Raw genomic sequence first — 288,358 nt, forward strand, 5'->3', positions numbered from 1 at the left:
TCAGGCCCAAAGGGAAATAAAATTGCCCACAGCAAAGATGTCTGGGAACTGGTGAGGTCCAGGTACACCCTGACACCAAGGGGTAACCTTCAAGTCACTAATACATCTAGGATTTCCCATTCCTCCCTCCCCCTCAAACTTGCACTCCATAAAGCAAATATAAACACCACAGGGCTGTTCTACAAATGTTATCTGAAAATTGTTAATAGAAATCAAGTGTCTTCGCTTCTTACACATTCTTAGAGGCTATTGCAAAAACCTCATTCTGTGTATGCATATTGATGAAAATTTCGGACCATGATTGGTCTCACAATACCAACAAGAATGTAGATGAGGAAATAGGCAGTGTGTAGGTTGTTTTATTACTTAAGGAGTGGCCAACACTACCATTAGAACTAGGAAGAATTCACCCAAATTCCTCATCATTCCATTTCTAGTGGAAGGGCCATAGTAGTCTGAGAGAACAGTTTGTCATGACAGCCTTGGGGTCTCTCCTCTCAGGCCTCACTCCGCAGACCACGGGACAGACACATCTCAGTATTCTCTTATTTCTCTAGAACACACAAAAACCTAAATACCTTTCATTCTTCTCACTCATCAAAACCACCATAAGCTTTTGAATGGGATAGAGTATGGGTGATCTAAGAGAAAGGAGAATCTCTGGGCACTGTATGAGAACTCCCCATCAGTTTCATGTTAACTAGAATTTACTTATCTACTCTATGGTAGATGGACAGTTAGCTTGTATCAGTTTGGGGCCATTTATGAATGAAGCTACTATGGTCATGTATTAACGTGAACCATATGCCACTTGGATCGTCCTTTCTTGTGTGAATTATTGAGTTTCAATTTTGAGGTTTTGCTTTTCTTTTGAGTTTAGTTCTGCACATAAGTCCGTTGTGGTGTCATTATGCTACAGACACCTGCTACACTGTGGCTTGTCTTTTGTCTCTCTAAATGACTTTGTGATAAATGCTCTTAGCAAGCTGAGACTAGAGAGGAATTTTCTTAACTCGATAACACATATCTACAAAAACATACAGCTGCCACCATATGTGTGGTGAAATAGGGGTTGTTGTTCTGTGAGTTCAGAAGAAGATAAGGAAGCTAGCATTCCCAAGCCTATTATTCAACGCTGTGCTGGACAGGTGCTTGCCAGAACAGAACTTGAATCTCTGCACCTCAGTTTACTTGTGCATAAAACAGGGACAGTAATTACAGCTACCTCAAGGAACTGTTGGAAGGATTAGATAAGGTGTGAAAGATGATTGATTTGATGCTTATTACTGTTTTCATGTCTAGTTAGCCCTCCTTTACAGAATTATACAGCCATGACTTGTGCCATTTGACAGTTTTGTTCTTCAATTCCTGGGCAGGATACACTTTGCACCCTGGTGATGTGTGAGTAACCTTAGTTTTGACAAAGGAATGTGGTCAGAATTAAGACTGTTAGGATTTCAAACAGAGTCTAAAGACAGTCATTTCTGCTATAACTTTAGGGCAATGAGTTGAATGTCCAAAGCCTTAGATAAAGCGATGCATTGAACACAACAGGTCCAACTCATCCTAGTGCCAAGTTCAGCCATCAGAGCCACAGCCCACACAGACCAAAGCAAGAAAAACAAAGGCTTGTCCTAGTCGACCTCTGATTTGTAGATAGTGTGTTATACAGTGCTGTTGCAGAACTAACTGACAAATACACTCGACAATATAGGCTCTATTTAACTTAAGCCTGTTTCTTCACCAGAAAACGCTACATACTACTTTAACACAGAACTGCCAGAAGGTGAGAGAGCTAATATTCACACAAAAGGTTATATATCCAAAGACATATTTCAAGGAATATTAATTCATAAAGAAGTTAACAAGCATTTTACTCTACAAAAATCTTCTGTGGTCAGTTACAGTTGGGAAATGTAGGTAAAGTGAAAGAGGGGTCTAAAGCAGAGGGGGGGGGATCCATGTCCACCCATGTAGAGGCTAGAGCAGGACCTCAGCTATCTTTCTTGGAAAGAACTCTTCCCCTGACCCTTGAGAAGGATTTCCGACCGAACCTAAAACTCACTATCTGAGCTAGGGTGTCTGGCCATCAAGCTCCTAAGAGTCACGGAACTCCTTAGTGCTAGGGTTACAGATGGCTGCCTAGACCTTAATGTGGGTCCTTGGGATTCAAAGGCAGGTCTTCCTGCATATAAAGCAAGGTTCTTACCCACTAAGCCATCTCCCCAGCCCAGGCATAATTAATTAGCGAACACTTTGCAGCTACAAGGGGAAACATAGTATGAAATGTCCCAACAGTTTGACCAAGTAGAATCCACAGGACCAGAGCTCCAACAAACCATTTGAGAGAATACTAGTATAAGTTAATAATCTGTCCATCAAAACCTTCTATTAATTACATTTTCTACATATGGATATTGCATTTTATATATTAAAATTTTTTTTTCTTAATGTATTACAGCTATTTCTATTGTTCAGACTTGGCTTTTGCACTTTTTACTCTCAGCACAGTAAGGAAGACTTTAGATAATGCAGCAAACACATATGACAAAAGAGTCTATTTTCTATTTCATTCTCTGTTGCTTTTAAAAACTCTAACCTTGATGCATTGCATTGATCTCCTGACCTTCAGTGGCTTACAACCCATAATGTGAAAAACACTATATGATGTGAATAGACAATACTGAAAAACATACACTTCATTTTCTTCCAGTCTTTCTAAGATTCTTTAACTTCTAGTGCTGAGTCCAAAAATGGCTCAATCCATGTGACAGTCAACTGTCATCATCGTCTTCCTCCCTCCTCCTCTTCCTTCCTCTTCTTTACTCAGAAACCAAGGATGAGAAAACACGAGTAACTTCTGTATGCTCTTGTAAACAGAACACAACTGGGAAAGGACCCATCCCTGGCGGGCTCAGTAAAATCCTCTCTCCAGGGTGGGGCTCAAGTCAGCCCTTCGACCTGTCTCTACCTAGTTACTCAGCTGTCTGTGCTGCTAACACAGGTGATCTCATGTGGTGTTTAGCTCCTAGACTCAGATCAAACTGCAGACTTACTGTTTCCACATAGGTCCTTTCAGGGAAACTGACGAAGTCTAAACCTAAACCTGACTTTCTATCTTTATCAAATGAACACACTGGCACCTGCTCTGTTGTTGAAGATTAAATGAGAAATGCGAATCCAAATCTTAGCCCGTCCTCTTGTGTCATCCTATACACCAAAGTATGTACTGTAAGACGATACAAGAGGGAACCTAGAGAGGAAGAAAGAGGGCGCAGGCACACAGCCGAGGCCTTATGTCAATCGATGCAAACAACACCAACAACGCCCCTCCACACGCACACACTCACACACGCGCGCGCGCACACACAGAGGAACACATACACACAGGAACACACACATACATGCACACATACACGCACAAATGCACACACACACACAAGCTAGAGCTTGTATTAATATTACAGCAAATATATACAGCACATGATACAGTTAAGCATCTAAAGATAGCATATCAAGAATTATCCAACTGGGCCTGGAGTAAAATCACATGTATTCTTACAAGAGATGAGAAGTGACTCTGGGGACAGAGACACAATGGAAGGTAACATGACATGGCAAGCAAGTCATGGAAATAAACTTGGGGTAGGCAGGCTTCAAGTTGCTGCAGTAGGAACGATCGAAGGCCAGGACTGGGTCCCGAATTTGGGAGACTAGATTCCTGATGGCCCAGAAGAAGAGACACCTGGGGAGAGCTCTTAATACAGTTCAAACACCGCAGGGCACACAAGCAAGTAGCAAAGTGACCCCCACTCTGAATTTAACGAGGGATATGCCTTGGGGTGGCTAAAAACAAACAGACTGCCCTTCCTCCTGACATCTGTAAGGGGCACACTACTTCTTCACAGTCCAGCATGCTAAGGGGCTGAGGTCATCACCAATACCCTTGGCATTGTGGGAGTACACAGCAGAAATATTAATCAGTCTCCATCCTGTTTCCCACATGAACACCAGGGACAATATCCTTCCTTCTTTCCTTTATCAAAGACATATGGGGCACCTATCAGGTGCCCAGGACCTTTGTACACAGCATTGAACATGAAAGCCATGCTTCTGTCCGTTTGGAGGGCTCTCTAAAAAAAAGAATTTCAGGTGGAGTGACTTTGGCCCCCAAGAGGATATTTAGGAATGTCTAGAGATAGTTTTGGTTGTCTTGATTGTCAGGGACAGAGGGATGGGGACAGGGTGGGTGCTGCTTCCATCTATGGGGTAGAAGCCAGGAATGATGATAAACTGCTTTTGCAAAGGACAAGTCCTTGCAAGTATGAATGTACCACTCCAAAATGTCAGCATTGCTGTGCGTGGGGAATGGTGTGCCCTAGAGCCTCCAGAGGAGGTAATACACTGGGTGGTGGCAGCTAGTGAGCTAAAGTGAGGGGACTGGGGGGCTTCAAGAGCACAGAAAAAAGGCCTATCATCACAGGACAGGGGCCATGAGAAAGTGCTGTCTACAGAGGGATCGGAGGCTTGAGCAGGAGCCCCCAGCAAGAACAGCAATGCTTCAGGGGAGCCTCGCTCTCTTGTGAGCTGGATTTCCTGAGAGTGAACAGGTGGGTGAGGCAGAGGTAGGCTCAGGCGAAGCAAGGAAGGCTTGTCCTATTATATCCAGCAGGGAGAAGGGACATCTTGAGCGTGTGAAGGTTTAACTTGGTGTTGAGAACATGGCTTGAAGCCAGGTCTCCACTGAAGTCCCTCCAATTCCCCCCTCTACCAACTGTGGCCTTGGACAAGATATATTGTATTTCTCAATCCATTGTTAGAAATAAGGCAGAGGCCAGCAGGGGAGTCTTCCACCAGCGGTGGTAGGATTAATGAGAAAAAGCACAGGGACAAGTTGGCACGTTGCCACCAATAGCACACAATGTTCTTATTTCTGTTCTCAAAGGTCAATCTGGTCCCTGGATACAGAATACAGTAGGGAAGGGTAATCAGACATTCCCTTCCCAGAGCACAAAGCCGGACAAAAACAAAATACAGAAAATTCACAGACCCACAGCTAGCTCAGGCGAGGCAGAGGTCCTGAAAGGTCTTGACCCAATACCATGGTTGATCTTAAGTACAGCCACATGAAGGGCTTCTGGGATGGCTGAAATCGCCACCCTCAGAAGGCACAGAGGTCCTAGACACATGGACAATATTCCATCCACCCAACAGTGAGAAGAGAGAGCCAGTGACCACAGAAAGATCTTCCCTCCTCAGTGATGGTGACCAACTTGAAGTCATTCCAGGAGATAACCCAGAACATGGGCCCCCTGAAGAACAAGACCCCTTACATGCACAGTTGTGTGAATCACTTTCTTCTATGCACAACTGTAAATCACATGCACAGCTATGTGAATGGGATGCCAATTTTCTAAAAAGATGCTTGCTCAATGATTGCTAGATAAACCAGAACCCTGCATCCTTGCCTCCCTCCCTCAGGGAGTGACTAGTCAAGACACGCTCACATTCACCATCCTCAGATGGTACCCACTGTTCCTTAAGTCCACTCTGGGTGAACTAAATCACACTTTCTAGAATCAAATTCTGTTTCACACTGTGCAATGAACAGGGTATGAGTAAGTGATGGTCAAAGTAGCATCATTTGTTCCTTTACTGTGACACAGTGGGATATAGAAGAAAACACCCCAAAGTCCCTTTGCATACAGGAGTCTTCACTGCATGAGACACACATAAAGCAGGTGCGCATGGCACACCAAACATTCACCAAGGGTGGGGAGAGGGAGTCAAGAAGCTCTAAGACCACACACCACCACCACCACATACTACCTACACCAGCTCCCTCCAGAGGAAGTCCAGTGTCCAAAAGAGATACCACCACCTCAAATCACAGAAGCAAGTGACCAGCCTTTCTCTGCACATACTAAGTTGCTTTTATTAATCCAGAATGGCATGCTACGGATACTATACAGCATGGACATTTATTCATTACAAAAATGGCTTCCAAACCATTCAAAAGGAACTTGGAATAAGCATCAAACAGAACAGTAACATCACAACTGTTAGGGAACATTCAAAGTATTCACAAAAAATGTTATAGTTAGCATTTTAATAAACCAGAGAAAACCGGAGACAGTTTTACAATCGCTTCATGTCAACTACGATGGCACTGAAGGAACAGGTCTCAGCTTTGTACAGCATTTTACAACATCAGCATGCCTAGGTTTTCTTGTTTTTAAAGTTCACCACCTACTTGTATGTAATATGCGTACATAAAAGTGGCAGCTGGTTTTTTTTTCTTTTTTTTCTTTTTTTCCATTTAAGAGTAATCTAATATACAGAATTTTGGGCCCTTAAGGGTTTAGACCTCTTCATTTAAAATGCTTTCTGGACAGTCTGCTACCAAACACATTTTGTTATAGGTGACATTAAAACTACATACAAATCTACCTATGTAACGTCACAGCAAAACATGGCGAACAGAAAGTACAGCATCAAAAATGGGGAAAAAGCTAAAGTCACTGAGAATTTTGGCACATAAAAGTTTTGCACACGGTCAGTCCATGTTCTAAGAGCACAGGGCAATTGACTAGGAGGTCGGGGGGAAACAGGGCGGTTCCCACGGCTGCTCAGACAGCTGCTAAGATTCTCTCACTAATGTTCAAGTCTTGTTTTACAAAATGGCTTTTAAAGCAACTTTTGTTAATGCTACCGATCCTTAATGCAACTATTATTGTCCATTTGGTGGCATCCGGGTTTTACACAGAAATAAACAAACAAACAAACAAAAGCCAAAAAAAGGAAACAAAAAAATATATACACATTTTATATATAAACTTAAAAACCTTGTACAAATGAGTTGTTATATATAAGATGCTTATGCTAAGGGGGAGGGACTTTATACAGTTTCAAGAAAAAAAAGAAAAACATACTTAAAAAGGGACGGACGTACAGGTGCAAGCAACCTCTAAAGCAATAAATACTACTGGTCCAACAGCGTGGATTCCGTTCATGGTGAGTAGCGTCCCCCTCCCCCCAAAAGAACAACACCATGGAACAAGGTATATTAACACATTTTAACCCTTTGTTTCTGTACATTTAAACAATAACAAGTAACATCACAATAAAAGTCGTTTCACACAGAAAAAAAAAAGGAAGAAAAAGAAAGAAATGGCACTGCATCCATCGTGCCCTCGTGGTTTAAAAACCGAGATGTAAAGTGATTGGCTCGCAAGCTCGTATTTAATACAAATAATACAGAACCAACTCCTTCTGGAGGGTGCTTCCAAACTGCTTCTCTCTTTTTTTTCTTTTCGCTTTTTAATCAGTCTTTTAAAACTAAGCTATCCAAACTACATAACAGTTATGTATATATATATATATTTTAAACGCTACAAAGACTTTAAACAGCTGTTGATAAAAATTTTGGTAGAATCATGAGGTTTCTCTCATCTACATATTTAAAAGGAGAAAGTGAAGTAAGAACGGGTCAAATATTGACCAATGAACTCGATAAACATCAACTCATGTAGCCACGGTGGCACAAAATGAAGAGTACAAAACAAAAGCTTTCCAAGCGGGGGGAAGGGCAAACCAAGAACCGGAAGGAAACACTTCAATCAAGCAGGGGACAGTGGACGAGGTGTAGCTATTCTAAAGACTTGGTCACCAGAGACAGAGGCTGGGGCTGGGTCCCAGCCAGAGAGTTGTGGGAATGTAAGGAAGATGTTGACGGCTGTGCGAGCGATGAGGAGGGGACCATGGGTGGCTGCAGGGCAGCAGGCGGCAGGTCCAGGGCCCCGTTGGGACAGAGGGCGGAGGCCTTGCCGTGGGCAGCTTCAGCCAGCAGGAGCGCAGGTGGCGGTGGCATCATGGACAGGTGGGTCAGAGGGTCGGGCTTCAGGGAGAGCGAGAGTGGCTGTGTCTGCTCAGTCTGTGACTTGGCGTCTTGGGGAGGGGAGCCTAGCAGATGCGGGGACGGGGGAGGAGAGTCTAGTAAGCTTCCATCTGAAGAGGGTGGGCTGAGGCAGCTGCCTTCACCTTGTATGTAGCGAACGCACTTTTTTTTTCTCCTAGAAACAGGGAGAGAGTTATCTGTGAATAAAGGGCAAAGACGCCAAGGTAGAGAGTTATCTAATGCTCACGAAAAGACGATGTCACCTAAGGGGTGTCCCCCTGCAAGTCATGCCAGGCAGGCACAGAGCAATTAAAGCAGTGACTTCAGGGGGCTGTGTGGCTCCCACGTCTACGTCTGCTCTAGCAATGAAGGTGCCCTGCCCACACCCTGCCCTCCCCGGACACCCAAGGGTCCCACTCCTTCCAGAATATACATGAACAGACTAATGGAAGTCACCTGCAGAGGGTGGCACAGATTCACCGGAAGTGGTTTTATCTACGTGAAGACTAACATAATTTGTTTTTCTTTGGGCTTAGAATGACCTTCCTTTCCCACCACATCTTCTTGCCTGCCCTCCCGATTTTTCCCACCCTCCCCACCCCCAGTCTCCAGTGATGTCTGAGTGTATTTAAAAGAGAAAGAAAGCTCCTTCCCCAGTGGCCTCTTATCAATATGAAACTCTCAGAATGCTGACTGTTGAGCCCGCATAGCTGAAGGCAGCGTTAGCAGGGGCTTAAAGGTTTTAACACACCACCACCTTGAGGCAGCGGTTCCCAGAGAGCTTTGGGGCTTGTCTGTTACGAACCACACCAAATCGAGAGGTCAGAATCAGGTGAGAGGGGAGGGGAGTGGGGGAGAACCAAACCAAACGAAACCAAACTGAAAAAACAAAACCAACCAAAAAGAAAAAAAGAAAGAAAAAGAAAGAAGAGCCACCAAAAAACAGGTAGAAGAGGGTAAACAAAGGCAGGGGAGAGGGGAGAATAAGAAAAACAGAAAATGATTCAAAAGTACAAGAATAACTGGTTGACATGGCCTGCAGGTTGTGGATAAAATTAAGACTCAAAGTTGTTTTGTTTTGTTTTAATATTTTTGGTTTTGTTTTTTCCCCCTTAAAGATTTGGGGCTTCCCCACCTCCTAGTGAGAAGGTTGTCCGGAGCGAGAATGGCACACAGGGGTGCCCTGCCCCTGTCATAGGCTGAGGTCAGGAAGTCGAGTGCACAGCACAAGCCAGTCACAGAGAAGTGACAGGAAGAAGGGGCAGGAGGGACCTTGGGATCAGGGTCTGAACCAGAAAGACTAAATCTGCCCTATACCAGCACCATAGTCTCCCCTCTCTACGACCCATTTGTGTAGGAAGGAGGAACGAGAATTTCAGAGTCTTTCTGAGTTATCAAAGAGTAAGGTGGGAAAAACCAACTCAAGAAATCAGGCAAGTGACTTCAAAGCCTTGCCCACCATTAATCGCTGGCTCATGGAACCTACTTAGTAGGAAAAGTGATCCGGGGGATCAACCCACTAATGCTGTAAAAACAATTCAGACTTGGGAATGTGCTCATCCAAAGACTTCAATACAGTATCAGAACCATGGTGGGTGGGTACTGCACCATCCAAAACCAAGTGTGTGAGCACGGGCCAGCAACAGGTCACGGAAGAACCTCCAAGACACTGCCTATCTGACGGCACCCCCCTTGGGACAGTGTCTCTGGCATTTGCAAGGATGGGGCTGTACTCAATATCAGTTCTTCTGGTCTAGGCCCAGAGCATGGGGCTCGTAGCGCGGACTCTGGAGAGTGGGAGGAGAAAAGGGCAGAAGAGGGCATGCTCAGTCCTCCCTGCCTCCCAGAGGCTGAGTTTGGGGGTAAGTGGCCTCGGGGCTGGGCCTGTCTAGGCCAGAAGGAACTCTAGGGGAGCAAGGATGGTCCCCTCAGTCTGTCTAGCAGGCTTCCTTTCTCTCCCTGGACAGACTGGCACAGACTGGGTTCTGCTCCCATCCCGGGGATGAAACCAACAGTTTACCCTTTCCGTTTTAAACCACCTTAGCCTGCAGATCAAAGCATGCTCACAACTAGGGTCTCCATGCATTTTGAAAACAGGAAGAAGAAGGTGAGGGTGGGGAGGGAGTGAGCAAAACAGAGGGAGATCGGAGGGGGGGGGGGAGAGGGAGGGCGGGACAGCCAGAGGGAAGCAGGTAGCAGCATTCCAGGCTCTGTTAGGGCGGGGCAAGAAGACAGGAGGCAACTTGGTGGGCTCAAAACAGTCTGGTCAGGATGTCCTTAAACGCCAAATAAATCAGAACCGAGTCCTGACTGGCTAGGAGCACCGCTAAGGCTCGCCTCATCCCTCCCACTCTCCTCTCCAGGCCATGCGGAAATGCTGTGTGGGAGCATTTGGACACAGGACAGGGAGACCATGGTGGTGGAGTGATGTTCCCCCAGTAGGGCTGGCTGAGCCAAAGGGAGCTGGAGTACACACGCCAGGATGGGTCAAAAAATGCCTCCATTCACAAGCACTTTTCTCTGTGTGTGTGTTGATTTCTTTGTTTTCTCAATGTTCTATTGATTTTAGCATCTACCTCAGTGTGATTATGGCAATGTGTAAAGGAAGAGCTGGGGAAGGTGTTAATATTCTGACCCGCCCCTTGAAGTCCCGCCCCTTGGTGCCGCCCTGCATCCTGACCTAAAAGCCTCATTCTAAGGAAAAGCTCCTCCCCTTCCTCTCTCTCTCCTGCTCTTCCTCCCAGGAGGTGTGCACCCTCGACCTCTCTCTCCTTCTCTCTGTCTCCCTCTCTTTCTCTTCACCTCTCTGTTATAACAAACTCTCCACGTGAATACAGCGTCTGGGTTGTCAATTACTGGCCGCTGCCCCTGCCGCCATGCCTGCGTGGTGTGCATCTGCCCAGCATGTTTCCCTGCATGCTCAAGATACCCTCCAGTGTCCCTACCTGGTGCAGTAATTCATTACAGAAGGGGAATGGGCAACTCCTTGTCCAAGCTCCACACTGTGGCCTGCCCCCTTTTAGAGGTGTCTCGTAAATAGCTTCTCCTGGACACAATTCTAAGAGTGTTTCCTGATCCTATTTTGGAAGGTCCCCCTCAAACCAGCAGCAGGAATAAGCTTGCTAAAACATTTATAGCACAAAAAGGAAAAAAAAAAAAAAAAAACCCAAAATGTCCAAACAGAAGAAAAAATGGCAGCTATAACTTCCTAGGGGCTGAGGCCAGAAAGAAGGCTGGGTAGTGTCAGGGGCCCGCTGGACTTCATGCCCTCTGTCCAGGGACGTTCCAGCCTCTTTGACAACAGAAATGCTGCATTATGGGCAGTCAGGCCCCAATGTGTGTTTTAGAGAACCAAGCTGCTGAAGGACAAAGAGGCCACAAAGGTTTTAATCTGGCAAAACAAAATAAAAACCCAATTAAAAAATTGTTATTGGTGGTGGTGGGGAAAGTATCAAGAAATTTCTGGTTGGAGGAAGATAACCCACTATGGATTTAAGCAAAGATGGTTATATTTGAGGATGGTGGGTGGGGGAGGGCCGGGTGGGGGATGGTCTATCCTTGTTAATGTCAGGACCAGCTTCCAAAGAAGCCAAGGCCAAGTTTGCAGCAACTGATCTGATACCAAAAGCAACAGTTCATAAATAAACGTTCAGGAATAAAATTATGAGGCCGTTACTGGTACCAGCCTCACTGTGGGGCACAGGCAACAGTGTCTATTGTGACTTGCTATGGCAGGGTGTTCTACGGTCTTACCCTGGGCATTCGTAAAGTGTTAACCAACTTCTTACCTACAGAGGGTCAGCAGGTCCCTGACCTCCCTGGCTCACCCTGATTTAATACCTAACATCCTTCTACAGCTCTCTCATGAAGTCCCTGGAGATGCTCTGCAAGATCTGTCATCTCTGAATGCTGTCCGCTCACAGGAAGTTGCTCTGCTGCTGGGTGTCTGTCTAAGGCCCAGTTCCCCTCCTCCGGGGCACAGGGCCATCTGTGTGGCTTTCCGTCAGCGATGATTCCCTGGCCCTCACTCCCTGGGGTCTTGTGTGGTCAGCAATCTCTCATACTGGCACCAGAGAAGCAGACACAGCAGGCTCGTGGACATGCATGTGATGGGATGAACATCTGATCTAACGTCTAGACACGGAGCACGGCAAGGGATGGAGAAGAGGGACACGTGACGCGGGAGGCACTACAAACAGGGATGTGTGTTTGGGGTGTTGAGATACCTACCATCATAATATTCCAAATTCAAAGACTGCTTGTATCAGAACAAAGAAACAACAAATTTAACCAAAGGTGGTCGTTAAAAGGAAAGGAAAGGAGATGGGTACTAGAGGGCATCCCTCCACCAAGAAGAAAGTACCTACACCTTCTCTGCCAGCACCCTGAGTTGGGAAAACTGCAGGCAGATCATGGGGCGCAATTTGCACTCTTCTGTACTGATCTGACACATGCGGGGACCCACGCTACGCCTGCATATAGTCACAGTGGACTGTTTGCTCTGCAGGCAGGCAATGCTGCAGTACCCGCTGCAGCCCTCGCTGCCCACAGGCTGTTAGCTGGTGCACGCCATTCAATGCCACGCTTCTTTTTCAGCACTGTAAAACAATGTCAGCTAACGAGCTCCTCCACACGGATAAGTGTTTTAAACATAAAACAACAAGGGGAGGTGGGGGGAGAGAGAGAGAGAAAAAGGATTTTTTTTTTTTTTTTTTAAGAAGCCTGCCCCAATGCGCTTCCATAGACACCTTTAACAAAGTGCACGGAACGCGACCACTGCCAATGTAAGTTCTGACTCCTTCAGGCCCGGGAGATGACACAGTGGCTCTCTGCGTCATTCACTAGGCTGGCCAGTTCCAGGACGCTGGCTTTCAAAGCCGGAGCCTCAGTGCCTGTCTCCATGTGTTAAGGTCATGGCTGTCAGCCCTTGCCACCAGGGACATGTTCTTCACAAGAGCAGGGAGGAAAGAGGGGAAAGGAAACGGTATGAAATTAGCAAGGAAAATCTGAAGAATGAGAGTTTATTAGTTATTGATGTTGGGAAAGTAGATGCGAATGAGGGCAAAATAAATCGACCCACTAAGTAGCGGAAGGACAGAAGGCTTTGATTGTTCCCAAGGCCTCGGAATGGTCATGTACCTGCAGGGTTTGCACCATAAAGTCTGTCGGTCAAGCCCGAACAGTGCCCGACACTTCTTTGGAGTATTTGCATCTGTTAGCATAAGGTAAACACAAAAAAAATACAACACAATGGTGGGTCGTGCTCAGTCGGATGTGAGATCTCCACTAATTGTTCTCTGCATCATCTGGGTTCTACTCGACAATCGTCCCTCATCAAGGGTTTGAAAGGAAGGGGCTTCTATGAGCCAAACCAAAAAATAAATCAAATAAAACAATAAACACACACACACTACACACACACACAAAGGAAAACAACAACCAGAAACAAAACAAAACAACAAAACAAAAACAATGGAAAATAAATAAAAAGAGAGAGAGAAAGAGAAGAGGAGGGGAGAAGGTGACGTCATTGGCTTCTACCTAGGCCAGGATGAGCACATCCTGGGCAGTCACAAGGAAGGGGGTTGGCAGGCAACATTCCCTGGTAGAGGGCACGCCGGAGCCTGAGTCTCGGCCCTGAGGAGGCACACACACTGTTTTACAGTGGCATTCTGGCTAGCAGCAGCTGGCAGACAAGCACATCCCTCGTGGAGCCCACACACTGGCAGTGTCCCGCTCCCTGGTATTTCCTATGATCCACACACAAAGCTACAAAGCAACAGGCCAGAGGGGGGAGAGAGGAGAGAGCTGCAAACCAGCACAGCGAATCTGGGAGACTATACACACCTGCAGGGGCCGCACCAGTTATTCTGTTGATCAAGGCCAAAGCGCGCTCGGCATTTCTTAGGAGCGCTCAGGTCTGAATGAGTTCAAGAAAGGAGCGAGCAGAGGAGGAGGACATGGGAGGCAGGGAGAGGGGAAGAGGGAGAGAGGGAGAGGGAGAGGGGGAGAGAGAGAGAGAGAGAGAGAGAGAGAGAGAGAGAGAGAGAGAGAAGGGGAGGGAGGGGGGGAGAGATACAAACAAGAAAAAAATAAAAATAAAAAAGGGAATAAATCAAAGACCGGGTTACTAATAGCAAAATATTGATTTTTCTTTCTTTTTTTAAACTTTCTTTAATTATTAAAAAAAAAGGTAAAAATCACACTTATTCAACTTGTGAAATTAGCTGTTGCAAATAAAGCTGCAGTATCCCTTATCAAGGACGGTCAGATCCAGTTCTAGCCGCCCACAGGACGGCCACAGGCAAGAACGTGCTCTTTCGATTATTTTTTTCCTCTTTTTGTTTACTTCTGGTTTTTTTTTTTTAATTCTCAATTTTCTTTTTCTCAAAGAAGAAAATAAAGCGAGGGAAGGAGTTAAGTTCATCACATGCTTTTTTCTTCTGAGTACCACAGTTTTGAAAAGAAACAACAAAAAAAGCTACAAATAAACACAGAACAAAATGAAAACGAAACAGAAAGAAATAAAGAAAGAAAAAGGTTGTGGGTATTGGGATATTGCAGCTTTTGGGAAGTTTGTCTTTTTTTAAAATCTATTTTCATTAATATTAAGAGGGAAGACAGGGTAAACAGGCCATAGGATGAGCTGTTAAGTGTTAGAAGCTCCTAGCGGGCATGGAAGCAGGCAGAGTCAGTAAACGGCTAGCAGATTTGCAAATGATAAAAGGCAAAAGGAAGAACAAACAAACAAACAAACGAAAAATAAATAAACAAAAAGCAAAGGGAAAAAATAATCATACTGCGATTGCATGCGGGCGTGAGGAAACTTAGTGGGCAACGGAAGAAGCCATTAGATTAAGGAGGTTTATTACTGAATTTTTTTTCCATTTTTTTTTCTTTACCAGTCTCTTTTAAAGAAATACTGCATATTCAATTTGCACAGTTAGTTCAGCTCTAAACCACTGTCGTCGCTGCTTAGACAACTGTTATGGGAACAATAAATAAATGAAACAGAAGTTAAAATAAAAAATAAATAAAACCAACCAAAGCAACTGGAAAAAAAAATCTACTGAAACATAATGAAACCGTGTAGATGATCGTTTTAAAGGATGTTCAAATCTCATACGTGTTTAATGTTAATAAAACTATAAATGGCAAGAAAAATGAAAAAACAGTTTATCAACTATTTTAATGACTCAAAAGGACATTAGCACCTGTGATCGGAGGAAGTGAAAGGCAAGGATTTAGGAAACATTCGCTGTGTTCTGAAAAAAAAGAACAAATTACACAAAGTCTTCAAAATTTTTGTTTGTCTGTAAAAGCCTGGCCTTCTCAAGGGACCTTGATTGCCTATGCAGTATTTCTAGTTTCTTCTACTGAACGACAAACCTCCTTAATTTAAAATGGGTGCAATTTACCACTGTAAAGGCATGCATTGGAACATTCAGGAACAGCCAGTTACCCCAGCACTCACACACGCTCCTCCTGGCCCCCTAGGCCCCTCCTCATCCCTTCTCAGACACATACATAAGCAGGCTGTCCAAAGCCCGGCAGAGGCATGCCGGCCACTGGCTCTCTAGTTACAGGCTTGGCACTCCTTTAAAAACACGTTCCGCCAGGATTACAACGGGCTTTTCATGCAACAATGGATGTTACTAGCTTTAAAAGGGCAGTCATGAAGCAATTAATTAAAACGCATAAACAAAAAGGGCTCCCTAAGATAGGTTCCCCACAACGTCCTGGCCTTGGATTTCTCCTGCCTCCCCCAGATGGAAGCCTGACGTAAGACTGGCCCTCCAACTAGGATTCCTTCCATCGCCCTGAATACTATCACTCACCATTGGTCTCACCCGGCTGCTTGTCCCGTTTCCTCTTCTTCTTCTTCCCCTGGATGAACAGATGAAATGCAGGAAATTAGGTCAAGACATGGACAAGCAGGGAGATGTCTGGACTCACATGGCAGGAGAACCAGGAGGGACCAGCTTGCTATCTCCACCTATCTCCCACGTCTGTGCAGTCTGCCACCCATGAATCTAACCCTTGAACTCTGCCTAGCTGGAGGGACGTACATTTCTTGGAGAAAAGGGGAGGCCAGTAAGTAGGTTCAGCCATCTTCAACCTAACCCAGGGCATCTGACTCCATAAAAGGGAAGAGAAAGAGGCAAGGAAGACTCAGGGAGGGATGGAGAGTATGGTGGGAAGCAGGATGAGCACACTTCCAAGGGGCACCGAGAAACCTGGAAGTCTCCAGTGGTTCACAGCAGCCCTACCTGCCCCACAGTCTCTCACCATGAAAGCCAAAGTGTTCCTCCCTCCCTGTCCTAGTTGAGAGAGAAACCACTCTAGTTTTTCTGTGGTAGTGGTTTCTTTCGGAAACACAGTACGATCCTTCCTTTCACAAGACGGAAATGAGTGGGAGTGAAGGTTCAGAGAGAACCAGGTGTTACCTGGGCTTCTTTCAAAATCACAGGGTGGACATGCATAGGCAAGGGGAAGCGGTGTCCCATTCTCTAATGTTAGATACAGGTAGTCCTCTGATTGCACTCCAACAAACACATCACAGAGGTCACAGAGGTCGTAATTCACAAATGCATATGTATGCCCAGCTCTCAGGACATCACAGCTTAGCCCAGACCACTTCAAACATGCACAGGGCAGCCTACAGGTGGGCAAAGTCATCTACCGTGAAGCCTGCCTTATCAAAAAGTGTTGAACGGCTTGGCTTGTGCCACTGGCGGCATACTTTCTTAAATGTGGAGAGTAGAACGGTTATATGGTGTGCTTCCATGCCACCATGAAGTTGAAAAATTCTAAGACAAACTGTGGCAAACCATGGCATCTATATAATGCGTATTATCATGCTGTTAGAGTGGCTAGCTCCTAACAAGTATTAAAATTATGGACTGTCGTAAGGTTAGCTCTTCATTATAACAGCCACTCCTAACATGATGGCCAGCGTTTGTCAAGTACACATTAGGGGCCAGGCGTGACCCAACTGGCAACAATTCTACAGGGCACATGTGCATCCGTATCACTCATCACAAACAAGGAAGCAGGCACAGAGAGGCAAGGCAGTGTTCTTGAGTTGGCACAGCTAAAATGAGGTGGAGCTAAAGTGCAGACCCAATGGTCTCAAAGTACTGCCCTCAGCCATGGGCCGAGCCTTCTCCCGAGTCCTGTCTGTGACCCTTGATAGAAGCCCTTCTGACATCTCAAGGGTGCAGAGACTTCCTTAAGTCACTGCCACTGCCAGCCTGGCCCTATCAAGTGAGCGAGCAAGGCTCTGGGGGCACCTGTCCCCTGCAGGGCTGTAGGGAGGCTCTCTGGACCGTGTGAGGCAGCTGTGGTCCTACAAATCTGTGTGCTTCAGAATATGTAAATGTCGCCACCTTCGCTTAAAGGTTTTCATGGGACAGTGACATTGATACCAAAAAGAAAAGGACAGGGATGATGTGTAGCAACCCCAAGGTTGTGTCAGGCTTGGATGGGTCCAACTATTTCAGAGAGAGCTGCTCTACCCTCTAGGGGCATGGGGTCTGGGTCACTGGGGCCATGTGTTATGGCTCTCCATGCAGCTACACAACAGATCCTTTTATGTTTCTTGGTACACAAAGGAAAAACAATGGAAGCATGCCATATGCCTTTCTCAGAGTGGGCAAGAGGAGCCAGAAGAATCATGGTCTAGCCCAAGGGTGCCTGTATCTCCCCTCTTCCCCCTCCATACACTCCAGGGCCATTTCATGGTCCCCTACAGAATTCTCTGCTGTGTACTGACACTTGGGATGCAGGTCATGTCTATGACTGAGCAAAGTGCTGTGCAGACCACTGGCTTCTAGTGGACAGGGATGGTGTTTTCATGGAAGAAGACACGACCTATAAGGGGATCACTTCCTCTTTAAAGGTAACAGAAAAAGAAAAAGCATAAGAAATGAGAGCAAGAGAAAGAAATCAAGTGGACATACACAACCTTTAATATAGGAAGGAAGGAATGCTCTATGGTGACGCCTGGCCAGCTAGCTGCTACTATAGTTCCCAGCTAGCTTCTCTTGGGTCCTAAAGAACAGGCCAAGTCTGAGCAGCCAGGTGGGGTTTCGCTCCAACACACTTCCCTAAGGCAGTGAGTGACATAAAGGCTCTAAGCCCCACTTGGCTGGAAAGGCAAGAAAGGCTGGTTCAGAACACATCTCCCCAGGAGAGCCTGTTTGACTTCCCAGGAGCCACAGCTATCTGCAGAACCTCCATCGTCAAGTTGGTTAAAAAGGAATGTGGGCAAGTTCCCATCACCATCAAAGTCCAGAGAGCTTCAGGTACGAGCTCCCTGACCCCAAACGTGTTCCCTGGAGCCTGGAAGGAAGGAGCGAGCACGCGTTCCCACACGTGTGTCATGAGATGTTCAAACAGGAACCTGCAAGTCCCTGCAGCCCTACATCCAACCCACCTCCAACCCCACTCCCCTCAGCGGCTCCCTATTGTCCGAGCCACCTTCCAATGCAGACTGGAAGTCAGCACCAGCGGCATGTGGACGTCTGAAAAATCTAGAAAGCATACCACAGGATGACTCCCTGCAAGCCAAACATAGACTGCTTCTGACGTTGTCACCAAGCCTGACTGTGCAACCCCAGGAGGCATCGTCTACCCTGCCCCTCGTGTAAATGGCACATAGTCCGCACTGGGCAGTTTTTATGTGAAGGTCCTATGAAGACACAGATGCCTAGGATGCCTTGGGATATGGTAGCTATAGAGAAGCTGAATCCTGCTCTGGGATGCCTTCTCTTTTGGTGACTCCAGGATTGGATGTGTAAGGAGTCAGGGTTGGATTAGAGTTGAACTCTGTGAGCTCCTAGAAGTCAGGGGGACAGCTGTCCTGAGGTGATATGGTTGAATATGTACAGGAGGGTGCCTGCTGCTGAAGGGTCACCTGGGATTGGCTTGGGTACACAAGATAGTCTGTGGGAGGGTTCAACTCCTTGTCTCTTCCTTTCAGCCCCAGAAGAAAGGTGTCCTAGCAGCACACACCAAGACAAGCGGAAAGGTCTCACATAGCTAAGAGCTCATAAGGCTTATCTGCTGGGGATAAGGGCTACTCTCTCAAGACCAGAAGTGCTGTCTAGGGCAGGGAGGCCTGAAGGGTCATGGGTAGAGCTACTGCTGGAAAGCCCAGGTGAGCCAGCTCCAGCCTTACAGGTATGAGGAAAAAGGGGGAAAGAAATTTAAAGATCTAGCGCTTCCAAAGAGGATACCAATGGAACGGAGTCCATCTTCCCATCTTCACAATGGCACCATCAGGCACTCTCCTGCCTCCGTGACCTTCCCAAGAGGGAAGAGGAAAGGGAGCCTATGATGTCAGCAAGGCAGGTTTGATTTTGACATCAGAGTGGGTGGAGGAGACATTTCATGAGAGAAAATATGATGCAGCAAAGAGACAAAGCAAGAGACATTCCACCCACCCAGAGAGGGAAGAAGCCCAGAACTCAGAGCTGCTGGGTAAAATACAGGATCAGAACTAACAGCGAGAAGTGGGTGATAGAGGGCCCCAGAACAGTGAATTTGTTGTGTGCCATCAATGCAAGTAGTAAAAACAACAGTCCTATTAAAATGATGTTTAAGAAATCAAGAGAGAAAATCAAGCAATCTTGATTTGCCAACAGAGCACAGAAGCACACATATCATGTGACAGATGAGTCATGTGACACACACCCTTCTCTACCTCTGTGGAACTCAAAGTCATTTCATCTTCCCTACCAAAAGATGACGTCTACTGGCTACTTTCAGGAATATTCCCATCATGCCTTTCTCAGGATGAAACAGGCTTCCAGCTCCTGTGACAGCCTGGCCTGGTTTTCCTCCCTGAGGCTACAGGCCCTGCTGGAAGGCCTGCGAGGAGTTAAATATGCCCCACCCCTCCATCTAGCATGGTTTCTATAAAGCTACACACTCATTACAGGGCTTAATCTGAATGCAAGTCCTTTTGGATGTGTTTTGGAGCTCCACTTTTTCTAAGAGGTAGGCAAAGAAGTACAGACCCCCGCCGCCCCCGCCCAAATCAGTCTCCAGAATCCCGTGTGGGAACATGGATGCCAGCTTCCTCCCTGCTTCCTGAGGAATGACCATCTGCTAACATAACAGAGTCACTTTGAAAGCCAAGCTCCTTGGTTAGGGGTCAGGGACAGGTCCCAGAAGTAGACAGAATGAATGGTCTGGAGGCCTGGTTCAAGTAGGCAATAACCCATCCTCTGGGTCCAGGCAGACACACAATATAGCCACAAAGGCTGAATTCTCTAGGAAGCGGTCCACATACATAGTTATCCCGCGCAGACCAGCCAGGATACAGCTGCATGTGAAGCTGTCGTTCCTTCCGGGCCAGCTCGTAGTACTTGGCTTGCTCTTCCCTGGACAGGGCATGCCACTGCAGAGCACATGGGACAGGGAGAGAAAGACATGCAGAAAATCACAAACTATATCATGGCAATAAATGAGACATGATGCTATGGGGGCATAAGACTATCCAGACATGGCAGAATGTGCAGATACCGGCAGCTTGCTAGTCCTGGCACTAACCATAGTGCCCAGAGGAAACATGTATGTCCTCTATGCCCTTCTGTCCTCGGTTGTATCTGCAGCAGGAAGATGAGGGATGTGGCTATCCTAAATGCTGTTCAAAAGCACAGTGGTCTTGACCAGTGGAAGCCATACACGGGCTCAAGGTGGCAGGGTTGGGGGCAGTGCTCTACAGAACAAGGTGCAAAGGGCACCTGTCCCTGTCCAGTCCACCTACCCTGCGCCCGAGGATCTGGTTAATGGCTGCGCTTTCCTTGAGTGTGCACTCGGCCACCACTTTCGCTCTCATTTCCTTCATATACAACATGAACGCATTAAGGGGCTTCTTTATGTGGGGCTTCTTCTTTTCTTCTTCCTTTTTGGAGTCCTGATGCTTTCTGGATAGAGACAAAAGGAGAAGGACACACAGCATGTGATGAACAACAACGCAGTCAGCGTCCCCCAAAGCAGAGCCCACGTTCCTTCTCCTTCCCATCCAAGCCTGGCAGTTAAAAGTTCACGTCTACTTTCAGACCTTCCCACCCCAGAGCGTGGGCCATGGGACAGAAACAGCTGGAGGAGGAGGCCAGGCTGGGGAGAGATTCTGAAATCACTTCCTTGCAATTCGCAAAGAGACATTTTCCCAGGGTAGAGGGAAAGTACAGGGTGGTAGACCCCACTTTCCAGGGTTCCGTCCTGCTTGCTGAACAAAGCTCCAAATGCAACCCACAGTCTCTTCAAATACACACCATGGAGATCTCTGTTCTGAGCAGCAATGTGACAGTTAGTGAGACCTGCTAGAGAGCATGTCCTCCTTCACAGGGAAGCCAGAGGCCATATGGACTGGGTGCTTACTAGGGCCCGACAGGAGAAGCTGACCTCAGCTAGAAAGCTACCAAGCAGTGGCCATGTGGCGGCGCATCACACAGGCCACAGAGCATGAAACGACAATGGTAGCACTTACGAGCTATGGAGTGAGCCGACGTCACTCTGTGAGGATTCCTGCTTGACTGTTGGTGTGACGATGGCCGGATGGGGGATGCCGGTCGTGTGGAGAGTATGATGGGGAGGGACCATATGGGGAGGGAACCTAGAAGACAGAAAGCTGTGTAAATCGTCAGAATCAAAATGAATGAATGAGGAGGGATGTGTATACACAACTAAAAAAAAAAAAGCGCAGTAACATTCACATGAAAGCAACCCAAGGCATATGAAACCTGTCAGCATTAATTAGTGATAAATTAAACATAATGATTCTCATAATGTCATTAAAGCTTATCTTCTCCTTCATTATTGCTACTGACATGAGACATTACGATTTTTAACATCTTTAGCAAAAGACAAATTCAACTGATGTACTTGGGCGGAAAAGTGGGCTTGGACGACCAGCCAGGAATTGCACGTCCACTTGGTTTCTGAGGCCTGAGCTGCGGCCCCTCAGAAGGCAATTTCCTAAGTACTGATCAGCTCTGGAAGGACAGGTGATAGCGTTTGCTGTGTACTGACAGCTAAATAAAATATTAACGTGCTTGAAATGTATATACATGTCTTGACAATGCTCTGCATGCCTCATTAGTCCTCATTCTGGTGATGGAGAGCAATCAGATTTTCATTTTTTCTTTTGTCGCTGCACCCACCATTTCAGAGTAATAGGCGAGAGTGAGACAGAGAGAGAAAAATTCTCATAGTTCCTACGTGACTCTCATCACAAATCATGGGCATTTTGAATAAATTTGTATTTTTTTTAAAGAAAAATGGGGAGACACAACACAAGCATTGAATTTCGATTTATATGCCCTTTCTCCTCTAAGATTCTTACTTTTACTTAATGTGTTATCCGCACATCATTCAAAAGCCTTGTAAATGATAGAAATTGTGATCACGGAAAAGACAATGTTAACAGCACTTGCTTCTGAGAAAGTCCCCAGAACACACTTCAGTTCTTGAACTGGCAGTTCCGACACACAAACTTGCCGGGACACACAAGCTGGTTTCAGCTCCACAGGACCAACGGCTGACAAATTTTACGTTTTGTTTGTGCTGGTGGGAAAACACCTCCTCAACTGAAGTAACACACAGTGTTTAGAAAAACAGGGCAAAGGAGGGAAGGGCACAATGCTCAAGCGGGGTGAAGAGAAGCCGACTGAGGCCATGGCTGCCCCTCTAATAAGGCTAAGCCAGAAGAGGACAACTGCCACCCGGGGGCCAGCAGAGACCAGCATCCTGCTCTTGAGAAAGCCGGTTCGGGGAGAGAGGGGTCTTGGTGAGGTTTCATCGTGATGGCTATTTCAAAGGAATCTTGTATTTATTTACAGAGTTCTTTCATAAGCGGACCAGAGAAATAAATAATATAACAAATGTTCAACTGAAAAGGGATTTCAAAAAATTAGAGAATGATCAGGCTCAGTCCATCTTAACAGAGACAAAAATACCCATGAAGAATGTTGGTCTTTTGGGGGGTCCCAGAGTCACTGTATATACCTGCCTCAGAAATTCCACCCTCTACTGCAGCAGCCTGGAGTTTGGAAACAATGGCATGCCTTAATAGCAGTCAGAGAGATTGTGTGTGTGTGTGTGTGTGTGTGTGTGTGTGTGTGTGTGTGTGTGTTAACAACCAACCCCACTCCTGTCCCCTCAAAAACCAAAAAAAAGGGGGGGGAAGAAAGGAAGAAAAGCAAACTCTTGAACTCTCAAGCTACACCCTGTTCCTCCCACTGCTCCCAGGCTACGAGCAAATCAAGTGAAAAAGATATGTTCTTGGAAGCCCTTTGGTGAAAGGTGGGTAGAGTGGCCGTACTTCCTATAACTGTCTCAGACACATATGTTCCTTTCCTGCAGTGTGAGAGTACATGTACATACACACCACGGAGAGAAAGACAGAAAGACAGTGTGGGAATGTGTGCTTGCCTGTGTGCATGCACACACACAAATGCCAGGCAAAGGCAACAAGACTTGAGCACATTTTAGGGTGGGGGGATCTGGGTGCCCCTATAAAAACTAAACACTTGCGAGTCCCTTGACCTCTATACATGTTGGTACATGTGAAAAACGCGCATCAGCAGAAAAAATGCGTGTCGGTAAGTGTGTGGCCCATGAGGTACATATACCTTCACCCCTTTCTGCAGACAACTGTTTCATGAAATGCAATAAACACCCTCAAAAAATCCCAAGCAGCTCATTATATACCCCCGTCTGCTTTTATGGCTCCAAGCCAGAATATAATGATGAACCTTAACTTGTTAAGGACAACTAATTTTTGTTTCTGGCTGTCTCAGGGGCCTCTCTCATACTCACGCTCACTTTGCTTCACTGTTGACACATTTCTGTTAGCTGCATGTCATCTGTCGGCCTTGACTCTATGCACAAGCAGTAGGATGCATTTTCCCGTGCAACAATCCTGCTTTGAGTTGCATTAGGATTGTCATTATTCTCTCATTTCCCCCCTTGCACTTGTAACATTTCATCTCTTCCTGCCTTATTTTTTGTGAGCCACGGTGCACCCACATTATGGTTTATACATGATCTCGCTCCCTTTGAAGCCGGCAGATTTCAGGGCCCGCTCTCGTCATGAGAAGAGCCTTGCCCAATTTAGCAGGCTGAGGGCCCGGAGCTCCAACATCTCAATCTAAAGGGGGTCACAGGGTGGCACAAGTGAGTGTCAGCAAGAGCTGTTTAATTGCCAATCTAGGCTTCTCCATGGTGTTTAAAGTATAATGACCCATCACTTAATTCTGAGAAGTCCTGGCCCTGCTGCTGAATAGAATAAATATCAAAGGGTGTTCTGGAGCAGGGCAAGCTGCCTACATTTGCTGTAACTGCCATACATATAATAGACCTATACTTCTGTCGCCCCATTACCACAATAATGTATTTAATTTGCTGTGTACTCTTTTTAACTAGCTGTCTTTCATTTGGCCTACCTGGGGAATCGGCCACCTCCCCCCATGTACCACCAGCCCCTAACCTTTCTTCCCACCACCCCCTTCCTTTCCTCCACCCCCTGCGACCTATAAATCATCAGCTAGCCTCCTAATGATAATTCAATCAATAAGCTTAACCCCCACTCCCTATCCTACGATTACTTCACTGCTTTCAACCTCTGGATGCCCTGAACAAACAAGCAAGAGGAAGAATCAGGAGCAGCATGTGAATGCTGGGACGGAGTTAGGACCCTAAGCAGCCCCCTCCCCTCTCCTCCTAGGTTTCCCATTCGCTCCCACACTGTACGGGGACTGTGACGACATCATTTGGTAAGTATAACCTTTCCACTTTCTCCAGCCGAGAGGACACACAAAATCATTTTCCTATGTAGCTCATACAGGCATGGATTCTGAGATTTAGATGATATAGCACATGTGGGGAACAGATCTTTCAAGCTGCACAATATTCACAGAGTAGCTATAAACTCTAGCCACACCACAGCCTGCTTCTCTCAGTGGGTGTGAGGCTCACTGTGTCCAAGACAAAACTTGCCATCCTGCAAGCAGGAAAAGCAACATTCCAGGCAATCTTCAGCCCCTTCTCTCATTTTGGCTCCCAGTGTTGCCACAGAGCACAGAGGCAGAGGCAGGGGGACAGCATCCTTGCCGTGTGCTGCATGCTAATTGAATCACGTGGCATCATCAAAATGGATTGGTTGCTTCAGCCCATCAGGAAAGTCTAAACCTCCACCGATTTAATTAACTCAACCGAAAATCAGATGAACAGAAAATAAAACTATCATTAGGGGCAATTAGTGACTACTTAAACATACTGCTGCCAACCAGTTTGTAAATAAACTAGCAGTCGCTGAGAAATTAGCTAGAATTAATTAGAAAGAGGAAGATGAGTCCTGGGGATACATATGTACAGTGTATGTATGCTTAAATAAGAATCTGTAGGAATGAATGCGCACATAATTTCTTCTCAACTTTCAAGGATTTAGCAGCATTGTGTAGGTCAATAGCACGGCTACTGGGCATGTGTCCTAAGTCTCTCAAATGTGCTCAGTCCAACTTGAGATGTGCTATAAAGTGTAAATGCATGTCACATGTAAAAGCTAAGTTAAGAAAAAAAGAAAATAAGAGTGGTAGCTGTGGCATGGTCATAGCATGTTGAAAAGACAATACTGCAGCCACACAGTGTGACTGATGAATATAACATGCCATTAAAACAATTTCACCACGGGGTAATAGGTGGTGGGGGGCGACCTTCTTAAAGTGATATTGTCATGGAAAGTGAGGGGAAGGGGAGAAAATGTGAACTTAATGTTAAATGCAAACTATAATATGGATCCCGTGAAATTTCTACTGGACACTGCTGCTCTGAGGGGCCAGGATACAGCTTATTATAGACTCTGAACCGGAATCTGAACTTTCAAAACACCCATCATTTTTTTTCTCAAATCTTTGAATTATAGTCATAACATTATCCTCACTTCCTTCTTTCTTACTCACCAGAGGACAACGGAGAAACAATGACTTCAGAAGCACCGCCCACTCTAGCCGCTTTCCCCCTGAAGCACCGCCCACTCTAGCCACTTTCCCCTGAAGCACTGCCCACTCCAGCCGCTTTCCCCCTGAAGCACCGCCCACTCTAGCCACTTTCCCCCTGAAGCACCGCCCACTCTAGCCGCTTTCCCCCTGAAGCACCGCCCACTCTAGCCACTTTCCCCTGAAGCACCGCCCACTCCAGCCGCTTTCCCCCTGAAGCACCGCCCACTCTAGTCGCTTTCCCCTTAAAGCACCGCCCACTCTAGCCACTTTCCCCCTGAAGCACCGCCTACTCTAGCCACTTTGCCCTGAAGCACCGCCCACTCTAGCCACTTTCCCCTGAAGCACCGCCCACTCTAGCCACTTTCCCCCTGAAGCACCGCCTACTCTAGCCACTTTGCCCTGAAGCACCGCCTACTCTAGCCACTTTGCCCTGAAGCACCGCCCACTCTAGCCACTTTCCCCTGAAGCACCGCCCACTCTAGCCGCTTTGGCCCTGACTTTGTTGTTTTCAAGATTTATTTATTTTAATGTGTATGAGTGTGTGCGCCTGCATATAGGAGTACCACATGCATGCATGCATGCATGCATGCCTGTTGCTAGTGGAGGCCAGAAGGGGGCACTGGATTCTTGGAAGTGGAGTTACAAACAGTTGTGAACGGTCACATGGGTGCTGGGAACTGAACCCAGGTCTCTTTCATGAGCAGCAAGTGCTCTTCACTGCAGAGCTTCTCCCAGCCCTACTCCTGCCTTCTTAATCTGTGACACTTTGTTTCTCTATGGATAAACTCCTAAAGTCTTAGACAATCACTTACCTTGAAAGGTCAAGGCAACTTTTTGGGATTTTCTAGGAGGGAAGTCAAACGAACATTGGTCTGCATTATTATACCCACACATGCTCATGGGCCCTGGTGGCCTAGTGGCTGTCTAGAGGGGCTTTTTGAGAGGTCGCTGAAACTCACCTAGACATAGAAGCGTTGACTGTCAGCGCTGTGGGGTAGGGGTGTCTGAACCCTCCTGTCGTGATGGGGTACACAGGCTGACCTTGCCTACAAAGAAGGGGTACAAAAAGTGAGAGACTAGAAATGAGGCTGGGGGTGGGGATAAGGAAAGGAAGAAGAGGGGAAGTTCCCTCTGCACAGTAAAGCTTTATTCTCATTTGATCAGAACAAAAATCTTGGGGATTGTACAGGCAGGATCAAAGGGAAGAAACACAGAACAATTTGAATGCCATAAATCTGATAGGAATGGCTAATTAAATTTTATAACCTCTGCTTATGTCAATAGAGACCCTCTCCCCAAGCTGAGACTAGGTGTTTTGTTGTAATAATTAAAGGCGAAGTCTCGCTTCCTTTAATGGAGCCATCACACTAATTGAGGGCTACACATCCAAAGGAAAACAATAATGAATGTAAATTTATACCAAAATAAAGTACAGCGAATCAAAGGACTTCAGTTGCGCTTTGGGCCTCTTTCGGTATTTAGATCTCGGTGAGAAAACATTAAATTAACAGAGCTTAATTTGTAGCCTTTTGTCAAATTAACAAGTGTTGACAAGAGTTACCAGGGGGGGAGAGTCCCCAAGAAGAATTGTGGGTAACCAATAGACAATCACACCTCATTACAATAATTAAAAAATACAGCAACATGCAGAATAGCATCCTCATGAAAGACACACAACTTTTCCTGACAGAGGGTTGCCTGAGTTGGCTATTCCTTTTTATCCGGCCTTCAGTATCTCCCCATCTGAAGACTGAATTGCTGAGGATCAGCCCCATCAAGTGGAGAAGACTCAGAAGAAGCAGGTTCAACCCTCGTGTCTACCTCACCAAACAAAATAAGACAAAGAAACAGAAACCGCACCCACAACTGGTACTCAGCGTAGCTCCTGCATTGGCACACCCTGCTGTTTTCAGACGGACAAACAGCACACGGTTTGTTCAGCTGGAGAAAGAGACTAGAGGGGGGCACTAGTCCCAATTTTACTGCCTTTAGGACTGTGATAGTCTGTCTGCTGTAAGGTCCAGAATTGACAGTTTGACCAGGACTTGCTTCTTTCAGCATTCAACATTGCTCTGTGTTTTCTAAAGCTAGGGGGTCACTCATAAAATGGAGAAAGAGATGCCTCAAAATAGATAATCTCCAACATGATGTGCATGCTCATGCACGTGCTACACAGTACAAGGTACACTTAGCCATGGAAGGCCTTTCTGTCCTGATTTCTGAACACATCATACTTTTAAGTTGTAAGTGGCAGCCAAATTATTTGGGCATCCCAGCCCTGAATGCTAATGGGGAGGGGTGTTCTACTGGTCCCTCTGTAACCCCACAGTTGGCTAAAGCATTAGCCATGCAAAGACTCTCAGAGATGCTGGGTAGATAGCAGGAGTTTCCTTCCACTGTTGCTATCTGCCTTCACAGGGAAGCTTTAAATGGCAGCTTCGGTCCAGGGGCTGAAGGGAAAAAACCTTCACTCCCACTTCAAGAGAGAGCTCAACCCCACAAGACGAGTCCCATTTGGGCTGCCACTGGCAGAAGGACCGAAATCAGCCTATTACTGCCTTCTGCAGTTCCCAAAGTAGCTTAAGACATCTGTGCGGACCATGGGTTCAGAGTGCCAGTTACCACTGACCCTTTTCAACACAGCTCATTGAAATGGTGTGATTTCTGCAAATCCACAGGACACCTCAACAGCATCTTCCTTGTGTTATCCTATCAGCTGTCTCTCTGTAAACATGCATCACCTGTGCTTACACACACACACACACACACACACACGCACACGCACACGCACACGCACACACACACGCACACACACACACACAGACATAGACACATACACAGACACACACACGGACACACACACACACACAGACACACACAGACACATATATACACAGACAGACACAGACACACACACACACACACACACACACACATGCACACGCACACGCACACACACAGACATAGACACACACACACACACACACGCACACGCATACACACAGACATAGACACATACACAGACACACACACGGACACACACATACACACAGACACACACAGACACATACATACACAGACAGACAGACAGACACAGACACAGACACACACACACACACTAATAATAAGCATGCTCATGCAAGAAACAAAAAGGGAATTAAAAACTGAAGCTGCTTACTGTGGTACTAACCATCCTAGCGGATGGGGGATTTGTCCTACAGTGCCGGGCGACAGTGGGTAATACGGAGAAATGTCTGGAGGATGCGGAGGCCGTGGGATTCCTGGGAGAAGAAGCAGTGGGTTTTAGGTATGAAGGAAGAGTGAACAGGCAAGAAGGATTGTGGAGGGAGGGAGCAGGGAACTAATAAGGAAAGGGGTTGTCTCTCCTCAAGTCCCAGCTGGAGGTCACTCCCAATACTGGGGAGAGGGCTGTCCCGGCTTTCTTCTCATTTTCCTACGGCGTCAGTTTGCACAGTGAGTTAGCTCATCCCGGATGGACTGGTGTGATTGAGTGAATGAGACCAAGAAGATGCCATCTTGGCTATTTTTGCCTTACGTGACTAAAGTGATTACTTCAAGTTAAAAAAATAATCTAAAAAGCTTGGCGCACTGCAGGTGAGCAAGTCGTAATTATTAATTCCTTTTGCTTTGTTACTTGGTCCATTGCCCTTTATTTTGAGTGGCTTGCCTATGTGGGAGTTATACTTCTGATTTGTAAGGCTTAATTAATTAATTAATTGATTTTAGTGTTTTGAGACAGGGTCTAACTACACAGCCCGCGTTGACTTTGAACTCACAGTTTCCTAAGTGCTGTGATTATAGGCATGTCTTGTAAAAGTTATGACTCAGAGAAGTGACTGATTTCTCTCAAAAGACTCAGCTCCCATAGCTGGTCAATTTCTCCATGAAGAGAAACCACCAAACGCCAGCTGGTGTCTCTCCCCCAGGAGTCAGACCTGAACAGACAGGGAGAAGGTGAGCCTGATGTGCTCGACTCTGGACTATGATTGCCTGGAGGGCAGATTCACCTGTGGGCGCCAGCCCTACTTGCTGACCGGGATCGTCATGGGTCAGAAGGACCATGAGCCTTCCTGAGGCCCACAGGAGTGTGTGCTGAAAGTGTACACTTCCTCACTGAGCAGGCTGCACATCTGGCCATCGATCCTCAGGAAGTGGAGTCCTGAGAGCAATTTGGCTTGAGAGAAATGGCTCTGCCCAGCTGCCCGGTCCAAGTGGGAGGCAACATGTGCAGAATGTGCCAGAATTAACCCAGAATTGAAGGGACAGGACAGCAACATTCATGGATAAAAACTATCTCATTTTTCAAGAAATTCATTCAGGAAGCTTTTAATCTGTAAATTAAGCCTCCCTGGGTGACATTTTAACGCAGACATTGCTTTCTCTCTATTACAAAAAGCAAACAGATTAGCTGGGCTTGGACCCTACACTGAGCCATTTGCACACTTGAAAGAATGTTCGCAGAGGAAAAATAAACAGTCCTTAGACGTTAATCATATGGTTTACGATAACCATTTAAAAGCTATTCCCTGGTCTACCATTATTCAAATGAGACACTGCCTGCTTCAAGTACAGCTGTGTACTTTGCGGAGCCTGGGGCAGGCTGGTAGCCTCCTCCAGCCAGTCAAACTGCCAGGCTGCCTCTAGTATCCACACAGAGGGCTCAGAGGGCCTGTCTGTGAGCGGTGGTTGCCTGCCATACTGGATCTTGCTGTAGGGGGAGCTATAAGCAACCCGCTTTCACCATTTTCCCTTTTGGGGAACAGAAAAAAAGATGGTGGAGAAGCTGAGGCTGGTGTGGCAGCCCTGCTCAAGATACTGCTGGGTGAAAAGAAGAAACCTTCCGAGGCTTCAGTTTCTACATCTGTAAAATGGGTTCAACAAAAAAACGTCCAAGATATTGGAATGGAAGAGGAAAGTGCAGAGAAATCTACAAGGACTATGAGACCCTTGGTGGTGTGGTCCCTAAAGGATACACCGACAAGTCACTCTTAAGTGACTGGGTCCCTTCAAAACCATGATGCTGGTCTCAGGAAGCCCAAAGAGCCCAGGAGACACCCTCAATCCTATTACTACTTAGTTTGTTTAGAGAGGTATTCAGAACCAGGTTCCCCAAGCAGCCCTCTCCAAAAGCCTTGACATAAATCTTACCCCTGTAAGCGGATCTCTCCAAAAAGGAAGGAGAAACTGCCCCCAACACACACACCAAGCTCTGGACCCCCTAACAGCTTCCTTTTCAGCTCCCGGGTGAGAACTTGAGGACCCCTCCACACCGCTCCCATTCCATTCATCACACCAACTCCAGGCTCCTGACAGAGACTTGTAGAGTTCCCCAACTTACCTGTTTTGGGGTCTACATCGGCTGGTAAGTGTGGAGGTGGATTTCCCGGGGTGAAGTGTTCATTGCTGTAGGTGATGAGAGGCGTGAGTGGGTGGACATGGTGGGGATGCTGCACCACCGGCACTTTGTTCGACTGTGGGGGAGGGAGAACAGAGGAAGACATGGTGAGCTGGGCCGCCACAGCCCCAACTTCAGAGCAAGGGCATGTGTCCCCTACAACACCCTCCTGGCTTTACTTTATAAGATGCCTACAACTGTGCCCACCCCCATCTCCCTAATCCATTTAAAAGTAGGAGACAGTTTGCTCTGCACACTGGCCCGCTTCAGGGTCACCTATGAGCACCCCTACTCCACCATCCATCACCACTGGAAGCTAAGGTCTTGCACTTCTCCCATCAGCAGATGAGTCAAAGGTTGAAGCTTTACTCTCTTAACGCTTAGTAGGGCTATGCACATAGTGGGGTGGAATCTCCTACCCCAAGGACCTCTAGGAGGCAGGCTGGCCTCACAGGCAAAGCTGGAGCCCGGCTGTGCAGCCTCCCTACCAACCCCTAATTCCACAGGCTCTTACACAGCAAGCTGCCACCCTTCACACTTAGCCCGGACGGACAGGACGGGATGGCAGACTGTAACTTTACCAGAAGCTCTGGCCCAGCCAGCACCTGCATATTTTATGCAGATTACCGCAGCCCTGATTCACTAGGAAGCCATCAGGGACCGCTAATAGATTAACTGAATGATGATGAATTGGACTAATAAACAGTATGCATTTGAGAAATGGGCAGTTCTAACCAATAGAGTACAAGTGTTTGTTGTACTGGGGCAGGGTAGATGGTTGAAGAGAAGCAGAAAACAAAGAAAATAAAGGCATCTCAAATATTCCTCACTGCCATGTCTCCAGGCTTTCCCAAGCCCTCACCTCTCTCCACCCCTTGCTCTGGCCCCTCCCCCTCTATGCTGGGCTATAACTCAGCCTAGCAAGATCACAAAGGAAAAAAAAAATTAAGCTGAAACAAGCGAACTACTGGGCCATTTACTGAGAGTAATCCAATTGCAAAAAACCCTATTCCCAATAGGGGATTTTCACTAAAATCCTACAACAGGGACATTTAACCAGATTAGGTACCAGAGAAGATAAAGAGGCTAGTATTAGATGATGAATGGATTAGAGTCAAGTTTCATTTCAGAACGTGTCTTCATTTCCTTTTATTACTTCTAGGAAGGGCACAAGTTGCATTAACATCAAGGAAGAGGAATTGCATTAAAAGAAAAAAGGCAGGTTCCTGCACTGCCCACCAGCGCCTCCTGAGTTCAGGGACCACTGAGCGGCTCGCTCTCTTCCCGTGTGTTTCCTCTTGGCTCCCTTTGTGGCTTTTTAAATAGATGAGAAAGGCATAAAACACAGGAAGAGTGGCTTCCTACCACAGTTAAGGATGGCAAAGGCCTCATCAAGAAGCACTACTTTCCCATGGCATGTTAGGAAAGAAAAACATGGTCTTCCTAGACGATCCCAATAGAGCATCTCTAGTCATTTGCTTTACAGCTTCCTGTAAAATCCTAACTCTTACAGAGAAAAAGGTTAGCCAGTTGCTCAGGGAACCTAGCTACCATTTTGCAAATGAAAATGACTAAGGTGAAAGATATCAAACATTTGAAAGGAGTGGCCCCAGAGTCAACAACCAGCATGGTGGCCAAGGCTGGGTGTATGGAAGCAAAGGGTCACTGTGCCCAAGCCTGTGGCCACCCCTCATGGAAGCACACTAAGGGTCCTTCAAGAGAAGACTCCTAGGAAAGTCTTCTGTCAAGAATGATTGAGGAGGAATAAGGGGTCAGTTCCCAAAGAAAGACAGACAGGGATGGGGTGAGAACTGCCTGGGGAAAAGGCAAATGACCAAGTCTACCTTCCAGAAGTTCTCAAACTGAGTCGGACAGATTAAACCCTGGTGATGTGAAAGGAAGCAGACGGCTCTCAAGATGGGCCACATATCCCACACAGAGGGATGGCTGTGGCCCAGAGTCATAAGACTGGCCTTGCTTGGGGACTGCTGGGGGCAGTGGCAGGTGTGACAGTCACCATGGAGGTAGACGGTGCTGGAAGTGGGCAGGTAAACCAGCAGCCACCATCTCCGTGAGTTAGGCACCCCTGGTGCAAGGCCAGGGCTGAGAAGACCCAGGAGGCTCAAGAGCCACACAGCCTAGAGGCCAAAGTGTGGCTTCTGCACCTGAATCAAGCCCTTGTTCTCAGAGAACACGCGGGGAAGGCTTGCACAGACCTAACACATGGCACGTTTATTAACTGTGGTGCTTCATTATCATTGTCATGGTTAGCAAAGAGTTGGCAGGAGACACCGTGGTCCTGTCACCAATCCCAAGGGATCTTCCAAGCAGGATTAATCATGGTGGTCCTGTCACCAATCCCAAGGGATCTTCCAGGCAGGACTAATGGGGAACGTGAGGGAACCTTCCTTCTCTCTGGGTACAGGAAAGAAGACAACAGCATTTGGTGACAGTAAGACAGGTGAGGGCCTAGTTCTCCAGACAACTTTAACGAGGATGAACTCAGTGACTGCTGCCAGTGCTCCGCTATCATTCGAGAGCCTGGACGGTTCTTTTCTTCTGCACAGACAACACCCTCCAGCAGTGTTGGAGAGATGGAGGTGGAGAGGGTGGAAGACAAATGGAAGCTTTAGGCGCTACCTGACTTTAGGAGTGGAATGGAAGTCTTAGTAGGCCATGACCTTGACTATGTAGCCAGCAGGTCCTCAGAAACTGCATGACCAACTGTCTATCCAGGCTGGCCTGTTCTCAAGTGAGGAAGAACACCAGGATCAAATATGCAGAAGGCAGGGCCTATCTGCTGCCCCACACAACCTGCCAATACCTGGATCCTTTACAACAAAGGGTTTTCTTCTTGTAAACACCTGTGTCTCTCTAGCCTTGGATCCCAAGGTCCGATCTCTCCACATCGCACTCTTCCCATCCCTGGAGTGGGAGTGCACACCTCTCCTGGCCCACACTATACTTATCCTGAGAGACAAGGGCTATGCCTTCTGGGAACTTTAAATGCTGCAATGTCCGGCCTGTTATAGCAAGTAGGTGCCATCTCAAAGATCACGTGACAGTCACCAAACTGAGGTTACATGTGATAGAACACGACAGAGCCAATCAACCGTAGGACCTGGTTTCTGGAAGGACTGGGCTCCACCAGTGCTGTCTACTCAGAATCAGAGATGTCTGCTGGATGGTCCTCACACTCAGTCCAAAGCTCTTGCAGACACCACCTCAGTCACAGCAGTGTCTGTAAGATGGTTTTTATGCTGGCTTCTCAGAGACTGAGCATGAGAACTGTGAATTTCAGGAGGACCGGGATGGAGATTCTGCTTCACTGGCCTGGCCGAGCAGTGTCTCCCGTCCCTAGCCTCTTCCTTCCCTCCACTCCCTCAGTCTCCTTCATTTCTGCCTCCAGGTAAGTACTATGTGTGTCCTGCAGGGCTATGAAGATTGAATAAGATCATGGACTCATAGTGCCCTACACAGAGGCAGGCACACACAATAAATACAAAGGGACTTGGCAAAATGCACTCTAGACAATATAAATGACACCGGGCAACCACTAGGCTAGTACCATCAGACAGCTTCAGAACATGCCCTTCGTTGCATGGGAAGGAAATCATCACCTAGATATAGGAGCATGGATGATCTTCAACCACCCTACCCCAATCACACACCCTTCTTAAAAATGCGGTATTTGACAAATATATTCAAATAGCTCATGGGGAAAAAAATCACTTTACTGTGCCAATGATGAGACTGTCATGGAGGATCTCACAATAAAAAACATAACAAAACAAATACAAACAAACAAAACACTTGGAGATAAACAGGTCCTCTAGCATCACGATGAGAACCTGTAAAGTGGGGTGGCAGAAACGAGACAGGTATTCAAACAGTCAGGGCATTCTCCCTTCTCTCTGAGCAGCTCTCACTCCTTCAGGAGACCTTCAAGGCCCGTGCTCACTCTAGGATTGAGAGAACAGTCATTTCACTGGGGAGAGTCAGTCAAGCTTCCGGAAGCGCATCATGGGGACTAAACTAAAGCAGCAGTCAGAACTGGGAGGGAAGGGGGATTAAACTGCCTGCTATGACGATATTTCTACACCAACCCTTACCTTTTTTCATAGACAAGAGTCCAAATTTTAAGGCAACCAACTGTACCATAAACCCCACTGTCCTTTAGGTAGCTGCTTTACTGCGGTATATCTGTAAAAGAACCTAGGTTACAAAAATCTATGGCAGCTAACTAATGTTCAAGGTCATGGTAGTAACAGTCAGGGATGATTCAGGGAAGAGCCTATTACCAGTTTCTAACCCCTTCAGAACTTGACAAAGCTATGCATGTCTGTGACACCAAAAAATCCCAATAAATAGAACCCAAGTATCCGTAAGATACTCTACATAATTTCAAAGCTGTTGACACATTCTGGCACACTGCAACCAGAAACTCACCCATGCAGCCATTTTAAGTAACTTATCTTGCTGGTCCCAGAGCAAGAAAGGGACCAACCAACGGCTATACCAAAGCCCTGTCACCATCCCAGAGCAGCTCGGAGCTGCCCCAGCTTCTTAGGGCACAGATGTGCACCACTGAACATGAGTCACATTCATTCAGTGCAGCCACACAGCACACGTACGAACTGGCCTCTGTTATTTGTCCCACACAGTAGGTGAACATGTATTTCTTACACACCTAGGTAGAATGGTGTTTCCAAACCTTGTGGCACCCACAATTCCTCCACCATTCTAATGCACAGCTACTTCAGAAATCCCTGTAGACTGGAACTCGGGGGGGGGGGGGGGGGCAGTAACTGCCGTTTTGACGGAGTGAGTGAGAGGCAGCCTGTGAGATCAGCCTATGTCAACCTTCCCTAGACACAGATGCTTCCGGACCGAGAGGAAATCAGTCACCAAATGCAGTCGGGAGTGCTCCAGGCCCCCTGACCTCACCAAGCAAGCCCTTGTACTGACTGGCTTCATTCAGAGGGGCTTTTCCAGCATGGGGCCGGTTAGCGGAGGTGGGAACAACCAGGGCTTTGGATAGGCTGCCTCTGCTTCCCAAATACAATGAGGCCCCGACAGAGTTCTGGTGACAAAGCTGTGTGTGGCTAGTTCTGGGCTTACAAGAAACCAGAGAATAGACAAACTATCTAAAACCCTGAAATCATTAAAGGAGGCAAACACTGTGTATAGAAAGGAACCCAGATCTCTTCAGCTGACTTCCAGTCACTGGTGCTGTATGCTTGCTACCTGGACAGACTCACAGCCCTCCAGGCGAGGCTCCCCCTATTTCCTTCATTAAACGCCATGGGTGTGAGCACTGCATAGTTAAGTCATGTAGAAAAGATTCTTCAATGGCCGTCAGAACACACAAAGCCTTTTCACCCACGGGAGTATTCATCCAGCTACAGTGGGGGAGTGACTCTGTGGATGACCTTTGACCTCTCAAGACCCCTCAGGTTTAGTGTTCAGCATTTTGACCATTGCCAGGCACCCATACAACCCTCCAAACCCTGCTCAGAAATCGGGACCTTCTGGATCCCTCTACCAATCACCCTCTAACCCTAACCCCTCAACCTCCTAGAACTGGGAGTACGCGTAAAGGGCCTGGGAGCTCATCATTCACTTCTGCAACCTATTAATCAAAGACAGTGGGAACACATGGAGCCTCCTCTTCAATAGTCCCCATGGCCCCTTCTTGCTGCAGGAGGAAAATGGGGCCAGAAAGTGCCTGCAAGGAGCCCAGCCCAGCATAACAAAACAAACAACCCAGGGCACTGCCAGCCTTTTCCACTGCTCAGTGTGGATACCGGAGGTGTGCAGTGGTTCCACACGACCCATCTGCCTCAGGGCACTCCAGGCTTACGTGCAAACGGGGTTCATTAGTGTAGTCACCCATTTTTCTGTCTACACTGGCTGTGTTGAACCCAATAGAGCCCAGTTAAGCCTTCATACACGCCTCATCAGTGGCAACACAGAGTGCTGGTGAGGAGGAGGGGCTGGGGTGAGCCGAAGGGGAAGTTGCTGTTCCTAGTCACCAACACTCTTTGGCAGTTGTGCTAATCCTGTTTTTCTCAGGCCTTGCACTAGAAGGTGGTAGGACAGTCAGCCAGTACGACTCGGCTGCCCAACAACTGGCACATCAGACAGCAAGCAACACCCTATGTAAGATGTACTGCTGTAAGAAAGGTTCCCGGGAAATGCGCCTGCTGCCTCAGCCCAACTCAGCAGGCCAGCATCTTGCATCCTTCGAACCTCTCATATCTAACATGGAAAGCTTGGCCTTCTTCACTCTAAACAGGCTTCTTCAGAACACTTCGCATCTCCCCCTCAGCCAGGAGAAGCCCAGCCAGGATGACCCAGCACTGTGGCCACAAGCTGCGTGTTGTTCTTTTCGGCTGAGGGGCTTTGCCCCTGGCTAGTCGTGCATCGTGGTTGTGTACAAGGTGTCTATTGATAGCTACCGCACCGCTATCGAGAGCAACAAATGAAAGAGGCAAGGAAGGGTTCTCTAAGTCTGAGTTTTACAAGGAAAAACAGGGTGGAAAGAGATCTGCCCATGAGATGAGGAAGACAAATGGCCAGCAGCATCGACCATGCACAGCCTGGATGTCTGGCCAGTGCTGTGCCAAGTACCTACCCACCAGGAGGCAAAATCTCATCTTCCATACTGAGAGCTCAGGTGATAGCTGGTGTCGCTTATTTGCTCTGTAGACCATCCATGTCTCTGTCTCCGTCTCTCTCTATCTCAAGTCCATTTAGACAGCAAGAAGAGGAACCATGAAGATTCCCCTGCTGGCTATAAAATTCTGCCGACTCATAGTTTCTCATGGATTCATAGGCATTAACATTCTCCTTACAAGGAAATGACTGGGCAGGAAAGGCAGAGAGAGGGCCGACGTGCAGTCTGCCTCCTTGAGAGTCTCACACAGGTGCACATGCACTGCGCTAGCTCAAACCATCCTCAGACCTTGCCTTTGTTGGACGAGAGGGGGGCCTTCCTACTCCATAACCACCCAACTGCTAACACACCAAACAGACAGCCAGTCTCAATAGCAGAGAGCCTAGAGAGTCAAATTCAGCAGTTTCTGGTGACCTTTTTTGTAATACCTGAAAAGGAGATGGGGAGCAGTAGTGTTGGGGTGCACAAGCCAAGGAAGGTTCAAACCTAGAAAATAGAGCTGTGCTCCAGGTGTTCGGCTTTGTGCAAACTGCACGCAGGTCCACCCAGTCAAGCTGTGCTTTCCCAGGCTCTTGAACAATCCCTCCCAGTTAAGTTCATTAAACATAATTTATTGCCACTCATTCTCATTTATTTTCCAATAAAAAAGAAAACATCTTGGTGCCTCCCCCAGCTAACCCTTAAAACATTTGCACACGTAAGCTTTGGCCCACTGGTCCAGGCCAGGTTTCCAGGGTCTCCCTCCTGCCTGCCTCTCTCCAGCACCATCCCTTCTTAGCAGGGTCCGTGGACTGCTCTAGTCCTCCACAGGTCTCAGAGCTAAAGGAGCAGCCACTTCACCCCTAAGTAATTCCCCAGGAATTTGCGACCTCCACCCTCCCACCAAATATTTCTCCACTACTTGGGTATTAAATGATTAGCGTTAGCATAATCAATCTTGCTGGGCGTCTGGGTGTGTGGAGAATGTTTGGGAACTGGGTAAGAGGATACAGCTGTTTCTAGAAGAGCCAGGAATAAATCTAACCTATTCCAAGCGAAGTCCTCCAAATGCTCCGATGTGAAACAACTTTAAAATACAATAACGACTTCCAGGCCACCATCCCCGAACATAAGAATCCCAAGACCTGGGGTCCCTAAACACAATGGAAAGGAAATCACCCATTTTGATTGAGAGTAAATTTTAAGTGCATAATCGTTGTTATATCCTGAGAAGTTTAGGAAAGTAAGGAACAAAACCTGATGCCACCTTCTGAGTTTACTTACAAGGGACAGCTGCCTGAAAATGCCTTTCGCTGCGTACAGCTCCCACACCAGGGCCTAACTTAGGAATTTAGATCTGTGTTTAAAAAAACATGTTTGCTCCATAGAGCTCAAGAAGCAGTTGTTTCCCTCAGAAAGAAGGACATTTTCTCCCTGGAAAACAGCAGGAGAGATATCCTAGAGGAGGAAGACCTCATCATGTGGCCCAGCAAACACAAACCCAGACTCAGGGATTCAGGAAGAGTCTGCGCGTACATAAAGAAGGAAGACAAATGGGGGGTGGTGGCTGCTCCATTTGCCCTGCTAATGTCTCAGACTTCAGCATCCTTTCTTTTTAAGGGCATGTAGATTGAAGAAATGAACCCATGGAAATGACCCGGAGTCACTATGGACCAAGCAGAAACAATCGGGGTGTCTGCTCCCTGTGACTATAGGATGGTTTGGGGGGAGTCTATGGGGATGAGCAATGTTCACATTTTGAGTCCTCCAATGCGGGTAACAGTATGCATGCCATTGGATAGTCTAACAAGATTCCACCACGTCCCACAGTATTATAGAAAGAATTCCAGAACACAGCTCAGTCTGGCTCCCCACCAACTCCAAAGCACCAAGGGAGCTTTCCCTGAGAAGGCAAGGCTGCCATCTCGGCTGCTTCCAGAAAATGCTGGTAGAGCAGTCTGCTAAGACAACGCAACAGCTGTGATGTCTGATCCTGAGAGCTGAGAATCTGCCTCCGAAAGGCAAGTCCCTTCTCTCAGCACGGAAGTTAACCCTCCTGAGCCACAGTACAACCAAGTTCTAAGTTATTTGTGCAAACAAGGGACAGAGGTGTGGCAGGAATCTTGCCACTCGGGTGGGAAATTTATAAGACTACTCACACAGTATCATCCAGCACCCCGTCCCTGCAATTCTTGACAATTTTCGCAACTAGGCTGAACTGGGAAGCGGCAGAAAGAAGGCTTACATGTGTTATTGCTTTGTGCTCCGCTTCAGCAACCATTTACCAAGTTGGCCTTTAATATGACAATCAATTTTTAACAGAAATTCTCATAGTCTATATAATGCTTCATTTCTCTCAGAAAAAAAAAATTTTTTTTCAGTCTGACCTGGTCAGTCACTCAAGTATTTTTATTTGGCCACTTGCCAACAAAAATAATTGTAGTAATTATAGAGATAATGAAAGAATTGCCTGCAGGTTCAAAAAAAATCCTCATTGCTTATGAAAACGTGAGCGCACAGCTGGAGTGGATCACAGAGCATCCGAGACCCTGGATCCACGCTGCAGAAGATCTTGCTCTTATCGCCAACAGGAGCTGTCACTGGCCCCACCACCAGCTTTCCAAAACAATCTTTTATTAAATTTGGAAAATACAAACACCACCAGCAACAACACCAGGGCCTGGAGAGGCCATCATCTAAAACAACCAAAGACAGAGCAACAGAAAGTTATGGTTAAAAATGAAACCGTAACACTCCTGAGCAGTAGCCCCGCGCCTGGGAAGGAAGGCACGGTCCCCGCAGGGGGCAGGCCGCTTTCCTTCTTCTCTGCCTATGGTAGCAGGCCTCTGTGGTGGGTGCAGCCACAGTTCACTTGCTATCAGCTGTAAGAACTGGGATGAAAGTCAGACTTTCTCTCCTCCCCATCTTCTTTTTAACCCTTTCTCCTCTCCCCCAAAAGGATGCTGCAAAATTCCACAGGGATAGGGCACAGCCTGTGCTGACCACTCATTCTTGTTCTGTCCCGCTTCCCATTGTCTGAGGGTTTTTGTTTTAAGTCTTTTAAAGAAGAAAAGGAAGCACTGGTCTCATGGTCAAGACCATGAGTGTGGACACCACACACACACACACACACACACACACACACACACACCACTACTCACCCAGCAATTCAAATTGAGGTGCCATGCGCCCAACTGCTGCAAGAGAGAGACCCCGGGGGCCACTGCTCCTCCCTTCCCACTCAGATCCTCCATTCCCACTAACACTGCATCCCTGGGGTACATAACAGCTCTGTCCTGCCCTCTCTCCACTCGAGAAAGAAAAGAAAAAGGAAAAAAAAACCAAAAACAAAACAACAACTTTCTCTGTACCTTCAAGATGGGACTGGACCGGTGTTTTTCTTCCTCCCTCCCAGCGTCTCTCACTTTTCTTTTTCCTCCTAGCCCCCCCCCCCTTTATACAGCTCACTTAAAGAGCTGAAAAACTGCACCTTAAAAGCCCGAGAATGCTTTCTACACACTCACTTGTTCTGCACAGGACTGCTTTGCGGGTCCTTCCCCCAACACCCTCCCTGAAACAAAAACGCTTAAACAATTTTAAAAACACTTAGTTATCTAATTCAGCTGGCTGCAACTTCATTTTTTTTTTTTTTTTAATGTGAGCATCCCTCTACTTCCTAACCTTTACTCCTCCAGGATCCATGAAGGAAGGAGGGGAAGGCCCATTCTCCCCAACCAGCTCAGGACACCTAAGAGAAGTCCCCCTCCCTCACCTTGGGCGGCAGGGACAGAGCTAAGAGTAGCAAAGGAATTCCGGTCAGCCATGAGGGAAAATGATCAACCAACGCAGTAGGCAGGCACTTTATCTGCAAGATTGTCAAATCCCTCAAAATAAATTTCTTAGGGAGAGGGCTGCAGAGGGAGAGAGGGAGGGAGGAAGAAAGTATACTTTCTTGTCACGATGACACAAAAGTGACACCTTGTGAGGCCTTGCCTGCCACTTGTCCCCATCCTCTCTTCCTTCCCAGAGTATGCGGCCGCCGGATTTTCAGATGACCTCCTGGCAGGCAGGAGAAAGAGGACGCCCTGCACCAGTGGCATTGCAAGCCAGACCTCTGGCTAGCAGATGGGCATGCGAGCTTTCTCCCAGGAAGAGGGAAGAGAGACAGGGCAAGCAGAAGCAAAAGGAAAGGGGAGCACCTGACTTACTTTTCCTGGGGCTTTCAAAGGATCCGGGGTCGGGGACATTGGTACGAGCTTAACCTAATTCGAGTTGAGACCTTCAGATAGAACAGGCCTAAAATGGTCCCCTTTGCATATGGGGGGTGGGGTGGGTGGGAGAGAGTGGGGAGGTTGGCTGCCCAGGGTGGTGCTGAGTCACAGTCACACAGCAGAATGTCTAACGACTGAACTGCAGAATTATCTCATGCTCTTCAAAAGCAAACACAGCTCTAGTCTGCAAGCAGGCAGGAAACCATCCTGGGTTAGCATGACTAGTGGCCGAGATTTGGTTTTCTGGACTCAGGACACCTGACTTTAATGAAGGAGTTGGTTTCCCTTCATTGCACGGACTGCCCGACTGGCCAGCTGTTTATCTCCAAGGCCACAGGACTGTAGGTCTTTAAGCAATCTGTTAATACACAGGAGCAAGTTAATCCCCCTTACCGCTGCCCCCCCCCCAAGGAATCAACCAAAACACTGGAAGGCTTAACGCTAACAAAAAAGTAGGATTTCTTCATTTTCTATTCTCTTGGGGTTTTGTTTTTTGTTTTTTAAATCCTACTCTGTGGCCTCTTCCTGGACTTATCTAGCCTTCTTGCCTAAGTGTGGAGCAGCAATCTTGAAGGCCCTTAACACCAAAACAAAACCCTGCCATTCCCCTTTACATGGCGGCAACAAAAGCAAAGAGCTTGCAGTCTGACAAGTAAAAAGCCCCGGCCGCACAGTCCCTAATTACCTTCCCTCCCTCTATTCACCCAGACCACCACACTCCCGGCCGCCCGCGGCCTTTGTGGCTCTCGCAATTTCTTAAGTAAACTGCAAGTTCTCTATCTGCTGATGGACAGGCTCTGATCACCCAGCAACGATCACTTCAAAAGTGCAGCAAACATCACGGGAACTTGGGCTAGGAATTTACTTCCCGGATTTTTCCAAGGACAAGAGAAAAGGAAACACGAAAAGAGCCAACCCGATTCCAGTTTCTTCCCCCTTAACCAGAAAATGGGTCTCTCAATTCTCTTCAGACTGAGAACTCCTACGAAACTCCTTCAGGGTGATTTGGTGTTCCGTGGCACTGTCCAGACCTCATCCCTAAAGCACCCTGACTTGTCAAATACACACCCCTGCTTAGAACATTCCATTAAAAAAAAGCAGAAGGGTAAAGCCTGCTGCAAAGTTGGGGTGAATTAGCAAGGGGGGAGGGAGGATAAATTAATTATTAATTAATTAAAAAAACTCTGTCAAACTAAAAGCAGAGAACAGTCCTTTTTAGCATGGCGTTTATATAACATCCCGTGGAGAAGTGAAGCAGGATTGTCCAGAGACTGTCCATTCACATCCCCCCATCCCCGTCTCCAGGCAAAGTTTGTTTTGTTGTTTTAAATAAAGAGGTTTAAGATGCCAGAACAGGGAAATTACTAGGACAGGAAACCAACTTTAGAGGATTAAACAGACATTAGGAAACATTTATCTATAGGAAAGATGTGCTATTACTCCAAACCCTGCATATTCCTACATGAAAAGGTGGAAGTAGATGCACTTTACAAGAATACTTACACGGGGAAGGAGGGGGCTGAGGGGGGTGGAGGCTGTCGCTTTAACTTGGTGAGTGAAGGGAATGGATACCTTCTAAGTGCAGATACTTCCAAATTGAACAATAATAGTGTGAAATGAAAAGGTACCCTCCCTTCCTTCCTTCCTTCCTTCCTTCCTTCCTTCCTTCCTTCCTTCCTTCCTTCTCTCTCCGTCTTTTCTTTCTTTAACCTTTGTCGTTGTTTTTAAAGAGACTAAAATAAATCGACTCCATCCATCTGCACCTTACCAGTCAAAGTGCACCAATCTTAAAGTTACTGCGCAGTGACAGCGGGTATGGCCTGGTCTGGGCACAGAGCATGCAAGGCTGGGCACTTGGGGCACATCGCTTACCATCTAGGGGTCGCCGCGCTGTCCTTGCCACCACCGGCTCGCGGGCATGCTGCCGCACGGATGGCCCGGGCCCGCTGGAGGGCAGCACCCGCCCTGCAGCCCGCGCAGCGCCGGCAGCTCCCAGGAGCGGCCCGCAGCAGCCGTGCCGCGCGGGATGCTCAGGCTCAGTTCCATTCACGGAGAAGCGCACAATAACCGGGATCTCCCCCGGTTCCACAACAATCCACCCCCAGAAGAGGGAGGGGGCGTTATAAAAAAAAAAAAAAGGCCGGGCTTTTTCACTCTTCTCTTTTTCCCCCCAACCCAGCATTCAATCAAAAGAACAAAGCCTGATATTTTGTTTGCCGACTTGGCAAGCATAAAAGCAATTTCAATAATCCGAGCGAGTTCACCTAAGTTAGTGAAAGTAACGCTCTGCAGATCTCCGGCGAAATTAAGCTTTAATAGCTATCTGATGCCATTCAGAAAAAGAAGGGGAGGAAGCGAGCTGAATTTAGATAAAGTTGGAGTACTACTTCACTCCCAAGGTCCCCCCACCTGAAAGAATGCTATAAAATTCTTGACAACATTCAGATCTTAATTAACTCACTCAATTCTACTTTTTGTGGTGGAGGGAATACAAAAACCAAAATAGATTATTAAAAACACTCCTCTGTAAGAGAATTCACAAGGATACACTGTATAACAGTTTTCATGACTAACTTTAAAAAAGAAAGAAAGAAAAAAAAAAAAAACTACCAAAACTTGTGGATGTGCTTCTTTAAAGCAAATGGTCTTAACACATATTAAAGCACGGCTGCGCATCTTCTAAGCATAGTAGGAAAAAATGACTATTGATCTTCAAATAGCGATAATTGAAAAGATCAAAAAGATTAAACAAAATCAAGAATGTGCTGACTTACCATGCTATGCTTTTTTTGTTGCAACTTTGTAGAAATTTCACTCAAAGAAACTGCATCAGAGGTGTCAAATTTTTTAGCGGACTGTGATCGTATTATTTCCGCAGCCCTGCCTTCCAATGCTTCAGAACTTTTCCCCCTTTCTCTTTTTTGTTTGTGGTACCTAGCTTTTTGCTATAGACTTTAAAAGCCTTCAGCTCAGCAAACCAGCACAAATTATCTTGCCACCTTGCGCAGCTCTGATGCTTTGGCCGCTAACTTTGGAAGGCCCTTTACTACTGCATCAAAATTAGCATTGTCAAAGCAGTTAATGAATATTAATACTGTATTTGTCATTGGAGCCGGTCCGTTGCTGAACTCCAAGTCACCCATCAGGGACAAGATTAAGAACACAATTATTTCTGACTGACAGGGACCAAATCTGCTAGAATTTTTTTTTTAAACAATTCGGGGGGAAAAAACCCACAATATCATCATCTTAAGGTGTCTCCCAAGAGACTGGGAACCAGATTAATACGCTTTTAATGAAGTAGAGATCATTATGTATGAAGGGGAAAAAGAGAAAAGATGTACCATTCAAGCTATTTAGTTATGGTGGAAGCTAAATTTAAAAAAAAAAAAAAAATGCAGACGGCGTATCTTTCGACAGCTGTCCAGAGTTTATTCACTCTGTTCTAAAGAAAAAGACTTTTCCCCTCGAAATCTTTTCCTTTTTTAAAAAAAAGAACAGAGAATGAGCAGTTCGTCCCATCTGGGATAATTTTCCATGTCTTCACTTTTACTGTGGCGGCTCAGGAAAGACAGCACAGTAAATAATTCTACACAAATCTGACAAGAGACACCTTCATCAGCACGGCTCCTTCGCCCCTTATTCCCCAGATTCCGAGCCCTGTCTCTCTCACTTTATTCAGGATGAACCATTACATTTGCAGAAACTCTGAAGTTCCCTTTCACAGTGACATCTTTTCACCGCCAGCACCCAGGAAACAACCCAAGTCAGAGAAAGCCCCTGGTACCCACAACACATCCAGAAACGCCATTACAAACAGTTCGCTCCGTGCTCCTTAGGAGCCAAGCCTGCCTAATTTGGGGTACACATGCACAGTGGTAATGAAAGTTTTATCAGAAATAACTAACAGCAACTTAATGAAATGAACAGTCAGCTCAACAGCAAACAGCTCAGGAGATCACGACCACACAACACTTTCTCTACAAGCAGGCAAAAGACTGATTAAAAGGAATTAAGGGTAAAAACTTGTAGCTTACCTGGTATAACCAACTTATTTGAATTCACCCATATCATTTCAACACCTATGTCTCTCTGCCATGCGGACTGACATGGTGCATAAAGAAATTATACGTATAGACAGACACATATGTAGCAATTTCTTAGCGTTTTAGGCGGAGTGTGCCTCACTGGTTTGCTCCACATAAATTGTCTTCGAGACGATATTTCCACCCCCTTTTTCTTTTTTAAATGTGGTAAAAGGGATAAAATGACAGATGTGATGGTTAATCTACCCAGTGAATCGCGGGGGTCTAGGTAAAGCCACCCTGACCACAGAGCTAATCTTCAACACCCACTGACCACCCCACTGGCCTTCTAATGCCATTATCAACCCTTAGATGAACATTCTAAATTAGAGTTTTGTTCGAAAAGGGTGTGAATCTGACCTTCGATGCTGGGAGGCCTGTGCTGAACATCAGATGCCAAAGTTCTTACTGCACAATTTTTTAAAAAGGTTTTACTTTCTTATGATTCACATCTTTGAACTCTGTGTCTTTACAGCATTCCCTTTCACCAAAAAAAGCATCCTGGCATCCCCCACTCCTGCAGTGGCTACCAATGTCATCTCTATCACATACTCCACAATTGTTTGTGCTTATCCCATTAGAAGGACCCAAGCAAAATCGCCAAAAACCATGAGAACTACCAAACACACATACAAACATGCCACTTGCCCCAACTTCTCCTCTTCCCTCTTTCAATTTACCACGGCTTTATCTACCGGTTTCTTTATGTCTGACAAGCCTTTAGAACGGATTATCAAAATGTACCACCTTCCTAAGTGGGGAGAACTGAAACAAAATGTGTGCGTGGGGGGGGTGGGGGGGGGGACACGGTTCTGTAAAGAATCCCATAGTCTGAACGCACATGGAGCCAGGCTATAATGAAGGAACAGGACTGGAGGTTAAGACTTATTCTGAACAATTCTTTTTTCTTTTTTTTGAGTGGGGGGGGGTGTTAAATTTGGCCTCATATCAAATAATGAATATGTATCTATTATTATAGTCAAGAGATATTTCTAATGTAACTTTAAAAACAGATAAATATCATCCCTGTGATGTAAGCATACCTTCAAAGTGGCTTTCAAAAACCACAAATAGATTATTCCCTTTTCTTCCCCATACTGTGCCATAAAATCTATGAATGGACTTCATGCAATAAAATGTGGGGCCCTGAAACCCCTACTTAGAAAGGCCTGTGCATGCATTGCTCACGATCTATACCAAACAGAGACCTATGCAAACACATCCATGCGTGAATCTCACCACAGATTTTTACAAGGACAGACTAGCTTCCCAAACAATCTGAGATGTCTAAATTAAGGACCCCTTGCTTTATCCATCCTCAGCTTCCCCATTTGCGACCGGAGACTGCCTTTTCATGGGCATGCACACATCCTTAATCTGCATCTTTGTGTGCTCTGTACCGGAGTTGCTAATAGGCAGCCTTCTCTGCCTCTCCGGCTTCCCCAGCACGACCACATCAGCACTAGTATCAAATTAACTCTCCGACTTTGAAACTTATTGATCTGCTATTAAGACACCAGTGAACTTGATGAAATGAGTGCTGTAGGTGCAGTCCTGACTTCAAAGTCGAGCACAGCCACATAAAGCAAGCGCCTTTGATCCTAACTCCGATCTACTGAGGGTTTAAAACCCAGTTCTCCCTAAGCTGCCCTTCACTCTCATCATGTCTGATGTATCACCAACTAGTGACTTGATAATGTTAATAATGCAAATTTTACAAATGATTTTTACAATGGCAACATTAATTACATGAACTGCTGCTTTCTGCAATCGGGCTCTCTGTTATCCTCTCTCCTACAACATCACCACTGGGCGATTATGGTCACTCAGGGAGTCCCAGGCCTGGGTAATTCTGGACAACCCTTCACTATGTTCCCTCACCTTCCCGTTTTGCACATAAGCCTAATTTACTAAAAATGTTCCTAACAATCTTAGTGACACCTTTTCCTATAGCTGTCATCTCCTGTCAATAACTACCTAAGAACAGAAGCAGCCTTCTTCTGAGCGTGGTTACTATGTACCTATAATGGTCAATACAAAAAAAAAAAAAAAAAAAAAAAAAAAAAAAAAACCTTTTATTTTTACGTAGAATTTGGGGGGGGGAGGACCACAAATCCACAAAGTTGTGGGATTTCACACTCTCTGCTACTGTTTTCCAATTAAGAATCACCTGCCGTAACAACACAGGCAAGACTAGCAATGTAGTCCACAGACTCTGTGAAACAGCCCTTTCAAATCCACCTCCTCGTGTGAACCATCTCAACAGCTCTGAATCTAAAAGCCGTTTTTTTTCTTTGCCGAGTAGTATGTACTTAAGCACTGCTCACTTGTGCAAGTTCCCAGCAAATATTTTGAATCACAGTAAATAAAAATAGAGCTCACACTCAAAGATGTGTTAATATTAATTCAATTTCAATGTGATTTATAAAACACAAAACGGGTTAGTATATTGCAGGTTGAAAAATAACCTGATATTTAGCCAGAACAGAAAGTGTAAGCTTCCTGATACCTGAGTAAAGAATCAATACTAGAGAACAAATGCTTCAGCAAGCAAGTCTTGGTGTGCTGATTTTGGACACACTAACACGGGTAGTTTCTAGGAAAACAAACTTTACAGTCAGGAGTCGTATGTGACCCTTTGATTAATAGCGTGCTATATAGCATTTGGGTTCTGGTTGTTCCGAAACTATTAATTATAGGAAGAAAGTAATGGATGTATTTTCCTCAATCAATATGGCAACATGTGCTCCCCATTTCAAACAGCAGGGCTGTCCCCACCCCATGGCAAAAGATAATGGGAGTTTAAAAGGGCTGTAATCTTAATACTTGCCTTCAGTCGTGCGTGCACGCGTGCACACGCATGTTGGGGGTGTAAATCCAATTAGTTGGTTTTGCAATGCACTCAAATCACGAAATGGTGGTGGTGGAAGTGACTGCATTGGTGCCCCCCCCATGTTGATAGTCACTTAATCTACCTGCAAGTCTAAAGAAGTCAACACTTGATTGTGACAACGTTCAAAAGAATTTCCTCTGCCACTAGCACAGTAAAAAAACTTTCACCAATTAGTGCAGGAAAAAAGGAGGGAAAAGGCACAGTGCTGGCTCAAAGAGCCAGGCCTTGCGGCAAACCTGTCATGTCGAGAGGATTGATCAACGGGACGGCAATTTCTAATGGCATGTTGTCATGAAAAGTCAGCCACAGGGAGCCACCTGCTTCGCTCCTCACAGACAGCCAGGAAAGGAAGGAAGAAGGAAGGGAGGAAGGAAGGAAGAGGGCGGGAGGGGAGGAAGAGAGGAAAGGCCCTCTGTCCTGATCCCTGCCAGCTCCCTTTTGCTAACGATTTAGGTAAAGGTATCATGATTTTTCATTCAACGGAAATCTGTCAAGTCTCCAGCAATATTACCGGGACTGGAAGATGACAGTGGTCTGAAGCTAACGCTGTCCGTTCCTTCAGCCTCCTACCCCCCCACCCCACCCCACACACTCTGCAGAGAGACAGAGCATTCTTTATTTTAGCACCACTGCTGCCCCACGCCATTGTCAAACAGTACTGCTGAGACAAGAAGACACCTCTGATAGTTTTACATCAATGAGGAGCCTCCCAACTTCGTAAAAATCCTTATTTGGAAGATTCTAGAAGATGAAAAAGATACCACGGAAGACACAGTCAGATGTCAATGAGCGCTGCTATTGGCTCCATATTTCCCAGGGCTTTGTGTAGAAGGGAACCACTCCTGAAGCTAGGGCCCTGTTGGTTATGGTCTCATCTATCATGCCGTTAGCATCCTCCAGTGAGCATGTGCTGAGTTTGTTGGGCATCTTCTTGGGCTGGATGTAACTCAATGTCTACAATAACCTCCATATACCCTTGAAAATAGAGGATGCTCTGCCTCTGAAGGGTCTCTAGAAATAGTAGTAGCCCTGGTATCCAAGACTGCTTACCAACCACTCCAAAGCAAAGGACATCTCTTCTTCCTCCAGATGTCCTGCTCAATGGCTCCCTAGTCATTCCAAATGCCATTGTATGTGCTACAAGGTAGTCTTTCCAGTACCATCCCCAAATGTCAAACTATTGAAGGGTCTAGCGGGACTCAATGCCAGCTTGTGACATTCGCAAAACTTCTTTCTGTTGACTTGATCTTGAGGTTGCTCTGCTTGGTTTCCATAAAAGCTAATAAATAACACAAAGGCCATCTTCTCTCCCATATTATGGTCCATAATATCGTTGTGGCCTACGGTCCCTGGTAATTTTCATACTTTCGATACTCACAAATACACTACCCCCTCAATCTACTTTGAACAAAAGAAAAAAAGTCAAATAAAAGTTAAAGAACTTTTAAGTTCATGAAACCAAACCCCACTTGGCATGCAAATCACGTACTGTAACCTTTTATTGGCGCAGCCTCTGGTCTCATCAGTCGATGAAATTCTCAGCCCGCGGCAACAGCTTAGCCGAGGGACACAGACCAATGAGAAAATATTCATTGTGTTAGCATTTCAAATGGCGAGAAAGGAGGAAGAAGCGCTAACTGATCACTGCCCGTGGAATTAATTGGATATTCCAAGAATAATGTCTCTCACTGAAGATCCTTGGAGGCCGAGCGCTGGTCGAGACCACATTTTGTGCGGCGCCTTCAAAAAGAGACCGCTTGGGGGTACTGGACATATTAGGGTTTTAGCGCATTTCCCTGAAGGCCAGAAGATAATCAGATGCACTGAACCAAACTCAACTAATCCAATCCATAATTATACATACAGCTCCAGTAAACTTTGTCACTCTCCTAGAAAATGAAACTATTATATTGAAACCTTGATAAATAATAATAAAATTAAAACCTTAAGGGGCATCACGGCCAAAATGCCCCCTCCCCCTTCCCCGGGGCAGAGACATGTGGCTCAGAACTTTATTCTTTTTCTGCCTTCTGTTATGTTCAAGGACTGATCTTACTACCAACAGGATCTTTTTATTCAGGGGAGGATTTGCGTTTGGGCTTTTCTTGCACACAACCGGAGCGTCTGCAATGACCCTGACCGATATTAGTATATCCTTCCCTAAGACGCATCTTGATCTAACCTTTCTAAGACTCCTTTGCTTTCAAACTCAAAACAGCATAAGAAACAAGCATTGTTGGGGGCACCAGGAGCCTGAACTAAGGGCCTGGCGTGGTCGGCAGCGTCAGCCCCCTAGAAAAGCAGCTGGTGGAGAAACTAAAAAACCATCGGAGACCAAAAGGTAAGGGGGGAAAAATGAGATTAGGAACTTTCCCAAATGTTCCATCTCTCCTATCGACCACTGGCCTAGCGTGAGGTGTCAATTTTGACTCCAAAGAGAGCACACGAATTCGCAGTGGTCCCATTATGCGGTCTCTGCTCTCATTGTAAATTCTGTCAACGAAGTCAATCTTATTAACTTCCGCACTGGTTCACACATGACATTTTCTTCAATTTTCTTGCTGACATCAAAAACATCAATTAGCAGCCCGAAAATAGGAAGGAAGGAATGACAGCGCCTGATAACGTCGACTATTTGAAGCCAAGGGTAAATCTATTCTCCAGTTCTGAATGCGTTCATTACAATTGCATTTTCAAAGAAGACCTCCAAATAGCAAAGAAAATTAAATTTATCATCTAGAAATGCCTAGAAATTGTTTTTTTAATCCTATGTCTATCTCTCCATCCCAGAGCGTAATACAAAGTATCACAATTGAGTTTTATGATAACATGCCACAACTCTAATAGGAAGTTTATAAAATATGTAGCCCGGACCACCCTTATTATCAAACAGTAACTACAAGGCTTTGCAACAAACTTCCCCGGCAGAGCGCAATCTCCCCCGGAACGGTCGATCCCTTGTCTTGGTCTGTCATTATGCTTAAGGCAAATGTGTCGGTGAATACACACACACCACCCCAGATAACCAACTGGTTGAAAAGTTTTTAAAATTAAAATGGTAACTACTGTCTAGAGCCACAAATTCAAGAGAGTTTTTGTGGAATTAACTGGCAATGCATCTTCCATATAAAACTAACAAGGCCCGTCTACCTGCCTACCTGCCCATTTCCCTAAGAAACGGATATTCAAATAAAATCTCAACTGTCCCCACTGGCTCCCTCAACTCATAACAAGTCCACACTGGTCAAGTAGAGACACATTATTCATCCCTTACACACAATCTTCCAAATGATCACCAGTTTCATTCCCAGTAACTTCTTCCTTCCTTCTGGTCAGGAGTTCTCCCCTGACCAGAAAATTAAAACACTATTAGTCAATCTTTTTACATGTCTGCTGGGCAGAGCTAAAGACAATCAGGGAGTGGTTGGGAGTAAAAACATTACAGCATCAAAAACAAAACAAAAAGCCAACCAAATAAACAAACAAAACCCCTTGCTTTGTATATACAGACTTAGGAGACAATCCTTTATTATTTACGGAGAGGTGGGGGCAGGCGGCATGCGAGCCAGCTAATGTGCCCACTTTGTGTGCAGTGTGGCATCTCCCAGGGAGGGAGCTGGCTGGACTTTGGTGGCTGCCCCGGACGCCGCCTCAGACGGACTCGTGGCAGGAGAGAAAGAGCAGCTACGCCCTGGTAAACAGATCGCATTCCTGCCGCCCATTGATTTTTTGATCTTTTGACATTTTTTAGTTGTTTCTATTCCCTTCCCTGTTCCTCCTTTAGTGTCACAAAAGACAAAAATGTCTGAACAATGGAGGGCAGAGATATCTGTTAGCTGTCACAACGACATTTTCCCGGCATTGACTAAGCGCGTACCACAAAGAATGCCGAAAACTGGTAAGATGAAAAATTATAATTTTTTCCTGAAATGGGGATAATCATATTCCAATACCCTTGCCCTCTCTTAGCCAACCAAAACATACTATGAGAGAAGGGGGAAAATTCACTGCATCCATTTCTATAATTTCTGTTACATTAGCTGCATTTGTTGGGAGGAGAGAGAGGGAGGATGATGGAGAGAGAGGGAAGAGATGGAGAGGGACAGGAAGAGAGAGAGACAAGAGAGAATATGAATCTCTTCAAGGAATGTACTAACGTATTTTAGGCTACAGCATCTGACACAGGAAGTACATTCTCCTGATTACATGTTCCCCTCAGAACCATTGCCGTAGTGTAAGGACCGAATTAATAAAAGAAGCAATTTGCTATACTTAGGGGTGAAAGATTGTAAAAGAAGGAACTGATGTCCCCCAAGTTATTTGTTTCCTCCTCAAGACAAGCATTTCTCCCTGAAAAGCAATTACATGGTAGAGCTACAGTATGGCCAATCTCACTTTCTGTGAAAACTAAAATCTAAGTCTTTCCATTAAGCAATACCCTGACAGGAATGCTCTAGATACCGTCCCAGAGGAGCTGCCTATGCTTCTGGTCTGATTGCACGAACTCCTTGTACATCCAGAATTTTAGAGTTAAAACTCAAAACACACACTTTCCTTTAAAACCAATAATCAATGATTTGGGGGACAAGGGTAAACTGAACCAACTTTACAATTCCGTGTGAGAAGATGCATGCTCTTCTTCTAAGTGGTCAGGAGCACCAGTCACCTGCACATAGTTTTATATGTAATCAAAACATTTGGTTTAAAAATCTGTTTATCTAGACCTCTACTTATTTGGAAACCTATTTTAGGAAATTACTTTTTAGCCCTTAATAAAGGGAGGTGGGGCACTCAAATGAATGGGCATCTCTTAGAAAAAAGGTCGACTCAATCCAGAGTAACGAGCAGCCTCCTAAGGAACAATTGAAGGCATCTGTTGTTACTTCCGTTCTCCTTACACCAACATTTCATGTTTACTTTTCTATATACTCTAGACAGACTAAACATTTAAGATAGCAGAATGCATCTGCACTCACATATATGGGGAATATTAATTATGCATAATATTTAGACTGCAAGAAAGTATCTTCATATTCGGGGGCACAAAGCTTTATGATGCTTTCAGCAGTTATGTGCAGTAGTCCACTGATGGAGTATTAAAGAGGCAATTTTCAAATATAGGGATCAAAGTAGCAAACACAAGAACAGATCTGTGAACCCCAAGAACAGGAAAGAAAATAATAGAATAAAAATGTTCATTGACTTGTCAAGACACAGAATGTTGGAGAAAATAACCAACCCAATTTTTCTGCTCCTTCACCAAAGTAATTTCTGCATTCACTTCGGCTCCCTCTAACTACCCTTTTCTTGGCAAAGCACTCCACAGCCAAACAGACTCTTTTAAACATTTCAATGAGGCAGACCTGACTCCTCTAAACCACTGCACGATTTCAAAGCCCGCTGACAGCAAGGAGCTAGATAAATATATAGAAGTGACTTTCCTACTATTTGAAGTTCGTTGTTTTTTAGGTTTATGAAATAAAATATGACATCTGAAAAAACAGTTCACACACACAAACACACACACACACACACACACACACACACACACACACGGGCACACACACACACACACGGGCACACATGGGCACACACAGGCACAAAACTGACCACAGGTTGCAGACTGGATGGCCGGTGGTTGCAGTTTTTAAAACCGCGCACTGTCCTTGAAACCGAGGCCGCACACAGCTCCATTAGATACACATCCAGTGTTCTTGATCTATTATTTACAAAGAAAAACCCTTCACTGCTTAAGTGCCCCCTTCTACTTCAGCCTTCCATTTCAACAGCATCAAACAACTTCGCAGGGGGACACACAAGACAACAACTTGTGTTCATCCTAGCGTTCTGGGCAAGTCAAAATTCTACTTGGATGAAGAAAAATGCAGAATAACCTGAATGAAGACGGCAAATAACTGACAAACGAGGGTCTGCGCGGAGAATCTGACTGTCAGTTTTTAAGAAGCCACACAAGAGGCTTTCTTGTTTTGTTTTGTTTTTTAATCCTCCGTAAGAGAAAATTCCTGTTTGTGATAAATGGAAGAGATCTTTTTAAAACCTACAGGATGAGGAAAGGCATGTTTTGGAAATGCACATTTGATGCGGAATTCTTTAATTATGGAGTCTGCTCCTTAAGTCAAACTGCATTCGATCTAATTAGTAAGCTTAGATCTCACCTTCGTACTGAACTTTAAACTCACTGAAGCCAATTAAGAACTATTTAAATGAATATTAAAAGGATTCCTGTGATCATTTCTGACATGAGAGAAAACATGCTTTTCGGCAAAAAAAAAAAAAAAAAAAAAAAAAAGAGTTTACACAGCATGCCTACATCTCACAAAATATTTGAATTGAGCCTTGCATCATCTGCGTCTGGAGTTCTGTGGCTCTTCCATCCAGCACATTTCCTAAGCTCCTCGACCCTTCCTCGGTCCTGTCTGCCGTGAGCACCGTTTTAACCACACTCAGAGTCATCTGTTGTCCAGTCCTCTCCAATTCCCAACAACTTAGTAAGATTTACTAGATGGCACCTATCTCTGCTCCCATTTCGACATGTCACAGATTTGAGCACATGTAGCTACAAATCCATACAACCTGGAATTAAGAAGGGGAAATTCTAAGCAATTTCCATTTTGATAAGCCGAAGCAAACTGAGCCAGTTAAATGCATATTCTTTCTAAGTCCATGCCTTGACATAGGTTTTTTTCTTTTTTGAGAACTAATAACTTATTCTGTTTGCTTATGAAATCAAATGTTCCCATGAAATGCTCTTACAATTAACACCACCAAACGTGTGAGGTTACACTCAAGAAATGATCACAGTTTAACCATACCAATGAGTCATTTAACTCACGTTTACTAATTCAATTTATCTTCATTTTGAGCTGTGTGGACTGATAGATTGTCATCATTAGAAATGACAAAACTCAGTGCTGGAGGAAAACACAAACCTGTTAATACTGTGGCTTCTCCTAAGACCACACACCATTGCCTTCACAAGGAGTGCCTGCAAGACACCAAGTGAGCGACTCCCTGCCCAAAGGACCAGAGAATCAGGGCCTCTGATGCAAAAGAGTTCAAGTAGACAAGCCAGGACCTATAAAGAAAAATTTACTATAGAAATCACAACACTAAAGGCCAAAACACATGGGGCATTTTATGAGATTCTCCAGATACACTCTGGAAAATACAAAACAAAAATGTATGTTCTCCAAATGTGCAACTCATTGATAAGCATTTCTGAGATAGATAGATGATAGACAGATAGGTAGGTTTGTAGGTAGGTAGGTAGGTAGACAGACAGACAGATAGATAGATAGGAATAGAAAGAAAGAAAGAAAGAAAGAAAGAAAGAAAGAAAGAAAGAAAGAAAGAAAGAAAGAAAGAAAGAAAGAAAGAAAGAGGGAGCAAGCAATCTCAGAACAAACATACTAACCCAGAGAACTCAGCCAGTCACACTGCCAATAAATAAGATGTTAGCAGCAGCAATTCTTGACTGTTCATTAGCGGTTCCTTTGCAAAACTCAGAATTAGAGATGGCATTATCGAGATTTTAACAACCATTAGACTGTATTTGACCTGTAACAGCTGATAGTCACACTAAACCTACATGATGGGTTCAGAAAAGTTGAATCATGCTTGGAAACTTTAAAGGTGAGTGACTGCCTGTGCATCCAGATTTTAAAAGGACCATTTTTACATTTGTGTCTGACTTGAGGATTTAGCTACCTCTCAGTCTTTATTTTAAGAAAAAAATGTGGTCATCTAACAGAAATCTTTGGGTTTATAGTGCCCACAATGTCATCAATCTTTAATAAGGAACAAAAAGAATTAATTATTTCTTTAAATGCTGGTGGGAAAGAAGAGAAACCACAGATTTTTCTGAAACCAGGAGAAGTGTGAGCGAAGACTAATAGGAACAAAGGATGATGATTTTTCAAGAGGACAAACGGCTGTGGTCACAGAACCCCCTTAGAGACCCCACCCAGCAGCAGTGTGCTCTCCCAGCCAGCCCTCCTCCTCTCCTAGGTAATGACATACGCGACTTGGGAGACTCCAGTCTTCATAGCCACTGCCCACTTAATGAAGTATGGGGTGGGGGAGTTAAATAATGACACCAAGTTGCTTTAGTGAGTTAGAAATTATGCTTGTGGGGATTTCTGCACAAATTTGCTCAATCAAAATAATTTTGTGCATAAGGACAGATGCTTAAAACCCTGCATGGCCAGGGCTTGGGGTCAGGTTTGGTTATTGAGTCAAAAGACTTCTGTCATTCATGGGGCCTTCAATTAAGTCCTACCATAGCGATATGACAGAAACCGGAGAATGGGCCTTTCAGCTAAGTGTAACTTGCCAAGGGACACAAGAGTCAAAACTAACAAGTTATTTGAGGGCACAGGGGAGGGGCATTTTTAGCACCAGCAATGATAGACACCCACCTGCAATGCTTTTCAAATGGAAAGGCTGCTTCTTCATATTTTTTTTTTTATAAGGAGGGGGATCTAAATATGTGGTCCCTGCCAAATTCACCAGCCTGTATTGACTGAGATGCTGGAAATATATCACTGCTCATCTCCAGAAAGACCACACATTGCCTTCACCACAGGGGCCAAGGGACAGTGGGAAGGCATGATGCCATCCTGGAAGTCCCCAGCTTTCATTAAGGGACAAATTATGTTTTTGTGGACTTTGAACTTTTGTGTGTCATATGGAGTTTAGGAAGGTTGCCAAAGAGAGTCCCCAAGTCCAGAATGCTGATTTTTACTCTACTTAAGTAAGCCTGGGGACTCGTTCATAGCACATGTGTTGTTTGAGAAATTAGGAGCACACATGCCTAAGCCCAAGCTGCCTCGGGAATTCTCGAGGCTAAAGGAAGGGGACTCACGAAGGCAGGTCCTTCTGAGCTTGTCCAGTCACTAGCTAGAAAGGAAAGTCTCCCCAGCCCCAAAATTAGTGCTAAACACCAAGGAAGAAAAGGATGTGTATGTGCATGCAAGCACATGTGTGAACTCACCCACCGTACAGTGTCACAGCAGACAACGTGACAGCCTCTGCTTTCCTAAGCCCCTTGTAAACACACCCAGAGGGTGACACACAATGGTCACATCCAATGAACAATAAAGTAAAATTAAATTATGGCATGCCTCCACCATAGCAACTACGCCCATTGGCTCTCACAGGTTAAGCCCTGCCAGGGCTCCTGCCACAGCGTGGAGTTAGGAATGCACTCGCATGAGGCCCAGATGGAAAGCGTGTTGCAACTGCCTGCCTGAAGCAGACAGGGAAACTGGTTCTGAATGCGACCAAGCATCTTGGAACAGTCTGGACTGTGGGGTGTTTTTTCAAACCCATCTTGTTTTTGTCTAGCACGTCCCTTCAAGGAAGCTTATGAGAGACGATTTCTCATACCCAAATAAAGCCACACATGACAGCAACCCCATTTTACAGTCCAAAAAAAAAAAAGGAAACAAGCTCAGAGAGCATGGAAGAAGTGATCTAATGATAGCTGATAGTAATTTGAACAAATGAAGAAGAGGAAAGGGAAGAGGGAGAAGAGGAGGGAGAGGAAGAAGAGGAGGAGAGGAGGAAGAAACCATCTCTGCTGCTGTCTTACCCCCGGCTCTCTTGCTCCTTCCCTAAAGGACATCAGGTTTGCTCACACACTCAGGAAATATCACCCAGCTAGACCCCCACACTAAAGCTAAAACAATAAGTCAACTACGGGCAAGTCCTGCCCTCAGTGGGCTCAGGATCTTGAAAGTTAGCGCTGGCACACAGTCAACTTATGTCCAACAGGACCAGCAGCTAGAGCTCGGCTCCCCAGTCAAGTTTCCCAGGAAAGATGAATGAAAAGCTCGCTTTACCTACATGTTGGGGAAGTAACATAAGCTTTAAATTGATTTTAAAAAGGAAAAAATTTCTAAATACTACACTATGCTGCCAAATTGTCTACCATGGGCTGCTATGGAGATTAGAAAACACTATGGACAGGCTCTCAGTGTCAACAATCAGACTCCATTTGTTCTAAAATCTACCCTAAATTCAGAGAGCTCTCAGGCGTTTTCTGTAGCTCACTCGGCAAAATTAGTCTGCAATTGGGACAGAAATAATACCAGCACTCGGGCAGTATTCACAAATAACAATATTAATTTGGATTTCTCTCTCTCTCTCTCTCTCTCTCTCTCTCTCTCTCTCTCTCTCTCTCTCTCTCTCTCGGTTTTGCAAGACAGGGTTTCTCTGTGTAGCTTTGCGCCTTTCCTGGAACTCACTCTGTAGACAAGGCTGGCCTTGAACTCACAGAGATCCACCTGGCTCTGCCTCCCGAGTGCTGGGATTAAAGGCATGCGCCACCACCGACCGGCGATTTTTGTCTCTTTTAAAAATTATTTTAGATTTTAAAATTTTCATGTGTATAAGTGTTCTGAGAGCATGTCTGATACCTGCAGAGGTCACAGGGGGGTGTCAGATCCCTGGACCTGGAGTTACTAATGGCTCTGAGCCCCTTTGTGGGTGCCAGGTGCTCTGTAAGAGCAACAGTGCTCATAAGCACTGAGCCATCTGTCCAGCCCCCTGGATTCTGTCTGTCTGACCCAGGACTTAGAGCGGCCTGTGTAGCACTTACACATTTGCTCCCAGGCTTTATAAACTACAACAACTTCAATGACTGGCATACACACACAACATTTTTAGCTGTTTCCCAACTATAAATTAGGTAAAATATATAGATGTGCGGGGTCAAGAGCCAGCAATTAGACTGTACTTTGCTTTCACTGTAATTCTGAGGCAGCCAAGCTTGTCAGAAAAAGCCCTTGTGAAACCAACGAGGTATGTAAGTTGAAAACATGCTTACTGACATGCCGAGTATAAATACATAGAACCAATTAAACACCGCTTTAAATGCTGGACAACTGCAAGATACAAGAATGTATAGTTACGACACTGCTACTGGAATATGGGGTCTTAAAGGAAGAGAAGGAGGCATTGGAGGGGGATGGACAAAAGGCAACATCTCAGTATTGAAATTATAAATTCTTTAAATACAGCTCCAAAAACCCACCTCTTTAAAAGCAATTATTCAAACAGTGATGGGTTCACGAAAAAGGCATGAGAACCTAAAGACTATCTGAAAGGTCGTTATTATCTGAAGATGTCTCCACTCCGGCACCATAGAGATCCAGAAGGATTGATTGTTCTAACAGAAGGGCTTCTTAAAGTCGGAGGAAGAAGCCAAGAATTACCATACTTGTTAAAAACAAGGGCAGATGTGTTTAACGTTTCCTGACATGTCTTCACCGGCTTCAGCACCTGGCCTTTCGGAGCATAAGCACCGCTAAGCCAGTTTCTACGATGGTTTATTAACATCGTCCAGCAAGAACCATTTGGAAAAGAGCTTCTTTATTATACATTCGATCTGAACCATGGTTTAGTGATAATGTTAAGATTATCAGTGAATCAGGCAAAGCAATACTATGAGTGCCCTGCGTTGTTTTTTACTCATGAGCTAAATGGGACTTTCCATTTACATCCTTAGCCCTTATGACCCTCTGCAAGGAAACTGAACACAGGATCGCCTTTCACGGAGTTTAAATCCGCATCACTCCCAGGATGCTAACCCACTACCGTTCCTATTTTACAGAAGGCAAAGCCAAGGTTGCCAAGAATATACCCCCAAGCCTCTAAGCTGACATAGTAAGTGAAGACTCAGTCTGAACTCAAGTACTTCCTGGCTGCTTGCTCTCCCTAACCCTGTGTCTACCTCCCTGTAAGTCAACACTATGTGACAGAGGGTCACAGTGGAAACCGCCCACGTGGCAATTCTAAAGCTACAAAATATTCCTACCTCCAGTGACCACACCGTGTCCCGTGATGTGCGCACACACATCAACCGTTGGCAGGGATTGTAGCGGTTTCCTTTACTAACTGAAGGGACAGTTGGCAAGTATGGTGTTGCAATTAATACAGATAAACCATCAATAGCCTATCCGCCTTTTGATTTTTAAATAAACAAAGCCTGAATGCTGCAATTAAGATCAGAAGTGCCTCAGAAGGCCATATGGCCAAAGGGAAGCAGAATGAAGCCGCCACCAGCAAGAACGGGGGAGTTTTGTTATTCCTAAGGTGGAAGAATGATTTTTAACGAATGTTTTTCTCCTGATGCCTGAAGGATAAGTGATCTCCCTGCAGAAATGATGGCTGGGAATCAAAGGGAAATAAAAAGAAGAACCTGTGACCCAGGGTCAGGAGCAGCCTGAGAAGCCAATGTTTGTAAGAAATACCACATGCATCCTGTAGGGGGCGCACCGTGGCATGTCTTGTCTAAGAGGACCATGCCCAGCCTTTCTGATGCGCCGGTGGGGGTGGGCCTTTTAGGGGACAATTCAAACTTACAAACGCTGTGCAGTCAGCACAGTGGCTGGGCACACTGATGCCTGGGGGTCCCCAGAGTCTACTCCTTAATATGTGGAAAACAATGACATCTCTGTGCCCACAATAGCTTCAGTGTGAGCCCCTCCGCCCACAATGGCCCCATTCAATCCCCCACCATGAGCAATTGCCCCAAGTTTAACAGCCTGTGTTAGGGGGGCACCGGGCACAAAAGGAGGTGTTTCCAGGTTCAGTGAACATTTTACATCCATTCATCAGGGAAGGGACAAAAGCGATTCCCCACTTCACCTCAGGCAGGGCATCTATCCCGCCAAAGAGCAACCTTCTCGGGATGGGGGCAGGGAACGCGTTGTTTAAGGATGGTTGTACAAACATGCTTCTGGATTATTTTTGCCTCCAACTAAAGACATCTGCATAAAAATGGGAATCTTTTGTCCCATAAGAAGGACCAAGAGGGACCTTGGGGTGGGGAGTAAAAGGCGCCCAAATAAAGATGGAGAAGGTCGGAGACTGGAGTCTAAATTACACTTTGGAATCTTTATTAGGAAAGTGGGCCACATTTTTCTTCACTTTACATTTTTATTGGGGTTCGCTGCGACTTTTATTATGGAATCTGGTGTTGGCTTTGTATACCGGCTTTAATTACTGAGGCCCCTGCCAGCCACACTTGACCAACATGGGCTGCTATAGGAAGTACTTCCCAGGACCCGAGAGCCTGACTCTCCTCATGGCAAGCGAGTCCCTTGGTGTCTTGACTCCATCAGTCTGCAGTCAGTGTTGTACTAGTTGATTAACGAGGCCTCAACTTAGTTAGCTGGCTACTTAAGTCACTTTGAGGACGGCTGTAGTACATACAAAGTGCTAATATTTGAAATAGCTTAAGTCATCCTTCACTCTCAGAGCGACACCCACCCACCCCTTTACCCTGCCAAGCTGGATTAGTCATACTAAACATAGTCTGCTCCCAACCAACTCCTCAAGCTTTGGCAAGGAAGGCCCGGCTGACATTCCGGGCCCAGTTAACATTACATAATGAGGGCTTCACTCTCTTCATGGGCCACAAGTCAAAACAAAGCTGCTGAACTCACCCAGGGCATCAGCCTGCTTCCTGGTTACAACACACAGGACTCTCACAGTGGAAATGGAGCTCTTAGCGGAGCTGTAAACATCTAACTTGGTCTACAGCAATCTCTAACTCTGTCAAAAGCATCATGGTTACCTGGGTGATCTCCATCTGACCTCCCATACATAATGCAAGAATGAAACCTGTTTTCAGAGGGTCCCATTGCCCCCCCCCCCATTTCTGAGCTGTTAACAAAATCCCAGAAAGCAACACCCTGAAAGAATTCCCAGCACCAGTCCCTGGGGAAAGAAGGCAGCAAGAACATACCAATAGTCATCTCTCTTAGAATGGTTAGGATATGGTCTGTAGCCTCAGACTCACAACAATGCTCCTGCCTCAGTCTCCTGAATGCTGGGCTTAGCTGGTGCGAGCCACCATGTGTGACCTGTTTTACTAAGTGTTGCTAAAAGAATAGTCATTACTTGCAAAATTTCTAGTGTTCTTTATGCGTAAAGAACCTTCCAGGTCCCTGCTTCCTAGTTGTCTTTCAGCAGAGATTTCACCCCTCATCACCATCGTGAGCCTCCTGACGAGTCTGGCAGCATCCAGGGTACAAGGAAAGTCATGATTTCAAGAGGGAAATAAGTGAATTCATTGTGGATGCTCTGGATTCCACACACTCATACAAGGAGCTTCAACTCTGGCACAGAACGTGAACGCGGCTGAACAAAATGCAACTCTGCCGTAAATCAGGAGTGGTAGGGTGGGAAGAGACAACCAGGAGGGCTGATTTCTGTCCTGTGTTCCTATATCACTTGGTAATGTGGCCTCAGGGTCTTAGAGCCACCTTCTATACCCCGGCCTCAGTTTCCAAAATTTAGAGAGAGGCTTGACAGAGTAACTAGGGTACAGTTAGGCACCTCTGAACAATTTCCAGGTTCTGCAGCAGACTTCTTCCAACCCACCGACTACTGCGGACAAATTAAAATTACTCTGGCTGGGGTTAGCTACGCAAGGGGCCTTGCTGTGTGCTTTCGTATTTTTAGGTCACTCTGATAAGACCATTTCCTTGTCTGAGTTATTTTACTGCCTTTCCCTAGGAGTCCAGGCCTGACGAATCTCGAGGCCACTTGCGCACAAACCGAACCTGTTAGGTAACACTCAGTTTATCACCATCTCTCTGCCTCATCTGTTTCTGCACAGGACAGGCCCCACCATCCCTCTGCAGAATCTTTTTCTTCTTTAATCCTGGAGACAATCTTTTTTAAATGAATGAGGATAGTTATTACAAAACCTATGACTAAAATCTCAGATGGCGCGCCCTCTGAACAGGTCCCTTCTTACATCACTTCTGCTTTCTAAGAGCGTCTGCGGCCAGCATGCTTGGGAGCTTAGGCCATTGGGTCTGCTTCTGGCAGGCGGGTACACACCCTGGACCAATGGGGGCAAACAGGGAGGAGCAAAGGACTGGTGGTAAAGAGGCAAGAATGGAAATGAGGAGGTGGTTCATCAAGACTCAGGCCAACAAAAAGCTCCACAGCAGCTGCAGAAGTGTGGAGTTGGAGAGGCAGAGAAATGGGCCTCAGGGTATCCAGGCTGGTTCAGAACCACAGCTCTCAGCAATTCCCAAAACCTTGAAGGTAGTACTTGCCCACTCATTTCAACGCAACCTTCCCTGACCGCTTCGTGACCAAGGCCATTCACACTGAGCCCATTCACACAGCGGGAGGGTCTGACTGCGGACAGAGCTCAGACTCCTAGAAGCTGACAGAGAGAGAGAGACTCCTTCTGGTGATCACCTCAGAGAGGAGCTGAGGTTCCATGGGAGACAACGGAAAACTAAACTCAGCCCATGACTTCCAGCTAGAAGTAGAAGGGTCCCTTCCGCTCTCACCTCTTCTCTTCAGGATAGACTGGTGCCAGCACTGGAGGACTAAATGACATCCTACGAACTGGAGTCCAGTCGTCCTGGGGCTGCAGTCCCTGTCACATACACCCCCTGGCAGTTACCAAGCTCTGTCATGTGGGCTTTTTATACTTTCCACATTCATGCCCACACTGGGGAGGAGGGCCAGCCTAGACGAGCGGGATTTGAAGATCCACAGGTGCCCTTTGACCCTAGGTGCCCCATGCCTTTCTATGTGCCTTTACTTTTCATCTACCAAGCTGAAACAGTACCGTTCTGTGCCTAAGAATCTGGTCAGGGAACCAGGACCCCAGCCAGCTAGAAGGGTAGAATAAGGTCACCCAAGGCTACAAACCATATAGGTAGAAGCCCAAACTCTGGGAGCAGCCAGGAAAGAAGCCAGGTGTTGCCAAGACACTCCAGATCAAGTTTAATGGGTACTTCGGCATGTGTGGTTGGAAACCATCTGCAAGATCATCAGGGCACTGTGTCCTTTGACCTACAACTGTAGGGTCAGTATGTAACACCATGGAACGCAACACCCTCTCGGGGTGGAGGGAGATCACTCTTAATACAGTGACCTGAAAGGAAACAATAAGAAAGGAGAGGCTGGGAGATGGAGTGAGTGGTGTCTAAGACTCCCCCCACCCTACCCCACCCCTGCCCCTGTTTCTTGATACCCTCCCTAGTATCCAGATGAAAACTATTAAGTTCAGGCATTGCTCCACAAGGGATCTTGGCCTCTGGCTATGAGAAGAATAGCATCAAAAAATTGCTTGCCAACAAAGCATAAACTTAAACAAGTCAGGATGGCATGAGGAGGCGACCCCACAGGAGTCATCACAGACAGAAATCAAAGCAATGTGGCTCAGAGTGCCAAGGGAGCCCAGTGCCCTCCGGTGGGATGCTCCTCCACTGGCAGGAGGATGAGGAAGTCAGTCATCCCTCTGCCCACGTGACCACTTAGAGAGACAAGGAGGAGGCACAGACAGAGGGTGTCCAGCGGACGGCACATCTGGCTAGCCAGAGAGATTCAACGCAGACTCTGGCCACTGTCAAGGTGGGTAAATGGAGCCATGAGTGTACACAGACCCTGAGTTGATCTCTGATCAATGGTAGTGACTGGTCATAAAGGCACAGCCCTAAGGAACCTGCCTCAGTGATTTGGTCCATACAAAGGGACAAGTCGTGACCATGCCAGAACTACCTCTTCCTCTCCCCTCTCTTCATGGGCCACCACCATGAGGACTGGAGCAGAGCCCTACAAGGACCACACACTGTGCAAATATGGGCTTCAAGCTCTCAAGGCTCACACCCACACAGAAGACATACCATTAATAAGTACAGAAAAATGTGGGTTTCCTCCCAGCCATCTTGGGCATTACATTCCCTTCCTTCAACCGCCATGAACCTGAACCTGGCAAAAAAAGGGAGTTAGAGACTAAGGACTCCCACCTCCAGCCCAGGCAGTCCCGTGTCCAAAGCTCTCTCTCAAAACTGCTTTCAGCCTTAAACCCTATTTTAATCATTCCACCAAGTGGCCTTATTTTTTCCCCTTTCTCTCTTAATTTGTGGGAGCTAAGCAATTTTTTACTGTGGGTGGTAACAAGAGTCGAACTGTTTCTAATTATTTAAAAAACAAAACCACACACACAAAACAAAACTCTGTGTTGCCAACTGCTGAGAGACTCTGAACAACTTCCGGCTCGGAGACTGTTCTCTCAACCTCCTGCTCCAACCATCGTGAGCCAGAGCGTCTGGAGAGCATGTGTGGCTCTGCTTACGGCTTCCATGTCACAGGGCAGAAGGGGTCGGGCAGTGAGGAAGTGGGTACCCTGTCTTGGAAAACATCTGAAGCCCCAGGCTTTGAATCCCCAGGTCCCAATAATGACTTTCAGCAGATCTGGGGACAAATCATTAAAATAAAATAAAGTAAAGTAAAAGCTGTGTTAGTTTCCTTCTTGTTACAATAAACAGTTGCTACTGACTGGGAGAACTGAATGAGAATCACACAGAAAGGGACTTTGGGACAAAGCCTGGGCACAGAATAAGCACACAGTACATGTTAGCCATACTTCATCTCTACACAAAGTTAGAAGAGAAGATGTGTGTCCTAGGGAGCTGTAAAGAGGAGGCACGAGTAGGTATGAAGACAGCGGCAAGTACAGGGAGGCTGTCTGTGGAGTTTTAAGAGGTGGGGGTCTTGCTGTGTTCCTAACTCTGGCCTTGAACTCTGAGTTCAAGTGGTCCTTCCATCTGACCCTCCACGTAGCTGGGACTACAGTCACATGCCACCCACCTCAAGATGGCAGATGTCCATGAGAACAGGGAGTATTAATATCAAACCCTACCAGGGCCTACAAAGGATGGGGACCAATTCAAAGTTACAGACTTCTGCCAGTTTCCACATCCATCACCTGCTTACTCAACTCTCTTGACAAATGAAGGTCGGGACAGGAAATTTCCCAGGTTCTTTAAGGTACACTTGGTCACTCTGCCAATTCCTGGCAAGGTCAAGGTTAACTCAGAGTGCTGACCCACACCCTCAATTACCCGTAAAATAGACCCCACCAGCCACAGCCAGGGACCAACACCATGTGCTCTCTTACTAACTGTGTCCTTTCACAAGAGCCTGCATGAATTATAACCTTATTGGAGCAGGAGAGGTGACACACACCTGTACACCCAGCATTCAGGTGCTGAGGCAGGGGGATCTTAAATGTGAAGGCAACCTAGCCAACATAAAGTGCATAAAATGTCAGGCCTTTATTATTAAATTCAAGTAACATATGGTTGCTTTTTACGGAATGAAAATCCACTGAGAAAATATCAACTAAAGAGTCCAAAGGAAGAGAGAAGGGGAGAAGGCAGGGCTCTCTCACTTCGCTATGGCTGATCTGGAGCTGGGATCAGAACTCTGGGGTCCTATTCACATCCCCCTCAACATCCAGTATACCCTCCACTGACCAGCTTCCACTTGTCAATCACGGCCAGAGGTGGCAGCGGCTTCAACTGCAGCCAGCCATTTTTGTTCCTGGAATTCGAAGCCCATCAGCTTTCAGCTGGGAGGACGAGAAACTCTTTTGCTGCATTTTTCTAAAGCAAATATTTAGTGCTTTTATCTTTCTGTGCCCTAACATGTAATCTGTCACCCAAATGGGGGGGGGGGAGTTGCTTCTCCTGTGGGTGTTTATAGAAATGACATCACATTTCCAAAGCCCTGACGTCAATCAGACAACCGGCAACCTCGCTCAGAGCACAGCTACTCATTCTGTGCTCCACTTTCCACAGACAGGTGAGAACCAAGACAGAACGGCATGCCATACCTTGTTCCTTAAAGTGCCCACATCAACCCTGGGGTGCTGGATTCGGCCCTTGCTAGCCACCCGGTTTTTTGGTTTTGTGATTTTTTTTTAAGTGCTGTTCACTCTTCCATCTGAAAGGTCTTTCCCCCACAGAAACCCGCTGCCTATCTTTGCTCAGCAGTATTCATCCTTCCCTTTACCCAGAACTCACGAGTGCTCTGAGTCCTTCACACTCGCCGAGAGACTGCAGGCTGGGATGCGAGAGTTGAGGGGCGTGCACGGAAGGCGATTATTGTGCCTTCCCCTGTTTCTAAGGGGTTTTTTAGAGACAGAAAACTGCAACTTGTTCTGGATGCCCTCCTTCTCCTCCCCTCCAATTTCTGCTTCCTGCCTGGGTCACTGCTCATACTTCTCAGTTGGCTGCAACGGCAGGTCTCCAAGTAATTACAAAGACTGGAATTAGATTGCACAAGCATTTACATGTGTGCAATTGCTGTTACCTTCCCTAGCCAAATGCATCATCTTTGGTTCACTCAAGTGTGACACTCCGAGCAGAGGACTTTTCAGGTCACCTCTCATCATTTCCCAAGGGGACAGGGGCACAGATAGGCTCCCCTGCCTTCCATTTCTCCCTTAGAAAGCATAACCTGGGAACAGCCGGGAAGCAGCAGCTAAGTCTCTGCAGGCACATCTCGGCTTGTTGGAGAACCTGGGTGGGGGCTCACCAACACTGCAAGCGACTCCGGAGCTCCGCTCTCCCAACTCTTCCTTTCACGTAGCTAATGGGACAAGTGGCCCAGCCTGAGAGAACCAGGTTTAGGTCAACAGATTACAGATCATGCTCTGTCTTCACCTAAGACATCATGCCCAAATCTTGGTCATCTATTGTGGCCTGGGCAAAATGACAGATAATTCAACATAGGATGTTCCAAAGATTGTTTTGTTTCACCCCGCTGCCTCTGTGGATAGTAATAACAGGCAGCCCTGACTAACACCACCATCAGCATTAGCCTGAATTCTCCTCAGTCCGTGAGGTGGCCCAAAGCACTCTAGTGTGCAGGCCAGAACACCTCACAATGAAAAGCAGTAAAGGCCAGATGTACTGGTAACTAAGAAGCCAACAGGCAAAGCAGGGGGTTCCCTCCATGAGTTCAAGAAGGTCGAGGGATGGAGAGGAGCAGAAACTGACATCAATAGTTAAAAATGAGCTTCGGGAGGGAAAAAAATGTATCAAATCAACACTCCTTCAAAATAAAAGCATGAAGTGTAGGGTGACTCAGAAGGCAAGGCACTAAAAGCACTAAGACCTGGGCTTGATTCCCCAATATCTATATAAAAATGCCAAGCATGGGGCACACATTTGTGATCCCAATGGAGGTGAGCACAGGAGTCCCTGGGAATCACTGGCCAGCCAACCTCACCCATTAGTTCCAGGCCAGTAAGTGACCATGTCTTAAAAAGAAAAAAGGGGAAATGACAGCCAATACTGTCCTGTGAACTCCATATGCATGAGAACACGTGTACACACACACACACACACACACACACACACACACACACACACACGAAACATCTTAAAGGCAAAGATCACACCTCCTGTGCACATAAAGCATTGTCTAATAAGAATAAAAAGTCACTGTCTATATCCTGGTCATATGCTGGGAACAGTAATAGGAACTTATATGAAAACTCACAGCTGGAAAACAAGATAGATAGATAGATAGATAGATAGATAGATAGATAGATAGATAGATGATGGATTGATAGATAGGTAGATAGATGACAGATAGATAGACAGATGATAGATAGATAGATAGATAGATAGATAGATAGATAGATAGACAGACAGATAGATGATAGGTAGGTAGGTAGGTAGATAGATAGACAGACAGACAGACAGATGATAGATATAGATAGATAGATGATAGATAGATAGATAGATAGGTATGTATGTATGTATGTATGTATGTATGTATGTATGTATGTAATAATTTCCTAATCCCATCTCAAAAGAAACTTTGTCTTTCAACTTTAAATCAAGTGTGCACAGGAAGTAGAAATCAGAGGAAGACAGACAGGTGCAGAAGGGCCCAGCCAGCCAGCCCACAGAGAGGGAGACACAGGGGACCTGATTTGAGGACATTTTGCTGTCCAAACAGGGCAGGGCCCAAGGTGGGAGGTCCCCATTCTTCTTGGGTCCAAACACCTCCTACATGGGAAGGGCCACAGCCCATCCCCAGACCCTGCATGCGTCTCTACGGGAAGTCAGGAAATGGTTTTTTCAGAGCACCATGTTTAAGGCATCCTCCCAAAGGACATCCACCTTTCTCGGGGGTTCTCAGGAAAGTGACATGAAGAAGCAACTGTGTCCAGGAGACAGTCACACAATTGGACCTCTTTACAGATGGTCATAACTTAGTCTATTTTCTAGTCAGGGGCTTTCTTGTTTCTCTGGGGACAAGAAGACTTCTCACCTATCACACAAAACCCCAGCTGAACAGAGGCCTTCCAGCGTCCTGGTGGGCAGAACAGAGACTGAAAACACCATGACTGGACACCTCCAGGACCCTCCTGACCCCCGCCATGCGGAGCACATTTACCATCAGGTCATCCTCTACCAAACACCAAGACAAGGACAGGGTTCCTATGTGGGGCCTACAAGGCCTGTCGGCCTGAGCAACTGACATGGCTGGGAAGTGAGTAGATCAGGTCAGCATGTATTCTTTGAGCACCCCAAGTTCTTCCTGCTTCTCTTCAGTCGCATTCCGTTTTCTCCAACATCTTCATTTTTTTCTTCCCTGCACTCCCTTCTGGAAGGAATGGGCTCTTTCAAAACAGAAACTTCCGAGCACACATATACACACACATACACACACACACACACACACACACCACATACACACCTCTCAGAGACAGGCTTTGCTCTCCTGTGGCGGTGGCTATGGAGGCTGACCGTGATTATCCATTGTGTAACACCACAGACCTAGGGGCAGATGTATGCTCAGACAAGCACACACCCAAGAGGGTTTTCACAGAATCGTAATCTTTGGCTGTACAAAAGCCACCTCGTTCCTCATTCTCAGCCCAAGCAGAAGTGACCAGTGGTGGATCAGAACAGAGCAACCAAAACTTAAGCCTGACTTCATCAAGGGTCATGTGGCTCCTACCACACTGCTCCCACACAAGGTGAGGGGGTGTAGAGATTGGGGGTGGGGGGGATGGCTCAGTAACATGCTTGGAGCACAAGCCTGAGGACCTGAATTCAAACCTCAGCATGCATATAAAAGTCTATCACTGCAGTACACATATGTCATCCCAGCACTGGCCTTGGCAGGGATGGGGGATTTTCTGATGCTCACTGCCCAGATAGTTGAGACAGTCAGTGAGCTCCAGGTTCAGAGAGAAACCCTGAAAAAATAAGGTGTCAAGCAGTTAAAAGATACTCAGGGATGATTTCTGGCCTCTTCTAACACATGTACACACATATAAATGCACAGATACACTAGCAGGTATACACCACACACACACACACACACACACACACACACACACACATATACACACACATACACACCCCCAACACACACACATACATCCCCCAACACACACACATATACACACACATACACACTCCCCACACACACACACACATCCCCCCACATACACACCCCCAACATACACACACACACACATCCCCCCACATACACACCCCCAACACACACACACACACACACACACACACACACATCCCCCACATACACACATATATACACACATACACACCCCCAACACACACACATACATCCCCCTACATACACACATATACACACACATACACACCCCCAACACACACACACATACATTCCCCCCAACACACATCTGATTTTTTCCTTTTAATGCAAACAGGCTTGAAACGGCCTTTCAGAAACAGGGCAGAGGAAGGAAGTTCTGTGTGAAGGGCAGAGGGTGACCAAACTTCTTTTATAGGCTCTTGCTAAACTAGTAGCAGAGACAATAAATGCCTTTCAAATGAGGTTCACAGGACCCAGGGAGGAGGAGGTCTGACAAGTAAGAGCTTCCACTCTGCTTACACCACAGTAACGCCCTTAATATACAAGAAAGCCTCATTCCAGAGCAGGAGTGTTTTCCCTCTACGTCCAAGTCCAAACCGTCTACTTCACTGAAGAGACTGCTAACAGGAAAGAACTCAGAACCAGAGATACAATGCGAGAGGAAGGTAGAGGTGGTAGATAATGTCAGAGCCCAGGTACTGTTTTTATTTGGGGGGGGGGGGGAACTTATAAGAACAGAGGGTTTTGGTGCTGATTTATACTGTCTCTAGATATAATCTAGCCCATGAAAATCCAATCTTTCACCTCAAAGAAGCAAGCTGTCACCCACAGAGGCCTGAGTCTTCCTTATTCATGACTTGTGTCAAGGATGTGGAGAAAATATGTGACTAGCACAGAAGGGGGAAACAGAGGCAGGCACCGAGTTAAGAGCCAAAGACTGTCCGGTTCGCAAGATCAGCTGGACCTCCAAGGCTTTACACAAGGCAGAAGAGCCAACCACCTTCCGCAGGTGAATTCCTGAGATGACTGTCCCACACAGCAGGGACTTCTTATCCTATATACCAGCTCAAGGGTAGGAGACAAGGAGAGCGAGGAGAAGTTAGTAGTCCTCCCTGCGTGCACAGGAAAGCATGGTACGTTAGAGTCGCAAAACAAGGGGGACCTACACGACATGAGCCCCCCACGACTCTGAAGCTCAGCTTTGGAACACTACAAGTTCATCCAAACTCAAACTTTGCCTTTAGGGGGTGCGTTTGACATTGTTGCTCAGGCTGCTTCTAATTAAGGGGTAAACTCTGCTTTTATTTGTGGGGGGAGTAGCTGAATGCTTGCTAACGTGGAGTTATAATACAAAGATTTATAAATCTTCCATATAAAGCTGAAAAATGAAGAACTCGGGAAATGAAGTAATATCTTTATTTGTTTTAAATGACGAATAAGCAAAAATAAAGCCAGCTGTGCCGCCATGCTTTTTAGAGATCAGACATGTAAGAAGCCACAGACTTATAGGATGTGGTCTAATAAACCTAAGAACAGTTTCATTTCCTCTCTCCAGCTGGTCAACTCCCTGTCTCCACGCTGGCTTTGTGAGCAGCACCGATTTTCCCCCTTACATGTGCAGGTTGTGCAGCTAAGGAGTAAGGCACATCCCTAATCTGGTCCTCTCTGAAAACACACACCTAAAAATAAAGTCAAAAAAGGCTCCATGCTAGCCAGAGGGCAAGTCAACCAAAAATAAAAATGAAAGCTGAATAGACAGAGTGAGTGTACCATTTTAGTAGTCCCCAGCCACCGACTGGGAAAGTTTATAGACCGCCCCCCAAAGAGGAAGGACACAATGAATGACAGAAGGCTTCTGACAAAAACTAGTTGAGAAGTTTGTCTGCAGGTATTTCGGTGGCATGGTAGTGACTAAGCAATTCCAGGAAAAAAACGCTCTTATCTGAAGGCAGTTATGCTGTGTCACACCCTGTTATTGTCACTATTCACAGCCCCAATGCAGTGAGTTTGTGTGGCCAGCTTTAAAATGTACGTGAATAGCTAACTAGAAAGAAGTGACTCATGCCTGCCCAGGTGGGTGTTGACTTTCTTAGTCATATTTACTCAACCTGTCTATCTACTGAATTCCCTAAGGGAAGAGACGGCAAAGGTTAGGACCTCCGCCGAACAAGAGGAGGAGAGAAGGACAATGGGTGTTGATCAGAGATGATGTGGACTATCTCCTAACTGAGACACTTACTGCAATTCCCAAGAATGCGGGGTGGCAAACAGGATCAAATGCACCCTCCTTCTGGAAAGTGGAGAAAATACTGAACCATGAACAACAGCAGTCTGTCGTTAGCAGCATTTTATGGCACCCACTCTCTAGCTGTGTGATCTTAAGCTGCTCCATGGCTCTTGCTCAGTTACCTCTATTTGTGGAATGGGCGTGTGCAGCGCCGCCTCTTAGGGGTGCTGTCGGGGTCCAAAGAGTTAATACAGTAGTACAATCCTTTACAGTCGTGCCGGGCCACAGGAAGTCTGTGTGAAATGTCAAAGGATCTCCCTGGGTACCCAGTGGAGCAAGCCTGGCCAGTATTCCATTACCAGGCCTTTTACACATCCAGGCACTGCATCAAGGAGAAGGAGAGCCTTGTCAATCGAGGTGACAGACTCGGGGCTTGCTGTTTGCAGACTGGCAATCATCTGGCTCCCTCGAGCCATTTCTAGAGTGCTCACACCACAGGTCAGGGTTTTCACACTCCACCAAAACTCCCGGAGTGGTGAGTACTAGCCATGTTAAACATAATTCTCCACGCAGGACAGAAAGTAGGGAAACCAAGTGTGCCGTGCACATAGCTGAGCGGATCATCAGTGACTAGTCCATCCAAGAGGTTCTCAGGCATGTGGGCTCTCCTGCTTGTGCTTCCTCTACTGAGCTCTCTCACCTGCACTGGTTTTGTACACGCCTATCTATAGGATAGGGAAACCGAGGCAGAGAGCAGTATGGTAACATTCATAGCTCTCTCACATGCACTGGTTGTACACAGCCTATCTATAGGATAGGGAAACCGAGGCAGAGAGCAGTTTGGTAATGTTCATAATCAGCACCTTTGTGCCTGGCCTAGTCACAATCTGTGGGTTTATCCTTCATCAGGCTTTTTGTTTTTTTCTGTACTAAGGACAAGCAGAAGAAATGTTCACAGTCTCTGGCGCCAGGGTTCTAATCGGCTCCTGCAAATCTTGAGCTACAAGGAAGAGAGCCAGTCTTTCTATTCCATTTCCTCGTATCAGAACAGGCACCTGGTGCTCCTTTATCCATGTCCCAACTCTGACCAAAGGTTAACGAATTACCTTTTGCCAGGCCAGGTGGGCTAGACTAATCTGCCAGGCCTGGTGGGGTAGTCTTATCCTTGAGAGTCAGAGTGAGCTGCTATGCTTAGGAAAAGCTGACCAGGCAGGATCTGCTAAGAAAAGCTTCCACCAGGTCACAGCCACTGCAGAGTGGAAGCCTCGGTGCCCTGCCACGCTGAACCAGCTAAACACTTGCACACTCACAGCAGGAAATCAGAGTGTACGTACAGTCCAATCACAGTCATGTCAGAGGTAAGGGAGCAAGAGAGGTTCAAAGCCCTCAGAACACCCATCTGTTTTATCCCCACTTGAATGAAGAGTAATGGTTAGAGCACAGGAATTCCAAGGACCCGGACGTAGGGTCTTCCTAGCATATGCTGCAACAAAGGAGAGCATTCCTTGCTGTTACAGCGGGTGAGAAGAGAACACAAACGGTGTCAGTACGACCCCAACATCAATGCTTCTGAAGTTTGTGAACATGCATGGCTAAAGAAACTCATCAAAAACGAGATGATCAACAGGTCGTATGAGGGGCTGGGTGTGACATGCCTTCTACATGTTTTTCTATGTGTCTCTGGTTCTCCTAAATGGCTGTTTACTGTTTCTTAAGTAGAACAAGGGTTTTAACATGACTTCTTCTGCAATTTCCCTCTCTAGAGACAAGACATATGTGTGCATGCTCCATATCTCTCCAGGTGCTCATTCTGCCCACTAGAGAAACTCTATTTTCTAACCCAGTACCCTCTAGCATACAGCATACACTCAGCACCTAGTAGGGACACAATTATTGGTTTTAAAAGACTCCACTAATTGGCTTGTGAATATTCATGAAAACCAAAACATCATCTTCTATCTAAATCTAAGAGTTACTTTAATTTTTTTTTTGAAAGTCTGCATTGATGTTTGCTTTCCTGAAGATAAAAGAATGTTCTGGAAGTTCTTTATTCTTGGGACTACTAATTTGAAGAGAGCTGTCACTCCCGGAGCACAGAGTCGTGTGGGGTATTGACATTGCATTGAATTATTTAAAGGAAATTAACAATGCTTCCTGTCCTTGGAGAACATCTGGGAGCAGTCATGGGGCTGTGCTTGCCTCGGCTAGCCAGGGATCTTGTGAGGTGGGAGGCATTTCTCAGCACCCTGAATTTGAAAAGAAAATCTATACTATAGACTGCTAATTGCTAGTAGCAATGGCAAAGTTGAGCCAATAGCTTCCCTTCCAGTGGGAGCCATAAAGAGCCCCAGGAAATTGCTTTCTAGGTTCAAGTCTGATGGAATAATGTGCATTCTTGCGTGTGACACTGGGTCACATGGCCTTTACGAGCCAGCTGGGCATCCTGCATCCATTCCGGCACGGCCTCCACCCTCTTCTTGTAAAGTGGCAACTTTATGGCTATGATTTCCCTATCAGTGGTCAGTATGGCCAGACATCATGGCACCTGGAATGAAAGTGACTCAAGGAGAATTCGGGGATGAAGGTGGAAGCATGGGCCCTGCCCTCATGTGAGGTAAACTTTGGATGGGTGGCTTCATTTCAGGGCTGGCTCGTCTCATACCGTCATTCTGCTCCGAGACCTACCTCCAGACACCAGGGCTCCCCAACCTTTTGTAAGGAGTGGCTGCTTTTCATGTCCCTGAAGACTTGCGTGCTGACAGTGAAGTCTGAGGGGGGGTAGAAGTGCTGACAGGCATGTCCCTGAGTGCAGCAAGGGAGGGGGCTCTGCTGCCAGGAAGAAAGGGGGACAGAGTGAGGCTTGGCAGGGAGAGGGCCGAGTCACCAAGGCACATACAGCCCCCAGCCTGACTCTCCACCTAACCCGTTTCCCTAGACGCCCCACAACCAAAGGAGCCCAGAACTCTCCACACCTCCCTGCCATGCAGCTGGGGTCCCTGAGAGACATCGCAAACACAACTTCCTCATGCAGCCTGCCTGCTACCTCCCTCCCCACCATGCCCAGCCCTAAACACACTATCCCCTGCCATACATGGTTGCTCCTTCCTCTAAGCAACCGGCCACCTGGCTGTGCCTTCTCTCTTAACTTACCTTACTGAAGCTTCCATTAGGAGAAACTTAGTGGGTTTGCTGGTGTTTGCACCTTGGACTCATACGTACTTAATAGGCATGTATACCTTACAGTGATACACTCCCATGTGGGACAGCACTCACTACTTGAGCTGTTGGGGTTCCTGTCTTAACACTCCTTTGTTCTCTTACACTGCAGCCTTCTAAGAGAAGACGCGGTAGCACACCCCCCCTCGGGACCCCTCACGGATCAGGAGCTGCACACCACATGTGTTCAGGAAGTGTGCTGAAGGAAAGTCTACTCAATAGGTGTCAGGTCCCCAAAGCTGCCTTCTCCACCCAGGCCCTAGAGAGGGTTGTGCTGACTACCCATTAACTCCCACAACCACCACATGGGGCAAGAGTCTTCTGCCTATTTCACAGAGGAGGAAACTGACTCAGAGACGTTAAGGAGCATGCCCAAGGTCACACAGCTAGAGGGACAGTACGGACTGTGCTTAGTCAACTCCAGCAAACGGCTGCTGTGTAGACCCACATGCCTGGTCAGAAGTTTGTTACAGCTCCATTTACAAGGTAGAGAATTTAGAGGTAGAATTTAGGGGTGTGAAGAAGGGCTACTTCAAAAGAACAAATGCCATTCTGGTTTTCTCAGCTTTGTTGGTTGGTTGGCTGGTGCTCCTGGGGGTGAAGCCAGGGTCTTGCACATGCTATGTGAGAGCTCTATCCCAGCATGGAGGGAGGGAGGGAGGGAGAGAAGGAAGGAAGAGGGTAACTACACCTTTTTATGTTCATTGCAAAAAATGCACTGAGTAAACTCACCTAGCCCAGACGACTACAGATAATTCTGGAAGACAAATCAATAAAAATAAAGATTGGGAGCCACAACCCTGGAGCAGCCTACAAGGCCATCATAACACCATCTTTCCATACGCTCTGGGTTGCTTTCAGGTCTTACAGCCATCCACAGGCAAACTGAGCTCCCCAGGTGACAAAGGGCTACCAACTGCTGGACACTGGGGACCTGTCCAGGAACAACAGCTATGGGCCAGCAGGAGCACTGACTGGCTATCATCTGGGAAGCAGGATCTTCACGGTACTCACTGGTAAATGGGGTGAGTCACAGGACGTGTGAGTCCATCTGAAAGATCAGCCCAGCTTTACAGTGGAGGGGACCATATCAGCTGTGTCTACGGCACTGACTCACCTGAGTGCTGCCTTCAAGGGCAGCACGGTGAACTCTCCAGGTGTTGCTGGAAGGAGCCCAGCAATGTGAGGGCTTAATGCTTATCTCCTTGCTTTGTTGGCTAACAAAGAACGACCACAAAAGCAAGTCTCCCAGGGGCAAGGGGCTGGAGAAGGGAGCTTGGAAAAGAAACGCGAGAGGTACACAGCGAGCAAGAGCTGCCTTCAAGTACATTGTCTCTGTTACCTTCCATGGATGCTTCCTCGACGCCCATCCTATCCTCTTAGAGGAACCTCTCCCCCCCCAAAAAAAAACCACACACCTCTATCTATAACCCTAGATACTTTTCCTCCCATGCTTAAGAGTCAGGGAATCTCAGAGCCAAATTTGGTGGTCATATTCCCTGTCTCTGATGAGCCAACAGCTTTGAACTTGCAGGATTCACCTTATCCCCGCTTTATCTAATGTCTTTAAGACATTCGTTTCTAATATTGTCATAGAATAGAATGAGTTATAAACTCCTTAAAAATGTTAGGACACAGAAGTCAGAGGAAGCTCTGGACGTACACATGAATATAAGGGAAGGGAAGGGCTTTGCAGCCGAGGAGCACAAAGCTCAAGCGGGTGCTAAGAATGATGAACGCTGATTCCAGCAGCTGCTGGGTTCTGTGTTCCACGGCCTTTCCTGGTTTCTCCAGTAATAAAATCTTACATTATTTAGGAGACACTAGCCTGACTCTGTGAAGCTAGCTTAGGTAGAGTGCATTGCTGCCCCAGCTTGAGGTGTGGACAGGTTTGCTCCGTGTGCACCCACCCCGCACACGATAACACAGATGCCGACTCAAAACCGAGTCACCGACATTGAGGGTCAAAGGTAAGATCTCTCTGGACTTGAATAAGCTTCTGTGCAATGAAGTCAACTTGGAGGACAACAGCAGGGCAAAGGGCCCCTGGATCCAGCCACAGGAGCCGTCTCCTTCCCCTGGACTTTTCAGTTAGACATCTGCGTATTCATGTTCTCAGGCAGCTTGCCTTAGGGATGAAGAGAGAAGAAGAAATTGGGAATAGAGCACTTCAGTCATGGTGGACTGAGCTCAGGAACTGTCCACCATTAAGTGGTAAAGTGAAGAGAAAGGGGCAGACACTGTAGAGAAGTAAGCGCTGTGAGCTTACTTACAGACACTGTGAGCTCCCTCCTGCCTCAGGATTGGAGGGCACCTGAGAGGTCTACCTCACACGGGGTAGAGCCGCCCTGCTCTCCTGCTGGCCTCTAGAGTCCCCATTGAAGCCACTGCAGGCCTGACCAAACTGGGAATGTGGATCCAGAAGTGGGAGACGCATATCCTTGGCAGTGGCCCTGGCTCGGGAAAACACTGCCTAGATGTGGGTGGATTTCTGAAGGGGCGTTTCTTCCAGAGAAGGAAGACGGAATTAAGGGGCTGTAGCATGTAGCATGCTAATACGGAAGGCAGGCTGGAGGGGACGGAGGGCTTAGGTGCCTAACACCTAACAGCGTGGTGTGTTAGGCAGATCTGTACACAGCTACAGGAAACGCCCACAAGTCCAGCAGTATTTGCATATTCCGCTATCGTACTTCCTTGTGACCTTACTGCCTCCTTCCATAAGATGCTGGTGATAGTCAAAGTCATGTGATAAAATGGAAGCCAGCAAGTTCAAATATACAAACTGCTTTACTGGGAAACGCCCACACACTCACACACACACAGGCATGCACGCACGTACGCGCACACACACAAATGGGAAATACAGAGAAAAAGAGCTGGACAACAATTTAAAAAACAAAACAAAACGAAACTGAAAAAACCAACAAGTTCTACAAATTCTGAAACATTCAGAAACATATTGTATTGAATAATATCAGAGTGAAATTGGCCAACAACTGTTTGCTATTGGAATCTGAGTCAATCTACTAAGCTGTGGGGGAGGGGGACTTAAGCTTTACTTTTGGCTCCAGAAAAGTCCCAGCCTTCATAACTGTACAAGTCAATTCCTTATAGGAAGACTCTTTTTATTATATGTACAACATGAACTATATGTACCTCCTGCTGGCTCTGTGTCTTTAGTCAATTTCACATGTTTGTTCGACTGGATTATGCACAGGGTGTCCAGATACTTGCTCAAACATTATTCTTGGCTTGGGATGTATGTGGCTCAATGGAGGTCTAACATGTTCAAGACCCTCAGTTCAATCCCTGACTCAAGAAAAAATAAAATGAGGGTAGTGGTGGTACACGCCTTTAATCCCAGTACTGGGGAGCAGAGGCAGGAGGATCTCTGAGTTTGAGGTTGGCCTGGTCTGCAGCCTGAGTTCCAGGACAGCCAGGGCTACACAGACAAACCCTGTTTTGTCGGGGAGGAGGGGCAAGAAAAAATAAAATTAAAAAAAATAAACAAAAGGAAAACAAATTCTGATATGTTTTGGATGAGTTTAACATTCGAGTGGATGGACTAGTATGGGTATTCCCTATTATGGATAGGCTCCTTGTGTCTACAGATGAAGGCCTGCAGAAACCAGAAAACGAAGCCTTGGATGGAAGAAAGAATTCCTCTGGCCTAACTTCCTTTGAGCATGGCTAAAACACAACTCCTTCCGAAGTATAGAGGCCCCGGGCTGCAGAAGGACATCAACCACCCCCTCTGCTAGTCCCTGGTTCTTTGACAAACCAGGATGCTGCCTTCAGTCCTCCTGGGTGTCCTGGGTGTCAATCTCAGACACTCAGACTTCCCAGCCTCATGTGTGGAGTAGCTCCTGATGCCAAATCACTTTCTGTGCCCTACACAGCACTCACTCGGGTCTGTCTTGGCAGAACCCTAATATATATGGTTGAATTCTGGGCCATTTTCTCCTCCACTGCAAGTGGAGAGAGAGCACCCACAAGTCTCTAAGGGAGAGCAGAGCTTGACCATGGGACAAATCTTGCAATCAGTCTGCAGATCCGTAAGCCTGTCCAAGTTCATATACCTGGGGTGTGGAGGTGGGAAGAGAAGAAACTAAAACCCAGATTTTAAAACACCAGCACTTCAGGGCCCTCTGAGAAAATGTTACATCTTCATAGAAATAAATAATCAATTTAACAGAGATACCAACAAGGGCCAGTTAACAAAAACAAGCAAAATAATACAAGTTAATGGGAGGAATCCTCATTTTTGTGTCCTATATACACACATATGTATAAGCTTTCATACAAACAAAGCCAATAGAAAACATTAGCAGCCATCCAACCATACGAACAACCCACATACACATAAATATCACCTTGGAGAGAAGCAGAAGGTCCTCCTGGGTCATGCGCACCTGACTTCAAGTACCATGAACAACTCTCACCTCAGAAGATGGGGTAGCTTGGATGGGAACTAATTACATTTGAACTATGTTCTAACCACTTACAGTGGAGACAGAACATGTGTAACCCAGCCTCCAGGCAAACTACCATTTTTATCATTAAAAACAAGACCAGTTCATCCCCAAACCCAGGTACCATTATTAACATGCAAACACATGCAACATTTTTCCATCAGTAATTTTCCAAAAATGTTGAGTTGGTGTGAGTGGGTACACACACGTGTGCATGGCCCACACATGTGCATGACTGCATGCCTGGTCAGTCAGGACAGAATCACGGAAAAGGAAGTCTCAAAGTCAGGACAGACAAATGTTCAGGCCATATACATAGCCTCTCCCTCTTCAAGTGTACATGTCCCTGCCACTCAAGCACCCCACTCAAAACTGGCATTTGTGGTGATATTTTATTTGTGCTTTAATAAATAAAGCTTGCCTGGAGATCAGAGGGAAAAGGCCAGCCATTATAAGTAAACAAAGAATTCAGGCAGTGGTAGCACATGCCCTTAACCCTATCACTTAGCAGGCAGAATCTCTGTGTGTTCAAGGCCACACTAGGGAACAGAGCCAAGTGTGGTGACACATGCCTTTAATCCCAGTACCAACCATAGAGGTCGGAGGTCTGTACAGACAGACAAAAAGTGACAGAGCTGTGTAGGAAGAGGAAGTGATGTAGCTGAGCTAAGAGAGCTCCTTGCAGAACAGAACAGAAAAGACATAGAAACGTGAGTATTCAGGAAGAAGCTCTCTTTGGAAGCTGTGGGGTTGGTGAGGTGAGGTTAGCTCATGGCTTGTCCTAGTCCTCTGATCTTTCTCTCAGGCTTTAATCCAAATTTCTGGCTCCATGTCTTTTATTTAATAAGACCATTTAGAAATTCGTCTACAGGCATTAACTGGCATGGAGTGACCATCAATAAGGTCAATGGATATGGGAACAATGTCCACCTGGCCTTCACATACCCAAACTTAGAGAGAAGGCAAAAGTCCAAATGGAATGAGGCACTCTCACGGAAATGTGGGAGCCCAGCCATCTTCACACTTAATGATCTCAGCACTCTGTAACCTCCTCAGCTTCACACAGGTACAGATAAAGACCGACAGTGGCTCAGTGTGTCCTGTCAATGAAGCTACTAGCTCACAAGTCCAAAAGCGCCATGTCTCCTCCTCTCTGCTCACTGCCATTACATAAGAAGAAGGTATCTACCTGGAGGCTGACAGCTGCAGTCAAGGAGAAAAGGCAATGCAGAATGAAGATGGACTTTGCTATACAAACATTCTACATGGCCAGGGAAGGCACAAGAGTGTGAACCGATGACGGCATCCCAAAGGTCCTTCCGGGATAAAACAAAGTTTTGACAACCTGTTCTCCCCATCCCATCTTTGGAAAACAAATCTAGCCATGAAATATTGAGAAGTTGGAAATATGATGTATTTTATCATACACCAGGAAGAAAACAAGGATATAACATAAGTGTGTGTGTGTGTGTGTGTGTGTGTGTGTGTGTGTGGTTTTAAGAGTCTGGGATGGTTCGGAAAGAAGGGGAGGGTTATTGGAGTTATTTTGAGTAAAGGGGTATTTTTACTCTTTCATCTGCTATCAACACCAAATTAGCTCTAACCCTGGAGGTCAAGGCCTTCATTGTATAAAAGGTAACAAGCTGAAGTGGGAGCCATAGCTTTGCCCAGACTTGAGAAAGCAGCCAGAGCATGTGAAAATCAATAAATCAGGGTCTAAGAGGCCCAGGCCTGCCTGCAATACCAAGTCTCATATCCCAGACCGTAGTTGACACCCATGTGAAGTTCCTTTCTGCTCTCTAGGATGGTGTGAGAGCTCCACAGACCTCAAGCAGATGAGAAGAAAAGCGTCTCTCACTTCCACATCCCGTACCCCCATTTGGAACCTGTTCTTAGTGATGTCATCTCTCTAGGTAAGCAAATACTCCTGTAAGACCACGCTCAAGGAGGACACACTCAAGCCTAACCCTCGGGCTCAAGTCCTTCCTCAGTAATGACCCACTGTGGAAGAACTTGAGACATCAGCTCAGCTTTAAAGAACTACAGGCTGCAGAGAGCTTGGGAGTCCAGCTGATAAAGCGAACACCATGTTGTACTTGCTGTGGATAGAGGGAGCTCTTTCTCCCAGGCCAGCTTTGTGAAGGAATGTCTACAGATGGCCAAGCTTTTGATATTGCAACAGCTGTCATTCACAGCGTCCACGTGGAGAACTATGCAGTTGAGATTTTAAAACTGCAGTTTAAGTTCAGGTTTGTGTTAGGCCACATTAACAGCTATTCTGGGGTGTGTGTATCCATGAGCTGCAAGTTGAATACCTCCAATAGTCTTGAGACAGCCATGGCCATGGGAGTAAAAAGACCTGTTCAGGATCTGTGCTGTCTGCGGGGAAATCTTCTCTTTAAAAATTAAATTGTTCTTCACAAAGGGAGAGTAATCTGCCTAAAACGGAACTGAGAAGTAGAAAACAGAGTGGACAGATTAGGAGTCTCATTCCCCACAAGGACATTTAGATAGCCTTGCTCAATAAGCTGGTATTGGTGAACAACCCCCTCTCCTCTATCAACAGAGTCAAATGCTTTAAAATGCAAATAAATGACAGACTTCTAGAAGAACCCTGGAATTCATCCTGGAAGTGTTTGAAGAACCCACAAATTGTTAGCCATGGGAACCCCAAATATGGGTCCTCCTTTCCCATTCCACTAACCAGTTATTAGCATTAGGTAATAATGTACTACTTACTTTTCACTAAATGCTTCCTGATGACCCATCCCCAGTGGGTCTTTGTGGTCTAATAACTGAATGGTTGTGCGAACAAGGGGCTACTTCTGAGAAAATGATATTTAAAGTCTCTAGGTGCTTATGAAAACAAACCATGGTGGTTGAAACACACCACAGACATTAAGTTAATGTCATGAAGCACATCAAGCTGAAAAACTTTAAAGTCAGTTCGAGAGACTATAAAGGAGGAATTATGACAGAAGACTCTGAAGATGGATATATTCAGAAGACAATGATTCCCACCAACAGGACTGATCTTGAATGATAATATCTTGTACAAAAATGGGAGCATACAAGAGCATCTAAAGAGAGCCTTGACAACTCCACTAGTTAGCATCCCTGGCTACAAAATGATACTTGCCACCAAAAAGTGCCCTCGGGGGACAGAGGGACCACTCCTGCCAGTGTGGCCATTGGGAGAGAGATTGCCTTTATTACCCATGAGCCTATTCCAGGGGGTTGGGGATTCCAGAGTAGACCCAGCTTGGACGATAGTGATGTGGCCCAAAGCAGGTTTGCTCAGGTTAGACCTAATCTGATTCAGCTGCTTTTCCGTATGAGATTTGGGATTCTCAGCGGGAAAGGAGGAGTGAGGATCCTGGCCAAGGGAAAAGGATCTGTAGAGCCCAAGTCTTGGCCTACCTCCTTCTAATCAAATACTTGTATCTTTATTAGTAAAGAGAGCTCTGTGTGCAAACACACACATGAGCGTGTGTGTGTGTGTGTGTGTGTGTGTGTGTGTGTGTGTGTAGAAGGATCAGACAGTGCTCCAAGTTTTATTGTTGTTTGAAGGCAGAGCTTAAGCTCAACATAGAGCTGAGGAAGGCCTTGCAGGCTTGATCTTTCTGCCTCTACCTCCCAAATGCTGGCTTACAGGTCTACACTACCATACCTGGCTTGTGTGGTACCAGGCCTGGTACATGCTGAGCAAGTCCTCTAGGGTCTTTTCTGTGGTAGTTGTTTTGTTTTTGAGACAGGATCTCAGCTACAGCTCTACTTGGCCTAGGACTTGCTATGTCGACCAGGCTGACCTCAAACTCACAGAGATCTATCTGCCTGTCTTTGCACCACCATATCCCTGCTCTGTAAAATGAAGCCAGCACCACATGTGTAACATAAGTAGACAATACATTACAGGACACGAATGCCAGCAATATGGAGGGTAGCCATCAGAGCATCTGACCCAGGCAGACTCCATTCTGAGCAAGACCCTGCCTTCCTTCAGCCAATCAACCAAGGGAGAGACCCTGCCTTCCTTCAGGCAATCAACCAAGGGAGAGACCCTGCCTTCCTTCAGCCAATCAACCAAGGGAGAGACCCTGCCTTCCTTCAGCCAATCAACCAAAGAGCAATATCCATAGAGCAGACCCCTTCGGCTCTGCTCTCAGAACACAAACACAGCCATGCCTCTCAACTCTTTGGTGGGTTCAAAGCAGCCACCTGAAACAATAACCAGGAAGGAACCCCCAAGGAGGAGAAGATTCCCCAGGGTGGACACAGCTCTCGCCTCCTCAGACTGTTGGCTGCCAGCTGACTGGTTAGCACATCAGCAAGGATTACCAGCAGAAAACACAGACATAAGAGAAATGGTTCTATCAGGGACATGCTCCAGCCACTGGAGATAACATCTCAACCTTCAGTCAACCCACAGAAAGACTAACCAAAAATGGCTACTGTTTCACTGATTGTAAGCCTTGATTCTTCAGAGACTGTGAATATTGAAATTTCCTTGCTCCATCCATCATTTGCCCCCAGATAACCTCTGCCAAGGTACAGACTCATTGAAATATACAGGCCCTCACAGATTTGGAAATTTTTGTTCCCTAACATCCCTTAACTTTAAAAAAGAAACGAAGTTTTGAAAATTAAACAAACATGAGCTTAGGTGGTGGTTTTTAATTTTGAAATTTTTCATAAATAAAACATAGTCTATCTACACAATGGAATATTACTCAGTCAGCTAAAGGATGAAGTACTGGTATACTTGATGATACCTGGATCTTGAAAGCATTGAGCCAAGTGAAAAAAGCCAGTCACAAAGGACCACAGATTGCATAATTTCCATGGGTAAGTGAAGGCATAAAACAAGGAACTTTATAGAAAAAGAAAGGAGTGATGGTCGTCTAGAGACAGGAGAACAGAGGAACAGGAGTGGCAGCTGATGGAAGTATTTTCTGGGGAGGTGGTCAGGAGGGAGCACACAACAGTCCAACACTGCGGTGACAGTTGAACGACAGCATAAATACACTAAAATCATTGCTCTGCCTTTAAATGGTGAACTCCATGGTGTATCAATAAACTGATCTGTCGTTAACTCTAGGGTTTAAATTAACTTAATTGTCCATTATCTTATCTCTGTGTGAGTGCTTTCTATTTCACTCTGAACACATTTTACTGGAAATGTGTGTACAGCTCTGAGGATCAGGCAAGACAAAAATTATTCTTTCTATTTTACAGGAAGCACAGGTACACACATACACACACACACACGCACGCACGCACGCACGAACGCACGCACACATGCACGCTGTGGGGGGGTGGGGGCTTTGTTTGCTAGGTGGGCTCTGGGAACCCTGGAAAGAAGACTGAATTATAGGACATGAGTGGAGGATCATAGGTCTCTCAATCCCCCCACATAAGGAAGGGAGGGATCACCAGCTCTTCCTGGGTGTCTAGGGATGTGTGTGGTTGGCTCACACAAACAGTGTGGCTAAACAAAAGACACCGAAAAATGGCAGCCGACTCGTTGGAACTCTTCTAAACCGTATGAAATTCAGATTAAACAATTTAGCTTAAAAAGAAGGGAAGGGGGAGTGTCACCCCTTGAGTACACATCTTATGGGGTGAAAATGCACCCAATTAGATGTGCCCATATAATTTTCACATCAAACATCCCGGGCTCCCAAAGGTGACTAATGGCACTGCTTGCTTGCATTTTCCCAAGTTTTCAGGAGTCATGACAGCGCTCTTCAACAGAGCCATTTAACGTAGCCGAAGGTGAAGGCAGGAGCCACGAACACTTGCTTTTCTTAATTTACACCTTTCATCTGCTTCCCCAGATGTGTCCTCGAAGGGCCAGGAAACTGATGATGTACTGTCCATAGGCACCCTCTTAAGAAGAGATTTACAAAGCAAAATATGAATCCCAGAAGATAGCACACAACTATTCTTTAATTTTGATTTATTGTTTTCATTTGTGTGTGAGTGTGTGCAGATGCATGTGTCGGCACATGAGTGTGGAAGCCGTAGGTCAGCCTTGGGTGTCATTCCTCAGGAGCCATCCACTCATTTCTTCCTCTTTAGTCTCTCACTGAGATCTGGACTCGCTACTTAGGCTAGGCTGGCCGGCCAGTGTGCTCCAGGGCCCATCTCCATCTCCCCAACTCTGGGGTTCTAAGTGTGCACAACCATGCCCAGCTTTTCACTTGGGTGTCGTGGATCAAAGGCGGGTCCTCCCGCTTGTGCGGGAAGCATTTCCCTCATGAGCCATCTCCCATCCCCCTGACACTAGACTGTCGGGTGTGGGGTAATCTTTAGTAATCTGGAAGTAGAAAGATAGTTTGGGGTTGGGTCCTTTCATTTTAAAAAGAATGTTTGGTAAGTAGGAAGCTAAGGTCGTGACAAATGAAAACAGAATGTCATTCTCCCTGCACACACACACACACACACACTATTCTTGCTTATACTAAAGCAAAACACAGCTCAGAAGGAGCAGATGTGTACACTCAGTAAACCAGCTGTGGTGGTAGTGCACACCTGCAATCCCAACACTCCGAGATAAAGGCAAAAAGATCAGGGGTTCAAGGCTATCCTCAAGTAAACAGCAACTCTGAGTCCAGCCTGGGTTGTGAGACCTTGTCTTAAAATAAAACAAACAAGCAAACAAACAAAATAAGGGAATAATAAGAGTGTTCAGTAAATCACTAAATTTTCTTAAACGTATAAGATAGCTGGGGGTGTTAAAGTGTTAAAACACAGAGTTACACATCTGCAAATTGTCTCTTTTAAAGGCATCTCTCCACATCTTACTTTATTCTTTAGTTGTCCAATAAACTCTCATATTAAAGTGGGCTCCTCTGCTGCCATGCGACTGTCCAGAGGATACTTTTCTGTGTTTGGGGGCCGGGGGTGACAGAACAGAACTGCTTCTATCCGCTGGATGACACAGCAGGCCCTGCCCAGCTGGGACAATGCAGACTGCATCCAGCTGTCATCTGTTGAACACAACCACCCACCGGAGAACCACAGAGTTAAGACTACGGGTCTGAAAACGTTCACATGCCCAGGGCTGATGCACACCCTGGCTGGGAAAGACTTGGGTCACTGCAGCAGCCAGCAGCAAGCCTCCAACCTTCAAGTTCAAATCCAAATAGTCAATGGAGATCAGGAAACCCAAATACTAAACAGTCTACCCACTTCTCAAGCCCCACAACTCCAAGTGTCCCTAGTACTGTAAATGACAAGGTCTGAAGCCACAGGATTAGTAACAGCAAGGACAGTAGGGCTACAGATCGGAGCAGGATGAGGCTCTGGGTATGCCTAGGCTTCTCTGAAACCCACAGCTTTCCAAGTCTGCCCATCCATAGCGTGACACCACACACACACACACACACACACACACACACACACACACACACACACTACTCTCATTTCTGGAAGGAAGTGAGGTGAAATTGATGGTAGCAAAGTTGGCAAAGGATAGTATTTTTATCTCTGGTCTTCTCAAAGGAAGAATCCAAAGTACAAAACAATAAACCTGAGCCCAAGTCTAACTCATAAATCCAGAATGTTCTGCGTAAAGTCAGTCCAAGTGTCTAAAAGGTCCAAGACGATGTGCATGACCAGGGAAAAGGAGAGCTGGCACCGGCCACCGTGCTGACCTTTGGTGTATGAGTCAGCTGCCGACCTCCCTCTCATTGCCAAGGGTACACACCCCTCTGGAGAGCTAAAGGCCAGCTGGGAAGGGTAGACATAAAGATCTGCTGCAGCAGGAGATGCAGGGTGCACAGACCCTAAACCCAGGGTACAACTCCAGAGCATCCCCTCCAAACAGAATAAATGTTCTGATACAGCAGCACCATCCCTGGCATGGGGTTTGCTTTCTGGACACTGTGCCAGCCACTGACGCCGGGAATGGTCTAGGCCACAAGGAAGGGCGGCAGGCATGAGGGCCTGGCCGCCTGGCAGGGTGACTCATGTTCAAGCTAACAGGTTGGGAAGTGAAGGCAAGGTCGGGGAGGAAGCATCTGCAGGAGAGAGTCAGGAATGGCTTCTGTTCACTCAAACACACACAATCATGATCACCAGAACCCAGACATTTGGGGTTGATCAGGTTACCATGGTAACCCTTCTCTCTGGGACCCAAGGAGAAAGTGAGTCTAAACTGTCCCTGTGGTCACAAGTGAAAACTGAAAAGATGCTTGCTAGAAAAACAGAGACACCATCAGGCAGTGGTGGTGCCCACCTTTAATCCTAGTACTCAGGAGGCCAAGGCAGGTTGGTCTTTGTGAGCTTGAGGTCAGCCTGGACCACAGAAGGACAGGAGGAGGGGGAGGGGGAGGGAGAGGGAGAGGGAGAGGGAGAAGGAGGGGGAGAGGGGGAGAGGGGGGAGGGGAGAGGGGGAGAGGGAGAGGGGGAGGGGGGAGGGGGAAGGGGAGAGGGGGGAGGGGGAGAGAGAGGGGGAGAAGGAGGGGGAGAGGGGGAGAGGGAGAGGGGGAGGGGGAGAGGGAGGGGGAGAAGGAGGGGGAGAGGGGGAGAGGGAGGGGGAGAAGGAGAGGGAGAGGGGGAACGGAGAGGGAGAGGGAGAAGCAAAGACCCACTCTGTTTCTCATACATGTGGTTCCTCCGGCCCCCAGCGTTCCAGTAAAGGGTTATTACTCTAACTCAGTGGCCAGGTTCATCACTTGGCACTAACACCTGGATTTATTAAAACTTCACATTTTCACCCAAAAGATCTCATACCCATTACCATGACCACTACAGTGTACGTAGAAAATCAAATTGCTTCATTTTCTTCCTTTTTTCCCCTGCAAGTCAAGCATTCATGCATGTGTACATGCATGTTCCAGTGTGTGCTGCTGGACATGTGTGCACATAAGAGGTGGGCCAGAGGCTGCCATTGGGCGTCTATTCTGATCGCTCTCTACCTCATATACCGAGGCAGGGTCTTCTATTTGAACCCAGAGTTCTCTGACTCAGCTAGTGCAGCTAGCCAGCTTGCTCTAGGGACCCCTTGGCTGAGTCTCCACAGTGTGGTTACTGGTAGGCCACCACATCTACATGAGTGCTGGGACCCAAACTCTACTCCTCATGCTTGGGAAGTGACTACTTTGTCCAGTGAGTCATCTCCTGAGCTTTCACCCCAATATCTCATGCAAATTTTCCAAACATAAACAAGACGTGCTGGCTCCCTTTACGTATTTCACATGAAAGCAAGTACATAATTAGAAAAGTGTGTTTGTAGCAAGTTGTCAGGGTACCAAAACGGGCATCTCCTTGGGGACTGGTGCTATGGACAGTGACTTCCCTCAAGCACCCACAGCCAAGCCAGGCCCTGACCTACGGTGATCCGCTCTCATTAGAGGCCATGAACATGGCCCGGGGTTTGGGCTTGCAACACCTGCCTCATGGAGGATGGCACCATCTCCACTATCAGGGTCCCCTCCCTGCCAGGCTAACCAGGACATATTTCCTGAGGACAGACCCATGGACTCGGTGGCAGCTAGCTCATACAAAGGCACCCAGCTGTCTCAAGCTCAGCTCAGTTTCAATTCAGGCACCTGCAGAATTTGGGCCAGTGCCTAGTTCCAACACTGATAACATTCCCTCCAGCTGCCGCTCTGAGAGGAAAGGTAAGATTCCTCCCTTCGGAGTGTGAACTGGGGAAGGAAGTGGCAGAGATAAAGGCAGAACAGGGCTGGTTTCCTGCAAAGCCCCTGGGGTGGCTTCGGCACAGGAGAAACTGCACACTCCACACTACTCTAACATCATAGGTGTCGTGTTTTCTGCCCTGGCGGAGGCCTGAGTTAAGAACTCCTTGTAAGGGTGAGCACATGCAGTGAACAGATAGAGTAAGAGAGGAATGCTCCCCACCCCAGCAGAAGCACTAACCCACTCACCCCACACATACACTCCCCACCCTCCCCAACCCTACGCAGAAGCATTAACCTGCTAACACTCCACTGATACTCTCTGGGCCCACTCAGAAAGTCAGCTTTGAACTTCCTGTCTTCTGAGGCCAAGAAGAGAGAAGCAAAGGGACAATGATTTCTAGATATCCAGAACTGAGAGGCCAGCCTAGTCAGGAGTCCATCAAAACCCTCCCTTTGCTAATGAAAGGAACAGATTTCAGAGCAGGCTGGTCCAGAGAAACGCACTCCACTAGCTGTCACCCATGATTCGGTTAATTACCGCGGAAAATGGGGAGTACACACTAAAGGGCCCCTGGGCTTATGGGTAAGTGATGTGAATGTTCCAAAACTGGCTGTGCTCATGGTGAGCATCACTATTCCCAAGGTCACCTGGGTTACGGATTGTACACTCTACACTGGGAAGCTGCATGGCAAAGGAGTTACATCTCAACAAAGCTGGCAAGAATACATGCGTTTAGAAAGCTACCCCGGCTTCCGCCGTGGCAAACAGGGTTTTCACCTTCCCCTGCCTGAGTCACCTTTTAATAGTGATCTCCTGGAGACGCAAGCACTGAGACCCCAGCACCTGGCACAGTGACAGCGGTATCTACTCTGAGATGTCATGCACACAACGAACCTAGGGCGCTCCAGAGACCACGTCTGTTTCAGACACCCTCCCTTCAGGGTTTTCTAAAGGAGACTCAGATAGAAATAGACTATTCTTCTTCCCTTCAGTATTGAGACTTTGGCCAACTTCTAAAACAAACAAACAACAACAAAAAACCTCTTCAACTTTTTATATGCCTGATTGTAGAATTACAATGAGTGCCTCTCATGGAAATCTGGTACAGCCTGTTGTAAGCACAAACATACAAATATCCCTTGATGTTTGTCTTATATTAAATGTTTGCTTCTTGTTCTATGATGTTCCCACATTAACCTGAGAATAAAATGTTAGTTCACCACATGTGTGCGCACGCGCACACGCACACACACACACACACCCAAGCAACACTACAGAAGCTGTAAAGGCGAGTCTACACGGTCCAGCACATCAGCATCCTGTAGAGTTCTTCTGTGAAACAGCCAGGGGACTCACGTAGCTTACAACAGATTGACAGGTGGTGGTGGCCCTGGCAGCCCTTGGGTGACCATACGTAAGGGATGGAGGAGGAAGCAAATGCCAACACTCGAAGATACCAAATACAGGACTAAGAATGTCACATCCCCAGTGAACTCAAAACAAACCCACTGCCAAGCCAAGTAAACTGACTAGATGCCTGCTCACTCCCTCAGCATGCTCTCCCACATCACCTGTCACAGGACCCAACAGAAGTCACATCTTCTCCCATGACCTCCCCCTCCTGGCTTTAACCATTATTTCAGACAAAAATGGCACCATGTTAAGCAAGACCAAAGAGCGCCCTACCCTGGAACTTTTGCTGAGGCAAGCTGAGTTCCACCAACCTCCAGTTCACAACAGAATGACCCCTGACCCTCCACTCCCCAGCCCCCACCAGAAGCTGCAGTCAGACAGAGAATACTCATCCATCAGATGTTCCTCCTAGGGCTTATCAGAGTCAATGAACTCGATGGCTTTTAGAAGATGGGGTTTTAACAATGCCAAGGGGAGAGGTAAAAGACCTGCCCCTTACAAGATTAAAAAAAAAAAAAAGATGGGGTTTTACTTTGTAGCTCAGGCTGGCCTGGAGCTTGCTATGTGGTCTAGGCTAGCCTCAAACTCATGACCATCCTGCATCAGCTCTCTTTTCCATTTCACCTTTTCCAGATTTCTGACACCTCTGTCACCAGTACCACTGCGTGAGTTTCCCAGGTTATAAAGGCACATTCAGTAGCCTCAGGTGTCTCTCATGTGTGACAATGCACCTGCATGTCCCTAGGCCCGCAATCCCCATGCATAAAGGAACAGAACTTCTCCATGTGGAACTGTTTGTCAAGACCACAGCAATGGCGCGCTCATCTCACTTCTTCAGAACTTGAACTCACAGCCTCCGCTGAGAAATCCGCAAACAGAGCCCTCCCATGCAGGAAGCATCGTCACCACAGCGCCCTTTGCCCTTCTGTTCTAGGGAATCAGCTTTGGTGAGGGAACCTCAACTCGATGATGAACCCCAGTGTTAATCGTCAGAAAGAAGACTGCTGGAGCAAGGTTCCCAGGCATTTCCATCGTGAAAGAGTATCACCAGCCCTCAACTCACTTCTTAAAGGCCTCCCCACTCTCTCTGAACATGCTGGCTCTTCATAGTCTTCTGGAAGGTGTCTCTGACTTAAGCAAGCAGGTGGCAAACAGCCCTAGTCACCAACACACTTGCCCCCTAAGCTAGAAATAAACAGGTATTCATAACACCCCCCTCACCTACTATCCCCTCCTGTTTCTGAAGTCGGCCCACTGGGGACCCCTGAGAAATAGCCAGCTCTCTGTCAAAACCATGCGACGGAACTCAGGATAACTGGATGTTCCCAAGCCTGGACAGTGACTGGTAACACAGTCTCATACAAGTACCACCGCCTCCATCAAGAATTAAGTATTAGGCCGGGCGGTGGTGGCGCACGCCTTTAATCCCAGCACTCGGGAGGCAGAGCCAGGCGGATCTCTGTGAGTTCGAGGCCAGCCTGGGCTACCAAGTGAGTTCCAGGAAAGGCGCAAAGCTACACAGAGAAACCCTGTCTCGAAATACCAAAAAAAAAAAAAAAAAAAAGAATTAAGTATTATATTCTTGAGTTTGTTTGTTTGATTGATTGATTGATTGATTGACTAGATTGTCTGATTGTCTGATTGTCTAGAAACTACAAAAAAGACTTTAGGAGCCCAAGGTAAAGGGATGGCTAAGGGCATGCAGGAAGTGCAAAGGACCAAGGTGGAGTTGAGTAAATAAGGTTAGGGCACAACGTATGAAAGGACCAAAATAGGGGGCAGGCGAACCTGCAGGCAAGAAACAGGAAGAGACAGACAGTAAGGGAAGGGCTGTGTAAAGCCATGATGGGGCACAAAAGATTGGTATCAGCACCGCTGGTGGTCCTCCAAACAGTCTGAGCTCCAGAGCCTGCACCCGAGGCCTCCCATGGCTGACATCTAGCAGTGGTCTAGTGTCTGTGCTCTGAGCACTTGGACGTCCTTCTGAGAGGTCTCATGCCACGTCAGAGGGTCCTGTCCCTGGCTTTTGTGCAGCCACACACCCCCCAGCTAAGACTCCTTGCTCCCCAGAGAGCCGCCCCCATTTCCAGCAGCTGGAAGGACCCAAAGAGGGCTTCTGGTGGGCTAACCATCATTAACTAAATCCCAGTGTAGAGCACCTGGGTAGGTATTCACAGGAAGCAAAAACAAGAGTAGACAGATCGAGGCAGAAAGCCTTTTATGTGCAGAGTGGTTACACTGAAGGAGACCTGCCGAGCTAGCATGCTTCCACACAAGATGGACAGTCCCTCAGGACTGAGTGTCCTCGGCAAATTTAACAAGGCATTTAATGCTTTAAAAAAAAAAAAAAAAAAAAAAAAAAAAAAACCTGTTTTTTAAAAAGGACTTCAGTATCTCACTAAAGTCTATAAAATTGTAGTGCATGTCACAGAGGAAGACCTGGACCCAATTAAAGGGGTTCTTAAGGGTCCTCAGAGACTATGAGAAGATAAAATCCTGGCTTTCTCCAGACTTTGACTTCCATTCTGTAGGCAAAGTCTAGAAAGCATAGCCTAAGTTCAGGCTCTAAGAATTAAATGATATAGATAGATAGACAGACAGACAGACAGACAGATAGATATAGTCCTTCTTCCTTTAAAAAAGAAGTTTTTCCATGAGGGAAAAATCATGCCAAGACTTGCCCAAGGTCATGTGGCAAGTCAGAGGCTCGGCCATGACAGGGTTCTGGCTCCAAGGTCTGAGCTCCAAACTCCTTCCCTTCTGTCCCGGCATCTCACTTTCAACACACTGAGAATTCTGTGAGATCCAAACATAATTTTACAAAAATTTACAAAATCCTAGTACTGCTTCTCATGAAATCTCACAGAGAAAACACATTGCTTCTCAGCAGCTTCCAGAGCACCTGGACCACGGTGGAGGTGGGGTCACGGGGCGCGGGGGGGGGGGGGGGTACAGGGAGGTTTCCTGCTAATAAAATCACTTCCAACCCCAACTGACCCACATTTAGAAACGGTGATCCAATTAATCTGACATTAGTCAAATCTGTGCTGCAGCCCAAACATTGAAAATTTACTTTGGGTTGAATATAACCAGAACATTCTCCTGCCAGTGAGTCGTCTGAAGTTCATTTCTTTGTATGACAGCATCCACGCTCAGAACTCCAGGCCTTCTGGGGCCAGTCCTACAGATTCTTAGCTGGTGGATTTAGCTCAAGGTCCTCAAAGTATATATCATTGTCCAATCCACATAATGCATTAATAACCAAGGGCCATTATGTTGATTTATTCTAAGTCAGTCACAGAAGAAATGCATATTCTTTGGGGCACTCTTCAGCTAGATGTTCAAATACACCATAGTTCTATGAAGGTTAATTAACGTCCACTCGTCCCGACAGAACAGCGGTAAATTGGATGCTCTGATATTGTCTTCCAGTGAAGACTCTGAGATCATTGTTCTCCTCACACTACAGACGTGGGGAGATGGCTGAGGGAGGCTGGAAGGTGGCCATGTTTTCAACGGCGTGCCTATGGAGAATCAGCAATCTGACCTTACCCTCTATCAATGCTGGTAACTCTTCCAAGTGGTCAAAACCAATGGGCAAACTTGGAAGTGCAGAGCCTTTGCTCACAGACTCCTGCAAAATCAATCAGCAGGCTCCTGCCAGTGCGGACGGGTCCTCAGGACTCACTCCAGGTCCACTGTCACTCTTTGAATACAGCCTGAGCCTGGTCCGTTAGACTCCCCCAATCCCCATACAGCCAAAAGTGTGTTTGGAACTTTTTTAATGTGTACTTCTGTTGATTTCAGAGTGTATGCCCACAGGAGCATTACCATCTCAGTTCTAAAGGTGCTTCTGTACTTTGACATTTCTACAATAAGGTGCCTAATCATACAAATTTAACACCGTGTTGCTTTGCCCCTTGAAAATATATTATTCTGGGCAAATCTTACAATTTATGACGTATTAGAATTGAGAAAATACTGTGTTGAAAAGAATACTTCTGGGCTCCTTGAATCTACATCATTTCTTGCTTTCACGCATGACATAGGCCAGGTAAAAATGATGTTAGTCATTAGTGGTTTGTCAGTGGTGGCGCACACCTTTAGTCCCAGCACTTGGGAGGCAGAGACAGGCTGATCTCTATGAGTTTTGAGGTCAGCCTGGTCTACAAAGTGAGTTCCAAGACAGCCAGGGCTACACAGAGAAACCCTGTGTGTGTGTGTGGGGGGGGGGGGAATGACACCAGTCTGGTGTTTGTACAGGAGACCCGTCATTTGCCAAGCTCTCATGAACACCCAGTGCAGTCAGCGATGCAGGGAACGTGAGCCTATCTCCACCTGAAAACTACCTGACCCCTGCACTTTTTCCTAACTGCAGCCCCTAAGGGAGGTAATCACTACTTTCCTTACTTCGCAGAGACGCACACTGGACAATCAGCAACTTCCTGAGCTGACACACAAGAAGACAGCTAAGTCCAGGAGAAGACCAGAACACGTCCACCTCCAAAGCCAGAGCACTTATTACTGGACATCGCAGCCCTTTCCCTTCTGAAGTCAGGGCTAGCCTGTGCGTCACAGGTAAAGGAACCAAAGCCCCATATTCACCTTTTACTGTGAAATCCACAGCTGTGTGAGGAGGACCCGAGACATTAGGAGTTACAAGCTGTGTGAGCTGTGCCAGTTCAGAGGCAAGAAATACTTCCAATAACCTGGGTAAAAACACAGTTCTGGGCTGGGGAGGTGGCCCACTGGCAAAATACCCCTGTACCAGCCTAAGTTCCATTCCCAACCCCATCCCCCCCAACCCCCTCAAAAGTTATACCAAACAAAGCCCATAAGGCACACTTACACCAAGGATCTGGACTAAGTCTACTTTATAACGCCAATTCTACACATCTCCTATCTCAACCCTCAGCCCTGCCCCAAAGACTTCCAAACTGCTTGGTTATTATGTTTCACACATCCAACTAGAAACTACATTCCCCACATTCAAAACAGCCTTTTCTGTGGCTTCCACAGGTGGCTGGAGGTTGTTGCCTGGCAACAAGCATTCACACAGCCCTTACTAGAAACACAGCCTCACACAGGGTTCCAACAGGAACTGTTTGTTATCAGAGAGTCTGCAGCCATTGGAAGCCAGAGCTCTGCCACGCCCAAGAGACAGGTCAGGGAAGCAGGCTGAACTACCTGACCTGAACTTTCCTCTCTGTAGAATGGGATGATCTAACCATCCTTCCCACACACACGTGGGCATGGGAAGGCAGAACACTACACACATGGGAGCCTGTTTCAAGTCACAATGGTAATAAACAAGTTTTACTGAATGTCTGGCTAGACATCGGCACACTTGAGCTGAACAATCTACGAGTTTACCCCAAGAACAGGAGAAATTTTGGAATGACCAAATATTTTCCCAGGCCCTAGGCTGCTTCATTAACGCTTGCCTTATTTGGGGAGAAAGAAAATTGGCTGAAGCATCGTGGTGGTTTTATGTGCCATGAACTGGCAATGTTTTGGAACAAAAAACAAGTTTTACACAAGGGTACTTATGGCATCATTATCGAATTTTCCGAGCCCAGGACGGTGCTGCCAGGGAGGGAAGGAAAGGACTAAGAACCACAGCACCTCCAGGACGGCTGCGCAGCAACAAGGGGGCTTTAGAATAAAGCTCAATTCATGTGCACATTTACGGTAAACTAACCCGCATGCATTTACCTTATAAAAGTGTTACAGGTAGACATACTTATGTAATTTATTTAATGTTCTCTAACATCCATGCTTACTTAGATTTCATACAATTTATTAAGTTTTCAGTCTGGCCTGCAGGAAGGGGAAAACAGAAGCAGATGTGAGCCTACTACTCACAGTTAAATGTTCACCAGCCTCCTGCAAGGACTGGGACCGGCTGGAAAACCCATCCAGGGCCACAACTCAACTGGAAGCTTGCCCTGGCCTGGCCCTCCCCTCACCCCAAGGAGGAGGCCCGTCCCTGACAAACGTGAGGCTTCATGCAGTCAGCCCGAGCCAAAGAACATAGGTAGGTAGGAAGGTGGGTGGGTGGATGGATGGACGGACGGATGGATGGACAGACAGGCAGATGACAGACAGTCAGACAGATGATAAGAGAATGAATGAATGAATAAACATCTTAAGCAAGAAAATTTTGATGCCTGACTGGAAAGCTGTTACCTGTTCTAAAGAGCATAGTCCCTCTGTAAAGCGAAACGGGACCGTCCCAGCCAGCTTCAAGCCAGTAATGATCTTTCCAGGTAGCAATAAACAGCTCCTTCCTCCCAGGAGAGCTCTAGGTTTGTCCACTAGACATCCCAAGGCCTTATAGGAACCTCCAACCTGCCTGGGTGACACAGTCCTCCAGCCCACTCAGCAAAAGTCTTAACCCCTCTCCCCCTCTCTCCCTCCAGCTCTCTCATCTTGCCCATACTTGCCCCTTCTATCTGATAGTTACCAAATCTCTTGGCATATTTCCCTTTTCTTTCACTGACCGTTTCTTGGTTCTTTTCTCTTCCCTTATGTTTTCTCCTCCTGCAGGGACCTTGGAAGAGGATCAGAATCAGCGAGGTGAGGGGCTCTCAAGAGAAGCAAGCCAGGAGGGGGGAGGGGGAAGTGACATGTGCCATCCAGCATCGTTTCCAGAGCTCACTCCTCCCCCCCACCCCACCCCCACCCCGCTTCTTCCCTCACACCTGATCCCGGGGTCATGGCGATCCTCTCAACAATGCAGATCTCACTATCAAACTGTCATCCCTTCACTGTCCAAGAAAGCAGGGGCTGGAGCACATCTATCTGCAGGACAGAAGGCTTGGCTGACCAGCACAGGTTCAGTCCCTGGCACGGGGTAAGGTGGACGACAAGGAGGCAGGAGGAGGAGAAGGGAGTTCCCAAATATAAGCAGTAACCCATCAGAGCTAAGGATATGAGACGTACAGAGACAACTGCAATGCTCTAGCATGATTTTAGATCCATGTTAGGGTCCAGGCAGGAAGGCTACCCCAGACAGATGGCAGAAACCCTACAACAGAGGCTCTCCTGTCTGGATGATGTGTTAAAGCAGGCGGGAGAGCTGAAGTTCCAGTTTGCAGGCCCAGCTTTCATTGAGTGCTCTGTTTCCTCTCTTGTGAAAAAAAAAAATTCACACAGTCACCAACTAGTCGACTGCAGACTGTCTGGACAAACACACTCTATCTGTGTAGATGCTGCTATTTCTGACAAAAACACCACACTCAGTTTATTATTCAGTCATTGGTAATAAAGAGCTCAAAATGAAACCCTCCCTCACTTATTAAAGACCCCTAAGCACCCCACAGGCCACACACCCCAGGGGGATTATAACAAACCACAAAGCCCTGACCTCCAGGTCGTGGTTCAATTCCTTGCCCAGCTTATACAAACACCTAATGGACTCTTAATTGGGTTGAATATCACCTAGATGTCAAAAACCAAATAATCTGGCCTGGAAAGACTAAACTTTTAAAAACTATTATCTGCTCACCACCCTACCCCCAAAATAGGGGTTAGGATGGGGTGAAAAATGACAAAAGTCACTAACTATGTCCAGACAAAAACACACATGTCAGAAACGTGACCAAGAAAACAAAGGAGACAGAATGCCAGGAATATGTTAATCCCTGATTCTACAGAGGTCATACAAGCCAAAGAGTTTAGGGAAAGGTGTACATTCGGTACAAACAAAAGTCCATCTACACAGCAGGTCACCAGTCTCCAGACAATATGGGAAATCATCAGCATCTGGGGACAGCCCCCCCCCCCCGCCCCGCCCCGCCCCGGCCAGTGTTCTCTGGGCTTCAGTCTTGGAAAAGCAACCAATACTATTGTGTTTCCCGGTATCGTCATTTTCATAGAACTGATTTCCTCCACTGTCGCAGACTTTCTCACCCAAGCTGTTTCAGCCATGGCAAAACTTTAAACTTGTACTCTCTGTGCCCTCCTCCTTCCCTGGCAAGAGTTTAGTAAGCACACCATCACCTTTCGTCAGCAACAAGAGACAGATGTACAGTGACTGCCTATTTGCTTCTGAAGCTCTCTCCACTTCACAGTCACCAAAGAGATTCTTTGAGAAATATCTCCTACCTCTTAAGAGGGGACTGAAAGTACGATGGCTCTCCAGAGGACGCACACCGTCATCCTCTAACTACTGAGCAGCTACTGTGCGCGCATGCCAGCTAACAAACTGGGAATTCCCTTTGTCAAGAGAAAGATCAGAATGTAACCGTACAGTTCCAGGGGAAGATCAATAACCGTCAGGAGGAACAAGAGAGAGAGAGCAGGCACTTAATTCACTGCCCTTTCATCTCAATGGAAGAGCAAATTTCCTGGGTGACAAGGCCTTCCCTCTCCTCCAAAGTCTTGACCAAGGAGGAATGTGTGAAATATTTACGACCAGCCTTTCCAGCTAATACCTGCAACATGCGTTACAAATGCACTCATTAGTACCTAGACACCAGAGGGAACCAAGCCTGAAGTTAGATGAGTCGTGGTAGACAATAATCCACTTTATTGGCAGAATGCAGCGGGGACACAGAAAATGCATGATGCAGTCTATCTGCTGAGCATTTCACGGGGAAGGATGCCCAGGCATCCACACACAGGATCTCTCACATTGCTTCCCACACCAGCCAAGTGGGAGAACGGTGCACCAGCTCTGTGAAAGGACCATATGTGATAAGCCTCTGGGGCTGGGGAGATGGCTTAGTCCACAGCGCACTTGCCATCCAAGCATGAAGACATGAGTTAAATCCCCCAGAACCCATGCAAAAAAAACCTGGGTCCGGCCATTATCCTAATGCTGGGGAATCAGAGACAGACTGCTCTCTGGAACTTACTGACTGGCCAGTCTAGACCAGTTGTCAAGGTCCAGGTTCAGTGAGAGATCTGTGTCAATACAGAAAGGAGGGAGCTTTGAAGAAGATGCTAGATGTTAGCCTCTGGCCTTTCTACACACACACATACACACACACACACACACTCTTCAACTGCAGCCAGCCTTAGGAAATTGTCCCCCCAAAGTCACTATACTGTCTTCTGAAAGAAGCCATGATCAGAGGTAGCGGGCAGGCAAAGGCAAGGTGGGTAATTGAGTTCCTGAATCATAAATTAAGGGGGGAGGAAGATTTACAATAAGGCTTAATAACGGAGTCCCCAGATCTTGACCCTCTGAGGTTAGTACCATAGAGCTGCCCACCTTACGACCTCAGCCTCCTAACTAACTGAGGGAGGGTCTTCCCCGCACATGAACTTGGCAGGGGAACTACTGCCTCATCTTCATGCAGTGGCAGCAGGCCACAGCCCCTCTCCCAGGGGCCAGAGCAGTTCCTTGACTGTGGGACACACTCTTCCCAGCAAAGCTCTTCCCCATATATTTTGGGCTCTGTGATCACACAGTGTACCAATTTACACTTCCGCATCTAGAAACACGGTCTTCTGGGAAAAACACGCTCTCTTCGGTGTGGCCAGGGAGTTCTGCCATAGCTTGTAATTTTGGCGAAGGAAGTGACTTCCTGTCTGACAGGAAGCAGATGCCAAAGCTCACTTTAGCTGCCTGCAAAATTCTTGCGGAAAAGTTAAACAGAGAGAAAGCCTCAAGTTCCCCCAAGAGAAGTCAGCCCTTTATCAGGCAGAGGCCAACTCTTCCAAGATGGCCAACCTCTCCCGTGACCCCTATTTATTAAAATGAGTTTATCTAACAAACAACCCAAGTGCATTCTGTCCCAAAGAAGTTAGTCTGGTCTCTGCTTTGGAAACAACAGCCCTTTCAAAGCTTCTGAGGACATAATTACCAGTTGAGTTTTGAACTTTGCCCAGATAAAGGCTGATACAGCAGGCTGTGCTGTTTGCACCTCTAATCAACGAAGTTCAAGTGTGAATAGAGCACTGGCCTCCCTTTGTGCTTCCAGCTCCCTCCAAGACAAAGTTACTTTTCTCCCTTTCTTAAGCACTAAGTGTATTTTCATAAGGGAGTTCTGAAACTCTAGTTTTGGTTTTCAAAATTCCAACCGTGGGGGGGGGGGGGTTTTGGCTAGCTGGGGGTAGTGCAGTTTTCAGGAAGAATAAAGTGTAACAGGATTTGCCAGCTAACATCCAAAATTTAAATTGTTATCAGAAATCCTACTTCCTTCCCTAACCTCCAGCCTCACCTCCCGGCAGCTACCTACAGGCAGCAATCTCTAAAAGCTTATGTTGTGCAAAGCTAACACACAGATTTAAGACACAATGCCAGGCTGTTGCTTGGGCCACACACACAGCCCCGAAGAGTGCCCAGGACAGAGGTGAACGGCACATGGTACCTAAAGCAATCTGTTGTTTTATCATTTACTGGCCTTTTTAATAGTATTTTTTTCAAATACCATTTTCTGTCTTTCCGTTTTCCTCTCTCCAAGCAGTTTTCCAGCCAGCCTCAGGCAGTAAACAGTTAATATTCCACTCTCCCCTGCTGCCTTGAAAAGCACAGGAACAATTGAGACATTGTCCTGCGACAAGACTCCCAGGGACGACATTTTTGTTTATGTCCCAGTTCTCACACTGTCGGTCTCCACTGGGCGCGGTAAAGCCTGACCCACACCAACACCGAGTTCTGCCAGCTGAAAGGGGTAAAGCCTGACCCACACCAACACCGAGTTCTGTCAGCTGAAAGGGGTAAAGCCTGACCCACACCAACACCGAGTTCTGTCAGCTGAAAGGGCTCCGCTCCGCTCAGTTTAAAGCTTCGGATCTGTTTTTGATTCAAACCCCAAACTTCCCCTCCCCAGCACCCCGCCTTTTACCCCAGAAAGTTGCCTCCGAACTCCGGGACTCTGTTGCAATTCCTTCTTGGAATCCTTTGCCAAGAAAAGTAACAAAATATTTTTGAATACCAATGTTTGCATGGTTTGGCCAAAAAGGGTGGGGGTAGGTGGGAGGGAGGGAGGGGCAGTCCCGCCAAGTGGCCCACAAGCCGGGGTGTCTTTACCGACTCTCAAAAACGCTCCTCTAAAGTGTGTACAGGCGAGTGGGCACCGATGACGACCTTGGTTCAAACTCTGGCAGTTAGAAAACATTTCCAAATCCACAGATGCCTCCAAAACACCTAGACTTTAGGTCCAAAGAACAATAACTTGCATGCAGTCCAGGCCACTGCAGGATGGACTGCTAGGACCACAGCCCAAAGGTCCCCCACCACCATCCTTAGCAGACATGGGCAAAGGCATGGGTGATTTTGTGGGTTTGGGGTCTGCTCAGACACTGTATGTCTATAAAAGTCTACTCAACAGTGAGCCTGCTTCCTGCCTGGGGAATGGACATCACTGGCTTAGGGAACGCAAGGGCGGCCCTATCATTCTGCACATACACACTCTTTCCCATTAGTCCAAAGCCACATATGGAAAGATGCGCAGGAGTGTGCATACACACAGGAGCACAGAGGTCCTCTCACACAGGCACACACAGTGGACACACACACTGGAGTATATATACATACACAGGTACACAGGTGCATACACAGTTGTGCCACAGTGGGCATGCACACACAGGTGTATACACACAGGCACACACACACACAAGTGCACACATAGGTCTCCACACACACATGCATACATGAGGTGTACACACACACACACACACACACACAGAGTTTCTGACAACCTGAAAGCCATGTGAATCCCAATTCCCTCAATCCCCTCATGATTCAAATCAGAGACACGGGCATTTGTTGTTACAAACTGGCCAGGAAGCCTAAAGATGGGGCTCAGGGCTACTACTGCCCCGGGGTACCATAGTAAAAAAGTCCACGTTACCTCAGTGACTCCACCCAAACTGTACAGAGCCACAGTGCCTTGTGCACCCTCTTCTCCCGCTCCGCCACTCCAGCATTTGGCTCTCTTCCCACTGTATGCTTTCTGGGGATGCGAGTCCACACCCCTTTCATCCCTGCTGTAACAGGCCCCTCCAGACCCTTTCAACCACCACCCCCAGCTCCTGTCATCAGGTGGTAATAGTTTCATGGCATATTTGAATGTAACAAGCCACTCCCCCCATTCTCAGAGGAGGCCCTGTAAGCAGCCGTAAGTTATCATTACCCACCCTGGTCAAAATGCAGAATTTCCCAGGCAAAGGGACGATGGTAACAGTGACAGGCACCACCTTGCCCCAGTTCCGAGGCTCTGATGATCCAGTGAAAGGCAGCGGAGCTGGGAACTTCTTGGCAGGATGATCGGCACTACTGGTGCCCATATGCAGGGCATATCTGGGCTCCAGCCCCTCCGACGTTCAGACCTGGCTTGTGAGTTTGCCCCTGTGAGAAGCCCCAGGCCCAGCTCCCTCTGTCCCGTCACCCAGCTTTACTTCCCAGGAGCTCCAAGCCCTCTCTGGAATTGCCTCACCCAATTCCAGCTGAAAGACAGCACAGGAACCAAGACCTGGGCTCCTACCACACTAACGCTGCCAAAGCCTCAACCTCTACCCACGAAAAGGCCACCTTTTCCCCTGGACGTCAGTTCCATTATTTGTAAGATGGAGATAACACTTAACAACTGAAGTTCATGATGGGGAAGCTATTACACACAGAGTCAGCCACATGTTGTAAGTTGTCAAAATATGACTTTTGTTTTATTATTTATTAATTTATCCATTTGATCTATATTAGTTCTTGGGTTGCTGTTTGGGTGTCTGTACCCTCCCATCTCATGCCCACCTTCAACAGGATGAAAGCGGCAGGACGCTCCTGATACACTTTCAAACTCACGTGTCCGGGGAGTCCCCTTAGTGTTGGGGGGCCATGTGTCGGGGGCACCCCACTAGTGTAGGGGAGGAAAAGGAACAACCACAGAATTATCTGGCTTTTCCCTTTGGACATCCGGCGCCTGTCCCTTCCCCATGACCGCCGAGGGGGAGGGCTAAGTAGACTGACCCTGTAAGGAATGGTCTGGGGCTTAAGGAACACTGAGAGCAGAAGCCATTTCATTCCTGGTCATTGTGTTCTCAGATGTTTCCTAGACGGCAAAGTCAGGGGGAAGTGGGACCCGAACCCCAGGAAGCAGCCCTAGCCTGCTCACCCGCGTCCCCTCCTTGCCTGCCCACCTGAAGTGACGGTACTTTTCCAAGTGGCAAGTGAATCATGTCAGACCAAAAGCCATTTAAAAAGTACACGTTGTAAAAGACCCATGCTCCAGCACTTTCCATTTATTAATTATGCTATGGATTAGGATCAAAGTAGAAGTAGTCTTGGTGTACTTGAAATAAATGGCTTTTGTGGTTACCTAAATCCTCTGAGTCCCCTGGAATGTAATTCCTTAGGCAAAAACAGTTTCCCAGACTTCTTGACTCTCCCCCCACACACACACACATACACACACACACACACACACACACACACCACCACCACCACCACCACCACCAATAATTCAGGGAGGTTGATGACTCTGCATCAGACCCACACTTTGTAATTATTTGGGTTTTTATTTAATGTTTTAGTTATATGAAATATGGAACTCCTCCTCTTGGACTGCCCTCCCTGCTCTGGGTTCTTAGCTTCTGCTGCTGAATCTTCGGAGTATCAAGCCCCTCCCCTTCTCCATCCTGCCCTCCGCCCATATTCTCTTTCTTTCCAATTAGATTCAAATTAAAAATGGCATTAGAGGCCAGTGGCATGGCTCAGTGGGAAAGGGGCTTGCCAGGGGGCCCAAGTTCAGTCTCTGGAAGCCACATGGCAGAAGAAGACACCTGACTCCCACAGTTTGTCCTCTGACCTCCACACGCATGTGCTCACACACTAAATAAATAATCAAATGATTTTTTTTAACTAATGACTTAGAACACTTGAGGTAACCCCAGCACTCGGGAAGCAGAGACAGGCAGATTGCTGTGAGTTCAAGGCTAGTCTGGTCTACATCCATGCAAGCCGGTGTTACATAGTGAGATCATGACTCAAAAATAAAAAATTAACAACTTAGAAAGATGTCAGGACTCCAGGTTAATCTTTGTGAAGGTGATGAGGCTGCATTCAAATAACTGAGGAGGACTTGTGGTCGAGAGACTCCGATGTGAACCCTGGCTCTGTCCCTTACATCATAACAATCGAACCTCTTTAGATCCTGGGTCTCTTGTCTCTAAAATGGGGCTATGAGCACTGACTTCAACAGGAGCTGTTGGAAAGACTGATCCTGTCAAACAGAACACTTCTGCCCCAGGGCAGGGCTTAGAGCTCATCCACATGTGACAGCATTACTTACTGTCCCCGCACTGCCAGATTCCCAGACACATTACTGCATTCCACGGCTTTTGTACCTTTGACTAAGTGATATTTGTTAATACTCTTAAATCATGATTTAAAACCAACTCCTTGGCTTAGATGCCTAAGAAAAGTGACTTCTACAGTTCCGGCTAGAGTAGCAGTGTGCAACCAAACCTGAGTTCCCAAGGCTGAGGAAACGCCAGTGCATAAACCACAAGGACCCAAGTTCAATCCTCGGACGCCATAATCAAAGAGCTGGGTGCGTGGAAGACGCTTAGAATCCTACCACTGGGGAGACAGACAGACAGACAGCCTCCAGGTGCTCGGTGGCCAGCTTGGGGGGGGGGGGGGAGGAGAAGGGCAGAGAGGGAAGAGGAGGATGACAGTACATGGAGAATAACACTTGGGATCATCCTCTGTCCTCCACACATATACGCACACATGCCCATGAATACACACACATGGGCATACACGGGGGCATACATGTAAACAACAAAACAGAGTTCTTGCAGCATTTGCAGAATCTGGAGCTACTTATAGTGGGTACAAAATGCAAACACAGAAGGTACTGGTGCATTCAAATGCACTGAACTTTAAAATTTACTTATTTTAAAATCCATCTACACAAAGCTCAGTAACAACACGGAGAGTAGGGAAAGTATTTCTATCTCCTACAATATTGCCTACAACCTATATACAGAGCTTCTATAAATCAACATGGGAAAATTACTGGACTCTTTGAAATAAGGAAAGGAGCAAATTGAGTGCACCAATAAATATACGATATGATATTCAAGCTCAGAAGTCAAAGAAGCACAAATCAGATAAGATACCACTGCATAAAGAAGAAGACACATTAGTCAGAGGGTAGTCTGGCACTGGAGGCAGGTGGTCACTGTCTTGTCCTAAAGAGTCTAGCCTTACGAAATAGTGGTGAAATGAGCAAACTAAACTAAAGGTACAGCATGAGTGAAATTCAAATACAGTGGTTACTTTTCTAAAGTAATTTGCATAACCCGTGACGTATGAGCCACTAACATTAACTGTGCTACACCATAGGTTCACGTGCACACACACGGGCACCTGTACAGGCACACACACTGAACTACACAGACTCGGAAGTCTGACAAAGCGACTGCTTAGGAATGAAGACCGTGAACTTGGGAGAGCAGCAGAAGTCGTTCCTTCTTTTTCATTGTGTGTAGAGACTGTGTCTGCATGTGGGTGTGTGCATGTGAATGCAGGTTTTAATTATATGTGTGTATATGTGTGTTCGGGTATGTGCTCCTAAGTACAGGTGCCTGCTGAGGTCAGATGTGTTGCATCTCCTGGAGCTGGAGTTACAGATGATTGTGAACTACCTGACATGGGTGTTGGGAATTGAACTTGGGTCCTCTAGAAGAGCAGTCTTAACCACTGAACTACTGCTGCAGCTGCTGGTTTTATTTTTAAAATAACAGGTTTAACACGAGGAGATGACTAATGATTATTATTTTGAGTGGCAGGTCTTACTATATTTGCTATATTATCCCTGGTCCTTTTCTGTATGTTTTTGTTTGTCTTTTCATTTTAAAAAGAGCTAGAGAGCAATTCATCTCAGCTGTTCCAGAGAAAGGGGAAACAAACACACACCACACCCACTCAAAACTGGGGTCCCATCTGGAGCTTCTCTAACCAACTTTGATAGAAGACCAGGCGGGCACACTCTAAGGAGGATTCAAGGGTTCCAATCTGCAGATGATCCATCAGGAGGTGAAGCCTCTCAGCTCTACATGGTTTATGATCGGAGAAAAACACTCAACAAAAACTGCCGTCTGCAGATTCACCAAACTGTCCACTTGTAACTTGTCCACCAGTCTACAGTCTACAGGCATCGGCTCACATGGTGAACAGGGGTACAACTGGGGACAAGCAGAAAGCTAACAGTAATATGGCCCCTCTGTTGCTTGCTCCCTGTGTCATGAGCTCATGCCTTTTCATCCTAAGAACTCACGAAGCCTCATTTTCTTAACATATCACAAAGGAACAATCTGCCTCCAACCGGACTCAGGGTCCAAAAGCAGACACATAGACACAAGTGTGGTAGGGTGTCCAGAGATCTGCCCCTACCTGGTCACACTCACTGCCAAGAAGAGTGAGTCCACAGCTCTGTATTCTAGCTCTCTGAGTTCAAACTCCATTGTGCGGCCTTTCTTACATCATCCTCCCAATTGACTCTCGGTTTCCTGATCTCTAAAGCAAGAGTGGCATCAGCTAGTACCTACGGGTGTTAGGAGGGTTACCCTGGTGAGAGCAAAGTGCCTGGATCTAGCCAATGTTCAGTGGACATCCAGCATGACCACGACAGGGCATGTGCATCTCACCATATGTATACATACAAGATGTGAGCTTGCTACCAGGAGAGCTTATCAACATGTAAATTCCAGGATTAAGTCTAATAGTAAAAGAAGAAACAGGACCAGGAAAGAGCCTGAGAGGAGGTTGCTCTGTCCTACTACTTTGTGCAATATCGCAGTAACTGTGGCCCTGGAATGAACATGACCAAAAGTTCGGCAAACCTTTCAATTCGGCTTCTATTCTGAATTTTGGTAGATGGGCCTGGGCCCGCAAGGATCCAGACTTTGCCAACTGAAAACCTGTGAAGGAAACTTCACACAGGCATCCAGACAGCAGAACGCTTAGCCAAGTCCAACCCTGCTGGCCTCTCTACACAGCACTAGCCACCTCATAGCCCAAGCCCATCTCTCCAGGGCCAATGGCTGCCCTGCCTCTCCCTCACAAATGTCCTCTGGCACTCACTTATTCCATACAGATGGCCAAATGCGCACTAGCTCACAGGCAAGATTTTAAATCACGCACTCAAACTTCCATGTGCGGTGGCTGGCTTGAGATTTGTGCTTGTGCCTCACGTATGATGAACTTATATTGTGGTAAATAAATCAAACTGAGAATCATCCCATGTGCACAGAACAGCAAATGGATACATAAAACACTTATATTACAGAAAGAAAAAGAAACCCATTTTTCCAAACTAAGTGTCTAGGTAGCAGTCAAAGTTGTCATCCTCTTTAGAAACACCATGTTGTTTTCTCATGCCACATCTAGCTGAAGGGTGGGCGGAAATGAGACTTGTGTCAGTTGCTCCTGATTGCAGAGCCGTAGCCCAGCTCCTAATCCGAACTGCACTTCCTGGGCACATTTTCATTTCTGGTTCCGATGATAAGCTGTCCCTTTCCCCATCTGACCTGCTCATCTCTTCACTGTCGATTCCACACCCTGGGGTCGTCTAGGAAGAGATCAACTGAGAAACTGCCTAGATCACATTGCCCTGTGGCTGTGTTGGGGATTGTCTTAAATGTTAATTGATGAGAGAGAGAGAGAGAGAGAGAGAGAGAGAGAGAGAGAGAGAGAGAGAGAGAGAGAGAGACAGACAGACAGACAGACAGACAGAGTCAAGCCCACTGTGTAGGCAAATAGGCCTGAACTGCTTAAGAAAGTTGGCCGAGTATAAGCTGGCTTCCCTACCAGCCAGCAAGCAACAACCTCCGCAGTTCCTGTTGTATTTCTTGACTGTCAAATGAGGTCCTTGGTCGGAGGTGATGCTGTGTGAAACAGCAAGCAGGCTTGACTTCAAGTTCCTGCTTTGAGTTCCTGCTGTAACTAACTTCTCTCAGTGATGGACTGTGATCTGGAAGGTAAGCTGAAATAAGTTGCTTCTTCCCCTAAGTTGCTTCCGGTCAGAGAGTTTTATCACAACAGCAAAAATCAGAGCACAGTCATTCCATCTGCAACCAGCTTTTAGGTGGTGAGTGAGGAGACGACTTACAGGTAGCTGAGTGTGGCGGACGCCTTTAGTAGAGGACCCTGTCTCAGAAACACGAAGACAACTTAACATGACATCCTTGTGGGCATTACAGGCAGGGAGCTCAGTTTTCGACACTCTCCAAAAAGCACTGACGCAGTGCTGAGCCTGTGCTGTCCTTGCCCTCCCGCTTCACCCTGGGCGGATCCAAATCCATCGACACGCCCTTGACCTCGGAGACATGACATCCTGGGCCTCCGAATCCCTGTGCGTCCTACTGCAGGCAGACACTACCAGGCCCACAGGGACAAGCAGGGCGCTCAGCTCCAGTCTGGGTGTTTGTGACTGCGCAGCCTTTGTACAATGTGTTGTTTTAATGAAAAACAGAGAAAACATCCGTAAGATAGAAAAGGAGTCATAATAAATGGAAGAGAAACAACAGAATTCTCTGCTTGCCACCAATTATCTGTGATAAAACAATGTTTCTAAAACATGCAAGTAAATGTTGCCAAGACACAAAAGAAAAGAGTTTCCCCGCAATGATGAGCATGGGAATGGGAGCCAGAGAAGAGAAGTCTGAGAATCTAGAAATATAAAATCAGGAATTTCATGAAAATACCTAACGTTCATTTTTAAAATTCCCCGTGACCACAGAAACAAATCCCAGAAACTCCTGTATCCATATAAGCCTCCCTTTAGAGGTCGCTTGTGGGGATGTGGGGCACAATTTGCCCCGTTCTTATAGAAACTCTCAGACTAGCTCAAACCAATTGTTCTTAGAGAGACAGGTGTGTTCTGCACCCATGGGCTTCTCTGTGCAGTAGTGGCAGACCTGGTTCATGACCCAGAACTTTTACTTTGAGAGAAATAAAACTAAAAAAATTTTTTTAAATTAACATCATAAGCCTAAAGGCTTGAATAACTCTATCAGAATTGCTTTGGCCATAAAGTTACAGAAAATCATCAGTTAAGGTGTTGGCTCCCTGGAATAATCTAGGACCAGAGCTGACTACATAGAATTAAGCTGTGCTGTCCAGTCATTCTCCCCGCACCCATTTTAACCCTCTGCAAATGAGTCTTCCACTCCAGGGCCAGGGGCATGGGCACACCACAGCTACTATGCACCTATATGAGTACAGGAAAGTAACTGCAAAGAGCCACAGATTTTGGTTATCTGCATAAAAGTGCACGAACCTGTATCACCTGTCTGTCCCCTGTCCCACCTCGTGTCCCTCAGACAGAGCAGGAAGGGCAGGGCATGGGTAGCGGTGAAGACTGAAGCGGTGCTGTTATCAAGGAAGAGCAATGTAGGGACAGGTGTCCTCAGCACGGAGTCCATTGTAAGGTCCCAGTTCCCAGGCTGGAAGGACAGGATAGCATGCATGCGCTGTCTGTTCACCAAGGCTACACCTGCCGAGCACTTTGCAGAAATGGGATGGGAAGGGCCTTAATTGAAAGCCCTGGAGAGGTACTTGCCTATAGCATCCAAACGGAAGTGGCTTCTCCCAGTCTAGTGCCCATTTTGACCTCTGACAATGCCCTGCAGTTCTCCACATCACCATCACTGTGCTGTGGGCTTTAGGGGAAGAGGGCTGCTACCATGTTCCCATGCAGGTCAGAAAGTTTGTCTGACATGCAAGAAGCCCCAGGTTCAATCCCCAGTACTGCACAAACCATGATATGGCCATGCACACTTGTAATTTCAGGACCTGGGATTTGCAGGCAAGGAGGATCAGGTGTCTAAGAGCTCCCTGGCTACACAATGAGTTTGAGGCTAACATGAGCTACATGAAACCCTGTCTCAAAACAAAACACTGTTTTCGTTCCTGAGTTCCAACAAGGTTTCCCAGGAAACCTAGCCATGTTCTCAGTTCATTATGAGGTATGTTTGTTTGTACATGCATTTTATTTTCTGTCCCTATACCCATCAAGGCCAGCTCTCCCTTGAGTAGCAAATGGCGAGGGACCAACACTTCATTTACAACCTCTCCTAACCCTGAGCTGGGCCTGACATCAAAAGTCACAGAAAGTGAACCAGTCAGATGAGGCCTGAAGACAGATGTAGATAAGGGATCCACCTGGTCTCTGGAGAGCGGATGGACCAGGCCTGAGGCTATGCCAGGCTCCACTTTTCTCCTTCTTTCCTCGGCCTGCTTAGCCACTTACTGTCTTCTTCACCCTCCACCTCAGCAAACAGAGATGGAAGGAAAGAGGATGACAGGAAGCCTGTGCCCTTGGAGAGGGCAAGAGGCCTTTCCCCACACTGCTCTTAGACCCATGGAGACTCCCATCTCCATCTTATTAAACAGCCTCAGTGATGCACTTAATCACTGCCCAGATCCACCCGCTATGCGGGTCTGGGCTGGAAAACAGATTGCATCACGCTGTCTGGAGCTGTTTAGCGGCGACTTGAGATTGCAAGAGCCTGCGGCTGGGTAGATGAACAGCATCAGGGTGAGGCAGGGCTCAGAGGCATACCATCAGGGAGATGTGGCTCCCACGGAGGCGCTGCCACCAAGACATTGGCCATTTTGTCACACAGACTTCTTGTGCCCAGGCAGCAAAAAGCATGATGGGTGCCTGGACTTAACTGGCCTGGGTGCTGTCAATTCCGAGTCCTTGCATCTCAGAAGCAACCTTTTAGTCAGGTGGCAGAGGCAAGTGTCTATTTGTAGCTGCTCTGGGCTTTTTTCATAAGGTGAGACTTAGGCCAGATTTTCATAAGAATATTATAGGGTGTATACGAAGTTTTCAAAGGCCATCATAAGTGTAGAAACAACTATAGGGATTCAAGAATATTATGATGGGAAGTTACAAATATAGGAGGTAGGAAGGTCAAATCCACATCCAAGTGAGAGACAAGTAAGACTAGACTGTGGTGGTAATGGCGAGGGGATAAAAAGGGGCCACACACACACACACACACACACACACACACACACACACACACTATGTATATGTCTTCCATAACTAATACAGGGCTAAAGAGACTGTTCGGTAGATAAAGGTACTTGCCACCAAGCCTGATGATCCGAGTTCAAGCCCCAAAACCACGCAGCAGAGAGATCTGGCCCCACACATTGTTTTGCGTTGCAGAAGATGAAAATATGACTTCCAAGACATTATTAACAAGTCAATCACAAAGTAACCCCATAAACACTTACCATGACTTTAGCAAAATACAACCATTTCCCACCAATAACCAACTCCTGGATGTCCCATTGAACACCCCTTCCTAACCAGGAGGAGACAGAAGCCCCACACCCTGACTTTCTGGAGCTTTCCTGTGACCATGTTCCACAGAAGCGCAGCCACAGCAATTAGGCATGCTTGCCTGTGAGCTGGAGTCTATAAGGATGGATTCGCAAGTTCCTGGAAAGCCCTACCCATATCATAACCCCAAATATGTCTCTCCAAAAACACGCTACCACATCAGGTAGAGAGCAGACACACTCAAGCTGTGTGCTAACCGAGATACTGTGAACACTCTGGGCCTGATGAAGTCACACTGAGTCCAAACCAAATCAGTTCCAGTTCTTTACCAGAAACTGGTTTTCTGCTTAATTAGCAGCGCCGCAGTGGAGGGGAGAAAACCACGGGCAGAGAAATGGACCATGGGGCTCCTTGGCTTCAAGAAACTTACAGTCTGGTTGGAGAAATAAGCAGGCCCCAAACACAGAGCAATCAGCAAAGCAAGAAATGACAAGCAGGATGGATGGGTGCCAAAAGAACACTTTTGTTTTATTTACTGGAAAGATAAACACAGCCCCAAACATGAGCTGAGCTCTAAGACTCATGTTAATTTAAAACAGGCCCCTGTGTTCAGTAAACAGAGCAGGTGCTGAAACCAGATCAACTCCACGAAGAAGGCTCCCATCTTGTCCCCTATGCTGAGTAGACGTCGCAGAGAGACAACCCCTCCTCTACAAAGGGTCTGAAGCCCCCTGCAGAGCCAAGACCCAGTGAGTGACCCAGAGCTTGCTAAACCTATTTTAAGAGAGAATCTTTTTTCCAGTAACCTTATTAAACACTCTGGGAAGCAAATGTCAGGAAACACTAGCTAGCCAGGATCTGCCAGAGACGCTTCCCCAAAGCACACCAGGACCCAGCTCTGAGAGGTGGAGGAGAGCCAAGATAGGCTGCCAGTCCTCCCCCATTTACTGTGGCACATCTTCCACACAGGAGCCAATGGCCTCTCTGAAAAGTGGGTGTGCCTGCCCAAACAACCTCATCCGGAGGTCTGACCAAGCTCACACAGGGCATTAAATAAACACCCTCTGCTGCTAAGATGTAACTAAAGTGCTCATCACAGCACACACCTGTAACCCTAGCTCTCTAGAGGTGGAGGCCGGAGGATTGAAAGTTTGAGGCCAGCCTGGGCTACCTAGTAACATTCTATCTCAACAAGGAAAAAAAAAAGATGAAAAAAATAATTACATCAGAAACTAATTAACAGAGATTACCAGTACACTCAAGGCCTCTGAAATAGCCCTGCAAAAACTGAGCATGCTGGGAGTGGGGAGAAGCAAAAGCGGATGTCCTGTGAGAATTACCTAAGAAGAGTAAGTGGGATCCAGAGACATGGCAGCACAGGAGCTGACCACGAAGGCCTGAAAGGTGAATGAAGCCTTGTCGGCTGGGTTCTAGAACAAGGCGAGTTAAGGGTTCAGCTTTCCAGGGAAACATAAACCCTCCCTTTTGCTAAGTTCCCCCAGAGAATTAAATCCGTTCTGACCCTAAGTCTCGTAGCTGTGGTGGCACCTGCAGGATTGAGACCTTGCAGGAAGATAATTCACGGCTACATATCTAAGGAGCATATCCTTTATCTAAATTCTTCCTCCAAATTTATCCCAAAGGAAAGGGCCTGGGGAGGACGCCGATGCATAAACAACATCGCCATGGGGTTCGGAAGGAAACAGAAACAAAATCTGACAGAAAGGATCAACAACATGGCATTGAGCTTATAAATCAGGGTAAAAATCACATTAGAGACTCCTATGGGTCATTAAAAGCCTTAGGAATTATAATGACATGGAGAAGTACTTACTGACTTTAGTAATTTTTGTTTTAAATAAACATGAAGATGGAGTCATTGAACCTGGCTCGGAGCTCCAAAATGTTAAAAAGAAATATTAACGTAGTCAGAAGAAAAAAACCTAAAAGGAAATGAATCTCTCTGAGAGGTAATACTATAGGTGGTTTCCCAACTGTCTACAACAGACACTAAGTCTATGAATAAAGAAGCTACACTCATTTAAAAATTCATTTCATAGGGCTGGAGCAATGGCTCGGCAGTTAAGAGCACTCGCTGCTCTTCCAGAGAACCTGGGTTCAATTTCCAGCACCCACACAGCAGCTCACAACTGTCTGTAACTACAGCTCCAAGGAATCCAACACCCTTACACAGACATACAGGCAGGCAAACACCAATGCACATGAAATAATAAATGATTTCGCTTCCCTTGGAGGAAAAATGGTTTAATTAAAATATGAGCAATTCTCGATCTTCAATAGGTTTGTCAGTCACTGATGATATGAATAAGGTATAAACAGGGAAATTCTAAAGAAGAGTTGGTGTTGGGGTCGGGATAACATTATCGTCATCATGGACAGCTGACAAGGAGCCTGTGCTTCAGGGAGACAAACAAAGATTTGCACAACAAAGATTGAACTCCCTGGAGGGTCCGTGTGGCCACCAAGATGCTTCCTTCCCGTGCCGGAAGTCTCTAGGGCAAGAGTCGGCTACCAAACATCGATGGAGCTACAGCAGATGGGCAATGGGAGGGAGGATATAGGACTCCTCGGCCCTTAAACCTTGGTTCTACTCGGAAGGTTACACAGAGGTCACACAGTCCTTCGTGAAATCAGTTCTATCACCAGGGCGGGCAGCTACCACACCAGAACCCAAAACTCACGAACCCAAGAACCTTAGCGATTCAGTAGGGACCTAAGGAAGATTTAGCCATTTGACCTTGGACTCCATCTTGACCCTAGGCCAGCATGCGCTTTGGGAACTTGATCACAGACTCTCTTCAGAGTACTGTGATTCCATTCATGGGTTTTTTTTCCCTCCAAAAGAAAGCCTGGGGGGTCTAGTTCTCTGTGCTAATTCTCCTCATAAGAATAACAAGGCTGTGTGTGGTGTTGACAGGCTTGTTTTATAGACAAAACAGGCATGCTCAGCACAGCCTTGTCTGTGAAATGGAACGGCTCTGACTCAGCTGTTAGCAGGAAACACAGGCTGAGTGTTCTAGAAAGTCTGGCTGAGTCATGGGTAAGTGGATTAAATAAATAACAAGAAAAGCACATATATACTTAGAGGGAATGAGGACAGTCCACAGGAGGGTGGGGGGACTCTGGAAAACCTGTGTAGGTTCTCACTCATCACCTAAAATTCACTGTTCTCCACAGAAATAAGTATACATACACCCTTTCTTGCAAGGTGCCAAGGAGTCCTTTATAATAGCTACAATATCCACAACCAGAAGCCACATTTCAGACACTCTGGAAGCTGTCAGGACTCCTAGAGCCACACCCTGGCACAGGTGGGGTGGGAGCTCCCGCTGGTATGCCCACTGACAGTATGGGAAATAGCATGCACACAATGTTCTAGACCGACGTGCTCAGCCGTTCTCAGCTGTCTACTCAGGGCTAGAAAGATGGGGTGCTGAGGCCCAGTGACCTTGTCCCACACCCTGACTCCCACCAGTGGTGAAGCCTGGTTCCTCCTGTGGCCAGCTCCTTCTCTGTAGAATGATGGAACATCTAAAACGAACTCAGAGCATGACCCAGCACAAGTCTCTGTTCCACTCTCGGCATCAGGGTTTACCACTGGTGTCGTTTCTCAGTGTCTAGAAGACTTTTTTCCACTCAGTGAACAACCGCAGCGTATTTGCGGCTCCAGTGAATGAACCCATGATTGAATCAATATAAGCATGATCTCTCAGCAAAAAAAAAAAAACCAAAGAGCTATTCCATCCCAAACCTGCCTCATCCTGCGAACGGCACTCTCCAGCCACCTACTCCTTCCCTCTAATCTGGTGGTGGTTTCCCCTTCGGCCCCATCCAAATCTGTCCACGTCACCATCCCTAGGGCTTGCAGCGCCACACAGTCACCAAACCCTTCATGATTCCTCTCACAGATTTGATGTCACGGCACCAGGGTCTCCACCTCCGCCAGGCATCTCTGAGTCCTCTACACCTACTCTTTCCCATACGACCTAATGCATTTCCCCTTCCGCCCAGTACGCTCTCTGTTCTCACCCTTCTCTAGAGCTTCATACACCATCTTCCATAAATCTTCCAAATTCCAGTTCTAACACTGCTAGTTTCTGTGGACTCTTACTAAATGTACAAATGTGTGACTTAGGATGGGATAGCTCCACACATGAATACCATGGGCAGGCTTAGATGCAGTACCTCACAAATTCATTCTCTCACCTGTCACTCTTTTAATGCACACCCACACAGACAGAGACATTCAGAATCTTCTAGACTAGCTATTTTGAAATACCCAATTAAACGATGTCAATCGTCGTTAGCCTGCCATGCCACAGAACATGGAAAGTCACCCCCTATTCAACTGCACCCTTTAACCATCTTTAACCATCTCAAATGTCCAGGAACATAATGCCCATCAACTTCCCAGTCACAACCAGGTTTCCCTGGTCACACCCGCAGGGGCCCTGTAATCTTTCCAGTCACACATCACAATTTTTTGCCAGCCTTGACATCTTTCTGTCACAAAGCCTTCTGGCATTTAGTCGATCCCCATAAACATGGGAACATTGAAAAAAAAAAGTTAGAAGCCTTCACACGCATTTAACTACAAAGAGAATATTCTTGAGGTCATTTTCTAATTAACAATGAGTAGGCCCTCCTGGACTCTGTAGAAACAAAAGCTCCTAGTTCCGTGGGCCCTGTGTCCCTTGGAGATGTGTGCAGCACAGAGGGCAGAGACCCTGTGTGAAGTCCTACTGGCTATGCTACATCTTGTAAGGTTTCTGCTCGCCATCAACATTTAAGCAATTAAAAAAAAAAAAAAAAAAAAAAAAAAAAACTGTGTACCAGCACTGTCTGGCAGGCTTTCTTCGCTGGGATTCAGTCTGCTCTCCCATCCCACTCTTCAATGCTCATTACCCAACAAAACACTCAAGACAGAGAAACAGGAAGAATCCACCCCAAGGTAAAACTCCACACCGACTTCAAAAGCAAACCCCCGAGATAAAATTGTAAAAACTTTTGAAGCCTTTTTATTGGGTTGTAAGACACATGCTATACCAAAATACCACAATTTGGGGTCTAGAATCTTTCTTTTCTTCCTTTTCTGGGTACAAAGGAAGTTAAGTGAAGGTCTTTGTATAGCAAAGGCACCGGAGGTGGTACCCAGGGAGCAAGCCCTAACCCCACAGCTTACCAGCGGCTGGAGGCAGTCTACAAACCTTGCATGAGACACCACCCCCCAGTAGAGGCCTGCAGTTCCTTCTTCCACTTGTGAGAGGAAAAAGAAGAATTAGAATAGAAATTTCAGAAATGCCAGAGAAAGTAAAATAGAACCAATTAGAAAATGGAATCGGAGAGAAGAGTCTTAGAATGGGTTCCTTAGTATTTTTGAGGCTTTACGAAGTCAGAGTTGGGTAGTGGGGCAGAGAGGGTATGGGGAAGAGGGAGGCAAGGACTGATTCCTTGCAGGAACGATAAGTTTTTGGTCAGCCAATCAAGGCATCTCTAGGGAACGATTTCTTCTCAGAACAGAGATTGGGACTCACCAGGCTATAACAAGATGCTGAATACTGGTTAAAGGAACTACAAAAATGAATGGGTATTTTGTGGGAGAGGGTTAACTTAAATATTACTGGATAGGACTAGGATGTAGCTCAGTAGTAGAATGTCTGCTTTGCCTGAGCAAAGCCTCGGATTCTAACCCCAGCACCGGGAAATGAATGAATGAACAATGAACACACATTGTTAGGTCCTAACGTTAACATTTACTCCACACATCAACTTTTTAAAGATGTTTATTATTGTTATTGTGTGTGTGTGAGTAATGTGTGTGCAGGTGCCCATGGAGGCCAGAAGTGGGTATCAGACCTCTTGGAGCTAGAGTTTTAGGCAATTGTGAGCCATCTAATATTGGCTCTGGAATCCCAGCTCTGGTTCTCGGACAGGTCAGTAAATGAATGTTCCTAACTGCTGAGCCATCTTTCCAGCCCCATACACATCGACTTCATATGGCATGGAAACCTCCTACATATGAAAAAGAACTCAACCAGATTAATATATTCTGGAAAAATACTTTAAATTCCCAGATGAGGCTTCTCTTCTAGGAGCGGGACCTGGGGAAGCTGTTTCCTCAGCAATCTGTGATAGTCATAACCTCAAGTGACTGACAAGCCCCTACACTTCTCTATTTTTTCAGTGAAATATCAGAAGTCATTTGGAAACAGCTTGGCCCACAAGTTACAATAATCAAAATTTCAGAGAAATTAGGAAACAATCCATAGAAGGCTATTTTGAAATACGTCTGGGGATGTGCTATGATATGACAACATTTTGTTTGACAGAATGAAAACTGAAGTGAAGTGTAAGGGGGAAAGCCAGCCATTCATGACCAAATCTGAACACAGACACAAACCCCTCTGGCCACGGTGAAACCGTACACAAACCCATACGATGCACGAACCACGCTTTAGAAAGCTCTCCGGGACACCCAGTGTGGTTCGGGTGGTTTAGGCTGACACATAGTCCATGTCCAGTAAGAAGATAATTAAGCATTTCCAAATGTGATCTCCTTTTGCCCAAACTTACAGTTTTTCCCTTCCCCTCTGCTCCCGGGGCCCACCTTTCTCCACAAACCTATAACCTCTACCAGATGGCTAGTCCCCAGGTCACTACAGGCACAGCAGTTGGTAAACAAGACTGTGTGACCACTGTCAGCTAAGGCTCCTGTGGACAAAAGCGCCCACTTTAAAGGTGACGTGTCTTCTCCCCAGTGGCTGCCGGGGTACACATGCCTTCTAGAAAACAGTAGAGGAAAAGGAGCCTCAGTCTCCCCTCTGAATCCCTTGTCAAGATTCACACTGGCTCTGCAAAGACCATTTCCCACCATCTACAGACTGTCCATTTCCACGCAAGAAAATATGACCCTGAGGCCCCCAGTTGTGGCTGCTGTTCCCACAGGATTTATACAGGACAAGAGGGGGCAGTTGTGACAACCTAACACTTATATGAGGGTCTTGCTCTGCGCTGCTATGGCCTACGATCCTTCACCACCACAGCTGTGCACACTCTGAACCGTGTTAAGTCTGCGGAGGCTCCGCCCCTCTCTGCAGGTAAAATGTAGGGAGACTTCCAGGGAGAGCTTCCAAGGTGAGAGAAATAATATCAACATGTGGGCAGATGTTGGGGAATACACTGGCACAGGAAAACGTGAACCTTGCTCGAATCACACTCTGGGCTCCGATAACCATGTGTGAAGATTTTTTTAACATGGCATTTGATTTTCCAAGGAAACCTGAATCAGCATCTTCACCAGCAACTTCTTCACACCTCCCTCCTGCCTCTGTCCCCGATGGCCGGCCAGCTTACAGTAACGAAAGAGTCAGCCACGAGCACTGCTCTCACCTCTACAGAAGAGAATGTACCAGAAGGTCCCAAAAGGGCGCGGAGAGCTGGATGCAGCCTTTGTCCCAGCTGCTACCTCGGTGTGTGACATTGGGCAATTCACTTAAGGCATCTCTGGGTCTCACTCAGTTTCCTTTCCTGAATCAGAATGGGTCTAAAACAGTCTATGGCTATCACCTCCAACTCTCATTTGACATCCCAGGAACGTACGTAATTACAAGCATCCATTTAATTGTGGGGTTAGAAGAGGAAAGAAACTTCTAGCAGATGTCAGCCTTCTTCCTACATGCCTTATTTATACCATGAGAAGTTAAGACATTTCCACCAATCAAGGTTCCAAATGTGGTTTTACAGAAATAAATTATGTTCTGATATACACACATACAACTGAGGCCTAGCTCACTAAATAATAAATAATCAATTATAACGAGCTACCAAATCAGGAGGTGGCCTGAAATTTGACAAAATGCATCTTAAGGTTTTTCTACTTCAAATTATTTTGCAATTTTTAGAGATTCTGAGTAATGTAGAGGCCGAACAGACTAATGGGTAACATTTTGTGATAGCGTAAATAAAAAATGTATGAATTATCTCCTGCTTTGCATAATTCTACCTGTCATGAATTCATTATAAAAATATGTCTTTCATTAATTATTTCAAAAGTCTGAAGTCCAGCTCATGATATAAATATATAGAAGGAAATAGATATTCTAATAAGGCTGAGCTACCTTCTCAGGAGGCTAATTTATAGACTTTCAGAGCCTACGATGTGCTAGGAAAGTGCATTAAAAATATATGTTGACACATACTTGATGCTGTAGTCTCAGTAAAAACAAATGTTTTCTGTGTCGACTCCACATGCTTTCAAAGCTGTGAGTACACGGCTTAAGTTTAATTTGGGCCTTTCTAAGTTCATTTCTACTCTAGGTTTAGTTAACGAGCTCAGATCAAGTTTTCAATCATCATGGAAAGTGTTACTTTCTAGTACATATCAAAATAATAGGGTAGATGGAAAATTTCAGACCCGTTTCTCTCGCCCGCCTTTTGGCCTCGCTTCCCCTAAAATGCATTTTTTCTAAACAACTGCTTCAGTTCCATCTCTAGTTCCCCCAAACCAGGAAGGATGTATCCTATTAACAGACGCCCACAAGTCTAGCTTCTAACCCAAAACACAGAGCACAGTGGGGGAAGGAAGGCTCGGGAAATTTCCTCATGACCATCACTGTGGTACCGTCATGGGGAAGGAAGAGCTTGTCACACAGACCATATCCAAAGCTAGTCTCCAGGAAAACATATTAAAAGAACTGACAAATACGAGTTTTCGTCATCAAAAGGAAAGAAGGAGAGCATCTACCCTTTGCCCCCAACAAAGGGGTGAACGTCACAGAAAGACACTTACAACGATGTGTGCGGGCGACGGTGAGCGGGCATCCTTGAGGGCTTGTCTGCTCTGGAGGCTTCCTGCCTGGACATCGAGCAGTGGCCATTTCATCTGAAGGTACTGGGAAAAAGAAAACAATTACTTCAGAGGAGGAGAGGACACGAGCTACTCACCTAAGAAATAAGCATTATACATTATTTACATCAGAAAGTTAAAAAAGAAAGAAGAAAAATCTAAAACACGCAACAAAGGAGAAGGTATGAGTACGTTTTCCTGAGAGCCAAAAGTGCAAATGCAAAAAAGTAACATTACTACCAAGCAGAGTCCTGTCTTTGCAGTGTCAGCTATGGGGTGGCTCTGGTAAAGGGGTTCAGGAGCACGAGCTTCTTCAGAGAGAACGAGCGATAGAGGGAAAGAGGGGAGCAATGGAGGGAAGGGGTGCAGGGAGGAAAAGAGGAGGTAAAGGCATGAAGCCAACACAGAACCTCAGCCAGAAAGGTCCTGAACTATCTAGATCAAACCTGCTCTTCCAGTGACCTTCATCTTTAAAACATCACTGAAACACCAACAACCTTCACTTCCTTTCACAACAGAGAGCGAGCGCTCCGTTATGACCAAGCAGCACAGCACTCCTCAACTCATCCCAAAGCTTGGACAACTGAAATCTTTCTTGGCAGCAGAGGCACACCACGGGCACACCACGGGCACACCACGGGCACACCACAGGCACACCACAGGCACAGTGCAATTTATACAATCATTTTAAAAGAACAGTGCAATTCTTCAGTATGGGCAGAATTAACATGAGGGAAAACTGAAAGATGAGTCCATGTATCCCTCCCTGCCTTTCTCCGGAGCAGGAGAGGACACACAACGAGCCAGAGGACCGTGAGCTATCTATCAATTGACCTAATTCATTGTTTAGTTTTACAGATAGGGAAACTGAGGTGAAGCACCCTGCTCAGTATGGAGATGCTCCGAATACCCTAAGGACATGTGACTTTCCTGGGTAATCAGTTGAGGAAGCTGGGCAGGATGCTTGTAAGGACATCAGCCACAGGCTTTGCAATTCTAAATATCATGTGACTAAGCATCAGTAGTGCTTAGAGGGGATATAAAGAACAGTCTCCGCCGGGCGGTGGTGGCGCACGCCTTTAATCCCAGCACTCGGGAGGCAGAGCCAGGCGGATCTCTGTGAGTTCGAGGCCAGCCTGGGCTACCAAGCGAGTCCCAGGAAAGGCGCAAAGCTACACAGAGAAACCCTGTCTCGAAAAACCAAAAAAAAAAAGAACAGTCTCCATCATTCCAGAGACTCAAAGTAAAACGACTAATCTTCATATTCATTTTATAGAAATGGATGCACTTGGGGTGGGGGTGGGGGTCATGGGTCACGGGTGGAGATCAGAGGACAAGCTGTAGGGTCCACTCTCCTTCCACCATGAGTTCTAGGCATCAAATTCATGTCATCAGCCTTGATGGCAAGTACCTTTAACTACTGAACTCCAGAATTTTGTAGTCAATGAACACAGTGGTTTGCTTTGTGTCTGTTCATCTTGCTGAGAATAAGGAGGCACACAAGATGTCGGCCCTTGGGAAGCTCATACTTGTGAGGCAGCTAGCACACACAGAGCGAGGTCAAAGCAGAATGTGGGCAGCCATGCCCAGGTCATGCCAAGAAAGATGGTAGAATTTCTGAAAAACATACTGTACCGAGTAGATGTAGCTAAGTCTTTAAAATTTCCATAGAAAGAAAAGACAGCAAAGGACTGTCCAGGAAAGGCTTTGCTCAGCCTCCATGTGGGAACAGAGAGGTCAAACAAGAGTATGGTGCTCAAAGATATGCCTGTTTGGCAAATTAAAACCAAGCGTGGTTATACTAAGGTGGAATGATTCGGAGCCCATCAGCTACTGCACAAGTACGCCGTCTGCTTTTCCTGCCTCGATCCACACAAGGTAGCTTCATCTTTTACAGCTGGAGACTTTTAGCAAGAAGCCTCTGGTAAAGTTTAGCTTGACAAGATCTTCCATCAAAGTTGTTTCTACCTATCTCTAGCTGTCATTTATTAATTGAAGGGGTTGCCATATCTGTGATGGAAGACTAGATCTGCCCGAATACTGAAGAGCATTAGGAGTCCGGGCATTGAATCCTAGCAAGACCCTCCCATTCATCCTTATAACCAAACCACTTCCAAAGTGGAGCCAGGATAACCCTAAGTTTAAAACCACTGGAAACAGAATTTCCAAGGTATCCCCAGCCCTGTCTCCGAGCCAGGAGGCTCTGGGAATCTATTTTGCCCTGCTCGCCCTGACTTCTTCCCATTCACACTTGCCACATAACTACAGGGGCTGCATCGGTCAAAACCACTCAATAGAGTCATTTCCTTGAGGCCAACCAAAAATGAACACTGGCCAACACTACCTCTCCATCTCACGAGAACCCACAGACAAAACTGCAAAGTTGAATAGACACACCCACACCTCCTGCTGGGCTCCAACGGAAGGGTCTGATGGGTGGGCAAGTTTTCATCCTTGACCGTCGGTAAAGGAGATCTGCTTGCATCCTGATGCCAGCTCTATTGAGTTAGAACATTTAGGCTTGGTTTAAGGTGGCAGACTTGCCCTGAGGAACCCACCCAAGAACTGTCACACTCAGAATGCAGTATCAACTCAGAGACTTCTAATTCTTAGTGTACATAAAAGCTTCATTGTGTTCCAATCTCCATAGGCTACCTGCACCACATATTTTTATGAGCCTACATTTCAGCGCTCTGAGCCTACAATACACATAATTTTCAATTATGTCAGGGCAGGCCAGGACCGCTGCCTATATAACATTACTGGTTGGAGGAAATGAGAGTCACCCCTGCTGCCCAGAGAGAGCTAACCAAATCCAGATGGTGGAGGACAGCCCCTGGCCCTACCACTGGCAGGGACTCCTCAATGACAACCTCAAATGCTCCTTTTGGGTGCAACCTGATACCGCTGAACAGCTAGGCACCCACAAATCCATGCCCACTCCTAGAATCTTAACCAGCATGCTGGATGACAGGGTTCCTTTTGGGAAAGCAAGTATTATGTTGAGATTTTTATTTTAAAAGAAGTTATTAACTTCTCCCAAAAGTGACTCTCCCCAGTTCCTTCGTCTTCCACTATTGGTCCTGATTAATAGGGAAAATAAATAAATAAATGGAAGAAGAAGGAAATTAGGTACAATTACAGCCTAAAGGAAAATCTCTTCCTTCCTGGAGACATTAAGCCGTGAGAAATTCTGTTCTGCTGAATTTTAAAGGAAGACGCACAGTGGAGAGTGGAGTCTCAGAAGGGCTGAACACTCACTGTCTCACTTGCCCAACATTTCCACTGCAGCTTTATACCCTTTGGGGGGAAATATCTCCACCATCCTACAAGAAAAACACTAGGCTCCTGCTCGCTTCCTCTCTAGCTGCTCCACATGGAAATTATGAATTGCCTACAAAAACATTAAACTTTTCAACAAACGGCAATCAAATGGGGCTGAGGGAATTCCTACATTGAGAACTGTTGAAATGGGGTCTGCTCGCCTTTCATTTAGTCAAAAAAATAATAATACTAATAAGGCCATCTTGGCTTAAGCATTTCATCTTTTGTTTAATAATCATGTTCTGATCTTGCCCCATTAGGCGCTCCTCCAAATCGTATTTTACACCGTGGCTCTAGGAGATGAGGCTTAAGCTTTGGACCTGTGGGCGAAGGCTCACAGTCAACATACACCGCCAAGGGCCTAAAAGGAATCAGAGCGCAAAAGCCTGCTGAATTGTCAGCAAAAAGGTAGAGCCAAGGAGAACTCTCAGTCAGTAATGTGCTTGCCATGCAAGTATGAAGACTCAAGTTCAAGTCCCATGAACTTCAAAAGCAGGGCACACCCGCAAAATGAGTGCTGGAGAGGCAGGGGCAGAAGGACCCCCTGAGCCTCACAGTCCAACCAAATCCTAGAACCCCAAGTTCAGTCTGAGATCCTGTCTCAACATAACAACAGCAATGCGGACAGTGATTGAGGCAGACACCTAAAGTCAACCACTAATCTCCACATGTATACACAAGCACATGCACCCCATCCACACACACACACATACACACACACACACACACACACACATACACACGAGAAGAAAAAATAATGTAAGCCTCTCTAATTCCCTTCCTTCTTCCACTTCCCCCAACAGAAGGAAAAAAGCAAATGCAGATGGGAAGATCCCAACAGAAGCTTTCTGAGCCACCAGAGGCTCAGACAGACCAGACGCCAGAATCTGTTCCCACGGGTCACCTGCATCCTCGGGGACCCCACCATCGGAACCTGCTACTTTATAGCTGCTACTGGGGCCTGGGTGCGTGTCCCTAAACAAACAGAAGGACTCAGAGCACAAGGACAATAATGACAAAGTTGCCGGGAAAATTCACATCCTTAATTAAACACTGGCAAGGCTTCCCAGCACTTGCTTTCATTCACCGGCCCCACAGATGGACAGGCGAGTGGAGATTGCCCCCACCCCCTTATTTATTCAGGGCAGGGCTTGTCAGATAGTAAATATCTCAGGCTCCGTGGTCCATGACCATGCTCGCCAGTGTAACTTGAAAGCAGCCCCGGGCAAGCATGGATGTGTTGGGTTATGTTACAACATTATGTTATGTCATGTTATGGCTGCATGCACTCTGATAAAGTGTATTTAAAGGACACTGATACTGAACTTTCTGTATCTAGGGATACTATTCTTCTCGTGTGTTTTTTTTTCATTTTTTAAGATATATTTATTTATTATGTATTCAGTGTTCTGCCTGCATGTATGCCTGCAAGTTCATTTTATTTTTTAATTGCATGCCTATGTGTGAGTCTGTGGGAGGTAAGTGCACATGAGTACAGGCACAGAGGTCAGAAGAACACCTCAGATCCCTGGAATCTGAGCCACCTGACATGGATGCCAGTTCTCTAGAAGATTTCTTGAATCATTTAAAAATAATAAAACTCAAAAATAAGAAATTAATTCACTAATTAAGACAATGTTGTTCTTCACTTTCAAGCCATCTGAACACAGAAGCAAGCCAATAGTGAGCTCCAGGTGCAAAGCCAGTCATCTCTGGCTGGAGTAAGTCTAGAAAAAGTGGATACCACCCTTGTATAAGTCTTTGGTCTGGACATTCAAATACAGTCATGTCAGAAAGTATGTTCAGTGGCTCAAAGGCCACATTTTAGATTGAAACGTCACTGGTAGACTCATGTTTTGAAGATTATAAAAGAAATTGAGCAGGACATGGTGGCTCACACCTTTAATCCCAGGTGGATCTCGGGAGTCCAAGGCCAGCCTGGTCTACATAGCAAGTTCCAGGACAGCCAGAGATACCTAGTGAGATCCTCTGTCAAACAAAACAAAACAACAACAAAAATCTGAGCCCTCCAGCCAAAGCACTCAATCACACATAAGACTACCATTCCAAAGAAGTCATTACCTCTACTGTCCAAGATGGAGGTTCTAGAAACCACTGAGCAATTCTGACTGAGTAAGGGTTCATCACCTCCCAGAGACAGTGTATCACATAACATCAGATCATGCCCAAGAGAGCAACAGGTGGGCCGTCCTCAGGGCACAGAGAAACGATCTCAGAGCTTCAAGAACTTTCTCCAGAACTTTCCCATATGACAAGTCTGGAATGAAGCCCCATGGTGCCCACTCTACCCTCCACCAACCAATCAACAGATGCCATTAGCCATGGGCTTACACAAAAGACAGTGTTCAAGGGTTGGTAGAGGGAAAGTGAGGAAACACTTTGTTCAGGGCAAGTGAAGCCAGGGGTTAGGGAGGTGGCTCGATTTGGTAAAGGGCCAGCTTCGCAAGGACAGGGCCTGGACTCACTGCCAGGAGCTTGACAGCAGCAAAGCATGGTGGTGAACACAACTCCTGTTCGAGGAGGGAGACACTGGATCCCTGAGGCTTGCTGACCAACTAGCCTGGCCTATTTGGTAAGTTCTAGGCCAGTAAGAGACCCTGTCTACAAAAGGTGGGTGGGTCCCGAGGAACAACGCCAGAGTTTGACCTCTTGCCTCGGTGAGCACTCCACACACAAACACAGAGGCACACACAGACATGAAGGTGAAATTGCCTTGTCCATGAAATAAAGTTCTACAGTCAGCCGTCACTCAAGGTAATTAGTAAGAACAAGTGACAGCAAGCCTTTTTCAACTCAAGCTGATTCTGACTAGGACAGTCTATTTCTCAGGAAATCTAATTAGTTGGATCCATCTTCACAGTGGATCCCTAATGGATCCCTCTGACAAGATCTCCTAGCACACTGGCACCAGGAAGTTGTAAATGTCTTGTTTCTAATAAAATGTCTGGCACGTCCCAAAGGGAGGGAAGGGTCACCCATGGTCCAACGTGTCCAAAATCATGAAGTCTTCCCTTCAAAGCAGCATGGGCCAGATGCTGACTCTCCTGCCAACAGGCAACACAGGACAGGAAGAGCAGTGACTACGTACCAAATCTTATGAAAGAAAAGGCTGCCAGAAGCCACTTAGCACAGAGAAGAAAGTACCAGAATAAGAAAATGGGCTGTTGGAGTATCTTCCCAATAGTAATCATCACTGGGCCTCTTCAGGAGGTCAAGTTATAAGGAACAATACACACACACACACACACACACACACACACACACACACATGCACTCATACATATACACATACATACTCACATTCACACAGACACACACACAAACACAGGCATGCACAGCTCACACAGACACATACACTCACACAGACACTCACATATACCCAACAGACATATATACACTCATACACAAGCACATATAACTCACACAAACACATGCACACATGTCTCATTGCTACTTCATAACTATAATTTTGCTACTGTTATGAATTATAATGTAAATATCTGATATGCTGAGGAGTCGTGACCCACAGGTTGAGAACCACTGGTATAGGAGATTACAACCTCCAGAGCTGGTTCTATTGCAAACAATCCACAGTGGTTGTATTTTTAAAGGTTTTATTTGCCTATAAAGCATGATAAGATACAGACATCTGTGTTTCCGGTTTGGGATTCAGCATGATGAACACACACTATAGAAACACCAAGGAGAAGAACCCCAGACTGAAGCTGAATGCTCTCTAAAGTTAAACCAGGAATGGGGGGGGGGGGGGGCACGAGAACTGGTGAGCTCGGAGGTTTGGTTGGGTCGTCTTTGGTTTTGTTCATTTTTAATAAAACCCAACACAGCAGGAACTCAAGGACCTTCTGTTAAAAGCACAGTCCCATTCTCACAGAAAATGACCATGAGAAAAGCCACACACAGACGCCAGGATCCAACAGCATTAGCTTTCATCATTCATGGTAAAGATGTTAAATGAAATCCTGTGGTTGGCTTCTGTCACAACGATATAATAGTACTCAATAATATCACTCGGCACTGAGGTACCTTAGCAGTGACCACTACATCACCAATAATCCTATGAGATAGAGGAGAAGAGGATACAGAACTAACGTTTGTACAAGAAGGAAAATGGGACCTAGCTTGCTACAAGTCACAAGGCTAGTCACATGGCAGACAAGTACACAGGGCTTCAGGCCACCCACTTCCTTGACTCCATCCGGGCTCGTTTCCTAACTCCCCTCTGCCTTCCCTGCTTTTCTACCAGGTGTCTGTGCCCACCAAGCACCAACCAGAGAAAAGAGCCATGGATGCTGAGCCAATGCTTCAAGTACCCAAATCCCTGATCCAGGTTAGAGGACATGAGCTCTCCCAAGTCATGGTGTACAGCCTCCAGCCAGAGCCACACAGGTAGCTCCCTGAGCACCGACAGCTGGTGATTAACTGACCTCTTGCCTGCAAGGTCCTGCAGGAACCTCCCGTGAACAGGCAGACCAGAGACAGGCCACCTTTAGGCAGAAAACATTTACAATCTCTCGTTTTAAGATCAACCAATTGTAGCCACCACAATTTTTATTACTTATAAAAAGGCCAAGAACAGTCAAGTTAATTGGAATGTCTGACTTTAGTGCCCATGTCTCCACAACACGCAGAGAGAGACACAGGCCATCTGCAGAAGAAACCGGAAGACACAGAGAAGCCTAGGGAGTGAACGTGGGTCCTGCTAGGAGCTAAGCAGAATGTTGGATGCCCTGTAACTAAAAGACACCCTTAGTCTTTAGAATATTAAAACCAGATAACTGAAGTGTGGTATGGAAATTTAAAATGGAATATTATCCAATGAGAAAATCAGACAGCATATTGACTCATGCTATATCCTGGGTGGTCCTTGATACATCATGTGCTATTCTAAAGAGGGTAGACAAAAAGGCAGGGGGACATACGTATTATTTCATTTATATAAAGCACTCAGGAGTGGAGGAGAAAGGGGTGGGGAGTACCAGCTAGGAGAAATGGCATTTCTTTATGAATGATGAAAACTCCCAGAAATAGAGTGCCAGTGTTCATACGGCCCTGTGAGTGTTCTAAACACCAGTGAATTGTGAACTTTATTTTAAAGATTTATTTGTATGTCCCTGTGTGTGTTTGTGTATGTGCATGTGCGTGTGTGCGCGTGCACACATGTGAAAGTATCCACAGAGGCCAGAAGAGGGCGCCTGATTCCCTGGAGCTGGAGTTATAGGAGGTTGTGTGCTGTCACAGGTCGTAGGAATCAGACTCTGGGCAACAGCGGCTCTTACCTGTTTGGCCATCTTGCCAACTCTGACTGTGTGCTTTGAAGAGATATATTTTGAGGTATGGGAATAATATCTCAATTTGTTGAGGCACTGAGTCTTTTGATGGTTGTCCCACCACCACAGCTGAGACACAGCGGAAGGGGAGAACACCCTCCCACCCTCCATGCCATACTATATCAGAGATGAGACAGGGAAAAAGGAAGCTGTTTCCCAATGGGACTGTGGTCAGCTGGGTTTCTGGGAGGAGAAGTACAAAGGCAAGAGCCACAGAGCACAGTCTACCTTGGATGAAAGACGATGCTGTTGAGGAGGAATGGAAGAGCATGGTTGCTGGGCTGAAGGGTACATGGCTAGAAACCTGGAGGAATGGCCAAGTCAACAGACTCACAGGTCATTCTGATGTGCACCAGCTCCCTCCCATGGACGATGGGCCAGCAAGATGGTTCTGTGGGTAAAAGCACTGCTACCATGCCTGGCCATGACCCCAGGACCCACACAGGGGGAGAACTGACTCCCACAGCTGTCCTCAGACCCACACGCACTCCCCATGGCAGGTCAATCAGGCTACGTAATAAAGTAAAAAATAAAAATGAAAAACTTACAGAGACAAGCCACAGAAACAAAATGAAGGGGGAAATTACATAGTGGAGACAGTTAATATTCAGAATTTTTTTCTTCAGTTATTCAGGGAACTTAAAACTACAGCTCTCTCATAGATACAAGTGACCTGAGAGGTAGAGAAAGTGAGTGATGGGGTCTTGCTCTCCTGAGATTTTAGTTTTAATTTTTAAATTATTCAGTTGCTGCTGGTTTGTTTTGTTATTTTTTTTTTAATAAAAACTTTTCTTAATTTCTTTTTTGGAGCGTTCAAGGCTTAAAATTTTCCAAGTACAGTCTCTTGCCCCATTCCATATTCGGCCCATTCCCCATGACAAAAGATCATCCAAAACCGGCAGTGGGTGAGGGAACTGACTCACTTCAGTCCGTCTGCATAGAAAACTAGTACAAGGCAACCGGACCCCAGCTTCCAACTCCAGCTGAAATTGCAACCCTAAATGCATTTTCCTTGACAGTTTTTTTCCCTTGTCTCATCTGAAAGGGGTCAGTGGCTCCAGGGAGGTCTCCCCTTCCCAACTTTCATTGTCAGTTTCTAGCTGTGACGGGCTTGTAGCAATGACGCTTCCTAACCCTACACCCAGGGAAGCCTGGGGTCAGCAGCGCCTCTGGTTAATTTTGCACTGGGAAGAAAGAGCCCCAGGTCTGGGTAGAGATGTCTGACCTTCTACAGGCCCCCGACCCCCCTGCCTGCTCATCTCTGCTGCCTCAGCCAGAGCCGCCTGCCACTCAAGTATCGTCTTGCTGTAACAAATTACTCCTAACCCAGGATTACTGCTCTTTCCAAATCCCTCCTAGAGAGCAAGGAAATAAACATTCTCTCCCAGGACTCTGCCCCACTTGTTCCCCTGGATGGTAATCCCCAGCTCTATTTGCTTCTCCTGCGAGCTTCATCTGGGAGGTCTACCAGGTCAGCTAGGCCATCCTGGCCCACTCTGCTCTCAGGCGTAAACTGAATGTCTCAATTGTCCACCGGGCACAGACGAGGATGAAGGCGGCGGGCTTTCTGTCCCCAGACACCCCTCACGATGGCTCTCTCCGCCCACACACTTCGATCTGCCTACAGACCGGACTGCCCTGATTTTAAGTCACCCCAAATTCCTTCCTAGCAGTCCACAAGGATGAGCACCCAGCTGCTCTGTGCAGGCTAACACCCTGTGCCTAGGAAGCAGGGCTATGCCCCAGGGGTGACAGAGCATCTGGGGGGCAGGCTTAATGGGGTAAAGGGCCAGAGGAAGGGGCTGGGTTGCAGGCTGCAGTCAGAAGTACCCTTGGGCCCTGGGCCGGTGGCTTCCCTTCATAAACTAGCAGGAGATATTTCGAGCACAATAAGCTCATTGGGAAAAGGAAATACAGTTCTGCTCGCTTCCAAGTCACCTCTGAAACACTGGGAGATTCCGGGTACTTCAGACACGTAGGGCTGTTCAGGATTTTCTAATTGTATACACAGCCGGGCTGGTATATGGTGAGGAGCAAAGGGCAGAACAATGGATCTTATAATCAAAGTGGGCGGTAAGGAGATAAGGATCACAGGGGCTGCTGTAAGTGTGACTTTCAAAGAGGGGGCAGCACATGGCTGCCAGCAAGCGCCTTGACACATGATCAACAAGGAACACACATCGCACGCCTGCCTCCCCCAGAGAACAAACCCTGGCTGGAGAGGGAGAAGAGGAGGCGCCAGGAGCGTGGTCCAGAGTTCCAGCTTCATGTCCGCATGTGTGGGCAGGGGCTGACCACGCTCCACTCCTGAGGACAAACGGCCTCTTTAGACCAACTTTTCCTCTTCCTTTACGTTTGAGTCCTTAAGAGAACTTAGCTGGAGAAGGAGCAGTGGCCATTTGAAGTTAACCATTAGCTGACCAAGAGCACCAAGATCGGTTCTTCCTCCCGCCTGGGGTCTTCACTATTTATAGCAAGAGAATTTCCCAGGCTTTGGTTTATTTGTGATCCCAACCAGCCATGAACACAGAACCTGGCTGGCCCCATGTACTTCCAGAGCTCCCAAGGATCCAGCAGACAAAGACACAGAGAGGGCCTCGGGCCAAAGAGGGCTTGGCCTTAGATCTATCCTTTTAACCACACATGGCTCCTGGGCTTTCTCTTCCAGCCCAAACCACAGCCCCTACACACACACACACACACACACACACACACACACACACACACACACCCCTCTTCTTTCTCCATCATGGAGTTGACTAACAAGGTTTTAGAAGAAACAGACTGAATAAAAATATGTTAAAACTTCTCTAGAGATGGGGCCACACCACAGAGGCAGAGGGCTTGCTTAGTCTGTATGAGGCCCTGGGTTCCACCTCCATCCCTGGGGGATGGGGCAGAGAGGCAGGGGGTTCCTCTCTAATTCTATCCTGGGTGACACCGCAGAATGGTGGCCCATACAGGCTTAGGGGTATGAGGGCTCGGTGGAAATCTGGGTGCATGGTACTTCGAAGGCTCCCTGAACACAGAGCTTCACTTTTGTCAGCTTCTGGATCCTTGCCTGTAACATGAAGATAACAATGTGGGGGTAACAGCACTCCCTCACAGGGTATCTAAGAGTCAGAGAACTAGGCTCCATGAGGCATGAGCTAGGTTTACACATGTAAGTTCATGAATACTGGAAGGAAATACCCATTTGATATGCACACACAGAATGTGCTCAGATGCCAGACTGTCCAGGTTGTGCACTTGATTAAGCAACTAGCTGACAATCCAGCATTCTTGCCCACATGCAAATGGGCAGGTCAGAAATTATTCCTTCAGTTGTTTCAAATAGATCTTACCTTCTCTCTTTCTGCTCAGAAATGGGCCTGGCCTTGAGAATTCGACACCAATTGTCTAAAGTCCCCTAGTCACCTGAGTGGAGGCAGGCCCACTCGGTTTATGAAGTTTAATGAGGTCCCAGCTGTAGAATTGGCAAGCACGGCCCAGTGCCGACTGAGATACAAGTGAGTTAGCATCACACAACCTACAGGACCTCTAGAGTGACCTACTGCAGACACACACGCACAGAGTGTCACACTGACACCAGCCGAGAGAAGAAGTGCTGCCTCAGCAAATTTTCCTTTCCACCCGTGTGCCAGGGAACGCCCCGAGGAGTCCAGTCCTCACCACCACAGTGTCTCCTTGCTCTCAGAGCACTGAGCCTTCCCCACCCTCTGCACCTGGATTAATTGGGCCCACGGTTAGGAATAGTACCTAAAGACAAGAATAAGTCCAGCAGCTTACAATCACTCAGAGGCAGATTCAACCCAAGTCGTCCAACTCCATCCACTCACCAAAACCACCGATTGAGCATCTAATCTAACACATGCCAAATGCTGCCATTCAAAAAAGCTGGATACTTTAAGAAAGGACACTGAAGGTGACCATCTAAAGGCAGGTAACAGAGGTTTCCTTGTCAGTAAAATGAGAATACAAACAAGCAGCCATCTCTTGGGGATCCTGTGGAAATCAAAGGCTTGGCAAGGGGTCTGGTGCCTGGTGAGTGCTCCATAAATGCCAGCTATTATATTATTAGCTCGCTATTATATTTCAATTAATATAATCAGCATCATCTGAAAATCCCTTGAGTCACTGCAAGATGCTAAATCACCTAAACAGTAAGTACCAGACAGATACACTGCATAGTGCCCCAAGGGGCAAAACACTTCCCTAGGTAAAAAAAAAAAAGTATCAAACACATTCTAGCTAACTAGCCTCCAGCTCTTCCCGCCCCACGCCATATTCGCTCATCCACCCAGACTTCTGATTAAGTGGGATGCTCCTCTTTGTCTGTTTGGGCTATTCCCGGGTCCCCCAAGTTCAGCTACAGGCCCAGCACTCTAATTTTCTCCTGGTCTCTCTTCCTGCAACCGACTCCTGCACTTAGAGATTCGGTGCAAATGTTTGCAAAACCATCTGCATTCTGACTCATGCCCAAACGCTGCATAGAGCAGGTACACAGGGCACAGGCGGGCACATGGGGGCACAGGCTGGCTCACAAACTGGGGCTTCGCAGTGCACTGGGTTCAACACAGCAGCAGCTGCTCAAGGCCACACAGAAGCCACAGCAGCTCATCAACCAGGAGAGGGTCTGCAATGTGCACAGAACAAAAGGGGAAAGGCAAAGAAAACTCGCAAAGGAAGCCTGTCACTCTTCTCCCAGGCCATGCGTCGATTCTTGGCTTTCTCTCCTTCATCTTCCCTCCAAGACGCCAATAAGACTTAAAGCCCAAGCTATTACAAAGATTGTCTCAAGGAGGGTACACAACTGGGGAAGAGAATTTCAAAAAATCGTGGGGTACCCTGGTTTGACACCGTAAGGCATAAAAACAAGGGTCAACCATTTAGCACCCAGTGTCTAAGAGACTGCCAACCCCTTTCAATCCAAAGCCTGGCATGGATTTCTTCTGCATGGGCCATGGTTGCCAAGCATGGGGAATGCAGAATCCAGCCAAGGGAGACGGGGAAATGCCCAGAACGAACCCGTGTGGGAATGGAGTTCAAAGTGTAGCTTACAGAGGGAAATCAGGGAAGCTCTAGTGTGATTCTCAGCCACCAGCAACTTCCTAAAAGAATACTTAACCCCTGAGCCTTGGTTTCCTCTTCTATCATATGGTAGATAAAAACTCTGTCAATCATCACATGGTCAGTGATCAAGAAACATCAGCTCTCTTAGGACACAGCTGTCGTTATTAGGTTGACATTTGCTACATTTGATGAGTTGGGCAATAATGTCAATAAGATCTTTTAGTTCCTCTTGCTGTCCAACAGGGCAGTGTGCCATCTGAAATTCATTCCCTAGGGAGCTGGTTGTGGCGGCGTGTGTCCCATAACCCCAACACTCGGGGGCTGAAGCAGAAGGGTCTGGAGTTCAGTGAGCGCACATAAACTTTGTCAGAAGGAAGGTAGGGGTAGAGAGTGAAGGTTAGAGTAATAGGGGGAAAGGAAGAAAGGGGGAGGGAGGGGAGAGGGCATAGGGTAGGGAAGAGAGGGGAGGGGAGGGTTGGGGTTATTTTCTAAGAGGCAGAAACCAAAAGGGAAACTGAGCAGTAGGAAAATGCAAAGCAGCAAGAGGAAGGATTAGAACGTCCGCAGTCTCACTGTGAAGAGCGCCCTGTGATATTCTACCCAATTTTTTCCCCAATGAACATTCCAGAAACAGGGAGAAGACCGCTCAACCAGCCTAATGTCTTGGGACTAGATATGAAGGTTCTAAGGGCAGATACATGCTCCTCTCACTGGAACCCTGTGAAGGCATGGACCATCTCTTTAAGCCCCAGTGAATATTGAGCAAATGTGTACTCATCCCAGAGCCTGAGGGCCAGGTGCCCTGCATGGCCAATCCCAGCCCTCACCCAACTTGCTATATGGAGGTGAGCAGAGACTCAGTCTCCTTGACCCTCAGTTATTACAAAATAATTCCCCCTCACTAAGCGGTAGCTTGTGGCAGAGCCTCGCGATTCATTTAGTGTGGATTCCCTTCTCTGTGCTACATGCCCTCGCCACTAGAAAAGTCTTGGTCATCACATTCATAAAACAGAGATAATGATGATACCCCACAGGGAGGGCTCTGGTGAAAACCAAAGAAGTGTCTACCTGAAACCACGTGGACCATAGAGCACCGGAAAGCTCAGACTGTCACTAGTATAGAAACACACCTGTCCCCACAGGCAGCACTGGAATTTGCTGCCATCATCTTGGTGGCAAAGCATGCTCCTTCAGGCAAAGCCAGCCTGGTCCTCCAGCCTGAGGCAGGGACATGGAAATGGGGTGTAAAGGGGAGCTGGGCTACAGGCAGGAAGGTAACCACACAGCCTGAAGTAGAGTCCACACACACCCAGTGATGGACAGAGAGGCTTTCTGCAGCCTCAAAGATGGTGTCCATGGGCTTCTAGTCGGCTGCCTGCCCCTTAGCATGAAGGTCGCTGCTTCTGCCTCCCATTCTACTCCAGCCGTCAATCAGGGGTGTTCTTAGGTCTTAACAGCAGGTGACATGGGTGCTGAGGTGAGTGACAAGGTGACACGTTTGCCCTGACTGCCCTCATTATCTTCAGGCTACAGTGATTCATTAATGAGAACAACACAGTGTACATACCAACTTCTAAAACACTTCCCTCGGGCCACAGCTCTCCCAATATTTTAAGGGCCAACCATCTATTCACCACCTATCACTCCTGTTTTTAGAGAAGGGCAAAGGTGACGTTTCTGCACACCACCAGCTCAAACTTCTACAACAAAGAAACTTACAAAAGGTTCCGGCCTGTTTGCAACAAAATGGAATCTGGTCTCCCCCGGGTTATCCACAGTTAAAACCATCAAGTGACTCCGTCTATGGTTTACTTTTTGTTAAGGAGCAGGTGTGAGATCTGGCTGAAATCCACAGGAAAATATGTCGGGCTGCTCATGTGACAGCGTCCACACCTGAAAATCAATATATACAAAGCACCCATCTGTTTACTACTTTAAAAGGGAAAGTGCCACCATTTGACCCTGTCCTCTGGGTGGTAGGATTACAGAGAATTCTTGCCTCTTTAGTCCTTCTAAGATCTTATTTTGACACCTAACTGTCATAGGCATGGTGTAACCCCAGCACTTGGAAAGCGGGGGTGGGAGGTGTCAGGAGTTCAAGGCTAGCCTTGTCTGCTTGAGAAGGGTGTGCGAAAACCATAACTTATAGAGGACATGAGAAGTAACAGGGCCTACCAAGAAAAATGACCTTTAAATTTGGCAAAAAAAAATCCAAATGGGTCAATTGTGCTACCTCAGGGGAGTCCTATGCTCAAGAGACAAGAGGTTCAGTATCAACTCAGGAATTGTACCTACTCCCCCCAAACGCCCTACAAACAAGGACTCATTCCTTTATTACCATATGACCAAGAGACAAGCAGGATGGACTCTAACAACGATTGCCTCACCCCAGACTCCACCAGAACCACAGTTCCAAACCTGTTAGGAGGTCCCTGCAATGTCAACACAAGATGTGTTTACTTCACATTGTCTGTCCACAGTCTGAGGTACATGACATTCTTGTCCCTTGTGGAGACTTCAACAAGGGTGACTAGGTAGACGAGCCAAGTACAAGAATGCTCTACAGGGCTACTCTACCCAAGACAGTTCCAATGTCATGACTCATGGCTCACCAGCCCCAGAAACCTATTGGGTTGTGTCTCACTCTTGAGCCTACCGTGGACCCTGCTCCTACCTGCACATACCTGATGATAGCATCGGCTTCCTAGTTAACACTGCCGCCAATTAGAGCCACACCTTGCTCAAGTACCTTTCTTCAGCAACCAGCACCACGTCAGCAAGCACTTGGTATATAGGAGCTATACAACGGACAGTCTTCCCAAAAGGGGTCCTTCCAACAGAAGGCCTCAAGAGAAAGCCTGCAGGCAATGATCAGGGGTCCTCCACCTATCTTTTAAAGGTTAACAGCCTACAACCTTCACTGCTCAATCCAGCAAGTTTGAAGCATTAACTATCAAAAAGATACAACAGAAAACCGGGCAACACAGCCATGAGAAGCAGCTTGGAATTTAATCACCTCCCCATCTGAAGAAGGCAATCTTCACTGAACACTTTCTATGTGGCAGACACTGGTCAATTGCTCTACAGAGCTTATATAATTTTCACAACCTCGGATGCCATAAATGTACCTGTTACCTCCACAGTCGGGATAAGACTCCAGGATCCACTAGGATCCAGACTTCAGGATCCCAACACTGGGCCTGCTCTGCAATGGGCACCTCAGAACTATGTGTTGACTAACTAAACATCACCTTGCTCAGCTCTCTCCAGCCCTCTTAAACACACGTTCTGAAGACCACATTTTAAGCTCTCTGGTCCTCAGTTTTAATCATCTCTAAAATAAATATAAATAAAACTCCATTTTTACCACTTCTGTAAAAAGAGTAAGATCTAATCAAAAGGTCCAGCCATGAGATTCATTAGTAAGTAATGTGTTTACCACTTTACTGAGAAATCTGACCAGGGCAACAATGCTGGACATCCCAATGAATACATATCTTCTTAGGAGACTCTACCTATGAGGCACCTGTCCATCAAGAAGGACATTGAACATGGAGGAGAACGTCTGCAGTGACCAGAAAGACTGTGTCCAGGAGAACAACCTTTCCCTTGGCTCAACTGCAACAGAGCAGATGGAAGAGGACCCCACCCTGGCCCCTGGCGGCTGCTTCTCAGCCAGGCTCCTGCCAGAGGAAGCGGAGTCCTCATGAGGACTTCACCGTCCACCTACCTCAGTCACTGCAGGAGTCTCAAAAGAAGACACCACGGGACAAACAGGGAACAAGGGTGCCCAGCGTCTACTCCACTGAGCCATTCCTGTGTTGTCCTGGGCAGCATGAGATAATGTCTATGTCTACCAGTCTCCGAGTGTCCCTTCACCAAAGCAGCCACTGGGGCTCACGGACGTTACAGAGGCAGGCCAGGCTCTGCCTGGATATCACGCCCCACCAGTGGGACTCACACCTCTCCCAGTTTGGGAACGTCTGAGGAACGAAACCCGGGTAACCACGAGAATCACTCAGGATGCTAGCGTGGCTTCGGAGCAGACAAGTATTTGGGTGCCACTGGCTATCTCACATGCAGAAGGGACAAAGAGTGGAAGGTCATGTGTTGGGTGTGGGGCAAGAATGTGCTGCCACAGAAATCCCTGGCCAGGGACTCTGCAAACTGAGCTAAAACACTCTTCAGTCCTCCTGGCTTCTGAGCCTTGGGCAGCAACACACCACACTCAGAGCCAGCAGGCAGTACAGGCTGGGTCTATGCTGGAGCTCCTGTGTAGGAGACAGTGGCATTAAGAGCATAGGCGTCTGATGAATATGATGGCACTGGGGTGGGGTACAGGTGCAGGACATTTCTTCCTGTCCTCCCTTTCCAGGCCAGGGCAGATGACATAACCCTCTAGGAAATGATGGATCTAACTCCAGTGGAATTCCTGCCATGGAAAGGAAAATGAGCCACGGACTCCCGACTGTGCCTTTTAAATCTGCCTGAGCTCCAGGGTGCTTGCCTGGGCAAGCCACAGCCTCACAGGAATGGACTATAGACCCACTCTTGAGCCCTACACAAACAGGGCAGGAACACTCCGCCCTATCAGAGAACAAGTTATTCCTGCCCTTGGGACCCAGGCACACACTTAATTCCCCAGGAAACAGATTCCTTGGGTATCATTAAGTTTATTATCAAGTAAAATAAAAGCAAATATATAAAGCATGACGTAGCTTGGTACCGATGTTCATGAATGCCTTCCCATCAGGCAAGCAGTGCCATCAGTAAACCCCTGCCCAAGCCCAGCCCTCACCACCCGGTGACACCATACTCTGTCATAAGCACACGGCACTCCACTGCTCCCAATCTCTCTCACTTTCCTCACTTTGGATTTTTAATAAAGAAAAGACCAGCAGAGCCCGGAGACAGCGCTCTCCCGTCCGGGTTCAGGCTAATAATAAATAATAATACTCTGTGCTTCTCTGATGCCTTTCATCTGAGGATTTCAAAGTGCTCTGAAAACATTAGCTAATTATTGCTCGCAGAATCCTGTGAGACAGAAGAGGGAGAGGAATGACATGGTAAAGATTGGGTGAAAAGGAAAAGAAAAGAACCCTTGAGATTGCCAACATCCAGGGATTCCAAACTCGACCAAGTCCAGGACTACGGGACGGAGGGAAGAGGGACTACTCACTTCAGGGCTGAGGGAGTGCTCACTTTAGGGCTTAGGGAGGAGGGACTACTCACTTCAGGGCTGATGCTTAGAACTGGCCTTTCTAGGTTCTGACACTGACGCCATCAACACTTTAAAAAACCCAAATACCATGTGTAGAGTTCTATTCTAGAAGCACCTTTGGCCTTAAAATGAAACCTTGCAAAATTACCACCAGACAGCCTAAGTCTGGTCCCATGCAAAGAAACATCCATAATGTAATTACCAGTGAAGGACCCTCTCAGGGAGGCACCCTGGACCTGAGCCCCTTGATATCCAAGGCTGAGGGCTTTACAGCTATGGGGTCACACAGAATTAAGAGGGGGACACACAGTAAGGACATACCACACTTCAGGATTTTGACTATCAGCATTTCAGCTAAAAGCCAACCCAGAAATCAGTCACACCCTATCTAACAAGAACAGACCAGGCTCCTCTGGGTCCATCCCTTTGGTACATACATCTGTTCTCACATGCAGAGAGAACTGGTTTTGGCCTCCAAGTTTCAGCAAAACATGGGAGGGGGAGGAGAGAGAGAGAGACAGAGACAGAGACAGAGAGACAGAGAGAGAGACCCGAACACACACATACTACTTCCCACAGATTAGTCAAAATTCATGAATAAGGTGAGCCAAAGATCAATGTTACATGAAAGAAAAATATTTCGGTCCCCCTAAGCACTTAAACTAACCCCAAAATACACAAAGCAAATATTCCCTAGACAGATTCTTAACGAAGAGCAAAAATGAACAGCTGAGCTAGGCAGGTGCTTGTATGTAAATGACAGAGCTTCTGAACGACCTGGCTGCAAGTTAATGGACCCTCTGCCAGCTCGACACCCAGCAAGCCCTTTCATCATGGAGAAGAGAAATTTCAGTTTGGGTCCTGACGAAATTACCTGTAATTCCAAAGGCCTCATATCTCCTTCCTAAAATGCCTCTGCTCTCAGCTCTAGGCTTTCTTCCTTTCCCTCTGCCTTCACACACGAGTTCAGACCATCATCCTAGCTGCACACTCTCGGATCCCTAACCCCCCACCCCCCTCCCCAGACCAGTTCCTGCCCACTGCAGGCAATCAACAAATATGCTCCGCAAATGAAGAAGGCATGCCACACTTCTACAGTCTGGCTCCCCCGTTTATGACAGAACAGTCAGCCGTGGTGAAAATTCCAACAGCCAGGCCTGTCCCAATCTCTGAAAGCAGTATTTCCCAAAAGTTCTGGCCTGAAGGAATCACTGAGGGACCCCAACACTACATCTGCCCAGATGCTCTTCCCTGAACAGACAAACTTAATGGAACCAGGTGCAACCTAGACATTAGGCCATTCTGATGGGCAGCAAAGTTTGGGGACCACTTACAAAGCCTCACAGCGATGGTGCAACAGCAGCAACTGCAGAGAGAGCAGGGAAACTGCGGGTCTCTCAGCCTGGGCCAGTGCCCCCGGGTTGGGGGAGCACTGAGTTTAGGACACAGAAGTAAAGACATTCGTGAGCGACGCCCAGGTGGCCTGGCCCCTCTGAGAATGGCAAGCCTTTGCCAACGCCTTTCTTCTGCCCAGTCAGAAAGTTACTGTTTATCTGCCAAGTTCAGGTATCACGTTTTTTCCAGTCTCTCAGGAACAACGATTCTCACTCTGTCCCACCAGGTCCTTAGTCATCAAGTATCAGCTAGAGCTGGGTTTCTTCAGAACGGGTATGTGATGGCCTATAGGCAGGAGACCATATTCAAAGACTTCTACTCCCGACTAACCTGCCGACCTTGGTCACAGTCTTAAACTGCTCCTAGCTTCAGATGCATCACTTACAATCTGGCCTCCATGGCCACCTACACACATGCACACATACACACCCATGCACACATAGATACCACACCCACGCACACATACACACCCATGCACATACATACCACACTCATGCACACATACATACCACACCCACGCACACATATACACCCAAGCACACATACCACACTCATGTACACATACACACCACACCCACACACACATACACACCCATGCACATACATACCACACCCAAGCACACATACCACACTCATGCACACATACACACCACACCCACACACACATACACACCCATGCACATACATACCACACTCATGCACACATACACACTCATGCACATACATACCACACTCATGCACACATACACACCCATGCACAAACATACCACACTCATGTACACATACACACTCATGCACAGATGCAAATTAAAGTAAAACAAATAAAATATTCCCCAGAGGCAGGCAAGATGGATCAGCAGGTAAACCATATTGCCTGAGTTTGATTCCCAGGAACCACAAGGTGGAAGTAGAGAACTAACACCCCCAAGTTATCCTTTGACCACCACTTGCATCACACACACACACACACACACACACACACACACGCACGCACGCACGCACGCACACGCACACGCACACACGCACACGTGCACCCACAAATAAACACATAAATACACACATACATAGATAACTACATCAATAAGGGAAAACCTCTCCAGGTAATTCTAATGTTCTGAAAGTTGAAGGAACCCTGGTTCTAACTCGTGGGAGGTCAGAGGCACCATGAGCTACTGTCACAAAAAAAAAAATAAAATAAAATAAAGACACTGAGCTTTTCACACCTGTCCTTAAGGGTGAGGGACCTTGCCTGGCTGCCCTACCCTAGCAAATGGCAACAAAACAACCTCCAAAGCCAGTTCCCATAGGACCTGCCAGGAAAGTTCCCCAAATGCCATTCTCCAAACTCCTATGGTGGGTGTCAGCCAACTAGGAAGGAAAACCATGAAAATGGAGTCACTGTAGCCTGTGGGTGTGATACACAGGTATACAGTCAGAATCAACTAGCCAAAGAACCAGCACCCCCACGTGAAAGGTAAATGGACTCATGCCTCATCTTTTACAGTCTCCTTAGTTACCTAAAAGAAGAATAGCCCGTGCTCCAGCAGGCTGGAAAACCCTTTCATCTCTCCCTCAGGGCTCCCCAGGGAGCCGCAACAGGTTTTCTTAAATGTATGAAAGGATCTGTCCAGGAATGCTATCTTTAATTTACCATCCTCTAAGGAACATGAACTGAGAAGCGAAACAAACTTGACAATGGCCTTTACAGCTTTAAGCACAGACAAAAATGAAGACCCTGCCAGCAAAGTCACGTGGGTTCTGGCTGGCCTGGGAGGGCAGCAGTACCTCCCCCAGGGGAGCCACTTTCAGGGAGCATTTCCTCACTGGCCAGGATATGTCCCCAGAGCTTAAGAGAATCCCTCCCTAGAGGTTGGCATCTAGTATTTCCTAAGGAGTTTCTACAAGTCCTGGTCTGCTGGTAGCAGGAGACGCCTTTTCCACGAGGTGATACGTGCATATGTATAATTAATGCAGTTGCGTCTTCAGGGCCAAAAACATTGGCGGACTTACTTGTGATAAAAGAGGTGGGAAGGATTTGCAGGGACCTTACAGAAAGCAACTCAACTCAGAGAAAGCATAGGCTTCCCCAGGCCGGTTTCCACACCAGCTGGAAAGAGGATGACTCCACAATCACATATTCAGAGTCACGAGGAGAAGCAGCAGGGTGGAGGTCCCTGCATCCGAGTCAGTCCTCATCGCCGTCCGCGAAGATGTCCACAGGCTGAGGAGGACTCTGCCTCCAGCACTTCACCTGGCCTAGAGGTCAGCCAGCCTCAGGGACATAAGGATGAGCACCCCAAAATATGAGTCCCCAAAGGAGGAGGGCAAAGGAAAGCAGTCCCCCATATGTGGTGCCATCAAGTATGTTTTTAGGTTGAACGTATGTCAGAACACAAAAATGGCTCACCAAACCTGTAGTTTCCCAAAAGGCAAGGATTACAGACAGGCTGAGCTAAATGAATCAAATGTTTGAATACATCAAATGATCACAGTCCAGGTGGCATAGTTATGCCAAAGATCATAAAAGGGCGTTCCCAGGAGGAGAAATACTAAAGAAATCTAGTGAGAATTGGTGCACAGTGATGACGTCAGACTGAAGACCCTGCAGAAGGAGGAGGAGGAGGAGGAGGAGGAGGAGGAGGAGGAGGAGGAGGAGGAGGAGGAGGAGGAGGGCGAGAGCAAGGGCAGTGATGGGGACAGTTGTCTAAGGGCGTCATGGATACATCTCAGAAAGGTACCCATGGCAGGTGTAACATGACCATCTCCAGATGTGACTCAGTCACCAAATAGTGTCAGAGACAAAAGTGTTTGAAAACCACTCAAATGCGGCTTTGGAGGATAATCTAAGGCAAAGCATTAAAGAACACGCTAAACTAAAAAACTCTAGACAAGTGTCACCAAGACTCCTCGCAGACCAGGCCATGGAGTCGGAGGCTTGCTTTCACGGAGGCTTTCATTGTAACTCACTCCCTAGCTCTCAGGTCCAAGGCCCAAGCCAGGAGCCAAGCTGCCTGCTCAGCCGGGATTTGGATCCTGCCAGAATTTAGAAGCATCCAGTCAAAGGAGGGCAGGCGATGAGATGCAGAAATTAGAAGGGTAGGCAGACAGCAATCCTCAGAATCAGGATGAGGATGCTTCTAGGGTGCTGATCAGGTTCATTCTTTGGGCTCAAAAGACCCCGTCCCCCTCATGCACTCCCTTCCCCCATGTTTCCACATTTCTGAGGAAAGGAAAGAGGGAGAGTCAGGCCGAATTCACTGGAGATGTAAATGAAGCCCGTTTTCAATGTTAAGTGCACTTCCAGGAAACCAAGGTGGAACCACTGTTTACTCCGGCCCTGGTGATGCGGTCGCCACGCAGCACAACCTCCAGTCAAGCTATTAACTTGAACGTTGAACTTCACAGCCTGGCTGTCTTCCTCAGCCTTCCTTTTGATGTTACCTCCAAAGCAAAAGATCAAAGGCTTTGAGTGTGGTGAGGGGAAGTCCCAAGCTCTTAGCCTAGCAGCCTCTGATATATGTTAAAATCCTGGCCAAAAGAGGAGCAGGCAGGAGAGGGAACCAGCTCCTGAGAGGCCCAGGGCGGGCAGGCAGCTCACAGAACAAGGCCAGGGAAGGAATGAGGTCACCAGTGACAGAAACATCAGGGACATATATTGCAGGTGCTTGGAACTCACAGTACCCCCCCCAAAAGAAATCAGTCTTGCCAGATGTCATACGCTTTCACAACACACCCCTACAAGAGCCAAACCCTGCTCCAAAGGGCCTTTAATTCACCATGAACCTCCACCCATCACCCAAGGAACTTGAACGGAATGGGGAACTGGGTGTCTGCCGGTCCCAGGCGCCAAGGGGGAAGCTGAACTGAACTGACTGATGACAGCAGGTAAGACCCGGTGGCAGAGATGCCAGCACTGCAGAAAAGGAATGAAGTTTAAGATCACACCACACAGCCCTGGCCTCAGGCCGGGGAATATGAAGTTGTTTCCCTTCCTTCTGAGGTTGTGATGCACCCAGGGTGGGAAGGAAGGGGACGGGGAAGCCCTGATGACAGCATGCACAGGGGCCGAGCTCAGCAACGGGAGACACAAGGGGCTGGAGGAACTGCGCAGGGAAGTGTGGCCAAGGGTGGTCAGAGGCCAGCAGCCACACTGGGTTCCCAGCCACACGGCAAACTTGGAGTCTTATACTCTGTGATTCCGTAGATACGCTACCAAAAGCTTATGTGTAAAGAAACACTTCAAACTCCAGCAGACTATGCTTTGGATAAAGGCTCAAACAGAAAAACCAGTCTGTGGTCATGGGGCTCAGAGAGGGTCCCCCTGAGAAAGGGCTGGGACCGTCCTTAACCCAGACCCATTCACCCTGGCGTAGATGGAGGTCTGTGCATTCTGAAGCCAGCCCGACAAGCAAAGGGATGTGGGAGATGGATACTTAATCTCTGGCATTTTATTCTGTATCTGCTCCCACCATTGACCTGTGCAGAGCGGGCTCCAGAAGACTCCAAAGCGCCCCACCCCGGGCTCTGTCTGTTGACACCCTGGAGAATGGGCTGGAAATACAAAACCCAAGGTTTCAACTGAGCAAACAAAACAAGCCTATCTCTGGCCCCTTTCCACTTTTAGAAACAGAAATTTGGCTAAAAGGATAAAATAGAGAAATTCTTGTGGGACGACTCTTATTATGGACAGAATGTGCTGTTTCCCAAGTTGCCTCGCCTCCTGGGTTCCATTTTATTTCTTACAATAAAAGTCTCTAAAAGGAATCGAGCCCTGAGGGCCAAATTTATCCTCATTCTCTGCAAATCCAGCGTTTCTTCCTCCAGGACAGCAGTGGAACCTGCTTCCTCCCCTCCTGTCGGGGCCCAGCCATATCCTATTGAGCCGTCCTCCCTCAGCCTCTGAGGACCGCCTGCACCAGGCTTGGTTATTACTCTTGGACAGCTACATTTGGTATTCAGACAATGATATGAGGCTCAGATGCCCGAAGGAAACAAGCTAAACTCAAGAGTCACCAACCACAGACAAAAGTCCTTCCCAGCCCACCTTGCGCTTTTCTTTCGTCCTTTCTCCGCCCAGGCATCTCCGGGTAACATGAACAACACTGAGCGAATGACTTGTTTGCTGTTCCCCAACCCACCAGGAACCCCTAGGGCAAGCCTCACTCCTAGGGCAAGCCTCACTCCTAAGGCAAGCCTCACTCCTAGGGCAAGCATGACAGTTCCATGTCAAACCCTTGTGCGATCCCGGGGGGGGGGGGGGGGGGGGGGGGGGGGCGGAGACAGGGCGTGTCAGGAGGGAGAGAGTATGCACTCACAAACCAGTGCTCTGCTGGGTCACCTGGGCGTAAAAAGGCTTCCAAAGGACAGAGGGGAGCCCAGCAGGCCACGCCTATGATGAGCACAGGAGAAAGAAGTAAAATATGGCTAGTCTAAGCTCTCATCCACTGCGAGAAAATTAAGAAGTAGAGAGATGCTACACTGGCAGTTACCTTATGGTTGGGAACTGCAGCACTCACCCCCGGCCCACCCTAAGAACCCGCTTTCTCCCCAAACAGCACCACGACTCACGCCATGACAACTGTTGGGATGGAGGAAGGGTTTCACTGCCAGCAGCTTCATGGTGTACCACCAGACAAATTGAATCGCAGGGCCAGGCCATAAACAACACCAACTGAAACACTAAGATCCTCACCCACCCACCTCTGTCCAACCACCCATCCATCCATCCGTCTACCCATCCACCCACCTACCCACTCATATCCATCTACCCACTCTTTATCCATGGTTGACTCAACAACTTCCAGGTACCAGGAAGTATGTCTGGAGACTTATCAAGACACCCCCTGCCCCTCCCCCAACTTCCCTTGAACACCTCCCTCACAACAGAAGCTTTATACAGAAGACATCTCCGGAGACCAGGAAGCAGCCCAAAGGAGTTAAACTATGCAAAGGCCCACTCCCGCCAGGGCACTCCAACTACAGTGTGGGAAGTCCCATGTCTACTGTCTTCAGACATGTGGTAAATCACAGCTGGGAGAGGAGCCATGCCATCTCAGCTCTAGACAGAGAAGCCTTGCTACAAGAAGCAGGGTTTCTGAAAAGGGAGTTCTTCTCTCACGGCAGCCAGCTGCTTTCTCTGGATGATGACCCTATTAACCTCTGATCTGAATAAAGACCTGGGGCCTTAAAGCACCGCTGTCCTTTTGACTGCACATTCTGCAGGGAAAGGAGAAGCAGAGAGCGGTACACCCTGGCTTCCACACCCACCAGCAGCCCATCACAGCTTCCTGAAATATAAACAGCTAGGTCCCCTTATCTGTGTTTTTTCACTTTCTGAAGTTTCAATGACCCCCAATCGGCCATGGTCCAAAAATATTAAATGGAAAATTCCAGAAACAAATTCTAAGATTTAAATAACTTGTATTATAGTGATTTATTATAATTATTCTGTTTTGCTATTGTTGTTCTTGACCTGTTACTGTACCTTAATTTGTAAGTTCAACTTTACCAGTTGTGAATTATAGGGAATGTACAGTAGTGCTTTGGGCTTAGTACTTTAGTACTATGCACAGATTCAGGCACACACTGGAACATACACCCTGCAGACAAGGGGACAGGTATGTGTTTCATCTGGAGTCTACAGAGACCCTTCCATCCTTCCAGAACTCCTCGGTTCCCACCTCCTGACCCAAAGCACGCTTCCAGACTCTTCCTGCTCATTTGGAGTCTCCCTTTCTCTGAGCAGAAGTTCAAGCAAGGTTTCAACAAACTGGTGGGATGCCATCTCATCCACAAAGAACCAGCATCTGACAGGTCTTGGGCGATCCACTTCCCCTTTCACACAATATTTTAAGTTTCCAGCCTGGAAAATCCCAACAGCACCATGTTGTAGAATATTATTTTGAGATGTGTTACATTTGTTTATGCTGTGGAACATTTATTTTAATTATGTAAAGACGTGTTACATTCTTTTATGTTACATTTGGTTAACTGTGTTACTTTGCCTGTCTAAAACACCTGATTGGGCTAACAAAGAGCTGAACAGCCAATAGCAAGACAGGAGAAAGGACAGGCAGGGCTGGCAAGCAGAGAGAATAAATAAGAGAAGAAATCTGGGAGGAAAGATCTAGGAGCAAGAGAATAAGAAAGAGAGGAGGAAATCAGGGGCCAGCCACTCAGCTATACAGCAAGCCATGGAGTAAGAAGTAAAGAAAGATATACAGAAATACAGAAAGGTAAAAGCCCAGAGGCAAAAGATAGACAAGATAATTTAAGAAATGCTGGCAAGAAACAAGCCAAGCTATGGCTGGGCATTCATAAGAAAGAAATAAGTCTCTCTGTGTAATTTATTTGGGAGCTGAGTGGTGGGGTCCCTAAGCATAAAGAGTGAAAAACCAACAACTACAGTACCAAGGCCTTGACTTGATCTTTTAGCCTTGAAAGGTAGACAGTTTCCATGCACAGAAGGAGCTGATCCATGGTCCCTGTTACCAATGGCATATGTCCACAGCTTCTCCGTACCAGATGTAGAGCCATCTAAAAATGGGATGCTCAGCCACCTTGGTAGGTGAACTGTGTCCAATTTCCAGTCCTAGTGCTGATGCTTGATACCCAAGGGAGCTCGAGCAAATTCCCTACCGGAGCCCTGGGTTTCCCACTTGTTTGATGAGAATCCCAGCTCTTGACCTCAGAGGCACAAGAGACCACCGCTATGCTCAGCAGCCCAAAGGAGGTTATCGTGACAGACCCCTTTCCCTCCTGTGCTTACCCATGAAGCGTTTGATAAGTTACGAGAAACGAGACTAAAAACAACCAAACAAACGGTTCTGGCTGGGAAAGGGGATCAGAGGGGGAAGAGAGAGAGCGGGGTAGGGACAGCCATTATTCCTGAGCCCAAAAGCAATGAAGAGTTCAAGTGCAATCATAGAGGACCATCCCCACGCTGTGCTGAGCCCCAGGGGAGAGCTCATCACCAATCAGTCACAATTGGCACCACATGGATGGCTGGAAACAAATGTCCTGGCAGCCAAGGGATCTCTAGGGGCAGAGAGGTGAGATCCTACAGAAGAGGACATCAAAAGAAGCCCCAAATCAAGACTTGATCACACATTGGCCACAACAAATAATGTTTGCTCAAAGGTGGGTGGGGAAGGGGGGTGGACAGAGACAGGCCCTTATTGGATAAGGCTGGCTGGCACATCCATTGTGGAAGAAAGGCTTGTTCTGTGTGTTGTACAATGGAGACATTGTTCACAAGTACTTTGCCCATACATAATCAGGCCTGCCTCTGCATCGCATTACATAAGTCTCCAATACAGTGAGAATCCAAGAATGAATTTCTTTCAATATCTATTCATAAGAAATACGCACTTCTAGTTTGCGCACACACAGTCACACCAAGAGTACAGGCTCAGGGTGAGATTTAGAAATTAGCAAAACAGGCTTAACAAATTGTTAAAAATGTCCACAAATAATTGAAAGTGTAACAAACTCTGAATTCTCCTCCATTACACACCCTTCAAATAAACGAAGGAAGTGTTTGTGTGTGTGTGTGTGTGTGTGTGTGTGTGTTTACATTTTTCTCTTTGTGTATGTGTGCTGTGTCTGCGGCTATGTGCACATGTATGTGCAAGTATGCTTGCCCACACAGACACATGTGGAAGCCAGAGGTTGACATCAGGGTATCTTCTTCAATCACTTCTCCATATTATTATCACCATCATCACCATGATCATCATCGTTTTGAGACAGGATCTCTCACTGAACCTAGAGCTCAACATTTAAGCTAGGCTGGCTGGCCAGTGAGTTCCTCAACTCCAGGGACCCTCCTCTGTCTGCATTCCCTCCAGCTCATGCCCCAGCACTGAGTCTGTGGATGTGTGCTGTCATGCCCAGCTTTTTTTGCTTACCAGGTGCTGGGGCTCTTAACTTGAACAGCAAGCGTGTTACTGCCAACCATCTCCCTAGCCCTTGTGCTGTACTGCACTTTTCTAAGACAATTTCAGAGAACTGCTAACTAAAGCAGATGAAATCCTTTCTCCTGAAATTCTAAGAGGTACTCAACAGCCTATTGAGCCTTTATACTCCCATCATTTGATGCCATGGAAGGTGGATCCACGAAGAGTATCATCAGCAGTACCCCTAACCTTTGCCCACCAGATGCCAATAACTTGTCCCCAAGACTGACCATCTAAAACACGAACAAGTGCTGGAAATGCTCCTGAAGAACAAACCACTGTGCTTGAAAACCGCTCACAAAGCAACCTGGACCCAGCAGCCCAAGGAACAGCAAGGAAGCCTGTGCCCACTCCCTTGCCCCCAGAGAGTTCCTCAGTGGCCAGCTCTAACTCACAGTGGGCACGGAAGGAGGACTCAACACAGCTGGAAACATCTGCAGCTGAGCATGGGGCTGCCACCTGGATGCTGTCACTTGCCTCGTTCGAAGCCAAAGACAACCAATAGTTTCTTCAGTCACATGCTCTCTTTCCAAATGCAGGAGCTGGCCCACAGAGGCTGGCATCCCAGGGGACTCTGAGCCTCCTCCTGGAAGGCAGACATCACCACGCTATTTCACAGATGGAGAAAGGAGGTCCAGCGGTTCCAGCACCTACTTCCAGCCTCCTGAGGCCCTGAGGAGAAAATTCCTTTGCAGGGAAAGGATAAACTAACAGGAGTAGCTCAGAATCGTATCTAAGTTCTCAATCACACACCAAAGATGATGTAAAGTCTTCTTGGTACACAACCACTTCCTATATACCCGTCTTCAAGCTTCCTTCTTTGTTGCTGATGGCTATGGCGTGTGTGTGTGTGTGTGTGTGTGTGTGTGTGTGTGTGTGTGTGGTATGTGTGTGTGTGTGTGTGTGTGTGTGTGCGTGTGTGTGTGGTATGTGTGTGTGTGTGTGTGATAGGTTATGTGTATATGTAGTTTATGGGTGTGCACATGTTCACATCTGTGCACGTACACATGGGGATGCACATGCATTGATGTGCATGCGAAAGCCAGATCAGTGTCAGGGGTTTTCTCTGTCACTCTCCACCTTCGTTTTTAAACAGGGTCTCTCCCTAAACCTGGAGCTCACCATTCCAGCTACACTGGTGAGCCAGTGAGCTCCAGGGACCCATTTGTCCCTGTCCCCTCTAGCACCCCACAGCACTGGGGCCCACAGGCAAAATGTCACACACTTGACTTTTGCGTGGGTACCGAGGATCCGAACCCAGGTCCTCATGCTTGCACAGCCAAACTTTCTATTAACTAAGTCATCTTTCCAGCCCTTTAAGCTTTATTTGAAAAGACTACAAGTCCTTTCCAGGAGCTGCTAACAAGCCCAGAGAAAAGTTCAATCATCTTCCCTCTACCACAAAAGAAGCAGAAGAGAAAATACTGAATGATTAAAACCTCTCTGATGGGGGAAGCTGTTCCCAAACCCAGCCAGCCAGCCTCTTCTAAGCATGGTGCGGCCGCTAACAGCACCGAGCTCCAAGCTGGCTGGCTGGGGTTCTACTAACCCTGCAGGCATTTTTCTTCTTTCAAAGTTTCTATTAACTCCCTACTGATGTGCCCTAAAAGAATTTTTAAGGGCTTGGAAACACATAAATAAAATAGTCTTTGTTGGACCAGCACAGCCAAATGAAAGTCTTTCACCTGTGTAGCAGTGGTGATAAAAGTTTTAGGCCCCGCTTTCACAGAAGCCATCCGAAGACTGAGATGAGCCTGGAGTTCTCAGACTGTCTGTAGCAGGAGCCCTCTTGCCCTCCAGCACATGCCATGGGCAAGACAGGGAAGAGAAAGCATGCCCACCATACACAGAGGGCACAGGAAACATCTTGCGCCTCAAGTGCCTACACTCAGCAGGCGGTTGGGGCTCTGGAGGAACCAGAGCCTTCCAAAAACACCTGCTAGTCATGTCTGCTGAACTCAGCTCATAGGGAGTTAAAGATGCCTAGGAACCCTTAGAGACTGTGGTGCAGGAGTACAACAGAAGTCCGGGAGGTGGCAGATGGAGAACAGAGGTGACTCTGGAGGAGATACGGCATGCAAGCACACCAGATTCCCAGAAAGAGCAGGGCCTGTCCAACCTGAGGCTGCGGGGTACACCTTCTGCCTCAGGCCGCATGGGCAGAGCCAGGAATCCGTGCAACATGCTGTGTGCGTTGTGTCTCCTCGCAGAATGAGGAGACTTCTAGCCTCCCCTCTGGGCCCAAAGGATGGTGTGCCAGGGCTAAGACAACAGCGGCACCGCCAAGGCCATCCTAAGCAAACATGAAGTGCACACCATCCAGGAAAGCGATCATCCTCACACCGCTTGGCAGACTAAGTCGCGCTGGCAACCTGCTATGGGCTGTCCGTCAGCTCTGGGCCACCGGTTAACTAGGGCCTCTCAGGCACGTCACTCTGCCTCTCTGGGTCTAAAGAGTCCTCACCTTGATGGGGAAGAGACTGGCCAGACTGTGCCAAGCCCTCCCAGTCGCTCAAGGATAGTCAAGTGCTCCTTGACTTACTACATCAAAAATGCATTTAATACAGCGGCTGACTTGGCAGGCATCCTTGCCCCCCCACAACCCCAGACTGCCTTCAGTGTGCTCAGAAGGCTTCCTTTAGCCTACAGTTGAGCAAACTCATCTAACACAAAGCCAACTTTATAATAAAGTGTTGTGTACTTGTCTGTCACTCAGCAAGCAATTCCAACCACTGTGAAACAAAACTCCCAGTCACACTGTCTAAGTCCAGGCTTCCTCTACTTCCCTTTGCCAAAGGCCCCAGCCTCAATCCATGCAGGTCTTTTTCCTTCTTCCTCCAGAGCTTAGAGGAAAGTTCCAGACACCCTGCAGGGAATCAGCATCCTCAGGCACTATTCTCACCTAAGTGGGTGATACTCCTTGACTTAAAAAAGCAGGTGCCTGTGCCCCTGTTCACAGAAGGAGAAAGGAAAGAAAGATGAAGTGAGACTCACCACAGGTCTGAAAGGCTGCTCAAACAGTTCCATGTTTCCCAGGGTGCATCAGTCCTGGAGTACAGCTGTCCATCCTCCAAAGCTGTCCAGACAGACTTCCTTTAGCTGGAGGACTTCCCAGAGCATCCAGGATCCTGATGAGCATCCGAACTTTCCTGGAGTCCCACCCAAAGTTGTCCCTCAACTTGTGGAGAGAACTCTCTCAGGGGAGCTTCCTAGGGCCATACACAATGACTGTCAGCCCCTCTTTGTTTAATACACAAGAAAACGGGCCCCAATAAGGGAAAGCCAGAGGCCAGCAGTAGGCCTCACGTCTCCTAGGCCCAGCCTAGCTTCTCTCAAATCCCGCTACATTGCACACAGCATAGACAAGGATATTGACAGACAAACCAGAAGTGGCCCAAACTACCAGTGATCTGGATGGTCATGGCTCCCCAGCTCCATAGCTCATGTCCACGAGGCAGCAACACATTCTAGAACGTGAACTGCTTAGGCTGAGGTGGTTTCCATACACGCCTTTCTTAGGTGACAAGTAACTAAATTTACCAAGACAACAGCTGACAGCAACACATTCAACTCGTACTCAAGCCCCACAGCAAGGACATCACCTCACGGACAGCTTCCTCCTTTCCGTCATAAAGCAAACTGAGACAGTCTCTGCGGAGTGCCTGGAGCTTCCAGGAAGAAAGGCGCCAGGCGAGGCCAAGCTACTATTCTATGATAACAAGGGCTTGGAAGCTCATCACAAAGACATCAGCGGCGTGCAGACTTGTTCAGACCCAGGTGCTCCACTGCGTCCCCTGCAAATCAGGGGATGGGGCCCCGTGCAAGCCACCGAGTCTCCAAAGGGCTTCCCGCTTAACTGTATGGAGCACACACAGCTAAGACATGGGACCACTGAGTGCATTACAAAGCCTTGAATAGACAGGGGTCCCCCAGCAAGGGCCTCACTGGCCAGAAGGTCATACATGGAGAAAAAGCCTGGTGTCCACTTTGGGGGAGTTCCCTTGGGGACAGGCAGAATGACTACAGAGGCCCCAACACAGATAATCAGAATAATTATCCACCCGAGACTCCCACTGGGGAGAGTTACAGAAACCAGCTCTGGACTGCTGAGCCCAACTTCAACTTGATGGAAATGCTACAGTGCTTCTTTTTTTTTTTTTTTTTTTTTAATCAGATTTCTGCCATTATTACTAAACTGAAACCATTTTCAGTTACTGTATCGTTCCTAGTCTACAGAAGGGAACCCAAGCATGAGAGGAAGTGTGGCCATTGTTTAAGCCTCTCTCACACACAAGCCTCGGTCCGAAGCCCCAGATAGCCCCTCACAGCTGTGTGACACCGGGCAAGTTGCTTGCCTTTCCTGAACCACCTCCTCGGAAAAATCATATGCTCCACACTGTAATTAGATCACCCAACAGTCCACGAGAACTTAGTCTGGTAACTGCTTGGCTGAAAGTTTTTTTAAGGCCTCATTACTTTGTGAGGAACAGGGCACTTGGGCCAGAGTCTCACCAAACCTGAAGAATGAAATGAAACTCCTCTGCCCCATCCCTTTATCTCCATAATCACAAAGGAAGCAGCCCATTTTATTCCTTAGCCACATTCTAATAGCTCTGAGGAAGCCAGGGTTTCCCTTGCAGTCTGGGAGGAGAGAGACTCCCCTCCAAGGCGACAGAGGTGCTGACCCCTAGAACCAGGATAGCCTCCGCTCCGCTCTAAGGAACTACAAAGTCACCTCCCTCAGTCACTTCACTGTGGAAGACAATAAAACCACTGGTGCTGCAGCAGGTATGGCTGACGGGGCCCAGATCACCTGGATAAGTGCCATGTCTCCGTGCACACTACTCCTTATCTGCTTACTCACCCGGGAGCAGTAGAACATGAAGGGCCCTGGAGCCAGAGGTCCCTCGGCAGGCCTCCTCCTTCCCAGCCTGCTTCTGGGAGTCTCTAGACACCTTAGCCCACCTTGGAAGGCTGCTGAAGGAATGTAAGGGTCATGAATAGAGAGTCCACAGCTGTGCTAAGCACCAAGTTTATGGAAAGCATTTAATCATTCCTTTATCTTGAAAACAGTTTACTCAACTTAGGAGGTGGGATAGAAAGGACAAAGAGTTATCTACTCTTAGGGGCTCCCAGCTACACCCTACATCATTGGGAATTGAGGGTACAATTCAGTAATTCATTTATTTTCAACAATGTTTCTAGAGTCCTGAAACAAGGAAGAAAAAGCCATGATAGGCATCCCTACCTTTATGGGGACAACATCAAGGGGAGGGGAGAGAAAGATAAGAAAGACGTAATAGTTCAATCGATACTCTAGGAAACCAACGGCTAGAACCAAGCAAGGGAGAGCCTGGGGAACAGGACGTCCCCACAGCCCTCTCAGCCCGCGTGAACAGCACAGGCAGTGGTGGGCTGAGGAGATGCGTTGCATCACAAAAGAGCCAGATGAAAGGAATCTATCCGAGCTTCCTGGCACAGGGTGAATCCCATGGGTACCTCACAGGTGCCAGCATGAGCGGTGGGGTCTCTCTACCCCCAGTTCTTCCTTCTCCCTGTGGCGCGGGAGCCTGAGGAGTTGCACAGACTAGAGCAGCCTCCCATCTCCAGAGTGGAAGCAAAAGACAGCAATAAACCACCAAACACCGGTCAGGACCGAGAATCTCCTGGCTGCCTCCTTGGGCAGCCATGCTCTCCTCTTGGGGAAACCGATTTTAGATTCATCTCCATCCCAGACATGTCCAGTTTTCCCAGGATTTTCCCACTTCCCTAAACAAGTCCTGAGTCCTCGTCCACTCTTAGGCAGCAACCCAGGCTTCCTTATAAGACCATCTGCGTGCCTTTAAATTCTTTCTGGTCCACACAACCATCCCCACCTGTCACCTGTGTCTTCTCACCTGGAGTGGGGAGGGGTGGGGAACAGGACTTCCCTTTTCTAACAGCACCTAGGTTATTATTTTACAGTCAGAATTATAGAATACTGGGCAAAATGTGTGTGTGGGGGGGGTACATTCAGTTAAAACAATGGAGGAGTTTTCCTAATGAGCAATTCCTTACTGTTTCTGTCACTTTTTACTGTCTTGCCTAACACAATTGGGGCATCACAGAGTCACGTGGTTATCACAGGACACAATTCCACTCCTAAGAATGTACACAAGGACACAGAAACACATTTGCACAGGAAAACGTGTGCATAAATGTTCACACAGTATTCAACAGATGAATGAGCAAACAAACGACTGAGTGAGTGAATGAGCATGTGAATGAACAAAAGAAACGCAGTATCCAATGGATTATTTGGCCCTTAAAAGAAACAACATACTATTAATGCTGCCACATGGATGAGCCTTGAAAACACAAAGTAAAAGAATCAAGGCATAAAAGCCCCCACATCCAATGATTCTGAATGCTCAGAAAAAATGTCAACAATAGGTAAATCCAGGCTGGCACAACGGCTTTGTGGGTAAAGGCCCTCACTGACGGAAAACACAAGCTTGGCAACCCAGGCTGACGCTAAGATTGAAGGAGAAAACTAGCTGCACAACATTGCCTTCTGATCTCCACGTGCACATCACGGCATACTCACCTGCATGGACACATCGTGCACGCGCGCACACAAAATGACAAACAATTTTCAAAACAATAGGTAAGTGCACAGTCTGTGACAGGGGCTATGGGGATGGAGGGGTGTTCTGTAGTTAGATGGCTGCACAATTCTGACTAAACTAAAAGTCACTTCAAACAGGTGGGCCCTTTGGTCTCTCCGTATCTTCACAGAGCTGTTACAGTCACAAAAGAAAAGAAGGAAGACACAGCTGTGGATTTGGCCTGGCCGCTCTCTGGTAGAGTACAAATGCTTGGTAGGACAACTTCCAGGTATCAGTAAGTACAGGTGCACCTGAGGAACCATGTAAGTACAGAGGCCCAATTCAGGACACAGTCCATAGCCAGAACATCACACTGTTGATCAAGAGTGTTCCCAGGCCCTGCCCCGGAGACTTGCTTCACTATACGAGATGGGCAGAGGATGAATGCAGGATCAATCTCAGTTCAGAGTGAGGTGAGAGGAGAGCAAACAGTACAGGCCTGCCCTCCAGGACCTCAGGGCCCTCAGCTCTGAACTCTGGTCCTCTTCAGGATGCTCCAGGGGCCGGAAGCCCAGCCCCTCCCTCCCTGAGTCTGGCACTGTCCCCTCCCAGGAGCTCCATGCTTTGGCAGAGGAAATGCAACCTTAGCGCCCAGCGGGACTTGATGGGCGGGCCACACTGCTTCTTGTTCCAGAAATGGTCGCCCAGCATTCAGGCGATTGGCAGACAGCTGGAACTCGAACCCAGGAATCCCAACGCCCACAGATTCTCACCTCCAGCTCCAACAAAGCTCCCTTTGTTGGGCTTGGGTGTCTCCCAGAGGGCATATTTCCCTCCCAGAGCTGGGAAGCTAAGGCGAGAGTAGTGTGTGTAGTGGCATCTATCTACCGACATGGGTTCTCTGCTTTCCAGGCTGCCCAGCCCCAGTACCTGGGGGACCAGATGAGCAGACCTTGGCATGAAATGCCCTGCATAGTCAGATCCTATACCAGTCACACCTCTGTCCCCTCTCCAGACCTCATCGGTCTGAATCCCAGGCCTGAACAACAAGCTGCCTGGAGCCTGCATCCTGCCCGGGCAAAAAGAGCCAGGAGTGAGCCTGAGCTCTTGCTCAGACATGTCTGTGAGCCTGTAAGGGTACCCTCCAGAAAAACTGTGAGTCAGTGCCAAGCATCCTGTCCCCAGGCCCCTGTGCCTGCCAGCTCCAGCACAATTCACTATAACATCTCATCCTTCCACAGTGCCGCCTCCTCCATGGTCAGCTCGCATCAGCTTTCCTAAGATTTCCTGGGACTCAGAGGTCAAACCTACAGCCCCAAGATATGGGACCAAGGAACAGAAGAACTCTTCTTCAAACGTATCTTCCCCTGAAGAGCACAGTGAGGGAAGATGGTCTTGGGTTGAACATGCTGACAGAGGCCCCCAACAGGGACACAGCAGTCTGCACTAGAGATAATGCTACCCTGGCTGGTGGCTGGGCAGTCCTGAAAGAGAGCTCAGTAGCCCTGTCAGTCTCTGAGCCTGGCCCCATTTGGTAGCAGAAAGAGACTCACCCTCGGACTCTTCTTAGCCTAAGGGAGGGCTTGCACACTCGTTGAACCTCTCAGGGGCCCACAGAAACCTTGTCACTACATACAATGCAGTACAGCATATACACAAGCAGAATCACTCTAATGCTCCACTTCCTGGTGAAAGAAGCTGAGTCCTGAACGTGCTAGCCAGATGCTCATGGTCTGGACTCTCATACTTCCCACCGGGCTAAAAGGTTCCTAAGAATTCCAGGAGAACGCCACAGAACTCATCAACAGGGAAGGCTTTAGGGAGAGGTGCAAGCTGCAGTACTTTAGACAGGAACCCTTTGTCCAGGACACGTGGGATGGTTCCAGGGCCAGTGGGTGAGCATGTGCACAGCCCTGTGTTCCAGCTCAAGCAATGACATAGAAGACAGGAAACTTCTTGTCCGTCCAGACCGGTCTCTACGATGCCCACCATCATCATCCATCAAACTTTGTTACTGTTGATACTCAAAACTACCCACTAAAATGAGCAGTGAAGCATCATCCCCATTCAAAAAGCGAGAAACAAGCTTGGAGATGTGAGAGTGAGGTTAACAAAACGGGGAGGCTGCAACTGTGGGACCGGGGGTGCAGGCTGGCTAAGGGGGCGGGAGAGAATGAACCTTGCTACCCTGAACTGCTTTGGTGAAGGATTTCCATAAAATGTGTCCCTTCGAGAAACGGGGATAAACAAGTGGATGGGTCTCATCTGACTTAGCCTGGGAGTTTGTAGGACCTAATTAGCGTCCCTGTCCCCATCACTGTGTGCCCTCGTAAGCCACAGGCAGGAGTTCTGAGAGGGAGGCAAGCCGTTGTCTTGATGCTATTAACAGTAATGAAAATGTCCTACCAAGAATAATCACTTCTGCATTGTGCCAGCCCGAACTTTGGTTTCTCTGTAAGAGATGCGGGGCATCAAAGCCAACAAATTCACAGAAATGCTCAGGGAAAGGAGAAAGAGAACAAGAAGAAAGTCTAGCCTTCTGCCTACCACCCCCACTACACATCCCATCCATTAGAAAATGCATTCCTCAATAAATCATAAGAAAGTCCAATCTGCAAGGACTGCATCATGCTAAGAAAGTCAAATCACCCCCTTTCTAAGACATCATCACAAAAGAACTTAGATCTCCATGTCCTCGCCAATTCATCTACCACACCTCAGTCCAAAGAAAATGAAATGCTATCACGCTGCTGTGTTTTAAAGCAATGTCCGAGAAGGTGGGAAAGGTTACCCACAGCAGGCAAGGACAGCAGTCCTCGCCATAGCAACGCGCCTGTTTGTAATATGGTCTACCTGCATCAAAGGCTCCAGACACTCAAGGCAAGCCTGGTGCTGCATTCGAGCCCGAAGATGAAGCCGAAAATTCTCACGAGCATGTCAATGAAAAACTTCCCATTACAGGACATGCCACAATTATTAGCATTTCATTTTTCTCCCTTTCCACCCAAGTAAGAGTACAGGGGGAAATGAATTCAGACAGTGTCCAAGGCAGAGTGGAAACCCAGCATGTGGCGTTCTAAAGTGGTTTGGTTGTTTCTTTTTCTGCTGGGTAACCCTACAGGCAGAAGGAGAGGAGGGGTTCTAAGAAGAGCTGGGCCTGAGGCTGAGTCTCAATACATGGATGTTGAGTTCATGGGGTCTGGCGAGGTACAAGGGGGGGCCTCAATCACTACAGTCAGAGAAAAAAATCCGGAAATGGCCAGACACACCGTAGGCCTTGTTTTATTGGGTGGGGGTGGAGGGATGCCTTTGTTTTAGCCTCTGGGAGACACAGGAACCCACCACTATGTGGTCTGAAAAATAAATCCAGAATTTAGAAAGGCAATCATAACACCATTTCCAACTGCACCCTCTCCCCACCCCCCACCAGTTTGTGCACAGCAGGCCACTAGCCTCAGACACCCTCAGATCACATCTCAGCCACATGCTAGCCATGTATACCTCAACAGTCCCTCAACTTTAGAACTCACTTTTCTCATGGGTATGTTTCACTTGGGTTCCTATTGCTATTATGAAACGCCTTGACGAAAAGCAACCTTGGGAGGAAAGGGTTTATTTCATCTCACAACTTGTGTTCCATCACAAAGGGATGTCAAGAGAGGGACTCTAATTATTAACCGACGCAGAAGCCACGGAGGAGTGCCGTTTACTGGCTTGCTCTCTATTTTCTTATCTCAGTCTGTTTTCTTATAGTGAGGACCACCAGCCCAGGGATGGCACCATCCACAGTGAACCAGGCCCTCCCACATCAATCACTAACCAGATAACACCCCAATAACTTGCCTATAGACCAAAATTATGGGTGGCATTTCCTAATTAAGATTTCCTCTTCTTCTCCAATAACTCTAGTGTCAAGTTGACCCAGAAAAAAAAAAAATGTACAATAGAGTTGATATATAACATTATTGTGAATATCAGGTTGAAAAATACATAGGATGATTCAGAAACTGGTCATGCTAAGCACTCAAAGAAAATATCATCTCTCTTTTCTTTTTGCTATCATGGTTGAATAAATAAGACCTGAGTTCCTGCATAAAACAAGAGCCACCATGGACTCTAGCTCTAGGGGAGATGACTAAACAGACAGAGTGCTTGCTGTCTAAGTGCGAGAATCTGCGTTCAAATGCCAGGAATCCATAGAAAGCGCAACTGACAATGCAGTGTTCCTACCGTGAGACCAAAGGCTGAGACAGGAGAATGCTTGCAAGCTCATGGGTCAGCTAGCCTGGTGTGCACACTCCTGAGACTGTCCCAAACAAGGTGAAAGGTGAGGTGCAACACCCAGGTTGTTCTCTGACCTCTGCATACGCCCCACAGCATAACCAAACTGTCACACACACACACATGCGCACACACAAGCCAGGTGCAGTGGCACACACCTTTAATCCTAGCACTTGGGAGGCAGAGGCTGGCAGATCTCTGTGAGTTTGAAACAAGCCTGGTCTACAGAGACGTTCCAGGACAGTCAGGGCTACCCAGAGAGCCCCCATCTCAAAAACAAACAAAAACCACAAAAAGAGAGAAAAGGCCTCAAAACTGTAAAGTCTTTCCCTCTTTTGATGCACACTCTTGATAGAACACTGGGCCCATTTCAGAGCTGAGAAAAACGAGGCAGGAGCCACTGGTCAGTCGTGCTCACCTTCAAAACTGGGGGCTGGGGAAGATGAGCACTCGGCTGGCCTGCTTCCAAAAGGAACTATTAAAGGACCAGGTGGAGAGCACTCTAGGTTATTTGGAAGGCAGATGAATGGTATCTCTTGAGTTGGGGTGAGGTGGGCTCAAAACAAAACCCAGTATCCAGAGCTGAAGACGCCTCTTCTGCCTGGGGTTTGGTTCCAGCCAACTGCACATTCTCCCTGATGGGCCAGGCACAGCTGACACGTGACAGGCCTAAACAATTATTTCTCTTTTTCTCATTTATTTATGTTGTGTCTGTGTACCACATGCATGCATGGTGCCAGCAGCAGACAGACAGGGCGTCAGATCCCCGGGAATGAAGTTGCAGAGGGTTAAGCTGCCACATGGGTGCTAGGGATCTAATCAGCCAGTGCTTTTAACCACTGAGCCATATCTCCAGGCCCAAATAAATATTGCTTGCTAGTGAGGACTAAACACATACACACACACACACACACACACACACACACACACACACATTCTACTCACACACAGACACACACAGATGTACACACACAGATTTATAAATATACTACATACACACACACTACACACACCACACACAGATGTACACACACATTACATATACCACACACATAGATGTACACACACTATACACATAGATGTACACACACACACAGATGTGTGTGCACACAGACACATACACAGATGTACGTACACACACTACACACCCACAAATGTATACATGCACTACAAACACACGCAGATGAACACACACTACACACATTGAGCTCTAACACACACTACACACAGAGATCTACACACACCACACACACACACACCACACACACACACACACACAGAGCTTTTTGTCTTTTAATGTGTCTCCTACATCTCCAACAAAAGAAACACAAGCTCTGTGTTTCCTCTCCCTTCTTGGAGTCATGATGCCAGCTGAAGTCAACACGATGTTAGATCTTTGAGCTGCACATCAAACCTGTGGCTGATCACACCACACCCATTTGGCGTTCCAAAGGATTCACAAGAGTCTTCACAACTTTGTGGTGATCTGAGATTTCGGATTTGCCAAGTGCTCAGGTTTTACCTCCACAGCCTGAAACTGCATAAGGATTCTGGTTCAACTGATTGAAAACTTGGCACCAACTTTCTGCTCTGCACTGAGGATGGTTTCCGAGCATCCCTGGCAGAGGTGAGGGATGTGGCTGGGGATGGTAAAGTGCTTGCCTGGCACACATCAGAATGCGATCCTCAGCACTGCAGGAGCGGGGTGTGGTGCACAGGCCTGTAATTCCAGCACTCAGAGGAAGAGGCAGAAGAATCAGAAATTCAAGGTCAGCCTTAGCTACATAAAGAGATCCCGGCCAACTTACAGCACACGCGCGCGCGCACACACACACACACACACACACACACACACAAAATGAAGAGGCAGGGAGGAGAGCAGGGAGGAGAAAGACAGTATTTCTGCCTACATATGCATGTAGGGAATCAAAGCAAGGTGGCTTAGGGGGTAACACAGCTCGCTGCCCAGACTGATGACCCGAGTTTGATCCCTGGGAACGGTAGAATGGGAGAACAAACCAAGTTGTGCTCTGAACTCCACACAGACACTGTAGTACACATGCATACATGCATGCGAGCACACACTCGCACATGCATACACAAATGCACACATATTTGCATATACATACACACCACACATGCATGCACATGCATGCACACACGTACACAATTAATGTTAATTTTAGAAAAGATTCAAGTTTCCTCAAAGCTGCCTATAAGTGACTTTATTTTATAAAATAAATAAACAAACAAATAAATAAATAAATAAATAAATAAATAATAAATAAATAAATAAAGCAAAAATTATAGCCTAATTCATTGGGTAATAATCACTTAGAGAGACTGTTTTACTGTACCTGTTTTATAGACAAGGAAACAGAAATCGGGGGTGCAAGCTGGAAACCAGGTGCAGCCCCAAAGCTGTACAGCCAAGATTGACAGACAGGTCTGCCAGATTGCAGTCAAGCTCATGCCTCCTGCTTCCTTAGTCTCAGCCTTTCTCTGGGGGCATCGTGTGCATCTAGAACAGTTCTCGGCCCAGTACACGTTTTTTTCTAACTGCACTACAAAAGGAATGAGCGGCTCAGTCTGTAGTTCCCAAGCTCACAAAATCAAGATTGACCTCACCAGAAAGCGCATCTACCTTAAGCCTTGCAAAGAACAAGAGTAATTCCTCGCTGAAGATGCTTTGGAGGAAGAGTTTGACGAGCGTCTTTACCCACCAATCTCTCCAAGCCCGGGAGCAAAACCAGACATGAAATAAGCCGGACTTGTTCACCTCCGGGTATTAAATCACACCCAACTAGAAATCTACAAACCAGGAGCCTTGCGTCGCCAAAGAGAAGGAAGCACCAGGGGTTTGCACAGCCACCATGTGGGCAAAGTTCTCAAAGTGACACTTCCTCAAAACCTTCCAGGGGAAGCAGCGGCACAAGAAAGGGAGTGTAGAAAATGCTGTAATGCATCACCTTAGCCGAAGCCCGAGCATTTTTTTCAACCAAGTGCCGCAGCAACAGTGACTTATAAGTGTGTAGACCGATTATAGCTTTACTTTCAAAAGAGCTTTGATTGATCTTTTTTGATAGACCTGAAATAAATTAAACTAGATTGACCCACTTGAGAATGGAGTCTAATCCCTTAGTCAGATCCCGGAGAACTCAAACCAAACCAGCTGTTAATTTAGGCTTTATAAGATAAAGCATGAGAAATCCAAGTTGATGTACCCCAGAGCAAAGCTGACCTCATCCCTGTGAGCAACCGGCCCACTGCTTTCAGGAACTAATCTGTTCTTGGGTGAGTGGGTGCCAAGTCAGTGCTCTCAGAACGAAACCAGCTCAGAGAAGGGAGGAAAGGACAGAGCAAGACAGAACCAACTCCCTGAAGCAAGAGCTGATCCAGCCAACACATTTCCATTTGCTCGCTGCAAATCATCTGCCTCCTGGTCCACAAACAACCAAGGATTCGACCAGAGCCCAAGGATCCACGTAACTGCCAAGGAAGAAAAAGCAGCTCTTTCTTTAAAAGGATGGGGAGGCAGAATTACCCAGGAAAATGTCCCCACTGCTGTCTTGGTCCCTCATCTTTGAAGATCACACTGTCCCCTTTATCTCTGTTTCAGGATGCCTTTGATTTGAATATAGGAATTTCAAGGCTTTCAAGTGGCATCATGGCAACTGCCCATGGCACTAATAGAGTTAACGATACACACACACACACACACACACACACACACACACACACACACACGCACGCGTGCGCAAGCACACCACAGCACACACTCCCCCCCACACTTCTTCCAAGCTAAACTCCAGACAGCTTTCTCAACTTTTACCTGCATTTTTTTATGAAATGATTAAGACCCCAGCCTTGTGTGAAGGTAAGCAATCACCTCTTGAGGGTTCCCCCACCTACAGCCTCAGCCCATGAGGCTCCAACACTCCAACAGCAAGGCTGGCAGTGTCCCGCTCCTAAACAATGTTTCATAGAACACTCTGTTTACTGAATATAAGGGGATCAAGAATTGAAATCCAATTTAAGGAATTATGGTGCCTTCAGACTGTTTTTCCTCAATGATGAAAAAAGACAGGCATGTTGTTCCTGGAATTAAGCCAGAAGAAACTGATCCTTGTAGTAATACAAGAGAAAAAAGAAAGAGATCAATGTATGTGTTTATACATGTGCTGGGGGAGGGAGGGGATGGCTCCAACAGGAGTTAAATTCTTAGTAGTAAATGAATTTGCTTCATTTGATGGAATGAGCCTGAAGTTTATTTCAAAGCCCTATTTAGATACCCATTATTTAGGCAGAATACCATTCCCCTCTCATGACTTCTAAGAAGCAGAAGAAAGGCACCCAGAAAAGATGGAATAAAAAGACACAGTAAAATAAACCACATAGTCTATCTGCTTTGCTAGTAGTAACAAGCCAAGTAACACAAGCTGTGGTAGAGGCCAGGAGTACAGTGTTGCTCCCTTCAGACAGAAGTAGCCACTGTTGCTTGGTGCTGGCTACTGTGTCCTAGCTGTTCACATGCTGTCTCATGAGACACGCCTCAGAGAAACTGTAGCACCATGCTATGGCTAAACTCACACTCAGAGCAGTGACGTAACTGGCCGTGGCAGCACACAGTCAATGGAGGGCTCTGAATAACGTTCCCTCCTTCCCACAGCCAAAGTTTTTCACTTTTCATGCTTCTGAGGATCCAACCCAGGTCCTTCCACACGTGGAACAGGTGCTGGCCCAGTGAGCTACACTCCTGAACTCTACAGAATAGCTTTGAAAGCCACAAGAGCATTCTTCTGGCCTCTCATTGGCCCTGCTGTTGCACACATCCTATGTAGGCATTTCACAGCTGAGCAAAGGTCAGCTGTCCACGGCCAGGTCACTGGCAAGTGGACCGAGGAGAGTTCAGTACACCTAGCCTCATCTGTCCGTAATTAATTCTCCTGCCACCATTATACACAAAATGAGGTTCTCCCCAAGCGCTACCTAGGGAAATATCTGGTCTCACCAAGTGCTACCTAGGGAAACAGGTCAGTGTTGGTGTTCATTAGGGGTGGGGAGGATGGATATTAGATTAAATAAGTTAAGGTGTTTCGGAGAGCAAGGCGCAGCTCCTGTTGAAAGCCACACCCTCTGCCAGGATGCCTGGCACAGCAGGGTAGAATGGAAGCCACTTCCACTGCCTAAGTCCATTCGCTGCAGCTGGAAAGGTATGGCTAGTGCACAAATAAATAAATTCAATTAAAAAATAATAATAAGTGAAATGTAATTTTAAAAATAAACAATGAAACAAGGCATTGGTAAACAAGTCTAATTTATTATTATTATTATTATTATTATTATTATTATTATTATTATTATTACCTTGGGGAGGTTTGGGAGGGATCACCACACTTACCTACTGTTTTACACACACATATCCAAGACAAGAGGAAGAGCATGTGGACTGAAAATCCACAGATCAGCCAGCAAGAGCACTTGCCCCCAAGCCTGACAAACTGAATTCAGTCCTTGAGACACATGTGGAAGAAAAGAACCAACTCCCTCAGGTTGTCCTCTGACCTCTGAACACACCATGGCATACATGTACTTATGTGCATGCAAGCACACACACACACACACACACACACACACACACATACACACACACAAATACATGTCATAAAAAAAAGAAAAATTTAAGTCCAATTGACTAGGATCGCCCTCTGGCTCCTCATATTTCACTCCTCCTCTTTTTATATGAGCCTCTAAAGAAAGCAACAAGCACCCACAGCTCCTGAGGACTGTGTTTTAAAATCAGCCATCTGCAAACAGGGAGGTTTTAACTATCTAGAACCAGGAGATGGTAAAGAAACAGTGGCTGCCTTCCAGTCAGTGGGGAGAATCAATGTCATTTCTCTAAGCCCTGGAGGAATAAATCATCCTGGGCACACTTCCTTCCACACCACTGTCACCCACGTCTAAGTGTGACCAGACCCAAGTTGGCTGGCCACTGATGGATTTCTCACTCAAGAGAAAACTACAAGAAAGTTCCAGAAAGCTGACCTGGGCTAAGGGCTCAAGCCCAGCTACAGAGGTGTCAACACTTCATCCTACAGGTGCTGGTGCCCAGGGACCCAAAGGTGAGCATCCGTGCCACGTTTCCCAGATCTCTTATCCTTGCTAACCAAGTAACATGGGGTATCTTTAAGATAATCTGGAGGAGGAGAAGGGAGCTGTGAGGAGGAGAGAAGAAGAAGCTGTGAGGAAGAGGAAGGAGCTGTGAGGAGGAAGAGGGAGCTGTGAGGAGGAGGAAGGAAGAAGCTGTGAGGAGAAGAGGGAGCTGTGAGGAGGAGGAAGGAGCCGTGAGGAGGAGGAAGCTGTTACATGCGCATTAAGACTCAGACAAACAAGAGCAGATCAGAACAGCAGCCAGAGGAAAATCCCTCCTAAATCAACAAATGTGTTCTTAAGTTCACAAGCCAGGAGCCAGAAGTCTGCTTTTTGAGAAACAGAAGGGAATGGCTTTTAAATTTATATTGTTAATGAAGACGTAAGCAAGAGAACTGTAGCCAAAGAGAGGGACACTAAAAGAAGCCACAAATTCCTATCTTGCTGTCACTAATTTCATGCCCATCAGAAGTTGAATGATTCCGAGTCCAGTGCCCCACTCAGCATTTTTCTGTCGGCCCTCCATGGGGAGGTAAATCATGGTAGATGGCCTCTGGCACCATAACCCCTTCTCTTCAGAAAGTAAACTCTACCACACTCACTTGAGGAAGAAATAACTCCGAGCCAGATCCATTATGTGATGGGGGAGGGGGCTGGAGGTGGCTAACACAGCGTGGCATAGGTCTGTTAGCTAGGCACAAGTTTCCACACTCAGGAACAGTGAGTGGCATACCCTACATGTTTCTCATGTGTCAGGCGACGGGTGAGACCCTCTGAAAGGATCTCCCAACAGTCTCCATGACAAGCCAGACCTCTCATTAAATCCACTTCTCTCAGATGAGAAAATAGCCACACTGAATAATTCTACCACCAGCCCATCTTAAAATTCTCAACTTTATGTTAAAACAAAAAAGTTCAGCCATAACCAAGAATTAAATCATGTCATCTGGAGAAAGGGGATGACTGGAGATTGTGCTAGGCAAAAATAAGCCAGACTCAGAAAGATAAATAAAGCATACATTCTCTCGTACACAGAATCTAGGTGTGTGTGTGTGTGTGTGTGTGTGTGTGTGTGTGTGTGACAGAGAGAGAGAGAGAGAGAGAGAGAGAGAGAGAGAGAGAGAGAGAGAGAGCGAGCAAGTCTGGTGGCATATGTCTGTAACCTCAGCAGGACTGGGGAGATAGAGACAGGAGGATCAGAAGTTCAAGATCAGCCTTGACTACACAAAGAGTTCCACGCCGGACTGGACTACGTGACACTTCCAAACACAAGAACGGAGGCAGAGCGGCTCAGCAGGTGAGTGTGCTCACTGTGCTGAGGTCATGGATCCCATCCCTAGAACCCACACACATGTGGAAGGAGAAAATCAACTCCAAAAAAAGCTGTCTTCTGCCTTGCACAAGCACACCACACACACACACACACTCACTTACACTAATAATAAGTAATTTTAAGCTAAACCAAAAAACATAAGTGCATGTGTGATATGCGACCAGGATTGTATTATGCATGGGAGAAGACTCTGAAATGGAGTGTAGGGGAGTCAAGGAAAAGTGATGGGGACAAAGTATTACACATGAGTGGGATTCACGCTCTCTCACACACACACACACACACAGCGGGGGAGGGAGTCCAGTGCAGGTGGGGAGGACGGACAAGGAACACAGGGAGGCTGGGCACAAGCAGCCATGTTAAGTGCCTCTGTATGAGACTGCCATCATGAAATACATTGTTTTTACACTTAACCAGAAAGTATGAAATGATTGATGCTAGGATGAGAAAAAAGTCCCTGCTTCATCAGAAAACTCTGAAATGGAAACTAGTTAATGAGGAAAACATAACCCTGCCAAAAGAGGCAACAGGAAATCAGGAAACACACAGAACAGGAAGTCCAGTGGAAAGCAGGTCTAGCTGTTTCCACTACAGTCCTCAGAGGTGTGACTGAGGAGCCCAGGAGGAGGGGCTGAAAACCCCAGAGGGAGAAGCCTGTAACAGAAACCTGCGGGGGGGGGGGGGGGGGGGGGGGGGGCGGCGCACATCGGGTGTCCCCAAGGGCCACCATCCTGGGGAGCCTTTTGGATCAGTTTCTGGTCACCCCAGTTCCACAGCGTCCACACTCTCGAGCGGTGATGAGTGGAAACCACAAACCAGAAGTCAACCCAAAAGATAAAAAAATCCACCCTCAGGGTAAAAGCGGAGATATCAGAGCCACGGGTGAGGCCTGGAATCAAAACCAGCGCTTCTCTGCATGCGGCCTGTGGTTTTGAGTATGCACTTTTTACATATCAGATCCTGGGCTTCGGGCACATTTAAGCCAATGCCAGGTTCCTTTAACTGTCATGGCCCAAATTACAAAGCAGGGGAGGGCAGGAAGCCCCTAACAACTCCAACTTTGCCACTTAAGTAAACAGTAGTGGAGACTCCAGCTCCACATAGGAAGCAGTTCCTTGATGCCTAAACGACCCTAAAACGACAAAAGCCGCATCACGAGAAGCAACACAGCAGCATTTACTTCCTGATGAAGACTGACCAGAGAATTTGACCCAACCAAAACAGATTTTTCTTTTTTCCTTTTTTTTCCCCCTCCTAGGAAGGACCCCACCCCCACCCCCACCCCCACAAGGACTCACCAGACTCAAGGACTCAAGCTGAGTAACAGCCCTTCACAACAAATGGCTTCACAAGCTGGGTCTTTTGCAAGTGACATTTGTCATCTGCTTTCACTCACAGCTCTGACAGCAGTGACACATTTTAAGAAAACACAAACCAAAACAGTGTGCACACGAACTACTGGTGGCTGGGCAGGCTCACCCTTAGCTTTGGGGCACTTTCCAACCTTTCTTTAATTTCTCTTTGGAGGAAAACAAAAACCCCACGTCTCAATACATTAAGCGTGTGACTGTGGCTTACTGCCCTGTCCCCTTTTAGGGCTTTACTGCTCTCTGCCCCTCCAGGAATGATGAAGAAATAGATGCTGCCTGGGTCCACAATGGAAACGAAGCCATTAAAGACCAGGAGGAAGAACCAGGGGAGGTTTGTTTTTTTTTATTTTAAGGATAAATATCAAGTTCAGGACTTGGTGACTCCTAGAACAATCCTGAATTGAATCGCCTACATTCCATAATCAATAAAGCCCTTATGAGGACATCTCCCTAACCATTTCACTCCTAGCTCTTTTGTGTGTGTGTGTGTGTGTGTGTGTGTGTGTGTGTGTGTGTGTGTATTTCTTGGGAGCTAATTAAAAGGACAAAGGTTCCTCTCTGAATGTGGCCGCAAGATTTCAGCTTGGCTGTGACACCAGAAAGCAGGAAGTGGAGGTGGGGGGGGAGACACACTTCCCAACCCTAACCAGAAGGTCTAACTCACTTCCCTACCCAACTCACATCTCTAGCCCACCTTGAAGAGTATAAATCTGCCAATCACTTTCAAAGCCAGAGTCCCCAACTCAGAGAGGGGAAAAGCATGCCACCGCTTCCAGTGCAGACAGGCATCTTCAAATCCGGGGTGCATCGAAGCACACTTCCTCTGTGCTCACCGACTTATGCTCTTCCCAGTGCTGAGCTATCTGGAGGCCTGCCATGGGACACAGCCAAGGCAGGGCTGCAGGAATATATTGGGGGCTTTCTGGAGGAGTGAGTAGTTTAAATTTCTCCAAGTGTTCTACCATCTCCTGGTAACTAGGCTGGTATACTCACATTCTTGGAATTCAGTGTTAAGATGTTACTACAAGGTTTTAATTCTTCTGTTTTTAAACTGTTGCTAATAAGTTGAAACATGGAGGAAGCTAGAAAGGAAGTCTCCAGCAGATACAACTCTGGACAAAAGATTTGTGCCGAACAAGCCAAGTGCACATCATGCCCCATGAGCTAGGCTGTCCCCGGTGACAGGGAAAGCCTCCTTTCACAGCACTGGGTTTCTGGGGAGACAGTCTCAGCTGAGCGCTCCTCACCACCCCTCCACCCGGATACCTTCAGTCCTCCTCTCTGGCAGCTTGCAAGTCGAATCCAATCCAAAAGGAAAAAAGAAAACCCCCACTAAAAGAAAAAGGAGAAGTAAGGGCCACTGCTTAGAGGGGCTTCATCATTCATTCCCAAAATATAAACAGGCTACAGGCTCCCAAGAACACCACTGGAAAACCAGCACGGCAGACCGATAAAAAGCAAGAACCAGGGGGATGAGCTCAATACACAGTACATGCTTATACAGTAACTGAATAACGGGCTGGTGAGATGAGTGGGCGAGTAACGGTACCTGCCACCAGGACTCCTTCAGCCCGAGCCTATAACCCACACACAGGAAGGAGAGAATTGACTCCAACAAGCTGTCATCTGACCCACATGTACGGGTTGTCATGGGTGTGTCAGCACACAGGTGCACATACAAACACATAATAAGGAAAATGTTATTACAATTATTAAAAAAAACTTTAAAATGAAATTTTAAGACAATACAAAGTAAATCAAATCCATCCATTGTTATACAATTAAACAAATGACCAAGAATGAAGAATGAGAAGCCAGGGATGGCCAGAACACAAAATGGGCACAAAGGTCCTCTTCTCTTTTTCTTTTTCTCCCCCCCCCTCCATACCCCCACCCAAGACAAGGTTTCTCTATGTAACAGCCCTGGCTGTCCTGGAACTCACTTTGTAGACCAGGCTGGACTCAAACTCACAGAGATCTGCCTGCGTCTGCCTCCCGAGTGCTGAGATTAAAGGTGTGTGCCACCACTGTCCCACAAGGTCCTTATTTCTATGTTCTCATGAGGAGCTCAGGTGTCCAGCTGAGAGAGCACCTCCCTCAACTCAATGCTTTCATTTACAGCATCAGTAAAGTACCTATCATGTATAACATCACCCAACAGCTGTTTTAATAGACTTCTTTAAAAGAAGCAAGATTTTTTAAACATCTTCAGATATGAATCACACGTGTATCTCAGAACACAATGCCCCTTTAACTTCCCAATAGAGAATTAAATACTCCAGGATATATATTTAATAAGCATGTGCCTTCCTAACATGACCGATGAATATCTATTTCTCTATTTCTCTCTCTCTCTCTCTCTCTCTCTCTCTCTCTCTCTCTCTCTCTCTCTCTCTCTCTTCCCCTCTCTCCTCTCTCCTCTCTCCTCTGCTTTCTAGAATGAACTTTCCTAGGTCCCTCATCACAAGGCTCAGAGAAGCCCACAAGGGTGTCGGGCTGGAAACACGTCAGAGCCCTCCAGTCCTTTCTGATTTTGACTGTCAGTGGCATTCAGGAAAGGCAGATCCCCTTTCTGCTTCGTGTATTTTCCTTATTGGTTCATTTACGCAGCACCGTCCCCTGCGGCACTGAGTACATCTTTTTGTCATTCTGTTTCTCCGCCATTAGTGCAGGCCGACACGCAGCTGCCTCACAAGAGTGGCCACAGCCCAGCACATCACTTTTCCCCCACAGTCACCCCTTTGACGAATGTTCACCAACCCTCATATATCATCCCCAAATTGGTCCAAATGAATTAAACACAGCTCTGCTTAACATTACGAGATTTAAATGGATTTTCTCTCTACAGGTCTGCCCCATAATTGGGTTTATCCATCTTGTTGAAGTACAGTTTACACTCGCTAACATCACGCCAATTCAAGCTACATTTTCTGCTCCAGTGACAGGAGCGGGGCAGATTTGTCATTGGATCATAACAGGTAATTCAAACAACAATTAGTCTGATGACCGCCCGTATGTCAATGTCTGTTCCCCACAGCCTGGCTCACACCCGATGCTCTCTGCTCCTCAAGATGAATTGTCCTGGCGATTCTTCAATTTCAATCATCAGCAATGCTTACTGGATCAACTGAGAAACTATTGACACAGGGCAGTCTCTGCCAAAGCCCCAGTGGGAAGAATCTCCCAGTCCCACTACAATGGACAAACACCACAGACATCCATTTTCAAGTCCTGGAAATTGTCCAGCTTTCAACCAGGGCCATTTATTCTGGAGCTTCATCTCAACCTCAAAAATTTAGGGAGACACCAGGCTGAGAGCAGCAAGGATTGGCTTTGTTTAAGTGGCTTAGGCACCCACATGTAGCAAAGCCCTCTTCCGAGGATGACTGGCAGCTGTCAAAGCTAAAGGTATGGCGTGATTCCACAGACATCACTACCTATCATCTAAAAAGAGATAACCAAAAGAAAAAAGGCAAAGAGAGTTTTTAACAGCCAACGAACCTCCACATTCTGAGAACCGGAAAGCAGTCAAAGACATGCAAACCAGCTTAGACCTGGCTAATCACTAAGCCATGGCACCCACGGCCGTTAGGGCAGCACACATCAGCACTAACAGCTGACGTCACACCGAAAAACCCAGGAAAGAACATCAAGTTGACAGAGGGGTTGAATGCCCCACTCAAATTATTCAGTAGATGATAAACAAATGATTATTGACTTTCTATGTTATAAAGGGGCTATTATTCAAAAATCTGGAAAAGCACTCCATTGCCATTTCCAATACACACTGACCTACCCCAATCTCACTCATATGTTATTTCCTTTCTGCTCAGCTGAATGTGGTTTGGTTCAATGGTTGATTAATTGGTTTGTTTGTCTGTCTGTGGCAGGATCTTATGTAGCTCATGTTGACCTTGAATTCACTTGGTATCCGAGGATGACCTCCACCTCTGAGTGCTGGGATTACAGGCCATTGATACATGCAGTTTATACCATGCTGGGGTTGAACCCATGTTCATGCATGCTAGGCAAGCACTCAAGCTCTTGCCCTCTTACTACATGCCCAGCTACTGGGACATGAATATGAGTAAAGCACGATCCCAACCCTTAGGAAGAGCCTGCATGCTTACCAAATGTCATAGAGTCAAGGCAGAATCTTTAAGTGACATGAGACAAATGCAAACAGCAACTAACAGGAGTCATAAATCTACGTTACCCAGTGAAGATGGCCAAGGCTATCAAATTCATCATGTGTGAGGCTCTTGACAGCAAATAAAAAATATACACTGCATGTCAGGATAAGCCATCACACCCCAGGCCTGCAAACAAGTGCCTCGTAGGTGCCAGTGGCAAAGACAGCAGCTTGCATTCAGCAAGCACCCTCCTGTGCGCCATTGCAGCACCCAGCCCATGCCAAACCCTGTCCCGTCCAGTCTCTCAACAGCCTTCAGGAAACCACCTCAGGTGCCACCATTTTCCTCACTTCACAAATCAGAAGTGGGAAGCTTGGCATGCCTGAGACTCAAGCCCAGGCTATCTATGACACCCCACCCTCACTGTCCCTGCTGATTCTTCTGTTTCCCTTAAAGTAAATGCAAAGGCATTGGGGTGGGAGGCTACCACAGTATCAGTGGACAGACACACAACTTTAAACTCGAACAGTAAGCCAGTGGATCCCAGCCAGAGGTGACTTTGACCCCCAGGAAGCACCGGATCATTCCTGGGAGTACTTTGAGAGCTCTGTTGAGGCCAGAAGTAGCAATATGGGATGGACAGTTCCCTGCATCAAAGAACTAGCTGGGTCACAATATCATCGGTCCTAAGGCTGAGAGACCCTGAGCTATGCTGCCCCATGCCATCTGTCACTCAGCCCATCCCTAACCTTCCATGGCTAACTACCATTGCAAAGACCGGACAGTTTGCAGCCCAGCCCTCAGCCTGCATGGAAACTGGCATAACCAACGCTTTTCCAAACACATGCCTCAAAACTAAGGTTCTATGAGGATGCTTGAAAGAGTCCACACACCTTTGATTCTGATGTTTCTTTCTAAAATAAGATACACAGTACATGTAGCTACTTTGAAACTTTCTTTTCCAATGTGATTAAGCACTAAATTCACTGCAAGCAGTGGTCAGGGTGGGACCCTCCAGAATAAGACTTCTGCCAGCAATGGCAAGCCAGCAAAAAGAGAAAAAAAGAAGCAGCAGCCATTGATCTGCTTGATTAGGACTTGATACCAGCTGTCCCAACCAAACTCTAGAAACAAATGAAGTGTCGGGCCTGATAAGGCTCTAACCCATTTAGAAAGTTTGGTGCTCGGCTAAACAGCTCCCATAATTGTCAAGGACTTTATAAAAAGCAGAAATAACAGAAAGCAAAACGTATAAACTTCCTCTTATACTGAGCAAACGTAGCCGCTGACTGCCACAGCCCAGGCTTCCATATACACTCGCTGTGGCCCATATGGGGACACTGGACAGCTGGTAGGACCCTTGTTTTCACTTTCTGGTCAAAGACTAGAACTGTGCCTGCACCCTAGCCCATCCTCTCAATAACCATGCACGCTGGCCTCTGGGTGAACAACGCCAACAGGTGCGAAGGCCACACCACAAACAGAGGGAGCAGAAGTTGAAAGCCACAGAGAACAGAGCGCAATGAGTCCGGGTTAGTCCGTCTGGCTAGTTCAGGACAGCTGCTGCTGACTTAGAGTCAAGACACTAACTTGTGCTTAAAAAGGTGTAGGAGCTGGAGAGATGGTTGCTCTTGGAGAGGACCCCGTTCAGTTCCCAGCTCCCACTGTGTGGCTCACAACCATCCATACTCCAATTGCAGGGGATCCAATGCCCTCTCTGAGCTCCATGGGCACCAGGCACACACATAGTGCATGTAATACAACATTCAAGCAAGACACTCATAAAAATAAAGCTGAACTAGGCCCCTCGATTCTCGTCTTGCCCCCTTCCCACTAAGGTGTAGGACCTGGGCAAAGGGAAGCCTGTTTGCTTCTCTGCATCACTCACTTTCCTGACCTATCCAAACGGACTCTTCTTGCTCTACTGTCCAGAGATAACATCAGCTTCGGCTAGTCTGATATGCACATGCCCAAGCCCAGCTTCAGACCAACACAGTCCAAATGGTATTTCAGCGTGACTTGCCAGTGTGAGGAACAGGAGGCTGTCACGTGCCTCTGCTCCAGGTCTCCACTTTCCTGCCCACGATACCACCTCTTCCCGCAGGTTCTAACCTAGGAGACAGTGGTCACCACAGGTTCCCTGTTCAGAGCCTTCTGAAACAAAGTCCTACCATTCCATAGACTCCAACATCTGTAGAACCCTAGATACAGACACCTCTTTTTTTCTATGCAGGAAGAGTCAAGTTCAAAGAAACAAGCCAGCCTCCCCCTGGCCCTGCCCCCCCCCCAAAAAAAAGGCCTTGGTACAACTCTCCTCCACCACAAAGACTATAGGTGCACATCTGTCCTGGGAAACTACATGTGCACAGCTGCTGTAGACTCCAGGATGCTAAGGCCAGAGTGCCTCAACTATGCTTCACTGAAGTCACTTGGAAAGCTTTTACCAAACATCGATGCTAGACAGGAGGGACACCCAGAGGACGCTAATCGAGGTGTCTAGGTCAGGTGTCTGAGGTCTGTTCTCAACACTTCCCAGGCACCTGTGATGTGCAGCCAGAGTTGGGAACCACTGCTTTGGACTCATGGTTCTCCATCAACCCAGAGAAGGGCCCTAGCTTTACTTAATAACACAGTAAAACTATCAACACAGACTCCCATACCAGACCTACAGAACATGAGCCTGGGACGGGATCCCAGTCTTCTTAAGCTCTCCAAGATGTTCCCAGGAGATAGTGGCTCAGATTCAGGACACACTAACCTAGTCCTACAGAACAGGAACCCCCAACGATGAGCGTCCAGGACGTGCTTGCAGCACAGGTCCATGGGCCATCTGTATAGTCTAGGAAGCTGGATGGAAGCCATGGCTCAAAAACAGGTAGGCCCTCTGTTTAGTCTTTTCAGTGCCGGGAACCCAACCCAAGGCACGCACTCCACCTCTGGGCCACATCCTTAGCCTTGAGCATGGCTTCACGCGGACAGCTTAGCATGAAGCTATGCCAGCAGCCTCCCTCCAATCACACTGGCCTGGGTTAGGATCCTAATTGACCACGGGGAAAATAACATGTCAGGTGTCTACGTCCTCATTTGCAAAATGGGGGTAATGACAATAGTGACAGGAACTCTAGTGCTCAGGATCCCCTCCGTACACTGATGAGAAATCAATGAATAACCCACAGAAAGCACTAACACTGGGCCCAGTGCACCAGAACTCAATAAACAAGTTATTATTATTAACTATTGTTGTTGTCTGACTCCCACACCAAGCACTCCATTGTCCCAGCTACTCTTTCAGAACCAAATGCCTTCTCCACAGAAGCCTAGGAGGCAAAGGCCCTGGCCCAGCTCATTGAAATAGAAGGGCAGTCTGCTCTCACTCATCGGAGAAAACACATGGGAACATCTGCAGCCCTCAGTTTCGACTGGGCACCAGAAAAAGGTCATAGCTTCCAATAAATAATCAATGGATTGATTTCAGAAGACTCTAAGGCTGCCCTTCCCAACCTTTAGTAGTTGAAAAATCTCGGTTCTGATTAGAGATGGAACTCGTGGCGTGGGCAGGGCCCTGGGTTCAGTCCCCTAAACCACAAGTGACAATGACCACGACGAGGACAGCTCTAGGACGAATCTTGGACTGAGCAGGAAGTCTATCAGAGCAGTAGTTCTCAACCTGTGGGTTGCGACCCGACGACCCCTTCTTGGGGTCGCCTAAGGCCACTGGAAAACACAGATGTTTACATTACAGTTCATAACAGTAGCAAAATTACAGTTATGAAGTAGCAACAAAAATAATTGTATGGTTGGGGTCACCACAGCATGAGGAGCTGTATTAAAGAGTCGCAGTGTTAGGAAGGTTGAGAACCACCGGTCTAGAGTAAAGTATGGTGCTTAGAAACCAGTATCCGGGTCTGGTAAAATGGCTCAGCATGTAAAGGTAGTTGTCACTAGCAAACCAAGGTCCATCCCCAAAGCTACACACACACCAAAACACACACTGAATCAACGTAAAAAACAGAAAATTGTAACAGTATCTGAAACAGCACAGGCAGTGGCTAAGAGCAAGGGGATTTTGTCTGTTTCACTCACATTTAAATCCCCAGTGAATCAGGCCCCTAAATGAGGGAGCTAGCACCTACTGGCTTCAGGAAACCTCTCAAGTGAGTGGCACCTTTCCAGCTCACTTCTGCACAAGCACACGGGCTCCTCCTCCGTTCTTGGTGGAAAGTGGATGTGCACTCTCACATCTAAGCAAGTGCTTATACCAAGCTCTGAGCCTGGAGGCCAGGCCTGGTGTGCATGCCCTCAGGAAGTCAGGAGCTCAAGGGCAGCCTTGATTAGTAGTGAACTAGGCCAGCCTGAGCTACATGAAACACGGTCTTAAAATTAAAAAAATAATAATAATAGGGTTTTTTTTTTTCTTAGCTTAAACAGACTGATTTGGGGGAATCTTTCCACTTATCCCCACTCTACACATCCATGTATTTCACCAGGAAATAGAGCAGGTAAGAGGACAGATTAAGAACACAATAGAGGCCAGACGCAGTGGCGCACGCCTTTAATCCCAGCACTTGGGAAGCAGAGGCAGGCGGATCTCTGTGAGGTCGGCACCAGCTTGGTCTACAAAGTGAGTTCCAGGACGAGGGCTATATAGAGAAATATTATCTCAAAAACAAAAACAAACAAACACAACAGAGACCAACACCCAAACCCCAAATTAGGGGAAAACCAGGAACTCTCACACACATTGCCGCCACCTCATTCTTAAACTCTGAACAAATCTTCTGAGACTAATCTCTAGCCATCTCCACCATGTGAGCAGAACGAGGAGCTCCAGCCACAGCACTTCACATGTCTAGGGACCAGACACCCTTTCACATCGGGGTGGGTAAGCTTTCCATCCTTGCTGTGACTCCAGAAAGCACCCAAGCTCCGAAAGGGTCCTGGGGGCCCCAGGGAACCCCTGTTGAGGAGGGGTAGGACCAAATGCTTTGGAAAGCTCACACAAGATCTTGCAAGCTTAACAAGAGGGAAAGCAAACCTCACTGCAAAGTCTCCCCAGCTCAGCTGTGCAAACAAATGAAAAGGTCCACTTCTTCTGGGTCCTGTCCTAGCTGTCCTTGACCACAGGCACAAGCATGCACATGTATGCGAGTGAGCATGCACACGCAGAAACCACTTCACATCTCCAAAGGCAAACAACCATGAAAGGTCTACACAGTTTGTTTTTGTTGGGTGTAGTGCTTTTTCCCCTAAATCACATCTGACTTCGTGTTAAAACATCAACCTTTGGCCAAAATACTCTAAAAACAAAGCTTAATTGGTTTTCAAGTAGCCCTTCAGAGAACCCAGGAAAAGGTCTTAGGTGGGTCTCCCTCCGCCCTGATTACAAAACTCTTGGAGGCTGCAGTAATGCCCCAGTAGGAGTGCTGGAAGAGGTCCCTCCAGGGAAGCTACAGAGATGCCTAACTGTGTGCACAACCACCTGCAGGCCATCCCAGGAGGCGGCTCTGGTTCTGCACATCTGCAATTAGGGCTCAATCTCCTGAGTCAGCTTGAGTGCTCATCACCACTTAACAGAGATGGTGGAGGAACTGGGTCCTAAGAGCTAGGACCAGAGGCCAAACTCCTGCATGAGGGGCAACCCAGGACAGCATCTACAAGTAGCCTCCAGTTTTACCACTACCCCCTCCTCAAATATACCACTTACTCTCCTCACAACTAATTACCGTACATTTCAAAGATGACACTCAACATTCCCTGGGCAGGCTTCTACCTATAAAAGATTAATGCAAAGCTATATATACACCCCTCAACGCCACCGCTAGACGCATTTGCTAGTGTAGGACAATATGCTCAGACACTGACATTCCTTCAAAAAATGTCCAAAACTACTCGTCCTGTATTTGGGATAGGGTAAACCTGGAAGCAACCAAGTCTCCAACGACACAGAACTGCTGTGGGATGGTCTGTATGTCAAGTGTGTTGCTGATTGGTCAGTAAATAAATCACTGATTGGCCATTGGCTAGGCAGGAAGTATAGGCGGGACAAGGAAAAGAATTCTGGGAAGTGGAAGGCTGAGAGGGAGAGACACTGCGATCCGCCATGAGGACAAGGAAGATGTAAGGTACCAGTAAGCCATTAGCCATGTGGCAAAGTAAAGATTAATAGAAATGGGCTAAATATAAGCGTAAGAGCTAGACAATAACAGGCCTGAGCTAATGGCCAAACAGTTTAAATAATGTAAGAATATGTGTGTTTATTTTATAAGTGGGCTCTGGGTCTGACGGGACTTGGTGGCAGAAGCTGGAGAGAAATTCTCCAGCTACAAATGGCGTCCAACGTGGTGTCAAGAGTTTCCACCTAAAAACTTAGAAAAAAGATTCTAAAACGGAACTAAAAACAGCTTCCTAATTGTCTCTCTCAAATGAGCGGCAGCTGCCGGTTTGAGCTACTGGCGGGTTCCTAGTGTGCACTCTCGACCTGCAGTATGGTAGGAATGAGGCCTCTGCAAGTAACACATTAAGCTATGTGGTGGATTTAGCCTTTGCTAGTACAAAACAAAAAAAAGAGGTTTTTGGGCTACACGCTGCTTGGATAAAAGCATAGACCCACGATAGCTCCCAGAGCTGGCGGTAAACGTAGCCATGTTGGGAAGCTGAGGTGGGCGGAGCCAGCAGCCACAGCTGCTGCAGTTTAAGGCAAGAGATTCACAATAAGACAGATTCAGATGTAATAGTTTACAATGTATGTAAAAGATACGTAGGCTTCAAAGAGACAAAAAAAAGTGATATATAGAGTTATAGAAACAAATACATAGTTTTAAAAAATAAAGTCTTTAAAGAGACAGTAAAGGTAGTATAAAAAATAAGCCACGTAAAGATGACTACCACACAGAGAATCTGGATTATGTTCTCTTTGATATTCGTAACTACAGAAAAACATTTGATTGTAAAAGCTGTTGAGTTATGCCAAAATGTATATTTTAAAGGTACCTTGACTTCAAAATTTGGATATAAGGATATGTTGCTTTGGAAAAGAGTCTCTGCTTTTGTTTCCACAGAAAGCCAGAGACTATGGATTTGTTCCAGATTAAGATACATCAGGTTTGACCAGCCAAGACCCCCTGAAAGGTCTCCAGTGACACCATGGCCCAGATGATTCAACATTCAGAATGGTTTCAAGGCAACTGGCTCAGACGATACAGCCTCACGGACTACTCCATGATCCTAAAATTTTCTTTCTGTCTCCATAAGATACAGCGCCCCCCTCCAGCAGGAAGTAGTAAGAGAAGCTACGCCCAAACTCCCAAATATACCAAGCTGGCTTTAGAGATGGAATTGGCTCACTCCCCCTCTAAACCCAGACATATTGCTCAAAAAAAAAAAAAAAATGGTTAAGAGATTCTTGTGTCCCAAATCAGAAGAGCCCTCTGGTGTGGGACAGAAAAAAACCAATATTTTTATTTAAATCAGGTTGATTATAAATACAATCTCTTTCTAAAACAAAAAGGGGGATAGTTTAGATATGATAGGATAAAAGGGTAGATTAATGAACCTACTTTTAAAGAGTAACAACTTGTTTAAAATGTTTTACATTGCTATAGATTTTAGTTTATTGATACAAATTTAAACTTAATTTTGTTATACTGTATATATATTTCTATTCTTGTTTGAGGTATTATGTTTATGTAACTCATTTAAAATTGTAATGGATAATTAAAAAATAGATTAATAGTTAGTCATCTATGATACTATTTGTAGCCATGTTAGTTAAGTCTTCTAGGTATACATAGATATATTTCAGATAGATAGGTAGTCTTCAAACACTTCAAAGACCTACAGAATATGGCATTTAAAATGTTTTAAAAATTTAGACTTTCTAGACAGTGAGACATGTCTGCTCCTGACAGCACCGATTTACTTCAGAGAGGAGGATGGGCATCGAAGACACTCCATACGGAGTTTATCTTCACCTTGACAAAAATAGCCATTTGGGCAAGAAACTGTTCTTGCCTGGACTGCCTGATCAACTGGACATGCAGGACCCATACAAAGGTGACCACTGAACTTTGCTTGACAAAATGGTCCTTCAGGTTCCTGCTTTGCAGAGAAAACTGCCAGACATTCTACAGGACACAGAGAAAAGTGAATAAGAGACTCTAGGCCTGTGGGCTGAAGACAGATGCCCCAACCTTACAAGAGAACTTTGAATGACTGTCCAGGCTGCCAGCTGTCTCTGTCTACCCTACAAGACTCCTAAGAGTTGCTTATATCCTTCTCCATTTCTCAGGTAGTAGTATATCCTTCTGAGGTCTTTGATGTGGTTAAAGACTAGATACTTACAATTTTCCTTAGTTATAATAAAAGATAAGTTAGATATAAAACCTTAAACTTACAAATATAAGATAGATAGGATCTCTTCTTTAATATTGTAACTGTAATTCTTGCTTGATAATTGTTTTGTTATATGTAATTTTACTATGTTAAAGTTAAAACCTTCCTTTTTAAAAAAAGAAAAGGGGAAGTGCTGTGGGATGGTCTGTATGTCAAGTGTGTTGCTGATTGGTCAGTAAATAAATCACTGATTGGCCATTGGCTAGGCAGGAAGTATAGGCGGGACAAGGAAAAGAATTCTGGGAAGTGGAAGGCTGAGAGGGAGAGACACTGCGATCCGCCATGAGGACAAGGAAGATGTAAGGTACCAGTAAGCCATTAGCCATGTGGCAAAGTAAAGATTAATAGAAATGGGCTAAATATAAGCGTAAGAGCTAGACAATAACAGGCCTGAGCTAATGGCCAAACAGTTTAAATAATGTAAGAATATGTGTGTTTATTTTATAAGTGGGCTCTGGGTCTGACGGGACTTGGTGGCAAAAGCTGGAGAGAAATTCTCCAGCTACACAGAACCATACATACTGGACGATTCCATTTACATCCTACTCCGCAGGTTGGGGAGAGAGGAAGCCACAACACTAGGAAGAGGGAGGAACAAGGGAGACTTAGGAGTATTTCATCAGAGCGCAGTAAACTTCAGCCCTGGGTCCAAATCCAGCCAGTGTTCGTATTTATAAATAAAGCTTTATTGGAACACAGCCATGCTTTTCCCTTCATGCTTGTCTCAAGATGCTTTCAAACCAAAGTAACATCAAGTTAACCAGACTGGCTATATATCCTCAAATTTGAAAATACACACAAGCCCCCATCTGCACACTGACAAGGGTGAGGCCTCTTGGATGTTCTCACATTTGTAAGTCCATCCTCTTCCTTACTAAACACTTGCGGACTGTGCTGTGTTTCAGTGACACTTCTAAAAGGCCAATGGTCTGGATGAGGATGGTGCTCAGGGAACAAGCTCACACTCAGCATCCAGGAGTCCCTGTGTTCCATCACCAGCACACACACACACACACACACACACACACACACACACACACAGCACGCAATAGAATTAAAAAACAATTTATTATCATTGCTAATAATAACCGTACAGTACATATTATTATGCCTGTTTAACTTTCGGTCCAGCTGCACTGTGTTCTCAGCCATTCTTGCTGCCCTTGTCTTTTCAGAACCAAGGAGGGCTGGATGGAATCAAAAGTGGGGAAGGTCCCAGCACAGCACCTGACACCAGGGGACAAAGGGATGTGTCCATAGACTCAGTCAGAGGCCATTCACACCCACGGTGAGCCTGGCTGAGTGCTGAGATGACAGAAGGGGAGGGAGGGAGGGAGGGAGGGAGGAAGGGCAGGAGGAATGAACCTCATGTGACGCCCGCCCGGTGTCATAGTACCAGGTTATTTTAGGATGGAGCTTAGGGAAGAGCAGCAAGCTCAGCTCCTCCTGAAATACAGCATTTGTTAAGGTTCAGCCAGTTTTAAGTTTCCAGGGAAGAAACGGCTGCCCCAACATCATGCTGGATTTAAGCTTGGGATGAGAGAAAAGGCCAAATCTGGTTTTCTGTGCTCCAGGAGAGGCCACCCCCCCACCCCAAGGCTGCTTTCTCTCCCCCACTCCCCACGCACTCCACCACCCACCCACCCAGGCTGCTGCTGAAATGCCCAGAGAATTCAGAGAACAATCTTACTCTGTCTGAGCTTTGCCTTTTTTCCCTCTGCTTCTTTTGTTTTGTTTTTGGCCATTTATCCTTTGATGATCACGCTAAAACTACAGCTAGCTGCCATTTGGCTCGGCCTTGTGCTGGTCGAGCAGACACTGAGCGAGAATGGACACTTTTGAAAGCATGCTGCTAGGACTCCAATAAAATGTCCCTCTGTTTGCCCACATGGGCATCAGGCCTTAGCAAATAGAAGCAGGGGAGAACAATACTACCTGTTCATGGAGGAACAGGGATGGTTTCAGTCCTCCAAACAATAAGCTCTGTAATTTACTCCATCTTCCTCCTGAGAAAGGGCTTCACATGGCCCGCACTGTGCCAGGTGGTTTGGAGAAAGACGAACTGCGTCTTCAAACAAGGGGCACTTCAGCCCCGGGTGTAAAGAGCCAACAGCTGGGCTGGTCTCGGGCTGGTCTCCCAGTGACATGGCCCCAGCCAGCCTTTCCACACCAAGATAAGAATCACTGTCCTATTCAGCCTCAACAATTCCCACACCCCAGGCAACAAGATTCCAGCCCTCCTGTGCTGGAGTAGGCCTCCCTAGGCCTGGGGACACTGTGTTTATCCACCCATTCACCCAGAGCCGGGGTTTAGACTTGCTCTCTAACCAAGCCCTGAGTCCAAACTGTTTTGCAAAAGCAAGACTGGGCCTTAAAAGGAAGCAACTTCCAACAGGAAGTGTGCCAGGAAGAACTGGAGCTTCATGCTCACCACACACACACCAGTTGTGAAAATATCTGGGTGTGGAAGAGTGAAAGTCAACAGGTATGCTTTTCCCCTGAAGCACACACAAAAAATCAGTACCTTACCCAAGCACAGAGGTAACGTAAATATTTTTAAGCCCGGCTACTATAGCCTTGAAATAAATACAAAAAGACTAGGAACCAACCACATTTTTCAAAGACCTGCTGACTCATGCCTCTCACTGGAGGGATGATTCCATTCACCTGGGGCAAACAGCTTTTTCAAAGTAATAAGGAGGCTGAAACAGGTTTGAAATGGCAAAGCTAAGAAGATGCAATATGGTGGATGGGAAGTAGGGGTTCCAATAGGCCACACAGGTACCCTCATACCCATGTACACACATGTATTTTTGTGTACCCTCATACCCACGTACATACATGTATTTATGTGTGCCCTCACACCCATGTACATACACGGTGCAAACATGTATACTTGCACACATGTGCATCTGCACACATGTCCACACACACGTGTATAGGCACGCATGTCCACAAGCACAAACACACTCACACAACAACCTGCAAAGGCTTCCTACCAAAGAGCCAGCAAGAAAGTGGCATTCACCAAGCCAACAGCAACTTCAGAGGCTCTAAGCCAGACTTCCACATCACAGCCAAACAAAGCTCTCAAAAGCCTCCTTGCCAAGGGTTTGCAGAGAACACTCAGGATGTGGGTGTACAGTGAGGGACACCATGAGACGTCCCTCCTAGCAAGGCCAGGCCGCCAGACAAAGCGCATTAGTCTGCCCAACCCCACTGCCGCTGTCGGCTGGCTTCTGTTCAGCCCCACATCTACATTAGTCTGTGGTTTGTTTAGCCTTTGGATTTAAAAGAATGGAAGCACTAGTGAGCGGGAAACAGGACACTCATCAGAAGCTGCCTTTCCTTCCAACACAAGAGGCCCAAGAGAAATCAACATTTGGCGATGGGCAGGTCAAAAGTGCTACCTTAGCACCACTGGCCATGATTTTGATCCACAGGAAACAATTCTCCCAACTGTCACATGGCCTCCTCACCAGCTCCCTCTCTCAATTCTTCCTGTTCACAATTGGCCAACCTGTTTTCCTCCCAACTCAAGGCCCTTCCTTCAGTAAAAGGCAGTAACCATACCCAACATGGGTTCTGAGCCCCCACGATGCCTGATCAAGACAATCTTAAACAACATAGACCGATCTTGCTTTTCGTATCTTTAAATCATTTTAGCAACATTTCTTCTGTTCTTCACTTCCCACCTCCCTCAATGATTCAAACCACCACCACCACCACCACCATCATCTCATCATCATAATGACATCACCATCATCATCATCACCATCATCATGACCATCCTCCTCATCATCATCCCCATCATCACCACCATCATCATTATCTGGGTGAGGGAGGCAGAGAATAAAAAGACACAAGAGACCTACACATTGGTAATTCAAGCTTCAGAATCTCTTGCGCCTCCTACCTGAATTGCAATCTGGTGTTCAATCGTTTTGTACGCAGAGTAATGAGTGCTGCCGGATTGAAAATGGAGCTGTAGGAAGAAACCAAATCAAAGCGTTCTGCTCATGTCACAAACTACAAGAAAACATCTTAAGCAGTTCATGAATAGCAGACAAACCTCCCTAGACTGAACTGCCACCCTGGCATTCAGTCAAGACCTGTGGACTTTCCTTATTACGGATAAGATGACCACACTAATCTGAATCGTTGCTTTTGTTTTTGGTTTTGGGGGTTTGGGGTTGTTTTTTTTTTTTTAAGCACCCATTCAATAATCGCAAAAGGGGAGGAGGAGGGGCAGGACTGAGAATCAGTGACACGGACAGCAGAGACTGAAGCCCATAAAGACACAAAGGAAGCCAGTGGGTGCTGAGCAGAAGGCTGAAGAAAACTTAACAGGGTGCTGCAAAAGTCAACAGAGTCTGCGACACACAGGCAAGAGTAAAGACAGAGAGCTGGAAGAAGCCACGAGCCTGCAAGTACAAGCCCACCCCCTGCATCTCTAACAACTGAACCCTGGCTTGCAGACACAATCTATTTCTGGGAAACCAAATGTCTCTCCGGAGTTCAGGGGCCACCCAGCAGCACCTTATACATTCTTTGGCCATGACTAAGCCTTTGGAGCCTAAGACATCTCTACAACCTGCACTCTAGTAATCTACGCTACCCCTAAAGGAAGCCAAGCACTGCCCAAGAGCCCCAGGTCGGTGAAGGACCACTTCTCAATGAATCTCTGCCTTACTCCTAGGACCACAGCTCTCAACCCTGTCTTTCCCTCTGCATCCATACGCATCCCCCCATTGTCAAGTGAATTCCCTTACAAAAGCACCAAGACTCCTCCCCAAATGATACAAGTTAACCTTGGGATGCTACCCAATGGGTAAAACAAGCACCATGGGTTGAGGCATTTTATAAATAACCCAATAATCACAGAGAGGGTCTCAACAATTATCTGAAATGCATTACTATACTCAAACAGATGAGGAAGCATCAGATGGCCTACCCCCTCCTGCAGCAGGCAAGTCGGGGTACCTCCTCCAAATACTTGGATCAACACCTATATTATCATCTTTATTCTCACAAACTGTAAGCATGACTGCTTCAGAACTAAGTTACCAGAACCCCCTGTGCTCCAAGTACCATTGGGGCTGCAGTGGACTTTTAAACTCAGTTAATTTGTTATCTTGTTCCCTGGAAAGAGAATTCAACAGGGTCTGTTTGCTCTTTTAAAAAGGAAAAAGACTCCCGTAAATTCTGAACTAAAATGTAACAACACTGTAATAATGCAGTCTAAACCCACATTACTCAAAATGTAATAAGTACCCATTTTTAGTATACAACGGACTTGAAGAGGATGTCAACAGCCACCCCCCCCAAAAAAAAAAAAACCTAAGAAAACATGTTAATCAAATTAAAGGAAGACAAGCTAAAGCTGGGGAAAAAATAAAAATAATCTCTATACATGCCAAAGCTGAGCAATAAACCACTCCCCTCATACAAGTGAATATGGACAAAGTAAACTAAGTGTCCATGCGCACAGCCCCCACACATTCAAGGAGCCCATCAAAGTGATTGGCTGAAAAAGAAAGGTGCGTCTGAACCCTTTGTCCCCCCACTACCCACCCCAGTCAGTGGAGCTGGGATTTCACTCATTACTGTGACAATTTTCCATCATGTTAAAACAACTTTTGTGTGGGGGACAGGTCTCTTTGCGAGTTTGGAATTCCTGGCTAGAGAACAACTCTTCTCTGAGAGGAGGTCCTCTCTCCTCAGCAGAGCAGGCAACAGTAACAACTTGGTCCTTCCTTTCAAGGGTTTTATTCTCCTCTTTTCCAATTGCCCAATTCAGAGCTTAATGGAAACTTGTCCAAGCTTCTGTTCCCACAAGCCCTGCGGAGCCCCAGGCAATCTGTACTCAGGGTAACCACAGGAATCTTACATTGTCAATTAAAATTGAATGGACACCTGATAACTTCGGATATGCCCTGGAAAATAATTTCATGTAGTCATCGTCTTATGAATAAATTAATGAAACTGTGACTACGCCAAATGCAATTTTCACTTGTCCAGTTCCATTCTTAATCCTTGCATTCACCACCTCCCCATAAAGCACCAATGAGCCTGGAGTGAATGCAGCAATTAAAATGGTAAAAATATACATACACACTACATATACGGAAGTTTCTAAAGACTCTGGCAGAGAAACCTGCATCAAGAATCAAGTCAATTTACCTCCAGTTAAGCGTGCCTGCACAGGATGCACATGTGGGCATACATTCACCCTCACACCGTTTTAACACCTCCAAACAATGTAACTTCCTTAGGGTAAGCAGACACCCTCTTACACGCTCACAGCCCCAGCCGGTGCAAAAGACTCCCTTAGAATCTAAGTAGGATTTCTCCCAACCACCAACCACTGTGTTCTAGAGAATTCAGAGCCCAGGCTACCTCCAGCCAGCGACAGCAAAGAATACCAAATGTTCTTATTCTCCCTGGGGTTTCTACCCTCTCTTTTCCCAAAAATGCTTTTTTGGAACACAGGCTTTAGCAGCTTTTTTGCCTTCCCTATAAAACATGAAGAGGCCTTGTTTGTTTACAGCCCAGCTTCTTAAAGAGAAAGTACAGATGCTCCGTAAGAACTTGGCATTCCAAACTGAACTGGTCTCTTGTCTGCCTTCCTCTGCCTCCCTCCCCCCACTCCCCACCATAAGGAAGGAGAAAACAAAACACGCTTAGGCCTCTGTGTTTGAAAGGGTACATGAAGACAGAGGTCCAGGGCAAGAGGGCTTATGCCTTATCTGAGATTAAAAAGCAGGTGCCACACGTTTAACACACTCTACACAGGTCACCTGGAAAGCTCCAAGTCACTTCCTCATCCCATCCTGAGGCTTCCCTATGTAGGTGTGTCCTGTGCCTAGGATAAGTGCCTCTCTCTCCCCTTGGACAGTCCAGGGAGTCAGCAGACTCCAGGGTCCTTGGTTCATTTCTTCCCTCCTAGGAAGCCCCACAAAAATGACACGTTCCCTTCCTAGGTCACAGCCGTCAAACACCCCTCCCTATCAGAGCACCCAAGCGACCAGGCCCCGCTTGTCCAGGAGAGTCAGGAAGAGTTGGCAGTTTTAAGTAGATGCTTGCAACACTACGACTAACTGCTCCCTTATTACCCTATCTTGATTCCTCTGGCTTTATTTCTAATCATTACCACTGACTCTAAATTCGATGCTACAGATACTGAAGATGAGAGATACCCAGGGATAGAAGAGGAACCAGCCTTTGTCAACCACAGGAATCTCATGCTCCAAGCCACAAACAAAACAGCAGTCTTCAATGGGGAGAAGAGTAAATATTACACCAGTTCACGTCACTTAAAGGATGAGGTAGGGCATGGACTCACTTTTCAGTTTTATGAATCACCTAGCTTTCTCATATCTGTTTGCACACCTGTGTGCACTCTCGTGTGTGTGTGTGTGTGTGTGTGTGTGTATGTGTGTGTGTGCATGCACACACACACATACACACACACTCATACATACACACACAAACATATCAGATCAATTTCTTAAACAGGTTGGATTTTGCGGGGGTGGGTGGGGGTGGGGGTGGGTCTTGGTCTGTTTTCCTTTTCCCTTCTTCTCACTTGCTCACTTGAACTCTAATTTCCACATCACCAGCTTTAAAGACAAAATATTTTCTAGTAGTTTATCTGAGACCTTGTCTTAGGTCCTCATCCTTTCGGGGATACTGAGGCAACAAAAAAAAGGTAATTTATGTGCCCCATAAACACAGTCCACCCCATCACAACATTGCCCTGTCCCATGTAGATGGCCTTTTTCATTCAATGGAAAATCGACTCTTGCCCAGGACCTGGGATGGCTACCACCCATCCTGATGCTGCCTGCTCAGAAAGTGCCAGATAAGCCTCAAGATCCAGGAGGAGGTCCAGGGGGATGCCTAGAAGATTCTTGGATTTACAATCCCTGCAAAGATCCAGACAGAGAATCTTTGCAACATCCTAAACCACTGTCTAACAAAGACATTGCCTCCTCACTTCCTGGTATTGTACCCCAGGAAAACACATGCCACAGAACGCGTGCCCTCAGACCCTAGAACAAACTCTCTCTCGATGTCTCATCGGTCCATCATACGTCTATTTACCCTCATTAATTTCTTTCTCTTCCTCCCCCCACCCCTCCGCCTTTTCCTCAACCTGAAACCCTGAGCTATGAGTCAGACCTGGATCATTAACTTTTACAGCTTCCATACACATCCACCTACTCACATTTGGGGAAAGAAGTATTGACTTGCAACATTGCCTGAGACCAAAATCCTCTAAAAGGAAGAAAGGGGGAGGGGGAGGGAGAATGCCTTCAAGAAAGTTTCCTCTACATCTCTACCAAGGGGATGCTCCCTTCATTGTTTTCCTGCTTGAGCTCCAATCCCTGGCAAAGACAGGCTAGAGTTGAGCTTGGTGCTGATAGCTGTAGGCTTTTCTGGGCCTGCTTTTGAGGAGAGACTAGTTGGTGTTCTTTAAACATCAAAACATAATTAAAGTTCTTCATCTGGGAGTGAAGCTAAAGCACATTTCTAGCACACAGGGGCACGTGGGCTGAAGTGCTGAGGCATGTTCTTAACGCAGCAGTTTTCATTAACACTTGCTACAGAACACCCTCAGAACGATGCGCCATCGTTACTCCGCTTAGCAGTCCCAGGGTTAGAACTCATAACGAATTCATTTGCATTAATGTGGATCTCATGTGTCCTTCCATGGGTACGCTATTGCGATTCCCTGGCTCAATAAAACTGACAGGGCAATAACATAGTGCCTCTTATTTCACTTTCTAAAACAAACAAACCCACCCAAAGACCCACACGGATCCTCTCAAATTTTTTCAAGCATTTTTACTAATATATTTAGTACATCATAATTGGCCCAGCACGGGGGAATCTAGTTATCTTCTCAGTAAATATTTATAGCATCACTCTTTCCCATTCATTGTGCATTTTCTTAGAGGATCTCACTGTAGTGCTACATCTGCAATTCATTGACTTTACAATTTACCACATGTTGGGATGGGAGAGGTCTTAGCTCCATTTGAATCACTACACAAATATGCAAGTGATTTATCGGTTTTAAACTGGAGACTGCAAGAGAGGGACTCCGCTTTCCTGAGTATTACTTCTTCTGGCAGACCATGAACAATTACAGTTCGTACTAATTAAGCTCTGTAAATGTGCCGGGCCCTGCTAATGCCTACCAGGCCTCACATTTATTTTCATGATGCCAAACTTTGGCAGGCCATTGTTAACTCCTTCAGAGCTGATATTACCAACAGCTACGTCTTCCCACTGCAGCCTGAACTATCTAAGACCACTTCATGACAAAAAGAAAAAAGAAAAGAAAGAAAAGAATATATAACAGACTGAATTACCCACACAAAATCAGATGTGCCTAAGGAAGAAAAGCCTATCCTGGGAAAAGCGGAAAAACACCGTGCCTGATAACCCCTTCAAAGATCCCACAGCCCAGTCTTTGTAATGAGCTGTTAAGGGATTCACATATCCCTAAGGGCTAGTAAGTTTCTGCATTCCATTGATTAGAAAATGAAACCTTTCAGCCTGGGTCTTTAAGTTTGAGTTGGATTGGAGGGAAAGTATTTGCCTAGAAATGCTAGAGTCATCCACTCGCCTTGTTGTATCATTCAGCGGTCCCCACACTTGCTCTACACACACACACACACACACACACACACACACACACACACACACACACACACATCCCAACAGCAGCAGCAGCAGCTGCAGCCACAGCACTATGTGGTCCACTTTGCCAAATGTTCACCAAAACAATTCACTCTTTAAAACTAAGTTAAAACCTCTCTCACAGCTGGGTCTGGACCTCAGATAATTCTCCAGCCAGACTCTCCACCTCCAGATGTTCGGGGGTAACTGATAGGAAACATATTGGTTGCCTGATAGAACACTATCAGCCAGTCTCTCACTCCAGAGCAAAGCCACATAGTTTTTAAGGGTCCTCCCCCCAACTGTCCCCCTGTCCCACACCAGAAGTCAGTCCATCCTGTCCACTCCCTGCTCTTTAACACTTCTCAGTCAAACATTTATTCTGCACCTCTGGCTGGATCCAGTTTCCACAGTGCCCCCACCCAAGCCCAGCTCCCCAACATAAACCTGTTTTTTGTTTTGTTTTGTTTCGTTTGCTTGTCTATGAAATTCCTTTCACAGGCTTTCTCCCTGTACCTCACTTCTTTTTAAGCCTTCATATTAACTACAACACTATACAATGTGTATATTTCCCCTTCTAGCTCAGTGGAACATCTTTTAAATGAATGTACATTCTCCCATATCAGGTTTCTTTAAGTAGTGTGGGAAATATGCACAACATAGGCAAAGTGGTCTCCAGGAAAAGAGGGCGGATTAAGAAAGGAAAGAGAGGGGAACCAGAAGACAAGGAGAAAGAAGCAAACACCCCAAGAAACTTTGCTTTTGAAAAGAGCATTACAGTGTTAGAGCGGAGGTTCCTGAATTCCTATCCCTCAAAGTGCTTTATAAACGTGTGTAACAATAGCTTAGGGCAAAGAACAGGTCCACTGCAAAGGAAGGAGATGACTGTCTCGGTCAACTGGGACTGAAGAGGTGCAGGGAGGAGTGGGGGAGAGGGGAGGGCAGCTTTAGCGATGCATCCCCCCCCCCATCTCCTTGCTTATAATTAGTGAGAGAAATCTGAGCCACTGCCAACGTCTGCGGACCTTGAATATCATAAGGGCAACGTGGCGTCAAATATCTTAACATTCATAAGTGTTATGGGCTGCAAATAAAGCCCGTGGATTTATGACTCAGGGAGGTTGCCAGCAAAGGGCTGGGGCACATTTCTTTCAGCAGGCCTGTCGAGGTGCAAGTTTGCCTTTGGTTGTAAAATTAACCATTTCCTTCACAAATGTGCTCAATTATAAATCCGAGTTGAAGATTTATTTACATGGTTGCCAGTATCTACTTCCTAAAGAAACTCAGACACCCACCATCTACCCACCCCACCCTACCGCCCCCACACACCTCCAAAACAAAACCCTGAAGAATCATGGTCAACCCTCCTTTTCAAATCATTGAAATGTGCCAGCAAAGTTATAAATGTGGTCAAAGATATCATCAAATTCCACTCCCACCAAGACTAGGAAGCTAGCTAGCACCTACTTCCTTGGAAGCTTATTTATTTGGCAACTCCGAGATTTTTTTTTTAAAAGGGAGTAAATCATTCCCTGCCTAGTCTCCTCCCTGCCCCCAATACAATGTCATCTACTTCCTGTGCAGGAGAAAGCATCTGCTAAATCCAGGTTGTCCCATACTTAACTGCCAATAAACCAACTTCCACATAACTTCCAGACAGCTGGGGGAAAGGTCCTCGGGAGTTTTTAGTCACGGTCCTAAACACGCGTCCACACAAAAATTTGCAGCTGTCCTTTCTCTACAGTGCATTTTCAGTGTGATTTGGGAGCCCCTGTTGTGTGACATGTGACAAAATGCAAAATCCTCTCTCTCTCCTCTGCCTTCTCCTCTACCCTCTGATGGGAGGGAGGCCAGACCAGGCCAGCGCTTCTCAGGTGGGCTCTGCAGACACTTTTTTGTATGCACCTGGGCACCCTGTGGGATGGGAGAAGGTGCTCAGATCTTGAAAAGATTTCTACCCTAATCTGGAAAAGCATCGCCTCTGGTATAACCATTAAATGCCCACCCCCCTTTTTTAAATGGCGTGCAGAATTGCAGCCATCCTATGCCACAAACAGAGAAAGCAGTATTCTAGATGTCACTCCGGGAAACCTACCTGTAACTTTTTCACAGCTTGCTCAGAAACAGAAAACTAGGCAGCTGCCAGCAGCAACTCCAAAGGCAATCCCTCTCAGGAAAAAGAAAATCAGGGCAGAGAACTAACTCCAAGCAAGAACCAGCATGGCTGTTCTCAAAGGCAGTCAAAACTGGCGTCCCCTAAACGGTAGCAAAGTTCCCCCAAAATGCCTCTCCTACATGAGCCTTTTACACTCCTAAACCTCACATTTGTTTGTGGGGCTTCAGGAAGCCAAACTGCAAAGCACTAGCATATTAGACTTATAATCATTAAAATATGACTTACTGAGTGAATGCTGAACCCAGACATTAAACCCTAACTTACGAGATTAGCATAGAAGACTTGCTGCATTGAGATTAAAATCTAAACATGTCTGCCATAAATATTTCTGAAGGAGATGAAAACAATTAGCATAAATACGAAAGGAGGCTGAGAGCACCTGTTCCTTTTCAAGGCGATAAGCATTTTATTGTTTTCTATTTAAAATGTAATGACCTGTGTAATTACAGTAATATTACATTGTTATGGAGGGGCTTGGAATGTCACACTTTGAAAAGTGTTGTCAAAACAATCAGGGGTGAAGGTGGGGGGTGGGAAGACAACAGGGAAGGTCCAACATTAACCCTTCACACTCTAGGATCTCAGTCTTTGGTGTCAGGAAGGATTATGTTGTTTGAGAAAGTCGAAAACATTCATTTTCCATTTTTCGGCAAGCCAGAAAAAAAAAAAAAAGTTGCCGGGCTAAATAAAACCTCCTCAATGAATAGGCTCCCTCTCGGTTTCCTTGAAATGCTCCATTCCAAGTTCAAAAATGAATTCAAGATGCTGTTACTTATCTGCTCAACCTAGTAGCAAACAGCTCCGCTGAAAAGCAAAGGCTTTGGGTAGATGAAGCTCTGTGTGAGGGGACCCTTAAAATGAAATCTCACACCTACTGCAATTCCTTCCACCATAGACCCATTTCTTGCAAGCCAGGAAAAAAAAAAGAAAAAGAAAAAGAAAAGCAAAACTTCCCTTTCTGATGACTTTAATCTTGTAACAGTATTTACTCTCTAGAACACAGTGTTACCTGAATCACAATACTGGCACTTCCAGGCCTTTCCATCTACTTAACTAGACTTCTCCTTCATGTATTTTTCTATCTGAATGTATCCTCTTCCTAAGCCACTTCTATTACTGGAGCAAAGATTAAATTAATGTTCTGAGGAAGTCTTTGTCGTTTTAAAGTAAAATCATTACTATCAAGCTTTATGGCTTCTTTGGCAATTAAAAGATTGTTCTAGAGATGATGTATTATTCATCAAAAGCAGATTTAATGATACTCCTTAATTCTTTACATTTTTAAGCAGAAAAACAGAAGTCAGGGTTCCAGAGAATCTATTTTTCAAAGGATTCGGCCCTTTGGCCGGTACTGTTCACAAGTAACAGAAAATGTAGCAAAAAGCACCCCAACCAGCCGGCAGGAAGAGAATGAATGAGCTTATCCCTAATTTGTGTTTACAACTCCCACTCAAAACCAGACCCTATGAAAAACCCTGAGGATTTCAGACCGGGGACCGCTGGCTTGCCTGTGAGTTCCACCCCGGGCTGTATCGAATCTGGAATTGCAAGCTAGCCCTAGCGTCCAAAGGCGGCTAGAGGGGTATCAACCGCCTCTCAGCTCCTTGCCAACGCTCCCGCTCCGCCGCCTAAATAAATAACTTCAATTTTGGAGCACACAGGCTTACCCAGGTAAGGGAAAGGAAAGAGGCAGTGTGCAAAGATGTCTGATGTCTGACGCGCAAATACTAACAGCCTACTGGGTTCAGAAATGCCTTCTCAGAGTCAATCTGATGTCACAGCAGAGGGCCACCCGCTATGTCCACAATTAAAATAACTAGACGCTGTCTATCTTACAAAGCCCACAAAGGGGGCCGTGGGTTGGGAGCCTTCCTTGTCTCACCGGGAAATCATTTATTTGCCTTTAACAATTTCCCTGTTTCCTAATTACAGCACAACACAACTGTGTGGGTTTGAAGCGATGGTGTGGCAAGATCGCCAGCGGTCACGGACGTGCAGTTTGAAAGGGTCAAGAAAGCCAACAAGCCTGCCATCAAAGCTCAATATTCAGATGGCCTTTCGGGCGGCTAAGTGGATTTTAAAATAAAACGAAAGAGGTCTGCATCCTAAGGAGAAGGGGAGGAGGGGAGGAGGAAATTCCCAGGATTACTTTGGAATGTTGCTGGGTCTAGTTTGCAAACACACCGATTCTTTAAGATCCCCTAAGCTACCAAGAAAAATACCAGGCGCTGCTTCCGAGGCCGCAGAGCAGCCTCCGGAAAGCGCGGGCCCTGCTGGGCGGAGGTCAGGCTGTACGTCTGTCCCGGCTTCCAAGGAAGGCACGGGCTCTAGGGGGTTGGGGGGTGGTGAGTGTTTCTCTTTCCTAGGCATTAAAAAAAAAAAAAAAAATTTACCGGTCTAGCGTGCTCTTGCCATTCTGCCAGAGCCAAAAAAAAAAAAAAAAAAAAAAACAAGTCAAACCTGATAGTTAATATTTTAATGCTTAAAAACACTTGTAGATTTGGCTGACTCCAATCCCAGCACGGCTCAATAGTGGGCACATTATTTCAAATTGCCACTTTGAATGAGCGAAGAAGGAAAAACAAAACTAGTGTGTGTAAACACGAGGTAGGGACCACGGCCAGAGGTGCAAAGTGACAACCCCGGGAAGCCCGGCACAAACGCGGCTGATGTGTCTAGAGCTCCGCAATCCAGGCTTTTTAGGGGGGAGGGGGAGGAGGCAGGGGACAGTGTGAGGGCAGGGGGCAGAGGGCCCCGGGGAGGGGATGAGCAGGAACAAATGTCTGCGGTGGGTGTCGGAGATGCGCCGCAGGGAGCTCCCGGGGAGCATGGCACCCCGCGCTGCCCTGGGCCCCTCAAACTTCGGTAGCCGATCCCCCAGAAGGGGAGGCATCCCCAAGCCTCCTACACCTCCTTGAAAGCGCTCACCCTGGCCTCTGTCCCCTCCCCAGGGGCCCACAGTAGCTGATCTGAGAAAGGAAGGCCTCCACAGCCCATCCCAAGGCACCGAAATTTCCCTTGACACAAAAGTCCACTCCAAACAGGCCATCCTGACTACACACAAACCCAGAAGCCTTCCAAACGGGCCTTCCCAACACGCACGGCTCGCTGCTAGAGCCTGGTGAAGCCAAGCCCTGCCGGGTCTGCAGAAAAGAGCACGCCCTGGGCCCCCGGGCCTGCGAGGGGACCAAGCCTGGCAAGTGTGACCTTCCCGTGGAAGAAGGGGCCAGGAGGCCCGCGAGCCTGCGATCGCCACTAGAAAGCTACAGAAATGACCGGCTGGGGACAGCGCCGGGCGCTTCCGCAGGGCCGAGGCTGCGCGCTCAACACCGCAGCGCCTGGAGCCAAAGGCACCGGGAACCCGCGCGGCCCGGGCCGCCCGGCCTCCCAGCCAGCAGCCAAGGGGTTAAACTGGGGAAAGCCCAAGACGCACAGAAGAGGGAAGGAAGAGAGGGAGAAGAAGGAGCTACACAGTCCTCTTCCCAGGGACAAGAAACAAACACCACTAGCAAGGGGGGAGGGGGAAATCAGAGCTCAAAAAAAAAAAAAAGAGAGAGAGAAAATAAAGAAAAAGAAAATTTAAAACAAAAAAGAGAGAAAGAAAAATTAAAAGTTCTGACTGGCATCCCACCACCCCAACAGAGCCCTGCCTGGGAAAGAAAAGGCTCCCCGAATCGCGAGGCAAGCACAAGGAAAGCCAGAACATGGCGAAGCGCAAACAAACCCAGTCCACAAAAGGCAGAGAAAAAGTTTGGAGAGTTCGGGCCGCGAGGGGGGAGGGGAGGGGGGGAGGGGCGGGGCGGGGGAGGGGCAGGGCATGCGGGGCCGGCGGGCGGGCGGGCGGGCGGGCAGGGCGGGGAGCGCGGTGGCACTTACGGTTCGGGCGGTGGGCGAGAGCGATCCGTTGGGGAGGTAGGGGCTCGTCAGGTCGGGGATCATGATGAAGGGGTAGCCGGGATACGGTGGCCCCTTAAAGAGCCCTCCATCTTGCCTCTTGGCCGCTAACATGGCGGGGTGGCGGAGGGGACGGCGGCGGCCGCGCGGCGCGGGAGAGAGCGGGAGAAACTTTTTAGCAAGTGTCCCCCGAGGGCCCGCGCGCGTCCCCGGGGCCCGGCCGGCGCGGGAACTCGGGGAGGGTGGGTAGGGAGTGGGGCGAGGGCACCCGCCAGGCCGACCCCGGGGAGGGGGGAACGCGATCGCGCGGTTTTGGGGGCGCGCGGGGCGCACTCACCTTCTTCCAAACTTTCCCGGGATTTATCTCGGAAACTTTCGGAGCGAGGCGGAGGCCGTCTTTCCGCCTTCCCGGAGGGGCAAAGTGGGGAGGGCGAGGGGCGATCGCCGCGCCGAGGGGGTGCGGGGGAGGGAGGGCCGGCGGGGAAAGGGGTGCAAAAAAACACGGTTACAAGTTTTTGCAGTCCGCAGCCGGGGCAACCGTCCGTGCCGCCCGCCGCCCGCAACCCCGACCCGCCTCGCCTTCCAGCCCCAGTCTCCGAGCCCGGGAACCGGCAGGAACAACCCCGCCAGCCCGAGGGGCTCTTCCTACCTCGGAATCGGAGGAGCTGTTTTGATTCGTCTCTGATTCATTGACCAGCGACGACTTGACATCGGCTAAATCCCTCTCCGCCGAGGAGTTTTCCGAGTTCTTCTCCTCCTGCTCGCCCTCGTCTTTGAAGGAGATCAGTTCGTCGTTAGCGCCTAGGTCATCTCCTCCACCGCCGTTCAGCTGCGGCATTTTTTTCACCCACCAGCAGCAATTTTGGAAGAAAAATGAAGGAGGAAGAAAAGCAAAAAAAAAAAAAAAAAAAAAAGTTTTGCGAGCCCCCCCAAAAAATATTGCAAGAAAAAGACGAGTCCAAGGTTAACTTTTTTTTTTCCTGCTTTGGGGTCTTTCTCTCCTGGGGAGGGGAAAAGAGGGAGGAGGGGAGGGGAAGGGGGAGATCTTCTGCACGCGTGAGTTTGGGTTTCTTTTTTCTCTCGTTCCCAAGGATCCGATCAATGTGCAAAAAAATAATAAATAAAAAAGGGGGGTAAAAAAAAAACAACAACAACAAGAAGTCAGATATAAGAGCAAAGGGGGGGGAAGCCGAAGACACCGAAGGAGCTCGTGCCGCTCGGATTTGAGTGAGTTGAAGTTAGACTGAGCTTTTCAGTTCAAAGGCGGCGCTGATTGACAGATAGAAAAAGGGGGATCGAAATCCGGAGGAACGGAGTAGTCTGGGAGCGGAGATTATTGACAGGGCGAGAGGAACACACTCGCCTTAATGAGATGCCAGGGGGCGGGGCGAGCCCGGTGACGTGTGCATAAATAAACAGCCGGGGTGGGCGGGGCGGGGGCGGCCAACAATGATCCTTTGGGCGCCGGGAGAGGGAGCGGGGCGGGCCGGGGCCGCGGGAGGCGCGCGGGGTGCGGCCTGTGCGCAGTGTGCGAGCCGGGCGCCCGGACGGTGCGGGCCTCGCTCCTGGAGGGGGCGGGTTCCGAAAGACAATGCGGACCGGGAGAGGAGGGGAAGGGGGTGGCAACCAAGTCCGGAATCTGAGCCGGGGAAGGCGGAAGGAAAGCCCACTTGGGGGGCGGGGATGGGGAGAGGCCCAGAAAAAGTGTTAGCCAGAAGTCTTGAGGATGGGGACCAGTAGGAGAGGACTGTGGGACGTGGGGACGGGGTGCTCAATGGTTAATCCCTCAGAGAAGTCGGACACCCTGGGGCGGGATAAGACACAACTGGTCCAAGAAGGCTCACCCCTCTGCTCTGAGAAAACCTGGGAAGCAGAGGGGCCGGGCCATCCACAGTCAAGGAGGCTAACCCACAACGGCTCCCCTCCCTTTTTTCCTTAATGACAGTGAATCATGTCATTAAATGTAAAGACCCACTCGGTTAAATATGCCAAGAAGGCGTTTTATACAAAAACAAATACTTTAGGTTTGTCTGGGGTACTAAAAATATCCTTAAGGGAAATGTAAAGTTATTGGTTTTTTGTGTTTTTTTTTTTTTTTTTAAACTGACATTGGAAGTAGGAAGTGATGTAGGATCCAAAGTCCGTTCAGACTTTGGAGGTGAAAAGTTTGGGCGTTAACGCCAGGGAAAATAAAAGTGAAAGTTCACCAAACCCCCGGGGATGAGTGGGGTTGTAGTTTTTCTCCAAGGGGGTCTGAGATGAAATGCCCAGAGGCTGTGGATGTTGATGGCCCTGTCAAAGCTGGCCTAGAAGCCCTTGGGGAGGAGGTGGGAAGCCCAGGATTTGAGACAGGTATTTGTTGGTCATTAGGTTCAGGGAGGGCAAACTGATTTGCTATGAAATGTGGAAGAAATTACGTTTAAGAAGAAAGGTGGGTTCCCAAAACGGTGTTCCTGGATGGTAGAGTCAGGTCTTTTTCCTTGCAAGTATCCAATGAGAAGTGAACTGGGAATTCCAACGTGAAAAGAGAAACAAAAAAAGAAAGGAAGGAAGGAAGGAAATAATCGGAACTGGCAACTTACTATTAGGTGTGATATTATTCTGGGGTCCACAATGTATTAAATTAGGCTACCCTCCCTTTAAAAAGCTCATCTGTTGTAGATTTCCAAAAGTAACCAGTTTACTGTGTAGTATTTGGAGAGTCTGGGGTTTCAACAAAACTGTCCTACAGGCTCGGGCCTCAGAAAGAAGACAACTGAAAATAACGACACTGAGATTGACAAGGCCAACGAATTCCCCTGCACTGGAAAGAAAAATCCCCAGCACATTAGCACACTAAAGCGGGAGATTCGCAAAATGAGGATGGCATGGGGGAGGCAGGCAGTGAGATCACTATCCCACCACCTCCCAACTTCCATATTCATCAGAAAATCAGAAGTGGAGGGAGAAAGAGCCAGAAAAATAAAAGAATAAAACAAAACAAATGTGTACATTTCATAGGATGGATTGCATGGGACACAAAGTAGAGGGCTAATTAGTCTCAGCAGGTAGGACTAACCTTCAGACTTCATAAATAAATAAGACGATGCAGCGTCTAAGAGAGAACGTAGAGACAGAAAGGGGAGTATTTCAAGACACCAAGCAAAAACACTAAGCATGAAATTCAGCCCTGCCCTGAGTCCATGTATAGATGACTGATCCCCTTCCTGAGTCTTTCCACTGAATACCTTCAGATTCCACATCTAGCCAACAGCTGCAGCTTTACATGCTTATTAATTGCCACCTGTATACAACTTGTACCCAAGTTGGTTTCTATTCCATATCATGACTCTGCCAAGGCCTGTTTGGGGCTTGTTGATATAAATGGGAACACTTTTACAGTAAGTCTGCTTTATGACCAAGTCTTTGTCCTGTAGGATGGGTTTGGGTTCTTTTTGTATTTTTATCTAACCCTAATCTGAATCAAGTTGAATAATGGGGTCTTCTGTGTTCCTTGCGGGATTGATTGTACAATAAAAGCTTATGAATATACTGAATTGAAATTGTTAAAGTGTCATTGTTTTTAACATACTGCATTTTTATCATGTGTAAACACTAAGGGTTTTTTTTGGTGACCAATACCATCATCTAGTTTGGCATAGACTTATTTTTCTCCATCAAAGGGAACCTTTGAATCTTCCCTTAAATCTCCAACCTAATTAAGTGATTCAAAGTTACTCCATAACAGGTCATGTGACACATTTAATTTCATTGTTTGGTGCTGTAAAAAGGCTTGGGGAGAGAAAGTTGCAAGATCTCCCTTGAAATCTAGTGCCTGTTGTTGCTTGTGGTGGTACCCAGAAGGGCAGGGCGGGGGAGGGCAGGGCAAGGAATGCCACTGACAGGTAACAAAATGAAACATTCAAAAAGGAAAAGGCAGATTGGCCCACCATGTGGACCTGCAGTTTATAGATTTGGCAAGAACTCTTTAAACACCAGTTGGCTCATATCTGAGCATTTAGGTACCTTCTCTCTATGCTCTGATGAGTCCTGGTTTAAATGACTGAATTCTGACCAAATGGCCAAGATGCTAAAAAACACAAAAGGGACACCAGGCTAGTTCTAATGTTGGCTTGAGCCTTGCAAGGCATTTGGACGTCCTGGTCTTTGCATGTGGGCATGGGCAGAATGGATGGAGAAGCTGTTCTCATTTCTCAACATTTGGAGCCCCTTCCTGGGCCAGCCCAGGTCCCCAAGTGCCAGGCTGTTCTGCAACACCCCCCCCCCATGTCTTCTTTACTCCATTTCTGGCTTCTTGGTCTTGCCAACAGTCTTCCTTCCATTGGCTCTCTCCGAGTAGGTTTGTGTTAATATTGGTGATCTATATATTGCCTTAAAACTTAAGCGACTAAGTTAACCAGACACGACTCAAGTCTGCAAACCTAGCCCTCAGGAGGCAGAAGCCTGATCTATAGAGTAAATGACAGAGTAGCTAGGTTGACATAGGAAGAGCCTTACATATGAAGTATGTCTACATAAATAAATACATCTTAAAAGAATAGGTTGTTGGCCGGGCGGTGGTGGCGCATGCCTTTAATCCCAGCACTCGGGAGGCAGAGGCAGGCGGATCTCTGTGAGTTCGAGGCCAGCCTGGGCTACCAAGTGAGTTCCAGGAAAGGTGCAAAGCTACACAGAGAAACCCTGTCTCGAAAAACCAAAAAAAAAAAAAAAAAAGAATAGGTTGCCTGGGAGAGCAGGGTGTGATTTCTAAATGTGAGTGTGAGAAGGTGACTGCTGTTTACACTAGTCCCCCTCTAGGCACCAGGGAGACAGAAGGGGTGATCACTGAAATACAGGAACTGAAATAATAGATTGACCATGAGCCATGTTACCTGTGGCTTCTTTGTGCTGCATCACCTTGGGGATGAGGTATGGATATTTTCTGGTGTGCTTTTTATATTCGAAAGAGTCCATGAGTCTATAATTTTTTTTTCCCAGACTACGATCATTACCAAAAGTTTCTTGGCACCCTAGCAAAGACAAGCCAGAGTAAGAGGCTGGCTTTGTGATACTGGGAATACAAAGGTGGTTGACTTACACCATCTAGAAGCAGGGACTCCACAAAGGTGGCAACACTCAGCTCCTCCAATCACTAAGCAAAAGTCTATTCAAGTACCCTTGGCATCAGCCTATGCATGCATGAGACCTGTGTTGTGTACGCCTGTGTATGTGTATGTGCGTGCGTGCACGTATGTGTGTGCTTTTGTTCTTGTTCGATTTCCCTTTACAGATCCAGCCTCCAAGGTGGGTGATCTGTCACCCACTGTATTGGACTTACCTTGGCAGGGAGTATGCTGACTGAGGGAAGAAAAAAAAAAGCATTTGGAAATACAAGGAAGCTATAAAAAGTGGGGGGGGAGGGTTTTCAGAAACCAAAGTCCTGATTCCACTGAGAGGTTTTTTTGTTTGCTTTTTGTCCCATGTGGGTGATGAACATTCATTTGGATGTTCAGGAAAAGAAGGCTCCTCCCTTAGCTAACACAGGAACAGACATCTGGGCTCGGGTGTAGCTCAGTTGGTAGAGTGCTTGCCTAGCGTACGGGCAGACCTGGGTTCAACACCCAGCACTGCATCAATCAGGAGTGGTGGCACATGCCTGTAATCCCAACACTCAGGACAGATCAAAAATTCAAGGTCAGCAGGATGTGGTGGTGCACGCCTTTAATCCCAGCATTCAGGAGGCAGAGGCAGGTGAATCTCTGTGAGTTCAAGGCCATCCTGGACTACCAAGTGAGTCCCAGGACAGACTCCAAAGCTACACAGAGAAACCCTGTCTCGAAAAAGCAAAACAAAACAAAACAAAATTCAAGGTCATCTTCTAGTGAGTTTGAAATCAGTCTGAGATACATAAGACCTATAGACAGACAGACAGACAGACAGACAGACAGACAGACAGACAGACAGACAGACAGATAGATAGATAGATAGATAGATAGATAGATAGATAGATAGATGATAGATAGATAAAGAATAGATTAGCCAAGCCTGACAACCTGAGTTCAGGCTCCAGAACCTACATGGTGGATGGAGAAAACCAACTTGTACAAGTGGCCCCTGCCTTCCCTGGAAACCTAGAGGAATGGGCTTGTGTTCTACCAACCTCCAAAGCACCTGACTTGATGATCACCTTGCATCAGCTAACAGCCCAATCAGGTAATATAGGAACAACGGTACCCCATGACCCAAGGACTAGTGGGAAGTGTATACACTCATTAGGGGCTGTGACACCTACATCCATAAACTGATCATGACCACTATAGGCATCTGTGACGAGAACAGCTTCCAAAAGACATCAGTCCTCTCTAAAGAGACTCCTTTTATCGAAAAGACACCTTTTAACCCTAATAGTAATAGAAGAAGGTCAATAAATGAAACATTTACTGCATATCTTGCTTTATTTTGGGGTGGTGTATGATTCCTCTCTTGCCATCACTAGAAGATGTTTGAGCACTAATTTGCTCCCTAGAAATCTGACTTGCTACAGTTACACGGCCGTGACGTTTTATCGCCCGGAGCCAAGTCTGCATAAGAGCTTTCTTAAGATATACTTACCCTAATGCCAGGCTACAGGAGCCAGGCTACGTTTGTACTAAATTGTTTGTGCGTCCCTGATACACAGGGCAGAGTCTTCCTTGCAGTCATTGCTATAGGGTAGGTCTAAATGTTTCTGAGCAGGGAAAAAAGGTAGGGAAAAGGTGAAAAAAGTTTTATGTAAGTTGATCTTGCAGAAGTGTTCAGAAAGAATAATTGCTTGTCTGTTTAACATATGGAAATGCCAATGTTTTCTTTTCATTTTCTTTGTATGAGTTGGGTTCGTATTTGTGTTGGTGCAGGAGTGTGTATGTGAGAGCCAGAGGTCAGCCCCAAGTACCATCCACCTTGTTTTTTTGAGTCAGGGTCTCTTACTGATCTATAGCTTGCCAGTTAGGCTGGGATGGCTTTTGAGCAAACTGTAGTTATCCCTGTCCATTCTCTGCTTCCCCTGAACTGCAGTAACAAGCATTAATCACCATACCCTGATTTTTATGCTGGTTCTGGGAATCCAAACTCCGGTCCTCATGCTTGTATGACAAACGATTTCCAGATGAAGCCGTCATCTCTATCCCCCATGAGTTTTCTTTTCCTTTCCTCTTAAAAAAATAAACATAAATGCTTCAGTGACCCGCCCTGTATCACAGAGTATCTTCGCCTACTCTGACCCAGTGCAGCACCATGAAGTGTCGTGCAAATGTGGGCCCTTTAAGTTGACTCAGAGACACCATCAGCCAGCATTGAGCAATCCCAGGAGGTGGTTTACATGTGTTCAAGGGACACGCAGGTGACATTTCAGAAGACAATACCATTGTTCCCTTGTAATTTATCTAGGTGTGGGCTGACACACCTGCCTTTGGCCAAGAGCATCATGGGATGGAAGAGGTGCTGGATCTAAAGAGACTCCCAGGCTCAGACTGGGAAGGTCCCAGGCTTCACCCCCTAGGAATTCATGCACCATTGACCCCTGTGTGTTCAGAGGAAGGATGAAACCCATGTTGATTTAATCGCTGGAGTGTGGATCAAAATCAACAACCTTCTCTACTGTAAAATCTCGATTATTTCTCTTCATTCGGGATATGTGTGGGATCATGTTTCCTGATGAAACATTCTTCTGGCTGGGGGAGAGGAGAAAAGCGAAGTGAATTCCGGGGTCCAGAGTGACTTTGGATCTCAGTGTAGACAGCAGCCTGCAGCAGCACAAGGTTCAACAATGACAGAGTTTCCAGTTGACTGTCATCTTGAGCAAACTCGCTTCTTCATAGCCTGAGGGCACACTGTAAATACCCAGAGCAGGCAAGAAAGCTTTAATCTTTATTCCTTAAAAGTGCCCAGATAGCAAGATTCAGTGTTTCTAATCACACACACACACACACACACACACACACACACACACATACACACACGGCACATACATGACAAAAGATTCAATTTTACCCTTTTAATTTAAAAATAAATGATAGGGTCAGTCATAGAGTGAAATCTGCCAAGGATTCATGGCTTCTACCCCAAGCCTCACCCTAGTAACAAAAGAAAAAAAAGTAACAAATAAGTGTTGAATTTCGCTCAGGACCTGTGCCTGCAGACCTGCACCCAAGCTTGCCAAAGGCAAGAATGGGCTATCCTAAAAGGGTCTTGTCCTCCTGCAAAGCCAACAGAAGCAGAGAACAAATATCCTTATTCCCATTTCACAGGTAAGGAAACAGCTTCCAAGAGACGCAGGTGTCCTGTAGCTGGTGAGTGGCCAGGCCAAGAGTTAGACTCCAGTTTCCTGGCCCCGAGCCTAGCTCTGCTTTGTTACTGGAACCTGGTCAAGTCAACAACAGAATTGTCCTCCTGAGTTTTCTGATATAGGAGAGATGGCTCTCAGTTGCTGGTAACCCCAGTTTCTGCAGATCCAATGCCCTCTTCTGGCCTCTGTAGACACCAGGCACGAACATGGGACACAAACCAATGCATTCAAAACTCTTATACACACCTAACAGACTTTTAAAAATAAAAGTAAGTAAAGAAGACCACAACAAAAAGAGAAATCAGTTCTTTTAAAGCCACCCAACCAGGGACGAGTTTTGAAGTAGTTAACACTGTCTTCAAAGGCATTCAATCTTCCTTTACCTTTCTTCTGGGGTGCCCAGAGTTCTCTCCCCAGCATATCCTTGCTTCACCCCAAAAATATCACTGTGTACTAGACACTGAAGTTTCTCTGCCTTGTCAGCCTTGGAGACTTGGGAGACAGAGGGAGTCGGTGGGAGTGGGCTGTCATCCCGGGTGCCAGCTGATACTGACCAGAATCTAACCCCCTACCACGCTGCCAGTGGCGATTCCCTTCCTTTAGTGGTAGAAGACATGCCAAGCTGGTACTGCCAGTCATTGGGTGGAATGCTTGCCCAGCATGCATAAGGCTCTGGACTGGATTCCCAGCACCACATAAGCAGGCCTTGGTGGTGCACACTATGATTAGAGTCCCGGGGAAGTAGAAGCAGGAGGTTCAGGAGTTCAAGGACAACCTCAGCTACTGCGTAAGGTTGGGGCCAGCCTGGGCTATGAGAGATCCTGTCTCAGTAAATAGAGAAACAAAACTCCTGCAGAGGTTGGAGGTGGCATTCCCCTCTGTGAGAAACTGCTGTTCTGCCCAGAAGCTTCTGGAAGAAAGGTGAGCTCCTTAGCCTCTGTTTAGTTCATTTCCCCCTGCCACACACCCCCTTCCTTTCCTTTCTTACCAGTGTTCTTCTGGGCTGGAGGCCTTGGCAGGGATTGCCACATGCCTTGAGACCTGCTTTGGGTATCTCTGATACCAGGTGAAGCAGTTAGTAGAGAACAGCCTGGTATATGGTTCACATTTCAGACAGGATCTGGTGTAGACCTAGCTGCCTCAAACATACTATGTAGCAAAGGCTAGCCTTGAACTCCAGATCCCCTTACCTCTGCCTCCCAACTGCTAGGATGGCAGCCCTACGCCACCACACTCAACTTACTAAATTGGTTTTCTGTCTGGAAGGGGCTCACCAGCACTGCTTCCTCACTGGCTGAGGGTGGAGAGCGGCAACAGAGTGGCCTGGGAGGGCCCTCCCACCCCGACAAGACCCTGCCACTCATGCTGAGAACCTATAACTCTGCAGAAGGGGCCTCACCAGCAGGGTTGACATTTTGGCTTCCCCTGTGACCTTGGGCCTGTCCATAAATCACCTGACTCCTTCCTTGTCTATAAAGTGAAGGTGCAGGATCTACGTTTGAGTGTCATTATGACTCAGGGAATGAGCATGTAAAATTAATAGCCTTGATTACTGGGCATGTCCTAGGGCGGTCTCCCTTTCCCTTCCTCTCCTCTCCAGAGGGCATGGAATACCAGGACTACCTAAGCCCTGGCACTTGGGAGGTCCTGGGTTCTCACTCTCACCCTGCTCGTCTCCTTCCTGATAACTTTGTTCAAATGCAGCAACTTCAGAACAAAGAAACTCTAGCTCACCCTGAGCCAGGCCGCAGACCTCCAAAGATAAGCAGACCCTTTGCTGTGGCCTGATAGGATCCCTTTGAATGACAGGACTTCAGGATGGGGCAGCCCCTCAGAGGGTGTCTCCCTCCAACCTCCCTTCTCTGTCCCTCCAGCTAAGTCCCTCCCACCCAGTTAGAGCAGGGTGCAACTTTCCAAAGTCCCCAAGGCTCCCTTTCAATTATCTAGTCATTGAATACCCTCAGCCTTCGGCAAGCACAAACAGCTCCAGTGAGGAAGGCCTGCTACACTCCCACTGGCCCCAGCTTCCTAAGGGAAGCCACCGAGGAGCATTGCTTCCGGCCACATGGGTGAGAAAGGAGGAGGCCTAGGTCAGATGGGAAGAAGCCTGCCCCAGCCCCAGTGCCCCTTCCCGGCTATGGTTTCTGGCTTCTCTGGATCCAAGGTCTTCAGATCCTGGCTCTTGTGACATTGCTACTCTTAGGAAGAGAGCAGGGGCCCCTTTGAAAGAAAAAAAAAAAAAATGAAGCAAGGTTTACTCTGTATCAAATCTCTAGATTTTTATTTAAATTTCGTTTTATGTTGGGTGTGATAGCATATACCTACACTCAGAAGGTTGAGTGGCAAGTTCAAATCCCTGGATGAAATAGCAAGACACTGTCTCTAAAATAATAAAACAGAAACAAAAAAACAAACTTAACATACATAAGACGTACAATTCTTGAAGGCAAGTTGGGGCGAGACAGGGTCTCATGTAGACTGGGCTGACTTCAAACTTACTAGGTAGTCAACAAGGACAAAACATTAAACTTCTACTTCTCCTGCCTATACTTCCCAGTGCTGGTACCACAGCACCTAGTTTTATGGGATGCTAGAATGCTAGGAATGAACCCAGAACGCTAAGCAAGTGCTCTACCAACTATGCTGCATCCTCAGCCCTTCACTATTTTTTTTTTTTTTTTTTTTTTTTGGGTTTTTCGAGACAGGGTTTCTCTGTGTAGCTTTTGCGCCTTTCCTGGGACTCACTTGGTAGCCCAGGCTGGCCTCGAACTCACAGAAATCCGCCTGCCTCTGCCTCCCGAGTGCTGGGATTAAAGGCGTGCGCCACCACCACCCGGCCCCCTTCACTATTTCTAAATGATAGTTTTTGTTAATGTTTTTCTTAACATTTATTTGTGTGCGTGTGTGCTCATGTGTGTGTGTGTGTGTGTGTGTGTGTGTTTAGGCATGTATAACATGGGTATCAGTGGCCTGCCAGAGTCAGTTCTCTCCTTCCATCATGTGGGTCCCAGGGGTTGAACTCAGGCTTTGCAACAGTGTCTTTACTCACTGAGCACCTTCCTGGCCCCTTATTTTATGTATATTTTAATGTACAAAGTAATGGGTTCATTATGACATTTCTGGCCACATGTCATTGTCCTTAGCTCATTACTCACCTTGTTCCTCCTCTTCCTGGTCCTGTTCCTTCCTCTAGTCTCTCCAATTTAATGTTGTGTGTGTTCGTGTGTGTGTGTGTGTGTGTGTGTGTGTGTGTGTGTGTGTGCGCGCGCGCGCGCGCGCGCATTTAAATTCTATATCCTCCCCTCAAAAAAAAAAAAAGGTTGGGCAGTGGTAGCCCATGCTTTAATCCCAGCACTCAGGAGGCAGAGACAAGCAAATCTCTGAGTCTGAGCTGAGCCTGGCCTACGGATTGAGCTCCAGGACAGCCAAGGCTAGACAGAAATCTATTTGGAAAAACAAAACAAGAAATTCTATATCCTGCATTTTTAAAGTCTGGGTCCTGCATAGAAGAAAATGTTACTTGTCTTTCTGAGCCGGTTCCTTTCACTTAGCGTGAGCATCTTCAGACTCTATGTGCCCTTCCTGAAACCTGCATGCTGAACATTTTTCTACTGGCCACTAGATCCTCCTTCGTGAGATGTTAGCTCAAATCTTTTGCTCACTTTTAAAAATGGATTATCTTGAGGCGGTGAAGATGGCTCACAGGTAAAGCTGTGTGCAACCAAGGCTGACTATTTGAGCTCCATCCCTGGGATCCACATGGTAGAATCAACTGTGAAAGGTGTCCTCTGACCTCCACGATTGAGCATGTTGAACACACATACTGTCCCCACACAAATAAACAAATAAAACATAATAATAATGAGTTATCTGTGGTAATATTGTGTTCCCCAAAATATTGTGCACCCTAATAAACTTATCTGGGGTCAGAGAACAGAACAGCCACTAGATATAGAGGCCAGAAAATGGTAGCACACGTCTTTAACCCTAGCGTTCCAGAGGCAGAGATCTGCCTGGATCTCTGTGAGTTCAAGGCCACACTGGAAACAGCCAGGCATGGTAACAAGAGCCTTTAATCCCAGAAAGTGATGACAGAAAGCAGAAAGGTATTTAAGGCGTGAGGACCAGGAACTAGAGCTGGTTAAGCTTTTAGGCTTCTAGCAGCAGTTCAGCTGAGATTCATTCTGGATGAGGACTCAGAGGCTTCCAGGCTGAGGAAACAGGATCAGCTGAGGAACTGGCAAGGTGAGGAAGCTGTGGCTTATTCTGCTTCTCTGATCTTCCAGCATTCACCCCAATACCCAGCTCCAGGTTTGTTTTTATTAATAAGACCCTTTAGGATTCATGCTACAGTTCTCCTTTTTTCTATTGATTTATAAGAATTCCTTTCTTGTTAAAGATTACTTTATGTGTGCAGGGCTGAATGTGTCTGTATACTACATGCACGCAGGTGTCCAGGGAGGCTGGAATTGGTATTGAATCCCCTGGAGCTGGAGTTGCAGGCAGTTGTGAACAACTCAGTGTGGCACCGGGAACCAAACCCAGGTCCTCTGCAAGAGCATCAAGCGCTTTTAACCTCCGAGTCATCTCTCCAACCCGAACACCTTTGTGTTTTTGAGATGGGGTCTCTCTATGTGGCTCTGGCTGGCCTGGAACTTGCTGTGCAGACCCAGCTGGCCTTGAACACAGAGATCCACCTGCCTCTGTCTCCTGAGTGCTGGGGTTGAGAGTAGGCACCACCATAGCAGGTAAGAATTCTTTTCATGGTCTACACATGAGGGTCTGTATGTTTGGGAAATATTTTCTGTGTGTTCACTTCTTTACAAAGGTACATGAATGCTGAAGACAGAAAACATAAATCTCAGCTTCCATTGTGGCCGCCGTGTTTGTTTGTAAAGAAATCTTTCCCCACTGTGAAGATAGTCTCCAGTGTGATCGTCTAAAACGCTGGCATTTTGTCTCTTATGTGAGGATTAAATGAACTAATTTTGTTGTCTTTTTATGAGTTTTTACCAACAGAGCCAATGAGATGCCAGGACTGTTTTAAGACAGCCTCTTACAAACTGGAAATCAAATAAAGTCACAAGCTTCTCTAGAAGGCTGGAAGCAACCAGAGAAGACACTGGGCCAGAGAAGGGACAGATGGAAGGAGGGCACAGGGAACTGAGTACACCCCACACCCAATCCAAAGTCATGCCTCTGCTCTCGCCTTCATATCCGTTCTAAAATCCTTTTCCATGTCACGGAAGGGTCTTTGGAACCTATGCCCATTTCCGTCAGTGTCATGGTTACAGAGCATCTCCACCCCCGTTCAACCCAAGAAGGAATCCCAAAGGACATTGTAGTCAGATGTTTCTTCTGTGTCCTGCCCAGTCCCACAGCCTCTCAGACCCAAGTGAACACACAGAGGCTTATATTACTTACAAACTGTATGGCCTAATGGCTCAGGCTTCTCGCTAACTAGCCTCTATAACTTAACCATATCTATTAATCTGTAAGTGGCCACGTGACCGTGGCTTACTGGTACTTTCACATCTTGCTTCGCTGACGTCTCCTCTCTGCCTCTCCTTTCTTCTTCATATCTGCTTAAATTTCCTGCCTGCCTCTAAGCTGCCTTGCCATATGCCAATACAACTTTATCTATCAACCAATCAGAGCAACATATATTCCCAGCATCCAGAGAGACATCCCACAGCAGGGCATTCACACACACTGAGATTCAGAACCTGGCATAGCCAAGCCCTCGGGGATCTCAGTCAGTCCCTTGTATCTCCTGAGATCAGGCCACATCTCTATAAGGCCCACACGGACACCCACAGCACCTGCTTGATCTCAGAGCAAGTTCTGCCTCAGAGTGGCCTCTAGGACTGAGGACTGATGCTTGTCCTCCAGGGTTTAGGCAGGGTGACCCCAGTGCTACTCCTTGTGGGCGGCTCCCATGAAAAGTTCAGGCAGGTTGAAACCTGGATCCTTGTAAGTTGCACAGCTCTGTCATGGGAACCTCCTGTCAGCCCAGTCAGGCCCATTGCAACTCCCAAAAGACGTGAATCCCAGACACTGCAGGAAATCTTGGGGAATGGGGCCAGGAAGTCTGGGCACCACTTCAGTCTGCTCAACTTTGTAGTGGGTAGCTATAAAAAAACAAGGAAAAGCAGTTACTGAACTTTGCCAAGACAAGGTAAGATGGTCATTCAAAATTCCTGCTTCTGAAAATGGTCTATCAGACATTCTAGGCCTGTAGCCAAGTTAGATGCCCCAACAGTGCTGAGAAACTTTAGGTGACTGTTCAGGCTGCCAGCTGTCTATTCTCACCAGATTTTTGAAAATTGCTTGCATGCATCTGTCTTCTCAGGTATTATTATGTTCCTTCTCAGGTCTTTGATGGAGTCAAACACTAGATAGTTACAGTTACAATCTTCTCATATCTTAGAACATATTAACTACTACATTGAGATTCTTTAGGATAGGGCAGATTTTGGAATAATCTCTGTAACATGCCGTTACCTATGTTCTGGACATCTCTGGATTTTAATATATTTCTCTTGTTTGATGTTGTTCTTGCTGGTTGTATTTCTATTTTGTTTAGGTCATTACTTTTCCCCTGTCCTGGACAATACTTGATAATTGTTCCTATTGTATATAATTAGGTTAGAACTTTCTTTTGTTTTTTGTTTTTTTGTTTTTTGTTTTGTTTTGTTTTGTTTTTCGAGACAGGGTTTCTCTGTGTAGCTTTGCGCCTTTCCTGGGACTCACTTGATAGTCCAGGCTGGCCTCGAACTCACAGAGATCTGCCTGGCTCTGCCTCCCGAGTGCTGGGATTAAAGGCGTGCACCACCACCGCCCGGCAGAACTTTCTTATTTAAACAAAAGGGGGAGATGTAGTGGGTAGCTGTTCTGGCTGTGACCTTGAAGCCCCTAGAGAGGTAACTGTTCTACCTGCCTATGACCTTGAAGTACATCCCCCTGGTGCGTGGCCTCTTGGGACCCTTAAGAACTGAGATGCACAAACTCGGTGCTCTCTGCCTCAGGTTTTTGGATGCTGAGACAGACCAGCGTGGACCATAGCTCAGCTTTCCAGGATCCTACGATAAATCTCCCATGCTGTAGTGAGTTTTTATGCCCTAATAAATTCCTTACCCTTTAAGCAGACTCCATGGATTTCTGGCTTTACAACTTCATTCCGCACAGTAAGGTGCACACTTGTGGAGGTGGGCTGGAGACCTGTGGAAGCTTTTCCTGGCGTCTGCCTGTGGCTGATAGGACCAGCGCTTGGGCCCTGCTGGAAAGCAGGTCGAGTGCACCCTGCCAAGCCCAGAACCCTCCAGGGTCCTGGCTTGTGCTGCAATTTAATGACCCTGCAGCAGTACACTCCACTGTGGACAAGAACGGGAGGCAGGTGCACACCCTTTGGAGGAAATAGCTTCACACACTGAACTGAGGAGCCTCCTACCCCAGGCTGCTCCAAGATGCTCCCTAAATCTCTTTACTTTCCCTTTTGTATTGCTGGGGAAGCCCAGCATCACATACACACACACACACACACACACACACACACACACACACACACACACCACATATGCACACCCCTCCATACACACCCCTCCACACACACTACATACACACCACACACACACACACACACCTCCACACACACTACATACATACCACACACACACACACACACACACACACACACACACACGTTGAAAGGTAGATGATATACATGGCTTGAAGATATTTTCTCTTATTGTGTGGCTCATCCTTGTACTGTATTTTTTAACTTATTTTTATTGTATGTGCATTGGTGTTTTGCCTGATTGTACATCTATGTGAGGGTGTCACATCTTAGAATTACAGACAGTTGTTAGCTGCCATGTGGGTGCTGGGAATTGAACCCGGGTCCTCTAGAAGAGCAGTCAGTGCTCTTAACCACTGAGCCACCTCTCCAGCCCCTTGTATTACTTTTCAACATTGCTTATTTTTATTTGGTGAGTTCACTGCTCGGTAGTTATCCTCTGTTGTCTCTGCTCTACTAGAGTCATATCCAAGGCCTTACACACACGGGGTTGCCCACCACTGACTAGAAATCTGGGTTGTTTGTTTTGTTTGTTGATGTCATTGTTTTGACATAGTTTCTCTGTGTAGCCCTGGCTGTCCTGGAACTTTTTAGACCAGGCTGGCCTCGAACTCACAGAGATCTGCCTGCCTCTGCCTCCTGAGTGCTAGGATTAAAGACGTGTGCCACTACCACCCAGTTTAGAGCCCTATCTGAATAGTAGTCCTGTTGTTATTATTTATTTGTTTGTCTTTTATTCGTTTATCTTGAGGCAATGTCTCACTATGTAGCCCAGGCTGGCTCAGAACTTGCTATGTAATCCAGGCTAGTCTCAAACTCGTATTCCTTTGGCTTCAACCTCTCAGGATAACTCAGTTGGTTCTCTCCTTCTACCCTGTGAGTCCTGGGGATTGAACTCGGGTCTTCAGGCTTGGTAGTCAGACCCTTTACTCGCCAAGCTATCTTACCAGCTTCCTTCTATTTATTTATTTTTTTTAAGATTTTACTTTAATTTCTAAGTGTGTGTGTGTGTGTGTGTGTGTGTGTGTGTGCACGTGCAGGAGTACAGATGCCCTAGAAGGCCAGAAGAGGACATCAGATTCCCTGAGCTCGAGTTATAGGACACTGGGAACCAAACTCAGGTCTTCTGCAAGGGCTCTAAGACCTCCGAACAACTGAGCCATCTCTCTAGCCGCCAGCTGCCTTTTAATTTATGTTAATATAATACATCTTTTTTGGTTTTTTGAAACAGGGTTTCTCTGTATAGCCTTGGCTTTCCTGGAACTTGCTTTGTAGATCAGGCTGGCCTCAACGCATAGAGATCTACCTGCCTCTGCTTCTCAAGTACTGGGATTAAAGATATGCACCACCACTGCCTGGCATACCTTTTTTAAAAAAATTTTAAACATAATTTTTGATTGATTCTTTGGGAATTTCACATCATGCACCCCAACCCCTCCCATTTCTCAGTCCCTCCATCTCTGCCCTTCACTCTTGTAATGTCCCCCACCAAAGGAAAACTTAAAAAGAAGTACTAGACATAAAATAAAAATAAAAAAATACAAATTACAAATAAGAATATTAATTAAAAATAAACCACTTCTCTCCTCCATTTTCCACCCTCTCCATCACCTCTTTGTTCATTTTAGTGGCACTGGGAACTGTTGTGTTTCATGCAGTAGACCCTTTTGTCCAAACAGCTTTACTTGCAAATGTTCATTGTGTAATGATGTGTCATTGACCAGGTTCAAGGCCTCTGGTTTCTGGTACACGATCAATACTGGACCCTCATTGAATCTTCTCTCAGGTATCCTGCTATTGCCCCCAGTCATGGAGATGTTGTGGCTGTGGTTCTGTAGGACCAGTCCCTTCACATGCTCCAGCAGGTCATAGATGGAGTGGGGAGTAGCGACTCAAAGCCCTGGATGTATGCCTGGGTGGCTGCTGAGCTGGTCAATCCAAGCTGCTGGAACCACCCCCTGCAGGTGAGGGGCAGAACCAACTCTCCCACGCCTGTGGAGGAGGAGGCAGCTCTCTTACACAGGGCAGGGCCAGCTCTCCTGTGCCAGGATCCTTGGGGTCCACTATTCCAGGGTGGGCAAAGGGTAGGATCAGCTCTCCAGTGAGGTGAGCGGGGGCAGCTCTCCCTGGGCCACTGAGGGACGGGGCTAGTTCAGCATAGCCCTGATACTTCAACACATGGCTCTACACATGGTTCGAATAGGCCCCTGTGGTAACATAAGCAGTGGAGATCAAAACAGACAGCATCTTGGGCTCAGATGTCACCATGGCCCCAGGTGGTGGCCCAGACTCTGGGGCCTTACTAACAGGAATCAAGGACATCAACACAGATTGTGGTTGCAATAGGGCCATGGATCCAGACACGGCTCTTGGCAGTAGCTCAGGCCCAGATGACACTGTGGTCTTGGGTGGCAGCACAGGCCATTCAAATTGGCATGGCCCTGGCAGTGCCAAGTCATTCAGACCCCAACATGGATAATATATCTTTTTTAATACTTTTGATTTTAACCTCTTTATGTCTTTCCTGTTGTAGGTATTCATGTTTTGTAGGCATTTTGTAGACAAAACTAGGTTTTAAAAATTCAGTTTCATGGTCTCTGCCTTTTAACTTGGATGTTTTGACCACTTATATTTAATGTGAGTATCAACTGGTTGGTTTTAAGTCTTCCATCTTATTGTTTGTTTATTTGTCATAGTTTCCTCTTTATTCCTTTCTCCTTTGTTTTCTTCTTCCCTTCAATTATTTGAGCTTTTTTTTTTCTTCAAGACAGGATTTCTCTGTGTAATAACCCTAACTGTCCTGAAAGTAGCTTGTAGACCAGGCTGGCCTTGAATTCATAGAGATCTGCCTGCCTCTGCCTCCCAAGTGCTGGGATTAAAGGTGTATGCCACTGTCCAGCTTATTTGAGCATTTTTATGTTTTCATTTTGTCACTTTTGTTGGCTTGCTAGTCAAAAATTCTTAGCTGTGTCATTTGGTGATTGCTTTAGGGTTTACAGATAAAACAATCATATCCTTCTATACATATACTATAAGAACCTCACAATAACGTATTTCTACTTCTCACCCAGTCTTTTGCTATTATTATATATTTGTAAATTTGATATACTACCAATTTTATGAGCCCAATACATTGTTTGTAGTTTTACTTAAAACAGTCTCTGAAATATATTTACCCAAGGAAAATCTAGTACTATATTACAACTGATATAAACTGGTATATTTTTTTCTTCTGTTTTCAGATTTCTTACAGCATTGGTTTTTAAAAGTCTTTGCTTCACTTGTAAGCATGAGGCCCTGAGCCAAACAAAAACTGATAGATGTTCATTCTTGTAATCCCAGGGCAAGCGAGTCAGAGGCAGGCAGATGCCTGTGTCTCACTGGCCAGCTACCCTAGCCTACTTGGTGAACTCCAGGACATGCAGGGACCCTGTCTCAAAAAACCAAGGTGGATGGTACCCAAGGAATGGCATTCCAGGTTGTCCTCTAGCACACAAATGCACACACACACACAAACACATAATACAATCCTTGGGGCTAGGGAGGTGGCTCAGTTGGTAAAGTTATCACTGGTACAGCGTCCATATAAAAGTATCAGTAACCTCAGCATTGTTGGGAAAGGAGAACAGGACCCTACTGGGGGCTTGCTGGACAGCCAGAGACAAGCTGATGAACTCCAGATTCAGTGAAAGGCCTTAACATTGACATTGACATCTGGCCTACACACACACACACACACACACACACACACACACACACATGCTCATATGTACACATGCATACACACATACTTTATTTTTCAAAGCAATTATTCATTTGAACTGAAGGTATTTTCTAAACATTCTCTCACCCCATACATACACATACATACCTTCTTCCACAGTGGTATGTTTACTACAACTGATAAATCTGCATAGGCATCCTGTTTCCACCTAAGCTTACTATCTATAAATTACACAGTTCTTCCCTTTCTCATTTTACAGACAAGGTCTTACTCTGTAACTCATGCTGGCTTCTATTTCATGATCCTCCTGCCTCAGCTTCCCAAGTGGTGGGATTCATTCTATGGCTGTGGACAAATGTGTAACAACATGTCTCCCACATTATAATTTCATAGACAATGACTTCACTTCTCTGAAAATCTAGGCTCTGCTTCCTTCTCCTTCCTTCTCTCCCAAGCCCTGGCTGCTGGTTCTTTTACCATCTCCATCATCTTACCTTTTCCTGGGTATCAAACAGCTGGAATCGTGTAAGGCATACCCTTTCTCCATTGGCTTCTTATCAAACAGCTGGAATTGTATAATGTGTACCCTTTCTCCTTTGACTTCTTTCACTTAGGAATATGCACTTAGGTTTCTTCCATGTCTTTTCGTGGCTGCATAGCTCTTTTTAAGATTTTTTGTGTGTGAAGGGATATCTTCATTGCACGGTTGTCTGTGCACTGCATGTCTACAGTGCCTGCAGAGGCCAGCAGAGGGTTCCCACTCCTTGGGACTGGAGTTGTCACAGATGTTTGTGAGCTACCATGTGGGTTCTGGGAATCGAACACAGGTCCTCTGGAAGAGCAGCCAATGAGAGCTCTTAACTTCCAAGCCATCTCCAGCCCTGTTCTTTCCTTTTTATTCTATCTTTTATGCTCTTTTTTTTTTTTTTTTTTTTTTTTTCCTGTTCTATCACCTGGAGGCCCCATAGTCTGTCTGTTCCTTCACCTTCTAAAGGGCATTCAATTGCTTTCAAGTTTTTGCAACTGTTATCAAAGCTGCCGCAAGCGTTGTATGGGGGTCTTTTTGTTGTTCATTTGTTTTTCCAGCTTGGGTATCTACGTAGTCCAGGCTGGCCTTGAACTCAAGATCTTACTGTCTGGGCCTCTTGGGTGCTGGGATTACAGTCATGTGCTACCACACCGGGCTCTAGCATGGTTTGGATAAAAAGGAAGAAAGGGAGATGCCTACTCTGGACATAAAGCCCAGGCAACATGAGGACTCCTTGAGCCTGATGGTTCCTCCACTGTGTGCCCTTAAAGCCATTCACTGCTGTGGATACCGCTCTGTATAAATAAAATGCTGGTTGGCCAGTAGCCAGGCAGGAAGTATAGGTGGGACAAGCAGAGAAGAGAATTCTGGGAAGTGGAAGGCTGAAGCAGAGAGACACTGCCAGCCGCCGCCATGGGTACCAACTTGTAAGATACTGGTAAGCCACGAGCCATGTGGCAGGGTATAGATTTATAGAAATGGGTTAATTTAAGATGTAAGAACTAGATAGATAGAAGCCTGAGCCATTAGGCCAAACAGTTTAAATAATATAAGTCTCTCAGTGTTTACTTGGTTGGGTCTGAGTGGCTGCGGGACTGGCAGGTGAGAGAGATTTGTCCTGACTGTGGGCCAGGCAGGGCCAGAAAAACTCTAGCTACAATTCACACTCCTGGGCCCCTCCTCAAAGATGGAGATTGAGAAGGAAGTCTCCTCTAATCCCCTTAGGGCCAGCCTTGAATAAATCGATTTCCTTTCACTAACTTTTGTCTCCCAGGAGTTGGGTAGAGCCTCGAGCAGAACAGCCTTCAGATTCAAGCAGTGATCTCCTCCTCACCCTGCCCTGCCTACAGTGATCCCCCTACCCAGCCCTCACCTGCCTGCAGTGGAGCTCCAGGAATGTGGCTCCCATTCCTTTAAGGTGTAGATTTCTCTGGTTTCTCAAAGTTTACACACATGGGGACACACACATACATGCACATATAATCACACGCACACGCACATGAACACATGCACACATGCACAAGCACACTCACATGCAATGACTGGAGCTCAGCTAAAGGTCACCCTGTGACCCTCTAGGGTTCCCTCTCAGGACATGACTCTCCTCTTTGGTATTCTGTTTTGCAAATTCCAGCCACCTGGTCCCGCCCTTCCCCCCAGTTTTACCCTTTACCTCAGGGACTGACAACTACCTTCCTTCTGCCCTGCAGGCAGTGGTGGTAAGCACCATGGTACTGACTGAGTTTACTCCTCCTCTCTCTGGGATGGACAATGGTTTGTAGCCTTTGGTTATCTGGTTGTTGGGACAGGAAAGTAAGTCTGATCTGCCAACCCTTGTTTGTCCGTGGTGAAAGTCTGTGTGTTTTATTTAATGCCTTTGAAACAAGATAAGGGTCCTGGGGTGTCCATCCCCTTCAGTAGGTTGCCAGAGTGGACCATGACACACAACCAAAGGTTAGAAGTCTTGCTCAGCACCTCACTCTTCTGGAATGCACCAGCATTCCCAGGGCCAGAAGGAGCAGGCCTGAGCTTCCCCTTCCTCAGAAGACGGAATCTGATCGCGGATGAGTGGCTCTGGCAGGGTCTTCAGGTTGTCCTGGTTGTAACCTCATCTCTAGCGTCTCTCCCTTCGGGGTTGCCCTCAGCTGCTTGTGGTGGGAAGGGCTGCAGATCCTCTGCCGGCTTTGCCCGAGGTGTCTGGGGTTTTCACCTCACAGCAGACCTACTTATTAACCTTTTTGTTTCTTTCTCCGGGCCCTTCCTGGAAACACTTCCCATCCCCGCTGGCTGCAGACTCCGCCCTTTTCCCTCTCCATAACTAAAGCTTTCACTTCCTGGAGTGGAATGTCTGCCCGTGCAGTGCTCCAGGGCCCCAGCAGAGCATGTGGACTAATCCTGGTGTGAAGTCACAGCAGGCTGCTGCCTCTGACTCCACCCGAAAGCTATGTGTTGGCCCAGTGCGTTCCCCAGCTTTCCAAGTCTGCCCTAGCTCCCTTTGGGCCACTGGAACTGCTAGGGCTGCTGGACTGGGACAGATGAAAGGAAGCCACCAGCATTTGTAAGTGTCTGAGGCAGGGGGACAAATGAAAGGAAGCCACCAGCATTGGTAAGTGTCTGATGCAGGGCCATCGGCCCACAGTCTTAGCAAGGCTGCTCTGGTCCGAACTGCAGAATCACCTTCTCCGAGTTCGCCAGATTTGACACATGGCTGTGCCACAAGCAGACATGGCCATCCACGCATTTCAGTGCCGTGTGTGCGTGTGGGAGGTAGGTGCACATGTGTGTACAGATGTGTGCAGTATGTGTGTGTACTTGTTTATATACGTACACACACGCATTTAAATGTGCACACGGAAGCCAAGGAGTCAAGTCACATCAAGTGCCTTCCTCTATTAATCGTCCTATCTCTTTTTTTAAAAAAAGATTTATTACATTTTTAATTGTGTGTGTCTGTGTGTGTGTACATGTGGGTATGTGCACATGAGTACAGTACCCGAGGATGTCAGAAGAGGAAGTCCTGAAGCTGGAGTTACAGGTGGCTGTGTATTACGGGGAAAGGAACTCATTTCCTCTGCAAGAGAGTAAGTGCTCTTACCTGCTGAGCTCTCTTCTAACCCCAATTCTGTTCTCCTTTGCACACACGTACAATCACACACACACACACACACACACACACACACACACACACACACACACACATACACGAGTGCTGTCTTTCCTAGGCAGTAGGCCTCTTAAGTATAGAGGAACGTATTTGGTTCTGCCCGGCTCCACCCTCAGTGCCTCCTTAGGAACTGACATACAGTAGTTCTCATATAATTTTGTGTAGAAAAGAGCACACGGGTGGGAGCTGGAGAAACAGCTCAGCCATGAGGAGCTGGGCTTGATGTATGTGTATGCATGAACAAAAGAGCACAGAACTGAGGCTGGAGAGGTGGCTCAGCCGCACAGCACAGAGAGCACTTACTGCTCTTGCAGAGGACCTGGGTTCACCCTAAGCACCTGCGCCAGGCAGTGCACACTGGCTGGAACTCCAGCTCCAGGAAGCTGATGCCCTCTGCTCTTCTCAGGCTCCTGCTCATAAACACACACACACACACACAATTTCTTAAAAAAATCTTTAAAACAAGAGAGCAAAAGTCAACTACAGGTATTTTATATATATATATATATATACATGTAATAGACACATGTATATACATATATATACATACAATATTCACATATACACATATACATATATAATATATACATGTATATTCATATACACACATATATACATATATGCATACAATATACACATCTAGATATATACATACATATATGCATATATAAATATGATATGCACATGTATATACACATATATACACACATATAATATACAAATATATATATAAAACTTACCTTTGAGCACTGAGGAAGCCTCGGAGAGCACTAACTGAGAGACACTGACCTGATCATGGAGGTGAGGGCCGTCTTCACAGGAAGACAAGAAGGACCATTCCAAATAGCAGAGTCAGAATGTGCAAAGGTCCTGTGGCCCGAGAAAGCAGCTGTGTGTGGCAGATTTCATTTTCCAAAGATGGCTGCTCCCCTGTGAGCCTTGGCTTTTCTTATATAAATAACTTTATACTCATCCATCGGAAGGTACAGGGTCCTGCTTTCCTCCTTTCCATGTAGTTAGGTCTGTGACTACAGCAGTCATCACGCTAAGTACAAGTCCCTTCTGTCGTTTTCTTGCAAACAGCCTACATGCTGGGTGGCGGCCTCACTGCCACATGGAGATTCTCCAGCTAACATAGAACTGACAGATAGAGGCGTCGGGTGACTTGATTGTTTTTGCCGCTACAGCAGGTGCCAAGAGGAACAGGCCAGGTCCAAGCTGCAGATCTGCAAACAGAATAATGCCATCATCATATTAAGTCATTAAGTGTTGGCAGGATTTGTTTGGTGGCTGCAGATAACTGCACACGGGACACGAGAGGAGGCTGGTGGGAAATGACAGACACTCGAAGTGTGACTCTGTGAGCCGAGGAAGGGAAGAGAGCCAGGGCTGACCCAGACCCTGCAGCAAAACCCAGCGATGCCAGAAGAGGCCCTGCTGTGGGCAAAGAAAGGACCGGCTGGTGCACGCCACTGTCAGCCCTCCCCAACACCCCAGCTGACATCCCTGCCCGGGCACGCTGCCACCACTGTGGCCCTCCTAGATCCCACAGGAGCAATGAGCCTGGTGAGGGCCACAACAGAGATGGTCACTGTGGGTGCAGAGGCCCCCAGGACGCTTCCCACCGCTGCCTCCCACAGGTTTCAGGTTCTATTCCCAAGGCGGAGCATTGGTTAGAAAAGTCAGACTTCCGCATTGCTTTTCTTACCAAGGTAAGGACAAATCCTGCCACACACAGGCTTGGCTCTGCAATCGCTCTCAGCACCAGACTCGCTCGGAAGAGCCAACAATGGCTGCAGGAGAAGGTGGTTTCCAGGCTTTGCCCTCCTTCCCTCCTTTCCTCTCTGCCTTCTTTCTATTGTATTATTTTTCATTGACAAATCATTTTGTGTATATAAACCTATACATTATGATGCGGTGTTTTTAGCAGTGCTGGCCAGAACCTGCTTGGCATGCTTCAGCCGAGCCCATTCCCAGCAGCCACCGTGTGGTCTTTTCATTCATGACTACATTGTGAAATGGTCAAATAAATCTAATCAGTATGCCAATCACATCCGATATGTGTCATTTCTTCATGATGAGGCTCTTTCTAATCCTATTAGTTATCTTGAAATACATTGTACAGAGGCAAGGCCTAGCGGGTAGACACTTGCTGCTGAGCCTGACCCTCAGAGCTCAATTCCTGGGACTCACGGTGGAAGGAGAGAACTGACTCCTACCAGTCGTCCTCTGACGTCTGTCCACATGTGCACCACGGCAAGCACCCACCCATCCCCCAACAAACTAAGTAAATGAAACGTAAAAATGTAAAGAAACATGGGACACATTGCTTTTAATTCCAGCCACCTTGCTGCACAGCCTGGTCCCGGAAGCTCTGTGCCAGGCTGGCCTCGCTTCCTGAGCCCTGTCCCTGTCCACTCTCAGTTCCTCTCCCCTTCTGTTCTCTACCTCCAGGAGTTCACCCGCTTCAGCCTCCATATATAACTGAGACGGTTCAGTATTTGTCTTTCTAGGCTAGTGCATTTCGCTCCTCATCATGTTCTCTGGTGTGTGGTGCTGGCCACAGCACCCAGGGCCTTAGGCATGAAAGATGAGGTCTCTACTGTTGAGTCACACCCCCAGCTCCCACATGATGATGTTCCCTAGATGGATCCAGGTTTTTCCAAGTAACAGAATCTTTTGGTTTTTCTTCTCAAGGCTGAACAGTGTTCTTTTATGTATATAAGCCACATAATATCTCTATCCATGGACAAACACAGATAGATTTCCACATCTTGGCTGTTGTGAATAATGGTTGTAGTTGTTCCACTGCTGTGACAAGACACCGGACTCAAATCAGCTTAAGGAGGGAGCTTTGTTCAGCAGACGGGTTCGGAGGGTGTGGCCCAGTGTGCTGGGGAGGTATGGCGGCAGGCCTGCGGGCCGCTGGTCACGTGCATTGGCAGTCAGGAAGCAGAGAGATGAAACTGATAGGGTCACATGCTTTGTATTCGGTCTGGGACCCCAGCCCGTGGAACTGTGCTGCCCACATTCAGGTTGGGCCCTTCCACCTCAGTGTTTCTTTCTGGAAACACCCTCACAGCCACACTCAGAGGTGTGTTTCCACGGTGATTTCAGGTCCAGGCAAGCTGACAATGGAGACAAACCTTCTCAGTGCTTCAGTAAACATGAACTCTCCATCGTGGCTGCTTACTGCCCACAGAGCTGGAGATCCCTCTTCAACACCCTGGTTCTAATCCCCTTCCCCCCTATGCCCAGAAGTGGGGTGGGCAGATCCCATGATGATCCCATATTGAGCTCTTTGAGGGACTTGCATATTATTTTCCAAAATGGCTGTGTCTTTACCTTTTCAAGTCCTCGATCTGGTAGCATGGTTTTGACCCAATGTCCAGGACATTTTTGGTGTACATTTCTAATCTTTTTGTCTTCTCCCCTACTCTATCTTGCCCCCATTCTGTTCCTGGTCTTTAAGAGAACAGGCTTTGCTAGAAACCGAGAGCCTGCGCAGTCCCTGGCGTCTGGCTGGTGCCCTCCTACGCAGTGAGGCTGTCTAGGGTTGAGAGTGATGGACACACAGTGGCATGGACTGCTGTCTGTGTGCTCCATCACCTCCTCTATGTCTGGATAAACATAGTGCTTGGTTCACTTGCCTGAGTGACCACAGCCTTCCAGGAACACTGGGCTACTCCTCAGCCTCAGACACCCGAGGTCTGACTGACCGAATGACAAAGCCGTGAGAAGACTGTGTGAGTATCCGCAAACATCAGTCTGCATTTTTTTTAAAATCTATTTTTATTTATTGTTTTAAGAAAGCATTTGCTGTACAACCCAGGTCAGTCTTCCACACGCACTCCCTGTTTTCTCTGTGTCCGCACAATTCCAGATTCTTGAATTGCTACCCGGTTTTCCAGCCATGCTCGCCCCAGAGGCAAGCCAAAGAAGTGGGGCTGGTAGCACCGGACCTGTGCCCCGCCCTTGGCCCTCTCCAGCTTCCTCTTGCCTCCGATTCTGTTCTTGTCTGCCCTCTGCTCCATGCCATCCACTGCCTGTGCTCACTCTGTGATGTGCAGCCTATGGCTCTTAAGGGCTGACCGAGGAGCTGGGTCTTGGGTGGTCTTTCAACTCTGATGGAAGATTCCTTGAACTCGTAATTCCCTTATTCCTTCCTGAACTTCTGCAGAGGACCCGGCAAGTCAGGCAAGACAGACCGTTTATGCCTGTATACCCCACTTACACCCCACACAACTCTCACACAACCCAGGCTCCATCCCAGGAGAGCCTGAGGCACTAGGTTGGAGGTGGACCTCTGTCATCTCCTACAAGCTCCATTTCTAGGTGATTTTGATTTTAGCCATGGCTGTGAATTACTGACCAACCTGGCCATGCTAGGCACCTACGTGCGTGCATATAGTTGATGCTTTATGCACGATGAAACCTCAACCAAGAACATAGAGAGCATGGTTGAAAGCAGTTGTTAAACAGTGTTGAGATAGATGCTGGCCATCAGCGAGCTCCTCCCTTGGTGATTGACAAGGGCTGTATGAGTCGGGGATCAAGTCCCTTTCAGAAGTTCTCAGACTCTTGAGAATGATGCCTGTAGTGATGTCTGCTGGGGTCAGCATGGGATTCTGTTGTCATACTTCTCTTGACTGACCATCCTAACCTTCCGGTAATCGATCTAGTAAATTAGCCACGTGTCGTACAGTGGCTTACTGGGACAGACATCTGGCCCGAGAATTCCCAGCAGAAGCCGTAAAGAATTCAGACAGACATTTGCCCACTGTGTGGATCTGCAATCAGAAACTGCAGTTGCTCCGGGTGGAATTCCTGCGTATGTTTAGAAGTGTTCCTGGGGAATGTAGGCTGTTTGTGGCTCACTCATGCTCTCCCTGCAAATCAGTCCAACACAGTAAGCTGGAGTGTGGGCTCACCAAGGCTTTGGGAGTACCACAACTGTGGAATGTTGGGTCGAGGGCCTCTAGGTCAGATATGAACAAGCTTGGGTTTTCAGATGTGGCTCTGTTGCTCTGGAGACAGAATAAGAGGAGACTACACAGTCACAATTGGGCCTGAGCCACCCTCCCACCCCCCAAAAGAGAATAAAATAAGAAATTAAAAAAAAAAAAAGGTAGGACCTATTATCCAGTTCTCCAAATTTGGCCCTCAGAGCCTGCCTGAGGATTACCTGGGATGGCCGGGATTTACTGGTTCGATTTTTTTTTTTTTTTTGAGTGGGAAGTAGGTTGAAATAGGGTCTTATACTGTAGCCTATGCTAGTTTAGAACTAACTAAGCAAGGCTGGCCTCAGACTTTGTGGCAATCCTCCTGCCTCTGCCTCCCAAGTGCGGGGACTTAACAGATGTGAGCCACCATGCCAAGGTTTTGTTTGATTGTTTTTAAACAAAGTTATGTTTATTTAGCCCAGGCTAGCCTGAAACTCAGAATCCTCTTACTTCAGCATCCTGAATGCTAAGATTCTGTGTGTAATGTCATACCAGTGTGTGTGTGTGTGTGTGTGTGTGTGTGTGTGTGTGTGTGTATGTGTGTGTGTGTATATGTGTGTGTGTTTGTGTGTGTGTGTGTGTGTATATGTGTGTGTTTCTTTTTTTAGTCCACTTTTTTTTTCTTTTCTTTTTTTTTTTTTTTTTTTTGGTTTTTTTGGTTTTTCAAGACAGGGTTTCTCTGTGTAGCTTTGCGCCTTTTCCTGGAACTCACTTGGTAGCCCAGGCTGGCCTCGAACTCACAGAGATCCGCCTGGCTCTGTCTCCGGAGTGCTGGGATTAAAGGCGTGCGCCACCACCGCCCGGCTTTAGTCCACTTTTTTAGTATACCCTTGTTACATCATGATGGAATTCTATTTCTTCATTTAGAGAAGAAAAGGAAGAAGAGAAAGGGGGGAAGCTGACAGGGAGGTGGGGACCTCCCAATTCTGTCTCTTTTCCTTTGCTAAGCCTGTGGATTAATCCTTTATAGCTTCCTTTATATTTTCCTTTCCCTGAACTGGCAGCCATAAACAGCATCTCTTATTGTTGTTCTTGAAGAGTGCTGGGGACTGAGCAAGGGCTCCTTGTATGCCAGGCAGGGCTCAGCCACAGATTCCACTCCCCCAGCTCTAACAAGTATCTTCACCATTGAAAGAGAGTTAATATCCCTGCCCACGTCACCTTAAAGATGAGAAAACAATGTGGAAATGCATTGGAAACTAAAAACATCCATCTTTATCACAACAGTCATTTTCCAGAGGAAGGATCTTGGATTCAAAATTCCCAGCTAATTTTATTCCTGACTAAATGCTGTGTAGGCGTCATGATTTTGTTGTTTTGATTTTTAGTCCCAGAGAGGCAGGTGCTTCTATACACAATGAGCCATTGAGCCCTAAGCATAAAGAAGACAACTCAGATGAGGTGAAGAAGCAGACAGTGGTCATGAAGCTGCTTAGCACATCCATTGAGTTCTGCATGATTCACATCTACAGCAGTTAGGGAGGAATAAGGGAGGCGACTCAGTGGGTTTCCCGGAGCGCATTGTGTCGATCCACAGTCAGGAAGCTGGGCAAGCTACAGTATTTTCGGCAACCAAAGTAGTGTCCACTATCTCTGACTGCTTGCCTGCTGTGGTTTTATTTTTCCTGTGTCAGAGGGAGAAAAAAATCAGGCTGTAGAACAAGCTGATCTGATGCATTTCATAACAAATCTTCCCTAATATTCTAATCTCTTAGGCCCCAGACAAGGACACTCAGAGACACGAGGACTTAGTTCCAAATCTAGTGGATGTGGAAGAGCCCTTCATTCTCCACCTTTGGTGGTCCATCTGAGGCTTTGGTCTGCAAGAGGAGGCTGCCTACTTCCCAAGATGCATTCCTTGATGTTTCCAACAGATAAACGGAGCCCTGTGTTCAGGGGGCCTGTATGTAGTCACTCACATCTAGGTACCCAACAGATCTTCAGTACTGTGTCTCTGGCATAATCCTGCAGATGCCTGTTATCCAGGGCAGACAGCCATGGATGCCAGACTTCTGCAAATCCCTTCCCAGGCCCCGTAGAAAATGAGGAAAGGAGGAGCAGGAAGAGAACCAGAAGAGAGAAGGATGAGAATGAAGCGATTGTCTGGACAACAGGAGACCTCACGTTCCTTCTGTTCGCCTGTCATTCATTCATTCCATTAATTTGTTCAGTAACATTTACTGGCAAGCCTCTGAGAGTCAGGCTATGCCACTATAGGGGGAGGGACCTACACCCTCCTCAGGTGAAAGTCTCTTGGTTTGTGTAGCTGGCTTCAGTCCTTGTGTTTACAAGTTTCCCCCAGCTTTGTTTGGAAGAACAAAGGAAATCCAGCCCCACCCAGCTCCTTCCCGAAGGCTCCCACTCCCATTTGTAGCGGTTGGGGGCGGATAGAGCCAGCCCCTACCCACCGGCTTGGAAAGGACCACCCTGGTGTCGTTAGACTCAGCTCTGGGATTCATTCTACCAGGAACTGGAAGCCAGAAGGCACCTTCCAGGGTGTTAACCCTTTCGCTCACAAATAGACTATGTATGACCTTCAAGTCACTAGGAGGCCAGACATATTGTCATTGCATGCTCTTGAAAAGCTGACAATGATCAGTGGCTAATGTGCATATTTCACCGCACTCTCTGAACAGTGCGAGCTAGAACGAGCTATCCTGTGGAAGAGGAAGAGGACTGTGAGAAACATCAAGAATCTTCTTTGATCACACAACTAGTAGGTGGTAGACCTGGGGCAGTGTTTGTCTCATTCATTCATTCATTCATTCATTCGGTTTTTCGAGACAGGGTTTCACTGTGTGGCCCTGGCTGTCTTTGAACTTCTTTTTAAACCAGGTGGCCTCGAACTCACAGAGATTCACCTGCCTCTGTCTCCGGAGTGCTGGGATTAAAGGCGTGCGCCACCTCCTGGCCTGTCTTCTTTCTCTGCATTCTCCGTCCTGACTTTAGTTATGAAATAATACAGGCTCATTTCTATTAAAAACTTCCACGGAGCGCTGGGGAGATGGCCCAGTCAGTGAAGTGTTATCTTTGCAAGCACAAGAACCTGGTTTGATTCCCCAGGCACTATGTAGAGAAAAAAGGGGGAGGGGAGAACCAGAGGGCTGGGGAGATGGCCCAGTGGGTAACAGTGCTTACCGAAGACTCGAGTTCAAATTACCAGAACCCATGATACAAACAAAAACCAAAAACGTGTTTTGTTTTGTTTTGAAATGCTGGGTGCAGCTGTACATGCCTATCACCCTACTCTACCACTCTCCACCTTATCCTCTAGGGTCTCAATATTTTTGAAGGGGCCTTCCCTCCCTGCCTCCGGCTCTGGCCAACTCCCAGTCTACCATGCACAGGACCTTGTACTGTGCTCTAAGCATATGTCTGCTTCTTTGTCTGTGTTCTCATGAGACTGTGTCTTCCCACATCTAGTTAGGCACCTGACTTATACTCAACAAACTTCTGTGACTGAATTGATGAATGAGCAGATAGATGGCTTATACAGAGACTCAGCAAACATTTGTGAATGAATTGATGAATAGGCAAATAGATGGAGGGATGGATGAATGGCTATAGCCTGAATTAACTGGGTGGGAACCAAAACAACAAAAATGAGGACTAACTAAAACAGTTAGAATTTTTAGACTAGGAGAATTGCTTAACAAACGGTGGGCTCCTGTTAGGAAGTGGGTGAAGACGGACAGCAAATACAGTTCCGGATGGAAACATGCACGAGACTCTGATGTCCCTGGGGAGCAGTCAGCTTACCCATGATTAATGCTGGCTCATGCCCTATGATGTGACTACAGTCATAACAATACTACTTAGGATGGTTTGTTTGTTTTGATACATGGTCTTATGTAGCCAAGACCAGCCGTGAACTTGCTAAACTGCCAGAGAAGACCTTGGATGTCTGCTCCTGCTGCCTCCGCTTCTCAAGTGCAGGAACCATGAATCCAGGGTCTCATGCATTCTGCTGACTGAGCTGCGTCCCAGCACCCATCTTGATTTTATATAATCCTTTTTCCTCAGAGGGGTTAAACCGCCCCTCGAAGGCCAGCTCGTCATTTTCCATTTTGAAGAACCTGCCCAAGCAGCTGGTTGTTCCACATAATCTGAAAGGAGGGAGGGTGGAGGGTATGATAAAGAGCACCTGTGCAGTGAGGTCAGAAGATCCCTCTCTATTGTTCCACAGTGCCTCTGTACAAAGAGAAAAAGGTCTTGAAATATGGCAGGTCTTCAAGAGCAACATGGGGCATCTCTGAAAACAAAGCAAGCAATAACCCCAGCCAGCCTAAGTACCATGAAAGGGCACAGAAGGAGGAGGACACACGCAAGAAGGAAGCTCCTGTACCAATTGGTCTTGGTCTAGGATGGGGTGACTTGTGTCAAAGGGGGGCCTCGGGATATGCTGACAGACAAGTCTCTAAGAGCAATAAGAAGCAGACCAAGAATGTTCCGAACAGGGCTGGGGCTTCAGCTCCGCTGGTGGAGTGCTTGCTTAGTGCACACAAACTGTGTTTGATCCCCAGCACCACACAAACCAGGAGTGGGAGAAGCAGAAGCAGGATCCGAAGTTGAAGGTCTTCCCTGGTTATGTTTTGAGTTTTAGGCCAGGCTAGACTGCATGAGATCCTGTCTGAAAAACAAGAAAAAATTTTTTCCAAACCCTTTATGGGCACATGTATGTCCATACACACATACATGCACACCCCTTGGTGTAGACTTCATCTCTAGCTCCCTGTCCTTCACACTGCATAGCATGGTGTCTGGTGTGAAATTAAACCCGTTTGGAGGACCAGAGTGAAGATCAGCTCCCCCTGCAAACCGGAGCATTTTTCCTCATTAACACCTCACTGAGGCACCTTAAGGTTCTTACCATTTATGTAAAGATGTTGTGGGGAACAGGTCCCCTCTGTCTGCAAGGAAGCATTACTGATGTTTAAGACCAGCAGTGAATGGATATTTGATGGTGTGTGTCTATTCAGAAAGGCACTTTCGTCTGAGGCCGTAAAATGGTAACTTTTCCATGTAGAGCTGGGAGTGAGTTGGGCAGGTGGTGTGTGGAGGATGAGGGAATTTGGGGAGCTTTGATTATGGCCACTGAGCCACAGGAGAGACCAGGAGTCACTTTTGGGTCAACAGCTAAGTCTGGATGGCTGAGTCCTGTAGTAGCCTCTGGGAAACGCAAAGAGGAGAAAGTGATTTGGGGCAAGAGCATGAGAGCAACCCGTTTCTGATAGGCATGTGCCCACTTAAACGGCCTAACCTGAGTAAAGGCCTCCATTGCTGCCGAGTTAAAACTCCAACCTTCCAAACACGAAGTACTTGGGGGATCTAGGGTGGTTAAAAGATTCCTAGCCACATAAAAATACACCCTGGACACCAATATCCACATTTTGGTGATAACCTCAAACTTGTTCCCCATTTTGACTATTGCAAGGGAGGGAAAGGACAATGGCTCTAAGCCGAGAGAATGCACTGTTCGGTCACCGTTAACTTAGCCCAGTTTTATTTTTAACTAATGTGCACCCGTGTGGGGGGGGGGGAGGGCGTGTGTGTGTGTGTGTGTGTGTGTGTGTGTGTGTGTGTGCACCCATGTGTATGTATGTGCGCATGGAGGCTAGAGATTAACCCTGGATATCTTCTCTCTCTCTCGACATTATTTCCATGAGACAGGGTCTCACTGGACCTAGAGTTCACCAGTTGGCTAGCCTAGCCTGACTGGCAAGTGAACTCCCAAGATCCTCCTGGACAGCAAGAGGGAGAGAAAGAGAAAGGGAAGGAGGGAGGAAGAGAGGGAGGGAGGGAGAGAGGGGGAGGGAGGGAGGGAGAGAGGGGGAGGGAGGGGGGAGGGAGGGAGGGGGGAGGGAGCAAGAGAGGGTCAAAACAAAGATGGCTTCCAGATTAAAAACAACAACAATACAGCAGCATATCCCTAAAGGGTAGGAATGGGAGAAAGACCCAAAGCAGGCTTTGTGGTGTGAGGTTAGGGGAGGAAAGTGCTCCTGGGAGGCCGGAGCAAACCCTGCCCTGCCCCTGGCACTCTGCTGAGCTTCCCCATGAGGGAGCTGGGCAAAGCAAAACTCAGAAACTCAGCACTGTGACCTAAGCCAGGTGCCAGTTCCAGCCAGGAGTCTCCTTGCTTCTCAAATTGCAGCATTTAATGAGGTAAAACATCAGATTACAGGATTTTTTTTTTTAATGAGCATTCAAGGAAGTTTCTGGACTAGCATAGAAGTATGAAGTATTTGACCTCTGTTCAGTAGTCTGCCCTTCATCAGCATCTTCCTGTCTCCAGTTGCTCACAAACTGCATGTACTGAATCGAGGTCACCGTTTGGCATTCAGACCTGGTTATAGCCAGACGGTGGGTATCACCACGACAGTGACAGCGCACAAATCAGTCTGGAGCTTGATTTAAGGACCAGAGTGTTCGAGGCCAATGTCTGTGGGAAGAAAGAAGAAATGTCACTGCTCTAGGAGAAGAGTGTGGGTACCAGGACAGAAGGCCCCCATGTACAATGACCAATTGTTTGATGGAGACCCTCTTCTATCTTAGGGTTGGTGGTCCAGGATGTCCTCCAAAAATACTACTGTATACCAGATCTTTTTACATTTTATTTTTTTTAGACAGGATCTCATGCATCCTAGGGTGGCCTCTAGCTTCCTACATAGTGGAAGGTGAACTTCTGGTCTCGCGGCCTTTCCCTGCAGAGTCACTGAGATTCCAGGCACATGCCAACATGGTTGATGCTGATGCAATGCTGGGTACGGAAGCCAGAGATCTGAGCATGTTGGGCAATCACTCTGCCCCTGAGCTGCATCCTGGGCCTGAAGGGCAGCCTTTTGAGGAGCAGGAAACAGAAAAAGCACTCTGAGTTCCCAGGGTTGATATAGATCTCAATGGCTGTTTCTGAAACCAAGGAGATGCTGGGGATAGCCAGAGGCCTAGGGAAAAAGATAACCTCAGAGGAACCTTCAGTAGTTATTCAGTTCTGATCCTTGCTCTGGATTTGCAACATCCATGTGCCCCCCTCCAGCCCCATGTATACCCAAGACCTTCGAGCTGCATGGAGGGGCTCATGCCCACTGAATACCCCACCTGGCTCCTTCCACCCCTGGGAAGCAGGACCTGCCACCACATTAATAGTCCATGTAGCCAGGCCTTGGAGTATAGGGACCACTCTCTGACTAGCTGTAACTGAAATATTCCATCACTGTCCCTCAGCATAAGAGCAAGATTCCCAAAGCATGGAATCTCCATGACTTAGAGTCTGGTACCAAGACCTGAGGGGTGAAGGACAAACCAACCCAGAGGACCAAGGAGTCAGCAGAGCTCCAAGTCCCCAGCGACAGCTGCCAGTGTCTTCCAGCCAGCGGCTCCTCGGAGGCTCCATTAGCGCTGTGCAGGCCACCTTCTCCTAGACTCCTGACTTTGCGGTTGGTTCACAGGGACCTAACTCCTGACACCTTCCTGGAAGGAAACAGTTCCCAACAGCTGCCTACTGCCTCAGTCTCTCAGTTTCCTACTTGGAAGAACTCCGCTGTGCTATTATTGAGTAGTCGTGAAGCCTTGCTTCCGTTTTTTTTTTACCCCCAACCCTGTGGTACTTTAGAGTACAGGTTTTCAAGAGGCCAAGTCTGAAATCTGGTTTTGCCGCCTGCCTTGTGCCTTGGGGCAAGTGTGTTGTTGACCTCTCCGTGCCTCAGTTTCCTTGTGTAAAAGACCTGCTTATGCCTCGTGCCTCTGGATCCTTGTAAGAACCCGTCAGGCATATACTGGTGGTCTGCCGTCAGGGTTGCCAGAGGTGCTGCGTCCAGCGTGGACAGTGTCCGGTCTGGCCTTGTTCTCTCCATGACCACATCAGTGACCCGCAGAGAAACAGTGAGCTGACCACACTCCATACCCTCCAGGGGTTTAGCATTCATTCAGGAAGACAGACTATTAAATCATTAGAGAAAACGGTACACAGTTTCTACAGTTAAGCCATGGAGTGGGCAGCTTCTAACCTGCATGCTGCGGCCCAAGAGGGTCACAAAAGGAGAGAATTGAAAAGAGAGGGTGGGTGGCACCGGGGTGCTGAGAGGAGGGGAGGGGGACAATTGCTTGAGGAGATGACAAAAATGATACTCAGCCAGTGGTCCAAGGAAAAACTCTTAGAGAGAGTCACCCTCACCTCCTCATGTAGGGTGCAGGCATGTGGTGGCCAGAGGTCAACCCTCGGAATCTGGTCTCTTCTACCATGTGGGTCCCAGGGATCAAACTCAGGTCCTTGGACTTGATGTCCAACAGCCTTCATCTCCAAAAAATCTGGAGCAGAGCTTTTAAAAGATCCTGGGCAGTTATGACGGTGCACACCTTTAACTCCCAGAACTCAGGAGGCGGAGTGGGTGGATGGATTGCTGTGAGTTTGAGGCCAGCATGGTCTGCATGGAGTTCTAGGCCAGCTGGGGCAACTTAGTGAGACCCTGCATTCTGCTGAGCCCAATAACAGCCTAATGAGATAGGCATGCGGAGTTTCTCACTGTAAATCCCATACAGCAGACAGAAAACTAAGCTCAAAGCTTGGTGTGGTGTTGAACACTCGTGTCTTAGTTTTAAATAATGTATTTCTATTAATTCTTTTATGAATTTATAGTGTATTTTGATCATATTCACTCCACTCCTTCCTTAACTCCTCTACAATTCACTCCTCACCCCTTAACCCCCCCATCACCACTATTTTGTATCATGGTCTTCCTCCTTATCCTCTCCCATTTCTTACACCTCGACTCCTCCTCTCTCCTCCTCCTCCTCCTCCTCCTCTCCTCCTCCCCTCCTCCTCCTTCTCCTTCAACCTACCAAGTCCAATGTGTATTGTCCATATACTCATGAGTGTGGGCCACCGACTGGAGTGTGCTTGGCCTACCAGGGGCTGCACCATTAAGAAAAACTGACTCCCCCCCCCCCAAGCCGTCATCTCTCAATAGCTCCTCAAGAAGTGGTGGTGCCTCACGAGCCCCTCTCCCGTCCACGCTGGAATGCTGTCCAGCTCGATCTTGTGCATGTCTTATGCTGGCACCCACAGCTGCTGTGAGCTCTTGAGCGCAGTGGTCCTATCATGTCCAGAAGACACTGTTGCCCTCTGATTCTCCATGAACTCTGGCTCCAGCCTCTTCTTCCTCAATGGTCTCTGAGCCTTATGGGGGCAGGGTTGATATAAATGTCGCATTTGTGGCTGATCACTCTACACTTTGATCAATTATATGTTTCTGTAAGGGATAAACACTTGTAACTCAGACACTCAGGAGGCAGAAGTAGACAAATCATGAGTTTGAGACTAGCCTAGACTATATAGTGAAGCTTTAGCATCAGGGGGGTGGGAGTGGGTGGGTAGGAACGCTAGCTGAGTTGCAGAGATTTACCCTAGGTCACTCAGCTCGAGTTTGAACTTTTATTCCTGATGGTAGAACAGTGCCATTTGGTTCGCCATCATCACCACCAACCCCCACCCCTACCCCCGCAGTGAACCCCTTGAGGGCAGGTATATTTCTGTAAGGCTTTCTCTTGTACATTGTGTTATCTACATTTTAGGCAGTGGTATGCTACCACTTGATTAAAATAAATGGCTCTCAGAGGGTTGTAGTGTTTGCCAATTTCTGTAGTGTAAATACTCCATCAAGGCTAATTTCAACTGACCAATGTGACAAAATCCCTGAAATCTGATAACTGACCCTTATAAGCCAGCACAAGCTGCTTGGTTCACACCACTGTTTTCAGAGTCCTAAGGGTAAAACTCAGAGACAAGTTGTGAATTCAGTGGTGGGGTTGCCCCTACCTCCATTCAAGTTCACCAATTTATACTCCATGGAAGACGGGGTTTACAGGGTGTGGTGTCTCAGGGCCTACTCCCAGAGGTCCGGCAACACTAGTCTGAGGTGCATGGTGCTGGCAGGAGGGAGGGCAATGGATGTGGGCAGTAAGGACTGAAAGAGTATAAGAGAAAACAAGAGAGAGAGACTAGGAGTAAGACAGGAAGGGAGGAGGGAAGTGTGGTGGTATTGTGTTCCCCAAAATATTGTGCACCCTAATAAACTTATCTGGGGTCAGAGAACAGAACAGTCACTAGATATAGAGGCCAGAAAATGGTGGCACACACGCCTTTAATCCTATCACTTGGGAAGCAAAGATCCATCCAGATCTCTGTGAGTTTAAAGCCACACTGGAAACAGCCAGGCATGGTGACTCACGCCTTTAATCCCAGGAAGTGATGGCAGAAAGCAGAAAGGTACATAAGGTGTGAAAACCAGGAACTAGGCTGGTTAAGCTTTTAGGCTTTTAGAAGCAGTTCAGCTGAGATCCATTTGGATGAGGACTCAGAGGCTTCCAGTCTGAGGAAACAGGATCGGCTGAGAAGTTGGCCAGGTGAGGCGCCTGTGGCTTGTTCTGTTTCTCTGATCTTCCAGCATTCACCCCAATACCTGGCTCCAGGTTTGTTTTTAGTAATAAGACTATTTAAGATTTTTGCTACAAGGAAGGGAGGGAGGAGGAAAGGGATGGATGGATGGAGGGAGGAAGGGAGGAAGAGAGGAAGGGGTACTGGAAACAAGGATGATGGGAGGCAGGAAAGAGAAAAGAAGGGAGACAAGGAAGGAAGGAAGGAAGGAAGGAAGGAAGGAAGGAAGGAGGGAAGGAGAGAGGGTTGGAAAGAAGCAAAGGAGACAGGAAGGAAAGAAGGAAGGGCAGGGAAGAGAAGAGAAAGGGAAGGAAGGGAGGGAAGGGAGAAGGATTATAAGATGTGTACTGAGCCGGGCGGTGGCGGCACACGCCTTTAATCCCTGCACTCAGGAGGCAGAGGCAGGCAGATCTCTGTGAGATGAAGGCCAGCCTGGTCTACAGAGCCAGATCCAGGAAAGGCTCCAAAGCTACACAGAGAAACACTGTCTCAAAAAAACAAAACAAAACAAAAAAGATGTATATTGAGTAGGATGTGGATGGTACACGCCTTTCATCACAGCAGTGGGAGGCAGAGGCAGGTAGATCTCTCTGAGTTTGAGGCCAGCCTGGTCTACATAGCAAGTTCCAGTCTAACCAAGTTTACCCACAAGACCCCCCCCCCCCCCCCCGCCGCAAAAAAGAAATAAAAAAAAATAAAAATTAAAAATGGGTACTGGTGAGGAGAGACTCTCCTGAGGCCACCTATAGATGGAACTCTATTTTTGCATCCATAGGTGCTCAGGGAGAGAGGGAAGACAGTCATCAGTACTGGTGGCCTGAATCCAGTTATGGGCTCTCCTTTTTTTGAGACAGGGTCTTTCTACGTAGCCCTGGCTGTCCTGGAACTCACTGCATAGACCAGGCTGACCTTGAACTCACAGAGGTCCACCTGCCTCTGCCTCCTGAGGCTGGATTAAAGGCGTGCACCACCACCCAGCTATGGATGTTACTTTTAATTTCACCACAGTTCTGCAAGGGCAGAACACTGAGGCTCAGCATTTTCAAGCACATTGTTCAAACTTGCATGGCTATTAAGTGAAGGAGCCAGGATTCAGTTCTCTGCTCCTCTACATCACCTTGGAAAGGATGGGCAAGGTTTCTGACAAAAGAATGCTGAGTTCATCTTCTCACCTAGAAGTCTCCATTTTCCTTATGTTCTATTGGAGTCATTTTTTTCCCATCTGTCATAGGGGTCCAAAAGGAACATAAGTCTGTTGGTACAAGCATATAATGTGCATTCTCCGAGCCATCCCGTGTATACTGAAACTTAATCATAAGATATTAACCATGAAATGCTATGATCATGAAATAGTGAGAGTGTATAAATACCCCCTCCACCCACTGAACACAGAGTGGGCATAGACACTTTCACCTTTTCCAGTCGTGACGTTATTTACATAGCGCTGCTGCCAAGCAACACGGGCAGGGGGCGTTTTTGCCACCCTCTTTTCACCACCAAGAGGCCCGAAGTTTCTTGGGTTAAATAATCAGCTCTACAGGTTGAGTGTCAAGGACTTGGGGCAGGTAGGTGAAGAGGGATGGGAGACTTTAGGCAGTGCATGGACACATGAGGCTTAGTTCTTCAGGGGACTCGATGAAGAGTTATCTTCCCAGTATCAGCACGTACCCCCCAAAGGAATGAGCAAACAGAAATGCTCATCCACTAGCCACTGAGCCTCTTTGAGGGACCTCTCTCTGGCAGGTCAAATCCAGGACACTCTGGTGGTCTGGCTCAAAGACAGGGCAAGCTCCCCCCTGTACCCGGGAGAGCCTTTATGTCTTGAAATGGGAGAGCCCCTCGTGCTGGACAACGGAGAGTGTCTGCAGATACGAAGAACTCCAGGTGAGCTTGAAGGTGGACACCCAGGTCCCAGTAAGGATAGGAGGAGCCTAAGTGGGATTCAAACACGTGTCTATTTCATGCCAACACCACTTTCTTCCTGGTAAAGGGCAGGGGTCAGGGGCCAGCACTGAGCCGGGGCCTTGCCGGGATTGGATTTGGTGGCCAAAGCTCAGCCTTTGCTTCGGGAAGGAAAGTACCCCATGGCAGAGGTGACTTCATACTCACAGGTGTCACTTAGCTGTCCACGGCACCTCCATTCTAGCCACATCCGCTTCTTTTTAAAAATTCAGTCTCTTTATTTTAAAGCCTAAATCCAGAAGCTGGAACAATGAACCAGCAGAAGCAGCAAGTCCACAGAAGCCACACGGGAGGGAAATGAACTAAGAATACAGACCTTCCCCCAGGCCACCCAAGCCTCTTTTGAAGTGTGCAGAATAACAAAATATCCAAAACAAAACAAAACAAAAAAAACACACATGCACAAAAACCAACAGAAGCCAGAGACTGTATTTCTCAGGGCGCCTTAGCCAATGAAGTCGCTGGGTGGTTTAAATGGTACTGTTTGTTTAAGAGCTGAGCAGGTGCTCTTCTGTGTCATTCACAGGGAACAAAGCCCAGCCCTGGCCTAGGCCACGGGGACAGCCATTAGCGAGAGAGGAGGGAAGGAGTGTGGGCCAGCTTTTCAATGTGGAAAAGATCTTGTTTTGTTTCCTCCTTCTCTCCAAGTAATTTCTTCTTGCAGAGCTGCCAGGTTGAAATATGACTAGACTCTGTATCCAAATTTGGGAGGGAGGGAGGGAGGGAGGGAGGGAGGGAGAGAGAGAGAGAGAGAGAGAGAGAGAGAGAGAGAGAGAGAGAGAGAGAGAGAGAGAGAATTGAAATCTGAGGGAAAACAATGAACGGACGTGGCAAGGCCCCTTGTGCCCTTTGCCCTCCTTGCCCTGATGACCCTCCGTCACTGTTCTTATCTGCCCTCACCGGTGGTTGCAGGTTGGTCCTTTGAGCTCCTGGCTGGGGAAGCCCACCTGGAGGAGATCTCAAAATGAACCAGGCAAACCTTGTCTTGTTTGAGCAGGTGACAGGCCCACGAAGTCACCTGGGGGACTCTAGGAAACTCTTAACCCTGAGTAGACAGACACCTGGATGCAAAGAACTGGCCCTCACACCAGCCTCTAGTCCCAGAGAGGCCACTTCCTAATAGAGAACTAGCGTAAGTCCCAATATGGGCCTCAGTTTCCTAACTGTGACCTAGATAGGACACTGTCCACCTCTTGGGCTGTGAGGCATTCCAAAAGTCAGGCTGTAGAAGCAGTGGGGCTTAAGAGTTTTTTGATCTCAGGATCCTTTCTGCTTATAAGAACTATGGAATATACCAAAGACCCCAGAACATTCTATCAAGTACATCTCGTTGGCTACCAGATGGCATAGATCCTACAGAAAATTCAGTTTTATACTTAGGATACAGGTAGAGTACTTGCCTGCCATGAATAGGGTCATGGGTTCAATACATCGAGGGAAGGAGACAGAGAGAGAGAGAGAGAGAGAGAGAGAGAGAGAGAGAGAGAGAGAGAGAGAGAGAGAGAGAGCGAGCTCTGTAATACGAGGTACTGAGAAAATGTTTAACCCTGTAGACACACCCCCACCCCCGGTTCCTGGACTTCGGGGAACGCTGTACTAGTACTTCCACATAATGCCCTGCACGGGGTAGCTGTCAGCTCATAGTACCAAAAGCCAGTGTTTAGGTCCAGAGAGTTGGCTTTCTTTGTTTTTTTGTTTTTTAAGAGAGATTTTTAACTATTGTTTATGTGTATCTTGTTTTGTATATGTGTACACATGTGTACAGGTGCTCTCGGAGGTCAGAAGACCATATCTGATCTTCTGAAACTAAAGTTACAAGCAGTTGTGAGCCACTTAGTGTGGCTGCTGGGAACTGAACCTGGATTAGAACTGAACCGGCTGTATCATGGCACTGGTGTATGGGCCTCGTGGTCTTAAAGCTGATAGATAAATGCCAGGAAGAGAGTGCCTGAGACAAGGATGCCACCAGAGAGGGCAGGCAGAGGATCAGTGGGCAGGACTGGCTAGGCTCCTTTTCAAGTTCCTGTAGCTGCTTTGCACGTCTGAGTCCTGTTGTTGGCTAGCACAGGAGGCCATGTGCAGGAGGGCAGAAAGGCAGGAGGCCATGTGCAGGAGGGCAGAAAGGCAGGAGGCCATGTGCAGGAGGGCAGAAAGGCAGGAGGCCATGTGCAGGAGGGCAGAAAGGCAGGAGGCCATGTGCAGAAGCGAAGAAGGGCAGGACCTGTGTAGAGAAAGGACAGCCTTAACCCCAGAGTGGCTGCGTGGATTGAGTGAGCTCACTCCTCCTTGATGAGAGGGCAAAACTGGCCAACAGAACGGACACTATCAGCTGATGTACTTTAATGAAGGGTTCCCTCTGCATGCCAAATTCAACATGTCACTTTCGCCAGCACCCAGTACTGTATCCAAGAAGGCAGGAGGGGAGGGCTTCGACTTTCTCTTACTCTTTGCTGGGAGGCGTCCACTTTGTCCCCTCACAGCCTCACTGACTGCAGTCTGGGGGAAGAGAAGAGCCGCCTTCTCTCCTCACCATTCCTCATCCACAGACACAGCCTGACTCCGAGAAGAGCTGCCTGTGGTGAGCCGAGGCCATGAGTCTGCCTTCAGGCCTCCTCCGTTACCATTCACACCTCTGCCTTCTTCTTTCTCACCCTCAGGTTGACATCTGTCAAGTGATTTGGTGGCCACCAAAGTCAGAGGCCACCTAGTCTCTCTTAATAAGGGTGAGACCCTCCATCCTCCACAGCAAAGAGGGCTGGACCTGAAGTCATCACTGGGATCAGACTGTGGGTGGAGGCAGAGGTCATGAGCATCAGCCTCACCACAAACAGGATGCTTTGTGGAGCAAACAGCATCCTTCCAAAAACCAAGGGTGAGAGCAAGCGCGCCTAGCGTGATATGAGACGCTTAAGCTAACACCAGGCTACACCTGGACTGATCTCGGAGGTCAGCTACATCGTCAGCAGTACTTCTTTATCTTAGGCTTTGCCGCCTCAGAATCTCCACTAGACAGCTCCACTACTGCAGCAGGGAGCAGGCACGGACAGGAAGTCTTTCAACGGGGGATGTTTTCCAGCTGAACTTGGAGCTGTATCTGAAAAAAAAAAAAAAAAAAAAAACAGGTGTCGGACAAATGTGGCCCATGAGCCATAACCTGCCATCCCCGCCCCACCCCCACAATGAACACCGTTCAGGCAACAATTCTGTAAAGGCATTTCACCTCAGATCAATAATGAAGTCACCTGGCTCTGCCTGGGTAAGCCGCTTGTGCGAGCTCACATGGCAAATAGTGACCAAACAGTGGAGACCCTGTGTGGACTGAGTTCTAAAACAGATGGTACAGGTCCCAAGTTGCCTCGGTGTCTAGACAGGCCATGAGTCTGAGAACACACTTGGTTCTAGGACAGCCAGCAGAGTGGACAGCCCCCAGGTGAGACTTGAGGGTCCCATCTCCTTTCCTGGGACACCCCAGAAAAGCCAGATGCCATCAGCTACTGCCACCTAGACTCCACGTCTTACCAAAAGAGAGGCAGTCAAAACCGAGTGACGGCTCCCACGCTGCCGGGAGGACGAGGCGAGAAGCAGGGTTTGGCCATAGGCTTCCTGGCGCCCAGTTAAACTTTTGACTTTCCAAATTAGAGAAGTTGAAAGTTCTTCTGGGTACTTTTTTTTTTTTTAAAGGGAAACATGTTTTGTTGTTAATTATTTACCAGAAATGTCTCTCCTCTCTCCTGTCCCAACCAGGTTCTGTTCCCTTCCATTTCCCGCCTCCCAGACATTTAACATGGTGCGCAGAACTGTCAGGGGTTTCTTCCCCTCAGACCAATGAGGGGTGGGTGTGACTAGGGCCAGGACTGGGGGCAAGGGCTGAGCGCTACAGAGTTGCTTTTTCTCAGCTGCCTCCAATCTGATATATAATTTAGCCACCCAGTTCCTCCCGCTCAGTTCCTCTGTTATCTGAGGTATTTTATGGAGTCTCTCACGCAGAAGCTACATGGGTGGGGGTGGGGGTGGGGAAGACGCCTAATCCCATTGTCACCAAGGTTAAACATTAAGTTGAGCTTGCTTCCTTCCCACCCCCACCCTGTCGCCTTTAAATCCCCTTTTGGGCACACCTCCCAGCCAAAGCAGGAGGTGCTAATGGCCTGATTTACACCTGTGTAAAGTCAAGAGCCGCTTTCTGGGACCCAAGACTAGGGAGCTGAGGCCACCATGGAGACCTACAGCCAGCCCCAGGACAGAGGCATGGAGCACAGCTCTATATAAACCCAGTAAACCCGCTAGCAATTCCCAGGCAGCAGAGAAGGAGTTAAGCCCCCCCCCCCCCCCCCCCCCCGCAGCTCCCACGGCACAGGGGCTTAGGCTCGGAGGATCATGTATAATTGATACGGTCAGCCTCATCTATACCCATTCCCCCACACCGGTAACGAGGGGACGTCCCATCGGAGGCCAGAGCTCAGCATCCTAGGCTGGGTCATTCACTAAGCATCCTTCAGAACATGAGGACCAAAGGGTCCACTGCAGGAGCCAGTAGTAGAGGACAGGACAGCAGCCATGGCTGCTCTAGGCAGTGACACGTTCCCAAGCTAGTGGTTCCCAGTAGACTGCTGGGGGTCAGATTTCTTTCTCATCGTCTCTGCTGTGCTGTGTGACTTTGAGACAGTCACTCTATCTTTCTCAGCCCAGTGCCCAGCCTCATGACCCCTCACTGTATATGTGCGAGAGGGCTGTGACAGTCCCATCTCTTTTGGAATGTTGGGAAGATTGTGTGAACTACTACATGAGGTACAAAGATATTTCACTAAAATGTTTACTAAAATAATTTCACTTGGGTAGGGATGTGGCTCAGTATGCAGAGTTCTTGCCTAGCATACAGAGAACTCTGGATCTGGATCCTGTGTACTACATAAACCATGCATGGTGGTGCACACATAGAATTTCAGTACCTTGGAGGTGGAGGCAGGAGCATCAAAAGTTGAAGTGGGGTGAGCCCGAGAGGTGGTTCAGTGGTTAAAAGCATTTACTGCTTTTTTTTTTTTTGGTTTTTCGAGACAGGGTTTCTCTGTGTAGCTTTGCGCCTTTCCTGGGACTCACTTGGTAGCCCAGGCTGGCCTCAAACTCACAGAGATCCGCCTGGCTCTGCCTCCCGAGTGCTGGGATTAAAGGCATGCGCCACCACCGCCCGGCCATTTACTGCTTTTGCAGAGGTTCCATTCCCAGAACTCACATGGTAGCTCACAACCACCTCTAATTCCCATTTCAGGGATCTGAAGCCCTCTTCTGACCGCTGTGGGTACCAGGCACTCACATAGTGCACATACACACATTCAGGCAAACATTCATATACATATACATAGTTAAGCTTCAGACACAGAAGGTCATCTTTGGTTTCATATGGTGTTTGAGGCTAGCCTGGGCTGTGATAACTCTGTTTAAAAATTAATTGACACACTATCATACATATTTATGGATAGAATGTGATATTTTGATACTTTCCACAATGTCATCCAAATATTTCTAAGGGGACGTCCTAAACAGAAATAAGGATAATAAGATCTCAGGGAAAAGAAAAATAAAATGGCAAATTAAAAAAAAAAAATCCACACACAGCCTCACAGAGAGTCTAGAAGCCCCACCGTGGTGTGGCTTGGGCTAGCCCTTGGACCAGGCTCTTACTCCCTTGCCCTGAGGGTTGCAGGCTTCCTGAGTGCTACAGAGTGAGGGAACTTTGGAACTCATAATCTCTTTATGTGAAGGCTAATTTCGCTGTCAGCACCACAGGGCTAAGAGATGCCCAGATAGCTCTGGGTGTGTCAGAAGGTGTTTCCAGAGCAGACTAGTGTGAGTCAGAGGATGAGGAATGAATACCATGTCTTCCAATCTGCTGAGGGCCGGAGGTGAACAGCATGGGGGAAGGGCCTATCTGCCCCCTTCCCACGTGATGTTCATTTTCTCAGGCTTCCAAACTTAGACCAGGGCTTACGTATTAGTTCTCCAGTTCTCAGTCTTGAATTCAGACTTGATGATGTGTTATGTTAGTCTTCCTGACTCTCCAGTTTGAGATGGACAGATGAGGAGATTTCTGAGCCCCTGTAATCACATGACACAAGTTCACTCCACTCCTTCCTACACCCAGCCCCTTCCTGCCTCCCCGTGTATACAGCCCCTACTCCTTCCTTTGCCCTGAGCAGCCATTACGTTCTACAAATGCAAGGACATCACAGTAACACAGATCACCCTTCTTTTCTGACAATAATGACCGTAGTGGTATTTACTGTGTGATTCATAGTGATATTCTCTTGTGTCACCATCGACTCCTTCTGGAGGCCAGAACACAGGCACAGGACCTGGGAAGTGGTTTATATCCGCATCAGAACCAGGGTTATGCTGGCCAGCACATAGGTGTAGGACCTGGGAAGTGGTTTATATCCACATCAGAACCAGGGTTAGGGTGGTGAGCACACAGACGTAGGACCTGGGAAGTGGTTCATGTCCGCATCAGAACCAGGGTTAGGCTGGCCAGCACACAGGCGTAGGACCTGGGAAGTGGTTCATGTCCGCATCAGAACCAGGGTCATGGTCATAGGCCAGAATCAACTCTCCACAGCCACTGGCAGGGCAGACAAAACCAAAGCAGACCTGCGGCCCCCCCCAGAAAGGTCTGTTTTTCCTGGAACTATCGAGTGGTTCCTACCTCTGCTGAGGGCCTAGTGTCTGTGTCTTCTCAATGGATGATAGCTGAATGAATGAATGAATGAATGAATGAATGCCTATTTGCTGTTACTAATTAAATTCCTTCAGAATTATCCGTTACCCATTGTGGTACTGTTATACAGCCTTTCTATTACAGGAGAATTTTGTGGGATTTTGTTTGCCATCGCAACGGTTTTTAAAAGACCACTATTTTGATATTCCCTCTTTCTGAGCGAGTGAATAACTGCCTTGACTCGCAGGGTATGACATAAATGAAGCCTCTTGACTCCACCCCCTTGCTCTCTTGTGCTTCCTTTTGGACCCTGCTCTCTGGGACCCAGACCCAGGCTGTGGGAAGGGTAGGGCCTCTAGGTTAGACACCTGCTGGGATCCATTCCCACAGCCCCATTCAGCCCCTGACTGAAGAGACATCTCTGTCTCTAAGGAAGGGCGATAAACAATGGCGCCTGGAATCTCCTTGGAGTATCTTCTGTTAAGATAATGAAATAGACCTGAAGTGATGTATCCTTCTTGGGATGTGGGTGGAACAAATAACTGCTAACTTGGGAAGCAGATGGACACAGATGTGAAAGCCACCAGTGTCCCTCATGAATCATGGAGCCTTGAACAAGATACTTAGCTTCTTTAAGCCCACAGCAGTGACAGCATCCTACAGGCTTGGTTGAAAAGGAAAGGGATGTGTAGCTGTTTTTTTTAGGTTTTTTTTTCTCTTTTACTTTTTTCTCTTTGGGGGGCCCACTACCCAGCTCCCAAATAAATCACATAGAGGCTTATTTTTACTTATGAATGCCTGGCCTTAGCTTGGCTTTTTTCTAGCCAGCTTTTCTTACCTTAAATTATCCTGCCTATCTTTTGCCTCTGGGCTTTTATCTTTCCCTATTCTATGTACCTTCCTTTACTTCTTACTCTGGCTTGCTGTGTAGCTGGGTGGCTGGCCCCTGGTGTCCTCCTTTTCTTGCTCACGATCCTGCTCCCGGATTTCTCCTCCTGTTTATTCTTTCTGCCTGCCAGCCCCACCTATCCTTTCTCCTGCTTGCCATTGGCCGTTCAGCTCTTTATTAGACCATCAGGTGTTTTAGACAGGCAAAGTAACACAGCTTCACAGAGTTAAACAAATGCAACATAAAAGGATGCAGCACGTCTTTGCATCACTAAACAAATGTTCCACAGCATAAACAAATGTGACACATCTTTAATATTGTGCAACAGGGATGGCACAGATGTCAGGGATTGGCACAGGAGTGACCATCAGGGCCACCACTCAGGGCCACCACTCCACTCCTGCTCCCTCTTCCCTTAATGTGGGCGACAATCAGCAGTTTCGCAAAGTCCCCAAAGAAGGTTCTTTCAGGGGTTTGAGGGTCACACTTGGAAGGCCTTGGTTCCCCAGTAGGAAGTTTGTATTTTTTTCTTAGTGGAGACTCAGCAGAGGGTACTAGTTGGAGTCACAGGAATGAGAGACATCTAGGTGCCAGTTAAGATCCCAGCCTCCAATCTGCAACTGACCATCTCTTTCCTGAAGTCAAATAAGCAGATTCCAGTCTCCTCATGCAAGTGAGAACCTTAAATCCCAGTACTAACAAAGCAAAGTTTAGTTTCTGCAGGAGGTGGCCTTCCGTGCGGCTCCACAGTCCTCCAGGATCACTGGCTGGACCCTTCACACCTACAGCCACACTAGAGAAAGGAGAGTCACAGGGGAGGTTTTTATGAGCTTGTCTGGAACTGGCAGATGTTATCTGCCTTTGTAATCCACTGGGCAGAAGCTAGTCACATGGTTACATCTCACTGCAAGGGCATCTGGGAAGTATGGTGCAGCTGGACGCTCAGGAGGATGGAGATGAGGCATAGCAGTCTGCAATGTGTTATCAGCTAGACAAAGCACATCTTAGGTCCCACCCCAGAGGCTTCTGGGAGCATTCAGTAAGACACTACATTCCGACTGTAGATCCTGCCCAGGATCTGTGCTCCCAAGCAGTTCCTCTGGTCAGTGTGGCCCTATGTGCTACCACCATTCTCTATCTACTGTGGAGGCCACCGGAGTACACCAGCACGGTGTTTAGGGCAGTCCTTGGGCAAAGATTCCAAAAACACTCAGACATGGAGTGGGGGTCCACAGGGGATGAAAATGAACAAGTGAGCCAGATATGGTGATACATGCCTGTAACCCAGGCCCCCAAAGAGGCAGAGGATTGCTGAATTTGAGACCCACCTGGTCTAAGTAGTGGGTTCCAGGGATATATAGTGAGACTCTGTCTCAGAAACCAAACAGAAGGCTGGGGATGTAACTCAGTTGATAGAGTGTGCTTGCCTATCCTGCATAAAGCCCTAGGTCCCCAGCTCTGGTCTAGGTGGGGCCAGAGGGGCAGAAGCTCAAAGATATTCTCAGCTATGACTAGGCTGGGATACATGCTACCTCAAAAACATAGAGAGAGAGAGAGAGAGAGAGAGAGAGAGAGAGAGAGAGAGAGAGAGAGAGAGCACTTTGTTCATACCTAGCTTGATTTTACCATCAGGAATGGACAAGGTTCCAATGCTTCCACTACAAGTAAAATATGATAAATGGCCAGAAGTAACTTTTGCTTTAAAGGACCAGGGAAGCCATTTGGAGAATGTGACACCTGGCTTCACTATGTTGCTTCCAAAAGGTGAGGCCTCAGGAAGAAGCACTTCCAGGGAAGGAGGCAGCATGAGAGGGCAGGGCAGGGACAGATGGGCATGGCAAATGGCTCACAGGAAGCACCGAGCAAAGTGGGGGGACCAGCAGGCCCTAAGAAGGGGGACGGTGTGCCGGTGAGCAAGGCCGGCTGTGTTCTGTGCACTGGGAGCCAGCACTGGCTTGGAGGGTGGCATGATTGTGGATACCAGACAGACACCTGTCATTTCGTCCTGACCCCACCCCACAGAGTTGGGGGAGGCGGCTTCTGTGTTTCTGTTTCACAGATGGCAGAAGTAAAGCAGAAACACTCACAGACAACTGCCTGTCTCTGTTCACAGACTGGATAATTCCTTCTGCAACATCAGTGGGAAGAGCTGGACGCTCTTTAGAGCATCCTCCAAGTCAACTAGCTCTTCTTCACGGTGAACAAGTGTCCCCTCACAACCAGGGGTGAGCAACACAGGTGCAGCTTTTTTTTTTTTTTTAAGGTGGAGTCTCACTCTGTAACTCAGGCTAGTCTGGAGCTCACTATGTAACACAGGTTGGCTTCCTCCTGCCTCGGAAATACAGGTGTAGTGAAGGCATCTCTTGCAGGAGAAGGTCTGAGACAGTGGGTTGTCCTTGGGACTGCTGTGTAAAGTCCTTACCACTTTCATAATTACTTGGCAGACGTGTATGCACCCCCCAAACACACACATGCTTGTCCAGGAGTGTAGTGTAGGCTCCTGAGCCAATCGAAACAGACGCGTTAATTGAGATTATGCATCACCTCAGCCCAGTATCTCATGTCGGTCCCAACTGAATGGAGGAGAACGTGAGTCCTGCCACCTGAAACACTCAGCTGCTACCTTCCTTCGGAAATCAAAAGGCAAATTGCTTTCCTTTTATTAATCATCTCTTTCCTTACAAGATCTCACCTTTTGTTTTTCTGCACTTTACAAGGAAAAGGTGTGTTTTTATGCCTTGTGTGGAGTTGGCAGTAAAGGAAACCCTTTGATTTTTAAGTAAGGAGGCAAGTCCTGTGTATGCAGAGGAGGCTCCAGCAGGCTGGGGACAGTACCTTTAGGTTCAAGCCTTCCCCGAGCGCTTGGATCGGAAGGATTGGACTGAAACTTTAAACATTTGGAGCAATACCTAGAATATGTATAATTTATAAGCCACACACCGTTGGCTGTCAAATCGGCGATTGATCTGACTCGGGTCTTGTTAATTATCTTCCACATACATTACTCCTTAACAGATCTTCAGTATACTGTGTATCAATATTAATAAGATTATAAAACACTATTGATAATTAGGAACAGAAAGAGCCCCAGCCTTTGATTCTGGCTGTTACAAATGCCCCCACTCTCCCCAGATTAGAAAGCGGCCACTTTCATTTAGTAATATCAGATCAGAACGTCTGTGTCCTAAAGTGGGTTATTAGGAGACAGTTCAGACTCTCACCGTGTGCACAAGGCTGCTTGAAAATGAACATGGCAGCACTCCTGATGGGGAGAAACCTGCCTCTCTTGTCCACAGGAGGCCTAATGGGGTGGGTGAGGCTCAAGGGGGAGCCCAGCTCACTTTGATCAGCCAAATTCTTCATTTTCTTTGTCCAGACTAATCAGAGTGGTTTGGTTTTGCGGGATATTCACCAGACTGGCATTTTATCTTGATTTCTTCCATTGGATGAAAGGGGGCCCCGTTGGGAAGCCAGAGAAAGGGGGCTGGTGAGATTCAAGGCAGATCTCAAGCCCAGCCCATCTCAATGGCACTTTATTTTCTATTTTCCCTCTTTGCAAGAGCCTCCTCTTTTATGTTTTTGTTGGGTTCACAAACTCATTAACATCAAACAGGCAGATCTGCCACTAACTAGGAGAATGCAAGTGATTTCACATATAAATAGAACGCACAGAAGCCAGGGCCAGGCTTCCTCTCTGAGGTCTCACCTGGCTGAGGGAGCAGAAGGGAGGCTCTGGGGACCAGGCTTCCCCCCAGGAGAGCAGAGACTAGTGGCTGGATGTGCACAGGAGGTGCTGGAGTGTTGGGAGACCACAGATGCTCTGTTTGTGAGGAGTCTTTCTATTTCTAACTCGACCCAAACTGTTTAAGATCAGCTCTTGCTGACTTCCTGTGGAATAAGACACAGCCCAGGAGTTTCCACCTCCCAGTTCCATCTTCCCTCAGGATGACTCCTCCGATGGCAAGATGGCTGCCACAGTGCCCATCGGTGGGGAAAGCAGAGGCAGCATTTCCTTCGGAAGCATAGATGGAAGGCAGAGCGTGTCTCTCCCAGCAGGTTCCGAGGAGCTGGCAGTCACGCCTCTTGGGTCCTATGGTTGTTACCCACCTGGGCCTGAACTGTGCTGGTGACTGGTGATGATGGGCTGGGGCAAGTGACAATGGGGTGAAAGACCCAGAGAGGTCTCCAGGGAGGGCAGGTGCTGTGGGAAAGACCCATCAAGCCATGCCACACTCATGGCTGGGAGACCAGTGGTGTCGACCTTTTCTGGGATCTCTTACTCACTTCCATGTTTGGGGGTGTTCTCTTTCTTAGTAAATTGCCTCTATTTCCACCACTGCCCATGGGTCTCTGCTCCAGCTCTTTGTTCCTGAACACAGGAGCCAGACATCTCAAAAGGGACTTGCTTGGCCTTTATCTGTGCCTACAACATGGGAATCAATCAAGCATATCGGCTACAGGTAGAGCCGGGAGACGAGAGATGCATCTCTAAATTACCAGAAGGAGAAAGTGTCCTGGGTTTAAGGCACAAGACTCTAGCATCCAGTCTTTGTAGGGGCATTACCTGCCCCATAGCTGTCCTTGCTGTTAGTCTTTCTGGGAGTCCCTGCTTGAGTACACCAGTCTGGCTGCTTACATTGTTATCTCTTGTAATCTTCAAACAATGCCCTGGAATAAGCCATCTGGGATCCCATCACCTATCTGTCTATCTGTCTGTCTGTCTATCTGTCTGTTATCTATCTATCTATCTATCTATCTATCTATCTATCATCTATCTGTCAGTCTGTCTGTCTATCTATCTATCATCTATCTATCTGTCTGTCTGTCTATCTATCTATCATCTATCTATCTGTCTGTCTATCTATCTATCATCTATCTATCTATCTATCTATCTATCTATCTATCTATCATCTGTCTATCTATCTATCTATCTATCTATCTATCTATCTATCTATCTATCTATCTTTAACATAACTTCTTTATTGAATCTTTGGGAATTTCACCTCATGCACCCCAATCCCACTCACCTCCCAGTCCCCCCATTTCCTTCTCTCCTCCCTGCAGTGCCCCTACCAAATGAAAATTAAAAAAAAACAAACCACTAAACCAAACCAAAACAAGCAAACAAACAAAAACAAAAACCAAAAGAACAAAAATAAGAGAGAACAACAGCAAACACCTCCTCACTCCTCCATCTTTCCTGCCTCTCCAACACCTCTTCATTTGTCCTGGTGGGACTGGGAGTCTTGGTGTGTCACATGTGCACCCTTTTGTCTAATCAGCTTTGCTTGCAAATGTTCATTGCAATGAGTCACTGGTCTGGTTCAAGGCCTCTGGTTCCTGGTACACCATCCTCACTGGATCCCCACCAGAACTCCTCTTGGATATCCCGTGGCCACCCTGAGTCACAGAGATCCTGTAGTTATCATTCTACAGGATCAGTCCCTTCATGAGCTCCAGCAGGTCCTAGATGGGGCAGATGTTAGGGTGGGACAACCCAAGGCCTGGCTGTGGGCCTGGGTGGTAGCTGAGCTGGTCAGTCCCGGCCACTGGGCACCCCCACTCAGGCAAGGGGTCGAACCAGCTACTCTATGCTCATGCCATCAGGGTCAGCTCTCCCTTGCCATGATAAGGGGTGGAGACATTTCTCCTGAGTGCTGAGGGCCAGCTCCCGTGAGGGCCGGGGCCAGCTTTCCCAGGGCCAGTGAAGGGCAGGACTAGCTTAGCATGGCCCTCTGATTTCATCACACATGGTTCCTATGGCCTCCTGAGGTGACACAGGTCACAGACATCAACACAGACCCCAGATGCAGCAGGACCACAGACCCAGACATGGCCCTCAGCAGCAGCTTGTACCCAGATGACATCCTGGCTCTGAGTGGAAACACAGGCCACCCAGATCAGGAAGACTCCAGCTGCTGCACACCCCCTGCCCCCTGGACACCAACAAGGCCTCAGATTGCAACTCTGACCCCAGGCTTCCATGTAACCTCTGGTGGCAACACAGACCCTGGCTACAGTGGGACCACAGACCCAGACATGGTTCTCAGCAGCAGCCTGGGGTGGACGCCACCATTGCCCCGGGTAGTAGTGCAGGCCACCCAGATGAGCATAATCCCAGGGGCAATGTGACCCTCAGACACCAACATGGCCCCAGATCCCAGGCACTCACATGGTCTTCAATGGCAACAGGAACCTCAGACATCAACACAGACCCTGGCTGTAGTAGGGTCAAGAACCCAGACATGGCCCTCAGCTGCAGCTCTGGCTAGACATCACCATGGCATCAGGTAGCAGCGCAGGCCACTCAGATCTGCAGGGCCCTTGGCAGCCAACATGGACTCAGGTGGCTGATTTGACCCCAGGCATCCATATAGCCCTTGGTGGCAACACGGGCCACCGATTTTAACACAGACCCAGGCCGCAATAGGACCACGGACCCAGACATAGTCCTCAGTAGCAGCCCGGTCTGGGCGTCACCATGACCCCAGGTAGCTGAGTAGGCCACTCAGCCTGGCATGGCCCCAGTGGTAGCACGTCCCTCAGACACAGACCCCATGAATCCTCATGGCCCTCATGGTAACGGGCCATGAACATCAACACAGACCCTGGCTGTAGTAGGGCCACAGACCTGGGGCCCATCTTAAAGATGTATAGGGTATCATTAAAAATGGCTCCTCCCTCTCTCTATAAAAACGTAAGGCATTTGGCACCTGATTATCACAGCCACATCCTCTGCTAACTACAACTGGACACATTCATTTATTGGCAGTCACAGAGAGAAAGCGTGTATTTCTGAATGTTCTGTGTATTTTTGTCAGTTTGTCCACTTGGTATGTTTTGCTGTTTTGTCTGAGACAGTGTCTCCTTATGCAGTCCGGTTTGGCCTGGGATCCATGATGGGTCTACCTTAGCCTCCCACACGCTGAGACTGTAAGTGAGGGCCACCACGCCTGGTTATAAAGAGGGTGCAAGTTGATCTTTTTAAAAACAAAGGAACTAGAACACAACAACCGGAGGATGCCATGAGGATGCCAGTGTTGCCAAAGGAGCTACTGTGAAACTTATTACCATGGGAATGCCTCTGTCATCAAGGAAGGAGGGATCTGTGTCAAGCTATAGATGTACATTCTCAGAAACTAGTATCATTAATTTAGTAGTGCTGGGGATTAAAACTAGGTCCCACTGCAAGGCAGGCAAGCACCCTGCCACAGAGCTGAGTCCAGCCTTCTTCCTACTCACTAAGTTGCCCCAGGGAGCTCTGAATTAGCCATCCTCATGCCTCAGCCTCCAGAATGGCTGGAAAGCATTATCGGATAAGGACACAGGTGGCCCAAGAATAAACCTGGTTCTTCCTCATCCTTGCTTTGTGAGTATGGGTACTTTCTCTAACAGTTTTCAGTCTCAGTTTTCTACTCTGAGAAATGGGTTTGGTATCCAAAGAACTTATAGTGGCAGAAATAAATAAACATGCAAATTAAAAGGAAGAAGAGGCCAGGTCTTCCTTACAGCAGAATTCTAATTCTTAATCTTGGTGGAGATGTGGAAACAGGGTTAGTATTTGGCAAACACCACATAGCAAATGTTGTCAAGCTCAATCGATGTTATAATTCGTAGGCAGAGGCCGACAAAGTGCTTGCCTACCAAGCAAGAAGCCCTGGGTTCCATCCCACACCGTGCAAACTGAGTGTGGGCATGCACACCTACAGTCCCACACCGTGTAAACTGAGTGTGATGGTGCACACCTACAGTCCCACACCGTGTAAACTGAGTGTGATGGTGCACACCTGCAGTCCCACACTGTGTAAACTGAGTGTGGTGGTGCACACCTGCAGTCCTACACTGTGTAAACAGTGTGGTGGTGCACACCTACAGTCCCACACCGTGTAAACTGAGTGTGATGGTGTACACCTGCAGTCCTACACTGTGTAATCAGTGTGGTGGTGCACACCTGCAGTCCCACACTGTGTAATCAGTGTGATGGTGTACACCTGCAGTCCCACACTGTGTAAACAGTGTGGTGGTGCACACCTGCAGTCCCACACTGTGTAATCAGTGTGGTGGTGCACACCTGCAGTCCCACACTGTGTAAACTGAGTGTGGTGGTGCACACCTGCAGTCCTACACTGTGTAAACAGTGTGGTGGTGCACACCTGCAGTCCCACACTGTGTAATCAGTGTGGTGGTGCACACCTGCAGTCCCACACTGTGTAAACTGAGTGTGATGGTGCACACCTGCAGTCCCACACTGTGTAAACTGAGTGTGGTGGTGCACACCTACAGTCCCACACTGTGTAATCAGTGTGGTGGTGCACACCTGCAGTCCCACACAGTGCAAACTGAGTGTGATGGTGCACACCTGCAGTCCTACACTGTGTAAACAGTGTGGTGGTGCACACCTGCCGTTACAGCACTTAGAAAGTAAGAGCAGGAGGGTCAGAAGTTCTAGGTCACCCTTGCCTAAGTTCTAGGTCACCCTTGCCTAAGTTCTAGGTCACCCTTGCCTACATAAATGAGTTCAGGAGCAGCCTGGCTACATGACACCCTGTCTCAAGTAAAGAAGTAAAAGAAGAATAAAAAAGAACTACAGAGTACAAGTGTGATGAGAAGCAGCTGCTTACCCAGGCTGGAGACTTTTCCGACCAGTTACTCACTTATCTGTTGCAAAGGGAAGGAAGGACAGTGGCTTTGCAGAGAAGAGAGCTGGCAAACGCCACTGGCATCAAATAATCAGAGTTGACATTCCAAGTAATGACATAAATTGACATCATGTACCACTCAATCTATGCTCTGAAAGGGCATGGCGATATTCTTGCCGGAAACATGTAACCTGAACCTAATCTTGAGGGAACATCGGACAAAACCAAGTAGAAGCTTATCCTGTGAATTGTGGCCAGTACTCCCTCTTCAAATTGTCTCAAAGGAAACTAAAGATGTTGTCTAGGGCAAACTAAAGATCCCTGTCTCCACCTTTAGAGTTCTGAGATCACAGATGTGGGCCAGTGTGCCTGCTGGCTTAGCTATTTTTTTCTCTAGGTTAACTAAGTACTGTCACCATGTTAATTAATTAACTAATTGATTTATTTTTGAAACCAGGTCTCATGTATTCCAGGCTGGCCTTGAACTCTCTACAGAGCCAAGGATACCCTTGAACTCCTGATCCCACCACCTTCGCCTTCCAAGTGCCAGGCTTATAGGCATGAGCTGCCACACCCTGTCGGCATGATGTTGGGGCTCAAGCCCAGAGTCATGTGCATGCTAGCTGGCACTATGCCAACTGAGCTACATCTTCAGTCCAGTCCAATTTTTTTTTTTGTTTTGTTTTGACTACATTGTGATTGTGTAAAATGTTAGTGTTTAGGTTGTGGCTGGTTGAAGGACAGAAGAAGATTGTTTTGCAACTTTTCTGTAAATCTAAATCTCTTTCAAGTGGAAAGTTCACAAACATCTAAGTGGGGTAGTAATAGATGGTCCTTCAGAGGGTTACAAAGGAGGCAGTCACAGAGTGTGCCTAGCTGTGTTCCCAGTCTGGACTGCACTCCTCTGGTTAAGGTTATAATCTGTCCTGCTGTACAGGTAGGATCCCCGGGATGAATGAGTGCTAGCCATACACACCACCGAAGTCCAAGGCCCCCACTAAAGCCAGGGTAGACATTGGAGCTTGGAAGCCAGAGTATACACTGGAGCTTGTGGGAGGAGAGATTGGAGGGTTTCCGTGGCAAGCAAAGCTGACAAATGAGCCATTTCTTGAAGAGTGCTGGGGCTCCTGGAGTTACTGGCAGGGAGCGATAGTTACTTTAGTGGGTTGGAATCCTTTATTTACTGGAAGAGACCCAAGTTAAGGAAACCTGAACCCACTGGAGCTTGTAAATGACGGAATGCTTGTGCAGTGCCCTTCCTAGTCTTCAATGTGAAGCCTGCTTCTTACATTCTCTTTCTTAGAGTGTACACAGGGATTTTTTTAAGTTTATTTGTGTGAGGGGGGTTCCCTCGCTATAGTACCCATGTGGAGATCAGAGGACAACTTGTGCGAGTCAGTTCTCTCTTTCCACCTTGTGGGTTCTAGGGATTGAATTAGGATCATTAGTGGCAAGTTCCGTCATCTGCTGAGTCAAGAATATGTAGGATTTTTTTGTTTGCTTGTTTCAGTATTGGGAGGCTGAACTTGGAACCTTGTCCACTGAGCTACTGTTAAGCCCAGTAAACACTTTGAATCTTTTCCCCAGGGGCTATGTATCCCACTGGCCCACCTCACAGAAGCAGGGGTCATTCTAGTAAGCAACAGTGCCTTTGAGAGAAAACAGCCAAATCTTAATCCGACTGGCCCCCTGTGATGGAAATTTAGTTTATCTAACCTACTCCAATTGTTCCTTCTATAGAGAAGCCTGTGGGCTGGTAGAGAACCCTCATAGGTAAAGGATTTGCAGTGGGGCGTGTTTTGGTGGCTAGTGGAACAGTGAGTATTTAGAATCTTAGAGAATCTCAGCTCTCTGTGAGGACAGATCTTAGAGTGGGCCCCTGAAGCACAGTCAAGGATTCATGTCTTTTTTTAATTATTAATTTTTTAAAATTTATTTTATATGCCAACCACAGTTTCCCCTCCCTCAAGGATTCATGTCTTAAGGGGATCTTCTACTCACTTAGTTATACAGTAGAAGCAGGTTCTTCCTGCTCCCAGGCCCCCACCACTAATACTGACTTTGCCTGGGTCTCAGTGGCCTCCATGTTGTTAAATACAGTGGATGCCCCTGGTCCTCTTCAGCCTGACTTCTTAAACTGCTCTTCTCTTGCGTGTTGGTTAGAGTATCATTGGAACAACAGGGGACTCAGCTCTAGCTGGTCTCAACGAGAGTGGGATCCATCGGCTTGTGCTTTAGTCAAAAGGCCAGTGGGTGATAACCTTGGGTTCTACAGTTTTCCTTCCTTGGTTTCTAGGTGGGATTGGCTCTGTCTATACTCTGGGTTCCCAAATTAGTAAAAAGCTAGGAAGATGCTATCCACAGCAAATAATGCCTTTTTAAAAAGTGTCCGATTGGGGTGTGGGGGAGAACAGGTCTTCGATCTTTGCTCTGCTTGAGCCATCCTAAACCAACTTATTCACTCAACTCTAAACTCTAAAACAGGCTGCTAAGTCCCCATCCTAAACCAACTTATTCACTCAACTCTAAACTCTAAAACAGGCTGCTAAGTCCCCATCCTAAACCAACTTATTCACTCATCTCTAAACTCTAAAACAGGCTGCTAAGTCCCCATCCTAAAGCAACTTCGATGATTAGAGCAAAGCCACAGGCAGATTGTCTTAGAATTGCTCCATCTCAGTCCATTGATATGAAGGGAAAGATGGCCACGGCGCTACACAACTCTCTTTCTCTTTCTCTTTCTCTTTGACTTCTTATCAGCCCTTCAACCAGTTTTCCAAATACTTAACCTGTGATGAGCCTTCCACTGTGTTTGAGTTCCTTGTTTTTCCTCTATCAAATTACTCATCATGCTTTATTAGAATTTGTGAAATGGTAACTCTCTTCCTCCTTAGACTAAGGTCCATGAGTGCAAAGTACTGGAGTTTACTGTTCAGCCTGCTCTGTACCAGAAAGACTGTGCTGTCTTCAGGATTCAGTAAACAGCCTTGCTGTGTTGTCTAAAGGCCTACTAAAATGTACATAACTGCGTTACCAACGCTGGTAACAGCCCCCTGTTTGTTCATGGCATGTGAACAAGTCGAGGCTCAGAGAAGTCGAAATGTTGTGAAGGACCAAAGCTGAGGTTTGAACCGCCGACCTCACCCTAGGAAGTGTGTTGTTTACTATTGCCCTGTCCACAGAGAACAAAAGATCTGCTCTGAGGCTCACACTGTCCCTGGTAGAGGCTGGTTGTAGTGATGGGAACCAGAGGTCTTCATCATCATGGGAAAGGCTTCTTTCTGCTAAGGTTAACTCTCCCCTAACTCACATTATTCCCATCTTACAGCATAAGATGGCACGCTATAGGACGTCAAAGGACAAAGGGTTCAGGAGGTGACACTTTAAGACAATTTAAGAATGATAGCACCATGAAAGCAGCCTGCCTGCCTGCCTTCCTGCCTGCCTTCTTTCTTTCTTTCTTTCTTTCTTTCTTTCTTTCTTTCTTTCTTTCTTTCTTTCTTTCTTTCTTCCTCCTCCTTCCTGTTCTCTCTCTCCCTCCCTCCCTCCCTCCCTCCCTCTCTCCCTCCCTCCCTCCCTCCCTCCCTCCCTCCCTCTCTTTCTTTGTTTGGTTTTTCGAGACAGGGTTTCTCTGTGTAGCCCTAGCTGTCCTGAAACTCTCTGTAGATCAGACTGGCATCACATTCACAGAGACCCGCCTGCCTTTGCCTCCCAAGTGCTGGAATTAAAGGTGTGTGCCAGCACCGACCGGAAAACCAGCCTTTTCTATAGAAAAGTGTGGTTCGCTCAGTCTTCACGACAACCCAAGAGTTAGACAGCACTTTTTCCTTCTGAAGAAGGTGAGGATTGGAAAGACTAAATACTTTATCTAGGACCAGAGTTTTTAAATATCAAAATACTGACTTGAATCCAGGTCATGAACTTAGAGTCCATGGTCTTTGTCAAAAAGCCATAATTCTGTTGGGTGTGGCCTTGCACACCTGTGATCTCAGTACCCAGGAGGCTGAGGCAGGAAGATTTGGAGTTGAAGTTATAAAACATTTCAAAAACAAAAATGAAAAAGAAGAGAAAGAGGAGGAGGGCAGCAGCTTCCCCCATCACTCACGCAGGCCTGGTGATGCACAGCTATAGGCTTAGCCAATCAGAACGTGAGTTTGAGGTCAGACTGGGCAACCCAGGGAGACTTCATGTCAAGATGGAGCTAAAAGCCTAGGGATGCAGCACAGTACTGGAGTTCTGACTTAGCATGGGAGAGGCCCTGTGTTCACTCCCTAATACTTCACCAAGAAATGGGGGGAAGGTGGTATGAGTGTGTGTGTGTGTGTGTGTGTGTGTGTGTGTGTGTGTGTGGTGTGTGTGTGTGGTGTTAGTGTGTGTGTGTGGTGTTAGTGTGTGTGTGTGGTATGTGTGTGTAGTGTTAGTGTGTGTGTGTGTGTGGTGTTAGTGTGTGTGTGTGGTGTTAGTGTGTGTGTATGTGTGTGTGGTATGTGTGTGTGTGGTGTTAGTGTGTGTGTGTGTGTGTGTGTGTGTGTGTGTGTGTGTGTGTGTGTGTGTTGGAACAAACTGACCATAATCCGTAGGATATGGAGTATGTAAAAGCAGTAAACTAAAGAGAATCATTATCCTCTCTCTTTGGCTACCCCTCTCCAACCTTCTTCTATCTTTAGGTAACAAGTGAAAAACCACTATGGTTTGTGTAGATTTCATCATAAAATAAATCTTTACCTCTTTGAATTGGCTGTTTTAAAATATTACTCCCATTTCAGCAGTCCCTATTTATGAGGAACTTGTTCTAGCTTACGTAGAATACTATATTGTTCCTGGGGAGACAGTAAGATCAACCCAAAGAGCTTGGTGTGGGGAGCAGAGAGTGAGGTCTTGGGATGTCCCCCACGAGATGTGTTTTGCTTCCGATGCCGAGGAAGCCAGGAGCTCAGGTTTACCCGTTATTCCTGCTCTTCCCTCCCTCACTGTCCTCAGCCCCACTCATGGGAAGATTATTTAGCCCTGATGGATCTGGAAGCAAACATCTGTCAGAGGAGCAGAAGACATTGGTGCTATTGGTCACAGACACTCTTCTGAGCCAGAAGGTGACCTTATGGGAGGGTGAGTTGGAACTTACAAGGATGATGGGTGGCAGGAGAGAGCACACGAGATGACTGTAAGAAGGAAAATCAAGTCCTTTGCCAGAGGAAAAAGGGGTAGATGCTGGCCTGTCCCATGTGGTGTCTGCACACCATCACATTGCACTGGACAAGAGAGGACAGGGAGAAAGTAACATGTCACGATGAGCAGATAGCGTGTCCTCCTCTTCAGAGTGGCACATCTTGAGTAGATGGGAGTGGCATTTGGGACTAAAGCAGTTATTAAAAGGCGCCTCCCATAGACCATGAGGCTGCTTGAAGCTTGAAGGAAATAAATAACCAGATGGATACTCAGAGAAGAGAGAAGGGCTTCCAGTGGGGGCAGGTAGAGGGGAAGGCTTGGGGAGCAGGGGACAGAGATAACAAACAAGTGGGGAGAATAGAAATGGGGTGCATTTGCTGATTCTTCCCAGTGGTGACAGAAATTGGGAAACTGAGTTGCTTCCATTTTTTAAGAAGAATAATTTATTATTATTATTATTATTATTATTATTATTATTATTATTATTTTGTTTTGTTTTTTGGAGAAAGGTCTCTCTATGTAGCCTTGGCTGTCCTGGAACTATGTAGGCCAGGCTGGCCTCGAACTCACAGAGATCTGTCTGTATCTGCCTCCGAGTGCTGAGATTAAAGGCCTGTACCACCGTGCCTGGTCCTCTTTTCACTATTTTTAAAATTACGTGTGTGTGTGTAGGGCGGTGTGTGCATGTGAGTGCAGGTGCCCTTTGGCCTCACCAGTGCTTGTGAGACACCCACAGTGGGTGTCGGGAACCAAACTTGGGTCCTTTGGAGCATCCGTGCTCTTAACTGCTGAGCTAGCTCCCCAGCCCTGCCCCCCTCTTGGAACCTCTTTGCATATGAAAAGAAAGTGAAGCACCCCAGGACCAGCAGGATAGATCAGCTGGTCAAGTGTGCATCTCCGGCCACTACACAGGTACACATATGTACCTGCACTCACCCCACCCTCCTCACCCCCAAATAAGGAAATGTCAGTGGCTACTCAACACTCTCGACTTCTAAAAATCTTGACATTTAACCAACACTTAACCCTTCCCACAACCCACCCAACAATTGGGCCTTTCTGTAAACACCACACATCTCTTTAGAGAACACACAAAGTACATGATGCACACTGTGTAGGCTGTGTGTTGCAGTCATGGCCACACGGGAAAAGTATAGAGAAATGACTGTCCTCTGTCACCTTGCCTCTGGAACTGTCTACAGAGATGAATTTAGAAATGACATCGAAGGTTTGGCCTTGTGGCCTTATTGCTCACCAACCCCTTCTAGGCTTGTCAGGGCCTGGCCCTGGTGAAGGGGAGGATGGACTTAGCAGTGGGCTCTTCAGGGTGGGAGGCAGGGCTTCCATGGTGCTGAAATCTAGGAACTACCATCTTTGTTACATCCCTGGAACAGTGCCTTGAGTCGTACCAGAGCAGAGTCTGCATGCTCGGTGAGGTGGCCCATGTGGACGACTGTGAGTTCCCAACCCTAGGAGGCAGGGCCCAGAAAAACTCTCCCCAGGGGCTGAGGATAGAGCTCAGTCAGTAAAGTGCTGCCTAGAAACCCTGAAAACCCTGGCTGTAAATTCCCAAACCATATAAAACCAGGAACAATGGCACATGGCTGAAATCCTAGTACTCAGCTCATAGGGGCAGGAGGTTGTAGAGTTCAAGGTCTCCCTCACCTATCTAGGGAGGCCAGCCTGGGCTATAGGGAAGCCAGCCTGGGCTATAGGAAATCTTGTTTCAGTCTTCCAGACAGGACTCACACACACACACACACACACACACACACACACACACACACACACACACACGGCAGCAGGCACAGGGCCTGCACAGGTTCAAACCCCAGCACAGAGAAGGGGAGGTGAACACAAAATCCCGCCCCTAACCGCGAAGCTGTTTCAATTGGTGCCAGATGAAAAAAGGAAGCTCAGTTTCCTCCAGTGGAAGGTGCCTGGGTTTGTCAGCCACACTTCATGGCAGGACACGTGTCCAGGAGGAGTTGGCCAATACAAAACTGACTCCGCATTTTCTCTTGCTTTGTTTTGGGAGGGATATTTTTGTTTCATTTTGGTGTTTCTTGTTGTACTGGTTTTTTGTGTTTGTTTTTATTTTCATTTTCTGAGTTTTCTTTTTGAGAGAGAGAGAAAAAAAAATCATGAGGTTGGTAGGAAGGTGGGGGGGATGGGGGGTTGAGGGAGGGGAAATATGATGAAAATATATTTTATGAAAAAATGTAATTAAAAAATAAAATTAAAATAACAAAAAAGGGAATCCTTTTTCCAAAAAAAAAGAAATGTTCAAGATCATTCTTGGCTACATCATAAGCTCATGGCCTGCCTAGGATCTACGAGACTCTGTCTCAAACAATCTTACGTAGACTACCAGCCACCGGCTTGGTTAGAGTTCCCAAACAGCGGAGGTCAGTTCTTGCCAACATCAAGTGTCAGAAACACAAATTGGCTGGAGTTCTCCACTAGCAGAGCCAACCTCCGGGCTGTGACATAATGACTGTAATCGACAATTCCACTGCAGTCCACTGCCGTAAGTAGAAACAGAATGTGTTCTATACAGTAGAAGACTTGTCTGCTCAGGAGCGTCTGTACCAAAACAACGTGTACTTTGGAAGGAATTCCTACAACCCTTTGGTTTAAGCAAATCCAATAATCGAAAAGCTGACTTTATACAAAAAGGCTAAATTCAGGGGAATTATCCACTTTGCAAAATAATGCTTCACTTTACAGAAACATTCCCCCGCGGTACTCCTTCCACACGACATCCTTGTTAGCGTGTTTACAACATGAGATCCTTCTATAAGAATAGTGATGGCCTCACTGCTTTTGGGGGGCATTGGTGGTGTGGCGATGAAAAGAATCCGAGGAACTCTGCTGTCATCAATATGGCTCCCTTGACAGGTTCCAGCCACTCTGGGTGTTTCCACACTCATGCCTCTGAAGCCCTAGGGAGACGGCTGTGGGGCAGGGCTACCATTCTGGTTTCATAAGAGGAAGGTAAATCCCAGCTCTAGGAGACTGAGTGACTCATGAAAGGTCACCAGTAAGTCATAGGGCAGGTCTGGACCCTCCCTGCTCTAACAGCTGGGCCCAGTGAACAGTGCGTTTTTAAAAGCCTGGAGGCTCTTCCCTCTTAGTTAATTTCTATCTTCTTGAATGTGAGCTGGACTTAGCGACCTGCTTCTAACACAGTGAAAATGGAAATATAGTTACTCGCAGGTGGAGAGACCCATAAATAACATCTTAACTAAGATTAGTATCAAGGTTCTCATCACCAGTGATAAAGCTGATTGAGAGCTAGGGAGGTGGTGCAATTATAAAGTGCTTGCCTTGCAAGTACCAGGACCCGAGTTCAAGCCCCAATACCCACATAAAAAAAGCTTGGCATGGTGGTGTGTGCTTGTAATCGCATCATTTGTGAGGCAGAGACAGGCAGATCCCTGGGCCTCACAGAGCAGCTGCCTTAACCTTAACTCAGGGAGCTCCAGGCCAGTGAGAGATCCTGCTTCAAAACACAAGCTGGATGTTGCCTGAGGAATGACACCTGTTTGAGTTTGCTGTCTGTTGCTACGATAAACACCTCATCCAAGAGCAACTTGGGGAAGGAAAGGATTTATTCAAATTACAGGTTACAGTTCCACCTGAGGGAAGCCAAAGCAGGAACCTGGAAGCGGGAACTGGAACACGGACTATAGAGGAATGCTGCTTCCTGGCTTATTTGTCATGGCTTGTTCAGCCTGCTTTCTCAAACAACACAGGCCGACCTGCCTAGGGGTGGTACCACCCACAGTGGACTCCACCCTCCCACATCAATCATTAATCAAGAAAATGCCCCATAGATATGCTCACAGGTCAATCTGGTGGAAGCAATTGTTAGTTTTATGTGGCGCAGTGTTATTAAGCGGCGCTGTTTATTGTGCAAGAAAATCCACGAGACACAACAAAATCCACTATAAGAGTTTATTAAGAGAAGGAACGGAGGGGAATGTGCTCAGGTCTATGGAGATTATGCAGGGAGAGAGAAAGAAGAGGAAGGAGAAGGGGGAGGAGTCTGTGACCCGCTTTTTTTTATATTTTTATTTTATATTTAATTTAGTTTTACATATCAGTCATAAATTCCCCTGTCCTCCCTCCTCCCACCCTCCAGCCTTCCTCCCCAATCCACCCCCCCCCATTCCAACCTCCTCCAAGGCAAGGTCTCCCCTGGGGATTCAGCCCAGCCTGGTAGATTCAGTTGAGGCAGGTCCAGTCCCCTCCTCCCTGCACCAAGGCTGAGCAAAGTGTCTCAGCACAGGCCCTAGGTTCCAAAAACCCAGCTCATGCACTAAGGACAGGTCCAGGTCCCACTGCCTGGGGGCCTCCTAAATAGGTCAAGCTAATCAACTGTCACACTTATCCAGAGGGCCTGGTCCAGTGACCCGCTTTTTATAGATTCCCCCACACATGCATGTATGGGCTCACATAGCTACGCCACACACGTGCATTGATTGTGTGATCATGCTGTGTGCAAATTACTCGATCATGTAGCACACAGATTACATAGGACATAAGGCCCCGGGATGACCAAGCCTCCTGCCTGACTACTGGACAGCGCATGCGCGGCCATGTAGCAACAGCAATTCCTCAGTTGAGATTTCCTCTTTCCCAGGTGATGTTTCTGACAAAAAAAACAACTAACCAGAACAGAATCTGAGGTTGTTCTCCAAATTACACACACACACACACACACACACACACACACACACACCATGTGCCTGCACAGTGCATGTGAGTACATATACATGCTCATAAGCACGTGACAGACTGATAGCAAGGGCCAGGAAAAGGCACACCCGTTCTGTAGAGTTCTAGCAACTCCCATACCTCAGTTTAACTATGAGAAACACCAGACACTGCAATTGAGAGTTATTCTACAGAACACCTCACAACTACTCCACAGAAGCTAGCAAGGTCACGAAAGAGCAAAAGACAGTCACAGACCAGGGACACTGATATATGACAACTAAATGTCAGTGGGAGGGGTCTTGGAATAGCAGAGGGATGTTAGTGGGAAAATAGTGGAAATGGAATTGTGTTTTCTGCCAATGATAGTGTCTTTTTGAAGATTTTATTATAAAAAACCTTGGAAATAAAATAAGTAGTACACACCAAAATTAACCAGATCCCAAGTCTATAAATTTCAATGAACTTTAATACAGTTAGAACAGGCAATGTCTTCATTTTGACAAAGGGACTGTGGTTGTAGGTGCAGGATAGATGAGAACTCTCCCCTCTGTCTTCATAACTCTTCTGTAAATTTGGAAATACTTCCAGAAAAATCGCTTGTTTCTGAAGCTGACACAGGCACCTGCGTTCTTGTTATTTTTGGGAAGTTGGGGGAGCATCATGGTTGGGGGAATGTTTGGCCAGTCTGGGCAGCTTCTTTCATGGAAGAAACCTATCTCACTTCCCAGATTCCACAGAACACAATACCTCTCATCTCCTGTCCTGAGATTAGCCCAGCTTCCCACTAGACTGTAAAGAAGCTGCCGATTGGGGTGTGTCAAGGAGGCCTCACCAGACAGCTGACTGCAAAGCCAAGGAGGAAGAGGAACCCAAGCCATGGGGGGCTGATGACCTCCATGGAAGACCATCAGCAACTTCTCCCTAAGTACACAGACTCTGCCTGGCCCATCAGTGGTCACATGGCATCTCTCTCACGTTGAAAAGTGGCCTGCCTCTTGATTTGCTTTGATCCCTCGGATGTGGCAGATGGCGAGCCAGTTCTGCATCTACCATTTCAGAGTTCTAGCAGTTTCTGAAATCTCTTTTAAATCCAGTTTTCATAGAAGTGATTCTGCTGGTCCTTAGATTCGGACTGTCATGTTGTGAGGAAGCCTGAGAGCTGCAAGGAGATGTCACATAGAGAAAGGATGAAGTTTCATGTGTGTACGTGAAACCTTCAAACCTTGGCCCTCCCAGGCCCGGCTTAACTGCTGAGTGGCTCTGCTGTTATCAAAACGACAAGAGCAACCACAGCAGCAGCAGCAGCAGCAGCAGCGTTCTGCTGATTATTGTAAGTGCACACAAGAAGTAGGAATAAATCTTTGGGTTGATTTGTTACACAGCAATGGGTAGCTGAGATGCTCATGCATATTCTTTTCTGTTACTCAACTTTTATATATATTCTTATGAATTTTGGTTCTTTAACCTTAAAATAAGGGTGAAGGTGTGTCTCTTTTATAGAATGTAGTTGTATAGTACTTCAGGTATATATTAAATAAAGACTTGGAAATCACTTAGAATAAACGGCCTAGAAGACCTCTATTATGAATTCTCCACCTTTTGCTTCCCTGACCTCAATTCACGGTTCGTTGAAGATGGTGAGCATGGGCTACTGAAGGACCTGCATTTCTACCTAGAATGTTCTTTTTAATCTTAAGAGATTTTTATTTTTATTCATGTGGATGCATGCACGTGTCTGTGTCTGTATGCCACGTGTACACAAGTGCCTGCAGAGGCCAGAAGAGAGCATTGGCTCTCCTGGAGCTGTAGTAACAGGCAGCTGACATGGGTGCTAAGAACTGCCCTCTGGCCCTCTGGAAGAGCAGCAAGTGCTCCTAATCACTGGACCACCTCTCCAGCTTCTGGAATGTTCTTGTAGATATTTCTACGATGTTCTCATCTTTATCAGGTCGACTTTGAATACTGTCTTGTCAATACACCTTTCCTGGCCCAACTTTAAACTGGAGTTTCTCCTTATTTGACCCTCTGTGTCCTTTGTCTTGGTAAATTTTTCTTCCTCTCCCTTATTAATACACATATGATGTGCTATCTTTCATCTTATTTGTGTTCATTTTCTATCTATAGAAACTCACCTCCAGAGAAGCCGAGTTTTACTTAAAAAAATAAACTGATATAAACCTAGAACTTAACATTGATGAGCAGAGCTGTCACTCACTGACTCTGCTGAATGAAAAAAGGAGTTTTTAAGCTCAAAGGCTCCCATCTGGAGGTTTCAGGCTGCTGCGGGCTGAGCAGTTCCCTCTACAGGCAAAGTGTGACATAGTGTAGTTTATCAGCTCGGTTAGACAAAAGATCTCCAGTTTCTAGACAGGGAGTCAGAACAGGAGTTCAGGAATGGGGGTTACATGCTCTCTATGACAGCCATTCAGCTCTGTCATCACAGTGCAAAGGCAGCCATTGGCAATACGTACACAGGCTTGATTGTGCATGTAAAACTATCATTAGAGACTGAAATTCAAATCTCATGTCACGAGCTTGCTTTGCTTTTCAAAATTTTCCACCACTTACAAATATAAAACCTAGGGGCTGGAGAGATGGCTCAATGGTTAAGAGCACGTGCTGCTTTTGCAGAGGACCCAGGTTTAGTTCCCCGCACCCCCAACTGTTCATAACTCCAGTGACAGAGAATCTGTTGCCCTCTTCTGACCTCTGAAGGCACGCGCGCGCGCGCACACACACAGAGGCAAAACACTCATACACATAAAATAGAATTAAATGAATCATTTTAAAACACACGAACAAGCAAAAAAAAAAAAAAAAAAAAAGAAAGAAAAAAAACCAACCCGTGGCTGGAGTGATGGCTCAGGGGTTAAGAGCACTTGCTGCTCTTCTTCAAGGACCCAGGTTTGCCTTGTGGGCTGTAGTTAGTAGAACACTGCTCTTGACAGTCTCCAAGTGACTCCGAGTGTGGGAGAGGAATTCAATTTCCAGGCAAATAGCCAGAGACTATTCATTTTTTGACAGAAGTATTATTCATAATATGACCTCATGAATATGCATAGTGATTTCTGCATTCCAGACACTTTATAGCCCATGTGACTGGACGAGAAGGTATCAGGTATCAGCCAAAGGAAAGGAAGCATTGTAGGTTCAAACTGCTAAGTGCATTAACGAGTCCTCGTTTCCTTCCTGTAAGAAAGGCAACGGGCGCGGTGGGAGCAGCGTCGCGGTGGGAGCGGCGTCGCGGTGGTCGCGGTGGGAGCGGCGGCGTCGCGGTGGGAGCAGCGGCGCTGTCGCGGTGGGAGCAGCGGCGCGGTGGGAGCAGCGTCGCGGTGGGAGCGGTGGGAGCAGCGGCGTCGCGGTGGTCGCGGTGGGAGCGGCGGCGTGGTGGGAGCAGCGTCGCGGTGGTCGCGGTGGGAGCAGCGGCGCGGTGGGAGCAGCGGCGCGGTGGGAGCGGCGGCGGCGCGGTGGGAGCAGCGGCGCGGTGTCGCGGTGGGAGCAGCGGCGCGGTGTCGCGGTGGGAGCAGCGGCGGGTGTCGTGGTGGGAGCAGCGGCGCGGTGGGAGCAGCGGCGGGTGTCGCGGTGGGAGCAGCGGCGCGGTGGGAGTGGCGGCGCGGTGGGAGCAGCGGTGCGGTGGGAGCAGCGGCGCGGTGTCGCGGTGGGAGCAGCGGCGCGGTGTCGCGGTGGGAGCAGCGGCGGGTGTCGTGGTGGGAGCAGCGGCGCGGTGGGAGCAGCGGCGGGTGTCGCGGTGGGAGCAGCGGCGCGGTGGGAGTGGCGGCGGCGCGGTGGGAGCAGTGGTGCGGTGTCGCGGTGGGAGCAGTGGTGCGGTGTCGCGGTGGGAGCAGTGGAGCGGTGTCGCGGTGGGAGCGGCAGCGGCGCGGTGGGAGCAGTGGCGCGGTGTCGTGGTGGGAGCAGCGCGGTGGGAGCGGCGGCGGCGGCGCGGTGGGAGCGGTGGCGGCGCGCTGGGAGCGGCGGCGCGCTGGGAGCGGCGGCGCGGTGGGAGCGGCGGCGCGGTGGGAGCGGCGGCGCGGTGGGAGCGGCGGCGCGGTGGGAGCGGCGGCGCGGTGGGAGCGGCGGCGCGGTGGGAGCGGCGGCGTGGCATCGCAGCTGGCACAGGTGCTAACACAGAATGATCCTTCCATGAGCCAATTAGGTCTACGGGGCCTCTTGACCGAAATATGCGCCCCAGCCCCAAATAGCCATTTCACTCTTCGAGGTTCTCCACAGAAACGCAACGTGTAGGCTGTATATGTAATTGTAAACAATTGGCTCACATGATTAAGCCCCATGACCTGTTGTCAGTAAGCTGGACACCCAGGGAAGCTCAGGTCCAAAGCCTGAGAAGCAGAGAGCCATGCTGTAAGACTGGCCTGGCCCAAACAGAGGAGACCGTCACTGCAGCCAGGAAGACGGCTCGTGGATCCCACGTTTCTCCACTCTTCTGTTCCACTCAGGCCTCAGTGGATGGGGTTGAGCCTACACACACTGGGAACGACATTCTCCTTTTCCAACCCTACCACTTCAAGTCTCCTACAAACATCCAAGCAGACACAACCAAAAACAAGGCTATCTAGACATCTTGGCATCCCATGGCTGTGGAGGCCCTCAAAGGTTTCCTAGTGAGATCTGAGCTAGTTGTACCCAGCGGAGCTGCATTAGAGGATTGCTTGACCATGTGCATGGTTACTAGGTGATTGGAAGGGTCTGCACTTGGCTGAGCTAGGGAGAGGTCTTTGCTCCACCCCTTGGCAGTCCTATAAATAGCCCTTCAGAAAAGACAGGAGGGGCCATTGGATATTGATTCAGGCCCTCCTGAGGCTATTCTGTGTTTCTATTTGTCTCTCTTCCTTCTATCCTTCTACCTAATATCTCTTATCCCTCTCTTCTCAAGAATACCCTGTCATAATTGTGGGAGCCGGTGACCCAGCTGGGCTCCCACACATGGTCCAGTCACACTGACATTTAAAGCTACCTATCCCAACTATCATAGTAAGAAAGGGGTGTGCAGGGTGTGTGTGTGTGTGTGTGTGTGTGTGTGCATGGGTGTGCATGTGTATGTATGTACATGTGACACACACACACACACACACACACACAGACATGCTCAGGATGGGACCAGTTTAAACCTAGCACCTTACTGACCACAGAACAGCTAAGTCTCTCTAAGAATCAAAATACAAGACAATGCTAACACGCCTAGATACAATGCTCATGCCCTCGGCTCACACACTCCACTTCTAGATACGATGCTCATACCCATGAGCTCATACTCTCAGCTTTTGTTTGGTTTCATTTTTGTGGTGCTTGTGGCAAATGTGATTTTGGTTAAACAAGAATTCATTTAGAGTTCTAGAACTACTCAAAACTTATTTTTAAAAGTTAAAGTTGGGCTAGAACAACAGCTCAGCAGTTAAGAGCACTGGTTGCTCTTGCAGAGGACCTGGGTTTGGTTCCCAGCACTCACACAGCAGCTCACAGCCATCTATAATACAATTTCCAAGGGGTCTGACACCTCTTCTGGCCTCCACAGACACCAGGCATACCCGAACATACATGTAGGCAAAACACCCTTATGCATAAAATAGAAAAATAAAATAAACCACACAAAAACTTAGAGTAACAAAAAACCTTCTGTCTGGATTTACCCCCAGTTTTTTCTTTATATCTGACTTCCTGTTAATGGTGTTAAAAAAGATTTATTTTTTAAAACTTAAAAAAGATTTAATTCTTAATTTTTTAGTATGTTTATGTGTGAATGTCTGTGTGTATGTATAAGTGAGTGCAGTGTCTGCAGAGGCCAGAAGAAGGCGTCAGATGCCAAGTTGGAGTTACAGACAGTTGAGAGATGCCTGACCTGGGTGCTAGGAATGGAATGTGGTCCTCTGTAAGAATATTAAGTGTTCTTAACCACTGAGCCATCTCTCCAGCCTCTATTTATTTACGTGTGTGTGTGTGTGTGTGTGTGTGTGTGTGTGTGTGAGTCTGTGTGAGTTGTGTGCACTGCATGCATGTAGGAGCCCACAGAGGCCAGAGGATAACATTGGATTCCTGGGAACTGGAGTTACACACAGTTGTGGCTTCTCATGTGGGTGCTGGGTATGACCCAGGTCCTCTGCCAGACAATGGGCACTTAAGCCTGCTTCCCAATTCCCAATTAGTGAATTTTTAAAATTACTCCCCCCCCACTTTTATCACATCCTTGAGGATGAAAGGAAAAAGAACCCCTAGTTCACATGTCAGAAGATTCCCTTTCCCCATCACTTCCTTTCTCATTCTCTGGTCAGGAGAAAAGGCATCAGAGCAGAAAAGTGAAGGGAAAGTGGAGGAGTCAGGGAACAAGCCACGCCCCCATCTCCAGGAATAGTCCTTGTTAAGCTTTTCTCCCATATTTAAAAACAAAGCGTACCCCTTGTCAGCACAACCTTTGAAATGTGGGTTTTCCTCCTGTACTACATCTCAGACACATCTTTGTGGGCTGATAAATGCATACCTCCGTTGATGCTGTTAATGACACTGTGCGTATTCACCTGTGGACAAAGATTTATCTTAATACCATTTTCTAGCTAACATGTGCTGACTTTTGCTCTTATCTTCGAGTTACAAGCTTTAATTTTACCAAAATAAACAGTCCTCAGCGAGACATATTATGTCATTCTTGATTACTTTTCTTTGACTAAATTACCATTGGTAGAATTCTTGGGGTACTCACATACTTCAGATGCGTTTATTCATGATTCCCAGACCAACTTTTACTCACACCCTCCCAAAGCCAAACCAAGTACTCCGTGAGTTCCTAGCACCCTAAACCTCCCCAGTACTGAGTTCGAGCATCCACACAGCTGTAAGTCTGATAGAGAGAAGCACATCTTGTCATTTTGACTTTGACTTGTCATGATTCCTTTGGTCACCAGGGAAGTTAAATGTTTTAAATGTTGGCTGATCAGCCTTGCAGATTAATTTTTTAACTCTGTTTGAGAGGATTTCAAAAGCACTAAAGAGAAAAAATGCTCAGTTGTCATCCAGCCTCAATATTTATTAACCAGTGGTCAATCTTGTTCCCCTATGTTTTCCTCATAAACACAAATACATCAGGATATCTTAAATCCCAGATATCATATCCATTGCATATTTTCCATATGCATTTTATTTCAAGGTTCGGGTTGGCTTTGAATTTGTTCTGTAGCTGAGGCTGGTTTCTTGATCTTCAGGCTTCAGTTTGCTGAATGCTGGGATACAGGCATGAATCACCATGTCTGGCTTCAACATGTATTTTGAAAAAAATCTTCTTTTAAAAAATAATCATAATGTTATCAAACTTGAAATATAGCAATAATTTGTTTAAAATACCACAAGAATCTAGTCAGTGTTCATATATCTGACTCTCTCAGTGTTCATATATCCGGCGCTCGCTCGCGCTCTCTCTCTCTCTCTCTCTCTCTCTCTCTCTCTCTCTCTCTCTCTCTCTCTCTCATTTTGGTGCTAGGGATCGAAACCAGAGACCAATCTATGCTAATCATGTGTTCTACCATGGAGCTATGCCTCCAGCCCATGTCTCGTGTTTTTCCTTTTCCTTCCCCACAGGTGATGTACTGAATTGCGATCTGTACAAAGCCCACACATTTGCATGTGGTTGCTGTGTCTTTTCGATTTCCCTTCTTCTTTCTGTCCCTCCCTTTCTTCTGTAATGAGGTGAAACTCAAATCATTACCATCCTCAGAGCCCTTGCTTGCTTGAGAGAGGGTCTTGCTTTGTATCCTGGTTGGCCTGGAACTCAGGTCTCTTGCTTCTGCTGAACAACCTCTCTATCACTGACTATGTTCTCATCCCTGGGTTTTTTTGTGTCAGGGTTTCACTATGTAGCTCAGACTGGTTATGAACTCACTATGTAGCCTAGGTTAGCCCAGACCTTGTGGTTCTCCTGCCTCAGTGTCATGAGTAATGGGAGTACATACATGCTCCATCACAACCAACTGCAATAATCATTTTAAAGAGTATGATTTGTAAACCAGTTTATTTACAACTCTGTGCAGACACTGCTGACCTCTAGTTTGAAAAATATCATCATTCTGGAAAGTACCTAATAGGCACTCCTACCCTGTTGCTCTCTCCCACCAGCCTCTGGTAACCCTTGGTCTTTCTGTCTTTATGAATTTGCCTATTCTCTTATCTTACACACATATGTCTGTCTTTCTGTCTGTCTGTCTGTCTGTCTGTCTATATCCTCTTCCTCCTCTTCCTTCTATTGACTTTCCATTTTTGAATGAATTGAATCATCCTCCCCAGTGGGTTCTGATTATCCATCCCCAGTTTCTTGTACTTTTGGCTAATTAGTGATCAGATTTGGCAACAAGTTCAGGTTCAGATGTGATTCTTTTTTTATTTCAGGATCTTTCGTATTTACTCCTGTGTATTTGTATGACTATACATGAGGGGACATTTACCTTAATTTGTTACAAGATCAATCAGTGGGCTCAGATATTATCAGCTTGGTCCACTTAGTATCAAGTCCCCTGTCCGTTATCTAGGTATACGTGTGTGTGTGTGTGTGTGTGTGTGTGTGTGTGTGTGTGTGTGTGTGTGTTCATTCAGGTGCACGTACACACGTGTGCACTTGTGTGTAGAAGTAAGGGGTTGGTGTTGGATGTTTCAATTGTTGTGATGAAATGCCATGACCAAAGCAACTTGGGGAGGAAAGGGTTCATTTGGCTGCATTTCTCTCTCTCTCTCTCTCTCTCTCTCTCTCTCTCTCTCTCTCTCTCTCTCTCTTTCTTTCTCTTTTTGCCTACAGCACCCGGTATTTCCAGGCAGTCTCCCATCCAAGTACTAACCAGGCCCGACCCTGCTTAGCTTCTGAGATCAGACGAGATCGGGCGCATTCAGGGTGGTATGGCCGTAGACTAGGCCAGCTTTCTTAGCACTCAGGACTATCTGCCCAAGGGTGGCCCCACCCATAATGGGGTGGCCCATCCTCCACCAATCACAAATTAAGAAAATGCTCTGCAGGTTTGTCTACAGCCTGATCTTATGGAGGAATTTCCTCAGTTGGTGTTCCTTTCTCTCACATGACTCTAGCCTGTGTCAGGCTGACATAAAATTAGCCATCACGGTACCTTCTTCTACCGTGCTTGCCTCATCTTTCTGTCGCATTTTAACATTTATAATGCATTTTGTGTGCATGCATGTGGGCACACAAAGGCCATGGTATGTGTGTGAAAGTCAGAGGTCAACTTTGGGAAGGGCTCTTTCCTTCTGTCCAGTAGATTCTGGGGACTAAACTCCGATCTCCAGATCTACACGACCTCTCAGTTCAGCTTCCCAGTGGTGCCTGGCTCACTCCAGTCTTCCACATGCAAAGTCTCAGGAGAGAGAACTGCCAAGTTCGGCTGGGTTCAGTGGATGGGTGGGGTGGGGTGGGTGGGGGCATGTGGCATTAGGACTTCTTCAGCTTATCTGCCTCCTTTAGGAAGGGACTGCAGGAAGGGATTTGTGGCTTGGAGACGTTAAGAAATGATTGATACTTTTAGTACAAGCACTCAGTAGGAGCTGCTGGACACCTTTCCTTTGTTTTTCAGTCACAAGTTCCTAACATTATTTTACCCCCAAGAGCCATCCTGCTTAGGTGCTGGACTCTTTTCCTATCGTCCATGCTTATCCCTCTGTTTCAATATGGTCAATTTTGTATCTTAAAAAACGTATTTATTTTTATTTTATGCCTGCATGTATGTATGTGTACCACATATGTGCACGGTGCCTATGGAGGCCAGGAAGGGGCATCAGATACCCTGGTTCTGTAGTTACAGATGTTTGGAGGTGCTGGGAACTGAACCAGGGTCCTGTGCAAGAACAAGTACTGAGCCATCTCCCTAGTCCCCGACTTTGTATCCCTCAATAAAACTAGTGCCGGGGTCACCTCCAGGGATCTCTCTCCACTCTCTCAGGAGTGAACGGGTTGGAGCAGCTGCTCTTCTCCTGCTCCCCAAGGTCAGACTCTTGAGCACACTGTACTTGCTTCACTACAAGCTCCTTGAAGATGGGGCATCTGCCCTACTTAGCTTTCACCTCAGTGCTTTGCACAGATCCTGACAGGGACTCAGCAAACGTGGGTGTGAAGCTTTCTGACCTCTTCTTCCGTTCTTGGAGACCCTCACTAACCTCCTTGTAAATTCTCTTGCACCATTTAAGAGGCAAACCAGATTTATCTTGGCAATAGAGTCCAAGCACCTTGGGCAGGAGAAGTAAGTCTTGTGCTATTTTTCTTCCTTTTAAGGTACTGGGAGAGGCTCATTGGTACTTGTTTGTTTATTTTTACATTTCTATTGGATAGCATGAAGTTCTAGCCGCACAAACAAAACTTTAAAAAATAATGGTTGACAGAATCTCCTTGTTGTTCTAATCTAACCATTCAGGGGCTGGGGGGTTGTGACAGAACTCTTTCCCACTGAGAACACAGAAGCACTGTTAACCTATTACTGCTTACTACTCAACCATACATAGCTGCAAGGTAGTCTAGAAAATGAAAAGTCGAGCTTCTGTGGAAGATGATGGAGAGGGTGACATCAAGGAACAGCTTTCAAAGTCTCTTATGTACCTAAATAATATGGTCAGGGTCCTTTCTGAGTCTCTTCTTCTTCAACAGACTAATTTTAAAACATTTAAATTCTAAAAGCATGTGCTTTCATCATAAAAAGTTTAGATGCACATAAAGAACAATATAAGAAAATCTCCAGCACTGTCAGCCATACTCCTTTTCAGAGCTAAAGGCAAGTAGCTGTTTGGTATGTTTTCCTCCAGACCTTTGAATATGTTTACACAAGTGTGTGTGAACACACATGTACACAAACACACATTCATATAGTTACTTGTAGATGGAAGTTTACATATACGTACTTTCAAATAAAGCTATAACAATAAATTTACAGTAGAACCATTTATTTTTCATTAGTAATTTGATTTTTTACTTTATAATCTATAATAGATATTTAATATCAATACATAATAGTATTTCATGATATGGATAAATCTTTATTTACATATTCTTTGTTGGTAGACTGTTTAGAAAACTGCCATGGTATAATTGACCTCTGTAGAGTTCATGAGCTCTCCGCTTTCATTAGACACAAAACAGCAAGTCCAAACATTGACATCTTATGTGACCAAATCATTATTTCTGAAGCTAGAAGGGCTAGCTGAAATGTCTCAACTGTCTCAGAGAGGGGTCTGGTTAATAATCGAATCTCTCACATTTGCTTAGCACATTCCTTAAAACATTGGGGACTGTTTACTTCTTCCTGTATTCCTGGAAGAGAGTAGGGCAAGATTCATCATCCCCAAACCCCAGATGAATGGGAAGCCCACAGGAGGCTTCTGGCTGTTGTTGAGAGCAGACCTCAGGAAGACCCATGTGTCTGGCCTCACACTCCACATGCATGTGTTTCCTGCTCACCTTGGGCTGGTCTCCTAAGTAGTCACACTTGCTTTCAAATCGTGAGGCCAGGAGCACAAACATTCTCATGAGCCTCCCAGTGATTGTCTCCTGGCCTTCAACGGCAAATCCAGATTGTCTACAAAGAGAGTATTCAGGTTAATGACAGTCTATCTGAAGACAAATAGAAAAAGGGTAAAAGTGAGCTAACCCAACCATTCAGCAACTCTAACACAAATCTTAAAAGGTCTTATTAATAAAAAACCTAGAGCCAGATATTCAGTCAGGGTGAAAGCTGGAAGATCAGAGGAATGGAACAAACCACAGCTAACCCCACCTTGACAACTCCTCAGCCGATCCTGTTTCTACAAGTCCTCAGACTGAAAGCCTCTGAATCCTTACCCATAAGGGATCTCAGCTGAACTGTCTAAAAGCCTCTAGTTCCTGGTCCTCATGCCTTATATACCTTTCTGCTTCCTGCCATCTCTTCCTGGGATTAAAGGCATGTGTCCTTACCAAGCAAAGACATGAGATCTCAAGTGCTGGGATTAAAGGCATGTGCCACCATGCCTGGCTCTGTTCCCAGTGTGGCCTTGAATTCACAAAGATTCAGATGGATCTCTGTCTCCTGAAGGCTAGGATTAAAGGCGTCTGGCCTTTATGTCTAATCTAGTGGCTGGCTCTATTCTCTGATCCACAGATAAGTTTATTAGGGTACACAATATATTGGGGACACAATATGTCACCACAAGAAACTGGGTTAAAGGCCCAAGTGGGCTTGCCTGAATTTACCCTATATGTTAGTGGCAGAGCCAGGACTATGGGCCATGTCTCTTGATTTCTACTCTAGACCATTTTTTCCCTTCTTTCCTTCCCTTTTCTTCTCTTTTGAGATAGGATCTACCTATATAGCCCAGGCTAACCTGGACTTGCTATATAGCTCAGGCTATCCTTCAATTCAAAATCTTACTGCCTCAGCCCTCTGACTGCTGACATTACAGGTATACGGCACTACAGCCAACCTACTCGTGGGTTCTTTTTTCTGCAGCTCACAAATGCACTGATAGAGGGCATTGTGTACTAGCAACAACAACCCCGGGAGGCACAAAGCCCGGGAGGTAATCCAACAGTGCCTTAGGTAGGGCATGTGAGATGAAGCAGCACCGGAGGAGAGTCATGTGTGAAGCAATCCCCATGCCGCACAATGTCAATGGGCCCTTCACAATGGGCTCCTCAACACCTAGCTGCACCTGCCTGCTTCCCTCCTGATGGTTTTTTAGAAGCGCTCTTACCCCCAAGGAAAAGTCCTGAAATGTGACAGAATCCACTAACAAGAGTTTTATCAAGACAAGGAGAAAGGGATAGATGTGATCAGGCCTGTGGAAGGACACGTGTGAGAAAGAGGGCGGGGGGAACATGGGGCCCGTCTTTTAAAGGCCAGGCCGCACCTGCGCACACAGGCATGTGCATAGATCACGTGGTCACACCTGCACGATTACGTGATTATGCAGTCATGGGGCATGGGTTATGCAGAATGTATGACCTGGAAATGACTAGGTGGAGATGACTAACTGTCCCTCCAGGCATGCACAACCATGGGGACATGGCTGGAATTCCTATCACCCCCTCATCTGAGAAGTAGGTTTGGGCAGGGCTTGAGCTACCCTTTTCCCAATGGGCTCTCTCCTAGAGAAGGTCCAGTTATCATGTTCATAGACCCCCAATAATCACCCCACTTACTAGACTGGCTGAGGGCTATCATTACAGAAACCACAGTTTCTAAACCCACTATCAGAACCTGAAAGCTGATCTGTTCTGGGAAAGAGAGAAAAGGCCTGTGAAACACAGACATGCTGGGGAGTGCAAGAGACATGTTGGGGCAAATGCAGAGGTAAGACACTCATCAAGCTTTAGGAAAGTAGGGAAAGATGCAGTTTCTTCTGCTAAGGCTAAACTCTGTGCTTCCAAATGGACTCCTAAGAGCACCCAGAATTAAATGGTCTAGGTGGGGTGTAAGAGTGTTCTGGAGCAGCTTGGGATTTCCAGACAGATGATGAATGGAAGAACTGATGTTGTAATGCATCAATCAGACTTTAATTTCCTAATTATGACTCTATACTGAGGACTTTGTGTCAGGCACTGTGGAGTCTATGGTGTGTCCTATACCATTGAAGTGTAGTCACTGGAGTGTCAACTTATCATTAGTCCATCCATCCATCATCCACCATCCATCCATCCATCCATCATCCATCTATCCATCCATCCATCCATTCATCTATCTGTCCATCATCCACTCATCCATCCATCTATCATCCATCCATCCATCATCCATCCATCATATATCATCCATCCATTATCCATCATATATCATCCATCTATCATCTAGCCATCATCCATCATCCATCCATCCATTATCCATCATTCACCCACCATCCATCCATCCATCATCTACCCATCTGTCCATCATCCATTCATCCATCCATCATCTATCCATCCATCCATCATCCATCCATCCATCCATCCATCCACCCATCATCCATCTATTCTTCATTCATCCATCATATATCATCCATCCATTATCTATCATATATCATCCATCCATTATCCATCCATCATCTGTAATCCATCCATCCCCCATCTGTTCATTCATCTATCTAGCCATCTCTCCACCCATTTACACATCCATTCATCTATCCATATACACATACATTCATTCATACATATATCTGAGCATCCATCTATCTATTCATTTGTCTTAGTTAGGGTTTCTATTCCTGTGAAGAGATACCATGAGCATGGCAACTCAACTCTTTTTTTTTTTTTTTTTTGAGACAAGGTTTTTCTGTGTAGACTTAGCTGTCCTAGAACTCACTCTGTAGACCAGGCTGTCCTCAAACTCACAGAGATGTGCCTGCCTCTGCCTCCCGAGTACTGGGATTAAAGGCATGTGCCACCACTGCCCGGAGACCATGGCAACTCTTATACAGGAAAGCACTTAATTGGGGCTGGCTTACAGTTCAGAGGTTCAGTCCATTATTGTCATGGCAGGATGCAGGCAGACATGGTACTGGAGAGGTAGCTGAGAGTTTTACATCTGGATTGGTAGGCAGCAGGAAGGAGTGAGACACTGGGCCTTGTAGCTAGAGTTTTCCTGCCTGGCCCACAGTCAGGACAAATCTTTGTCACTTGCCAGTCCCACAGCCGTCAGACCCAACCAAGTAAACACAGAGACTTATATATTGCTTATAAACTGTATGGCTGTGCCAGGCTTCTTGCTAACTGTTCTTATATCTTAAATTAATCCATTTCTATAAATCTATACCCTGCCACATGGCTCGTGGCTTACCGGCATCTTCACATGCTGCTTGTCCTGGCAGCGCTGGCAGTGAGTCCTTCTGCCTTCCTGTTCTTTCTTTTCTCCTCTCTGTTAGTCCTGCCTATACTTCCTGCCTAGCCACTGGCCAATCAGTGTTTTATTGACCAATCAGAGCAACACATTTGCCATACAGAACATCCCACAGCAGGGCCTGGCTTGAGCATCTGAGATCTCAAAGACTACCCTCAGTGACATACTTTCTCCAACAAAGCCATACCTCCTAATTGTGCCACTCCCTATGAGTCTATGGGAGCCACTTGTTTTGTTTTGTTTTGTTTTTTCGAGACAGGGTTTCTCTGTGTAGTTTTTGGTGCCTGTCCTGGATTTCACTCTGTAGACCAGGCTGGCCTCGAACTCACAGAGATCCACCTGGCTCTGCCTCCCGAGTGCTGGGGTTAAAGGCATGCACCACCACCACCCGGCAAGCCACTTTCATTCAAACCACCATACCATCCATCCATCCATCCATCCATCCATCCATCCATCCATCTATCCATCCATCCATCAGTTCATCCATTTATCTGTCCATCTATCCATCCATCTTCACATCCATCTTTTCACCCATCATCCATCCATGCATGCATCCATGAATGCATTCATCTGTCCATCCACCCAGCCATCCAGCCAAAGATGCAGATCTTCCTCCTTCACAGTGACCGGAGGGGACCCACACATAAACAAGACTACACACAATGAGATAGTACAGTGTAAACTGATTTCTCCAAGAGTGTCAAAGGCCTCCAGTCCCAACCACACCTCCCACCTTGTGAGTCAGAAATTAAAACACATTCATTAATCTCACCTAAAAGTCCCAAACAGTTCTGCTTCAAGTGGTAATAAATATTTCATGCCCAATTGTGTGGTGTTCCTAGCTGTGTTTATTAAATAGTTTCTCATAATTCCAGTTATTCATTTTAATAGGTCAGGCCTTGGCTGTGATTTAAACAGACCGCTGAGGAAACAGCCGTGGTTAAACATTGTAACAATATGGATTATTAATTTAATTGGCCGGCTATTACTTGTTTGGACTCTGAGCTAACACATTTAGTTCAGTCTCTAGTGGCCCATAAACCGCAAAGGTCGTGACTTCAACATTCAGAAGAATGGGGAAAAGGCGCTGAGGCTGAGATTGGGAGGAAAACTTAAGAGCTGCGGGGGAAGGCAGTGTGGGGAGGCAGCCGGCTTGCTGCAGGCAGGGCAGGGCAAAGGGGATTCGTTTGTCAGCTCCTCATTAAAGCCTCTTCGGCAGCCGCTGCCTGGGTTGGCAACTGCCAGGAGCCAGTATCTCCCTGGGATTTCTGAGAGGGCCAGATCCTTAGCTATGAAGATGAGATAGCCAACCCCAGTGAGGCCTGGCCCTTTTCTGGATGCCTGAGCACGTGGCAGGCCCGTGCCTTGTAAAAAGCACGCGACTGGGGCAGGGAGTTCTTAGGGTAGCCCTGCCCACAGCCTTCCAAACCTTACTCTACCAAGCAAGGAGTCCTTCCTGGCCCCCTGGCTTTCCCAGACACCACCTAATGTCTACTGGGTCCCCAAGACTCTGGGATCTACATGACATTAACTCAATCCAATGCTCCATGACCTGTGAATAGCCAAAGTCCCGCCTGGAGGGTCTGCGATTGCCCACATGAGCCTTACCTCTCTCTGCTTTGGATTCCTGCTTCAGCTAAGTTGGTTCAGCTAAGTTGGTTCAAATCCTCCTGAGGGGTCTGAGGAGATGACTTTGTGGGTAACGCACTTGCTATGCAAACAGGAAGACCTGAGTTTGAATTTCCAGCACCCACATAAGAGCACAATGATGCCCAACTGTAATCCTAGTGTGCCTAGGACAGGGATGAGGAATGGAGACAGGACTCCCTGGCTGGCCAGGAGACAAAATGCAGGCATCCCCAGGCTTAGTCCAGTGTTGACCTCTGGCCTCCTCGTGCTCACCATCTTCCCATACACACATGTAATGTGTCTACTGCCCACCATCCGCCCCCCCAAAAAAAACCAACAACAAAAAACCCTGAGTTGGCCCAAACACGCAATACAGCCCTTTCCTCATTCACTTTAGGCATCTGAGAGTTGGGGAGACTGGATGGGAGGTTTTGGGGAAAGCCAGGTAGAGGCTGCATAAATGTAGTTCAAATGTCAGGAAAAGGAAGTTCGTGGTCCCTCCAGGTGGCTCCAAGGGCTGAGAGCATTTGTTGGCCTGCCTTGGGGTTCCCCAGGCCACTGCCACCTGCTGACTCTTGCCTCTGTTCTTGGTCTCAGTCACCTCAAACAGCTGATCTCATTCAGGACCTCTGGCCAGTCTAGGAGTTCTGTGGAGTCTGCGAACTGGGGGAGGAAATGACATCTTCAGCTTTTGTATTGGGTAGCTTCCATCTTAATTTCAGGGTTTCCTTCTCACGTGAGGATAGGAAACAAACCACAGCAGTACCAGGTGTCCCCAGGGCTTTGTCACCATGAGAGTCTGTTTTATATGAAGATCCTGGGATATCAGGTGTCTCCCTTGGATTTACTCAGTTCTTGCTTGTCCTGGACTGCAGCCTCTCTTCACCTCTATTAGATGCTTGCCAGACTAAACTTCCCAACTCTGGAGAAACTCCAGGCTGAGGAGTTCAGCCGCCGATGGTCGGCTATGAGTTCCCACAATTGAGGGAAAAGGCTAGAAACCTTGGAGGATTCATGTGCTCCTTGTGCAGCAAGCTGTGCTTTTTAGAAATGCATTTTCAGTAATTCATCTTTATGACTAAGACATCCCAACCCCAGGAAGCACTAAATTAAAACTAATCCGTTGAGTGGCCAGCATGTCACGTGTGTAGCACTTTCTAAAACTGACCACGAAATAACATCCTTCATATAGATACCTTTACTCTGTGAGATTCTAGGGATAGACTGGAACTCAGTCAGAAGAGTGCTTGTCTGGCATGCATGAAGCCCTGGACTCATTCCTGAGTACCACATAAACTGGACATGGTAGCATACATCTGCAATCCCAGTATTTAAGAGGTAGAGGAATGAAGATCAGGAGTTCAAGGCCATCCTCAGCTACACGGTGAATTCCTGAAATACATAAACAACCTGAAATACATAAGACTCTGTCTCAAAAATCATTGAAAAGTGAAATTTGAAATTGTAATCTGGGTATGGTAGTATGTGCCTCCTGTCTTAGCACTTGGGAGGTAATGGCAGGAAGTTGGAGAGTTCAAAGCCACCCTGGGCTCCATGGTGATATTCAACACTAAAACAAAGTAAAAACCTAACTGCTCTGGTTTCATCTCTGTTGCTATATTAAAATGCCCTGGCAAAAAGCAATTTAGGGAAAAATATTTATTTGGTTTATGATTCAAGGTTACAGTCCATTATTCCTGGGAGGTCACATTAAGGACTTAGAGCTGCTGCTCATATCCATAGTCAAAAGGAGAGAAATAAATGCATGCATGCTTGTTGACCAGTTAGATCTTTCTGTTCTCATGTGTCTGGGGCCCTAACCCAGGAATGGTGCCACACACTTGCCTGCTGTGAATTCCAGAATCAATTAAAGCAATTAAAATGATACCTCAAAAACATGTCCATACCTACCTGGACTGAGTCTACCAGGTTGATCTCAGTCTGCGGGGAAGGCTTTGCCCTGGAGGAGATAGGAATGGGGGGCTGGTTGGGGGGAAGGTGAGGGGGGCGGGAGGGGGGAGAACAAGGGAATCCATGGCTGATATGTAGAACTGAATTGTATTGCAAAATAAAAATTAAAAAAAAAAAAGAACAATTAGCAAGGAGCCTGCCATGGTCATACAGTTTATAAGTAAAAAAAAAAAAAAAAAATGTCCATAGGCCAATCAGGACTGGACAATCCCTCCCTCCTCAGGTGGTTCTACGCTGTATCACTGACAAAACTAACCGTCTGGAGCGGGAGAAAAGTCTCAGTGGCTGATTTCCTGGGGACTCAGGTTTGGTTCCCAGCCCCCCAAGTGGTAGCTCACAACTGTCTGTAAGTCTAATCTCAGGGAATCCAACGCTCTCTTCTGGCCTCTGAGGGTGCTGCACATACATGGTACACATGTATACACCCAGACAAAACACTCATATACATAAAAAACAACAACCCTAACTATTACATCAACCAACTAATCAATAAACAAAGAAACTGAAGATATATGTGTCGACTTGTTACATAAATGAACTTATAAAACATCACACAGATTACTACATCACAATAATAAAACATTTGACAACAGCATTCTAATAATTGGCTTCCTTTTTGCCTTCTGCATTTTTTTTTAAAGATTTATTTATTTATTATGTACACAGAAGAGGGCACCAGATCTCATTACAGATGGTTGTGAGCCACCATGTGGGTGCTGGGAATTGAACTCAGGACCTCTGGAAGAGCAGTCAGTGCTCTTAACCTCTGAGCCATCTCTCCAGCCCCTGCATTTGGTTTTATTCATTTGAGAATGTTAACCTGAGAGGGAGTCCCTAGTCTTCCCAGAGCAATTCAGCTTCACTCAGGCTGCCTCAGCGTTGCCAGACTCTGGCCTTTCTCTGAGAAGGCTCCAGCTTGCAGTGTGGGCGTTCTCCTCCCAAGTCCTTCCCATCCCAGTTCCTCAATGGTCAGTCCTGTGCTGATGAAGAGGGGGAACACAGAGACGGGAAAATTTGCTCTTCGTATTTAGGAGCATCGGGCCAGTCATTCTGCAGCAGAAAGCGGTTGTCGCGTTTGTCCAAGCCGGACAAAGGCGGAGGGATGGAGCGGAAGCAGTGGTTTGGGGATGGCAGAACTGTGCTCATTTCCCAGCTGCCTTCCTGCCTCGAGGCTTCACGACTTTCACAGCTCTTACAATCAAAGTAGAGAGGAAAGCGGAGAGATGCTCGGCCCCAGAAGTGGCACCGACTGATGTGTGATCAAGCAGACTTTGTCTTCCCAGCAAATGTGTGACCAGTGCCTGCCACTTGCTGTCTGCGGATCAATGGACAAATGAGTGAAGGACCAGTTAGTGCTGATTAACATTGTCTACTTGCCTGGGCGAAGGGACCTTCAGGTAGCTAAGAAAACATTTCCAGGCATGCTTGTGAGGAACTGGAAGACAGTAAAGAAGACAGCCCTCACCTTGAGGGTGGACGTCAATGCATGCACGGCCTGTGGAGGGCATGAAGAAGGGTGGATCTACTCTCTCTGAGCTGGGGCTTCTGTCCTGTATCTTCTGCTCTAAACCAGTCCTCGCTGATGAGCCAGGGAGGCAGCTCCATGGGGAAGTGCTCGCTGCCCAAGGACGAGGTTCAGAGTCCCACAGCGCAGCACACACCTTAGTCACAGTGTTTCTGCTGTGCAGTTTGAGGGTCAGACAGCCTGGCCTGTGCAGTGGCAAACAAGAGACATTGTTTCAAGGTGGAGGATGAGGACGGACTCCCAAGGATCCCAGGTTGTCCTGACTTCTGTGCACACCCTGTGGTACATGAGTACCTGCATTCACAACACACACACATATATACACACACACACACATGCATGTGCACATCACACACACACAGATTTTTCTTTAAAGAAGGAATAAAATCATTGCTATTGGTCTCAGGGCCTTTGGTTCACACCAGGCCTTGCTCCATCCTCTCCCTGATCTCAGGCCCTTGGGTTTGGGTGTCCCTGACTCTCTGGCTTACAAACGACAAATCATAAGACTTCCTTGCTCCATCCTCTCCCTGATCTCAGGCCCTGGGTTTGGGTGTCCCTGACTCTCTGGCTTACAAATGACAAATCATAAGACTTCCACAACTGTGAAAGTCCCCAATAGTCACTATCCATCTACACATGTGTTGTGTATGCTACATCTGGATGGCAGAGGTAACCTGGAAAATGATATTGCCTGGTGACATCATCGTCTTAGCTTGTTCAGTAACTGATGTTTACATGACCTAAAATCATCTAACATTGCATTTCTTAGAACATAGCATTGTTGCTGTGACAAATGATTGTCTACACACACATACACAACTGTCCATACACATGCATGATTATACACACACACACACACACACACACACACACACACACACACACACACATACGTACACATGCCCTATTGATTCTATTTCTCTTGAGAACCTTGACTAATACAAAGGATTGACATCATCGACTAAGGAGAAGTCTATAAGCAGCTTTAACCCTTAGAGTTCCGAGACTGTCTCCCTTAACATGTATGTGTAGATGAAATGTGATTCCAACAAACACTGCAGATACCGGGAGAGGAAAAAGTCACGGAATGGTGTGCACTTGTCCCACGTGGGTCCTTGGGACTGAACTCAAGTCAATAGTACCTTCACCCACTGAACCGTCTGGCCCAAGGAACACCACATTTTCCAACACCACGCTGCCTGCTAGCCCCTTGCTCTGCATGCTGTCCGCACACCTGGACCCATCTGAAAGGAAAAGCGGGCTTTGGCTTCAGGGCAGAGCCCTCCGCCAAGGCCTTGACTCTCAGGATGAGATGGCCAGGAGCTTCCAGCCCAGCTGGGATTGAAATTGGAGGAGAGCGGCTTATCTGCATTTTATATGAAAAGAGCCATGCAGGTAGCTCACGTGGACACAGAGTCCAAAACAAGTTCTTGAAAGACGTGGGACGTGCTCATGGATTCCTCTGAGACAGCCAGACAGGCCTGTCTTATTCCCCTCAGATCCACATCCGTAGCATGCTAAGTACGAGGGCCACTGTCTCTGGGACGGTCAAGTGCATTGGTCGCTTTTCCTGTTGCTGTGACCAGCTTTGCTCCTGAGACAGGAAGAGTTTGCTTTGGCCCACAGCTGGAGAGGGCTACAGTCCATCAAGGGACACGGTCAGCCATGACAGTGGCAGT

At 47.1% G+C, this 288,358-nt stretch overlaps 1 protein-coding gene and 1 non-coding gene across 24 annotated transcripts; both read right to left on the minus strand.

Moving 5' to 3' along the window:
- Nucleotides 1–5,909: 5,909 nt before the first annotated feature.
- Nucleotides 5,910–200,819, minus strand: Tcf7l2 (transcription factor 7 like 2). 23 transcript variants are annotated; one of them, XM_059256334.1, is made up of 16 exons: nt 200,560–200,819; nt 200,248–200,314; nt 199,893–200,017; nt 188,067–188,135; nt 122,507–122,608; nt 31,268–31,400; nt 29,087–29,189; nt 26,868–26,954; nt 21,399–21,524; nt 20,673–20,832; nt 20,196–20,303; nt 15,736–15,784; nt 15,112–15,162; nt 13,745–13,817; nt 13,037–13,109; nt 7,963–8,072 (listed from the first exon to the last, which is right to left on the minus strand). In XM_059256334.1, exons 1-15 carry the CDS (start codon nt 200,746–200,748, stop codon nt 13,067–13,069), a joined length of 1,485 nt encoding a protein of 494 aa, XP_059112317.1. In that variant the 5' UTR covers nt 200,749–200,819; the 3' UTR covers nt 7,963–8,072; nt 13,037–13,066. The 23 variants fall into 23 exon arrangements, with proteins under 23 accessions (XP_059112298.1, XP_059112281.1, XP_059112290.1 ...); XM_059256333.1 differs by having other exon boundaries at nt 21,399–21,539; XM_059256315.1 differs by lacking the exon at nt 13,037–13,109 and having other exon boundaries at nt 5,910–8,072; nt 29,099–29,189.
- Nucleotides 200,820–275,502: 74,683 nt separating this feature from the next.
- On the minus strand, nt 275,503–275,621 carry LOC131903251 (5S ribosomal RNA). The gene has a single exon (XR_009377488.1). It is a non-coding gene; the product is annotated as a 5S ribosomal RNA (ribosomal RNA).
- Between the last annotated feature and the right edge of the window lie 12,737 nt (nt 275,622–288,358).

Source organism: Peromyscus eremicus, chromosome 1, assembly GCF_949786415.1.
Source record: "Peromyscus eremicus chromosome 1, PerEre_H2_v1, whole genome shotgun sequence".
NCBI lineage: Eukaryota > Metazoa > Chordata > Mammalia > Rodentia > Cricetidae > Peromyscus > Peromyscus eremicus.

Bases quoted from the DNA above. Each gene is read 5' to 3' on its own strand.
- Tcf7l2 (XM_059256292.1), bottom strand. From the start codon at position 200,748: ATGCCGCAGCTGAACGGCGGTGGAGGAGATGACCTAGGCGCTAACGAC. The intron at 188,136-199,892 runs GTAAGTGCCACC...TTCTTCCTACAG, and splicing joins TCTCGCCCACCGCCCGAACC to CTCCATTTTCAATCCGGCAG. The intron at 29,190-31,267 runs GTAAGTTGGGGA...TTCTTCTCCCAG, and splicing joins CGATGTAGACCCCAAAACAG to GAATCCCACGGCCTCCGCAT.